Raw genomic sequence first — 268296 nt, forward strand, 5'->3', positions numbered from 1 at the left:
ATAAAGATTACAGTGAATTGAGATGTAACTTGGCCCAGAGGTACGGTAGTACGCCCAGAGTAAGAAAGTGTTGAAAGTTGGACCTCAACTATTATGGATGATTTTTAATGAATTTTTGAAATTTCCATAATTGTAGTGTATTGACTGTATTGAATTGAATAAATGTTTCCATTAATTTCTGAGGAGTTCTACAGTAAATCTGGATGAAACTTGGCACACAGGTACAGTAGGTGTCCCAGAGGGGGGATGTGTTGAAAGTTGTACATTAACTACTCAGGATGATTTTTAATGAATTTTTGAAAATTGACATAATTCTATTGTATTGACTGTATTGAATTGAATATAAGTTTCCTTTAATTTCTGAGGAATTCTACAGTAAATCTGGATGAAACTTGGCACACAGGTACAGTAGGTGTCCCAGAGAAGGGATGTGTTGAAAGTTGGACATCAACTACTCAGGATGATTTTTAATGAATTTTTGAAAATTGACACAATTGTAGTGCATTGGCTGTATTAGATTGAATAAATGTTTCCATTAATTTCTGAGGAATTCTACAGTAAATCTGGATGAAACTTGGCACACAGGTACAGTAGGTGTCCCAGAGGGGGGATGTGTTGAAAGTTGGACATCAACTACTCAGGATGATTTTTAATGAATTTCTGAAAATTGACATAATTCTATTGTATTGACTGTATTGCATTGAATACAAGTACCCTTTAATTTCTGAGGAATTCTACAGTAAATCTGGATGAAAATTGGCACACAGGTACAGTAGGTGTCCCAGAGGAGGGATGTGTTGAAAGTTGGACCTCAACTATTCAGGATGACTTTTAATGAATTTTTGAAATAAACATAATTGTAGTGCATTGACTGTATTGCACTGAATATGAGTTTACTGTGATTTCTGAGTAATATTACAGTAAATCTGGGTAAAAACTGGCCCAGAGGTAAAGTAGGTGTCCGAGAAGAGGATTGTGTTGAAAGCTTGGCATCAACTTTTAAGAATGATTTTTAATGAATTTTTGAATATGCAACCAGACTGTCACGATGGCTGTATTGGGCTGTTCCATTGTAATTTGTGTGCGCGCGTGCGTGTGACTGTTCACGCGCGTGCATGTGTGCGCGAGTCTAGGCTTTCAATCAGGATATAAAGCGAAAAGGCGCTACCGTAAAGACTGGTGTAAAAATTTATGCGGCGGATAGGAGGCGGCTGGCTTGACCGCGGCTCACAAATGACGGCTCACTTTACCAGTCTGCCCAGGGGCGGAGCGTGGGGGTGGCTTACTGGGCTTAAGCCCGGGTTGTTTTGTCAGAAGCCCGGGGTCTTTTGGAGTGTAATTTTTTCATAGTTAGATGTCTGGCTGACAACTGTATAAAACAAAAAGTACACACAATATTCGAAGCACATAGTGCACACTGTGGGAATTTACGACTGTGCGTGAATCCCCCCTGATATTGGTATGATCCGAGCTCAGGCACTAAGTGACTGAGCGAGGGGGCGGGGCAGCTGCTGCCTGTGTGCGCTGTTGGAGAAACGGAGCCAGCCATACTAAGGAGAGCTTAAGTTTGACCAGTTACCAAAGAAAATCATTCATACCGTACAAATAATGTAAATATGACGGTGCATCACGAAAGATTGATATCAAACTGATCACTTGACCAATATTACGTTACTCGCTCTTCAAGTGAATCAACAAATGGCAAAATGAAAAGCCGAACAAATGCTATTTTTTTAGAGTCTTAGCTTACGTGTGTTTATTTCATATTTTCAGTTCTTACCCTCCCCGACTAAATCGGTTTCAGTTATGTACTGAAATATAAGAATGGACATTAGAGGCTTCTTTCAAAGAAAAAACTCAGGTAAATGTTATTTTATATATTATGCTTTGTATGTTGTTCAGTATATTTCTATGCAAAACAAGAGGGATTTCAGTACACAGCAGGATATTCACATTTGTAACCAGATATTTACACTTTAGGGAGAAAACATAAAACATTTTTACTGTACAACATCAATTTAGAGTAAACTTTTGTTTTAGATAAATATTGAAATATCTTTTGAATTAGTTAAATGTCAGAATAAAGAGAGAGAGAGCTGTCTATTTTTTATCACTTTGAGTGATAAAAAAGTTTATTGTTAATTAGTAAGAAACTCCAGACGATTCCATTCTGAGCTGAAGAAGCTTCTGATAGGTTAGTAGAGTCCATGTGAGTAAACTGGTGGCACAGCTGTGGATGCATATAAGGCAAAACACAGAGCCTGTTTTTTTGAAATGGGAAGATCAAGAGATATCAACCAAAACACCAGGAAAAGAACTGTGGAGCTCCATAAGTGTGGCTCAGTTTGAATACAATTTGGTGCCATTTGCAATTAAGAAATACAGATAGTTTCTCTCTTTACTCTTAAAGTTAACAAATATGTTTTTTATATTTATCAATCTAAAAAAATAAACATTTAGTCCGATTTGATGTTACAATTAAAAAGTGTTTGTGTTTTGATCTGAACAGTACATAAATATGTGGTTTCAACTGTATATTTGATGATTGTCAGCACAAAGAGGGAGAGAGAGGAACAGAGAGGGAGATGGAGAATGAGGACAGAACAGAGATGAACAAGAGCAGGTGAGACACACATGTTAGTCAAATGGTCATTTGCCAAAAGTATCACCGTATCATAGGTCCTCATGTATCTCGTACCTAGTGTTTCTTTTTAGGTTTGCTATTTTTCAAATTCTACATTTATTAAGTTATGCAGGCTTGTTCGCACAACAAGGATAAATAATTATATAAACTTTTCTCAATCTAAATATTGTACTTTGGTGGAATTAAAAAATAAGTGTAGTGCAGGTCTATGATGATTTTTAGTGCTACTATCATCTAGTTCTGATTCTGGTTCTGTCTTGGTTAAGTCCTCAGTAGTCCTGATTTTGAACTGTTGTAGTCCTGTTTTAATTCCGGATCAGTTCTGGGTCTGGTTGAATTGGGGTTTAGTCCCTGTGTCTTGATACAGCCCCGACTTTGTTCTGCCTTGCTGCTTAATTAAAAAACTAGTTTAAGATGTCCTGCACATGTGATATATATTTTTCCCTATATGAAGTCATTCTTTTTTGAACAAAACTCAAAACAGAGCCTATTAATCTTTCAGTCATTTCTAACCCCCCCCCCCCCAAAAAAAAAATAAATAAAAAAATAAAAATACCACATGCATACTACCCTTTAGGGCTAAGCCCCGGGTGTTTCAAATGTCTGGCTCCGCCTCTGAGTCTGCCTGTGTATCTTCCTCCGTCTCCCTGTGCATTCTCCCCGCGCTGTCCTCCCTGCAAGGTACCCTCACTGACGTTCAGGTTTTGTTGTTTAACTTTTAGTTTCCCCAGTTTAGAGTGTTTTCAGTTCTGTTTCTCGCCACCCCTTCCTTTGTTTGGTACATCACTGTCGCAATAAAGCTCGCTCACTTCAGAAGCCACCATTGTTAATTCTCTGCGAGCAGTGAAGAACCAAAACTAGGACTTGCAAGTTTTGCCGTGCCCCAGTGGCCAGAGCGAAGTTGTGCTGCACATCCCAGCATGAAAGCTGAGGGACCAGTCAGCCGGCAGAAAGGCCAGTTGATGCTTCGACAGGCTGGCGTTGCTTATGCATAAGAGAAAAGCAACAATACAGCGTGCTTCACTGCTCCAAGACATCCGCGGTCCTTTCACACGGTAAGTATGTCTGTTATAGCCGTCGCTTCATAAATGGCTGTCAGCGCTAATTATTCAAACCCTGTCTAAAAGGCGACTCATTTGTTGTCCAAAAACATTTCCTCTAAATTTGCAAAGTTACTGATTTAAAAATATATATTTTCGATTTTTAGCTGGATGTCACACACGATAGACTCTTGAGTATATTTAAATAGCAAAATTCACAATGGTATAACCATGTTAAACAAAAGATGCCCAAGTGTGCACCAATGCAGTTTAAATGCAAGCCTTTAAACTGTATGCTGATAAGTGCATGAAGTATACCTTTACCTCTATAGCTGAAAAGACTGTATTCATAATTTGTGGATCTGCTGATTTGTTTTTATGATTAATGAAAGACCAAGACAGACTTTTAATTCATTTGAAAGCCTGATGCTTAACATTGTCCACCCCAGTTGTAAAACTCAGAAACCAGTCTTACTTGTTATCATCTATCGTCCACCTGGGCCTTACACAGAGTTTCTGTCTGATTTCTCAGACTTTATATCTAATTTAGTTCTGAGCTCAGATAAAATAATTATTGTGGGTGATTTTAACATTCATGTAGATGCTAAAAATGACAGCCTCAACATGGCATTTAATCTGTTATTAGACTCAATTGGTTTCTCTCAAAATGTAAAAGAACCCACCCACCACTTTAATCACACTCTAGATATTGTTTTAACATATGGCATAGAAACTGAACATTTAACAGTGTTTCCTGAAAACCCTCTCCTGTCTGATCATTTCCTGATAACATTTACATTTACAATAATTGATTACACAGCAGTGGAGAGTAGACTTTATCAAAGTAGATGTCTTTCTGAAAGCGCTGTAACTAAGTTTAAGAATATAATCCACCCACTGTTATCATCTTCAATGCCCTGTACCAACATAGAGCAGAGCAGCTATCTGAACGCTACCCCAACAGAGGTCGATTATCTTGTTAATAATTTCACCTCCTCACTACGTACGACTCTGGATACTGTAGCTCCTGTGAAAACTAAGGTCTCTAATCAGAAGTACCTGACTCTGTGGTATAATTCTCAAACACGTACCCTAAAGCAGATGACTCGTAATCTGGAGAGGAAATGGCGTGTCACAAATTTAGAGGATCATCATTTAGCCTGGAGAAATAGTTTGCTGCTTTATAAGAAAGCCCTCTGCAAAGCCAGAACATCTTACTATTCATCACTGATTGAAGAAAATAAGAACAACCCCAGGTTTCTCTTCAGCACTGTAGCCAGGCTGACAAAAAGTCAGAGCTCTTTTGAGCCAACCATCCCTTTAACGTTAACTAGTAATGACTTCATGAACTTCTTCACAAATAAAATTTTTATCATTAGAGGAAAAATTACCAATAATCATCCCACAGATGTAATATTATCTACAGCTACTCTTAGTACCATTGATGTTAAGTTAGACTCTTTTTCTCTAATTGATCTTTCTGAGTTAACTTCAATAATTACTTCCTCCAAACCATCAACGTGTCTTTTAGACCCCATTCCTACAAAACTGCTCAAAGAAGTCCTGCCATTAATTAATTCTTCAATCTTAAATATGATCAACCTATCTCTAATAATCAGCTATGTACCACAGGCCTTCAAGCTGGCTGTAGTTAAACCTTTACTCAAAAAGCCATCTCTAGACCCAGCAGTCTTAGCTAATTATAGGCCAATCTCCAACCTTCCTTTCATATCAAAAATTCTTGAAAGAGTAGTTGTCAAACAGCTAACTGATCATCTGCAGAGGAATGGTTTATTTGAAGAGTTTCAGTCAGGTTTCAGAGCTCATCACAGCACAGAAACAGCTTTAGTGAAGGTTACAAATGATCTTCTTATGGCCTCTGACAGTGGACTCATCTCTGTGCTTGTCCTGCTAGACCTCAGTGCAGCGTTCGATACTGTCGACCATAATATCCTATTAGAATGATTAGAGCATGCTGTAGGTATTACAGGTACTGTGCTGCAGTGGTTTGTATCATATCTATCTAATAGACTTCAATTTGTTCATGTAAATGGAGAGTCCTCTTCACACACTGAGGTTAATTATGGAGTTCCACAGGGTTCAGTGCTAGGACCAATTCTGTTTACATTATACATGCTTCCCTTAGGCAGCATCATTAGAAGACATAGCATACATTTACACTGCTATGCTGATGACACCCAGCTCTATCTGTCGATGAAGCCAGATAACACACACCAATTAGTTAAACTGCAGGAATGTCTTAAAGACATAAAGACCTGGATGGCCGCTAACTTTCTGCTTCTTAATTCAGATAAAACTGAGGTTATTGTACTCGGCCCTGAAAATCTTAGAAATATGGTATCTAACCAGATTCTTACTCTGGATGGCATTACCTTAGCCTCCAGTAAAGCTGTGAGGAACCTTGGAGTCATTTTTGACCAGGACATGTCCTTCAACGCACATATTAAACAAATATGTAAGACTGCTTTCTTCCATTTGCGCAACATCTCTAAAATTAGAAATATCCTGTCTCAGAGTGACGCTGAAAAACTAGTTCATGCATTTATTACTTCCAGGCTGGACGGCTGTAATTCATTATTATCAGGAAGTACAAAAAACTCACTGAAAAGCCTTCAGCTAATCCAAAATGCTGCAGCAAGAGTCCTGACAGGGACTAGAAAGAGAGAGCAGATTTCTCCTGTTTTGGCTTCCCTTCATTGGCTTCCTGTTAAATCCAGAATTGAATTCAAAATCCTGCTCCTCACATACAAGGTCTTAAATAATCAGGCCCCATCTTATCTTAATGACCTTGTAGTACCATATCACCCTATTAGAGCACTTCGCTCTCACACTGCAGGCCTACTTGTTGTTCCTAGAGTATTTAAAAGTAGAATGGGAGGGAGAGCCTTCAGTTTTCAGGCCCCTCTTCTGTGGAACCAGCTTCCAGTTTGGATTCGGGAGACAGACACTATCTCTACTTTCAAGATTAGGCTTAAAACTTTCCTTTTTGCTAAAGCATATAGTTAGGGCTGGACCAGGTGATCCTGAATCCTCCCTTAGTTATGCTGCAATAGACGTAGGCTGCCGGGGATTCCCATGATGCGTTGAGTTTTTCCTTTCCAGTCACCTTTCTCACTCACTATGTGTTAAAGACCTCTCTGCATTGAATCATATCTGTTATTAATCTCTGTCTCTCTTCCACAGCGTGTCTTTTATCCTGTCTTCCTTCTCTCACCCCAACCGGTCGCAGCAGATGGCCCCGCCCCTCCCTGAGCCTGGTTCTGCCGGAGGTTTCTTCCTGTTAAAAGGGAGTTTTTCCTTCCCACTGTCGCCAAAGTGCTTGCTCATAGGGGGTCATATGATTGTTGGTTTTTTCTCTGTATCTGTTATTATAGGATCCACTGTACAATATAAAGCACCTTGAGGCGACTTTTGTTGTGATTTGGCGCTATATAAATAAAATTGAATTGAATTGAATTATTATACCTAGAACAAGAGAGTCTGATAGGTGTCTATGTTAAGAATCCTTAACAGCGGTTCGTGTGTTGAAACAACACTGTTCTCCCAGAAATTTGTCAGTTTCTTTTTCATTTTGAGTATAATTTTAAAATCTTAGTTCAAACTGCTTGAAAATGTATTTGCACAAGAAGTTTATTCTATCTCCTATAGTCTACTAGCAGAAAACTGTCTCTTAATGAATCAAACCTTTCTTTGTGAAGATGCATAAAGAGCCTTTATTTTACCTAGAATAAGCGATTCTGACAGGTGTCTACCCTAGGAATCCTTAACAGAGATTAATGTGTTAAAATGACAGTGTTCTCACTTTTAAAATCAAATCGAATCGATATTGAAATATTGATTCTTCTGATCCAGATATTTATGTTCTAAAACAGATTTTTATATTAAAATATTAATATTGCAGTCATTTGGGCTAAATTTTTGGTTGTAGTTAACAGGAACACAGTGGAAAATAAATATATTATTTGGATCGTCTAAATGATTGGTAGGAACTACTTCTTCCTCTGTCATTGTGATATGTGAAATATGCATGTGTAAATGCATCAAGGCTTATGTGCGTTCAATCCCTCAGTTGACAATAATGGCTGATCATAAGCATACGCATAAGCGGAGCTTTTTCAGCTCCATAAACAGCCAAGACTTGGTTTGTGACACGTGGCAAGACCACAAACCTTGTCATATACTATCAAAAGCAAATTATAACACCGAATATGATGAGATTATGATGAGGCGAACTGAAGAGAAGGAGAGGGACAGGTGCTGTAAAGGGCAAGTCTGACATTGCACTATCCAGGTACAGAGGGAGAAAATGTGGAGCTGTTGGCGACGTGTAGCACTGTTGATAAATTTTGGAAAATGATTAATGTCTAGGCTTAGGTTTTTGTGTCGAGTTTTAGTAATGTTAATTCACTTCATCCTTAAAACTACTGAATTCCCATTTGTTCAAATGTACACTGATTAACATGGTTATGAAATAAGTAATGAAATAAATACATGCTATAATACAAAGATGTATGAGTTTAGATTGGAGTGTGTCCCAGAGATCACCTCACATCAATCCAATTGGCTCAGATTTAGTCAGGTAAGGTTTAAAGTGTATTATATAGGCTAGGTGTCGTTAAAAAATACAACGTACATGGGGTAAAACAAGGTTTAGGTAAGGATAGTAAGATGATAACATGTATTTATAAAATGTTTCCCAGCTTTATTATTATTTTCAGTCAGTCACATGTGTTTTGAGTGATTGTTAATTAAATATTTTTAAATATAACCATTGACTTTTCAGATTTTTTATTTCTTGTATGATAATTTTTCATAATTAAAAAATAAGAAAAGGTAGTATGATGTCTTTTATTCAAGGTATAATTTGAAATACACTTTTTTATTTTGATTTTCAAAGCACATTAAGTTACTTGGTATCAGATTAGAAGGAAATGAGACATCACTCTTAGTTCAAACTACTTGAAAACCTATTTGCCCACAATGTTTCTTCTATCTCCTTTTCAATACAATTCAATTTGATTATATTTATGCAGCACCACATCACAACAACGGCTGCCTCAAGGTGCTTTATAATGTAAGGTAAAGACCCTACAATAACACAAAGAAACAGAGAAAATCTTAACGATCTAATGACCCTCTATGAGCAAATACTTTGGCGACCTCCTGCAGAACCCGGCTGAAGGAGGGGTGGCTGTCTGATGTGGCTGCTTGGGGAGAGGAGAAAAACAGGACAAAAGACATGCTGTGGAAGAGAGACAGAAATTCATAATAACTAATAATGGCACACATAGTGAGGTGAAAAAGAGGACTGAAGAAAAAACACTTAATGCATCCCCAGCATGGGGAATCCGCCAGCACACGTATTCCAGAGTAACTGAGTGAGGATTCAGGGTCACCTGATCCAGCCCTAACTATATGGTTAATCAAAAAGGAAAGTTTTAAGCCTAATCTTAAAAGTATAGAGGGTGTTCTATATCCTAACTGGAAAGCTGGTTCAACAGAAGAGGGCCCTTAAAGCTGAAGGCTCTGCCTCCCATTCTACTTTCTCCCATTCAATTTCTACTTTTATATACTCAAGGAACTACTAGTAAGCCTGCAGTCAGAGAGGGAAGTGCTCTAATGGGGTGATATTGCACTATAAGGCTATTATGACAAGATAAGGCCTGATTATTCACCAGCTTCTATGTGAGGAGCAGGATTTTAAGTTCATTTCTGTATTTTTTCCTGCTCTGTCTTTTTAGCCTGTCAGTAGTCTTGCTCCAGAATTTGGATCAACTAAAGGCTTTTCAATACATTTTAAGGACATAATAACACATTCCAGAATTCCAGCCCAGAAGTAATAAATGCATGAACTATTTTTTCAGCTTCATTTCAAATTTGAGAGATATTGCACAAATGGAAGAAAGCAGTCCTAGATATGTTGCATTGAAGCACATATCCTTTTTTAAAAAACCCATTTACTGAATTTTTTTTCAAAGTAAGCACATCACTACACCACACATCAGTAAGACCATTTCTCAGAGCTCATACCTTCTACCGTATGATATTTTATTTCTCAATGGATCTGTTGTTACAATAGGGACTGTAAACTTATTACCCAAGCAGAGAACCTCACAAACTTTAATTTTCTGATGTTGTGAGAGGATTTTATTATGTCAGGAAAAGTAATTCAATTCAATTCCATTTTATTCCATATAGTACCAAATCACAGCAAGTTGCCTCAAGGTGCTTGTGTAAGGTTCCAAAACTTTTTCTATGGAAATATGAAAAAGAGTTGTCCTCCCAAATTTACCTAAAACCTATAGGATGTAGTCTGCAAATGTTCCTCTAATAGTCAGGTAACAACTTAATGTTACTTGAGTGCGTGTCTTGCAACGACAGCACAAGTAATAAAGCAACTGTATTATTTGCTTTACTATTATTTGCAATGTTGTGATTATAGATATGACTAGTATATGTATTTTGCTCCTGTTTCTCAGTCTAGAAACTGAGAAATTTGTAAATCACCTATATATGAATGTGCTGATGTTCACATTTTCTTGGTTTGTAGGGCTCCGTACTTTGTGGAAATGAGCTAATTGAAAAGTTTTAATCTGACATAAGAATGTGAAGCAAGAGTTGATGCCCATCAAAAAGTTTAGACAGCAGGGTATGAACACAATGTCAGCTGTATTTGGTCTACTAAGAGTTATTCTCTGGACAGGAATAATGTAGAATAATTTAGAAGCTACCACCATTAGCGTCTAATGAGCCAAAACAGATGCATATTTGAAGAAACAGGTGAAGTTGGTAGTCCAGGTCTGGGTCTAATAATGATTAGTCCGGAGGTTTCAGTCTGTGTGGTTTATCCTCTAGCTTCATTCTGTTTTGTGGTTCTCTGATATTAGTTCGTTGCTGGGGCAAAGATCCAACACACAAGTCTTCTTTTTCTTTCTCTTCCGTATCCAGGAAGTACATCCTATCCTTTAAGGACTGAGGTGAAGTGGGGCATTCGGCTGCAGGTTCTGGAAAAAGAAAGGATACCTCATCAAAGTTTGTCATAGCTAGTATTCTTTTTTTCACAAATACAATCAGCAAGATGAACAGAAATTACTGACAAAAAAGTAAGAAAAAGTACATGCACAATCAGTAATGAAAACATGAACCCCATTAACATCAAATAAAGAATAATGAAATGACTGTGTTGGAAAAATGGAAAAATGGAGCCGCTGGAGACACCCTAGGGCAGGGGTGTCAAACTCAATTGCACAGGGGGCCAAAACTCAAGGCACACTTTAGGTCGCGGGCCAAACAAGATAAACATTTATTGAACATACTAAAAAAATGTTTTTTACATATAAATATGAATAAAAACAGACAGGAATATTATTCCAGAATAAATAAACTTGGAAAAAATAAACTTTTAACTTCACCTTTAAATATTTTGCTCTCTATAAAAATATATCCTGTAAAAATTATGCAAGTTAGAAATATGAACATGCTGCCAAAAACCCCCAGAAAAAATGAATGAAAATTGTGCTTTTAAGTAAACGCTAAAATAACAACAAATCAAAACAATCAAAACAATGAGATTTTGTTGCTATTATGCCATATATTAAAAAAACAAAATAAACTTAAAATATTTTGCTCTTCATAAAAATGTCTCCTGTCAAAATGATACAAATTCAAACTATAAAATATGAACATGATGCAAAAAACAAATTGTAAATATAAATAAAATTTCTGCTTTTCAGCAAAAGTTAAAAAAAACCCCAACAAATCATAACATTCAATTTTCTTTGCTCTTATGCCATTTTGTCAGAGCTAGATCAGAAGCTAGCATCTTTTAAGATGACAAGCTCGTTCAAGTTTGGTGTGAGGTCTTGTGTTGTAGAGATTCTCAGGATGGACTGCAGGTGTTCATCAGTGAGACGACTCCTGTGTGCTGTTTTGTTAACCTTCAACACTGAAAACAGCTTCTCACAGAGATATGTGCTACCAAACATACATAAGGTTTGAGCCGCATGTAGACGGAGCTGGGGCATTGCTTCAGGAATGGAACAGTAAACTGTGCGGGCCCTTCAGTGTCGTACTTTGTCTTGAGTGTGTCCCATTACACTGCAGCTCCATCAGCTCCATCTGAATCTGCACAGGTGCAGTTTCCATGTCAACTGTAAATGGGTTGCGAAGCAGTTCGAAAATCTCTTTTTGTGCTTCTCTCACCCCAACCGGTCGCAGCAGATGGCCCGCCCCTCCCTGAGCCTGGTTCTGCCGGAGGTTTCTTCCTGTTAAAAGGGAGTTTTTCCTTCCCACTGTCGCCAAAGAGCTTGCTCATAGGGGTCATATGATTGTTGGGTTTTTCTCTGTATCTATGAAGCGCCTTGAGGCGACTTTTGTTGTGATTTGGCGATCGTGGCCCAAGAGTTGGGTGTTCGTCTTGTAATTGGAAGGTTGCCGGTTCGAGCCCCGGCTCAAACAGTCTCGGTCGTTGTGTCCTTGGGCAAGACACTTCACCTACCGCCTACTGGTGATGGCCAGAGGGGCCGATGGCACGTTATGGCAGCCTCGCCTCTGTCAGTCTGCCCCAGAGCAGCTGTGGCTACAACTGTAGCTTGCCTTCACCAGTGTGTGAATGTGAGAGTGAATGAATAGTGGTATTGTAAAGCGCTTTGAGGGGTCCCGAAAAGCATTATATAAATGCAATCCATTATTATTATTATTATATATAAATAAAATTGAATTGAATTGAATTGAATTGAATTGTATTGAATTGAACCAAACCAAAGTGCCGTGCGAACTCAGTGCGCAGTGCACTCAATTTATCAGCAATGTCCGCATTTGGGAACACTGTTGCACTGACTTGGTTCAACATTACTTGGCTACAGGGAAAGTGAGGCAAGTTGCACTGGTGCATTTGTGACTCCCATAAGAGCAGCTTCACTTGAAATGTCTATACTGCATCATACATGCCATGTCCATGAACTGACAGATTTCCTTGCTGAGCTAAAAAACTCTATTGAGAACTTTCCCCAACTCAGCCAACGGACCTCTGTATGATGAGAAATGTCGGCAAACTCTGAATCTATTTCCTCCATAAAAGACTGAAATTGCTCGGATAAAATTTACAGTTTGTGTTATGGTGCTCATTACATGCTCCATTTTTAGGACTTTACCACACAGCGTTTCCTGTTGTATGACACAGTGATATGCTGTTAACTCACCAGTACAGTTCTCCACCTGCATCTTTACTTGCATCCTGCCGACTAGTCCACTTTTTTGTAAGTCCAACAAGTTTGTCCCAGGGCAGTTTCATGTCAGTTACACTTTGACATATGTTTTCAAAAATGTATTTTCCTGTCATTGTCCAGTGCATTGATTTAATGTCCTCTGTAACGCGCAAATTTGAGTCCACTCCACGGATGAAGATGGTCAGCTGTGTAATGTTCATCATGTCTGTACTTTGTTTCACAGCAAGAGAGTATGCAATAAAGTCTTTGCTTCTTTCATACAACTGTGTTCTTAAATCAGTGGCCGTCTCACAAACCCAATTAACAATCGTATTTCTGCTCAGGCTCACATTTGCCAAAATCTGCGTTTTGTCTGGACACAACACGTCACACACCTTCATCATGCAGCTCTTCAGAAACTTTCCCTTGGTAAATGATGGGGTTGATTTGGCTATCTCATCTATCACAGTAAAACTTGCTTTCACAACAACTTCACTTTGTGATTTTGCTCTGGTGAAAAACGTCTGCTGAGATGTCAGATTATTCTTTAGTTCTTCTACTTTCTGTATTTTCTGTTCTGCATTTAGGTTTTCTGGCTTATCCCGATGTTTTGTCTCCGAGCACCATCTTAAATTTAATTCCACATTAGCACACAAATAAGACACGTGGCATTAGGTACTGGCGGTAGGTACTGGCAGGCCAAGCGGAACACGGCTTGGGGAGTGATGAAAACAAAACGCGAATTTGGGAGGAGCAGGCCAAGGAAAAAGACTTTCAGGCTGCCTCAAAGAGATTTTGGCAAACTGTTAGATGACTTAGGAGTGGAAAAGTTCCAACTAAGGATATTGTTATGTAATGTAAGGAATACTGTGAGGACTTCTTCCCACAGACATGTCTTCCATAGAGGAATCCGATTATCTGGGGACTAGGGGTAAGGCTCGTTTATCACTGGGGATCAGGTCACTGAGGCAGTTAAACAACACCTTGGTCTAGAGCCCCTGGGTTTGCCTCTACAATGTTCATGGAGATGGTGAGTCCCATCTTCAGAAGGATGACTGTAGGGCATGCTCCAACCATCGGAGGACCACACTTCTATGCCAGGGTGCTTGAAAGGAGAGTCTCTGTTAGTTGAACCTCAGATACAAGAGGAATAATGTGATTTTCATCCAAGTCACCGAACATCGGACCATGTCTTTACCTTCTCTAGAAAATTTGAAATATGTGGTAAGTTATTATCTTAGTTCTATAGATTCTATACGTTCCAAATTATTATGCAAATTGTGTTTAAGTGTCATAAAGATTAAATAAGTTGTTTTTCAATTAAACCCATGGATGGAATTGTGCTCTTTGGATGATTGAAATCAATATTAGACACCTATGATCATTAGTTTGCCAGGTGAGCCCAATTAAAGGAAAAACTACTAAAGAAGGATGTTCCACATTATTAAGCAGACCACCATTTTCAAGCAATATAGGAAGGAAAAATGATCTCTCTGTTGCTGAAAAGCGTGAAATAGTTGAATGCCTTGGACATGTAATGAAAACGTCAGCTATTTCACGAAAACTTAAGCGTGATCACTATAATGTAAGAGATTTGTGGCTGAGTCACAGCACACATGGGTTCGTGCAGATAAAGGCACAACGAGGAAGGTTTCTGCCAGACAAATACATCAGGTTAAGAGAGCAGCTGCTAAAAGGCCATTACAAAGCAGCAAATAGATATTTTGAAGCTGCTGGTGCCTCTGGAGCCCTGCGAACATCAAAGTGTAGGATCCTCCAGAGACTTGCAATTGTGCATAAACCTTATATTTGGCCACCCTAACCAATGCTCACAAGCAGAAACGGCTGCAGTGGGCCCAGAACTACAAGAAGACTAATTTTCAAACAGTCCTGAGTGCCGTGCAACCCTGGATGTGCCAGATGGATGCAGTGGTGGATGGTTGGTGGACAGCTATCATGCCTCAACAGGGCTGCAACATCAGCAAGGAGGTGGTGGAGTCATGTTTAGAGCCGGAATCATGGGGAGAGAGCTTGGTGTGAAAAAGACCTCTGCAAAGTATGTGGAGTTTCTGACTGACCACTCTCTAGAAGAACTGTGCCTTCTGCAACAAAACCGTCTTCATGCAAGACAATGCACCATCTTATGCTACAAGGAACCTCTGCATCTTTGGCTGCTATCGGCATAAAAGAAGAGAAACTTATGGTGTGGCCCCCATTCTTCCCTGACCTCAATCCTATTGAGAATACGAGGGTGGGAGGCAGTTCACATCCAAACAGCAGCTCTGGGGGGCTGCAAAGACATTCAAGTAGAAACTTTCCAAAAACTTACAAGTTACATGGATGCAAGAATTGTAAAACTGATATCAAACAAGGTGTCCTATGTTAATATTTAACTTGACCTGTTAAGATGTTTTTGATTGAAATAGCTTTTGATTTCAGTAAAATTGATCTACTAATGCTGCAAATTCAACAAATGACCATTTTCAATTCTTTGCAACTATAAAATGTTTTGAAACTCTGTGTGCTAAAAAAAATCGACTGACTGTACTGCTGTCTTTATTGGCCTAGATTCTTAAAAAGAGAGATTTCTAATCTCACAAGTCTTATTTTTTCTTCCATGTCAGTTATTAATGGCCCGTTGGTATGTGTAATTTACAGCAAGGCTGAAGAATCCATGCCGGCAAGGGTGAGACTTTATTTTCATGGGCACACTATGCGGCCAATCACATCCAAAGACAGACTGGTATCATATCATTATGTGAAAGAAGGAAGGGGAGCAGACGCTCCAAGACTGCAAGTGTAGTGATACAGGCTGAGTACACAGAGAGAAATGGGAGCAGGGCCATTTTACAGTTCAGTATTGAAATACAATATCCCAAAAAGCTGATTCATCTGGACGTAGCGTTTTCAGTGGGAGAAACGTTTCGTCACTCATCCAAGTGACTTCTTTGGTCTCAGCTGACTGCAGGTTTCCCCAACCTTATAAACAGTACATTTGCATAATGACTGAAACTAGAACCACTAGGAGTGGAGCCAAACCCGAATACGGTATTCAGAAAGGTACAAATAACGTGTTTTTTTTAAGAATACTTATTTTGAACAAATACTTAAAAAAATATTCATATTCGGGAACAAGAAAAACTTTATATCAAAAAGCTGAGTTTCCTTATGAGACCGCTGTGCATGACTAGATGAGTGATGTGTAAAAGAGGTGACTGACATGGGCTGCTCCACACAGCAACAGAGAAGGCTCGGCTGAGCGAAAAAAGGCTGAACTGCATCACTATTATTGTTGAATAGATTTTTTTATACCTTAACTGAGTTCCGGAGGTGGTTTATAACTTTCGCGAAGATCGGAAGATTATTCTATTACGCTGCATTACTGAAATAGGCTGTTGACAGAGTAACGTTAACGTTCGGTTTAAAAGGTTAAAACAATGCTTGTGTAGTTGTGTTGAATTTTATGCACTTGTGGGAGTTATATGGTACGTTTAAGTTAGTTTTGCAGACAGCAAGATGTGGGCTATAGAGTAATTAACTTTAGCATAGCTTCCTGTCACTCATTAACTTAGCTGAAACTCCCCACATGGATTTGGGCAATCAAACAGAAAAGAGTGTTGCTGTGTGGAAGCATTTTACAGCCAGTACTGCAGATTAAACCAAAGTGATATGTAATGTGTGCAAAAGTCAAATCAGCAGAGGCAGATATATCAAACATCTGGCAACATCTGCATAATCACATGCACTTAAAGCATCCTCTCCTGGTACTGTCTGCCAACTCCCCCCACAAGCATCAATCCCCCCACCAGCACCAATTCATCATCACAACCATGTCCTGCCCCTGCAAGTCAGTTTCGCTGTCTGTTCAGTGTCCTCCAACAAGGAGGTGGTGGGGTTCATAATCTTCACAATGGTATTTTATCAGTTGGTGGTTTAATCATGGATGAGGCAATTGCTGTTATTTTCTTTTCGATGATGTTCCTTGTTACATATTCATTGCTGGATTTATGGAAAAACATCAACTAATATTGCATATCCATAATTATTATAATGGATATAATTAAAGAACACTTACACTATAACGTTAATTCGAAGTTAAACGCAAAAAAACTTGATTATTATGCCTATTTAGAATTTTACTCGAATGCACATACAAATACTTTTCCACCCTCAACAAATACAAATACGCCTGCTTTGCACATCTCTAAGAACCACTGAATAAACAATCGGCTGGGAGGTTAGTTCCTTGATCATTAGTATGCAGATTGTCATGACCGTTGATGAACAACCACTGATCAACACTCACTCATCAAATGCCACTGATCAGTGGCCATGAGTACCATTCACAGAGAGTTGGGGAATAGCTGAAATCACAGCATTGTAAGATGGTGAAAGATGTACCCTTAGGTCCCCTCCTCGATTCAGAGATGGTCTTTCCCTTTTCACGTAAATGGCCTCCTTGACTCTGCGCTCAAACCAGCGTTCCTTCCTGTCCAGGATGTGTACATCCCCATCGCTGAAAGAGTGTCCACTGGCCTGCAGGTGTAAATAGACTGCAGAGCCCTGGCTTGACGAGGTATCTCTGTGTTGTGACATCTGCTTCGCCGGAGGTTGTTTGGTTTCCCTGATGTACAAGCCAGTTCTCAATAAAAGGCACTATAGTTTGCAAAAGGTACCTGAAGGAATCTTAGACCAAAACAAAATGTTCAGGTCTAATGAAACAAGAATTGAACTATTTAGCCTGAACGCAAGCATCAGATCTCTAGGAAAGTCAAAGTCAAAAAAACTTTATTTATCCCCAAGGGGCAATTAAGAGAGGAGAAACCCACTCATCACCTGGCCAATACCATCCCTACAATGAAGCATGATGGTGGCAGCATCATTTTGGGGATTTTTTTTTTTTTTTTTTTTTTGGTTGCAGGAGCTGGGAGACCAGTCAAGGTTGAGTGAAAGATTAATACAGTGTAGTGGGGTTTGGTTTGAGGCTCAGCTGCAGGGGAGGGGTACAGCAGCATGTTCAGAGGACAGCTTCATTGCAGGTTGTGCAGCAGTGTTGGTGGTGGGGGCAGCTGGGACATTTTCCCCAGGAATACACGCTTACAGAGGTCAGGCAGGTGTTCTGTGTTGCTGAGGGGTCAACACCCTCCCTCAGTCCAGGAGAGACGTGCAACGTTCTGGTAAGATGCTAGGTGGTATGGACTATGGTGGATATAGTGAATATAGCCGCCAGGCTATGATGGATTTGGGTTGCATGCAGACCCTGGTTCACCAAACCCTGGTTTGGCCCAGGACATTATTGGAGGCGGAGTGGGTGAAGGTTAGGTTTATGTATGGAGAGATTCATGAAACAAATATTAGGGCAAAAGCTAGTTGGGAAGTCAGCACATAGCCCGTGCCTGACGCTTCCTATAATTCGGGGAAGAGATTCGCCGGGGTTCAATAACTTGTTGTGGGAGGGCATGGGGATGCTTTAGCAACCTTTAGTGGAGTGTTTGTGCTGCTCACAGCATCAATGTGGTGTTGTGCGACACTGACTCTGAGGAGGAGCAGACAGCGGGGCCTTTTTGCTCCACAGAAGATTTTCCACTGGAGCAGTCTTGACAATACCCTAGACTCACCCTTCCACCAAGTGATAAAAATTTATGGTCACTTGGTGCGCCCTGAAGCAGCACGCACCTACTAGCACTTTAATATTGATTAAAGATAGGCTGTATCAAGTGAGTTGTGACACTCGCACAGAAGAACATACAATGTTGTTGGTGCCTAAAAGTCGCCAGGAAATTAACCTCTTTTTTTTTTCTATTTTTTTCAGTACAACCCCACGGCAAGGCACATTGGATATGTTAAACACACATAGATATCACTTATTATTTGCTCTGGTAGACTTCTGGTATCTGCCTTTTTTTAATGAGGGACCACAATATTCATAGCTCTATGCAATGAGGATGTAACACTACTTCTAAAATAGTCTGAAGAAGCAAGATTTATGTAATTGCTCTGCATTGTGTTGACACTTGGCACTGAAAAAGACAATAGTGCCAGAATGACTTCTTTAAACTTGCTTACTTTACATAGATGCACTCTAATGACCTTTATTTCCCACTGCTGTGTAGTCAATTACTGTAAATTTACATTTTATTATTAAATAATCAGCCAACAGAGGATTTACAGGGAATATTGTTATAGTAAACCACTAACCAACCAATAATAGAAAACCTGCTGTACCTCCTGAGCCACAGCCATGCAAAAAACAAAACAAAAAAAACATGTAATGCATGCACATGTAACTACTGGTCCGATCAGCGAGAGAACCAGAAAAATAATAGATTCCAACACTGTTTTAGCAATAGCCAGTCTATTGACATTTATTTCGACTGATAAATGAAAATTGAATGAATGACAAAGATAAGAATGTTGTCACCTGATTGGATCTGTAAAAATATAATCTTATTTTGCTGTGATATTTTTTCAATTTGTCACCAGTTGGTTCCAGCATTTCTCCATGCAACATAAACTATATTTACCGCTTACGTGGCCTTTGCTACTTTTGTGCGCTTCATCCTTTTCCGCCTCATGAGGGTCACCTGAGGCCTCTTCAAGCCTGCGATCAGTAGCAGCAACCTGGGCCGCGACTTGGTGAGCCAGCTTCTCAGTAGCGTCCCCTTGGGAAACCTGTAGAAATAGCAATATATTACAGCATGGAGAGCCACACAGCACTTTTTCATGCTTTCTAATTTTTTCTTCTTTTTAATACATAAAAGATTAACAAAAAAAGATAGTATAATGTTTTTCCAAATCTCTTTAGCAGCATTTATTTAGTATACCTTAATTCATAGATGGATAGATAGTAAAGCATGTAAAATTTATTCATATTTGGGCCTGATCCTTGGGGTGGACCAATTATTTGGCACGGCGTGTTATGGGGTTTAAAAGCCACAGAGATCTACAGTCCTTCTGATTAATTGCTCCTTCCATAATTCCTCTTCTACACCACTGCAATCGGGAAATATAAAATATTTAGGTATTAATGTTTCTCCCAAGCTTGAAGATCTAACTAAATTAAACCATATCCCACTTTTAAAGAAGGTAGAAGATGATCTGGCTAGATGGAAATGTCTACCCATATCACTCATGGGAAGGGTTGCCGCTATAAAAATGATGGTCTTACCAAAAATAAATTATTTATTCTCAATGATCCCAACTAAACCGCCACAAGATTGGTTCAGATCTCTAGATTCATGTATGTCCAAATTCCTTTGGAAAAATAAACCCCCACGTATAAGCTTAAAAACACTACAAAAGACCAAGGATAAAGGAGGACTAGAACTGCCTAACTTTCAGCACTACTTCTTAGCCAACAGGCTTCAGTTTATCTCAGGATGGCTAAAACATACCCTCTTAGATGAACCTTGGCTAGATGTAGAACAAGCACTTTGCAATAATCTAGAGCTTATCAGCTCAAACATCCAACGACATGAATGCTTCAAAAGCGTCAACATCAGCTCTTCTCTGACAGCATGGTGGGAGTTTCTAAAATTGATGGAGTCTTCATTAATCCCATGCAAACGTACACCTATCTGGAACAACCCTGACATATTATAAAACAATAATATGATAAACCTTTCAGATTGGAGTGGTAAAGGAATCAAATATTTAGAACATATACTAGAAGGAACAGAATTTATTCCATTTGACAGACTGGTTACACAATATGGGATCAACAAGAAAAGATTTTTAGAATATCAACAAATTAAATCCATAGTAAAAAATAAATTTAAACCGGGTCAAGTTGAACTACAAACACCACCAAGTGTGGTTCAATTTCTTACTCTTAAAACCCCCAAATTACTATCCAAAATATACAGAATGCTTTCTAAAACAGATGAATCAATATCACTTCCTATTGCAAAATGGGAAGCGGATTTATCAGTTAACTTAGACCAAAACTTCTGGTCTCAGACTTGCTTAAAAACCTTTCATCTAATTAGAAATCCCAGTCTTCAATTAATTCAATACAAAATATTACATAGAGTACACTATACAGGTCATCGGATGTTCAAGATGGGCTTTACGTCTACCAACAACTGCTCACACTGCCAAACCAATTCAACGGACAATTACATCCACGCTCTTTGGTTCTGTCCACCAGTTCAGAGGTTTTGGCGCGAGATATGTGAAGACTTATCGAAGTGTCTGAAATGTAACATTCCAACTTCCCCTTTAGTGTGTTTGTTGGGCAGCTTAGATAATGTCACTACAGAAAAGAATATAGCCCATATGGTTTTCACTGCCCTATGCATAGCCAAGAAAACTGTCCTCATGAACTGGAAAAATAAAAATAACCTTAATTCTAACCAATATAGAAATTATCTATTAGATTACATTAGTCTTGATACAGCCTCTGCCACCACATCAGATCAATTGCTCTGGGCTCCTTTGATCAGCTCCATCACCTAGCGGGGGTGGGGGGTCATAGTTTGATCCCGCCTATGCTGTTGTGATTGGTGTGGGGGTAGGGACAGGCTTAGGGCGTCGGGGGGTTCCCCAGGAGCATCTACCTTGGAGGGCTCAACCCGGGGTAGCGGTCATGGCCTATTAAGGGCTCTGTTGGCTCTTAGGTGACGGTTTCCTCGTGGATGCGTGCAGCGGGGCTAGGGGAGGGTCTGTGCTGACGGACGTGGGTTACTGACCTGGTAGCCTGCCCTGGGGGGGGGGTCCGGGACGGACGTGGGGTTGTAGGGGTGCTCCGTCTCCGGGCTGGGGCCCTGGCTGGGCCTCGGGGGCTTGGGTCCTGGTTGGTGTGTTGCCGGGGTTGTGGGTGGGTGGGTGTATGGGGGCCCAGCCCTGGCGCAGAGTGCCGCCGGTGCATCGAGCCACCTGGGGGGCTCTTCGACTGGTGGGGGAGGTTGTTACATCTTGCAGGGGCTTTCCTCTCTTCAGGAACTCACTCTGCAGGAGGGGGAGATACAGGAGAGGTGGAGGAAGATCTCAGGCTGGGCGTCTATTGTCTTATGTAGTCTGGAAGATGAGTGGAGGAAGGGGTGGGTGCAGTTTTCTCTGTGGTGGGGTCAGGCGGCGCTGCTGTACTGGGCCCCGGTCCGGATGGGCCTGGGCCCCCTTTCCCTGGTGGGTTGCAGAGTATGGGGTGCCTACTGGGGTCAGCGGGGGAGCTGGCCCCAGGGAGGGGTCACTTGCCCCTCCCTTCCTTCCCTCCCCATCTCCAGCTGCCTCCCTCTTCCCGCTCCACCACAATCACCCACACATGCAGGGCCTTTCCGGTAAAGATATGTCACCAGGGTGCAGGGGAGGTATCCCCCCCCCTCTCTGTCCCCTTCTGGCTGCCTTTGCCTCAATTTTGTCTCACAACTTAGACATTCACATTACTCACTATAGGATCTTGGGGGTGGGCACGCTACACGGACTCCAAATTACCATCAGGGTGTACACCTTACCCCTGGCGTCGTTGCCCACCTCTCAATTTTAAATACACGTAGACATTGAGAGCTATCAGGAGGGGCTATGCGCTTAGCTGCTGCTCTCTGGCAGGTAGCTCCATGCCCTCCTGGGTTTTAAATGCACCTTAGAACACACATGCATCAACAATACATATGAGCGGGTGGAGAGAGGTTTGGAGTCTTCACACAGCCCCGTTCTCTGCGGCCTGCTGGAGCGGGGGGGCTAGGAGGAGGAGTTGGCTGTCCGACTGGGGTCTGGAATGTGGGGCCTCCCTGCTGCTGCTTCACCCCAGGGAAAAGGTTAACACTACCTGGGTCTGGGTGCAGTTTCCCCCTCCAGGGGCAAGGGTACCTAGACCCGGGGCTTAGAGTACGCTTGGGGAATGTGATTGTGTGTACAGCGTCTCTTCATGTCTGTCTCCACGTTGGGTGAGTGTTGAGTAATTGCATATGAGAGCATGAGGGTGGGAATGGATGTTTGCATCTGTGTGTGCCTGTTTGTCTGTGTCTATATGTCAGGTCGGGTATCAGACGCCACCTCTTTGGGGACATCCCAGGCCCTCCAAGGTATGGAGGCCTATCTCCCCCACCACTCCCCCTGCCAGTGGCAGACGCCCTCAGACATCGGTGCGTTGGTGGGTCTTTGTGTCCGGGGATGGGCGTCCAGGTGCACACCGGCTCACTCCTTGGTGGCTGCTTATCGGGGCCTAGAGCCTGGGGCTCGCTCGGGCCACTTCGGGGGTGGGGTGCCCTCGGCCTCTCGGCCTGGGGCTCGGTCACTCAGGCACAGCTGGCTGCCGGCGGAGCTCACGGGCACGTCACTGCAACCCCCCCTGGCTTCTGCTCCGCGGCTGCTGAGTGACCCCTCATCTGGGACTCTCCTCAGCTCTTTCTGGGACAGTGGCGCGGCTGCCCCTCTGTTGGTCTTCCTTGGTCTCTTGTGTTCTGGGGGCCTCTGGATGTCTGGAGTCTTGATCTCCTCCATACCTGCTTCATGCCCTGGTGGACGGGGCTGAGGCTCCCCACACCCTCTAACAGATCATTACATGAAGCAACCTTTTAAATACATGCAAGTGTACACACGGGTGCTCACACACACAAATGACACCCTTTTTGGCTCCTACCTCAAAGCACACTGTGCGCTGTCGATCTTACGTGCTGCACAATAATGTTTAATATTTAGTATTTACCGTTATATTCCCATATATCACAGGTGTCGAACTCCAGGCCTCGAGGGCCGGTGTCCTGCAGGTCTTAGATCTGTCCTTGATCCAACACAGCTGATTTAAAGGCTAAATGACCTCCTCAACATGTCTTGAAGTTCTCCAGAGGCCTGGTAATTAACTAATCATTTGATTCAGGTGTGTTGACCCAGGGTGAGACTTAAAATCTGCAGGCCCTCGAGGCCTGGAGTTCGACACCCCTGCCATATATCATTGTGATGTTGTTTATTCTATTGCTCTCGTTTTCTTCTGCTTGTTTTCTTTTTTCATTCTCAACAGGTGAAATTAAAAAAGTATCTACTGTTATCTACTGTTATTGTGATGGTGTTGTTTTTATTATGTTGCTCTTTGTTGTTTGTTTTCTCTTCTGGTTTTTTATCTCCATACAGGTGATCCAGGTGTTTTGTTTGTTTTTTTTCTTCCCCCCTTTCTCACCATCTCTTCTCCCCTCTATTTTTCTTTCTCTCCCTCTCTTTCATTCTTTCTCCTTGTCCTATCCCCCAATCATGTCTGTCCCGTCTTTAAAAAACGAAAATAAAATAAATACATAATTATAATAAAGGTCAATCAAATGGACCAATATGGCAAGGCCATGATGATCCACTTGGTAAGTAAATCCACTTGGCATCTTTCTTGGCCTTCAGACAACAATTCTGATGGCTAAAGATCCAAATGGGACAGGCAAAAAAAAAAAAAAAAAAGCCACCGTGTTTATAAAAAATGCATCTCAGCTGCTCCGATACTCCTGACACATATGGGATCACTACAGGTTTTCGCTTAGGCAGCGGTTGTCCTTCTCTCCTGGATCAGCTGGAGCTTTCTTTGGTGCTTTCCCAGCTTTGACAAATGTCCAGCTGGGATAACCACATTTACTCAGGGCCTTCTTGATGTGATGTTCTTCTGCTTCCCTGTCTGCTGTGTCTGTTGGGATGTGTTCGCTCTGTGTTGTAGCATCCTGATGACACCCAGTTTATGCTCCAGTGGATGATGAGAGTCAAACCTTAAATACTGATCCGTATGCGTAGGTTTACGGTACACATCAGCTTTTAGATGTCCCCCATTACAGATGGAAATCTCAGAGTCTAAGAAGACTAACCTGCCATTTTTCATATCCTCACTGGTGAATTTGATGTGTCAATCCATGGAGTTAATGTGATCCGTGAAATGTGGTACATCCTGAGATTTGATTTTACCCTGGTGTCACCCTGAATCAATGGCTTGGTGGTGTTCCAGGGTAGGATAGCAAAGCCCTCTTTTCCACTTCTTCCATGTACAAATTGCCCACGATGGGTGAAACTGGGGAACCCATGGCACACCCATGTTTCTGCCTGTAGTACTGACCCTTGTATGTGAAGTAGGTGGAATTAAGACACAGTTCATAAGGAAACACATTTGGTCGGTGCTGAGAGTGGTCCTGTTGCTGAGGTTGGGGTCATCCTGTAATTTTTTATGGACTACCTCAGTGACTGGAACACAAGTGAAGAGAGATGTAACATTGTCCGAGACCATAGTTCATCTGCCACCATAATGACACCTCTCACCTTCTCAACAAAATCCAACGTGTTCTGTTGCTATGTTCAGATGGTCAATTTTGGGGAGTTCAAAACCAGTTTTTTTAAGTAATGCTCAAGCGACATTGAACTGTCAAATATGACATCCAGTTTCCTGAGATTCAAAAGAACCCAAGAGCCCAAGAAGCTTGGTATCACCAAATGTCATCAGCATCACTCAGCTATCCTGTTTTCCCTGCTGCTTGGGACAATCTGCTGGCGAAAGCTCTCTGAGGCTACACTACTTTCAGCTGCACCGTCTAGTGGACCCTGGCTAGCTACAGGTTTTTCAAGGGTGTGGAGCCGGGTCTCCAATTCTTGTGTCTGTGAAGGTCCTCAGTCATCCAGGTCATAGTAGCCATAGGAGCTTGGAAAGAAAAGCATCTGGACTTCTTTAAATCCTCCATACATGGTAAGGGGCTTTCTTATGATGTCAGTGGCATCTTCTTTGCCCATCTTATTATCCCAGCAGGGGATCTGATGCCTGTCAGGGCATAGGTATTGTCCAGATCTTGTTCTTCCCATGACTCAGGACTTGGCTTCCTCTCTACACATATATGGTTGGTGCAGCCTCTTCGTGATTTCCTTTTGCCTACAATGATGCCGTTTGGTAGAATGATCCATTAGACTACACAGTCTACAGCAATGACATTTCACTGTCATGAAATATACATGCTACATTTAAGATGGCGGCGCGCACAGACGCAGCGGCCCGGAGCTCCTACACTTTTGCACTTTTGGTGGTACTGTGTATTATTTCACACAGTCTGGGGTTACTTCAATACAACAGAGATGATCTACTACAACTAAGCCGTGGAGATCTTCAACTAACATCCGAGTATCTCATCCCCCCGGAGATCGTTAAGCAACCCCCGGGGCTACCCGCAACAGCAAGCCGCAGGAGGAGACGTTGCGAGCGGAGGCAGAAGAGAGGCAAGCGGGGAGGCCTGTGGGCACGGCTAAAGACTAGTCCGTTTAAACCACCACTCCCGATCATATTCCTCTCCAACGCCCGTTCAATCCGTTACAAACTGGATGAAATACGACTGCAGATCGCCACTCGACGGACTTTTAATAACTGTTCGTGCATGATTTTCACTGAAACCTGGCTGGACAGCGCCATTCCCGATGCGGCTATCGATCTAGCAGGCCGCACCGCCTATCGAGCCGACAGGTCTGCGGACTCGGGTAAGAAGACTGGCGGGGGGCTGTGCATCTATATTAACAACCTTTGGTGCACGAACGTCACGGTAACGGAAAAACTGTGCAGTACAGAGGTAGAACTGTTGGTGTTAAAGTGCCGTCCATTCTATCTCCCTCTGGAATTTTCTGCCGTTTACATCTGCGCTGTTTACATTCCACCAGATGCTAATGCTAAGCTAGCGTTAGCACAATTGAGCAGCAGCATCAATAACAGCCTGGTAGCACACCCGGACAGTGTCTTTATTGCGGCTGGGGATTTTAACCATGCGGACCTGAAATCTGTACTTCACAATTTCCACCGTAATGTGAAGTGTGCTACCAGAGGAGATAGAACGTTGGACCAGGTGTACACCAACATGGCGAATGCGTACAGAGCCCAGGCTTATCCCCACCTGGGTCTGTCAGACCATCTCTCCCTTCTGCTACACCCAATATACACACAAAAGATCAAGAGCACTGGGATTACAACCAAAACCGTGAGAACATGGCCGCAGGATGCTATTCCGATGCTTCAGGACTGTTTCCACTGCACAGACTGGGATGTATTCAAGGTGCAGGACACTGACAATCGTGTCGCATTGGACAGTTACACCTCCACTGTCTTGGACTACATCTGTTTCTGTGTGGACAATGTAACAACTTGGAAACGATTCCGTGTGTTCCCTAATAATCCACCCTGGATGACACACGGAGTTCAACAACTTATTCGAACGAGGAACAACGCTTTCAAATCCGGGGACCAGGAGGCATACAGTGCTGCCAGGGCCAACCTGAGAAGAGGCATCAAGACTGCCAAGCAGCAGCACAGGAGGCGTATCGAGGCCAGGTTTGAGAACAACACAAACCCAAGGCAGGTCTGGGAGGGCATCAGGGCTATCACGGACTACAAAAGAAGAACACCATCACCCTCAGCCGACAGTTCTACTCTGGCTGAGGATCTAAATCTCTTTTATGCCCGTTTTGACAGGGAGAACACCGACCCTGTCCTGTCCCCTCTCCCCTCAACCGACCCTGCTCCGGTCCTGAGCACTCATGAGCTGAGGCGTGTGTTCCGGAGCATTAACACCAGGAAGGCGGCCGGGCCGGATGGAGTGCTGGGCCGGGTGCTAAAAGACTGTGCTGCGGACCTGGCGGACGTCTTCACCTCTATATATAACACCTCGTTGTCCTGTTCACTGGTACCATCCTGTTTCAAAGCAGCAACCATCGTTCCCATCCCAAAACAGTCAAATGTCACATGTCTGAACGATTTCAGACCTGTGGCACTCACCCCCATTCCCGCCAAATGCCTGGAGAGACTGGTCATTAAACACATCAGAGCTGCTTTTCCACCATCCCTGGACTCGCACCAGTTTGCATACAGGGAGAACCGGTCAACCGAGGATGCGATCGCCACAGTGCTGCACACATTACTGAAGCACTTGGAACACAGGAACACCTATGCACGGCTCCTCTTTGTAGACTACAGCTCGGCTTTTAATACCATCCGGCCATACAAACTCCGTCCCAAACTCCACCAACTGGGACTTAACTCCTCTCTGTGCAACTGGATTGTGGACTTCCTCACTAACCGTAGACAGAGTGTCAGAGTGGGTAAGAACACCTCTTCCACCCTTGTGGTCAACACCGGTGCCCCTCAGGGGTGTGTTCTGAGCCCTCTGCTATACACTCTCTTCACCCATGACTGTATTTCCTCCTGCGCGTCCAATCTCATTGTTAAGTTTGCAGATGACACTACAGTGCTCGGACTTATATCCAACAATGATGAGACAAACTATAGGACAGAGGTGCAACAACTAGAGTCATGGTGCCACGACAATAACTTGGTCTTAAACACCAAAAAGACCAAGGAGATCATTGTAGATTTCCGGAAGAGGGGCCATAACAACCATCTGCCTCTCTTCATTGGCAGTGAGGCGGTGGAGAGGGTGAGCAGTTTTAAATTCTTGGGGGTAACTGTGACCGAGGACCTGTCCTGGGGCAACCATATCACCTCAGTTGTACGGAAGGCCCAACAGCGCCTCTACTACCTGAGGAGACTGCGGAGCGCACACATTCCCAGATCTCTGATGTTGAACTTCTACAACTGTGCCATCAGCAGCGTTCTGGCGTATGGATTTCTAGTGTGGTTCCCCAGCTGCACCAAGGCCGATCAGCAAGCACTCCAGCGGGTGGTGAAAGAAGCTGGCAGAATTATTGGAACAAGTCTGCCAGAGATCAGTAATATCTTCCCCACTCGCTGTCTGAGGAGGGTGCACAGTATCCTGCGGGACCAACATCACCCTGCGCGCCACCTTTTCCATCTGCTGCCCTCAGGGAGAAGGTACAGGTCTATACAGGCCAGAACATCCAGACTGGCCAACAGCCTGTATCCACAGGCTGTGAGGCTCCTGAACTCTCTGCCCCCCTCTCACGGACAATAACCATATCCAACTTCTTAATAGCAATGAACTGGTCTGCATTGGTGCATCATATCTTTATTCTCTTCCCCCTCCTGCCCCCCCCCCCCCCCCCCTCTTTCTTAAATAGATAACTATCATATCTGATATCATATCTCACAGTACAATAATATTGAATGGGTTGCATTGTTGTATTTTGTCATGTTTCTCAGGTCTTTGTCTGAATTTCTACGAACATTATTGCTAAGGATTGTCTTATTGCATTGGAGTCACACTGGGTTAAATATGTACACTTGGGTTTTAAGGGGTATTTATGGTTGTATGGAAGCCCCAAATGCAATTTCATTGTTCTTGACAATGACAATAAATAAATAAATACTAAAAAAAATATATTCAGTGTTGTCTCATTTTAATGTGACATTTGTTGTATTCTGTATCCATCTCTAATAATCGGCTGTTTACCACAGACCTTCAGAGAGCCCTGATGAAGGGTCTTAAGTTCCTGTTGATCTTGTACAGTTTTATGCATTCCAGGATCCACGTGTGAGACCCACAGGCTCAGCTTCACTGCTTTTCCTTGGAAATGTGGTGCCATTTACTGAGTGGGTCTTTGTTGTTTGACCTAGCTGGACTAAAATAAGAAAATCTACCTGTTAGCTGTAATGTTAGGGTTTGTAGAAGACTATGAATGAGGACTGTGCAGATGAGAGTCTGTGTAGGTCACCAGACTGACAAGTTGGAGTCTGACAGTAGGATTTCCCCCCCTCGGGCCGGGTCTACTGAGCTGCACAATCAGCTGGCAAACCACATGTTCGCAAGACACACTCAGAGCTGTTTTATGCAGTAACATAGTCTTGTTTAGCAAGCAGAACCAAGCAGTACACAACACAACAGTTTACTACATGCACATCAAACAACAAACATCACTATATTTCCTAACATCCATCAGCATGTTTGCAGGAAAAAAAATCTCAATGTTACACTCTTCATCCCTTACATTTGGGCTTTGCTTCTCCTCATTTCTAATATCCAGTAACCGTGTCAGTGAGGTGATGTGAGAGAAAAAAAGGTCTCCAATATATATATATATATATATATATATATATATATATATATATATATATATATATATATATATATATATCTTACAGTTCTTATCTATCACTTTGTTTGTAGTTCAACAATTTGGACAAATAACCAACTGACCAATCCCATTCTCACCTATCGCTGTTTTTCTCTGAGTCAGAAATAGAAAATAGGGCAGCACCTTGAAAAGAAACACTCCTCACCGAAGTACCATCATAGCAAAGGATTTAGCATGCTTAAGACTCCAGCTTCCCATTCTTGACAATCAAGCAGCAGTTTGTCAATATAAGAGCTGTGCAGTACCATGAAGCACCTGCAACCTTTGTGTCTTTATATGAGTTGAGACCTGCTGGGCACAATGGAAAAAAGGAAAAAAAAAAACCCTCCCAATTGTTTTAACTTTGTGCTGCCCAAGCACACTGAAATCAGCCAAAGAGAAATCTAGCAACGTTCAGACCGAGAAGAGTCTTGCTGACACCATTGTTGTCGCCTGCTGGGCTCAATGTTAAATGTACCGAGGGTAACTGTTTGTGTTGTCCCCCCCAATCTTTAGTCTTCATCCATTTCATTGTCTTCATCTGATTATTTCTTGTTTAGCTTCTTTCTCTCTTCAAGTGCTCCTATAGGCTTCAGAAAGTGAGGGAAGTTGCATCTTTACTTTAAAATGAGTTATGTAAAGCCATCTAACTAAACATCTTCAGTACAAAACCTCTTGACTCATCTCAATCATTTTCTCCTTTTATTTGTTTAATCTTAAATTGTAAATTATTTTAATCCCTACCCAAGCCTACTACATCTTCCTCCTTCACAACAGCTGTTTTTTACTGCCTGGTTGCCAGCATACTTAAGAAATCAGAGGAACCAGTTAATATTCTCCTTGTTTGTCCAAGATGTAGCAGATAGCAATAGCAGCTCATTATTATCTGACAATAATCTGGCTGGGCAAATCATGAGCAGCAATGTCACAAAAGCTCCCTTCTGTCTGTTACAGCATGAAAAGAACCATTCATCTTAAAGAGAGAACTATTACTAAGTTGTTTAAAATTATAAGCAGATCTACAAGTTTACAGGACTGTCAAACCAGAACACATGCGTCAAATTCATCAGGAGTTCTCACTCTGAATCTCTTAAATAGTTTAAAAGTTAGCAGTTTTAAACTGCAGGAATCCCAGTCATTGTTATTCATATCCAAGCAGTTTCTTACCTAATCATTCAACCTAGCAGTATTCCCTACAAACACAACAGAAATAAGTCCTTACCAGTTGACCCCACACATTTGTTAGGTTATGCCCCCGGCAGCCCTGCAGAGGTAGATATATGATCCCCACTGCAGTTTTTTCCTCACACACCAGAAGGTTCAGCCAGGATGCAAAAACAAGTCTGATAACAAACAGAAGGCCTTGACCTGTTCAGGTGGTGTGTATGTGTGTTGGGGTGGGGGACAGGGGGTAGTGGCATACACACACACACACACACACACACACACACCTCTGTAGGGGCAAAGGCGTACTTTAAAAAGGCGGGCCCACTCAGCAATTCTGACTGCAAATGGCAATGGGTGATCCCGAGCTCAGCTAGCCTGTTGACAAGTTAAGCCAAATATGCAGGTGAAATGCTGCCTTTCCTATTTTTAACCTGAAAATAAGTTTGAAGTAGCGATGGACTGAACTGAACTCTGCATTCATTCAACTGATTTCAATGCATTTGGAGAGTTTAAAAATGAAAACTGTTCAGCTTTTTCTGTGCTCTTTGTGGAATGTGACGGTTATCAGGGCCAGATACAGTAAAACTCCAGAAGAAATATCCACGCCGCTGGTAAGCTAAAGATGAAAGTAGTGAAATGTGAAACCAATTAAATTGCTTGTTTCAAATATTCGAAACATTTGACATCTAAGTATTTTTGCATTTAATTCCTAATTGCTTAAACAGATTGTTAAAGTTTAATGTCAAGATGACTACAATGACTATGTTATAAAATAAGTTTCACTAATTACTATGCGTTTAGGTAGCAGCCTGATTACTAAAGTTTTGAAGCAATAGCAATCCTGAGTTTAAAGAGTTCAAAAACACTCAAATTTAAGCTCACTAGAATGTTGTGCTGGAGACACTAAAGTATCTTTTTCAAACTATTGCCAGTGTGTACATTCTTATTTCCATATGAGTTATTGTGTTCGTGTTCATGTTCATCTAGCTAAAACACTTTTTCAAGTTAAAGTCAAAGAAAATGTCACCACTGTTAAGATTTCATCAGGGATTTATTATTTACTGCCAAATATTCTTACCAAAGCAACACATTTTAGACCTGCACTATTCAGTGTCTGTCTTAAAATTAAACAATAAACTTTAAATATATATTTTGGTACTGTGAAACTACTACTTTTATTTATACATCTTTTTATTTATCCATCCATCAGACCATCCATTTTCGTCTGCTTATCCAGGACCATATCATGGGGGCAGCAGCCTCAGCAGATAGGCTCAGACCTCCCTCTCCCCAGGCACCTGAGAAACATCACAGCAATCCCAGACCAGGCGAGATATATAAACTCACCAGCATGTCTTGAGTTGGAACACCACACAGGAGGCGCCCAGGTGGCATCCTTGTCATCCTTTATACATATAATAAGCTTATTTTCCAAGTGTCTAATTGATTTTTAAAATGTCCCTGGTCTAAGAAGAAGTAACCTGCAGGAAGTGGAAGCTGTTCATTTGTAGCCCTCTAGACCATGCTATGGCATGAGTATAATACAGAAAGGATGGAAAAACGGGAAGTTGGTTGTAGATGTATTTTTTTCTTCTCAGTCTGAGAGGATGACCCTCTTGTTTGTTCTCTGCTGCAGTGAGGAGGAGGATTGGCACTGCAATACAGATCATCAGTTGAGGAGGAGAAAGAGGAAAGTGGGAACAGGGAACAAGAGAGGGAGGGGGCTTTGCAGAAAGCTTTTTTTCAAGGGTGAGGTTATGGGGATCCCTGCTGGAATAGAAAAGATTCAGAAAAAAAAGATCCAGAAAAAGGAAAAGTAAGCAGAGCTTGGCCCAGAAACAAAGAGACAAGCTGGATGCGGATCTAAAGCAGGCTGTGATTTTATGTTGCAACTGATTTCATTAGTGACATTTCTGTTGTATTCAGGGATTATACATAATAATTATATATTCCACCCTGAGGAGTAGTCCGCTTTTCTCCCTGTTTAGACCTAGACCAAACAGTATTGTTAGCTGTTAATATAAAGACTTGCTTCTGACTTTATAACTTAAAGCAAAATTTGGAAACTTAAAGTTATTTTCTTATTTACATATGGCTTAATAATGATCCTTATTGCTGTTTTAGAGGAGCGGTGCTTCAAAGGATAGTTGCAGATTTCTGTCAGAATCTGCAGATTATACAGTACAAATAAAATGTTAACGTTTCTCCAATACTGTCTTCCCAACAGTTTCACTGACATCTACACGGGATGGCCAGGAAGCGTTTGCGATGTCTTATCGGGCACTTCTCCGACGCTGATAATTGGCGTCTGTCCTGTGTCAGTGACATAAAAGACAGATTTAATGCGACATGACCATTCAAACAGCAGTCTAAAACTTTTAAAACATCAGATATGCATCGGATTCAGTACCACATACAAAAGTGACCCAGATCGGATTTGAAAATATTGGATTTGTGCCGTTCACACTGTGATACCATGATCGGATGTGGGTCGCATAGGGTCATTTGATGCGCTTTCGCCTGCAGTGTGAACGTAGTCTAAGAGGCTCTAATGTAAGTATCCTGTTAATGCTGGTGGTGTCAGTTACACAGGAATGCATTTGTTACTTGGAAATTCTGACACCACTTCACATTTAAAGAAGAAAGGGATGGGCAAAATCTGACCGTGGGATGCATACTCTGTTTGCCAGCAACCAAGCTGCTCTCGGCATCAAAAGACTCCACCTCCAACCTAAAGAAACATCTGGGAGTAAGATGTTTTTCTAAAAATGTTTTCTAATTCTAAAAATGTTTTCTAAAAGGGAACGGGGATACAATTTGAGGGGGGAATTAAATTTAAAACATCCTCGTATCCGTACAACATTAAAAAGTTTTTGCATCTCTGTGTGTGGAGTGAAGCTGTGGAACAGACTAAGTAAAGATATGAAGCAATGTCCAAGCATGGCGCAGTTTAAAAAGCGGTTTAAGGATATGGTTTTTACAGGGTACAGGGAAAAGGTAGAGATTTGATAGGGTGTTCTTGTCTAATATTTTCATGTGTGTGCGCATGCACGGGTTTGTTGGTATGGGTATATATGTATGTGTATATGTATGTATGTATGTATATATGTATATATGTGTATGTGTATATGTGTATATATATATATATATATATATATGTGTGTGTATGTATGTATATATATGTATATATATATGTATATATATATATATATGTATATATATATATATATATATATATATATATATATATATATATATTAAATATATATAAAATTGTAGGTTGTGTATCCTTCAGGTGTTAATGGGGTTATTGAAAATGTGTATATGTGCGTATGTGTGTATATACGTAGGTATGGATAGATAGAAACATATATGTGTATATATTAAAAAAAAAAAAAAAAAAATTACACATAACATAATGTAATTACAAGGAGGTATTTCTGTAGTCTATTGATACTAGATAGTGGAAAAGGGGTGGGATTAAATAAGCTTATGCTTCTTCCTGCTCCTTTTTGAACATGGACGTTATTTGGAGTTGTGGTTGCTCGTTTTCCTTTTGTTTGCTTTGTTCATTTGTCTCTTTTAATTCTATTTTTTTTTAATTTTTATACTTTTTCAACATGTTCAAAATAAAGATTCAATCAATCAATCAATCAATTTTTTAAAAACTAACGTTGACCACACATGAACAGGCCCTAAACACCATGGAGATGCGCATGCTCTGATGGAGCTTGGGAATTACAAGACGGGACCGTGTTACGAACAAAGACATACGGAAGCGAATAGGCGTAGCCCCAATTAAGGAAAAGATGCTTGAGTCCCGCCTGAGGTGTTATGGACACGTGATTCGAAACGATGAGAACTCTGTAGAAAAAACGGCTATGATGATCGACCCAGAAGGATGCACCTAACAGGTGGGACCAAATGTTTGGTCACACCTGGTAAGACCAAAGGTGGGAAAAAAAACAGCCAAAGGCTGGACAAAAATCCCATTGATTAAAATGAAAATGTTCATCAACGTCAGAAAAAAATTATTTTGCAAAGTGAATAATCAACAAAAATAAATTGTATTGAAACATTCAACACAATAACTCTTATACAGTTATCTATTTAAAGTTGGTTTTGTCTTTTTACCTTTAAAGACTTTAACTGAAATACATTAAGTCGCAACAAAAGGTTTCTACTTCTATCTGTGTCTGTTACTGTGAGCAACAACGTTCTTCTTCCAAAAAATACACAGCAAAGATACAAGTACAAGGTGTCTTGATGACATTTGATGTGATTTTATCAATATTCTTTGTGCTGATACAGTGTTAGTTCATAACAAGTGAAAAATGGAAACAGACCTAACAACAAACAAAACAAAATCTATCTATTTATTTATTGTTATGGTCGTCATGCACAGGTGACAGTCGCAACATATATGTGACTAACAGAAAATGGTAAAGTTTAGAGAAGAGGCTTCAGATATCCAGCCAGGTAACAAGTAACAGTAGTGAAGTAACAAGGCATTCAGCTAGATTTAAGCATTTCCTTTAGAAAAACACATTTCAGACACAAGCTTCATGCAGGGATGACAATCAAAATGCATCAGTGTTGATAGCAGTTTCCCCGCAGGACAACATGACCTTCACAACTTCACACAAATAACAACCAGTCTCTCCATAAACACAGCATATAGGACAATGGTTGCATATTATGACATATTATCACACTGAGAGAGGACACACCAGATACCAAGTTGGGATACATACATCTCAGGTTATTATTTAGACAAGTCAAGAGGTACATTTTTGACATTTTTTGAATGACACACTTTATTTTCTGTGCCTTTAAGTAATTCTTTATCAAATTTGTCATGAAGCCTGACATTTGAAATTTTACTGTAAAGTTTTCATTTAAAGTTTATAGTTGGCACAGTTTTAGTGTTTTCTTCATGCTTGCAGACGACACAGAGCTTACATAATTTACATAATTTCCTAGGGATTAATAAAGTAGTCTGATGCTGATTAAAGTTGCAGAACAATATATGCATGATGCATTCTTTAATAAAGGCAATATGTCTATGTTGGTTCTCAATCATCCAGGTAATGGTAGTCTAGGCAGCGTGGAAAGAAAATTAAATAAGTCCAGTTGCTTTCTTTCCAAGCTAATAGAGACATTTAAATGATGTGAGGAAAAGTTCAGTGAATAAACACCTTCTACAGCTTAGTATGAAAGAATGTACCACATGTACATTCTGTTTTGTCAGTGGAGACCCTTGTTTACAATACAGACAATACAGTTTACAATTTATGTGGACACATGATGTAAAGCTTACACTTCAATTTGTTCAACTGCATGGTCCTGTGTGCTGGAAAGTCCATATTTCTTCAGATATTGGTCAAAATTTGTATAATTAAAAGTTAATTATAGAAATAATTTTACTAGGTAATAGGTGATAATAGGTGTCCCTACCTACCATAGTAATGTGCACATCTACCTAAGGTTTGGCCCATCTTTGGCCATATTAGGACTTTCACTAGCTTACAAACAGTAATTAATGAGAAAAAGAGATGAAATCCAAACTGGAAGCTGGCTCCATAGTTGAGGGGCATGAAAGCTGAAGGCTCTGCCTCCCATTCTACTTTTAAATACTCTAAGAACAACAAGTAAGCCCACAGTCTGAAAGCAAAGTGCTCTTGTGGAGTGGTATAATACTATAAGGCCATTAAGATAAGATGGGGCCTGATTATTCAAGACCTTGTATGTGGTGAAAAGGATTTTAAATTTGATTATGGATTTAACAGGCAACCAATGAAGAAAAGCCAATATAGGACAAATATGCTCTCTCTTTCTAATCACTTTAGGTACAGTTCCTTCAGCAGTTTGGATAAACTGAAGGGTTTTAAGGGAGTTTTTAGACATCCTGATACGAACGAATTACAGTAGTCCAGCCTAGAAATATTTTAGAGATATATTGTGCAAATGGAAGAATGCCGCTACATATTTGTTTAATTTGCGCATTGAAGGACGTATCCTGGTCAAAAATTACTCCAAGGTTCCTCACACACACACACACACACACACACACACACACACACACACACACACACACACACACACACACACACACACACACACACACACAGATATATAATTTTTGTATTTTTATATTTTTAATGTTTTTAAAGTTAAGCACTTCGATCAGTCCTTGACCTTCAACAACCATGACCTTCACCTTTAGCACAGTTTAGATGAAAAATCATTAGCGCATTAGTGTGTGTAACTTGGCTTCCTACAAGGAGGGATAGGGATTCTTATGAATTGTTAATGGATGATGGACACTTTGCAATGACATAAATTTTGTCTTTTGGCTAGATAATCTAAAATGTTATTGTGGCCTGGAATTTTTCACTGCTGTGAACACACCTTAATATTAGTGAATGAAAAAAAAAGAGAAAGAAAGAAAAAAAGAAACTAATGAGAGTTGATGAACTGCCCAAACAGAAGTAGTGGTCCAGAGGTGGTGGCTTAAAAGTATCAACAAGTTATGTTGACTGAAAACACAAAAGCTTTAACAGAAGTAAACCAGTCTTTGCTAAAGTAAGGTAAAGTAAAAGAATATCTGGCAAGTGATTTGTTTTTTCATAGGAACTGTTTTAAATGACATATTAAATAGTAAATTTTAAAAAATCCAACAAAGATTTAGGGGCCTGAAGGAGGCACTAACTGACATACACATAAATATCTTATTCAATAGCTCTAGTAATCTAAATGAAGAAACATTATTTAAAATCTTTCTGTCAAAATGGTGTCAAATATGAATGAATGCAGCTTTAACTATTTGTGTGATATTAATTACATAAGACCTTAAATTTAATCCTCATTTTAACTTTTTAATATTTTGTACAGTATGTTATGTTATGTTATCTTATTCTATTCTATTTTTTTTTTAATTTTTACTGCTCTTAACTTGTGCTTTCTGCTGTGACCCAAAAATTTCCTACGTGTGGGACTCATAAAGGTTTATCTTATCTTACATGTGGATTGCGTTTTCTTTTTTAATTCGTTTTAAGGCCCCTTGCTGCTCGTGAGGGCATCTACTCATTTTAATAAATCCCTTGAAGCAGGTTGAGCAGGTTTTATGACATAAATGAAACTTCACCTTCAGAGTGTGAACTATCTAAAGACAACAGTTAGCATTTAGGCAGTAAAAGCCTAACTGTGTTACCATTCGGTGTCCAGTACCTCAGCTTCTTTACAAACAAATCAGTAGTTTAATAAGTGTACAATACTTGCCAAAACGTGGTTCATGTATTTTAGAAACACATAGGATTCTACAAAAAGTCAAAGACAAAGATTATGACATAAGGTCAGTTAAAACAAGCTCAGAACAACAACATCATATACTTTATAAAAATCCTATCCTTATCTATTTTCTAGAATGAAAAAAGTAACCAGAAACAGAAAAGTTGCCTCCTACACCACCCTAAATACAAGCTACAGTGAGGGCCTTTCTAAGCAAAAGGGAAAAACAAAGTGTTCTATATTGACAATATGGTCAAGATAGCACCAGCATTAGCAAGTTGGCTCTGATCATCTCGTTATAGTAAAAGCTTACCAAGTTAACTTTTGTGGCCCTTGCTTTAAATATGATAGCTGTCTAGAGTATTCTGTACCACTTCACTTTTTTTTGTCTAATTTGCATCTTGAAGTCACCTCACATGCCACAGGTAAAACTACAGCCTTGTGATGCACAAACAATATGTATTCAGATTATTAGTAGGTGGGAATAGGGTGGGAATAAAAAAACGCTTAGGTTTATGTGTGTCAAAGTCAATAATCAAGAGAAGACTTCACCAGTGTGAATACAGAGGGTTCACCACAAGATGTAAACCATTGGTGGGCCCCAAAAACAGGAAGGCCAGATTAGATTTTGCCAAACACCCTCTAAAAATCCTTCACAGTTCTGGAACAACAACATCCTATGGACAGATGACACCAAGATCAAGGAACTGCTCATGATCCTAAGCATACCACCTCATCAGTGAAGCATGGTGGTGGTAGTGTCATGGCGTGGGCATGTATGGCTGCCAGTGGAACGCGTTCTCTTGTATTTGATGATGTGACTGTTGACAAAAGCAGCACAGGTTAAAATATGCCATGCATTTCACTTGCTGAAGACAAAACTGAAGGGAAAATGCCCCAAGAACAAGCAGGAACTGAAGACGGTTGCAGTAGAGGCCTGGCAGAGCATCACCAGAGATGAAACCCAGCGTCTGGTGATGTCTAAGTGTGTGCTGTATTTGACTGCAAAGGATTTGCAACCAAGAATTAAAACGTGAAAGTTTGATCTATGATTCTTATTCTGTCCCATTACTTTTGGGAGGCACATATGCAAACCGTTCACCTGATTTGGATATAAATACCCTCAAATAAAAGTTGACAGTCTGCAGTTAAAGCACATCTTGCTCGTATCATTCCATTGAAATCCATTGTGGTGGTGTATAGAGCCAGAAATGTTAGAATTGTGTCGGTGTCCCAATATTTATGGACCTGACTATCTCAAAAAGAAACGTAATGCTGAAAACATAAAAGGTGCTTTTGCTGTCTTTATGTCCCAGGTATCATATGGTATATGATACCATACAGACAGCATAGGATGAGTATGCTGAGTATGATATGACAATGATGAATCATCATTAACCACAATTATCCGAGCCATCTAATTTAATTGAAGCTGTCCTTATCAGAGTCAGGAGATGGTGGCCGAGAGAACTCGAAAAAGGACCCAGATGATTTCCTTGATTTAAGAAGTCGTAGCACCTCTGTAAGCTGTGTCTCCAGCACTGTCATGCGACTGTTCAGATTTCTGATGTCTCCTTTTAATTCTTGTTTGAACTCGAGGATAGACGCTTGCACACTCTGCTCTGGTATTGGACAAAAGACCCTCTTTTCATCAGACTGGACTGGGCTTTGCTCCTGTGGTGTTCTGACACTGCCAACATTATCTAAGCGGAGATCGCTCTTTGTGATGCCACTGTCACATGAATCTGTTTTCCTTAGAGACACCTCGTTGTGACACTTAGTTCTATCAGTCAGCATTTCCATGGACTCAGCCTTGGAGACACTGCTCCACGACTCAGCTTTCACAACTGACTCTTTGAAACGTCCCCACCCTTTAGCTTTGGGTGGCTCTGCAGATTTGCAACCAGTTAGGCTGCCATTTTGGATGCCGGGAACATGAAACATGGCTTGGCTGGATGCCCTGGATGATGAAGATGTGGAGGAACTGGTGGTTGCAGTTTGGTTCTCAGTTACTATGACAATACTAGTAGAGGCAAGCCTCTCTGGACCTCTGGATGGCTCCAGGTGAATAACACCTTTCTCGACATCACCAGTGGCCTGACTACCCCGCTCAGCAGCGAGACGGGCTTCCTTCTGCTGCCGGAAACGCTGAAAGAGTCGTCGAACTGGGTGGTCTGGTGGGAGGTTGAGAGGAGCCTCATTCTTCCTTTTCAGCATCTCTTCCTCTTCACGTTTCACATCACTGATCTTCCGAAAGACAATCTGTTAAGAGATAGACCATAGTTATTGCAGCTCAAAGAATCAGTACTGTGGTACTGATACTGATGAATCTTCTTTGTTAGCTTTCCTATCTGGCTTTAAAGGTACTTTATTTATAACGATTTTCCAGTCTTACTGACCACCTAAACCATTTAAATGACACATAAATTCACTCCACTCCCACATCTAAAACACTTACACTGCCACTTTATGCTGCAGTTACTGTGTTGTTTTAACCTATAATGTGTTTAAATTCTTTAGACTTTTCTACTATTATTTATTTATTTATTTATTTTTAGAAATGTAATGGGCAGTAGACTTACCCATTTTCTTTATTTTGCTATTTTCTTGGTTATATTTTGCCAACGAACTGTTTTATACAAGGCAGCTTATAGCTAGAATTGTAAACTCGTTGACTCATTGGGTTGTCTAGAATGATTACTGAACTGAAGCCAGATGACGAAAAGATATCCCGGGTATAGCAAACTTGTTTTATTGTACAGGCCCCATGTATTAAACTGGGAAATTTATTAAAATTCCCCAAGAATTTAGGCTTGTCTTCATACAGTTTTCTTGTCAATGAACAGGAAATGTAAATTATTGAATAGCCTATTTAATATCAGCTTTTGTTATCAACACAAAAAGAAAATTTGTGTTTGGTCAATTATTTATTTGCTGTAACAATGCTTCTTTGTAATAAATTTATTTCCTCTTAAATGATGCCACAGTTGTTGGAAAATGCATTTGTGGCTTCAGCTGCAGAGTTGAAAAATAAAAAAAAACTTGCAAAATATTTTCTGCCAGTGCCACAACAGACTGATCTGTTCAATTATTCTCTCAAACATAAGGATTGTGAAAAGTTACATTCAAGCTGTCAAAGATCACTCAGGTAGGAAGGATGTGTACCAAAGTTCAGTGCATATTAACACTGAATTCAAATGAAGATTCCACAGGGCAGGATTATCTACAAATGGTATTCCAGTTCAGTTTGTGTCTTTGTCCCATAAACAGAGACATACACACAGAGAAAGAGGAGATAGAGAGCACTAAAGGAGAAAGAGCCAGAGAGAAAGTGGTGAGCTGACACAGAGAGGACCATAACAGTATCTACCCCCACCAACAGGACCAGGAGACTGCCAGTGACCCACTGACCTTGTGAGAATGTTGGGATGTCTACAGTACGGTGTACATTTTAGGACATCCTCAGGTCTCAGGAAAAAAGCTGTCAGGTCTCAGACAAAAAGTCGTCAGGTCTCAGACAAAAAGTCATCAGGTGTCAGGTCTCAGAAATCAGGTCTCAGAAGTCAGGTATCAGGTCTCAGGTGTCAGGTCTCAGAAGTCAGGAGTCAAGTCTCAGAAATCACATGTCAGGAGTCAGGTCTCAGGAATCAAAAGTCAGGTGTCAGGTCTCAGAACACAAGCTATCAGACAGAGAGAAGCCTCCTTCAGGTGGCACTTTTGTCAGGTCCCAGCCAATGACTGTAGAAAACATGGACGACACTACAGCACTTACTCCCATTGCATAAAAATGAAGCCAAAATATCCCGCTTGTAGACGCTGCCATGTTGCACTTTTGGAGCCAGAGTCTGCACAGTAGCGACTTGAGGTGGAGCGCCTGCGTGACGCTCCCGTCCACACACCTGCTGGATGTGACCACGAACAAGTCCCCTACACTTTTTACGTAGCCCGGCTGCTCCAGTTTATCTGCTGATGGGTTTACCGCGACTGACGACTCGTCCAATTAAGGTAAATACAACCATGTCACTATTATCAAAAAACCACACAGCTTATCATCTTATAGTTTTACAGCATCTAAAATCACTCTGTTGTTAATTCGTGTGCTAGATTAGCCGCTAGAATATACAATGTGTTGGAGGCTTGTTGCTAGCTAGTTAGCGATGCTACACACCTGTTACTCTGCAATAGTCTGCAAAGTGATTCAGCACTCCTTAGTTTTTGTTATCCAGTTTTAGACAGAGATTAGATCAGCTGCCCAATCCACAGAGGCCCAGGGTTACTGTTAATATTAAAAATGTAATGCTGTCCTTTGAGATTTTAACATAAGACTGAAGATTTAAACACTTTTAGACCAATTACACTGACAGAGCACTCCACAGCCTGCTAACATGGAAACCTTAAATACTACACTCTGATGAGTACAAGTGTATATAAAACTGCTTCATAATTCGATTAATATCCGTTGTTTTATAATGCTTGACATGTTTATTATCAAACAGTGATGGTATAACGTTTGTATCTGTCCTGCCTTTTGCTATTTTTGCTAAGAGACGGCCAGGTTTGTTCCCAGATTCATAATTTATGCTTATCAAAGAAAATTGCTGCCTTTGCTCTTTTAGTCAGTAATTGATTTAAAGCTGAGCGGGCTGCTTCTAACTTCTTAAGTATAGTTTTGGACCTTTTAAACTGCACTTCTAGTTTTTGTATTATGTGCTCTAAACCAAGTTGTTCTTTCATTGAAGCCTTTTTCTGCGCTGTGGTGTATGAGATAATACTACCCCTAAGATAGGCTTTAGCGGTTTCCCACAACAAAGATGGGCTTACATCTTCCGTTTTATTAGTGGTCATAAAAACATTCCACTCTTTAGTGATATACTCAATAAATAAGGATTCATCCTCCATCGGCGGGAATATGGCTCAAAATAAGGTGGGTGAATATTTATATTTACTACTGAATGATCAGATAATGGACAAGACCTTATTGAGCACTCTTCCATCCTATCCAACACCGTCCTGGATGACAAGAGCAAATCTATTCTTGAGAAACTCTGATGGGGGCAAGAAAAAAAAGTGAAATCCCTATCTGTGGGGTGAGCTACTCGCCAGGAATCAAAAATTTCTAGATCAGAACAAAACTCTATCAGTCTAATGCTTTTTGGTGACAATTCACCCCCTGGTGGAGATTTATCAACCCTAGGATCAGGAACACAATTAAAATCACCTCCCAAAATCAAATATGGAGAAGCTATGGCTGAAACATGGGTTAAGAGATTGGGAAAAAAAGAGACATCTTCTGAATCTGGACCATAAACACATCCTATGAAAATAGATTCTCTAAATAAGAAACCAGATATAAGAATGTAGCGTCCTTCCTTATCTTTTATGACTTTTTCTATGGTTAGAGGCAGATTACGATGGATAAGGATGGCGGCTACTCTACTTTTTGTATCATAGGATGAGTAAAAAACCAACCCAACGTGTTCCAAATCATTTAAATGAGTTTCTGACAGTAAGGCAATTTGTGTTTTTCCTTCTTCAAAAATGAAATATTTTTTTGTCTTTTAACAACATTATTCAGCCGTTTAACATTTAAAGAAATTATTTTAAGATCAGTCATATCAGCTCAGCTTTTTTTTTTGTTATAATTTTTTTCCCCTCTCTATTATAACATGATGTGTGGGAAACCATTTCTCGGAGTGCGCTACTGCAAATAAGCAAACTGATGTTTCCATAAAAGGGAATGTGGGTAATTTTAGATGCATTATATAGACACAAACACGAAAAAACAAATAAATAAATAAACAACAGAAACAATAGCCACGCATATTAATGATAAAAAAGGAGAAAGACAACCCCTCCCCCCCCCCCCCCCCCCCCCCCAAAAAAACGATCCTGCGATCCATCAAAAAAGAAAACTGGGTCCCGTGAAACCGAGCAAGAGTCACTGACAGAGAGGCAAAAAGAAAAGAAAAGAGAAACAAAAATTCCCCTCCAAACTCCCGCATGCCACCGAAAAAGCCAGCCAACCTCATTTATATTTCTTTTTTTTTTTTTCTTTTTTTTTGCCTGTCCCGTTTGGTTCTTTTGCCATCAGAATTGTTGTCTAAAGGCAAACAACGATGCCCAACGGATTTACTTTACCAAATTGACCATCCCAGCCTTGCCGTAATGGTCCATTTGATTCACCTTTTATTGTTTATTTTATTTTCACTTACTGAATACGGGACAGACTTGACTGGGGGAAAGAAGGGGAGAAAGAAAGAGGGAAAGAGAAACAGCTGAGAAGAGGGACGGGGGAGAAGGGCAAAAAACATAAACCAACAGAACGGGCAGAGAAAAAAAATGCATCTATCGATCACCTGGATCACCTGCTGAGAAAGAAAAAAGAAAACAAGCAGAAGAGAATAAGAGTAATAGAATAAACATCACAATGATATATGGGAATATGACAGTAAATACTAAATATTAAACATTATTGTGCAGCACATAAGATCAACAGAACACAGTGTGCTTTGAGGTAGGAGCCAAAAAGGGTGTAGTTTGTGGGTGTGATCACCCGTGTGTACACCTGTGAGCATGGACGCGCTTCTTTTTTGTTTTTTAAAAGGTTCCTTCATGTAATAATCTGCTAGAGGGTGTGGGGGGGCCACAGCCCCGTCCTCCAGGGCATGAAGCAGGTATGGAGGAGATCAAAACTCCAGACATCCAGAGGCCCCCAGAACACAAGAGACCAAGGAAGACCAACAGAGGGGCAGCTGCGCCACTGTCCCAGAAAGAGCTGAGGAGAGTCCCAGATGAGGGCTCACTCAGCAGCCGCGGAGCAGAAGCCAGGGGGAGTTGCAGTGACGCGCCCGTGAGCTCCGCCGGCAGCCAGCCGTGCCTGAGTGACCGAGCCCCAGGCCGAGAGGCCGGGGGCACCCCACCTCCGAAGTGGCCCGAGCGAGCCCCAGGCTCCAGGCCCCGATAAGCGGCCACCAAGGAGTGAGCTGGTGTGCACCTGGACGCCCATCCCCAGACACAAAGAACCACCAACGCACCGATGTCTGAGGGCGTCTGTCACTGGCAGGGGAAGTGGTGGTGGGGGGAGATAGGCCTCCAAACCTTGGAGGGCCTGAGGTGTCCCCAGAGAGGTGGCGCCTGATACCCAACCTGACATATAGACACAGACATACAGGCACACACAGATACAAACATCCATTCCCACCCTCATGCTCTCATATGCACTTACTCCACCACTCAACCAACGTAGAGACAGACATAAAGAGACGCTGTACACACGATCACACTCCCCAAGCGTACTCTACAAACCGGGTCTAGGTACCCTTGCCCCTGGAGGGGGGAACTGCACCCAGACCCAGGTGGTGTTACCCTTTTCCCTGCGGTGGGGGGAGGCAGACCGCCCCGACTCCGCAGCAGCAGGAAGGCCCCATACTCCAGACCGCAGTCGGACGGCCAACTCCTCCTCCTAGCCCCCCCACTCCAGCAGGTCGCAGAGAACGGGGGTGAGAGAAGACTCCAAACCTCCCTCCACCCGCTCATTGTAGTGTTGATGCATGTGTGTTCTAAGGTGCATTTAAAACCCAGGAGGGCTTGGAGCTACCTGCCAGAGAGCAGCAGGTAAGCGCATAGCCCCTCCTGCTAGCCCTCAATGTCTACGTGTATTTAAAATTGAGAGGTGGGCAACGACGCCAGGGGTGAGGTGTACACCCTGATGGTACTTTGGATTCCGTGTATCGTGCCCACCCCCAAGATCCTATATGTATGTGTAATGAGAGTGTGAGTAATGTGAATGTCTAAGTTGTGGGATAAAATTGAGGCAGAGGCAGCCAGAAGGGGACAGAGGGGGGTGGCCTCCTCTGCACCCTGGTGACATACCCCTACTCCAAGGTCCTGCATGTGTGGGTGGTTGTGGTGGAGCGGGAAGAGGGAGGCAGCTGGAGATGGGGAGCGAAGGAAGGGAGGGGCAAGTGACCCCTCCCTGGGGCCAGCTCCCCCGCTGTCCCCAGTAGGCACCCCCATACTCCACGGCCCGCCAGGGAAAGGGGGCCCAGGCCCATCCAGACCGGGGCCCAGTGCAGCAGCGCCTCCCGGCCCCACAGATCCCGGGACAGTCCACCTCATTTATATTTCTAAGTTGAACTCGTTTTACTTTATAAAGTCCGTAAGAAAAGACAAATAAGAAAGGAGGGGACAATTGAGTCATTCCTTAATAAATGTAGAACTTCCAGTTCCAATACACCGTAGCCTGGGCTGGGTATCCTTAAATTAAGAGTATGTCTAATATTTAAGTGCCGTAATAGAACTAATCATATTCAATCAATTGCTGTTGGTGTACTTCAATTTAACTCAAATTGTGTACTAATAGAGATGGGAAGATGCGGGAATTTCTAGAGAAGGTGCCTGTTGTATCGTTATCAGAAAGTCACAGGAAAGAGTTAAATAACCCTGTGACAGACGAGGAAGTGCGACTTGCTATTAACTCCCTTAAAGGAGGAAAAGCACCAGGGCCTGATGGTTTCTGCCCAGAGTTTTATAAAACACTAAGTCATCTTCTTGCAGGACCATTGACTGATATGTTTTTAGACTCTTTTAAGAATGAACAATTGCCCTCAACACTTAGACAGGCTAATATTTTGTTAATTTTAAAGAAAAATAAATCACCAGATAGGTGTGAATCATACAGACATACAGCCTCATCAATGTCGATGCTAAATTACCCTCCAAGCTATTAGTAAGGAGGCTTGAGGGCATTCTCCCACTGCTTATAAACCCTGATCAAACAGGCTTTATCCAAAATCGTTTCTCATCTACAAATATTAGACGACTATTAAATATTATACAATACTCGAATCAGACAAATTATAAAGCCTATGTTATATCTTTAGATGCCGAAAAGGCATTTGCCAGAATCGAGTGGACATATTTATTTAATGTATTAGAAAGATTTGGCTTAGGTGAGGGTTTTATTGCATGGATTAAAACTATCTACTGTATAGGAATTTCTTTTACTTACGTATTAATCACATTATTTTATTGTATAATGCCTTGGTGCCACTGGATTTTAACATGTCTGACACTCATACTGAAAGACAAATGGCGGGGGTCTAGCAAGGAAGCAGACAACTCCACAGGAAGAGTCTTTTGTCTCTTCGAGGACTCTGGGAGGTAGCAAGGGAGTCTGAACCTTAAGGTGTGAAACAGCTGTGTACTGCCTTTTGTTCCTGGAGAAGGTATTTAACTGAGAGCCATGCTAGGCTCAGGGAGACTCTGCTGACCGTCTGTCCCGCGGACATGCAGGGACTTCATCTAGCTTGGTTGTCTGTTGTCTTTGTGTGTTTTGATTAAAGAATGTTAGCTACCGCTCACCGCTTGTCTGCAGGCTTTATTTAAATGGAAAACTTCCACAACACTACAAACTTCCAGAAGCTTGTGTCATAACTAATGGTGTACAATCATCAGCGTTTCCACTGCAAAGAGGTACGAGGCAAGGCTGTCCCCTGTCCCCTTACCTCTTTGCATTAGCACTTGAACCTCTAGCTGACACCATTCGCCAGCACCGAGATGTGCATGGTATAACAGTGGGTGGAACAAATAGCATTGTATGCTGACGATATTTTGCTGTTCTTATCAAAACCAGAACAATCAACACCAGCTATTATGTCTACTATACATGAGTTCAGCTCATTCTCTGGTTACAGAATTAATTTTGGGAAATCAGAAGTCATGGGTGATCAGATTAACTCTTTGCCAGATATTTCTAATCCCTTTCAATGGTCCCCCAGCGGCTTTACATACCTTGGGCTAAACATTCCACCAGTTCTTAAAGATTTATGGAAACTGAACTTATCACCAGTTATAATAAAAATCAAAAAAGATTTAGATAGATGGCAAAAATTGCCGCTTTCTCTTATGGGGCGTGTGAACTTAATCAAAATGAGTATTCTCCCGCGTTTATTTATATCCCCTACAAATGCTACCTTTACTGATCACTCAGAAAGTTTCTTGTGATATAGAAAAAGCCTTTTCAAAATTTATCTGGCGTGGCAAGAAACCTAGATTAAGGATTGGAACTTTACAACTGCCTATAGATAGGGGAGGCTTAGCCTTACCAAATTTAATTTTTTATAATTGGGCATGTCGTAGCCGTGTCTTATGGGAGTGGCTACATGCTTATCTAAATTCTCACTCTCACCTAGACTCTTGGTCCACTTTACCTTATTCCCTTTGGAGCATAGCTGTCTGTGACAAAAAAACAATATTACAAATGGGGATTAAGAATAACCCAATCATTTATAGATGCTTTTCATTCTTAAAGTCTTATATGTTGAATTGAACTATGTGATCTGTTCAAAGCCTCCCAGTCAGTGCTGTTCAAAGGTGATCATTTAGGACTTCAGCAATAATACAGACAGCAATGTAGTTAGCAATAAAACAGTTTTATTGGGAATTAACTTAAAAAACAAACAAACAAACATATGTCTCCTATTTTTTGTCACACAGGAAAGAAGCATCAATATCTGATGAGAAGACTCATTTATTTCTTTTGGGGGGGGTCAACAGGAGAAGAATATCTCTAACAGTTGATTTGTTCACATTTTCACATCTTAATTTTTAAGTGAAATGTGCATTTGGAGTTTATACACTTTGTATATAAGGCAACCGTTTCCTTTTGCAGTATTTTTGTGTGTTGCGTTTTTAACAAAAGGGGAACAAAGCCCAACATCAGTAACCCTACAAATGTCACTTCTGTTTAGTTTTCTGTCTTCATTTATGTCGGAAGTGATAGCAGTGCTGTACGTTTTCATTTTTCAGAAATCTCTCAATCAGAACATGGTATTGTGGCTTGTTGGGAGTGGCTAGTTATCTCCGATCATGCCTTAGGAACATGTGTTGATGAGGAAGATGAGGAAACTGTGTTATTTACATCTGTTATTGTTACGTGAATCTTAACTGTACCTGTTAATTTTACAGTGTAAATTTACTGGCAGTTATTGTTCGATGGAAATAGATGTTTATACCATGAGTGAGTTCATGTGCTTGGTCATTAAGGCTCTGAAGCATCATGTAATGCAGTGAGTATCTCACAAAAGGAGTTCTCCCTTCTTCTTTTTGGGGTGGAATAGCTAGCTCAACCTCTACGTGGGCTTTTTATAGTAAAGACGCTTCACCCCACCACAGTATATTATTAATTTGGAAATTGTTTTGAGAGATTTCCTGTATACCACTAGAGGGAACTCAAGTACCACAGTTTAAGAACCACTGCTGTAAAGAAGGCCTGAAATTCATCCAAAATGATGTGAGAGTTTTAATTTCACATACAGTTATTGCTGCTTAAGGTGCTTTTACAATGTACTGAATCACGTGGTAAATTAAATTTTTCTTAGGACTGTATAAAGTCCCGTGAAAAGGTTTTTTTTGGCATGACTTAAAATACATGTAATAGATACTAAATATACATCAGTAAAGCAAACTCACCCTCTTCCTCAGGTTGTAAGTAAGCACCAGGTTCTTGGCAAAGTGGTTTGCAAAGTTGGCGTAAAACTCCAGAACTTTTTGCAGCGCATCTCTTTTGATTATATGGAGGTCACAGTAGGTCAATGCTCGGACATTAGCGCAGGACTGAGCCAGTGTCATCTCCTTCCAGAACACGTCACCAAACACATCACCTTTACCTGCAAAACAAACACAGTTAGGTCCACAAATATTTCAACAGATACAACTTTTTTCTAATTTTGGTTCTGTACATTACAATGAATTTTAAGTGAAACAACTCAGATGCAGTTGAAGTGTAAAATGTCTGTGAAGGTTCTCACAGACATGTGAAAACTTCAAGTATTTTTTTTAACACAATCCCTTCATTTCAGGAACTCAAAGGTAACTGGACAAATTAAATGACTAAAAAAAATAAAATGTTCAATTCTGATACTTGGTTGAAAACCCTTTGCTACCAATGAAAGCCTGACATCACCAGATTTCCTCCTTTTCCATGCTCTGCCAGACCTCTACTGCCGCGGCTTTCAGTTGCTGTTGGTTTGTCGGTCTTTCTTTCCAAATTTTAGTCCTGAAGTAAAATGAATGCACATTTGGGTAAAGATCAGGTGACTGACTTGGCCTTTCAAGAATATTGCACTTCTTTGCTTTAAGAAACTCCTGGGTGGCTGGGTTATGTTTTAGGTCATTGTCCTTCTGTATGAAAGGCCACCCAAACAATTTAAATGCATTTAGCTGGAATTGCTGTCCTGTGTCACATCATCAATAAACACGAGTGTCCCACTTCCACTGGTAGCCATGCATGCCCAAGCCTTACCCTGGCTCCACCTTGTTTTACAGATGATGTGGTATGCCTTAGATCATGAGCTGTTCCATGTCTCCATACTTTTTTCCTTTTGGTAGAAGTTGATCTTGATTTCATCTTTCCAAAGAATGTTTTTCCACAACTGTGCTGGCTTTTTTTTTTTAAATTATGAGTGGCTTGCGCTTTGCAGTGAACCCTCTGTTTTTACTTTGTTGGAGTCTTCTCTTTATGGTAGGTGGATATTGGTGTGCCTACCTCCTGGAGAGTGTTGTTCACTTGGTTGACTGTTATAAAGGGGTTTCTCGTCACCATGGAAATTATTCTGCGAGCATGCACAACTGTTGTCTTCTGTGGACATTCAGGTCTTTTTGCATTCACCAATACTTTCTTTCTTTTTTTTTCAGGATGTACCAAAGGGTAGATTTTGCCACTCCCACTATTGTAGCAAATTCTCAAATGTTACTCAAAGAGTATTATACAGAATAGACACTTGTATTAAGTTATAAAAAACACAAGTTTAGAGAACAATGTTTAGAACACAGATAAAAAACAAAACACACATAAACTTAACATCAGTACCTGCTTATATAAATACCTAAATGTGTGAGTCAACAGGAAGTTAATATTAATAACCAACGGCAATGACAACATGCTGCTTTCTAGTTTTCACAGTAAGAGACACATAAAAACGACATAACACTGAAATACAGTACAGGAAAATTTTTTTAAGGGAATTGCCAGTTAAAATTTAAATTTTCTTTGCAGCACAATTGAACCAAAAATAAAAACACTACATGTAAATGTACACAAAAGAAATTTCCTTCATGAAACTAAATGAATTCTACCACAATAACTGATTTGATTTACAGCCTAAAGGGCCTGTAATTTGAACTCAGTGGTTCTTCTTAAATAATAATGTATAAAATGTGCTTGATTTTCTGTAGCTTTTAACAGTTTGTGTTTACACTGGAGTGAATGATGAAATAACTGCACCTTAATTACTTTAATACAGACAAGCGCACTGGAGTTCTTAGGTTCGATCTTTTTGGCCATAGGGTATATGCTGCTTCATCCAAAGAGCTATGATTTCCGAAAACAATAATTTCAGTCTTGTTTTCATTTAGGGTTTAACTGTCATGTAGACAGATAAACAGAGGCTGCAGTGTGACAGAGGCATCCCATTTCATCAGGAAGTAAATTTGGATATCAATAGCATAACAGTGAGAGGGAATATTATATTTCCTGAAAATCGTTCCCAAAGGCAGCATGTGTAAAGATAACATAGCGGACCACAACAGACCCCTGTGGTACATCACAACTAATAGGGACAGAAGAAGAGGAGTACTCCCCAGTTGCAACAGAAAAAGACCTCTCTGCCAGGATTTAAACTGTAATAAAACTGTACCTTTAAAACCAACAGCATGTTTGTGTCTTGATAAAAGAATGTTATAATCAACTGTGTCAAAGGCAGCGGTTAGACTGAAACTCTCCACAAATCCCAGAAAGTTCTCACAAAGTGCAGAGGATGTTCACATGAACAGCACCACAGGGGTTAAACAAAAAATTCAAAATATTAAAAAGAACTCGGGGCTGGTGACTGTTGCTAGAAATTATGTTTGACAGAAAAGCTGATTTAATAGCTTTAACAGTCAAGTGATATATTGATGAGTATTGTATCAAAGGTCAGCTTAGAGTTATTGCTTTTGTTAATCAAGGGCTTTCCAGAAGTCAAATCTAGTATCCAGCCTGAATTGGTGTTCCTCATTTCAAAATGCTCGGTTACATTGAGTGTCGGTTTAGATCACTGGGATGAGCTCTCAGCCATATGGCCATGTGACTGGGATCATACCTTTATGTGAAAGAATGGAGGGGGGCAGACATTTCAAACACAGCATTTATAGTTGTACAGGCCAGGTACACAGAAATACAGGGGAGTTGGATTTAAATGAAAAGTTAGGAAAAAAATGAAAAACCAAGCGAAAATGTTAAATGAGAAGCATCTGGCTGCATCTCAAACATATTGGAGAACTGCAAAGCTGAGTGCAGAATTTATAGCATAAGGAGCTGGCTAAAGTGATGCCGGTTTTTATTTTGAAAACTAAAAGCTAACACTAACCTTGTTTCAGAGAACAAACATGGCTTACCCACAATTTCTTCATTGTCTTATCCTGAAATAAAGGATAAACAAAGATCTGATCCAACTATCAGAGAAGTCATAGCACAGATTGTACTGGAAGAAACACCTCACCCCACCTCCAGCAAAGAGCTCCCTGATTTCCCATTTTTGCTGTGGGAGTTAAATCGCTTAGAACTACACAACAAGGTAAAATAATAAGGCAAGATGCAGGACCAAGTGACCTATCAATTGGTTCTCCCTGAAGAGTTCAGAGCCTTAGTGGTTCACAATTTGCACATGGACCAACTGGGTATTCCCAGAACCCTTTTTAGAACTAGGTTTTATTGGCCGCTGAAGAAAGAGTCCTCTTGAAAAAGCAGCTGCTCTGGTAAACATTAAACTTCTCAACCATTAGAACTTGTCCATGTGAACTTTCTCAATCTAGAACCAGACAGCAGTAACCCAAAGAACATCCTTGTAATGACACATCATTTCACTAAATAGGCAGTTACCATGCCTAGACCCAACCAGAAAGTTAAGACTGTTGTTTGGGGGATAACTTTATTGTCCACTATGGTGCCACATACTGATCAAGGGCCTGATTTCGAATTCACACTCACAGTATACACAAAATCTCAGGTCAACTTCAGAGAAAAGTTGCAATCTAGCTTCTTGAAATGCACAAAAAGCAGCAGATAAAAAAAGGCCCATTTGACCGAAGGGTAACATCTTAGTGAGAAATGTACGTTTACATGGCAAACACAAATTAGTGAGAAACTGAGATCCATGTTGTAAATGGTAAATGGCCTGTATTTGTATAGCGCTTTACTTAGTCCCTATGGACCCCAAAGCGCTTTACACTACATTCAGTCATTCACCCATTCACACACACATTCACACACTGGTGATGGCAAGCTACATTGTAGCCACAGCTGCCCTGGGGCGCACTGACAGAGGCGAGGCTGCCCGACACTGGCACCACCGGGCCCTCTGGCCACCACCAGTAGGCAACAGGTGAAGTGTCTTGGCCAAGGACACAACGACCGCGACTGTCCGAGCCGGGGCTCGAACCGGCAACCTTACGATTACAAGATGAATTGCCAACTCTTGAGCCACGATCACCCACTCCAGTAGTTAAACCTGCTGGAGACCTCCCTGTCACTATGTCACCCACACGTGACATACTGATCTCCTGCTTCCCTATGGTTTTCCAGCTGTCAATCACTAGTTTTTATATAAATAACCAATGTGAATAAAGGGTTTCCAAAATCAGGGTAAGTTATTGTTTCAATGATTACGACAGCCCAGTAGAAATAGAGAACCATATTTTATTCGATTTTGTTTTCCTTAATATTGTTATTATATTATAATGTTATATAATATTATTATATAATAAGAAGAATAACACCTTTGGATTACAAGATAATTTATTAATTTGTATATTGTCTAAGTTGACAATTTCTTGGTTTAAACGGTTTTATTGGAATGAGGGAGGAGACTTCATCTGCTCCTTCCTAGCACTCATGGTCAGCCAGAGCAGGTAGAAAATGCAACGCATGCAACACGAGAACTGAGAATTAAGTTCGCAAAAGAAGGAGAAAGAAAACCAAGCATTTTGTATCTCTAAAAGTATGCATTGTGAGCAGGACGGCAGCCAGGAGCAGGGTTCCAGGAGCCTGAGTTAGTGCGTGAGCGGTACCGGCTAGATATAGTCGGGCTTACGTCAATGCATGGCTTGGGCTCTGGAACCAGTCTTCTGGAGAGGGACTGGACTCTCAGTCTGGAGTTGCCCCTGGTGAGAGGCGGTGGGTTGGGGTGGGTATCTGGGTATCCCTTTGGCTTGCTGCCTGTATATTGGGGTTTCTCCCAGTGGATGAGAAGGTTTTCTCCCTACTGGGAGACTTCAAACCTCACGTGGGCAACGACAGCGAGACCTGGAGGGGAATGATTGAGCGGTGTATTGTTTTTGGACATAGCAAACACCATGTTCAAACATAAGAGTGTCCATAAGTGGACGTGTGCAGTGTTGGGGAGTAACGGAATACATGTACCGCCGTTACGTATTTAGAATACAAAATATGAGTAACTGTATTCCGTTACAGTTACCGTTTAAAAAGGTGGTATTCAGAATACAGTTACTTTGTTGAAATAAATGGATTACACTGCGGTACTTTCCTGTTTCATTTTGTCGCGGGTCAGGACTGTTTGGGTTTTGTTTGACAGCTACGTTCTTTCGTTCCAGGCGGCAGCGTTACGGTTGCCATGGTTACAGGGCGACGCTCTCTCTCTCTTTCTGCGACTGTGTGTTTCCTGGGTGAGAGAGCGCCTTTTCGTTGTTGTTGTTGTGCTAAGCTAACAGGCAGAATGCTACAAGCATAGCTCTAAAGAATGTAGCATCATGGGCAGTATAGTCCGTGTTGCAGGGAGAATGCACTGCCATACACGTTATGTGTCTGTGAGCGCGAGGAGGGAGAAAAAGGCGAGTGGAAAGGTACGAGTTGTCGTCGAGGAAAAACGGGAGCTGGAAACATGTAAATATAATAATAACCACTGCAGCCAAGAAGAGTGCCTGACGAGCCCAGTTGTAAGTAAGCTATTAAGACTCGACTGTACACCGTGTTCGTGTTTTCCTCCGAAAACAATAAGTTCCGTTGGAGCAGTCTTTCAACGCCTCTCTCTGTCTCTCGCAAGAAAAGTTGACCCACACAACAAAGTAAAGCTATTTTTCGGCTATGAGCCGACAGGGACCCCGCCGTATTAGTCAGAGGTCCCTTTACTACAGTTCGGAGTCGCGGACCTTCAGTAATAGTAATAAATCACACAGCAATAGTACATTCACGTTGTTGTAAAAAGCACGATAATATATTAAGTAATCCAAAGTATTCAGAATACGTTACTCTCATTGAGTAACGTAACGGAATACGTTACAGAATACATTTTGGGGCATGTATTCTGTATTCTGTAACGGAATACATTTTAAAAGTAACCTTCCCAACACTGGACGTGTGGCACCAGGACGCTCTGGGCTGCAGGTTGATGGTCGATTTTTTTAATTGTATCACCAGACCTGTAGCCATATGTTCTGGCCACTTGGGTAAAGAGAGGGGCTGAGCTGTCAAGTGATCATCACCTGGTGGTGAGTTGGATCAGGTGGCAGGGGAGGATGCTGGAGAGACCTGAGAGGCAGCTGATAGGTACCGACAGGCAAAGTAGAATGCAGTGCGGGCAGTGGCTGAAGAAAAAACTCAGGTGTAGAAGGAGTTCAGAGAGGCCATGGAAAAAGACTTTTGGACTGACTTGAACAGATTCTGGCAACTCAGGAGGCAACTCAGGAGGGGAAAGCAGTGCTCTACTTGTACTGTGCATAGTGCCAGTGGAGCGCTGCCGACTTCAACTGAGAAAATTGTCGGGCGGTGGAAGGAATACCTTAAGGAGTTCCTTAATCCCATTGGCACATCTTACGTGGAGGAAGCAGAGTCTGGGGATAAGGGGATGATTTCTGGGAGTCAGGTCATTCGGTCCTTATACAACCGTTCCAAGAGCTTGGTCCGCATAGCCAGCAATAAGTCGGACTCATTCCTGGTGGGTGATGGGCTCCGCCAGCCCTGGCCTTTGTCACCAATTCTGTTCAGAATTTTTATGGACAGAATTTCTAGGCACACCCAAGTGGCGGCAGGCTTTCACTTGGGTGGTCTCAGAATCTCATCTGTTCTTCGCGGATGATGTGGTTCTGCTGGCTTCGTCGAGTCGAATGACCTCCATCTCACTTTGGAATGGTTCGCAGCCAAGGTGGTAATGAGAATCAGCACATCCAAATCTGAGGCCATGGTCCTAAGCCAAAAAACAGTGGAGTGCCCACTCGGGCTAAGAGACAAGTTCTTGCCCCAAGTGGAAGAGTTTAAGTATCTCAGGGTCTTGTTCATGAGTGACAGGAGAGGGAGCGGGAGATCGACAGATGGATTGGTGCTGGGGCTGCAGTGATGCGGACACTGTACCGGTCTGTTGTCGTGACGAGAGAGCTGAGTGTGCAAGCGAAGCTCTCAATTTACCAGTCGATCTACGCCCCTACTCTCACCTGTGGTCACGAGCTTTGGGTAGTGACCGAAAGAACGAGAGGCAGAAATGGGCTTCCTCCAAAGGGTGGCTGGCCTCTCCCTTAGAGATAGGTTAGAAGCCCAGCTATCTGGGAGGGGCTCAGAGTAGAGCCACTGTTCCTTCACATCGAAAGGAGCCAGTTGAGGTGGTTTGGGCATCTGACAAGGATGCCTCCTGGGCCCCTCCTGGGTGAGCTGTTCCAGGCATGTCCCATCGGGAGGAGCCCCAAGGGCCAGACCCAGGACATGCTGGAGAGATTATATCTCTCGGCTGGCATGGGAATGCCTTGGTGTTCCCCCGGACAAGCTGGAGGAGGTGACTGGGGAGAGGGAGGTCTGGGCTTCTCTACTTGGGCTGCTGCCTCCACGACCTGGCCCCGGATAAGTGGAAGAAGATGGTTGGATGGATGGAAGTTTTAAAAACTCCCTGGAGTTGGAAGCTGGATTACTTAATTGGCCTAGGAGGTGGCAAGCTGCCAAGAACCCACTCTTTCCATCTATCAGAGAAGAAACCCACCAATTCCTTCTCCTCCTTAATTGGCCTAGGAGGTGGTAAGCTGCCAAGAACCCACTCTTTCCATCTATCAGAGAAGAAACCCACCAATTCCTTCTCCTCCTTAATTGGCCTAGGAGGTGGCAAGCTGCCAAGAACCCACTCTTTCCATCTAACAGAGAAGAAACCCACCAATTCCTTCTCCTCCATCAGTGGAATGCTCTAATATAGCAGAACTAACACAGCCCACATACTGTTACTGACTATTACTATTGGATGCACCCATGAAGAAACAACTGAATTGAGATCATTTATATATGATGTCGCTCCATGGGACAAGACTCAGCAGTCCATCTGCATCTTAAGGATAAAGGACACTCTTTCGAGGATGCCAATGTTCACATTTTGGACAGAGAGGACAGATGGTTTGAAAGAGGAGGGAAAGAAGCCATTTATGTCCACTGTGAGCGACCATCTTTGAACAGAGGCGGTGGATTACAACACCAACTGTTTGACATCTATAATCCAGTTTTGAGATCCCTTCCCAGACGCCTTAACGCCCACTCACACCCTGGGCCATCTGACCGCAGGAAATCACATGATAGGGTGGGGCCAGGCTTCACAATGAGCTCACCCGAAACCCTGGCTGATTGTGACCCACACCCGTTTTCACACCTTGGCTCATGTGATTAGGTAGAGAATCATCAGGGGGTCCTTTGTCCCTCTTTGGGGGAAAACTCCCACTGGGTTTAAATCTGGGACTCTCCACCATTTGGCCCTTAGAACTGAAGAAGCTTCTCGGATGAGAGGTGAACGTCTTCAAGCAACTTAAAGAAGTCCAGACGCTTTTCTTTCCAAGCTTCTTAGACAACCGAATTGAGACTTGACTCTACAGCTTGGAAAACCAAACAGCAATGCAGTACTGACTAACCCCTTCTTAGTTGTCAGACTAAAGAAGTATTGACTGCAATGAAATTTGTAATTAAACTCTAAAATCTAATGTAAGTCAAAGAACTTCTAAAAGTCTGTAATGAGATAATCTGTTAAGAGCTTCCAAGCTACTAATATCTTCCAGAAGGCACAGATCTGCTGCTATGCCTTAGGTCAACTGATAAACAAACATGTGAGACAAATTTTACTTGATACTTTAAAATCAAAAGAGGAGCAGATTCAACAAAAATTTATATTGTGTTTTTGTTAACAACAATGTTAATTTTAGGCAAAAAAAATAATTTTTCCATAACATTTTGAAATTATGGCAAGTATTGATCATGTTGATGAGATAGAGGTCTCAGAAACCCATGTATCAAAATATGATACGAAGGGCGTAATAGGGCTAAACTGCTAATAGAGGGATCGATATCAGACACACAAAAAGAATGTAGACAAGTAGGGGAAAAATTTGTCTGACAGACAGCTCACTCAAGCAGAGGGAGGCATCCTTACAAAAACCTTGAAGCTTTCTGTCATGCTGAGAAAATGTTTGCTACTCAAAATCATCACAGCCACAGAATCAGAAATTGGAAACAACATTGCAGATGTTGTTTCAGAAGTGTGACAACAACAGATAAATGTTTTAGCCTGTCTCAGCAATGCAAAGCACCCAGCATCCAATATTACCATCAAGGAGAGCATCAAGGAGTGGAAGACACTTATGCACCACAGTAAAAAACAAAACAAACAACAACATCATTGCTTACTTATTTTTTTCTGAGCCATTCAGGGGTGGATTGGTGTGTTTCTCGTCATATTCCTACTGCATAATCCAAGTGTGCTTGACCTTCAGGGCTCAAACTGATGGCTGGACACTCTCCGTCAGGATTTTCTGGTAGAGAGCAGAATTCATTTATATATGATGTCGTGTATAATGTTATATATGAATACCGGTCAATAGTTTTAGAAAACCCCAATTTTTCCAGTTTTTTATTGAAAATAATGCAGTTTGATGTCTCATTGCACTCTGAAATGACAGTATAGTACAAATAAGAAATTGGAGTTAGAAAAGAAATCATGGAATCAATATATAGACCTAAACTTATTGTATTCTAAACTTTTGACTCATGCAAGTAGCCACCTTTGGCAGATAAAACAGCTGAACACCTCTTTTCCTATCTTTTGCAGAAGTTCCCATAAATGTGTTGCCCTTGGTTACTTTGCTTTCACTCTGCTGTCCAGTTCATCCAAAACAGCTTGATGGGGTTTAAGTCTGGAGACTGTGCTGGACACTCCATGTTTTCAAGCTTACCATCTTGTTCTTTTTTCCTGAGGTAGTTCTTGGCAAAGCTTTTACGCATGGCTCTTTGCCTTATTCTGATGCAATCCTAGCAATGGCTTCCTTGCTGCAACTCGTTCTGTCACACCTGCACCTCGAAACCTTCTCTTCACATTTGAAACTGAGACTTGCTTACTATGACCACTATTAAGCTGTGCTTGAAGCTGTTGTCCTGTGAGCCACCTATCATACAACTGTTAATGTTCAGAAACTTGTCCTCTGAGTCAGTTGTGGCTTTGGGTCTGCCAGACCTCTTCCTGTCAGAGGTTGCCCTCAGTACTCACTGACGCCTTGACTTTCTTTGCAAACTCTGGCAGTTCATCGATTACCTTTGTACCATTTCATGCTCTTCATTGGACTTTTGAATTGCAATGAATAACTAGAAAAATTGGTGTGTTCTAAAACTTTTGAATGGTAGTGTGTACACATATAAATATATGTATATGTGTATATAAAAAAAACACCCAGCGCACCCCTGCGGGCGGTTTATCCTTCAAGCTCGGGTCCTCTACCAGAGGCCTGGGAGCTTGAGGGTCCTGCGCAGTATCTTAGCTGTTCCCAGGACTGCGCTCTTCTGGACAGAGATCTCCGATGTTATTCCCGGGATCTGCTGGAGCCACTCGCCTAGCTTGGGAGTCACTGCACCTAGTGCTCCGATTACCACGGGGACCACCGTTACCTTCACCCTCCACATCCTCGCGAGCTCTTCTCTGAGCCCTTGGTATTTCTCCAGCTTCTCATGTTCCTTCTTCCTGATATTGCTGTCATTCGGAACCGCTACATCGATCACTACGGCCGTCTTCTTCTGTTTGTCTACCACCACTATGTCCGGTTGGTTAGCCACCACCATTTTGTCCGTCTGTATCTGGAAGTCCCACAGGATCTTAGCTCGGTCATTCTCCACCACCCTTGGGGGCATCTCCCATTTTGACCTCAGGACTTCCAGGTTATACTCGGCACAGATGTTCCTGTACACTATGCCGGCCACTTGGTTATGGCGTTCCATGTATGCCCTGCCTGCTAGCATCTTGCACCCTGCTGTTATGTGCTGGATTGTCTCTGGGGCATCTTTACACAGCCTGCACCTGGGGTCTTGCCTGGTGTGATAGACCCCAGCCTCTATGGATCTTGTACTCAGAGCTTGTTCTTGTGCTGCCATGATTAGTGCCTCTGTGCTGTCTTTCAGTCCAGCTTTGTCCAGCCACTGGTAGGATTTCTGGATATCAGCCACCTCCTCTATCTGCCGGTGGTACATACCGTGCAGGGGCCTGCCCTTCCATGATGGTTATTTATATATATATATATATATATATATATATATATATATATATATATATTTTAGGGGTGCAATGATATTCGTATCGATATTGAACCGTTCGATACAGTGCTTTCGGTTCGGTACGCATATGTATCGAACAATACAAAATTTTTAATTTATTTTATCAACTTTCCTTCTGACGATGCTGTCTGTGTTGAGCGCTCAGTGAATCTGCGTTCGACTACTCCGCCTAGGCTCGACAGTGCAGCCTAGGCGGAGTAGTCGAACGCAGATTCACTGAGCGCTCAACACAGACAGCATCGTCAGAAGGAAGAGCGCAGGGCAAGCTAGCGAGACAGAAGTTAAGCTCTCCTTGCAACATGGACCTCCCCCACCCTCATTCAGATCTGGCGTTTGGAATTATTTTGGTTTTCATGTGACGTATGACCCTGAAGGTAAGCGAGTCATGGACTAAAGTAAAACAGTATGTTGGATGTGCCACGCAATGCTCAATTACATGGGTGGGAGCTAGTGTGTTAGCGCAGTTAGCTCGTTAACATGTTGGCCATCTAGCCCCATGCACGGGGCGATCGGCGGTAGCTCGTTAACGGAGATTTGCCGTGTTGTGGCGTTAAGGTCATTTCAACGAGATTAACCTGAAAGCACTAGTGGGAACACAACGAATATGACTGCACATTTACGCCGACATCATCCTAGTGCAAAGACAAAAACAACAAGCATGCTACTAACTTTAGCCGAGTCATTTAGACAGCTGTTAGCACATGATTCTCCTTATGCTGCTGAGAATATAGCCCAGAAGAAGCGGATAGTATAGCTTTTATTTTGGAAAGAGCCATTTCTCTGTAATAAACTCTCTTTTCCAAAGATGAGTGATTCCTCAGTCAGATACAGGGCTTGCAATATCGCTAGCCCGACGTCCCGGGGCTAGAGATTTTTTCAGTCGGGCTACCAAAATCTATCTCTTCCCTGCCCGTCGGGCTATTGTAGGAAAAATATATGTCAATGCTTTTGCATTCTTTCAGAAATGTAGCTGGGTAATTATGTCATTGGCATCGGTGAGCCACTGTCAATATGTGACATATTGAAGTCGCGTTTGAATTTGCGCTTGTTTTTTTGCTTTCACTTTGCAATCATGCGAACTGTGTATAGAGAGCGACAGCACTGATCTGTGAGTGATGATAATTTGTGCACCAATTCCTCTGACATCGTCTTATTAATCGTTAGCTTACTATGCAAACATGACAAGTGAAATCTCCCGCAGCAAGCTTAAACATGTGAGAGGTTGATCGCGCAGAGAATCGCTGAGCTTATGTGAGTGCGTGTGTAAAAGCAGCAGGATATATATTTTAGTTCTGCTGAGCCAAATAAGACAGGTCAGGGTGAAGAAGTGACAGCCAAAGAAAAGCTTACCACAAAACGGAGAAGTTATGACAAATGAGACTATAAGGCAAAAAGAAAGTTCAGCTTTATGGTTTCGTGGACAAAAGAATTTCTGTGGCTGCAATATGATGAGCTAAATAACCAGGGCTGCACATAAGTGGTCCGCAGGTGCGCATTCGCTGTCAAAATAAAAAACACGCACAAGGGTTAGGGTTAAATTTAAAAACTATACTTTTGAGTTAAAATATATATTTATAATTTTAATAAATGACAAATTAAAAATGCATGAACATTTTTTTGTATCGAAAAAATATCGAACCGTGACACCAAAGTATCGAACCGAACCGAACCGTGAATTTTGTGTATCGTTGCACCCCTAATATATATATATATATATATATATATACACACAAAATTCCCTTCTTTCCCCTGCAGGTGGTCTTTATCCTTCAATATGGGTCCCCTACCAGAGGCCTGGGATCTTGAGGGTCCCGTGCAGTAACTTAGCTGTTCCTAGGACTGCACTCAAATGTACAGAGATCCCGGATGTTGTCCATGGATTCTGCTGGAGCCACTCGCTTACCTTAAGAGTCAGTGTACGGAGAACTCCGATTACCACTGGGACTACTGTTATCTTCACCCTCTACATCAGAGGTCTCAAACTCAAATGAGCTGTGGGCCGCTGCTGCCACTGTCATTTCATTTGAGGGCCACTTTAGTCGACGGAGGTCCAGAAACAGCAGAAACAATACAACCAGGTAAAACAACAACTCCGTGAAATGCACATAAATTTCGGACTGATCTTTCCAGCAAAAATGAGGATTTTCCACCACGGCAACAGGCTCCTCTTCCACACACCAGTGGAGGTGGAAGATTTCATACGAAGAGTCCGGCAACAAAACGAGGGATAAATTCACGCCCACTCCAAAACACTATCATATCTAAAATGTGTAATTCTGATGAACAATTTCAGCTCGGACTTACAGTGGCTTTGGTTTACAGGTATGATATAGATGGCCTTAGATATGTTATGTTTAAATCTTTTCATTCATTTACATTATGTGGCCACTTCTTCAGTTAATACGGTTAATACAGATCCAAACGGGACAAAAACAAACAAACAAAAAAAACCCAAAAACGGTCGGATCTAAGTTTGAAGCTTCAAATCAATACTAGGACGCTTTATCAGCTCCTTTTCGTGGATCTGATGCATAACCAAGCTGCAATGACTTTGGGGAGGGAAGTTTTGAGATCTACACTGATGGGAGGTCTCTGGGTTGTTTTGTTTTTTTGTTTATAAGAGTTTGTCTTTAAAGTGCAGTGCTCTTGAAATAATAATTTGTGAGTTCCGACAGGGGAGACGAGATGTAGTCAGGTTCAGGTTACTAAGGGCACAAACTGTATGAGTAGTTATTCAAATATTGAACTAATTTCCTGGAATGTAAGAGGCCTTAGGAAATGTATTAAACTGAAAAGAGTAATGGATAGAATTAAACAATATCACCCAAAGATAGTCTTTATTCAAGAAACACACTTACTTGCGAGTGAAATTGCCCGGATAAGGAGGAAATGGCCAGGTCAGGTTTTCTCTAGCCACTTCTCAACACATGCTAGAGGAGTGGCAACACTCATTCATAAATAAGTGCCCATGTGTATTAAAAAAAATATCTTGGACCCTGCAGGGAGATTCATCATCCTACAATGCTCCGTGCTGAACCAAGACTTAATTTTAATTTATATGGCCCCAATATCGACAACTCCAGCTTTTATAACAATCTATTCCTCTCTATTGCAGCCCTCCACAGTGAGATAATTGTTGGGGGGGACTTTAATTGTACCCTAGAGCCTAAGCTTGATAGATCATCAGGTTTAGACTCTTCCCATCCAAAATCTAGACAAGCCATACAACACTTTATGTCTGAATTGAACCTTAAAGATATATGGAAATTAAAAAATCCAACAGGGAGAGAATACTCCTGTTATTCAGCCAGTCATAATAGCCGCAGTCGCATAGATTATTTTCTTATTTCAAACTCTCTTATCCCCAGAATTAACAGCTGTTCATATAAAAGTGTGCTTATATCTGACCACTCATTAACCACGCTTAACTTTTCAGTTACAATAGCTTTTAGACGTAATCCTGTTTAGCGTTTAAAACCACACTGGGTGCATAATAAAAATTCTTGGAATATGTAGGCAAAAATATTGATGACTATTTTTACTTTAATAAATCCGAAACTACAGCCTCAGTAAGATGGGAAGCCTTTAAGGTTTTTATACGTGGGCAGATGATAAGCTACACCAAAAACAGAGCAAATAAAAATTATACTGAGATGTTGGACCTCGAAGGTCAAATAAAAGAAGTGGAACTCGAGATAAACCTAAATGACTCTAAAGAAAAACAACAAAAACTTTTAAGATTAAGAGTAAAATATGATAAATTAACTACTGAGAAAGCCTCAGCAGGACTATTTAGACTGAGACAGACCTACTATGACCAGGGGGAGAAGGCAGGAAAACTTTTGGCATGGCGCATAAAAACGCTACTGAACGAACAAACAATAAATGAAATTAGAACTGCAGACGAAAACACCACAGATCCTCACAGAATAAATGAACTCTTTGAACTCTACTACTCACAACTATATACCTCAACAGGAGATGCGACTCAAGAGTCACTAGAATCCTTCTTTGACTCAATAAGCACCCCTTCACTCTCTGAAGAAGCTCGATCTGAATTAGACTCTCAGTTATCTATGTGTTACACCCCGGCCTAGGCAACCGGCGTGCAACACAGGAAAAATAAAAATAAGGGGAAAAGGCCCCCAAGCTCACTGCTCTTAAGGAGGGCGAACCCATAAAAAAGACTAATACAGGCTTCCACAAAAAAAAAAAATCCCAAACGAAAGTATCGACAACTATTTTCATTAAAGCAAAATATGATATTTATTTACATCAAAACACCAAACTAATTACAACGGGGAGGAAGATCGCGACCATGACATACTGAAACACAGGGTTTAAATACCTAGAGGGAGCAATCAGGAAATGGACAACAAGAGGGAAACACAGCTGGGGCAACGCTTACACTGACGAGACAGGGACAAGTAAATTGAACACACTAAGATAACACAGACTTTCAAAGTAAAACAGGAAACACATAACAGTCACGCCAAAACAAAACGCCTAAAACAATACACTGCCAACCCCAAATCGTAACAATGAGTGAACTGTCGATTGCAATTGATAAATTAAAAATGGGAAAAACTCCCAGCCCAGATGGAATCCCACTAGACCTTTTCAAAATATTTAAAGACAAATTAGTACGCCCTCTGTACGACATGCTAACGGAAAGTTATGATTTAAAAGAGCTTCCCCCCTCCTTGCGTAATGCACTCATAACGGTATTCCCTAAGCCTGGGAAACCGCCTACAAAATGTGAATCTTATAGACCAATCTCATTAATAAACTCTGAAGCCAAGATAATAAGTAAAGTACTGGCAAACAGACTTGAACGATACCTTCATCTTCTCGCTGATACTGACCAGAATGGTTTTGTAAAAGGCCGGCAAGTGCAGCATGGTATTTGCAGAGTACTGAATGTACTTTACTCAAATTCAGAACATCCAGACATGGCTCTGCTCTCCTTGGACGCAGAAAAAGCTTTCGATAGGGTCGAACATTATTAGCCAAATTGAGGCAGTACCTTATAGAGATAGTTATCTCTATAAGGTACTGCCTCAATTTGGCTTTGGCAGTTACTTCATGACCTGGGTCAAAATATTATATAATAAACCTATAGCCTCAGTTAGAACTAACAACATCATATCTAGACCATTCTATCTAGGTAGAGGTACACGTCAAGGCTGCCCCCTTTCGCCTCTTCTTTTCGTCCTAGCAATTGAACCATTGGTTATTGCGATAAGGAGCAATCAAAATATCTCTGGCATTAGAACAAATAATATTGAGTCCAAAATTGGATTATTCGCGGACGACATTATCTTAATGCTGTCCAAATTAAAGAGCTCAATTCCCCACCTAATCAAAACAATTAACTCCTTTGGCAATATTTCCGGTTATAAAATTAATAAATCCAAGTCGGCCATCCTCTTCTTTAAACATTCTGAAAGAATTAAACCACCTATTCAAACAATGTTTCAAGTTGCCAGAGACAGTCTTACCAATCTAGGTATAAAAATCACTTCAAAAATTAATGATTTGGTACATGCAAATTACTCTCCTACAATCAACCCTCTTGTTGACTTAATCAATAGATGGTCTATGCTGCCAATCTCTCTGATTGGACGCGGAAATATTCTCAAGATGAACGTTCTTCCAAAATTTCTATATCTCTTCCAAGTCATTCCTCTCAGCCCTCCAGATGACTTCTTCACAAAGGCAAAAACAATATTCATTAAATTCATTTGGAATAATAGACGAGCCAGACTGCGCCTTTCGCTACTATATCTCCCGTATGACAGGGGAGGTCTGTGTGTTCCAAACCTCAAACGGCACTACTGGGCTGCCCAGCTTTCTGCGGCCTCATGCTGGTTTTCAACGACAACCTTACCCTGGGTAACTTTAGAAAGGACAAGCACTACCCCCTTACCGCTCAGCACTTAACTGTACTCCGCAAAGTATAAAGATCTGATAAAAGATACATCAAACCTCTTTGTTAAAAATACCATCCGTGTCTGGTTCGACGCACTCAAGTTTAAAGATGAAACACCTGCACTATCCCAATTCTCACCTATCTGGGGCAATAGGGCCTTTAAATCTGGTTGGAAAGATTTGGGCTTTAAAATGTGGGCCGTCAGAGACCTGTGCAAAGTTGCAGACCTATTTGACAAGGACACCCTACTATGTTTTAATGGCTTGACACAGAAATTTGGTATTCCAACCAAACATTTTTTCAAATTTCTTCAAATCAGGAGCTTCATTTCAAAAACTCAAAAATCCCTAACATTGCCTACTCTAAACTCATTAGAGGACATAGCAATAAACCATCAGCTTAAGAAGGGTTTAATATCCCGTTTTTACAGCAACCTGGGTGCTGACCCATGCAAATTCTTAGGTTACTTAGGCAACAACTGTATCTGTAAGCATGTGTGAGATCAACTGAAGCCTGGAATGTGATATTGTGTGGAGATTTAAAGTTGCTGGTAGATATTAACGGTGTCTCAGCTAAGGCAGAAGACAGCAGACACTGCACAGTGTCAACAAACTGTCTGGCTGTGGAAACTGAAGCAGTGCCTAGCTCCGGAGTCGCATGCGGCTCTTTATCTTTAGTCCTTTTAGTGGTGGTTTGGGAAAATACATTTTTTTTAAGTAATTAGCTGAAGTGTATTTTATTTATGTTAGTTATTTTTTAACTTGTAGTTCTAAATTGGAAGATTATTGTGATATTGAAATATAAATATAAAATTATATTCTATTTTTTTTTTGATCGCTCAAAATAAGCGTCACACTTGCGGAAGCCGATATACCCTGCGAAACGCCGTGCATTTATCGAGACTTTCAACCCCAGGTAAGACAATTCTAGATCTTCGGATCCACATTATGTCAGCAGCTCCACCGTGAACTATGTTAAAAACAAACACGCTCACACCTCACAGATGACAGCTTACAGTCCTGCGTAAAGATGAAAGTGACTTCGTACAGCCCCGATTTGCAGACGCTGTGCGCAGAGGTTCAGGAGCAGAAGTCCCATTGTAAACATATCACGGCAGACCCGACGATGTTTGCATGAACATGCTTTTCAGCATCTCTCTATTGACCACTTTTCACACACGGTTGCTGTACGCATACAGCCGGTGTTAAAGCGCACAGCCCGACACACACCAACACAACAGCAGAGAGAGCGCAGACGTTAAGGCAGCGAGGCGCGATTGCAGGTGCCGCTCAGGTGCGTCCGCCTCCCCTGTAGCGGCGCTGCAGACCACGCCCCGCCACACACATTAACCAGGTAAAATACATATTTAGGCAGAATTTTGCAAATATCTATTTTTCATTTTTCAGCAGCTTAGTGCTTTTTTTCCCCAATTATTTTTTTAAAAGTCGGGTCAATGCTCCAAAAACCCAAAGGCGATATGAGGGTGGCGGCTCACAACAGCTTTTGTTTGCTGGATCATTTTAGTTCAGCTGGGTGTCTTTCCTTTTGTTATATTTCTTTAAGAGTTCAAAATGTGTTATTACATAAATAAAATGTAATTTTCTCTGTAGCACTTCATGGATTTAAGCAACACACCTTAGTTGTTTACATAAAGCATAAAGGTAACACTGTATATATTGTTTTTTTTATCTTCATTTTAGATGTCAAAAAGTATTTGCAGCTCCCAGTGTTTTCTTTTGCGTGGAAACCAGGTCCAAATGGCGCTAAAGGTTGCTGACCCCTGGCCTAGCTGATTGGATTAGTTGCTGAAGTGTTTTGCCAAATAAAATGACTGGCTTTTAAGGAAATATTGATTATTGCAATTTAAACTGTATGAAGCGGAGTAAAGCTGTGATTAGAGTGTGAGGGGAGAAAGGACCAACTGCCCTGAAGGTGAAAAAGAAGATGATTGAAAAAAAAAAAAAAGGGGGGGGGGGGAGTAATTTAATGCAGTGTAAAATATTATTTTTGACAAAAAAAGAAGAAGAATCAGAGGGAGAGTGTTAACAGTGTTAACAGGATGAAAAATTTTATTTTTTAAAAGTCTCAGTGTGTCAGTAGCAGGTAAACCTGGACCTGGATCAACCCACCTACCCACATCAGTAACATAATTAGAACTACACTCAGGCTCAGTTTTTGGCTAAACATTTCACAGCTTCAGCTTGTATGAACAATCATGGATAAAGAGATGCCCTCCAAATCACAAGCTGGCAAGTCGATCTGCAATATCACTGTGTGTGAAAGGACTCAAGATTTGCCACACAAGGAGTAAAGGTTCAGAGGAAGAGACTGAAAAATAACACAAGGCTGAAGAAAAACTGCCCATGGGACAGTTGAGAATGTACATGTCACAACTATGAACTGCTGCAGGATGTGGTAGAGGCAGACAGCAGTGGTGAGAAGGAGGAAGTAGATAACAACGAGGGAGAAAAGAACATGGAGGAATAGCCTGAGCAGAGATAACACAGTAGGTAGACTGGTCAGGGGTTCAAAGGCAACGAACGGCTACTCTGATGTATCCTTGAGCAAGGAAGGTACCATCTCTACACACTGCTTCCCGGGTGCTGGATCAGTAGCTGCCCACTGCTTCACTGAGTGAATGGGTTAAATGCAGAGGACAAAATATCTCGGGACTACATGGGGTTGAGAAATAATGAAGGCTGTTTTTAATGTGGGAACACATAAAACCTGGATGATTAAGCATTAAATTCAAAGTGTTTATTGTCATGTGTATAAAGAAAAGCATGTCTCTGTGCAACGAAATGCTTTCTCTGTTGTCCACACACAGATGTCGGGTTAATATGTACAAACAGAACTAGAACAGATAAAATAGAAATACAGGGTGGGCCATTTATATGGATACACCCTAATAAAATGGGAATGGTTGGTGATGTTAAAGTCCTGTTTGTGGCACATTAGTATATGTGAGGGGGCAAACTCCTCAAGATGGATGGTGACCATGGTGGCCATTTAGAAGTCGGCCATCTTGGATACAACTTTTGTTTTTTCAATAGGAAGAGGGCCATGTGACACATCAAACTTATTGGTAATGTCACAAGAAAAACAATGGTGTGCTTGGTTTCAACGTAACTTTATTCTTTCATGAGTTATTTACAAGTTTCTGACCACTTATAAAATGTGTTCAATGTGCTGCCCATTGTGTTGGATTGTCAATGCAACCCTCTTCTCCCATTCTTCACACACTGATAGCAACACCGCAGGAGAAATGCCAGCACAGGCATCCAGTATCCCTAGCTTCAGGTGCTGCACATCTCGTATCTTCACACCATAGACAATTGCCTTCAGATGACCCCAAAGATAAAAGTCTAAGGGGGTCAGATCGGGAGACCTTGGAGGCCATTCAACTGGCCCACGACGACCAATCCACTTTCCAGGAAACTGTTCATCTAGGAATGCTCGGACCTGGCACCCATAATGTGGTGGTGCACCATCTTGCTGGAAGAACTCAGGGAACATGCCAGCTTCAGTGCATAAAGAGGGAAACACATCATCATGTAGCAATTTCAAATATCCAGTGGCCTTGAGGTTTCCATTGATGAAGAATGGACCAACTATCGTTGTACTCCATATACCACACCAAACCATCACTTTTGTTGTTCCAACAGTCTTGGAGGATCCATCCAATGTGGGTTAGTGTCAGACCAATAGCGGTGTTTTGTTTGTTAACTTCACCATTCACATAAAAGTTTGCCTCATCACTGAACAAAATCTTCTGCGTGATCTGAGGGTCCTGTTCCAATTTGTGTTTTGCCCATTCTGCAAATTCTGTGCGCCGATCTGGGTCATCCTCATTGAGATGCTGCAGTAGCTGGAGTTTGTAAGGGTGCCATCTGTGAGTAGCCAATATCCGCCGAAGGGATGTTCAACTAATGTCATTCTCCAGTGACGTGCGGCGAGTGCTACACTGTGGGCTCTTGCTGAATGAAGCTAGGACAGCCACTGATGTTTCTTCATTAGTGACAGTTTTCTTGCGTCCACATTTTGGCAAATCCAACACTGAACCAGTTTCACGAAAGTTAGCAAGCAGTTTGCTAACTGTAGCATGGGAGATGGGTGGTCTCGTAGGGTGTCTTGCATTGAAATCTGCTGCAATGACCCGGTTACTGCGTTCACCAGATATCAACACAATTTCAATCTGCTCCTCACGTGTTAACCTCTTCGACATGTCAATGGCTGTGAACAAAGAGAAACTTGTAAATAACTCACGAAAGAATTTACGTTGAAACCAAGCACACCATTGTTTTTCTTGATGTGTCACATGGCCCTCTTCCTATTGAAAAAACAAAAGTTGTATCCAAGATGGCCGACTTCTAAATGGCCACCCTGTAGTATAAATAAATAAATGGAGACAAAAATTGAAGTGTTAAATAGATTTGTGTGCAAAAGAGCTATGAGCTTAATATGCTGGTTTAATATTTAAGATGACCTGATGTGCGAAAAATTATTATTACTGTTAAAATAGGTCAGCTGTTCAAGAAACTAATTGCAGTGGGGAAGAAGGAGTTGTCCATCCACGAACTTCCCTATTGGAGGTGACAGTCATGGGTGTACAGTGTGTAGAGGATGGGACTGAGGACGCAACTCTGTGGAGTTGCCAGGAGTCGCCAGTGTTTGTAATAATGCTGGCTGAAGTCCTGTTGCTGATCCTGACAGACTGGGGGCCTGCCAGTCAAAAAGTCCTGTAGCCAGTCACATACCATGCAACAAGACAGTAGTATTGTAAGAGCTGTTAGCTGCTAATAAAAATAAAAGTAATAAAAGTATATTCAGCAAGTGAAACCATGCCAGTTGACCCCAGAACCTCCAGAATTGCATGATATCCCAGAGCACTTATGGGCAACCTGTCATGGTCCTGGGTCATGCGACCCAGTGTTTCTGAGTTTCATGTTGTTTTGTTATTTCATCTGTATTACAGTTTCTTTTCAGTTATCTAGTTATTCAGCCATGTTTAGTTTGCAGTTTAGTTCATGGTTTATCAGGTTCCCTGTGTGTCATGTCTACGTCTCCATGTTTCCTGTTTTACTTTGAAAGAGTCCAGTATGTTCTTTGTTCATTGTATTTAGTTTCCCTTCCCCTGCCCTGTCATTAGGTTCATGTGTGTCAGCAGTGTTCCCATGTGTTAAAGTTCCCATTGTTGTTTATTGTGTCTTATGTGTCATGTTTCTGGTCTGCCTGGTTAATGCTGTCATGCCTGTCTTGTCATGTTTTCCTGTTTATTTTGAAAGTCTAGTTTTCATGTCGTTGTGTTTTAGTTTACATTTCCTGTGCATCATTATGTTCACCCCAGTCAGCTGTTTCCTCATGTGTCTCCACTTCCCCTGATAACCTCATGAATGTATTTACTTCCTTTGTCTCTTACTGTTCATTGTTAGGATGTCTGCCAATTTCCCTCATGTCATCTAGTTACAGTCATAGTTCCTGTCACAGTCATAGTTTTACCTTTTGTTATCATGGTCAGTCATAGGTTCGTCATAGTTTATCATAGTTGTGCTTGGTGTTTCATAGTTTCATGTTTTCAGCCGAAATAAAGGCTCGCCTTCAGTTTGCAAACCAGCTCCTTGCCTCCAGTGTCTGCTTTTGGGTCCCCTCCAACAAACACACCGGCGCACCCCGCCATGACAGTACGTCCTGACCATGACAGACCCAGCAACAAATAGCAGAGAAGTAATCCAGGCAGTGGAGTTGTTATGTTGCCAGTGGAGGAGAGGGAGGAAGTTACTTCACTGGTTGCGGGTAAGCGTCAAGGCTTTTCCCTAGTTATAAGAAGCGCTACCCCCTCTGATCTTGAACTACCTCCGCAACATCCTCCAACCCCGTCCATGGCAGCATCAGTGGCCTGGTGCGCGGGCTGCATCACCACAGCCCCGTGGCTGCGCAGCCTCGCCACCGCCAGCTGTAAGCGTGCGAGTTGGCACGCTGAAGTTTGCCACAGCGCCACACCCTTCTGCGCCCGCTCCGCCCCTCAGCTCGCCGGTTTCTACTTTGCCGTCACAGGATGTTGAGGATGCTGTGGAGGTCATGGATTTCGACCTCGAAGAGCGGCAGCTCGTTGCATGCGCTCAACTAGAGGAGGAGCTCTGGTAGAAGCCGTGGCTCACTCCTAACTATGAAGAGATTTTCCTGGGAACTCGCCTGGCTCTCGGGGGTCCCCTGAGCTGCCGGGAACCTACCGCTCCGTCAGCACCCAGCTCCCCAGCCTCTGCAACACCGCCTGGCGCCCATGAGGCACCGATGTCTGGGTCATCCGAAACTACCATCAAAAAGAAACGGCGTTCGCGTCGCTGTCGCACTGCACAACGACCGGAGGTGAGTGAATGCAGTCTTTCATCACCAGCCTCCATTGAAACATTAGAAGTTGAACTAGATTCAGAATTACAGATTCAAGAGTCAAAGTTAAAAGAGACTCATAGTGTGAAGATGGCTGACTCTAGTACTGAGAATGGTGTGGTCTTTTCGTCTGGCTTCTATGAACAAGGAGTAAGACCCACATGGACTGTGAATCCCAGCACTGGAGAGTTTCAGCCTGTGTTCTTGTCACCGCCACCCGAACAGGTGTTTGACTGTCCAGCCTCTAAGCTGACCAGGGAATCCCCTGTTTTGTGTGTTTCTGTTTGTGAAAATAAAGACACTGTTTCAGAATTAGCCAGTGCTAACTTTAGGCTGAGTAATGCTCTTCTAACCAAGCCACAGCCAAGAGAATTTGTTTCAAAGATGATCATGGACAAACCTAGTAATCTTGTAGGGACCTCTGACACTACACTTAGATTGAAAGAGATTTCCACAGGCCATAATGTTAATTGTGTGGGGAGTGGGGTGGAAGTGTTTTCTTCTGTGTCATTTAATGTGCCTGGGGTTCCATCAAAGACTGAGTTATCTGTGGCTAATGCATCCCTTCCTGACTCTGCTCTGCTCACCAAGGAGCTACTTGAAGAAGGCCCCTATGCTTTCATAGCAAGTAAGGATATTTCAGAGGAGACAGGTCATGAAATAAAGTATGAAAAGACTGAGTGTGAGATGTGTGATCACGTTTTGCCTGCTTTTCCTATTTTCAATGAACTGAAAACTGAAAATGCTGATCATGAACTCACGTTGAAACTTGAAGACGACAATATGGATTCAAATCATGGTAACATGAACTGTGAAACGTCCCAACCTGACTTGTGTTTTCCTCAGAATCTTAAGCAGGGTGTTTTTGGACTGTTTACCTCCAGCACTGCCACCTCCAATCAGAAGACTGTGCTCCACGTTGCCGCCGTTGCCGTCCACACGGTCGGCCACCAGACCTGCTCTGTTATGGACTGTTGAGCCGTCGACCTCCAGGTCGGCCGCCGGAACCTGGTGTTTATGGACTTTTGTGGTATCGTCCTCCGGGTCAACCCCCTGAATGTCCACATCGTAAACTGTGTTCTTTGGACTTCTGGAGTCAGGGTTCTGTACCTTTTTTGTTTCTGTTTGGGATTCCAGGTTATTTGTTTTTTGTTTCTTGTGTTCTTGGTCTGTTTCAGACCAAGTAAGCATCAGTAAGCCATTAAAGCCAGAAGCAGTGAATAGAGACCCGCACTAGCAGACACAGACAGTTTCTACCCACAAGCGATCAGGCTTTTGAACTGTTGACATTCTGCACATACCATTACACACTCACTTCAACTACTGGACTCGACACATTGTCACTTAAACCACTTTAAGTCCTCACTTCACAGTTTTGCACAAACTACTTTAATACTTTCAATGCGAGAGATCATATGACCGTGCAGCATTTAAAAGCGTTTTTTTGTGGAAAGTAATCAGTAATTAGTTACTGATTACTTTTTTCAAATAACTTACCCAACATGTACCCAACACTGGGTACATGTGACTAAACAGAAGGTTTAGTAAACACGTCGCAACGATATTCCTGTGTGAGGCTCAGTCATTTCATTTTTGCAACACTTAAGAAAAGCAAAATAGCTTCATATTCATTACATGACATAATGAATTTACAGTCGCATCTCCCTTTAAACATCAAACAAACAACAACAACAAAACAATTTTATTAATGCAATAATTTTGAATACTGCAATGCATGCCTTAGCATAAGCATAGACAGAGAAGGGAGAGGAGACGGAGGAGGGAGAGGAAACAAAAGCAGGGCTGCAGGTCCGGTGTCATGCTTAGGAATCAACCACACAAGCCACCTCTTCCGAGCCTATATCTATTCAATGCCAGATCCCTTGTGCATAAAATGAATGACCTGAAATTGCAACTAGTGGGAAATTGCTATGTCCATGACTGCTCTGCCTTGTTCATCATCGAACCCTGGCTTAATCCGGAATACCCGATGCTAGCGTGCAGCTAGCAGGACGCACTTTGGTCTGCTGGGGCAGGACAAAGGACTCCGGTAAGAGCAGACCAGAGTGCGTCTGTATTTATTTGTATGAAAGCTGGTGCAACAATGGGACAATTATAGACATAAACTGATCCCCAAACCTCGTGTACATATCTAAAAGATGCCAGACTTTTTTTCTAACAAGAGAACTGACAGTAGCGATCATCACGGCTTTGTACATTCCACCCGACGCCAGTGTAAACATGGCGCTTGCCCATCCTGCTGAACACCACTAACAAACAACAGCAGGCCCTGATGGTGCCTGATAGTGTTCACATTGTTGCAGGTGATTTTAATAAGGTCGACAAGAAAACTGTACTCCCAAAATTCTATCAGCATGTCAAATGTCCCAACAGGGAGAGAACACCCTAGAGCATGCGTACTCCAACATTAAGCATGTATATAGAGCCATACAGTACTGGACTGGGACAAAAAAATCGGCCCAGGCATTTTGACTAGAGACTGGCCCACCAGGCATTATAGGAAGAACCAAAGAGGCCTTTGAATGAAAACAAACACTGTTGTGACAGTGATGTACACTGTCTTGTTGGTATATATGTATCAGTCTAATAAACTTAAACCTACACCATTCTCCCTATTCTGGTATTCGAAACAGTACTTAGCTGAAACCCGAAGACTGCTTGGTCGAGTTAACCTCCTGAACTATCTACAACACATAGTGGAAACCTGACATTAAGACAGAGAAGACTACAGGTGAGACATGATCGTTACTGAATATTAAAAATAATAAATGACAGATTTAGTGATATTTTCATTAACTATTTATTTACCACATCAATAAACCGCATGGCAGGCAAAATATTTTTTCTAACATGGCAACCGTTAAAAAGTGAAAGGAGACAGAAAGACAGGTGAGAAATAAATAGAAAGAAAAAAATCAAAATAAAACTTAATTGACTTTTTGATGGTATTTTACACACAGTACTAGGGATGGGTACCGGTATCCGGTGCCATTATGGCTCCGGTTCTGACATAAACGGTAGTAACCAGACCGAAAAGCGGCACACATTTCGGTGCTTTATTTCGGTGCTTTTTTTTCCTGAGCTGTGATACACTTTGGATTCTAGCCAATCATTTTACGTTTCCGAGGATAGTAGGCGTGCCCAGGTACGTACGTTCTTTTAGAGCAGAGCTACAGATTAAAAATGCCCAAAGCGAAGCGGTCAAAGTCTGGCTGTACTTCACAGCAAAAGATGCAAACTCAGCAGCAACAAGTGCTTTAAGATGATACTGTGCAAAGGAGGTAACACCTCGAATCTGATGAAACACCTGGCGACGTATAGCATTTTGTTAAAAGTGCTAAGTGCTCTTTTGTTTAAGCACCGGTTCGAGCACTGTTTAAGCACCGGCACCATTTCAAAAGTACCGGTTTGGTACTGGTATCGGATAAAACCTAAACGATACCCATCCCTACACAGTACTGGTACAGAATCTAGAAAATGTGGGAAATACTGGCATCATATACAGTACTTACTTCTGAGGAAATTATGATGGGACCCTGGAATATAAATTACTATGTACAATAATGGATTTCTCTACATTTTACATCAGATGAAAACATTGGTTGTAAGATTCGGATAATTATTCGCTAAAAGCTAGACATTTTAAATGAGAATAAGAAAGAAGGGTATTTTGTTTGTGCCCCCCTTTTCCTGTTAATGCTCTACCTGGCCCCCCTGACAAAACTTTGCTAGACCCGCCCCTGCACAGTTACCAGCTGTCAGCTACTTAGAAAAGGATCCTGGTGTTATTTGTCTCTCAGAAACAGTTCATAACTTCCCTTCAACTCATTCATGTCACCTCAAAGGTAAACCTGTTTCTCCATCACCTGTTCAGCTCTGATGATTCAGTAAGGACATCTCCTGGTTTCATCTTCATGTTTCCCTCTCACCACATATCCAAACCGACATCATGACCAGCGGCTTTTACAGCTGTGGCTCCAGCAAACATCAGCTGATACTAGAAAGTAATATTAAATAAATTCTAACGACAGCTGATCAAGCTTAAATGTGCTGCTGTTATTTAGCACAACATCGGGTTCCTCTTTCTGGTTCAAAATGGGTGATAAACAAACAAGAGAGACTGGACTTGTGACAGAAAAGCCGATCACCTGATTCTTGATCAGTTTCATGATTGAAGTAGCAACAGGAGAGGGAGGGGACAGAATGAGAGAAGAAGAAGCAGCTGTACAGCGTACAGGATAACTCCAGCTTTGTGTCTTGTTTTCATTCTAGCGTACGGGGCAAATCACGTTCCTTTTCAGCTCAATACGAAAGGCGTAATATTTTCTCTGAATACCGGGTTATTCCGTTTTTTATGGGACGGTTGGCAACTCTACTAACTAACCTTATGAATAAAATAAAGTTCACTATCAGTAACATCATAGCACCCGCCCAGCTGTATAGAAACTCCGTCATTCTAGCTAGTACACAGTACGAGTTATTGTAACATACTGTAAAAAGTTAGCACAACAAAAATAAACTACACCTAAACTTGGTTTATATCTGACCCAGGTCATAACTTCTTACCTGAAGTTCAGTTCCCCTGATACCTTTTACCGCTGGCCGCCCCAGGTCTCTCCTTCTCCTGTCTCACCTTTCTCTCATCCACCTGCTGGCCTCCACCACTTGCTAATGTAACTGAATCTGTGGAAGCTCCGCCATGTCACCACCAAACAGTTGAGTTATTTTTTACACATCTGCCAGCATCTGGCCAATCCACCACCTTTCATTGTTTATACCGTTACGAAAAAAAACGAAACGAAACGAAAAATCTCCATCTGCCCACCGAGTCCAGCTATAGCTGCATATGTGTTTAGTAGTAATTTCTTTTTGTAGAGGGCTAGCAAAACAACCATTTTCAAGGGCATTGCCATATTGGAATCCCGACTTCTCTGACGAGGCTAACCAGAATGCCATTTACTCGAGTGTGACATCATTCCCAGGTCCGTGTTCTGATTTCCGAGGTAAGTCGAATGCAACACACGAAGTAACAAATAACAACCCTATCTAAATCCCAGTAACGATTAACACATTCTTGATTTTGGCATAATAACTAGTTGCCGTGCTCGTTACCACAATAATAACGTAGTTACTGTAAAGCGTTACTTAATAACGCGTTATTCCCTACACTGATAACAGTGCACTTAAAGAAAACATGTAGAGTTTCATCTCTTAGGAGGGGGGTCTAAATTTTTTTATACATTGATGATTTAATAGTGTTCTCCTTTTAAGCCGGCCTGCAAGATTGAAACTAAAGTGTTGTAAAATACCTCACTGACAACAGTCACAAAGTACGCCTCTCCAAATTAAAATGGGCTTTGGATCACACATCAGATGGAATGTCCTTGTGGGTAAAAAGGATTGCAGCGATCCAACTCATTCCAAAATCACAAGGAATTTATTTTATTTTATAAATGAATTTCATTTATTTATTTTTTGACATGATGTCATGAGATGCTCCAATATCAGCAATGATACATGGGAGGGGACTGACTGGACATGACAGATTACAGCGGACTGATGACACCCAGACAAAACTTTTACTGATTTAAAACTACAGACTCCACCTAGTTTGAATTACCCTTTTGCTGTAGGAGCAGGGGGAATGACAGAGAACAGACGGTCAAAAGACATTGTAGGTTCACATGAGCTTGTGGGCCATTCAGACTCAACCCTTTAGCTCCCACATTATATTCTGTGTCACTGATTCCTGTAAAAAAAACATGTATTTACTAGCTGCATGTTGGTTATGGTATCACTTTGTATTTATTAAAAAATATCACAGTTAAGGTCATTGCTTCTCCCATATGATTTTATAGGAGCCTTTTCTGGAATCTGGGCATTCAGAGCTGACCCATAGGACGTGCCACTGGCTAACTCTGAGGGTCTTTGTGGATGATTCAGCATCATGCAACCCAAAATATAAAGCAGGATAGCAGTGGTCACAGATCACCATAGCATGAGGGGATGCTCAGGTGGCAGAGCAGATCACCTACTAACCGAAAGGTTGGTGATTTGGTTTCCCTGTGTGCTCCAGGTTGCATGCATGAGTTTGTGAGCGAGGCAGGTTGTATAGAGAGCTGAGCTTATATTGACTCAAAGATTCTATTTTTCTGCCAGTTATAGGGTGGATCATGGGGCAGAGCCAGGAGTCAAACAGAATATGGAAATTAGACCACAGAATTAACATGAAAACCAAACTAACTTCATCTCTTAACACAGATTTACGGGCCAAGAGTCAAGATACCCAGGAGGAGAAGCCCTGATGTTGCCCAAAAGACAATTCATCTAACTTTTTTCCTTTACTCATTCTCCTTATGATGGCAAAAAAGGGATGGCACAACAAATACATGGTACAACTCTTGTATGCCCAGATAAGCCTTTTGATAACCTATAAATAGACTATTATAATTATAGTATGCAAATTTTACAGCTACTTTACTAACAAATTACTTGTGCACATTCTGTGTAGCAGCTACTTTAATATGGTGATGCCAATTCCTGACACCTTAGAAACCTGCCTCAAATCCCTCCCTTGTCCTCCTTACTCATTTCCCCAGTAAATATAACAACTACAGCTGTAAGTTCCTTTGTGAATTCTACTGAATTCTAAAACTCTAAAAAAAGAATTCTATGGTCTGTCTGTGAAGGTCCTCGGTCATCCAGGTCATTGTAGTCTAAGGAGCTTGGAAAGAAAAGTATCTGGACTTCTATAAGTTTCTTGAAGGCGTTTCACCTCTCACCTGAGAAGCTTCTTCAGTTCTAAGAGCAATTGGTACAGAGTCACAGATTTTTAAGCCCTGTTGGGAGTGTCCATAAGAGTGTTGTGGACCCCCTATTTATCCTCTGCTTAATCACAAGAGTCAAGGTAAACAATATATACGCGGAGTTTTTTCCTCAATAGTTTCGTCACATTTACTGTTTAAGGACAGCACTAGCAAGCACTCTCTGCTTATGACCAAAAAATAAAAAAACAAAACAAAAAACAGCCTGTTCGTGTTGGTGGAAAAATGTACAATGTCGACCAATCAAAAATGATATGGCAACATGACATTTGGTTGTTTAGGGAGAGGGGGAAGTTTTAGGAGTGACGGCGAGAGAGAGAGAGAGAGAAAGACAGACAGACAGCAGAAAAAGAGAGCGAGCGAGTTTTGAAATGTGAGAGATTTGTGACGTTTAGCGTGTTTGGAGTGTGTAGTTAATGTGTAGTGTTGTGGATAGTTTTGTGTTGTGTGTCAGAACAATGAGGCGACTAGGGATGGGTACCGACATAAACGGTAGTAACCAGACCGAAAAGCAGCGCACATTTCGGTGCTTTATTTCGGTGCTTTTTTTTCCTGAGCTGTGATACACTTCTAGCCAATCATTTTACGTTTCCGAGGATAGTAGGCGGGTCCAGGTACGTACGTTCTTTTAGAGCAGAGCTACAGATTAAAAATGCCCAAGGCGAAGCGGTCAAAAGTCTGGCTGTACTTCACAGCAAAATATGCAAACTCAGCAGCCTGCAACAAGTGCTTTAAGCTGATACTGTGATACTGTCAAAGGAGGTAACACCTCAAATCCGATGAAACACCTGGCGACGCATAGCGTTTTTTTTAAAAGCCCAGAAATGCGCCGTATTTGATAGCTTGCTGCGAGACCTCACACCGAGCGCATCTACTGCGGGTGTGGTGCCTGTTATCGGACCCAGAGTTAGCAACATCCCCAAAAACCCGAAGAGGAGAGTCCTGGCCCCTAGCCCTGCCAGTGTAGCAGAAATGATGATGATGCAGCAGCAGCCGTTCTTCTCTGCGGGAGTAGCTTAATGTTGTTCGTGTGTAATTTACGTTGAATAGGCTAACCATGTTATTACATTAATGCATGTCAGGTGAACTAGCAAACATCATCATAGCTACATGCGGCTGTCTTCTTGTTTGATGGCAGATACTCCCTTCACCCTGGACAAAAAGGCTAAAATGACCAAAGAAGAAGTGGAAAACAGTTAAACATGAGAGGTTTTGGACAAAGTTTGTGTTTTTTCCATTGATTAAGCACTGCTTCCAGCCAAGAGTGATACCATATATGCCCCATAGCTGCAGAAAAGGCTAACATTGTTATCTTTTTACAAAAAAAAACAACAGCTGAACATGAGAGGTTTTTGGACCAATTTTGTGTTCTCCATTCTTTAAGCACCGGTTCGAGCACCGTTTAAGCACCGGCACGGTTTCAAAAATACCGGTTTGGCACCGGTATCGGATAAAACCTAAACGATACCCATCCCTAGAGGCGACTGCGGTCTCCAGGTAGAAACAGGAGTGATACACCTGCTGCTGTCAGACCTGCAGGTATCAGGCTGTGATGTTCTCCTTTATAGTGGACAGAAAATTTTTTTTTTGGAGTGGCACAAATAATTTGTGTGGCATCTTATTGAATGCAGAACAGCTGATTGTTATGTAAATAGTTTGAAATGGTTATTTGAAAAAGGGTAAAAGGTAAATAGCTGCAAATAACTTTGTTGTTTGCAAAACTTGTGCATAGGATTTCAAAATTGACAATTTATAATTGCATTTAAAGTTATGAAATATGATTCATTAAACATGTTTGTGGTTGTTACAATAAAAATATAACTTTTTCTACTCGGATTTTATGTTTTTTGTCTGATTTTTAGATCAATTGTGTTAATAGAGTATGTCAAAATGAAAACATGACTGTAAATTCAGACCTGTGAGGTTGTGCTGAAAAGAATGATACCAAACAAGGCAAAGTAAATAGTTTTTAAAGGTAAAATGTAGAGGTAAAATCAAAAGTAGTTAAAAATGGCCAATTATACCCTGGACACCAGAGGGTTAAACATTACGCAATAGTTACTTTTCAAGTAATTAATTAATTAATTAATTTGAGAATATTGTAAATCAGTTACTAACTTTTTTAAAGAAGTAAAGGAAAGGAAAAACACCACATATATATTGTTTATCATGACTCTGGTTTTACGTGGCCTATCAACACAATTTAAAAACTGGTATATATCACCTTGTTGCTTTGACATCTTAAAGTGGTCATGTGATTGGCTTACCATGACTACTTTATTCCTCCTCAGTCAAACAGCAGCACTCATGCGGTTGTTTTGCCCCCTTATATTCAGGTGTTGTGCCAAAAAGCGATCGTTTGCCAGAAAGTGATTGCCGTCCACGGGAGTGCAAGCAGCTGTTTAAAACTATAGCGCCCAGATTACTTACATAGTAAGCTACTTCCGTGCAACTGATATAAGATGAGGTAAGCTGAACAAAGCTTCAGCCGTCTGTTTGTTGAAAAATAGTAATGCGACTGCACCACATTTTCTTGTTAGTAACTGTAATGGCGTTGTAACGATAGAAATAGTAATTAGTTAGATTACTCGTTACTGAAAAAAGTAACGCCGTTAGTAACACCGTTACTTGTAACACCATTATTCCCATCACTGCTGATCAGTAAGATAACCTGTGTTATAGAGTCTAAAAGCTGCTGGTAAGAATGACCTGCAGTAGCACTTCTTCCAAGACTGTGGGTGTAAAAGTACACTGCTGAACGAGCTGCTCAGTGTGAGGTGTTGTCCATGATGGATCTTAGCTTAGACAACATCCTCTCCTCCCCAACCTGCTCAATGGACTTCAGCGGCCAGTCCAGGACAGAGTTGGCACTCTTGACCAATTTGTTGAGTTTCCCCCTGCCCCTCTCTGCCATTCCACCACTCCAGCAGACCGCAGCCTAAAAGATGGCAGACGCCACCACAGTGTCATAAAACGTCCTTAGGAGTGTTCTGTTCACCCCGAAGGATCTCAGCCACCGTTGCAGGTGGAGTCAACTTAGACCCTTTCTGTAGAGTGCATTTGTGTTCGTGGACCAGTCCAGTTTGTTATTGAGGTGAACCACCAGGTATTTATACTCCTCCACCGTTTCAATGCCGAAACCCTGGATGTTCACTGGTGTAATAGGGGTTGTCTTCTTGCTGAAGTCAATCTGTGGCATTGATGCAAAGTTGGTTCTGTTCACAGCAGCTGACGAAGTCATTGATGACCCCTCCTGTATTCCAGTTTGTTTCCCTTTGACACCTGACCCACAATGGCGGTGTCGTTTGAGAACTTCTGGAGATGGCAAGTGTCCGTGTTATAACTGAAATCTGCAGCGTGCAGGGTGAAGAGGAAAGGGGCGAGTACTGTTCCTTGTGGGGGCCCGGTGCTACAGACTACCACCTCAGACACACAGTCCTGCAGCCTCACATACTGGGGTCTAACCCACTGCAGCTTCCCCCTTAGCACTGAGGGTTGGATTGTGTTGAAGGCACGGGAGAAATGAAAAAACATGACTCTCACAGTGCACCTGGTGCTCTCCAGATGAGAGAAGGCCCAATGCAGCAGGTAGATGATGTTCGGCTGGTAGGCAAACTGCAGCGGGTCTAGGTCTCTCCCGACTAATGGGCGAAGGTGGTGTAGTATGATCCTCTCCGTGGTCTTCATCAGGTGTGAAGTCAGTGCAAAGGGTCTGAAGTGGTTCGGCTCCTTGGGGTGCGTTGTCTTTGGGACCGGCACCACGCAGGAGGTCTTCCACAGAATGGGGACCCTCTCCAGACAGAGACTGAGGTTAAAGATGTATGTGATAGCCTCATAAAGTTGATCTGCACAGTCCCTCAATAGTCTGGAGCTGATTCCATCTGGACCCGTGGCCTACCTGGTTTTCATCTTCCTCAGCTGACTCTCTGTTCATTCCCTCTGTGTTTCCAGATCTGAAAGCCCTCCAAAAATTGTGGCATAGGCACACTTTTTTCAGGTCATCTCTGAATAAGCCTATGATTCAGAAGTTCATTCATGAGGATGATTGCAATTGGGTTGCTGGTAAGACCTGTTTACAGTGTAGGAGGTGCTCCAGTCATCCACAGGATTTTCTCCCTTTCTCCCAGAGTTGCTGTCCAGCAGAAAGCTGTGGGGTTGCTGGACCTGATTAAAGAAAGCTGGGAGGAAGGTACAAGCCTGGCTAAGAATACGATTCAATACATGCTGGACCTGAGAGCAAAGCTGCACACATTGGGGAGGTTATGACCTTTAGTGGTCACGTGGCAAATGGGTGAGGTAGACTATGAGGTGGTGCGGTGAAACAGAGGTGGAGCCACACAGGTATATCACCTCAATCTCCTAGAAACATGGAGAGATGCTGAGAGGCTTCTCTGATGAGTCTGAAGGAGAGAGATTAGTTGGGGCCAGAGGTGCCAAATTCGATCATTCCCATCTTCCTCCATTGTGATGACCATCTCACACAGGTCCAGAGAGCAGATGTTGCTACACTGCAACAGGAGTTTGTAGATGTGTTCCCCTCTGCCCAGCCATATGATTCCCATGGAGTGCCCCTTTGAAACACAGCCTGGTGTGACCCTGCGTTCACAACCTTACAGGTTACCTGAGCACAAGAGACAAATGGTTCAAAAGGAGTTGGCTGAAATGCTAAAGCTGGGAGTAATAGAAGAGTCACACAGCACGTGGTGTAGCCCCATTGTTTTTGGAGTAAAGAAAGATGGGGCTATATGGTTCTGTGTTGAATATCTCAAGGTGAATGAGATCTCACAGTTTGATGCCACGGGTCGACGAGCTCCTGGACTGGTTAGGCACTGCTCACTTTTTGTTACAATGCTTCTTCGGTTTGGCTTGTGTCAGATCCCCAGCGCCTCATGGACCGCATGCTGTGTCCACAAGCTACATATACTGCTTCTACCTAGATGATGTTGTCATCCACAGTGAGACCTGGGTGGAGCATGTGCAGTGGGTGGCAGGGGAGACTGGCTTTCGCAGCCGGTGAGCATCTTCTAATCATGCCTTCCCTATTTCAGTAGTGGCCATGCCGGAAAGGAAAAAGGAGTTGTGATAGTGTATTACACAGACAGATTTTCTCATCAGTCCAAAGAATATTTTCCCAAAAGACTAATCAAGATGTTTTTTGGGCAAATGTGAAATGAAACTTTGTGCTCTTTTTGGTCAGCAGTACATCACAAGGTTTGGACAGCTGATGTGTGACCTTTTTCTATATTCTAGTGGTAGATGAATAGTAATAATAGTGGTAGATGAACATTTGACTCTAAAATGTATGTTTCAGGGTTCCTGGGTTGTTGATCCAGTGTTTTCAGTTTGTTTATGTTCACTGTTTATAGTCCATGTGTTTCCTGTCTTAGTGTGGTAACCTTCTGACTATGTGCATTATGTCTAGTTCCAAGTCCTGTTGTGATTAGTTACATTAAGTTCAGCTGTGTACTCAACACTCTCTTATCACCATCATCATTAGCCTGTGTATTTAAGTCCTCAGTTTCCCTCAGTTCCTTGTCTTGTCATTGTAGTTGTCAATTCCGCATGTGTATTTCAGTTCAGTTTGTCCCTGCTTCGTCTCCGCTGCCAGACGTTTCCGCACCTGCTGGTCCTGCTTCATCTCCACCACCCACAGCTCCCACGCCATCGCCTGTAGCTCCTCCACCCGCGACTCCCACATCGTTACCTGCAGCTCCTCTACCCGCAGCTCCCACGCCATCGCCTGCAGGATCCACCTCGTCTGGTCCTGCATGCCAGCCACCTGCCAAGCTGCCCAACAGCCTCCATTCACAGCTTGCCCTGTGTCACTGCCATTTTCTATGCGGGCCGTCCTCTGGATTGGCTCTAGCGCTGCTGTTGGCCATGGGGCTGCCCGACTGAACTGATTCATCTCAGCTGCTGGCAACGGTGCAGTCCTACTGAACTGATTCATCTCAGCTGCTGGCCACGTGGCAACCCACCAGAACTAATCAATTTTAGACAGCCTTCGTTCTCATCATGCAGAAAGTAACAAATAATCTGCCAAGTGTGTGTGTCTAACTAGAAGCAATAGCGTTTGAAAGACACCATTGATCTGTTATTTATATTTGGTCCACATAGTGTGGAGGGTTAATAGCACTACTATGAGAGCGTACAATGGACAATAAATCATTTTTGTTTCAACAAATGGGCTATAAGAAATGTACAAATTAGTTACTCGGCAATGGGGAAGGTGTAATATAATTAGCTCACAAATTAGCCTATAATTAGCTCATGTGCCTAATTATAGGCCAACTTCCAACCTTCCTTTTATCTAAAAAAATTGTGAAAGAGTAGTGGTAAAACAGCTAACTTATCATCTGAAGAGGAATGGAGTTTTTTCCTATCTGTGCTAGGATCAATTCTGTTTCCATTATATATTGTTCTCTTACGCAATATCAATAAAAGGCATAGCATACATTTTCACTCCTATGCAGGTACCCAGCTTTATCTAGCCACAAACCAGATGATACACATCAATTAGTTAAACTATAGGACTGCCTTAAGACACAAAGGCCTGGATGATCTCTAATGCTTCTAAATTCATATAAAACTAAAACTCCTAAATATCTTTGAATTTTTGAACAGGATATGACCTGCAATTTGCATATTAAATTAACATGTAGGATTCCTTTCTTTCATATACACAATGTTTCTAAATTAGAAACATCTTTTCTCAGGGTGATCCTGAAAAACGAGGTCAGGCAAGGTTAGACTTCTTGACTACTGGAATTCATTATTATCAGGCTGTCCTAAAGACTCCTTTAAAAGCCTTCCGTTGATCCAAAATACTGCAGAAAGAGTAGGGGATGAGAACTAGAAATGGAGAGCTATTTTTGACAAATCATAAAGTTAGGACTAGATCAGGTGAACATGAATCCTCCCTTAGTTATGCTGCAGTAGCTCTAGGCTACTTAGATACCATTAATTGCTGCCTCTCTTCCACAGCATGTCTTTTGTCCGGTCTTCCCCACTCTCATCCCCTATGGTCGCGGCAGATGGCTGCCCCTTCATGAGCTGGGTTCTGCTACAGGTTTCTTCCTGCTTAAAAGCAAGTTTTTCCTTCCCACTGTCACACTGTCTTTTAAAAAGACTAAAGCTTCATTTTTTAACAATCTTAGCCTTATTCTCTAACTGAAGACCCTCACCTAAAATGGCCACCACCTCATCGTCCTGGATGACCTCCAGCGATCCTGACACGACGAAGCAAAGGCTGTCCACGCTCTCTCCAGCATGATAGATAAGGTCACCAGGGGCACTGTGGATGGTCTGAAACTCCATGGCCAGAGCCCGCAGGCAGCCATCACTGGCCAGGCGAAATGCCGGGTGTTCCTTAAACACCTTCCTGTTGAGGTGGACACAGATGTCTGCTCGCATGTCCTTTGGACAAATCTGCAGCACCTGCAAACAGAGTTAGACCAAGGTGACGTCACACAGAGCCAGATAAATAATGATCATTGCTAAAATGTCATCAGTAGTTATATTCAGGATTTCCTAAGCTGACGTGAAAACAGAAATACAGTTAATGCAGACATAATGATGCTGCCCTTTTTATGCTTCATTTCCATGCTGATGAACTACATTCTACTTACTGTTCACCAGCAGTTCACCAGCAACTTTTGAAACTTATGAAATCCTTGAGATTGTTTTTCACTGTATCATCAAAACATTTAAAAACTAATATCAATAAAAACTGAAGTTGCACATGGAATAAACATTGTTCCACTGCCAAACCTTTTGGTCATGACTGCCTGAAGTATTGACTAAGTACAGGATTGGCTGTGGCACCTTCCTGATGTATTCATGGATCTTTGTTGTTTTATCCTGGACAACAAAGACACTAACTAGTTCTTGGCCTCCTTCCTTCTCTTTAGCATACAGTCTCAAGATGCTCGATTTAGGGTTTATACCCTCCATGCATGGTAATCAGCTTTGTTGTCTTGATGTCAGTGGCTTCTATGTCCTCCTTTGGCCATATTATTATTCCAGCAAGGTATCCGGTGGCCAGTGGGGCATAAGTGTCGATTGCCCAGATCTTGTTCATTCCATTCAGCTGACTGCTCAGGACTTGTCTTACTCTTTGCAGGTATTTAGTGGTTGCAGTTTTCGTAGCAGCCTCTTCATGGAAATATATTGTGATTTATTTGTGCAGAAGAGTATGAATGGTTCCATCCATCCATCCATCCATTCGCTTCCGCTTATCCTTTTCAGGGTCGCGGGGGGCGCTGGAGCCTATCCCAGCTGTCATAGGGCGAGAGGCAGGGTACACCCTGGACAGGTCGCCAGTCTGTCGCAGGGCCAACACACAGGGACAGACAACCATTCGCACTCACATTCATTCGCACATTCACACCTAGTGACAATTTGGATTTTCCAATTAACCTATCCCCACAAGCTGCATGTCTTTGGACGGTGGGAGGAAGCCGGAGTACCCGGAGGGAACCCACGCAAACACGGGGAGAACATGCAAACTCCACACAGAAAGACCCCGGCCTGGTGTTGGAAATGAATGGTTCCATTTTTTCAAAACTAACTTAAAAATTTAAGAATTCTGGTTTCAGTTTGGTTGGGCAGTGATGCTACTGCTAAAACTGTAGCTATAACTGTATAGAAGCAAAAATTCATAATAAATAAAAATACAACCACAACCAGCTGTTTCACTTCCAATAACACAATGATTTGGACTGAATTCTTACCTTGTCAGTATCAATGCCTCTTGACATGGACCAGGTGGACACAATGTAGTCCATCACACGCTCACTCAAGCCTTTAGGGACCTGGTAGAGCTTGAGGAAGTCTCTCACACTGTTGAGCATCTCATGGTACCTGTTGGTGTTGGCATACATCTGCTGGAAGATGGTGGTGACGTTACCAAAAATGGTGGCATACAGCAGCGCTGTAAACAGAGGACAAAAAACATTAAGTTCTTATACTTCTCTACAAAACCTACTGTTACATTGTAGATGTTATATTGTCAAACCTGTCTTTATTATTCACAAAACAGAATTTCAGTGTCGCAGCAATCACTTCAGTCACTTGTAGATGTGCTCAAATACCATATTATAAGATATGAAATGCTAAAAACTTATTGTGTTACAGAATAAGTTTAAACAGAAAATACAAAAATGTGAAGACCATACGAAAGTCCAGTATGAGATGCATGAAATGCCTTTATCCATTAACTATCTAATTCCATTGACCACTGCCACAGTCATGCGAATAAACTCTGCTTAAGCTGACAGAGGACTCTGAAGAGTCTTTTGATTCAAACAACGACAAATTACTCTGATAAATAATATTAAGGCGTCACATCAGACCATAGAAGATCTAACTCATCAGTCCAGGAATCTGCAGTCAATTTTCACTTACAGCCCTGTGACTGCTCTGTCAATGACGAGGATGCACACATCCTTGACAGGGAGGAATGCTGGTTGAGGCCATTTATATGAAAAGGGAAAGACCGTCTCTGAATCGCAGAGGGGGCCAAAGGGTACATCTTTCACCATCTCCCAATGCAGTGACTGCATCCTCTCTGTCAATGGCGCCCATGGCCATTGATCAATGGTCACTGATCAATGGTCAGTGGTCACTAACATATTAATGACCATGAAACTGACCTCACGGCCCACTTTTAATCAGTGGTGCTAGGTTGGGTAGGAAATTTCTATCCATAGCAATGCTAGAATACTTGTACAAGTTGTCTGAAATTTCTGAAACTCCTCATTATATCAGCTACAAATAGCTCCTCATTTAGCTCCTAGTTCAAAGAGATTGAAGTGAAAGATAATAAAAAGTGACAGGTTTTTGAAAGTTTTTTTGAAATCAACAGCAGAGAAAAGACCAGATTTGTAAAAGCACATCAACATGTTGTGTGATTCACTTAATAGACCTCAAAACACTCTTTGAAATAACAATGACAAAGAAGTGTTCCGGAAAGAAACATAATTTCAGTTTTATCATCTGTTTACTTTCTGTTAATCAGGCACTTAAATGTAAATGCTCAATAGTTGCAACTGATTTTTTATGGTTTAAGGTTTTTGTTCAGTGAAATCACAGTAGAGGACGGTGCAGAAGTTTAGTAATCTTACAGCATTGAAAGGTTTGAATCTCCTTGTTGACTCTGGCCTTTTTTTGTGGAGTTTTAATGTTCTTACTGTGTCTGTGTGGGTGCTCTGGCTTCCTCCCACAGTCCTAACATATGCTTATAACATATACCAAGTTAACTGGGGATTCTAAATTGATCATCATTTTTGTTATAAAGCGCCGTGTGACTGTTTTTAACTGTGGCTTGTGTACTACATTACAGGACTGGCATTCATTTTGTGCTGTAAATCATACAGAGACATTCATTTCCCAGCCCAGACTAACATATTAAAAAAGACAAAATCTCTGATTAGCTATTCTCACCTCATGTAAGTGATCATTTGAGAGGTGCTCTAAGCAAGAGGACATTTCTAGCAAACAGGCATTTTTTTTTACTCTAAAGATGTTTCTTTGGAAAGTTCTGTTGTATTTCCTACAAGGTAATGAACGTGTGCACTGGTGTTTCTCTGTATAAAAAAATTAACCTTTAGCAAATCCACAGCTCAGCCCATCAGTTGAGCCCATACAGTCTATCCCTGACTCAGCTGCTCTCCCTCACTGCCTGTCAGCAGTATGCACTCTGGGTCATCAGATCAATGCCGACCCCATCCAGCATGCAGCAGGAGCCTGCTGTCATCCACTATGAACACAGTCAAAGTGTGGAGCTGACCGCAGCATAGAGAACTTGCTGTGACCTCCCGAAAGGTTACTGTGCAGCCTCAGCACAGAGGTGGAGCTGAGTTGGTGTTAAAACAATAACAGCAGGTTCAGAACAGATGCCAGGTCTATAGGTCCACTACTGAGCTGTTGTGCGCAGCAGTTAAGATGTTTCTTATTTTGTAACATTAATTTATTCACAAACACACTCAAAGCTGAAACTTCTCTCCCATCTACCAAAGCAGTCAAGCTGCTTTAAAAAAAAAAACTTAACTAACTTAACTAGTTAACTTCATGTTAAATGACTGTTAACAAACCTGTCTTCTGTGCCTTTTTCAAGTTTCAAGCCTTCCCTATGTCTATTCCTCGCCACTTCCCAATTCTTATGTACAGTCGTGTAAATATTTGTGATAGGTCATGTTGGGTTATTGTGGATTTGGGTGTCTTCTCACTTGGAGTTCTTCTCACTGAATAAAACATGTGTGATTTGATCGCTGAGTTTACTGAGCCTGCTTTTGGGTCCTTTTAGTTGCGCAGGCCTCTGGGCTGCCCTGTGACAGTACAGACTGGTCAAGCCATGGACCCAACAGACCCGGTTCGCTCTGCAATTGCCAAGCAAGGTGTGTAATTAGGACAATATGAACAGGTTCTACAACATCTAACTGAACAATGTAAATCTATTGGGGGTAAGCAGGATGAGATCTTACCCAACATTTGGGAATGACAAACTGCAACTCACCCCGAGCTGGTTCTGTGCTGAACCAGGGGAGGAGCACTGGCTTAGGCTGAAGTGTTTCTCACGTTCTGTCCAGTTTCCATGTGTCCGTATGATGCTATTCTGGGTGAGTTTAAAAAGACCTTTTCTCATCTTGCTTTTGAAGGCAGTGCGGCAAAGAGATTAAATTAAATTAAATTAAATCTCAGGCAGGGAAACGCAGTACAGCAGAATTTATTATTGATTTTTGCACCGTGGGGTTTTCCATCATACCCTGAATGATCAGATGCAGGACCACCTGGCTTCCTGTGATGAGCTGGCCACATTCAAGGATTTGGTTGAGAGGAACTACTGAACCTAGTGATCTTTCTTCCTTTCCACTCCCATTTCTCGTTCCGGTCCAGCTCCTTTGGCAGTTACTTCTGAAGAAAGGAAAAGGTACGAGGTATGGGGATACGGGTAGGCGGATCCACAGTTAGCTCTAAGCCCTGTCTAATGCTCCCTGTGACTATTAGCTTGCCCCGTGTGTCTCACTCATTGAATGCGCTCATAGATTTGGGCACTGAGCAGAGCTTAATCGACTTCGATTTCGTCAGTGAGCTTTGCCTTCCACTCACAAGACCCTCTGCAGTTTGCATACCAGCCCCACTTAAGGGGTGGACAATGCAGTGATACATCTGCAGCAGAGAGCGTATTCCTCCCTCAACAGACACAACACCACAGTTCGGATAATGTTCTTTGACTTCTCTAGTGCCTTCAACACCATCTAGCCTGGGCTGCTGAGAGAGAAGTTGGAGGACATGCAGGTAGAGGCTCCACTGGTCCAGTGGATCAGCGACTACCTGACAGGCAGACCACAGTTTGTGAGACTGCAGAGCTGTGTGTCAGAGAGTCTGAACAGCAATATTGGAGCACTCCGGGGAACTGTTCTGTCCCCTTTCCTCTTCACCATCTATAGGGCCGACTTCAAGTACATCACAGACACTTGTCTCCTCCAGAAATTCTCTGATGACACGGCCATTATTGGAAGTGTGGGCATGGGAAGGGAAGAGAAGTACAGAGGACTGATCAATCGTGAGGTGGTGTGAGGTGAGCCACCTGCAGATGAATGTGGCCAAAACAAAGGAGCTGATGGAGGACTTCTGAAGAAACAGATCCTGCATTGGTGAGACTGACGTCGAAATAGTCACATCCTACAAGTATCTGGGAGTTCATCTGGATCACAAGCTGGAGTCGTCTGCCAACACAGAAGCTGCCTACAAAAAGGGTTTGAGCTGATTTTACTTCCTATGAAGGCTCAGATCCTTATGCGGCAAGCTGCTCTATACGTTTTATCAGTCTGTTGTTGGGAGCACCATCTTCTTTGCTGGGGTGTGCTGAGGTGCGGGCATCAAAGAGAAGGACACAAAAAGACTGAACAAAGTCATCAGGAAGGCTGAGTCTGTTGCTAGTCTGTTGCCACCCTGGAGGTGGTGATCAGTAACAAAATGCTGGGAAGAGTGCTGGCAATCATGGACAATGACTCCCACCCACTCCATAACACACTGGACAATCTGAAGAGCAGTTTCAGCAACATGTTCCTTCAACCTTGCTGCCTGAGGGAATGTTACAGGAGGTCGTTCCTTCCCACTGCTATCGGAATCTTTAATTTATCTACGTGGATCAGATCCACACATGTGGAACAGCATTAATCACACCTCAATGCACCCTGGTCACTTTTGTACACCATGACATATTTTCACACATATTTGTCTTTTTATATTTATATGTATATTTATGTTTATACCTATATCTCTATATTTATCTATTTATCTTAATATATATCTATCATAACTCTGTTTCTACACTCCTATTATATGAGTGCTTGTTGTTTGTTGTAAACATGCTGATATGACAACTTAATTTCCCTAAGTTTCTCCGATTCTGATTCCCTTGAACCACTCACCTTTTCCACATTCAGGTTACTAGACGCTCTATCATTCTAGGTTTCCCATAGTTAGAGAAACACAATCCCCACATAGGTCGTAAAATCTCTGTGTGGGCTCTGTTTTACAATGCTTGCTTGAAAACCGTCTTCATGTTAAAGCCGAAAAATGTAAGTGTGGTACTTTCCCATGAATCCCTGGCTAAGTCTGTGTTCCCCGCATGCTTCAAGAAATCCACAATCATCCCTTTGCCCAAGAACAACAAGCCCTCATGCCAGAATGACTACCGGCCAGTTGCACTGACTTCAGTGGTTACGGAGGTGTGCGAGACGCTGTTCAAGAACATTATCTCTTCCTCCATCCCAAACACCACAGATCCGCTCCAGTTCGCCTACTGACCCAACAGATCCACAGAGGATGCCATCGCCCATGTCCTGCACACCACCCTTAGCCACGTGGACAAGAAACAGAGTAACTATGTGAGACTGCTGTTTTTTGATTACAGTTCAGCGTTTAACACAAGAGTGCCCAGTAGACTGTTCACTAAGCTAAAGGATCTAGGACTCAACAGTCATCTGTGTGCATGGGTGTTGGACTTCCTCACTGGCAGAACTCAGGTGGTGAGGGTGGGCAGGTGCATCTCGAACAGCATCACCATCAGCACGGGAGCGCCACAGGGGTGTGTACTGTCGCCAGTGCTTTACTCCCTCTATACTTCAGACTGTGTGGCCACCAGTGTTGGTCAAGTTACTTGAAAAAAGTAATCATCAACTAATTACTGATTACTTCCCAAAAAGTAATCCCGTTACTTTACTGATTACTTATTTACAAAAGTAATCAGTTACTTAGTTACTTATTTACTTTTTAAAACATGATTTATCCCCTAAATAGGTAATAAAGCAATAGATCTTTTAGTCCAATTCTACTTTTACTGCATAATCCATCATATAAAATGTAATCAAATGAAAAAGTCTCTTTTTAAACTTGTTTTATTTGTTTAACATTTAAACCTAATTTCTGCATTTTCCAGCATATAAAATAAAATAGTTTTTTGTGTTTACACTCACTCTATCAAATAGATGCACGTAAAACACAGCAGAAAATAAATAAAATCAAAGACTCAGCGGTCCTGTTGCTCTATTTTCACCTGTAAAGCAGGAGTGGGGTAGGCGGAGGTTTGCCCTGGTGCAGGTGTGCCGCAGCGGTCAGTGGAAGGATACGGCAGTTTCTCTGTGAATTACACATTGCTGTGGCAGCGTACTGTCGGTGCTTACTCAGACATTTAGGGTTTTTTTCGCTGTAAAAAGAAGTTTTCTTCCCACGCAGTGAGCAGCGGACGCTAATGTTTTTATCACTTTTTACAGAATCAAACTCAAAGTAAGGTCAGTACTTCCACGCTTTAAACGCTGCACGCTCATACTCTCTCCCGCACTCGTTATATTATCCATTTTTGATCTGCACACAGCTGTCGCCACGAATGTCGCACTCGCTTACGTCATTGACATGAGACACTCTCGCAAAAAAATCATGGTTTTAGTAACGCAGTAACGCACCGTGCTTACGGGAAAGTAACAGTAATCTAATTACCTTTTCTGCAATAGTAATCCCTTACTTTACACGTTACTCAAAAAAAGGAATCAGATTACAGTAACGCGTAGCCCATCTCTGGTGGCCACCCATGGCTCCAATACCATTGTGAAGTTTGCTGATAGCACAGTGGTGTTGGGCGGCCTACATGGATAAAGTGGATCTCCTCAGACCTGGCATGGTCTGCCCACATTCAGGTCTAATCCAAAAAGGCTAGGCAGTGCCTGTATCATCTCCGACAACTGAGGAAGTTCAGGGTCTCTCCAGGGATCCTCAGGACTTTCTATACAGGCACTGTGGAGAGCATCCTCCATCACATCACATCCTGGTATGGGAGCAGCTGTGTCAGAGAACTGATCCATATGGCAGAACGCTGCTGCAGGGAAATTGAAGGCACCATCCGTCTCACTCTCAGAGAGGAACCAGACCCTGGCACAGGTCTACCCAATCTTCAATATGTACCACGATCTACCCATGGAGCTGCCCTCCATTGGGTCACCCAGGTGTGAGTTGAACAACTTCGCTATTAAAACATCATTTCTGGTGGGTGTCATTGGTTTTCCAAAGGAGCACATTTTGTTCCGTCACATAAGCTACCTACAGCCACTGAGACCCCCCTGGATAGGAACACTATTAGTTGAAAACTTGCCATATTTTTGCATGGTGCACAGTTTGTCCTCAATAAATTTGAGGAAACTACACAAATTGTAAATGAAAGAACAAAAGTCAGACCTAAAGCAGCAAATGAGCAGTATCTGAAAGACAAAAATTCAACAAAGACCTAAGTGACTATCAAGAAACATTTCTTAAAGAATTGAAATAGGGAGAAAAAGCTAGGCTATGTCACAATACAGAAAAGATGGACTGAAAATCAGTGGCAACAAGTTATGGAGTGATTAATACAAATTAGAAATTTTTGGTTCATTGTTAATATTTACAGAGGACATCAGGAGAGATGTACAAGATTGAGTGTCTACACCAATCTAATATAGTGAATGCGCTGTTATGGATGGGGCTGCATTTCAGCAAGTGGTGCTGGGGATTATAAATGCAGTGGCTTAATTTTTCAATATGACAAAGATCCGAAACACACTGCCAGTGCAGTAAAATTTGGATAGAGAAACACAAAATGGAATGATATTGGTCACGCAGTGACTCCACGGAGCTCAGGCTTCAACATTATTGAAGGGATCATTTTGACAGAAAACAAGTAAAGGCATTCAACCACCAAAGAACAGCTTTGGAATTACCTTTTTCCCAAAGATTGTTTCAAAAAATTACATGAAAGCGAAAGAGAGAAAGAAAGTTAAGGCTATGAAGGAATAAAGAATAAAGGATACAAATCTAGAATTGACTTTCAAGTTCATTAGGAAACGTTTTTGATTATGTCAAACATACTGTATTTTGATGTATGCTTTTCCATGTTTCAAGAAATTGCTGGACCTATTTACCATTTTTCTAGCAAAATACATAGAAATGGAGATGGCTCAAAACTTTTGCACATACATTTATCAGTATGAATGCATGTGTGTTTTTCACATTGGGCCATGTAGGTTTGTCCCCCCCCCCCCCCCTTTAATAATAACATCTTCATTCACTGAATTTTGTGTTTATCTTTGTGAAATACTTAAATCTGTTTGATGATCTCAAACATTTAAGTGTGGTAAATATACCAAAAACAAATTTGGGAAATCATGAAGGGGACAAACACTTGTTCACACCACTGTAGATGGCTTCTTGCACTCCTCTTTTAAGCCATCTATCTTCTTCTTCTTATCCTTTAGATGCAGATAGACAGCTGAATTTTGTCTTGTTGAAGTGGCTCTTCTATGTTGTGCCATGGGTTTACTGAGTGGCTGTTTCTTTTCTCCAGTGTATGTCCGAGCCTCACCGTACTGCATAGCATACACTATTTTGTTTGTATGCTATGCAGCTATTTTGTTTAGCTTGCGTTTGGGAGTTTTCTCCTTGGGATTAACCAGTTTTTGTCTGAGGGTGTTGCTGGGTCTGAAGTACACTGGGATGTCATGCGTGAATAAAATTCTCTTGAGTTTCTCTGATAAACCTGATAAACAAAGAATGACAGTGTTGTTCCGTTTGTCATTCTGTTTGCCCAAAGTTGGTGTCAGACCTTCTCTCCTGTGCATCTTTGCTGATTTGATGAAGGCCCAGTTGGGTTTAACAGTTTTCTTTAGATGTGTGTGTTCCTTTTCTTTCCCTTCTGGCTTAGAGGGAGCGTTTTCTACCCAGTGTTGCAGGGTCCTTATTACTGCAAATTTGTGTTCCACAAGGTAGTGGGAGTCAAAGAGTAGGTACTGGTCTGTGTCTGTGGGCTTCGGGTAAACTTCAGTGTTAAGGTTTCCATTCTCCTCAATGTGCACTGCAAAAATGGCAAACTATTATTCTGTAACTACTGTACTCTGTACCACCATTTGGTTTTAGAGCTAAAGAAGATTCTTGGTTGAGAGATGAAATGTCCTCAAGAAACTTAAAGAAATTTCATGATGAGGTTCTTTCCAAGCTCCTTAGGCTACATAAAATGGTGAATCTCTTGGTATTATCACAGAAGTGATGAACAGATTTCAGTCCAGCATCTCTGATGTAGATATCACAGATGTAGAATGTTCTGGAAAGGAAATTAACCATCTATTTTTGTCTTTCCTGCAGATTCCAACCTGATATTGCAGTTAGCATTATAACTCTCTCACTCGTATTCCTAATGACCCAAACTGATTCTCCAGAGGCTTTCAGCCACTTTGTGGACAAGAAAGGTGTGCTAATTACAGCTTTCATTCCTTTCGTTCCTTGTGAATTCTAATAGGAAACCAAATGGTCTACCCAGACCAGACTGCTTGGTAGCTTCAATATAGTCTCAGTACAGCGTCTTTACAAGAGTTTCAAAGGGACAAGCTCTCACAGCCACATAAATCACTGCACACTCAAAAACAGCAACTAAAACTGGGTTAGAAATGGATTTTCATTAAACACTCTGGGGCCTAATTTCTGAGGTTTGCTGCCTAACAATGCCATCACAAATCAGATATTTTCATTATTTTCAATTTGCAAGCGAAGCTTTAGACACCTATTTCATTTGATTACCTTTTCTGCAACATTAGGTGTGTGAAGCTGATCTAGGCTAACAGACTGTAGATTCTGATATGACACAAGGTGACAGGAGCTTCCGATCAAGGAGACAAATTGTCAACCCTACAGCTCCTCATTCTTCAGCTCAGTGAGGAAAAGCTTTTACGTGCAGATGTCCTCTCTGCTCTGGAAAACATGAAACTGTCTGCTTGCCTTTACTTTCAGCAGTTACATAAAATAGACTGTTATTTATAGTGCAAAGACAAAGACATTAGAATAGAAAGATTTATCTTCTGCAGAGTAGGAATGGGAACAGAACATTTTATGATATTGTTGGTGGGAAAAAGAAAAAGAAATGTATCTTCTGGAGAGTCTGAATACCAAGAGCAAATGCAATGGAAGCCTAACAATAGTTTCTGGGAGGGGTCAGCAATTCCGCAAGAAAAAAAGACAGTGGTATTGTCAGTGGTATTTCTAGTACACTAAACTAGATGGAGATGAATAGTTTTCTATATTTAAATTTATATATTTTCTATAAATATTTAAATACACTCAAGTTGGAGAACACAGGATGTTACATTAATTTTGCTTCGAAAGACAGTTGGAGGTCTAACAGGACAATTATCTATAAACTAAACCTGAACTTAAAAACACAGACATTGCACACAGTCCTGTGGTTTAAGTTTACCTAGTCCTGCATTTATATACATTAATATAAACCAAACACACATAAGAATAGGACAGGATATTTGATCATTAAAATATTATTCACGTGTAGGTTGACTGACAGAGCTATGAATCATAATATCCTCTCTCTCTGGATGTTTCATTTTGACAGTGTTGTGAGAAGCTTTTGCTTATATTAACAATGACGGTAACAAAGGCTGTATGTTGTGAAAGGCCTCTCTGGTAGCAGCTGACTAGAGCTTAAAGAGCATGCTTTAGCTCCTTACTTTTCGGGTGTACAGTATAACTACAGATATTCCAGGATTTACCAGGTTGTATACTGTAACGTTAGGTTGGTTAAACATGGCAAAGCCTAGACTAAGACTTTACAGATTGCTGACACTGCCTTAATATCAATGGGGAGATGTTTGACAATCCAGTCAGAGTCATAAAGAACTAAAATAAGTTGTTTTGACAGGAAGAAATGATTTACGAGCAGTACAAAGAGAGTGCAAGAGATAATCTGGAGACTATAGAAAGAGACCTGGTCTCAGCATCATGGAGTCTGTCTGGTGTCATAAGGGGGAAAAAAGACACTGAGAGAGTCAAATCCACAGAAAAACTGGTAAGTTCAGCAATTTTCCTGCCAAGTACCTTGATAAACTCAAAAAACAACTGGAAGGCAGAAATGTTTTGCATATTTGGCACAGAGAAATAAGTTGAAAGGAAATGACAAGGACTCACATCCAATCATCATCATGGCTACAGCAAAGATCTTCTCTCCATCTGTGTTTGGTGCTATGTTTCCAAAGCCAATACTGGTCAGACTGGTCATGGTAAAGTACAACGAAGTGATGTAGGCTGAGTCTTTACCGGGCCCGCCCTCCCAGATGCCTGAGCTCGAGGCATTGAATCTGTATGGCGTCCCAACTGTCTCTCCTAACAGGTACAACCAGCTGTCCATCCTCACAGTGTTGGTGTTCTCATCAATCACCTCATAGTATCCGATGCTGTACCAGATACAGGCCAGCCAGTGGGCTGCCAGGCCAAACACACAAACCAGCAAAACCAGCACAGCAGCGCCATACTCAATGTAATGATCCAGCTTTCTGGCAACTCGACCCAAACGCAGCAGACGTACCACTTTGAGAGAGCTAAAAAGGCTGCTGATTCCCTGCAAGTGAAAGAAGAGATAAAGCAGATAAGAGAAAATATGACACCGTAGGAGGGAGGGGGACAAATAAAGAGAAAAAAGGTGAAAGAAGAGTACAGAAACAATTAATTTTATGAAAGATTTTTCTTGTTTCAAACATTCAGCTCATCATGGGAATCTAAGGGGCCTTTTCCATCAAACATGCTGGCATCAGTTCACACAAACTGTGTGCTTATAATAACTTTGCTATTATTGTTATTTTTACCATGTAACCTATAATTATGCAGGATCACATCATCATCTAATCAGTATGTGACATGTCAGTCACGTATCTTGTTATGTGAAGATCTTGTTGAATGAGTGTAAACTTGAACCAGATTTCAAACAAAAGGAAACAGATTTTATCAATAAAAACAAACTGTGAAATATTGATGTCTTTGTTTTTGCTGTCCATTGCATCTTTTAGCCTGCATCAATCTCGATTGTAATTTCTCATGTAATAAAACACTTTTAACTGTTATTCCACTCAGTGTTACGTATTTATATTGGGGCCTCTCTTTGTGTTGAGTGGAAACTGAGTGGAGACTTTCATTGATGCTTTTTTTTGGAAATGGTTGACCTGAAAATTCACTTCATTACAAGCTGTTTTCTTGCTCTTCCTTCATTTGTTTTCTTTGATTTGTCTTCAAATTATTATATAAACTGCTGTCATCCACAGGTGTTTTATTTAATCTAATTTCACGAATCAAATGTATATTATGACAATCCAGACATCGCAATTTGTCATATAATTGCTTTGCTGACTTGAGGAGTGGTCTTGCTGGATCAGATCAGTTGCATATCATTTTCTGTGAATCCTATAAGCCACTGCTTAATGAAATTCAAACATAGGAAAGGATATAAAGAAAATCACAGTCTATTATCTGGAGTGTCAGCAGTTTCATTTTTAATATAAGCATATTTTGAATTTGATACCAATAACATATTTCAGACAGACATGTTCCCACTGTTGTTGTATAATATAAACATTTGTGTGCAGAAAGAACTTGCTTAACTTATATAATTGCTATGTATAAAGTTTTGAGGCTTCTTCCTTGGCATGACATTAGTTTGGGCAGTTTGAGGTGTTTTATTTTTATCATAAGTTTATTTTATATTTCTTGTACAGTCCAAATTACAGTTTAAAAAGTTTTTAGGCCACCAACATTAGAAGAGTTTGTCCTCTTGCCATCACAAATAGCTTTGCAAAATTTATTGCAAGCTTGTGTTAGTCCTGCATCAGGTTGGTCACCTGTTCAGAGTGTACCTCGCTATGGTAGCTGAGATAGGCTACAGCCACCTTGCGACCCTAATAAGGATAAGTGGAAGAGAACGGATCAATAGATCTCTTTGTTCACCAACTTACCCCCCCTCATTTCTAGGAATACCAACAAATCATTTGTTTGTTTTTTCCCCCCATGTCCTTGACATAATTCATTAAAATTATTGTTAAATGATAAGTTCTGTTTTCTGGTTATCATAGAAATAATTATTTATTGATGACAATACATGTTAATAAGAAGCTGAACTGCCATGTTTGCTTTATTTTTTGTTATTTTTATTTTGTAAGACTGTTAATCCAACATTCTAATCTAATTCTAATCTATAATTTCAGTACATGACACCAAACCAATTGTGATGATATGGTCTGACACAGAACATGATGGCAACAGTATTGAATCCCATTGTTGAATCCCATTTATTTTAGTTTAGTTGAATTTGTTTTTCTTTCATGCCTCTACAATCTTGCATTGAGATCAGGGGTGGTACCTCTGGATTGGCAAACCAGGGGTGTGGTTCCCATCTTCAAATAAGGGAGACCGGAAGGTGTGCTCCAACTATGGGGGGATCACACTCCTCAGCCTCCCTGGGAAAGTCTATGCCAAGGTGCTGGAGTCCGTCCGTTAGTCCAACCACGGTACAGGAGGAACAATGTGGTTCTTGTCCCAGTCATGGAACACTAGACCAGCTCTTTACCTTCTTCAGGTTTCTTGAGGACGCCTGGGAGTTTGCCCAACAAGTCTACATGTATTTTAAGGACATGGAGAAGGCATTTGACTGTACCCCTCAGACTGTCCTGTGGGAGGTGCTTCGGGAGTATGGGGTGTTTGGCCCATTGCTATGGGCCATTCGATCCTTATACAACTGCTAAAAGAGCTTGGTCTGCGTAGCCAGCAATAAGTTGGACTCATTGGGTGTTGGACTCCACCAGGGCTGCCCTTTTCTGTTCAGAATTTTTATGGACAGAATTTCTAGGCGCAGCCAAGTGGGGGAAGGCTTATACTTGGGTGGTCTAAGAATCTGATCTCTGCTTTTTGCAGATGATGTGGTTCTATTGGCTTCATCAAGTGACAGCCAGCAGCTCCGAGTGTGAAGTAGCGGCAATGAGAATCAGCACCTCCAAAAGTCAGAAAAGGGTGGAGTGCCGACTTAAATGCAGGGATGTGTTCCTGCCCCAAGTTGAGGAGTTTAAGTATCTTAGGGTCTTGTTCATGAGTGATGGGAGAAGTAAGCAGGAGATTGACAGACAGATTGGTGCTGCAGCAGCAGTGATGCCTTGTACCGGTTCGTCGTGGGGAATTGAGAGCTGAGTATAAAAGCGAGGCTCTCAGTTTACCGGTTGATCTATGTCCCTACCCTCACCTATCGTCACGAGCTTTGGGTAGTGACCAAAAGAATGAGATTGCGGATACAAGTGGTGGAAATGAACTTTCTCTCAAGATTTACCTGGCCTCTCCCTAAGAGATAGGGTGAGGAGTTCAGCCATTCGGGTGGGGCTCAGAGTAGGAAAGGAGCCAGTGAGGAAGTTCAGGCATCTGACAAGAATGCCTCCTGGGCGCCTCCTGGGTGAGGTGTTCTGGGCATTGAATGAGGCTACGGGGCAGACACAGGAAACACTGGAGAGATTATTTTTCTTGGCTGGCCTAGGAAATCCTTTGACAAGCTAGAGGAGGTACCCAGGAGAGGGAGTCCAGGGCTTCTCTGCTTAGGCTGGCCCTGCAACCTGGCCCTGGATTAGCTGAAGAAAATGGATGGATGGATGGATGGATGGATGGATGGATGGATGGATGGGTGGATGGATGGGTGGATGGATGGATGGATGGATGGGTGGATGGATGGATTTTCTTTCTTTTTCTTCAGTCTGTGATACTTCATTCTGTAATAGGCTGGCCAAAACAAAAATGATAAGTCAGTGTTTAATTTCACCAACAAATCCATTACAGTGTAAAATGTTGATTCTATTCTTTTTATTGTCAAAATTGTTTAGATTAAAATGAAATCAGTTATACTACCCAATAAGGTAAAAGACTAAATGAAAAAACAAGTCAACTTGTTGTTATGTTGATGTACTGAACACTGCAGCTTCTAATAAAAAAATATTAGCTGCACAAATTGTGCTAATTCATAAGCAACAGCACTGTTAAAGTATTTTACAATCAGTATCATTACAAAATAGAAACAATCGAGGAGCTCATGTGACACTGTAAAAATCCAGCCAGGTCTACTAAAGGTCAAGATGAATAGAGGGGTAAAGATGTTGTTGAAATAGCCACAAAAAGATAAAGACAGTCAGTCCAGATGACATGCCTATGGAGGTATGGAGATGTGTAGAAGAGCAGGCCGTGGACCTTTTGACCAGGCTGCTTAACATAATCTTAAAGAGTGTGGAATGGGGAAGAGTACTCAGGGGTGCCACCAGGGATTTGGGGCCCCATGAAAAAAATATTAGCCCAATTTAATATTAGTTTAATGTTGCAAATCACGGTGGCCCTAAAAATATAACACTGTGCAAAGATTGGGTTTTAATCTGATTTAGCTTAATGAAAGCTCTCTTCACCTGCATTAGTCATCGACAGTGTGCAAAATATATCCAAAGCAATACACACTTCTCCAAAAACACTCTGGTTATGTGGGTTGTAGTGATAATATACTATTATCACAAAATAAATTGTGTGTAGAAAAAATATGAATATAAATATAACATGTTCAAAGGGTCTGCCTGCACCGATTACATGTCGGCTAAAAAAACCCAAAACATTATTTTCCATTAGAAATGAAGTAAGGTAACTAATACTAGGGAAGTCGAGCAGTTTCTTTCATATTGACTTGCTATGAGTGTAATTTCCACGTGTCTCTCTTTTCTTTTTTGAAACCCAGACTTCCCTTTTCACTAAGCTATTCTATTTTCTTACCACTCAAGAAGTGGGCAACACCTAGGAGCACTGGCAACTGTACCAAACCAGATCTTGACATAAGGAAGGACATCCAGAAGAGTAAGGTTTTATTCTTTTTTGCCAAAAAACAAAACAAAACAAATGGTAGGAAACATAAAGGAAACATAAAACCCTCCTTGACCATGCATGGAGGGTTTCACCCCAAATCCAGCATGCTGAGACTGTACACCCAGCAGAACAAGGAAGACTGAGGACTGGTGAGTGTCAGAACCACTTTCCAGGATGACACAACAAACATCCATCAGGAAGATGGCCACAACAGACTGTGTGCTTAGTGAATACAGCAGGCAACAGAAACCTGAGAAAGAAGATGAGCAAAGAGAAAAATCATCAGGCCCCTGCATAGTACCCCTGGCAGATAGAGGAAGTGGCACAAGATCATACCATGAAAGGCAAGACCCCAGATGGAGGCAGTGTAAAGTGCCCCTGAGACAGCCCAGCACATAACAGCAGAGGTCAAAATGGGACAGGAAGAAGGAACATGAGGAGCTAGAGAACTAAAGGTGCTGAGAGAAGAGCTTGAGTAGATGTGAAAGGTGAAGGCAATACCTAGTGGTAATCAATGCTCTTAGTGCAGTGTAGGGATGGGTACCGGTGTCCGGTGCCATGATGGCACCGGTTCTGACATAAACGGTAGTAACCAGACCGAAAAGCAGCGCACATTTCGGTGCTTTATTTCGGTGCTTTTTTTTCCTGAGCTGTGATACACTTCTAGCCAATCACTTTACGTTTCCGAGGATAGTAGGCGTGCCCAGGTACGTACGTTCTTTTAGAGCAGAGCTACAGATTAAAAATGTCCAAGGCGAAGCGGTCAAAAGTCTGGCTGTACTTCACAGCAAAATATGCAAACTCAGCAGCAACAAGTGCTTTAAGCTGATACTGTGATACTGTCAAAGGAGGTAACACCTCAAATCCGATGAAACACCTGGCGACGCATAGCGTTTTTTTTAAAAGCCCAGAAATGCACCGTATTTGATAGCTTGCTGCGAGACCTCACACCGAGCGCATCTACTGCGGGTGGGTTGCCTGTTATGCAACATCCCCCAAAAACACGAAGAGGAGAGTCCTGGCCCCTAGCCCTGCCAGTGTAGCAGAAATGATGACGGATGATGATGGCAGCAGCAGCCGTTCTTCTCTGCGTGAGTAGCTAAATGTTGTTCATGTGTAATTTACGTTGAGTAGGCTAACCACGTTATTACATTAATGCATGTAAGGTGAACTAGCAAACATCATCATAGCTACATGCAGCTGTCTTCTTGTTTGATGGCAGATACTCCCTTCACCCTGGCCAAAAAGGCTAAAATGACCAAAGAAAAAGTGGAAAACAGTTAAACATGAAAGGTTTTTGGACAAAGTTTGTGTTTTTTCCATTGTTTAAGCACTGCTTCCAGCCAAGAGTGATACCATATATGCCCCATAGCTGCAGAAAAGGCTAACATTGTTATCTTTTTACAAAAAACAGCTGAACATGAGAGGTTTTTGGACCAATTTTGTGTTCTCCATTCTTTAAGCACCGGTTTGAGCACCGTTTGAGCACCGGCACCGTTTCAAAAGTACCGATTTGGCACCGGTATCGGATAAAACCTAAACGATACCCATCCCTAGTGCAGTGACTCCCAAACTAAGGGAGTGTCTCCAGCAGATCCCTGGAACAGCATCCAAGATCTCTATGCAGAACAGCACAGTCCTAGGAACAGATAAGATACTGTGGAGGTCCCTCAAGCTCCCACGCCTCTGGCAGAGGACCTGAGCTTGAAGGATAAAGTTTGCCAGCAGGGGCAAGAGGGGAATTTTATATATATGCATTTTTTTGCCTTTTAGTATATTTTAACTAAAAGGTAAATATACACTACCAGTCAATTTAATTAATTTCATTTAATGGTTTTTCTTTATTTTCATGACTATTTAAATTGCAGCTTCTCACTGAAGGCATCAAAACTATGAATAAACACGTGTGGAATTGTGTAGCAAATAAAAAACTATGAAGTAACTCATAACATAAATTCTAATGTTTTAGGATTTAGATTCTTCAAAATAGCCACCCTTTGCTTTGATTACTCCTTTGCACACTCTTGGCATTCTCTCATTGAGCTTCATGATGTAGTCACCTGAAATAGTTTTCACTCCTCAATCGATCTCATCCCAAGCATCTCGATTGGGTTTAGTTTAGGTGACTGTGGAAGCCAGGCCATCTAGAGCAGCACTCCCTCACTCTCCTTCTTGGTCAAATAGTCAAATAGCCCTTACCCATCCTGGAGGTGTGTTTGGGGTCATTGTCCTGTTGAAAAATAAATGATGGTTCAACTAAACGTACACCAGATGGGATAGCACATCTCTGCAGGATGCTGGGTTAGCCATGCTGACTCATTGTGCCTTCATTTTTGAATAAATCCCCAACAGTTTGACCACACCATCACACCTCCTCCTCCATGCTTCATGATGGAAACCATGCAAATAGAGACCATCCCTTCACACAAAGACACAGTGTCTTTGTGTGAGGAGATGGTCTCCATATGCATGGTTGCAAACATCTCAAATTTGGACTCATTAGACCAAAGCACAGATTTCCACTGGTCTAATGTACATTCCTTGTGTTTCTTGGCCTCCCCTGAACAGTTGATGTAGAGATGTGTCTGCTACTGGAACTCTAATCTGAGGTACTCTTGACTAGCAATTTTTGAGGCTGGTAACTCAGATGAATTTATCCTCAGCAGCAGAGGTGACTGTTGGTCTTCCTTTCCTGGGGCGGTCCTCATGTGAGCCACTTTCATGATAGCACTTGAGGGTTTTTTCGACTGCACTTAGGTCAGTTCCTTCATCGTGATTATGCAAATTCTCATGACCACTGATCAACAACCACTGATCAAAGACCACTGATCAATGGCCATGAATACCATTCACAGAGAGTTGGGGAATGGCTGCAATCACAGCACTGTAAGATGGCTTACAGAAGCCCCCTCCTCGATTCCCTTTTCACGTAAATGTCCTCCTTGATTCCGCGCTCAAACCAGCGTTCCTTCCTGTCCAGGATGTGTACATCCTCATCATTGAAAGAGTGTCCACTGGCCTGTAGGTGTAAATAGACTGCAGAGTCCTGGCCTGACAAGGTAACTCTTCTGTGTTGTGCCATTCGGTTCGCCAGAGGTTGTTTGGTTTCCCAAATGTATAAATCCTGGCAATCCTCCTGGCACTTAACAGCGTACACTATGTTACTCTGTTTGTGTCGGGGGACCTGATCCTTGGGGTGGACCAATTTTTGGCGCAGCATTTTTTGAGGTTTGAAACCCACAGAGACACGGTGTTTAGAAAAAATATGTCTCAACTGTTCCGATGCTCCTGACACGTATGGGATCACTACAGGTTTTTGCTTCGTCAGCGGTTATCCTTATCTCCTGGATCGGCTGGAGCTTTCTTTAGGAGCCTTCCCAGCTTTGACAAATGTCCAGCTGGGATAACCATATTCACTCAGGGCCTTCTTGATGTGATGTTCTTCTGCTTCTCTGCCCGCTGTGTCTGTGGGGATGGTGTTTGCTCTGTGTTGTAGCATCCTGATGACACCCAATTTATGCTCCAGTGGATGATGAGAGTCAAACCTTAAATACTAATCCATATGCGTAGGTTTCCGGTACACATCGACTTTTAGATGTCCCCCATTACTGATGGAGATCTCACTGTCTAAGAAGGCAAACCTGCCACTTTTCATATCCTCCCTGGTGAATTTGATGTGTCTGTCCACCGAGTTAATGTGATCCGTGAATTGTGGTACGTCCTGATTTTCACCCAAGTGTCATCCACATACCTGAACCAATGACTTTGTGGTGTTCCAAGGTAGACAAAATAAAGACCTCTTTTTCACTTCTTCCATGTACAAAATTTGCCATGATGGGTGAAACTGGGAAACCCAAGGCACACCCATGTTTCTGCCTGTAGAACTGACCCTTGTATGTGAAATAGGTGGAATGAAGACACAGTTCCAAAAACAAACAGACTTTTTCAATGCGGAGAGTGGTCCTGTTGCTGAGGTTGGGATCATCCTGTAATCTCTTACGAACTACCTCCCTTCCGTGACTGGGATGCAAGTGAAGAGAGATGTAACATCGTACGAGACCATGGTTTCATGTGCCTCCATAATGACATCTCTCACCTTCTCAACAAAATCCAAGGGGTTCTGAATGTGGTGTTCAGAGCTGCCTACCAGCGGGTTGAGGACCAAAGCCAGAAAATAAGAGATGTTATAGGTAACCAAGTTGATCAAAGGAGCTTTCAAAGAAAAGCGTCTGGACTTCTTTAAGTTGCTTGAAGACCACTCCCACTAGGTTTAAATCTGGTACTCCCCACCATTTGACCTTAGAACTGAAGAAGCTTCTCGGATGAGAGGCGAAACGTCTTCAAGCAACTTAAAGAAGTCCAGACGCTTTTCTTTGCAAGCTCCTTTGACTACGATGACCTGGATGACTGAGAACCTTCACAGACATAACCAAGTTGATCATACAGACAATCGGTCTTAAAGGTGCATCCTATTTATGTATCTTCGGTAAACCATACAGACTTGGTGTAGATTCCTCTGGGTATAGCCTGTGGTATGAGGTCCGGTCAATAGCATTGTCCTGTTCTAACTGCTTCAGATGGTCTATCACCCTCCTCCTGTAGTCACTTCCGTGGTTTCGTTTCAGGGACTCATATGTACTTTCGTCACTAAGCAGTGACAAAATTTTCTCATGATAGTCTTTTTGGTTTAGCGAAACTGTACACCTACCTGTCTGTGCAGGTTCTCTGTCATCGTAGACTACAATGACCGTTCTCGGACTTCTTTAGGTTGCTTGAAGACGTTTCACCTCTCATCTGAGAAGCTGGGTGTAGGTCATAATCAGCCAAGGTTTTGGGTGAGCTCGTTGTGAAACCTAGCCCCACCCTATCATGTGATTTCCTGAGGTTAGAGGCCCAGGAGAGGGCATTAAGGCGTTTGGGAAGGGATCTCAGAACGGGCATTAAGGCGTTTGGGAAGGGATCTCAAAATTATAGATGGTGTCGTAAACCACCGTAAACCACTGCTCAAAGACATTCGCTCACAGTGGACATAAATGGCTTCTTTTAATCCTCTTTCAAACCATCTGTCTTCTCTGTCCGAAATATGTGTACATTGGCATCCTCAAAAGACTGACTCTTGTCCTTTAGATGCAGATGGACCGCCGAGTCTTGTCCCATGGAGGTGTCTCTTCTGTGTTGTGCCATGCGTTTATGAAGTAGCTGTTTGGTCTCTCCAATGTAGAGGTCTGGGCATTCCTCGCTACACTGTACAGCTTGTGTTTAGGAATTTTGTCTTTGGGATTAACCAGTTTTTGTCTGAGTGTGTTACGGGGTCTGAAGTACACTGGGATGTCGTGCTTGGAGAAGACTCTTCTTAGTGTTTCAGATACATCGGCTACATAGGGGATGACAATATTGTTGCGTTTTTCTTTCTTATCTTCCCTAGTGTCTGATCTTCTTTTCTGTGCCTCTTTGCTGACTTGATGAAAGCCCATCTAGGATAGCCGCATGTTTTAAGCGCTTCCTTTACATGTGTGTGCTCCTTCTTTTTCCCTTCAGGCTTAGAGGGAACATTCTCTGCCCGGTGATGTAGGGTCCTGATTATTCCAAGTTTGTGTTCCAGGGGGTGGTGGGAGTCAAAGAGGAGGCACTGGTCCGTGTGTGTGTGGGCTTCCGGTAAACTTCAATGTTGAGGGTTCCATTCTCTTCAGTCCAGAAAAGGCAAACAGTTATCCTTTGTGTCTTCCCTGGTGAACTTGATGTTTTTATCCACAACGTTAATGTGAGCAATGAAGGATTCCACTTCTCGTGTTTTGATTTTGACCCAGGTTTCATCTACATATCTGTACCAGTGGCTAGGTACTCTCCCTTTAAAAGAGCAAAGAGCATTTCTTGAGCAACCTGGAACTCCCGAGGTCAAAATGGGAGATGCTCCCAAGGGTGATGAAGAATGACCAAGCTAAGATCCTGTGGGACTTCCAGATACAGACAGACAAAATGGTGGTGGCTAACTAAGCAGACATAGTGGTGGTAGACAAACAGAAGAAGACGGCCGTAGTGATCGATGTAGTGGTTCCGAATGACAGCAACATCAGGAAGAAGGAACACGAGAAGCTCGAGAAATACCAAGGGCTCAGAGAAGAGCTCGCGAGGATGTGGAGGGTGAAGGTAACGGTGGTCCCAGTGGTAATCGGAGCACTAGGTGCAGTGACTCCCAAGCTAGGCGAGTGGCTCCAGCAGATCCCGGGAACAACATCGGCGATCTCTGTCCCGGAGATCTCTGTCCAGAAGAGCGCAGTCCTAGGAACAACTAAGATACTGCGCAGGACCCTCAAGCTCCCAGGCCTCTGGTAGAGGACCTGAGCTTGAAGGATTAACCGCCCACAGGTGCGAATGGGGAACTTTATACATATGCATGTATACTCCAAGATGAGGATACACGCATCCTGGACAGGGAGGAACAGTAATTTGAGCAAGGAGTCAAGGAGACCATTTACGTGAAGTGGGGAAAGACTATCTCTGAATTGAGGACGTTACATCTTTTACTATATTGCAATGCTGAGATTGCAGCCATTCCCCAACTCTCTGTGAATGGTACTCACGGCATGTCATGATCAGTGGTTGTTGATTAATAATCATGACAATGTGCATATTAATAATCAAGAAACTGACCTCACAGCCCATCAGTGGTGCTAGTTTCAGTAATCATACAAATGTACTCTCTATAAGGTTGGGGAAACTTGCATTCAGCTAAAACCGAAGAAGTCGCTTGGATAAGTAAGGAAACACTGAAAGTACTATGTCCAGATTAACAGAATCAACTCTTCTGAAAGTTAGCTAAAGTGTACTCTTGAGTAAGGACAGTATTTTATCCTGCGATGTTGTGGAAGAAGAGATGAATTGTCAATCTCCAGTAATGCCCCAAAGTTTCGATAGTGGCACCACTGCCATTTTTTTTATTTATTTACCTTACCTAAGGCTGAGGCTTATAGAGTTCTGTGCATTGTTCCTCTTCAATAAATGCCCAAATGTCAACAGAAGAAATGATTTTCTGAAACAGGGTGATACATCAGTATTTATGAATTCCTGTTCATATTTGAGATTTCTGTCTCGTCACTTTTCCCAGGTAAGCTCACAATACTTTTACACATCTTTCTTCTTCAATATAGTAAATATTTATGCTCAGTAGATGACTTTGAGTGGATGCGAATGAAGGCTAAGGTGATCCTTATAGGATAATAGCTTTTTGACCCTTTTACACTTCTGGCACACTTGCTGTTGGGGCTGTCTATGTTATGAGTTTTGGGGTTTTTGGTTCTTTATAGAGTTTTATTTATTTGAAAGAGGATTATGTATTGTTGGAATTGAGCTGTCAGCCATTTCCTAATGTTTATATGTCTATGTTTATTTTTTCCCTACACCTGGTAAAATTTCCTTTGATATTGTTATTTCAAGTCTAAAGTTTTGAGTTTCTGTTTTTTATATCCTTAGGTTAATCCAGCTGTGTGCTCCTATTCTGTTCCTTCAGCCTTTTCTATGTTTGTCTTTTATCTCTGTCAAGATTACCCACACTTTGGAACCAACCCACCTTTAGAAGATTCATCCCCAAAAACCTGATGATTTGAGATTCAAGTGATCCAGGTTTTGAAAATGACAAATATACACAGATTTAACGAAATTTTCTTGAAAATTATTTGATGTGCGGAACTAAAATTTCAGACGGTAAGTTTGCCCATATGGAAAAGATATATATAAATCTTATAAAGTTTGTATCTGTCTTGTGTGAAACTTGTATGAAAAGCATACAAGAGTGAAAAATTATATAATGAAACTTGTATGTTTTGGATACTTACTAAAACAATATATGAAAGTAATGAGAAAGTGGCCACTTTCATGAGTAAATCATGTAAGTTTTTACTATTTCTTTTCTATATGGGTGGGAATGACAGGGATGACTTCCCTATCAGTGGGGCCGAAGTTACTGAGGCTGTTAACTCCTTGGTGGCAGGGCCCCTGGGGTGGATGCAATAGACCCTGACTTCCAGATGGCCCTGGATGATGTAGGGCTGCCTTGGTTGACATGCCTCTACAATGTCGTGTGAAGAATTAGAATTAACTCCTCCAATATAGGGGCCATGGTTCTGAGCAGGAAAAAGGTTGCATGCCCAATCCACCTAAGGGAATAAGAAGTAAGGATGGGAATTCCTTGGAACTGTTAGCCCGCTTGCCTGTCAATTGTCAACAACGCAATGACAGGAATGAGGCATGATGTCTTCCACAGCAGCGGGACCCTCTGCATACTCAGACTCATCATGAACAGTTTATGCAGGACAATGACAAGATAATATGTGACATGGTCTTCAGAGTCTTCAAGGGCCTATAATGGACTTATGTGCCAAGTTCGGATGCGCAACTCCTGACTGTGTAGGAAGAGTTGGCTATCAAAAAATCAAAAATAGACACACAGAAATTTGATGCATTACAGAAACTAGTTCCTCACTACCAAAGATTATTTAAACTATAGTATTTAACATTGATGTCTTTCTGAAAGACACATATATGCAGGTCTCAAAAGAGTAACCAACTTGTTAGCTGTGTGTAAGCCTATGTTAAACTGGAAGTTTATAACTGTTACATTTTATATGTATATTTTCTGTTGAGAAGTTACTATGCATTAAATAAGCCCAAGTCCTCTGTGGAATTGGGTTCGTAGCAAACTGCTTGAGTAAATTAAAATTCAGGCCAGTTTGCAAAGACTTAAAAACACATGAAGTAAAAAATAAAGTGAGTCTCTGAGATGAAAAATCCATTGTAGCTGCACTCTCACATTAATGCTGAAAGAAAACACAAATAAAAGAATATGAGTTGGAAGCCGGCACTCTGTTCTACGAAAAGTCAAAATATAGCTGCTCCCATAGGCGTTTTCTCAGCAAAATTCTGTCATATCTCTTTTAGTCAAGGGACACCCAAATCATCACACTTCCACCTCTATGTTTGAGCTTTGATTCTACAAGCTGAAGTTTAAGGGCCTGTGCATAACATAGGAAACTTGTTATAAAGATAATACATTACATCTTGCTTTGTATACACTGTGCTTTCACGTGTCTTCTCTAGAAACTCCAGTTTCTCCCTCAATCAAAAATTAGACTAGGCTAAATACTTCCAGTCTTAACCCAAAGAATATTCAAATTCTAAAGAGTTCTATTTGCTGGTCAAACCCAAACATGACATAAATCAGCCAATTATATTTTTTTGGTTTCAAAGATTTGCATAACAAGAGCTCATTCTCAACAAATGTGATTTGAATTGCTAAAGGTTACAAATCACTTATAATCATTTAATACTGTTATGATTATGGAAAGTCTTAATCAACCAAATGCCTTTGGATTTGAATGGAGCTGAATAATAGATTCATTGATAATTAAACACAGTAGTTATTTTCAATCTAAAACATCATCAACATATGTCCCTAAAATATCCCCAAATTCCAAGAGACTCAGTTGCACTGAACAGCTTATTAAGTCTGCTCATCTTAGGTACTACACACTGATTAGTTTTAAATCTGGTCTGTGACAGGAACCCAGTGTTCAATCATGACTGCAACCTCATGACTGAACAAAGAGGATGTAAAAACATAGCATTCATCTTAAATAAATTATAATAAAAATCCCTACAAACCTCATCCACATTCTCAAAAGCGTTGATAACATCATAAGGCAAGCAGGACAAGAGGTCGATGACAAACCAGGTTTTGACATAGTTCATGCGAATTAGTTTGGGATCAGAGATAACCTCTCCAGCTGGACCAACAAACGTAGTGTGGAAATTGAGGACAATGTCCACGAGGAAGATGACATCCACAATGCTGTCCACCACCAGCCAGGTGACATTGTTCTGCTTGGTCTTAAACGAGACATTGTAGGGCACCATGATAGCAGTGTAGAATGTCAGGATGAGGATAACCCAGTCCCACGTGGTCTTGAAAAGGCAGTAGTGGAGAATGATGTGTGGTGGTGTCTTTGGGGTTTCCTGTTTGTACTGAGGCAAGATATCTGAACCCAGCTGGAGAACCTGCAAAACACACACACACACACACACACACACACACACACACACACACACACACACACACACACACACACACACACACACACACACACACACACACAAAATGAGCTCATAATCCTCTATCTTGGCTGATGTGTGACAAAAGATGTTTCTACAACTCTTTTTACTCCTGGGTTCCCTGTTTGGTTTTCTGTATTAATGTGTGTCCTTTGTGTGGCCTGCCCTCCTGCTACTGTGCCTGGCACACATTCTCATAATCACCTCCTCAACCCTTGCAGTACCCCATCCCAGTGTTTTTTTTTTGTTTGTTTGTTTTTTCATTAGGGAGAAAAAAGACCTTACTGTAGGGGAAATGGTGTTACCTCTGCCAGGCGTGAATGTTTATGAACATTCTCTCCTTTATGGACAGCTGGGGCAAGCTGCTGAAGAACTCCTCGACTGCTGGTTAGTGCACGAGTCAAACGAGCAAATTTACCCCACCCTGTCAAGGAGATAACACAACAGCATGAAGACACTGAAAACTTATCTTAACATTAAACATGATGAATGACTAAAACACTGCTGGATTTTGAAGCAACTAATGTTTAACCCAGTTAGCCATAGTAGGCTAGTTTTGTTGGTTTGGTTCTTTCCTTTTTTTAAACAATTTTAAATATTCCAACCATTTAATGTTAAAGACGGATAGCTTTCCATGACAGCAAACCGTAGTGGTATGACCCAAAGTATAGGAACATCAGAGAGATACTCCCATACAGCTTATGACAAAATTTAATCCGAAGTGATTGATGGCCCTAATCACGACCTTTTGACCTCCCCCCTCCCCCCCGGAAGTGTGTAATGAGCGTGACGAATTGCATCCGGAGAAGGGAGGGGGGAAACCTCCGGAAGCGCGCCATCTGTTGTTGGGAAAAAAAAGTTTTTAGAGGGAGGGAGTGCAGCGGGGGAGGAGAATAAAAAAGCAGAGAGGTGGAGTCCGTCACAATTTCTAAGGCACAGACGCAAGATGGATTTCCTTCTGCAGCCCAGCAGCGTTCCTGTGTCCGATGAGATCTGCTCTCCCAAAGAAGAAGGCTTTGAATATGACATATTCAAATACAGCATATTTACTATGGAAGGCCTCGATCCGGACCTTATGACCCTACCGGAAATACTCCGGAAGTGTCTAGTCATTTTCAGACCTGATGCGTCATGTTCCATAAACATGAGGGGAGGGGTATGGTTCCTGAAGCACAGCGGTGATGCAGCAGCTGATTCTGTGCTGTATAGAGAGACAGAGCGGCAGTTAGTTTTCTGCAAACTCATAGTTTGAATTCTGTTTCGATATTATGACAATTTTCTCTGTTTTTTACAATAGCGGGTGCAATTTTACTTTCTTAAGCTGCACCGGCGTTTGTAATGGGAATAAAGAGTGACTTCCTGTAGAGATTTCAATAGTATTTTATTTTCCTATAATACAGACGCAGTAAAAAAAACCTTTAAGATACACCATAGCTTGTGATGAAAAGAAGAACTTTCTATCCGCTTGTAACCTACAGGCTGCCTACCCTATATGTGTAAAAAACGAATAAATATTCCTTAGTGAATACTACTTTTCCTTTTGAGAGACTGAAAAACAAACCATAATTGCCGTGACAGGCGATCTTGTTTCACACACACACACACACACACACACACACACACACACACACACACACACACACACACACACACACCCACCGCGAGCCAAGGAGGAGTGAGACGGCGGAAGAGTTTTTTTCTTCAATACTTTTACAATAGGTTTTCTCAATAGATAGAAAATGATGACGCTGAGGAGTCAACAGCCGATATTATCATTGCTTGTAACCCGGTAAATAATTTCGTACATCTCCCAATAAAATAAGTCTTAGTGGAAAAAAGCTCATTTTCGAATAAGTTTATTAAAGCACCCCCCCTCTGTGGAAAAGAGTCAACCATGAGGCGAGTTTTGTCAACAGCAATTGTCCATTTGGTAAAACAAATATCCGCCTCAAAGTCGTATTTTACCGTTGCAGAATGTGGAAAACAGACGGCGTTCGCAAGAAGGCAATCAAAAAAAAAAAAAAAAAAAGGAAATTTGGTACCTCCAACTTTCCCGACTGCGCGCGCGCACACACACACACACACACACACACACACACACACACACCGCGGGTCAAGGAGGAGTGAGACGGCGGAAGAGTTTTTTTCTTCATTACTTTTACAATGGGTTTTCTCAATAGATAGAAAATGATGACGCTGAGGAGTCAACATCCGATATTATCATTGCTTGTAACCCGGTAAATAATTTCGTACATCTCCCCATAAAACAAGTCTTAGTGGAAAAAAGCTCATATTCGAATAAGTTTATTCCCCTCTGTGGGAAAGAGTTTTTTTCTCAGAGTCAACCATGAGGCGAGTTTTGTCAACAGCAAGAACAACTGTTGCCCATAAAGTAAAACAAATATCCGCCTCTAAGTCGTATTTTACCGTTGCAGAATGTGGAAAACAGACAGCCCTCACAGGAGGCACCATAGTTAAAATATTTAAATTTCAACTAAATTTGTAGTAATGATCGGATTTCCTCACTTATCTACACCACACTCCTTGTCCTTGATTTCTTATCGTTTCTTATCGTTCCTCTGTCCCTTAATAGAAACCACATATATAGAAACTATCCTCCCTTTCAGTTGTCTTTTGCACTTCCATATCGCAAAGCAGTTACTGTAGGTTATTTTCTGCTTATGCATTAATGTAATTAATTAACTTATTTATCCTTAAGTAAGGTAATGACTTGAGTTCTAATGCTTTTTGTCTCTTGAGTTAGCTGTCAATGTGGGATTTTTTTCCCCTTTTGTCCAGTTAAAGCTGCCTTTCATTCTTCAACACAGCTTAAACTCTAATAGGTAAGCTTTCTTGTAATTTCTTAGTTCTGCAGGCTTCTTGAAAGACATCCGAGACTCTTCTTTGGATGCTGGCTGCCTTTTGTTTTGTTTTCTGTCAAGATGATCCCACACTGCTTCGATTATCTTGAGGTTCGAACCCTGGAGAGATCAATCCATGACTGATGCGTTGTTTCATCCAGGCATACTTTGACTACATTGGCAGTATGTTTGCGATCATTGTCGTACTGAAAAATGAAGTTGAAGCCAATCAGACACTACGTGGTATTACATGGTCGATCAAAATCTGGTGGAACTTTTCTACATTCATAATTTGATTAATTTGGATAAGAGCTCCAACAACACTGGCTGAAATCCAGCCTCAAAGCACGGTAGAGTATCCACGCTGTGTTAAAGACGGCTATAGACATTCACTGTTGTATCTCTCTTCGGACCTCTTCCATGCATATTTCAAATTTGGATTCATTACTCCATAAGACATATTACAGCTGATTTCTTTTTCCAGTCAATTTCTTGTGTAATTTGGCACACCTCAGCCTTATTTTTCTCTGTTCTCCTTCCTTAAGAATGGCTTATTAACAGCCACCCTTCCAACTCAGATAACTTTTGATGAGGTTTCATGAAATGTTTACAGCACTTGAGTTACTCGCCACGGCCATCCTAAATGCTAAACTTTAATTCTAAATTACGTAATTAACGTTAACCAGAAAAAACAAGCCAAAGTCGAAATGTTGCTGAGCTGACCTGTGGTATGCTATGTCTTCTAAAGCACGTATAATGTAAACAGAACTGGTCTTTGCACAGAAGCCTGTGGAGCTTCATAATTAACCTCAGTGTGTGAAGAGGACTCTCCATTTAATAATAGCTGTAATAAAATGTTCTGGCCGACGGTGTTAAACGCTGCACTTGGGTCTAGCAGGGAAGATTTCAACTTTTCAATATGAATGAAGGCTGCAAACTGATTAGATTAATGTCTGATGATCTTTTCCGTGCTTCTTCAAGTTTGTAACACCAAACATATTAAAGGATGATGTAAGGCTCACAGGAAGAGTTTAATTAGACACACATTTACTATTTTTCTTTATACTCTTTCTTTCTTGACATGTTTAATATGATTACTATCAGAGGAGAAAATGAACCTTGTGTAGTCTAAAAACTTTTTTATTTAATCAAACTGTAATGTTGTTGAACTCTGACGGACGTGTCTTTTAATCTTGTCAACAAATTCTTAATCATCTAAATCTGCCATTTATCATCTTGTAAAATGTTCCCTCTGCTTCTGTTGCACATCTCCCCCCCGACACTCTCTGCTTCACCAGCCCTGTGCAGCTGGTCCAACCCCTGCCTGCCTCGTTTGGATCTCGTTTGAAAAACACACACACTCACGAGACAAAATAAAAACAGACTGCTCAAAGCAAAAGCAGAGCCCTCACAGCTGGTAGTACAAACACAGTGACAACATGCGTATTAGATACCCTCAGTGCCAAAAGCATAAATATGAAAAAAATGTGATCACCAAGAATATCCTAAAAATGGCATTGAGGTGCGTGTTACAGTAAAGAAAAAAAAAAGTAGCCAAATTTTCATCGGAAAATGTTGAATTTTAGTAAAAACAATGCTCTGTAGTTTGATACTGTCGTTACAGACAAAGCAGATGTTTAAAGCCTTTGGACGCACATTTGAAACGCACTCATTCTCCTTATCAGCTGGAAACATTAAAGCCGTAAAATGACTTTTTCAAACGGATAAAAACTATTGAACAGCAGCAATGTTGAGCCTGTTCCAAAATTTGAATGTACATGTGTTGAAGGTGCGGGTCTTGTTGAATTATTAAACATACTTTCTTTAATTTTTTGAGCCACAAAAACAACAACTTTTAATTTTCTTCTGCTTGAGTATCGGCCTCGGGTAGCTCTACTTATCATTGCTCAGTCAGTTGTCTGTTTGTGCTACTTTTTTTCAAGGAGCAGTGGATTATTGGTAAGGGTGACTTTATGTGTTTAGTTACTTAAGTGGAAGTACTGTGGAAAGTTTTACCTTACATACATAGATCTACCAGTACAGCTTCTGAGGTATCTGTTTACAAAATGTTATAATCTATTCAAAGGTTCTTTGCAATTTTACATTGATAAACATTATCCTTAACACATTTGGCCCACATAAAGTACTATGGCCATCACACGGTCATTTAGAATTGTTTAAATAACTCGTGTCTTAAGTCCTTCCATCAAACAGAAAATTTAAAAAAAAAAAAACATGGTTCACTTTTACATCACAAAATGTTAGAAATATAAGCCGTTCATAACAACCTGAAAGGTTGGGAGTTTAAAATGCAAACCGATGGAAGCAGAAGTAGAAGACTATAATGTCTCAGAGCACACGGTGTCTATTAATGTGTAGACATGTATAAATAAGAGCTTAATAAAGATGCTTAATTTCTTAAGAAATAAACAGGTGGAGTGATCTTTATCAAAAGTGGATGTTGCATCTGTGGCTAAACCACTGTACCCAAAAAAACTTTAAAAATCTACTGTGTGTGAGGCTGTGTAAGTAAAGCTTGCCCTTCACACCTGCGTGTAATAAACCATTTGTTGGGGGTTGTGGATTTGGCACCTCAGCATTGTGAAAGTGGGGAAACATGTTTCTGGCTGTGCATAAGATTCCTCCTTACAACTTAGAATCTCAGTTCTAAATGAAATTCAGATGTTTTTTTAAGTATGGCTAATGTATTATTTGACTTCTAAGGCACGCACACACACACACACACACACACACACACACACACACACACACACACACACACACACACACACAAGAACAACACAGAGAAGAAGAAGAGGGGGTCGTTTTACTACACATCATAAAAACGCAATCATTCATCTTCCAACTGTATCTTTCTGTTCTGGCTTTAGAATCATAGGTTGTTTACTGAGCCGTACTTTGGGAGTCATACTGTTGTGATACTGAGGAGAAAAGGGTAAGGTTTGATAGACTAAACCATTACACACACAAAACTTGAATAACCTAAAGAGTGTGTGAGACTGCTAGCTGTGTTGTTCAGCATTAAACTCATCTACAAATGTGTTAGTAAAGAGCGACTTGTACTTCTGTCCCATTAAGCAACGGTTTAACAAATTTCACTGCAAACTATAAAAGGAATCTGGATTTATATAGAACATAGTAGTGATGGATTAAGTGCAGGAAACACTAGTATAAGGTGTCTATTGAACAAATCTCCTTCAGCGTTCAAAATGACCAAAGTGAGGCCTACAGGCGTTTCTCTCGATTGGTTGTGTTCAGGGAAAAAGCAGCTAAATACACTGAGACTGCTCCACATTGTTAGCGAGTTAACTCTGGATATCTGTAGGTTTTGTCAAACTTGGAGTGAACAAAAGCAGAAAAACAGTAAAAGATGCAGACAGTGAAAGTCTGGTTTATTTCATGAACACAATGAAACATTTTACAGTCCACAGAGCAAAGTAGCACACATGATAAATAGATACACATAACATGAGAAGTAAAACTCGTCGTCTTACCACATGTTATATTCTGTAAACTTAAAATAACCACAGAAATTAGAGTTTAGTGTTTTAAGTCATCTATTAAAAAACATGAGTCAACATTACTGAAGTGACGCTTTAACGATGCGTCTTATCACCGTGTTTATGATGATAAAACATGTTCTCTCGTTAGTAGATGTCTGCGCTGTCACTTGTCATGAAAATGTCCAGAGCCAGGGTTCCTCTTTAATTACCATTGATCATTAATAGGGTCACAAAAGATTTGTCACATTATCCCCATAAACAAAATTGCTTTTATAGAAATCATTGTGATACAAATATTTAGATTCTTGATTCACAATGTGCACGAACTCAAAATCTTTAGAGGTTCATATTTATAAAGTATCGCAAATAATACATTTATACCATTGTATGAGCTACACTTCTTGTAAAAAACTGATTGAAAAAAGCTCCTGTCGTGACCTTCCTTCTGTGAGGACACACACACACAGAGAGAGAGAGGGGGAAGATCATTAGGATTGGAGGCGTTTTTGGATTTTCACTTATTGTTGGCTTTACAGTCACATAAAATTCATTCCAATTTTTTTGCCTTTGCTTCAATTAAGGTGTTTCTTTAAATCTACAGCAGCTTCCTTTTCAAAAAGTTTACTGACATAGTAAGGAAGTAGCTAGGGAACTCAGTAAGTATGAGCAACAACAGCTTAGGGACTGTTTCTACAATAAAGAGGAATTCATCATCATCCGCAGTTCATCATCAAAAAAAAAAAAAAAAAGTGCCATTAAAAACAATTCAGCAGATCCTCAAAGTATGGATACAATCTGTTTTCAGCTGTAGAGGTACGCTTCACGTACTTATCAACATGCAGTTTAGAGGCTTGCATTAGAGTGCTTTGGTACTTGGGCCTCTTTTATTTAGCACGGTTATACCATTGTGTATTTAGCTATATAAATATGCTCAAGAGTCTATTGTATGTTTGTCATGCAATTAAAAATTCAAAAATATAATTTTTAAATCAGTAACTTTGCAAATTTAGAGGAAATGTTTTTGGATAACAAATGTGTCACATTTTCAACAGGGTTTGAATAATCAGCGTTAACACAGAGACATTTATGCGCTGGGTATAACAGACATCCTTACCTTGGAGCAGAGAAACACGGTGTATTGTTGCTTTTCTCTATTGTATAAGCAGCGCCCGACTGTCAGAAACGCTCTGTGTGGGTAGCAAAGTCGGATCCAACGCACATCCAGGAATCCGTGTGAAAGAAAGGTCTCGCTGCAGCTAGGCTCTCAGGATAGTCAGGCTTTTATTTATATTTGCATTCTGGTGCGTTAAAGCAGCCTCTGTGTCCCGCTTGGATCCTCATTCCGAAAATTCAGATATTTAAATAAAATGGTGAATTGGCTAGTGATGAGGAGCCACTTAGATCCGTAAAATGAGGTTTGATTAAATTAAACTCTTATGAACAGCTATGAACTCTACCTCTCTGCTGATGTGTTCCAAACAAGCAATGTTTTCTACACGTCCAAACTGTGTGCTAACTACCTCACACCGCTGTGTCTGGGATCCGAAAAAATAAAAAGTTAAAGCGCTATACCTTGGGGGGAATTGTGAAGTGCTGAGGAAACTACTGTGTGTCTGATGGGGTGTTTTTATATAGGTGGACTTGGTTTCAGTTGGCCTCTGACATGATAAGATAAAATAAAGGAAACTGATTGTAATGGAACTACAGTGCTGGGATGCTCTTGATAAGGCAGCCTCTTTTATTGTTTTATGACTTGTTTTGCTGACTGTTGAGGGCCTAACTGTAACCAACTCTGTCTAACTGTTGCAGAGTTAAGAATCTGTAGTTTTTAGAAGTAACACAAGAAAAGTTTATTTCTAAAGGAATACCTGTTGTTTGTGGTGCTCTATTTAAAACTATTAGTGTCATGAACCGAAGTTCAGCGCACAAGCTGGACCCAGAAGCAGAGCCAACACACACAGGAGTACGAGAAAATAAACTTTATTTTAACTGAAGGTGTCCCGGGAGGGTAGAAGGAAAACACGCGTGAAACTCGAGAAACCAAGGACCGGGAGATGAGTCGCGCAGGAACGCCGAAAACGGGACTGTGGGAGGCTGCAACAGAAAAAGGACAAGAATTATTGGGGCGCGGGGAAATAGCAGCATACGTGGGGGAAGCGTATGAGTCTTACGGTGACAGCGGGGCCGTGGGAGCCGGAGGGAGGGGTGAGGGTCCGCGCTAAATTTGCAAAGTTACTGATTTAAAAATTATATTTTTGAATTTTTAATTGCATGACAAACATACAATAGACTCTTGAGCATATTTATATAGCTAAATACACAATGGTATAACCGTGCTAAATAAAAGAGGCCCAAGTACCAAAGCACTCTAATGCAAGCCTCTAAACTGCATGTTGATAAGTACGTGAAGCGTACCTCTACAGCTGAAAACAGATTGTATCCATACTTTGAGGATCTGCTGAATTGTTTTTAATGGCACTTTTTTTTTTTTTTTTTGATGAACTGCGGATGATGATGAATTCCTCTTTATTGTAGAAACAGTCCCTAAGCTGTTGTTGCTCATACTTACTGAGTTCCCTAGCTACTTCCTTACTATGTCAGTAAACTTTTTGAAAAGGAAGCTGCTGTAGATTTAAAGAAACACCTTAATTGAAGCAAAGGCAAAAAAATTGGAATGAATTTTATGTGACTGTAAAGCCAACAATAAGTGAAAATCCAAAAACGCCTCCAATCCTAATGATCTTCCCCCTCTCTCTCTCTGTGTGTGTGTGTCCTCACAGAAGGAAGGTCACGACAGGAGCTTTTTTCAATCAGTTTTTTACAAGAAGTGTAGCTCATACAATGGTATAAATGTATTATTTGCGATACTTTATAAATATGAACCTCTAAAGATTTTGAGTTCGTGCACATTGTGAATCAAGAATCTAAATATTTGTATCACAATGATTTCTATAAAAGCAATTTTGTTTATGGGGATAATGTGACAAATCTTTTGTGACCCTATTAATGATCAATGGTAATTAAAGAGGAACCCTGGCTCTGGACATTTTCATGACAAGTGACAGCGCAGACAACTACTAACGAGAGAACATGTTTTATCATCATAAACACGGTGATAAGACGCATCGTTAAAGCGTCACTTCAGTAATGTTGACTCATGTTTTTTAATAGATGACTTAAAACACTAAACTCTAATTTCTGTGGTTATTTTAAGTTTACAGAATATAACATGTGGTAAGACGACGAGTTTTACTTCTCATGTTATGTGTATCTATTTATCATGTGTGCTACTTTGCTCTGTGGACTGTAAAATGTTTCATTGTGTTCATGAAATAAACCAGACTTTCACTGTCTGCATCTTTTACTGTTTTTCTGCTTTTGTTCACTCCAAGTTTGACAAAACCTACAGATATCCAGAGTTAACTCGCTAACAATGTGGAGCAGTCTCAGTGTATTTAGCTGCTTTTTCCCTGAACACAACCAATCGAGAGAAACGCCTGTAGGCCTCACTTTGGTCATTTTGAACGCTGAAGGAGATTTGTTCAATAGACACCTTATACTAGTGTTTCCTGCACTTAATCCATCACTACTATGTTCTATATAAATCCAGATTCCTTTTATAGTTTGCAGTGAAATTTGTTAAACCGTTGCTTAATGGGACAGAAGTACAAGTCGCTCTTTACTAACACATTTGTAGATGAGTTTAATGCTGAACAACACAGCTAGCAGTCTCACACACTCTTTAGGTTATTCAAGTTTTGTGTGTGTAATGGTTTAGTCTATCAAACCTTACCCTTTTCTCCTCAGTATCACAACAGTATGACTCCCAAAGTACGGCTCAGTAAACAACCTATGATTCTAAAGCCAGAACAGAAAGATACAGTTGGAAGATGAATGATTGCGTTTTTATGATGTGTAGTAAAACGACCCCCTCTTCTTCTTCTCTGTGTTGTTCTTGTGTGTGTGTGTGTGTGTGTGTGTGTGTGTGTGTGTGTGTGTGTGTGTGTGTGCGTGCCTTAGAAGTCAAATAATACATTAGCCATACTTAAAAAAACATCTGAATTTCATTTAGAACTGAGATTCTAAGTTGTAAGGAGGAATCTTATGCACAGCCAGAAACATGTTTCCCCACTTTCACAATGCTGAGGTGCCAAATCCACAACCCCCAACAAATGGTTTATTACACGCAGGTGTGAAGGGCAAGCTTTACTTACACAGCCTCACACACAGTAGATTTTTAAAGTTTTTTTGGGTACAGTGGTTTAGCCACAGATGCAACATCCACTTTTGATAAAGATCACTCCACCTGTTTATTTCTTAAGAAATTAAGCATCTTTATTAAGCTCTTATTTATACATGTCTACACATTAATAGACACCGTGTGCTCTGAGACATTATAGTCTTCTACTTCTGCTTCCATCGGTTTGCATTTTAAACTCCCAGCCTTTCAGGTTGTTATGAACGGCTTATATTTCTAACATTTTGTGATGTAAAAGTGAACCATGTTTTTTTTTTTTGTTTTTTTTTTTTAATTTTCTGTTTGATGGAAGGACTTAAGACACGAGTTATTTAAACAATTCTAAATGACCGTGTGATGGCCATAGTACTTTATGTGGGCCAAATGTGTTAAGGATAATGTTTATCAATGTAAAATTGCAAAGAACCTTTGAATAGATTATAACATTTTGTAAACAGATACCTCAGAAGCTGTACTGGTAGATCTATGTATGTAAGGTAAAACTTTCCACAGTACTTCCACTTAAGTAACTAAACACATAAAGTCACCCTTACCAATAATCCACTGCTCCTTGAAAAAAAGTAGCACAAACAGACAACTGACTGAGCAATGATAAGTAGAGCTACCCGAGGCCGATACTCAAGCAGAAGAAAATTAAAAGTTGTTGTTTTTGTGGCTCAAAAAATTAAAGAAAGTATGTTTAATAATTCAACAAGACCCGCACCTTCAACACATGTACATTCAAATTTTGGAACAGGCTCAACATTGCTGCTGTTCAATAGTTTTTATCCGTTTGAAAAAGTCATTTTACGGCTTTAATGTTTCCAGCTGATAAGGAGAATGAGTGCGTTTCAAATGTGCGTCCAAAGGCTTTAAACATCTGCTTTGTCTGTAACGACAGTATCAAACTACAGAGCATTGTTTTTACTAAAATTCAACATTTTCCGATGAAAATTTGGCTACTTTTTTTTTTCTTTACTGTAACACGCACCTCAATGCCATTTTTAGGATATTCTTGGTGATCACATTTTTTTCATATTTATGCTTTTGGCACTGAGGGTATCTAATACGCATGTTGTCACTGTGTTTGTACTACCAGCTGTGAGGGCTCTGCTTTTGCTTTGAGCAGTCTGTTTTTATTTTGTCTCGTGAGTGTGTGTGTTTTTCAAACGAGATCCTCGTCAGTTTGATTTTGTTACCATAAACTTTGTGTGAAGTTCACAACAGAGGTAAAGAGATTTAAACACCCCAGTTTAAGGAGGCAGGCAGGGGTTGGACCAGCTGCACAGGGCTGGTGAAGCAGAGAGTGTCCGGGGAGATGTGCAACAGAAGCAGAGGGAACATTTTACAAGATGATAAATGGCAGATTTAGATGATTAAGGATTTGTTGACAAGATTAAAAGACACGTCCGTCAGAGTTCAACAACATTACAGTTTGATTAAATAAAAAAGTTTTTAGACTACACAAGGTTCATTTTCTCCTCTGATAGTAATCATATTAAACATGTCAAGAAAGAAAGAGTATAAAGAAAAATAGTAAATGTGTGTCTAATTAAACTCTTCCTGTGAGCCTTACATCATCCTTTAATATGTTTGGTGTTACAAACTTGAAGAAGCACGGAAAAGATCATCAGACATTAATCTAATCAGTTTTCAGCCTTCATTCATATTGAAAAGTTGAAATCTTCCCTGCTAGACCCAAGTGCAGCGTTTAACACCGTCGGCCATAACATTTTATTACAGCTATTATTAAATGGAGAGTCCTCTTCACACACTGAGGTTAATTATGAAGCTCCACAGGCTTCTGTGCAAAGACCAGTTCTGTTTACATTATACGTGCTTTAGAAGACATAGCATACCACAGGTCAGCTCAGCAACATTTCGACTTTGGCTTGTTTTTTCTGGTTAACGTTAATTACGTAATTTAGAATTAAAGTTTAGCATTTAGGATGGCCGTGGCGAGTAACTCAAGTGCTGTAAACATTTCATGAAACCTCATCAAAAGTTATCTGAGTTGGAAGGGTGGCTGTTAATAAGCCATTCTTAAGGAAGGAGAACAGAGAAAAATAAGGCTGAGGTGTGCCAAATTACACAAGAAATTGACTGGAAAAAGAAATCAGCTGTAATATGTCTTATGGAGTAATGAATCCAAATTTGAAATATGCATGGAAGAGGTCCGAAGAGAGATACAACAGTGAATGTCTATAGCCGTCTTTAACACAGCGTGGATACTCTACCGTGCTTTGAGGCTGGATTTCAGCCAGTGTTGTTGGAGCTCTTATCCAAATTAATCAAATTATGAATGTAGAAAAGTTCCACCAGATTTTGATCGACCATGTAATACCACGTAGTGTCTGATTGGCTTCAACTTCATTTTTCAGTACGACAATGATCGCAAACATACTGCCAATGTAGTCAAAGTATGCCTGGATGAAACAACGCATCAGTCATGGATTGATCTCTCCAGGGTTCGAACCTCAAGATAATCGAAGCAGTGTGGGATCATCTTGACAGAAAACAAAACAAAAGGCAGCCAGCATCCAAAGAAGAGTCTCGGATGTCTTTCAAGAAGCCTGCAGAACTAAGAAATTACAAGAAAGCTTACCTATTAGAGTTTAAGCTGTGTTGAAGAATGAAAGGCAGCTTTAACTGGACAAAAGGGGAAAAAAATCCCACATTGACAGCTAACTCAAGAGACAAAAAGCATTAGAACTCAAGTCATTACCTTACTTAAGGATAAATAAGTTAATTAATTACATTAATGCATAAGCAGAAAATAACCTACAGTAACTGCTTTGCGATATGGAAGTGCAAAAGACAACTGAAAGGGAGGATAGTTTCTATATATGTGGTTTCTATTAAGGGACAGAGGAACGATAAGAAACGATAAGAAATCAAGGACAAGGAGTGTGGTGTAGATAAGTGAGGAAATCCGATCATTACTACAAATTTAGTTGAAATTTAAATATTTTAACTATGGTGCCTCCTGTGAGGGCTGTCTGTTTTCCACATTCTGCAACGGTAAAATACGACTTAGAGGCGGATATTTGTTTTACTTTATGGGCAACAGTTGTTCTTGCTGTTGACAAAACTCGCCTCATGGTTGACTCTGAGAAAAAAACTCTTTCCCACAGAGGGGAATAAACTTATTCGAATATGAGCTTTTTTCCACTAAGACTTGTTTTATGGGGAGATGTACGAAATTATTTACCGGGTTACAAGCAATGATAATATCGGATGTTGACTCCTCAGCGTCATCATTTTCTATCTATTGAGAAAACCCATTGTAAAAGTAATGAAGAAAAAAACTCTTCCGCCGTCTCACTCCTCCTTGACCCGCGGTGTGTGTGTGTGTGTGTGTGTGTGTGTGTGTGTGTGTGTGTGCGCGCGCGCAGTCGGGAAAGTTGGAGGTACCAAATTTCCTTTTTTTTTTTTTTTTTTGATTGCCTTCTTGCGAACGCCGTCTGTTTTCCACATTCTGCAACGGTAAAATACGACTTTGAGGCGGATATTTGTTTTACCAAATGGACAATTGCTGTTGACAAAACTCGCCTCATGGTTGACTCTTTTCCACAGAGAGGGGGTGCTTTAATAAACTTATTCGAAAATGAGCTTTTTTCCACTAAGACTTATTTTATTGGGAGATGTACGAAATTATTTACCGGGTTACAAGCAATGATAATATCGGATGTTGACTCCTCAGCGTCATCATTTTCTATCTATTGAGAAAACCCATTGTAAAAGTATTGAAGAAAAAAACTCTTCCGCCGTCTCACTCCTCCTTGGCCCGCGGTGTGTGTGTGTGTGTGTGTGTGTGTGTGTGTGTGTGTGTGTGTGTGAAACAAGATCGCCTGTCACGGCAATTATGGTTTGTTTTTCAGTCTCTCAAAAGGAAAAGTAGTATTCACTAAGGAATATTTATTCGTTTTTTACACATATAGGGTAGGCAGCCTGTAGGTTACAAGCGGATAGAAAGTTCTTCTTTTCATCACAAGCTATGGTGTATCTTAAAGGTTTTTTTTACTGCGTCTGTATTATAGGAAAATAAAATACTATTGAAATCTCTACAGGAAGTCACTCTTTATTCCCATTACAAACGCCGGTGCAGCTTAAGAAAGTAAAATTACACCCGCTATTGTAAAAAACAGAGAAAATTGTCATAATATCGAAACAGAATTCAAACTATGAGTTTGCAGAAAACTAACTGCCGCTCTGTCTCTCTATACAGCACAGAATCAGCTGCTGCATCACCGCTGTGCTTCAGGAACCATACCCCTCCCCTCATGTTTATGGAACATGACGCATCAGGTCTGAAAATGACTAGACACTTCCGGAGTATTTCCGGTAGGGTCATAAGGTCCGGATCGAGGCCTTCCATAGTAAATATGCTGTATTTGAATATGTCATATTCAAAGCCTTCTTCTTTGGGAGAGCAGATCTCATCGGACACAGGAACGCTGCTGGGCTGCAGAAGGAAATCCATCTTGCGTCTGTGCCTTAGAAATTGTGACGGACTCCACCTCTCTGCTTTTTTATTCTCCTCCCCCGCTGCACTCCCTCCCTCTAAAAACTTTTTTTTCCCAACAACAGATGGCGCGCTTCCGGAGGTTTCCCCCCTCCCTTCTCAGGATGCAATTCGACACGCTTAGCAACAGATGGCGCGCTTCCGGGGTTCACCCCCCCTTCTCCGGATGCAATTCGTCACGCTCATTACACACTTCCGGGGGGGAGGGGGGAGGTCAAAAGGTCGTGATTACGGCCATCAATCACTTCGGATTAAATTTTGTCATAAGCTGTATGGGAGTATCTCTCTAACATCAACTGATAGGTATATGAATGGTCAGAATGGTTCATTTGTTATTGAAGGGCAAGATCAGAGAGGCTAAAGACAATTACAAGAGAAAGCTGGTTTGGAAACTCCAGCAGAACAGCATGAGAAAGGTGTGGAAGGCAATCACTGGATTCGGGCCAATTAACAGGAGGAGCTGAGGGCGGTGAGGACAGAGCTAATGAGCTGTATGTGTTTTTCAACAGATTCATCACTGCAATGAATGATCACCACCCTTCTGACTTGCCTCTAGTCAGCGTGTAATACACAGCTACACCACTATTTCTCGCTCTCTTACCACCTGGCACCATTGCCCCTTGTAATAGTTCTGACACCCCTCCCCCATCTATCACTTTCACTCATGCCCGGGTTCAGAGACTAATGAGAAGACTCCACTCAAGAAAATCTGCTGGTCCAGATGGGGTGAGTCCCTGTGTCTTCAAGACCAGCACTCGGACTCCACAAAGCTGGGTCTTCAAGACCCAGCTTTGTGGAGTCCTTCATAAACTGTTCATGATGAGTCTGAGTATGCAGAGGGTCCCACTGCTGTGGAAGACATCATGCCTCATTCCTGTGCCAAAGACGCACAGGGAATGAGACACACTGGGGTCCCAGTGGCCCCCAGGATTTCAGACCTGTGGCACTAACTTCCCATGTCATGAAGACACTGGAAAGACTTATCCTTGACCAGCTCTGACCTATTGTCAGGCCACATCAGGATCCCCTTCAGTTTGCTTACCAGCTACAAGTACAGTGGGGCAAAAAAGTATTTAGTCAGCCACCGATTGTGCAAGTTCCCCCACTTAAAATGATGACAGAGGTCAGTAATTTGCACCAGAGGTACACTTCAACTGTGAGAGACAGAATGTGAAAAAAAAATCCATGAATCCACATGGTAGGATTTGTAAAGAATTTATTCGTAAATTAGGGTGGAAAATAAGTATTCGGTCACCTCAAACAAGGAAAATCTCTGGCTCTCACTCGTTACCTGTATGAATGGCACCTGTTTGAACTCATCATCTGTATAAAAGACACCTGTCCACAGCCTCAAACAGTCAGACTCCAAACTCCGCCATGGCCAAGACCAAAGAGCTTTCGAAGGACACCAGGAAAAGTATTGTAGACCTGCACCAGACTGGGAAGAGTGAATCTACAATAGGCAAGCAGCTTGGTGTGAAAAAATCAACTGTGGGAGCAATCATCAGAAAATGGAAGACATACAAGACCACTGATAATCTCCCTCGATCTGGGGCTCCACGCAAGATCTCATCCCGTGGGGTCAAAATGATCATGAGAACGGTGAGCAAAGATCCCAGAACCACACGGGGGGACCTGGTGAATGACCTGCAGAGAGCTGGGACCAAAGTAACAAAGGTCACCATCAGTAACACACTACAACGGCAGGGAATCAAATCCCGCAGTGCCAGACGTGTTCCGCTGCTGAAGCCAGTGCATGTCCAGGCCCGTCTGAAGTTTGCCAGAGAGCACATGGATGATACAGCAGAGGATTGGGAGAATGTCATGTGGTCAGATGAAACCAAAGTAGAACTTTTTGGTATAAACTCAACTTGTCGTGTTTGGAGGAAGAAGAATACTGAGTTGCATCCCAAGAACACCATACCTACTGTGAAGCATGGGGGTGGAAACATCATGCTATGGGGCTGTTTTTCTGCCAAGGGGACAGGACGACTGATCCGTGTTAAGGACAGAATGAATGGGGCCATGTATCGTGAGATTTTGAGCCAAAACCTCCTTCCATCAGTGAGAACTTTGAAGATGAAACGAGGCTGGGTCTTCCAACATGACAATGATCCAAAACACACCGCCCGGGCAACAAAGGAGTGGCTCCGTAAGAAGCATTTGAAAGTCCTGGAGTGGCCTAGCCAGTCTCCAGACCTCAACCCCATAGAAAATCTGTGGCGGGAGTTGAAAGTCCGTGTTGCTCGGCGACAGCCCCAAAACATCACTGCTCTCGAGAAGATCTGCATGGAGGAATGGGCCAAAATACCAGCTACTGTGTGTGCAAACCTGGTAAAGACCTATAGTAAACGTTTGACCTCTGTTATTGCCAACAAAGGTTATGTTACAAAGTACTGAGTTGTATTTTTGTTATTGACCAAATACTTATTTTCCACCCTGATTTACGGATAAATTCTTTACAAATCCTACCATGTGGATTCATGGATTTTTTTTCACATTCTGTCTCTCACAGTTGAAGTGTACCTCTGGTGCAAATTACTGACCTCTGTCATCATTTTAGGTGGGGGAACTTGCACAATCGGTGGCTGACTAAATACTTTTTTGCCCCACTGTACCTGGGAATCCCACAGGCAAATGGGAACCATAAAGAGGCTGCTAGAAAAACTGAACCCAACAAATACCTGCAGGGTCAGGGAAGTCCTGAGGTGTCAACTGAATCGGAGAACCACATTCGGGCTATCAACAACTACGACCTGCTTGTGATCACATACCCTTCTGCAATAATAAGCTGGTCAAAGGAGGTAGAGGACACTGACATCAAGACAAGGAAGCTCCTGACCATGCATAGAGAGTTTCACCCCAAGTCCAGCACCCTGAGACTGTACACTAAGTGGAAGAAAGGAGGCCGGGGACTACTGAGTGTCAGTACCACAGTATAGGATGAGACAACAAACATTCATGAGTACATCAGAAAAATGGCCAGGACCAACTGCATGCTCAGTGAATACCTCAGGCAGCAGAAACCCAAGAAAGAGGAGGAACCATCATGGAAGGACAGATGCCTTCACGGTATGTGCCACCAGCAGATAGAGGAAGTGGCTGACATCCATAAATCCTACCAGTGGCTGGACAAAGCTGGACTGACAGATAACACAGAGGCACTAATCATGGCACCACAGAAACCAGCTCTGAGCACAAGATCCGTAGAGGCTGGGGTCTATCACACCGGGCAAGACCCCAGGTGCAGGCTGTGTAAAGATACCCCTTAGACAATCTAGCACATAACAGCAGGGTGCAAGATGCTAGCAGGCAGGGCATACATAGAACGCTATAACCAAGTGGCCGGCATAGTATATAGAAACATCTGTGCCGAATATGGCTTGGAAGTCCCGAGGTCAAAATGGGTGGTTGAGAATGACCTAGCTAAGATCCTGGGGACTTCCACAGACAGACAAAATGGCGATGGCTAACCAAACAGACATAGTAGTAGTGGAGAAGCAGAGGAAAATGGCCGTAGTGATAGATTAGGGGGGTCAGCAACCTTTAAGACCCAAAGAGCCATTTGGGAAAACACTGGGAGCCACAAATACGTTTTGAGATCTAAAATGAAGATAACACTGTATATACTGTTTTTTACCTTTATGCTTTGTGTGAACAACTAAGGTGTGTTACTTATGAAATCCATGAAGTGCTACAGAGAAAATTACATTTTATTTATGTAATTAACACATTTTGAACTCTTAAAGAAATATAACAAAAGGAAAGACGCTGAACTAAAATGATCCAGCAAACAAAAACTGTTGTGAGAAAGAAAGTCTCGATAAATGCACGGCGTTTCGGCGGGTATACCGGCTTCCGCGAGTGTGACGCTTATTTTGAGTGATGAAAAAATAATAAAATATAATTTTATTTTTATATTTCAATATCACAATAATCTTCCAATTTAGAACTACAAGGTAAAAAAGAACTAACATAAATAAAATACACTTCAGCTGAATACTTCTAATTTATTTTCCCAAACCACGAGGAGCCGCACTATAACGACTAAAGAGCCGCACGCCGACCCCTGTGATAGATGTAGCGAAACCGAATGACAGCAACATCAGGAAAAAGGAAGTTGGAGAAGTTCCAATGACTCAGAGAAGAGCTTGAGAAGATATGGAGGGTGAAGGTAACAGTGGTCCCAGTGATAATCGGAGCACTCGGTGCAGTGACTCCCATGTTAGGTGAGTGGCTCCAGCAGATCCCAGGAACAACATCCGAGATCTGTCCAGAAGAGCGCAGTCCTAAGAACAGCAAAGACACTGTGCAGCACCCTAAAGCTCCCAGGCCTCTTGCAGAGGACCTGAGCTTGAAGGATAAAGACCATCCACAGGGGGGAGAGGTGAATTTTATATATATGCATGTATACTCCAAGATGAGGATACACGCATCCTGGACAGAGAGGAACAGTAATTTGAGCAAGGAGTCAAGGAGGCCATTTACGTGAAGTGGGGAAAGACTATCTCTGAATTGAGGACGTTACATCTTTTACTATATTGCAATGCTGAGATTGCAGCCATTCCCCAACTCTCTGTGAATGGTACTCACGGCATGTCATGATCAGTGGTTGTTGATTAATAATCATGACAATGTGCATATTAATAATCAAGAAACTGACCTCACAGCCCATCGTTCGTCAGTGGTGCTAGTTTCAGTAATCATACAAATGTACTCTCTATAAGGTTGGGGAAACTTGCATTCAGCTAAAACTGAAGAAGTTGCTTGGATAAGTAAGGAAACACTGAAAATACTATGTCCAGATTAACAGAATCAACTCTTCTGAAAGTTAGCTAAAGTGTACTCTTGAGTAAGGACAGTATTTTATCCTGCGATGTTGTGGAAGAAGAGATGAATTGTCAATCTCCAGTAATGCCCCAAAGTTTCGATAGTGGCACCACTGCCATTTTTTTTATTTATTTACCTTACCTAAGGCTGAGGCTTATAGAGTTCTGTGCATTGTTCCTCTTCAATAAATGCCCAAATGTCAACAGAAGAAATGATTTTCTGAAACAGGGTGATACATCAGTATTTATGAATTCCTGTTCATATTTGAGATTTCTGTCTCGTCACTTTTCCCAAGTAAGCTCACAATACTTTTACACATCTTTCTTCTTCAATATAGTAAATATTTATGCTCAGTGGATGACTTTGAGTGGATGCGAATGAAGGCTAAGGTGATCCTTATAGGATAATAGCTTTTTGACCCTTTTACACTTCTGGCACACTTGCTGTTGGGGCTGTCTATGTTATGAGTTTTGGGGTTTTTGGTTCTTTCTAGAGTTTTATTTATTTGAAAGAGGATTATGTATTGTTGGAATTGAGCTGTCAGCCATTTCCTAATGTTTATATATCTATGTTTATTTTTTCCCTACACCTGGTAAAATTTCCTTTGATATTGTTATTTCAAGTCTATAGTTTTGAGTTTCTGTTTTTTATATCCTTAGGTTAATCCAGCTGTGTGCTCCTATTCTGTTCCTTCAGCCTTTTCTATGTTTGTCTTTTATCTCTGTCAAGATTACCCACACTTTGGAACCAACCCACCTTTAGAAGATTCATCCTCAATCGGTTGCTTGAAGGCAGTGATGTCACTGAAAGTGCAGAGAAACAGGACAACTTTGTCCTGCTCATTTCTGATTGGGGCAATCTTCATGAAAAACCAAACTGGCATCCCTGCGGAACAGAACAGGAAGTAAAGCACTGTTTCTCACAACAACAATCTGTCAACAAGGAAAATATAATAATGCAAAATTAAAATAAAATTTAATAAAGAATAACAAGTAGACAACAATTTATTTGTGATTTGTACTGTTTCACTGTAGTACTACATTTCCTCTGGGCATTGGCATGTTGACATGATGGTGTCAAAAATTCAAGTAACCATCGGTGGGACCACTCCATTTTAAATATCCAATTAAAAAATTTATTGTACAAAAAGGTTCTTTTAAACAATATAATTCTGATATCGACACCATCTGATAATATTGTGTGTACGCGGTCTACAACCTAAATGTTTTTTGTTCACACTCTCTGAAGTTCAGTGAGTGATCACATGCACCGTAACCCACTGCTATATCGGTAAATCAACAACTTTATGCCTAAAGCTGTATATACACCTGCTAGTCACTTGCAATGTAATGTATTTACTACCACGTCATATGCATACAAAGGTCTGCTAATCCTTTTTGTCTATACAATATAATTTGTTACAGCATCTGGATATCACTACATTATTTAACTGCTCCCCAGCCTGCCCTAACTTACAGTCCAGTGGAAGACTCCAAATTGCTGTTAGGTTACAATAATACTAACAGAACACTACAGGGCTTAATACTGAAGCTTGTTTACCTGTTAGGGACAAGTGAATTTTTCAGTGGATAAGTAGAATAGAAATTTCTTTTCATTATCAAATACTAATACTGCAGATTTTCATATTATTTGCTAATCACTAGTTTAAATTTACTCATCATCCACATAGAAATTCTCCAATTGTCATTTTACTACAAGAGTTTGTGTATAGATATTAAAGTTTATTCATTCATATACCGCAAAATCACAACAATTGCCTCAAGACCCCCATAATAAATATATAAAATGTAAGGAAATTTGTGTTTGGCAGAGCTGAAATGGGACAAAAAAAAAGCCCTGGCATTTCTAGTTCAGACGGCAATATATGTAATGTATATATGTATATATTTCATCTTGTTTGATTGATTGAAACAAGTTGGTAATCTGTGATACTCTCCCTTCATAATTATGTTTCTCCATCTATTTTCTTACCACATTAATTTCACTTTCTCCATCTCTTCTTCACTTCTCCACAGTTGGTACTAGCAGGGGTGCCTCCAGAATTTTTTCATAGGGGTACATACAAATATTGGGGGGTAGCACCAAAAACAGAATTTCATGGGGTTTTTTTATGTTGTTGTCAAATATAAGTTACTTGAAAAATTTGGCAATAGAAAAAAAGAATATGTATAGAGTTAATTTCCTGCTATTAAAGTTGATATCATTGAAAATAGGTACATATGAAAACCAAATAAGATTTTGAAATCCATAATATTCTGTTTTAATTGATCGATTGATTGATTGAAGCAGAAGCTGCTTCTATAAGTGGGAGGGATCTAGCAGAGGTGGCGGATAAACCTAACCTTGGTGTCTATTGTCTTATGTAGTCTGAGAGTTGACTGAATGTAGAGTGGGCATTGTTTGTCCTCTGCGGTGGGGACAGGTGGGCCGCCCTGTGCTCTATGGGGCTTGGTGGTGCTGCTGCTGTGGGCCCTGGTCTGGATTGGTCCAGGCCCCCTGCCCTTGGTAGATTTCGGGGAACAGGGATGCCCATGGGGGTCAGCAGGGGAGCTGGCTCCAAGAATAGGGTACTTTGCCCCCACTGCCAATCCTTTCCGCCCCATCCGCAATTGCATCTCTCCTCCCGCTCCTTCACACCACCACACATGCAGGGCCTTGAGGTACAGGTGCGTCACTGAGGTGCAGGGGAGGCATATGTCCTTTTTCCTCTCCAGGCCACCTGTGCCTCAATTTTATTCCACCACTTAGAGGCTCACATTACTTCCACTCTCATGACGCATACATATTGGGCCTTGGGGATGGGCGTCCAAAAGACGGTCTATTTATTTTGCTTCACCTCTGGTGCTGGTGCTCTCAATTTTAAATACATGTAGACATTGAGGGTTCTTGGGAGGGGCTGTGCTGACACCAGCTGCTGAGTATATGTGAAATGGGGGTGGGAATGTATGTTTGTTTGTATCTGAGTGTGTGCCTGTTTGTCTATGTGTATAGTGGGGTCTTAGACTCCACCTCTCTCGGAACATCTCAAATAACTAATAAACTAATAAACTATGACAGTCAAATTGACCACTATAGCAATCTGATGGGCTTTTTTCTTGGCCTTCAGACAATAATGCTGATTGAAACAGTGCTGGATAGAACAGGCAAAAAAACAAAACAAAAAGAAAAATGATAAATGAATTCTCACAAAAAAGAAGAAAAATGTTGAGGAAAGACAAATAAGTGTTAGATCTTGTAAGGGTGTGGACTGTTGCCTGTCTCTATGTTGGACCTGAGATGCACCAGTGATCTGTATTGGCATCTGCTTTTCTGCAGCCCTATTACATTAATACCAGGATAGAACAGGATGGTTTGGTGCTAGCAGCAGCAGCTTTCTGTGACTGTGGGGCCTGTTTTTTTTTTTTGTTTGCCACTTCTTCCACACTAAACTTTTTCTACAAGAAACGTGAGACAACAGCGAAGGTAGGGGAGGCGCCGGTCATATTGAGAGATTTAATTGGGAAATCCACTGTCAGTAATGAAAATGAACCAATGAGCTGCTATCAGTGCTTGTACGGTTGCTACGCAGCAGCCCTTCAGGCTGGCACATCGGCCCAAAAGTGCGATGGCCCACCGGGAAAATGCCTGGTATGCTAGACCAGCCCTGGTGTTTGGTCAGTTATCTTTGTTGTAACCATCCTTCTTCTTATATTGTTGGAAAGCCTGTTTATTTCCCCCTACATTGTGCCACATTTGTAAGGAAAACACATATGAAAATGGAAAATGCACAGTTGCCAAACCTTCTCTGCCAATGCCGAGCAGCTGATTCTACTGTATACTGTTACACTAGGTGCTGACAATTAGGTAGCTGATTGGTGCATGATACACAGCAACTGTAAGCATGGTCCCTACTACAGTGGTCAGTTGAATTCATTTCAATTCAGTTTTATTTATATATTATTACTTTTGCTGCAGCATTTTCGATCAACTGAAGGCTTTTTGGGGAGTTTTCAAGACAACCTGACAATAATGAATTATTGTCCAGCCTGGAAGAAATAAATGCATAAAGTAGTCTTCTCATACAAAATATTTCTAATTTTAGACATATTGTGCAATCAAAAGAAAACAGTTTAATACAGTATGCACACTGAAGAACATACTGTGGTCAAAAAAGATTCATTTAAAAATGATTCTTCACTGTTACTGGAGGCCAAGGTAATGCCATTCAGAGTAAGTATCTGGTTAGAAACCATGTTTCAAATTTTTTAGGGCAGAGCACAATAACCTCAGTTTTATCTGAATCCAGGTCATCCAGGTCTTTATGTTTTAAATACATTCCTATAGTCTAGCTAATTGGTGTGTGTGGTGTCTGTCTTCATGGATAAAGCTGGGTATCATCTACCTAGCAATGAAAACATATGCTATGTTCTCTAATGATACTGCCTAATGGAATCATGTGTAATGTAAAGAGAAGTGGTCTTAGCACTGAACCCTGAAGTGGAGTGGAGAGGATGGAAAAACGGACCTGCAGTCCAGATCTCAGTGCTATTGAACACTTATGGGATTGCCTTGGGTGTGCTGCTTGTGCCAGATTGGCCAATACACTGGGATGCCATCCCACAGCAAGCTGGCCAGCATGAGCAGTAGTGGTTTTTGATACGGGCGACACAGGCGGTTGCCCGGGGCGGCATCGTGGTGGGGGGCGGCATCACAGGCATCAGGAAAAAAAAAATTGCTCGTACTCATGCTGCCCTGACATCATGCCAGCGCATATTGGGAATGGCATAGGCACCGACCGGTTTTCTATCGCCCATTTGCTGGGAGTAAGGGCGCCCTCCATTTGCGAGGTGCGCCTGCTGCTTGCGGCACAGGGAGGAGAGGGCGGGGGGGTGGTGTATTCTCCGGCTGGCTGGAGCAGCATCTAATAACCAGCTCGCAAAATAACACAAAATAAAAACAAACCAACAAACACGAAAACACCAGACATCATGATACAGACTTACAATTTGCACCGATGTTTTTTCGAAATTCTATAAGCGAAAAGTGAGCGCGAGAGCCCTCGGTGCGCCTGCTCGCTGCTGAAGTCAAAGTAAACTTTATTGTCATCTCCGCTACATACAGTCCAGTATATAGAGAGACGAGACGACGAGGCTCCTGTTACAGCAGTGCAAGTAAACAAACAATAAGAAGAAGAAGAGTAAGAAAATAAATACACACTTTAGGACTCGGGGTAAAGGGATCAATAACAATTTATAATTTATAGTTTGATGATTTAAAGTCTCACACACAACCCGTCAAAAGGGGACGGGGCCCCGCTGCTTCCAAATAGAGCACATTTCATTCATAATGTTGTAAATCCAAATCCATTATGTATTCATGATTTGAATCCTGGAATCCCAGAAATAAACCCTAGACAAAGTGAACTAAGGTGAAGGTTATGTTGTGGTGATCCTCAGGTTGGGGGATGGGTGTTCATACTGGAGTGCAAAATTAAAACCAATGGGAGATGGACAAGAAAAGTTCAAAGCCATCAGGTCCTCAGTTTAGAAAAAAGAGAAAAGAAGAGGAGGAGAAACGAGCAAAAGATACAGGTAAGCAGATGTGTCATTGGATTATGTCATGTATCCTGAAACAATCAGAATCTTTATTAATCCCTAAGGACACTATATGGGTTACAGTTGTTCCAAGAAGAAATGGTAAAAATAGTAACAGTAACAGACTAAACTCCAAACAATACATTATGTTACAGATTTTAATATTAATTAGTCAGTGTCAGTTGTTGATTTGTCCTGTTCTCATTGTATGACAAATTATGATGGCTGTTTGGTAATCATTTGCATACTATGCTACTATGCATACTCTCTCTCTCTTCATATGTGTGTGTGTGTGTGTGTGTGTGTGTGTGTGTGTGTGTGCAATCCAGTACAATTCACCAATTCGGTACAATGGTACAATCCTTAACATGTTTTGTGTGTGTGTGTGTGTGTGTGTGTGTGTGTGTGTGTGTGTGTGGGGGGGGGGGCAGAGGTTAGTGCTCGCCCAGGGCGCCAAACAGGCTAGGACCGCCACTGAGCATGAGTGAGGATGAATAAACTGTTAAACTCTTAATATGTCTTGTTTCTTTAGACTAATCATCCAACCACCAAAAAGGAGTCAATTGGAAAATAACCTGTTTGGCATTGGCAGAGATGATATGCCAAGGTTTTCATTGATACAACCCACATACTCAACTCTGCTGCTCAACAAACCAATTAAATTTCCTTATAAATGTTACACCATTTAGAGGAAATGTGTTTTCCAATGGTATAAAATCTACTGCCAAGAAGCACTGTTACAACAAAGAAATATTCAATAATGGCAAGTGCCTAAAAATGGAATGTTAAATGCTGCATCCCATGGAAAGACCAATTTCAAGCTTTGAATTTGAAAAGTAAACGTATGCGATCTGCAGCTATACATAGCTCAGTGGCATTAGCTTGATATCTTCTATTCTAATTATGTTATTTGCTCCCAAATAGAGAGATTTAAATTTCACCGATAACTTTCTATCCAGGCAGAAAAAAAAGAACAATATTTTTTTCACTGATCCTTTACACAAAACAACCCCTAACTATACAACTTGTCACCAACAGAGAAAAAGATAACATGGGAGCCAAGAAAGCCCAGTTTTTTTGTTGATATGCAGCCTCCAGCAGCCTTGACCTATTGCAGCATACCTAAACAAGTGTTCTGGGTCACCTGATCCAACCATAAATTTTATCAAAAAGGAAAGTTGTTTAGTATAATCTTACAACTTAGAAGAATCAATACCATTTTAAAACCAAAGTCTTGTTAAATACTAAGTTATTTTGTATGATGTGTGAAGTTTGCTTTAGGTGGTGTTATGCTTATAAAAATATATAAAAACACAGAAATAAAAAATAAAGGAACCTTCACCTTCTGAATTCTTTATCAAATACATTTTTTTTTTTTACTGGCAAAAGTTGTTTGCAAATGTAATAGGCTAGGTCAGGGGTCAGCAACCCGCAGCTCTTTAGTCTTTATTTTGCGGCTCCGGGTGGTTTGGGAAAATAAATTAGAAGTATTTAGCTGAAGTGTATTTTATTTGTGTTTAGTTCTTTTTTTAACTTGTAGTTCTAAATTGGAAGATTATTGTGATTTTGAAATATAAAAATAAAATTATATCTTATTATTTTTTCATCGCTCAAAATAAGCGTCACACTCGCGGAAGCCGGTGTACCCGCCGAAACGCTGTGCGTTTATCGAGACTTTCAACCCCAGGTAGGCCAATCGTGGATCTTCGGATCCACATTATGTCGGCAGCTGTTCTCCACCGTGAACTACGTTAAAAACAAACACCGCTCACGCCTCACAGACGACAGCTTACAGTCCTGCGTAAAGATGAAAGCCCCGATTTGCAGACGCTGTGCGCAGAGGTTCGGGACCATAAGTCTTATTGTAAACATATCACGGCAGACCTGACGATGTTTGCATGATCATGCTTTTCAGCATCTCTTTATTGACCACTTTTCACACACGGTTGCTGACGCATACAGCCAGCTGTAGCTTTTCAACAGCAGAGAGGGCACAGACTTTAAGGCAGCGAGGCGTGATTGCGGGTCCCGCTCAGGTGCGTCTGCCTCCCCTGCAGCGGCGCTGCAGACCACGCCCCGCCACACACATTAACCAGGTAAAATACATATTTAGGCAGAATTTTGCAAATATCGAATTTTTTTTTGCAGCATAGTGCTTTTTTTTCAAATTATTTTTTAAAAGTCAGGTCAAGGCTCCAAAAGCCCAAAGGCGATATAAGGGTGGCGGCTCACAACAGCTTTTGTTTGCTGGATCATTTTAGTTCAGCTGGGTGTCTTTCCTTTTGTTATATTTCTTTAAGAGTTCAAAATGTGTTATTTACATGAATAAAATGTCATTTTCTCTGTAGCACTTCATGGATTTCATAAGCAACACAACTTAGTTGCTCTGTGGATTCTTTTAAAAAGCAGTTAAAAAATATTCCGTTCAAACAAGCCTTTTGTTGATCTACGTATTTTATATTCTTTACATTATTTACATTTGATCTTTTACATTGTGTATAATGTCTATTGATTGTATTGTTTATTTTAATATTTGTGTACAGCGCTTTGTGACTGCCTGTCTGTGAAAAGCGCTTAATAAATAAACTTTACTTACTTTAGTTGTTCACACAAAGCATAAAGGTAAAAAAAACAATATATAGTGTTATCTTCATTTTAGATGTCAAAAAGTATTTGCGGCTCCCAGTGTTTTCTTTTGCGTGGAAACCAGGTCCAAATGGCTCTTTGGGTGTTAAAGGTTGCTGACCCCTGGCTAGGTAATTAAAAGGCTTTGAGCTTTTAGCATGGTGTGTCCCAGATTAGCATATATACAATTTCTAGATTTCTTGAGATCCTTAGGTATCTGGGTTTTTGAGGAAGCAGTTCATACAAACATTTTTGGATGCAGCTTACACGGTCATATCCAGTACTATTAAATACTCACGGTTTTTCTTGTACATCAGAATCTCAAAAGAGTTCATCTCGTAGTTCTCAAAGGTCTGTCGAACCTTCTCACTCATTTCCTTGTCTGTCAGCTCTCCATACATGAAGCTGCAGAGGAAAACCAAGTATTTGCATTGATACAGTACACATTTACTTGAGACAATCAGTCCTCAATAATCCATGCGGTGGTATCCATGTGTGTTGTGGTACCTGCAGGTGCTGCTCTTTTGCATGACCTCAGCACGATGGTAGCCAGAGAGTTTACAGAAGCCATCATTGCTATAGACGATAGGCCACTCCACGATCTGAGCGTTTCCCAGCACAAAATTGGTATCTGACCACAGAAACCAATAAGTGATAGTCTGCCCTACTTCGCAACATCACATGACTGAAAAATTATATGAATCCAGCATACACAATATTTCTCCACATTTCACGAGGGCTACAACAACTAGTTTAAAAAATGCCCATTGCAGCCTTCCAGAGTCCACATTATTCTGATAAAATATTTTGGTTGTTCAATAGCACCAAACCCAATAGAGAAGCTAAGTTAAGCTAACTATTACGTAAGTAATTATTGCTAATCAATTAAGTGGTAAATTAAACTAATAAATAATTGCCTCACTTTTACACCTGTAAAATCAGTGTTAAACTAATTATGATGATTCTTTTTATTTAATAACCAACTGGCCTACACTTAATACCTGTGCTATTAAAAGACAGTCATTTTTCAATTCAGTTCAATTCAGGTTAATTTATAAAGTGCCAAATCACAACAGTGTCCTCCACGTGCGTTTTATTGTAAGGTTGGGACCCTCCGATAACAGAGGGGAAACCTCTAATAGTGGATGGGAATTAATAAGAATTTATCAATTCCAATACCATTATTATTGGTATGGATAAGTGATATTACTTATTGATTCTCTTACTGATTTGTTTGTTACCTGTTGAAGTTCAGGGTCTAGTTGCTGGACCAGGGATGGGATTCACTCAGCTTTAACATCAATCTAGGTTTTTAGCTAGCTTAGTGTTAGCATGTTGTCTGTGCAGGTACTTGCAAAGAGCCGAATTTGTGTTGGCAGCAAAATGTGTTTGTCCTGGATGGAGGTTCCACTTACTCTTGTATTTTTGTCCTTTTGTGAATTAAAAATAAAAGTAATGTCTATATCCACCTTTAAGAATGTGCCAAAATCAGCTGATTGTAGTACAAGTGCAAGTGGAATCAATGAGCAGGCACACAGACTAACAGTTCAAAGGAATTGAACTCCTGGGAACTGGTTCTTGATTCCCATCCCACCCCCAACAATCAGATGTTCTATGAGGAAATAAGGCGACGGCAGAAAAGAAAAACTCTTTTTTTTCTGCCCCACATTCTACTTTTACCTCAGGAACCAGAGGCTAAGAAAGTAATTAAGTAAGTAACATTTATTTATAAAGCACTTTTCACAGATAAAATATGGATGGTAAAATGGGGCCTGATTATTCAAGACCTTACATAAGGAGAAGGACGTTGAAATTTGATTCTGGATTTAACACGAAGGCAATGAAAAGAAGCTACTATGGGGAAAATACTGTCTTGCTTGTTACTTCCTCTAAGTACTCTAAGGAGCTTGGAAAGAAAAGCGTCTGGACTTCTTTAAGTTGCTTGAAGACGTTTCGCCTCTCATTGCTCTCAGGCGGTGGTTTACGACACTAATTGTCTGCCATCTATAATCCAGTTTTGAGATCCCTTCCCAGACGCCTTAATGCCCACTCACATCCTGGGCCATCTGACCTCAGGAAATCACATGATAGGGTGGGGCTAGGTTTCACAATGAGCTCACCCGAAACCTTGGCTGATTGTGACCTACACCCATTTTCACACCTTGGCTCATGTGATTAGGTAGAGGATCATTATTGGGTCAATTGTCCCTCATGGTGGGTTACTTCCACAGATCTTAAATCTGGGACTCTCCACCATTTGACCATAGAACTGAAGAAGCTTCTCGGATGAGAGGTGAAACGTCTTCAAGCAACTTAAAAAAGTCCAGACGCTTTTCTTTCCAAGCTCCTTTGACTACGATGACCTGGATGACTGATAACCTTCACGGACATCTTCCTCTAAGTACTCTATTTTTCTTCTATTATTGTCTTAGGGTCTTTACAATATAAAAGTGCCTTGAAGTGACTGTTGTAAATTGACATCATATAAATATAATGAATGAAAACTCAAGTCATTAAAGTTGCTTATCTTTTCCAGCACGGTCATGGTCTTGGCACTGGATTTAGTGTGCTGCATTCCTTCTTGAGTCTTCATGAATGTCTTTTGTTAATATATAATTAGAGATGCAGTTACCCCCTTTTACTGAATAATGGCTGGTGTAATTCAAAGCATGTCTAGAGGAACTTCCTAGCATTTAAATTAGTGCCTGGTGATATGAAAAAAAAATATCCATCCATCCATCCATCCATTTTGCAAGTATCTTTTCGATACCAATGCAGCACATTTACATTTCCTAGTATAAGCAACAATGGGACAAGTCTGGGCATTTCTGAGAGAGCACTAGCAGCAAAAAAGGGATTTACTTTAACAACCAGTACTTTGCAAAACATTCAAGAAAATTGTTTCTTGTGAAACTTGGAACCACAAACTGATTATTATTATTATTATAAATGTAGAGTAGTGTCAGTTTGAATTAAGGCAGCTGAGTAATTTTATTCAATTCAGTGAGGTGTGATGGTAATGTTAGCTTACAGCAAAGGTAAATGTAGAATGTTACTATACAGGCTGTGATTTAGTAAAATAATTATTCCCCCCGATTAGTGTGGCTTTAGTTCAAGCAAATACGCCCATAGAGAGCAGCGAGTAACAATTAGAAAATTTTCTTAGTTTTATAGTGTACATATTATTTATTGATGCAATTTGCACTTACGTACTTTTGCTGTTTTTAAGTGACTTCATTTGTACTTTTCTTTGTTTTTAGAAGTAGGGTGGACCCTGGATAACTGGTTTCTTTCTCTTGTTACAGGCCTACACACCGCTGCTGTCTTGTACCCTTTGTTGCTTTGTTGCTGTTGTGTTTGACTGGCATCGATTGGTTCCTTGTTCTATAGTGCTTTAGTGTTAACAGTTTGTTATATTTTAATCATGCTTTTAGTTGTACTGCTAATAATTGTATTTTAAACGGTGTGTGTGTGTGTGTTTGTATTCCTGTATATAATATTTCCTGAATTTTGTGTTCTGTATTGCTTGATATGCATGTTTATTTTAATTTTCTTTAGTGAAGACACAGCTGCTTGCAGGGGGAGGGGGGCTAGGCACGTGTGGTGGAATTCCCTTTTGTGGATTGGAGTGTACATACCGGGAAACAAGTATAACGGGCCATTTAAGTTGCAGTGAGAGTGGCAGTGAGGATTTCAGAAAGATTGCACGGGTGAGTGATTGGTGGCACCCTTGGTCCCTCCTCCCTGTAGGTTGCCTTCAAGTGGCTAGTCTCCACCATTTTAGTTAACTATTTTCTTGAGCTGCTATTTTAACCAAGGGCAGCATCATGGCAGTGAACCTGGTCCTTTAAAGTAATGTTTATTAATAAAGTGTCTTAACGGTTTGGTACTGTCAGCCCTGCTATTTAGTTTGTTTTTATTCTCTGCAGCTCTAAATTGGTAGTTGTTTATCTAATAAACTTTGCTCTATGAAATTGATTTGCCTTACCCCTACTTGTTAATAAGGAGCCTATGTGCCTTTTGTAACTGTTACAATGTGTGAATATATATATATATGTGTGTGTGTGTGTGTGTGTGTGTGTGTGTGTGTGTGTGTGTGGGGAAAGTGAGGGAGAGCGAGAGAGAGAGAGAGAGAGAGAGAGAGAGAGAGAGAGAGAGAGAGAGAGAGAGAGAGGAATAGCCATCACTGAAAGTAAAGAGCTACCATAATAAATTTAAACCATAATTACTTGTGGTTTCAGTACTACTTAGGTTTTTAGCAATTGCCCGTGTGTGTTTATGTGGCTATGCCTGAAGGCGAAATGAGCAACAAAATCACAAAACATTATATATAAGAAATATATTATCACCATTTGAAGCCAGGTGCAGAACAGATCAGAACCGGATCGTATCTTACCGTTGGACCGGCGGACGATGTTCTCTAGAAACGTGTTCTGAGGGGCCACGAGACCCCGCCGTCCTCTCGCCATCCTGCCGTCCTTCTGCAATGAGCAGAGCGAGCTGCTTCCTGCCGCTCACATATTACATATAAACACGAGCTTCGCACGCTGTATAGTATGTGCTTGTGCTCGCTCTCTCCCCACCTCAGCAGGCTCGCTATTGGCAGATTATTGCTGCACAAGCTTCGAGATGGGCCAGAGACTGGCTGTGATAGAGCGAGCTTCAAACATATGTGGGGAGAGAGGGTGGATGCCAGAGGAGTGAGAGAGGCGTATTGATGCTTTATACAGTGAGCATTACATTATCATCACGTCACTGATTGTAATTAAAAACACTGCAGACATAATATTTCGGTATTAAGAAAACGTACCACAGTAAGTAATTGCACCTGTAGTGAAAACAAATGTGTGTTGTTGTTTTTTTACTTTATGCTGAAAATGTAAAGTGGGGCCACCTAAACGGAACCAATGTGCTTCAAAGTGTTGCACCTGGGTTTCCCGAGGTGAGGGATTTCGCTCGCTTTTCCAAAGAGAAATAGTTTTCAAGTCTTCAGCCCTCTGACAGGTTCACCGTTTTTTCTAAGTGAAAAAACGTAGAAATACAGTGAAATCTCTCTCACACACACACACACACACACACACACACACACACACGGACTACGTTTGTAAGCTATACCGCATTTCTACTGTACCGAGTTTGCGGCCATGTGATCGTAACTGGAAAAGGCACTATGATATTGTGATAGTGCGCATTTATTTTCGGCACGACAGCTGTGCCATTTGTCTGTTTGTCCCATTTTAATAAACCACAATTTCGGCTGTGATAGTTGCAAAGGCTGGGTCGACATGAGATTGAACTTTATGGATTAAGAATCAGATGATACCCAAGATCATATGTGTCTTACAATAGACGAGCGAATACTTGAATGCATATATACGAACACATTCACATGAGATACAACTTATCTGGAAAGTATGTTTAAAAGATGTTCAGTTTGTGAATTTATTTATTCATGTTGGTGTAACTGCAATTTACTGATCTTGTCAAAGGAGAAATAGAGTGAAATAAAATAGATTTATATTTAACACAAAATGAAGCCTACGTGTTATTAGTTCTACAGGTGTTGAGTACTAGTGGTACAGATTTGATAAAAAAGTTATTGATACAGAGGCTGTGCTGTAAATAAGAATGTTTCCATTTTGCCAATAACTGAATGCCTGTTTAATGGCGATTACTGTAAAAATCAATTTATTTCATTAAAAAAGGCCTAATAACTTTTTGACAGAAGGTTAGCAGGCTAAGCTGCTTGTTTTTGGAATTTTTCTTATAGTGCAAGTATTTTGTGACTTTTTTTCCATCTTGTTCAAAAGTTATATTCAAAAGTTTTAGAGAAGAGCGCTCTCTCTTTCTCTCTCTCTTTCATCCCTCTCACCCTTCCTCCCCAGGGCTGACAGAGCTGTTGCCATGGTGAAGTGGGAGGAGTTGTCTGCTCTTATCTTGCAGGACAAGCCCAGTGCAGAAGATGAAACATGACCAAGGGATGGACAAAGACCATAAAGGGAGGGCCAAGTTTAAACCCTTGCCTTGGCCCAACTTTTTTAACCAATCACATTAATGCCTTTATTGTTCCATATTACAAAAATTCTGTTCAATAGGCAGTGGCATCCTTTCCAGTTTGTCTGATGCCAATAAATACTTAATAATCAATTGTGAAAACGTGAAAATTGTTTGGAAGTCCTCACTACTTTGCAGGCATTTGTGGTGCATAGCACTGGCATTACTGTACTGGTCAAGATATTGTCCACAATGCAGCTGTAGACACTGCTGAGGATTTTAGGCAACATACCAGACTACTTGGTATTACACGTCCTCACTGATGTAGATACCCAAACAGCTTACCCTCTCCACTTCCAGCTCCCAGATGACCGGTGGCAGGTGGAATCTCCTCTTCTTCCACTATGATCTCTTTTGTCTTGGCTGTGTTGAGAGTGAGGTTGTTGTTCTCGCACATAGACATCAGACCTCCCTTCTGTAGGTTGCTTTGTATGTACTGTGTCCTATCAGGATGGTGTTGTCCACAAACTTTAAGATGATGTTATCTTTGTGATAGGTAACACAGTTGTTGGTGAACAGAGTGTAGCGGATGGGACTGAAAATGCCTCTTTGTGGAGTGCCCATGTTTATAGTAATACCGACTGAAGGTTTATTACCAACACTGACAGACTGAGGCTTCCCAGTCAAAGAGTCCAGGTGAGGTACAGGCCAAGTGTAGACAGTTTATGGGTGTGTTTGTGGGGAATGACCATGTTAATGGTGTTGGCATTGTTGTTAACAAAAGTGCTAATGTACCCAATCGCATACTTAACGTAATCCTGTATGTTGATGCACGACCAGTTATTTACAGTCCTCATAGAAGTTATTTACAGCATCTTCAATCAAGTAATTAATCACAGACTATATTTATAAATTGGGAAAAGTAACTCTGTGGGTGAATCAAATTTACACTTTTAAATCCATGCAGACAGAATCTCCTCCTTGGCTCTCTCTCACTCACAAAAACACTTGGCCAGGGAAACATCCAGGCTTCTGCACAGAAGAGATGACGAATTAGCAATCTTCAGAGAAACAATAGAGAAGCAGCCTTAAAGGACAGAGACAATCACTAACACTTATAGTGCAGCGTTCAGGTGAAAACTGCTTTGCTCCCAGCCGATGAAGAACAGGTACTTTGTCATCAACTTACATGGCCCTGTGTTAGTTTTCACCCAGGGCTATGTAGGGTTAGGATTTTTCCCCCTTAATAATAAGCACCATTTGCAAAGTGAATTTCGTGTTTACTTGTGTTTTTTTCTCTCCAATATTAAAATTTTTTGATGATCTGAATCATTTAAGTGTGACGACCATATAAAAAAATAGAAAATCCTGAAGGGGCCAAACACTTTTTTCAAACCAAGTGATTAAATAAATCACAGGGCGTCTGAAGGCTTATATACCTGCAAGTATCTTCGTTATTACAGATATTATGTGTTAGTGGATTCCTTTAGCTTACAGTGCAGTTTAAATGCTTCATTGTTGTGCGGGATCTTTCTCTACTGGTCGCAGAGAGTCCACGCAGAAGGGTAATTAATAAGCAAATTTTAAACAAGAATAACAGGATAACAGGTAATCATTAAGTGCTGTCAGTGGTAGGACATACAGTATACAGTCTGTAATAACCTGACATACGATATAAGAATAACCTGACATGAATTTATTTGAAATTATGACATTTACAATGTGATTTATTGGTAATATTTACAGTTTCCGGATATTCTGCATTCACCGTTGCGTTATCCTAATGCTGAATCTGCATTTTGTTGGCACTAAACCTCTTGACTGTTTTTTTTTCTTCTTCAGTTTGTCTCGGCGGAGGAATCTCATTTCAACGGTACCGCAGCAGCAGGAGTCGCACTACCGCACCCAAAGGTGCGTAAAAAGACTTCCGCCGCCATGGTTAGGCCCCCAGCTACAGGTCTACGCAACTAAAATATCCCTCGGAGGAACAATTTGGATTAAAGATTTGCTAAAAACTAAGAAGAGATTGCTCGGTTGTTACACATAGCATATCGCAGCCGGAATTAACCGTGCAAGCACGGTGAGAGTCACGAGTAGGGTTACAGCGACACGGATAGAGCTGCGGCGACGGAATAAACAGCAGCAAAAGAAAAACGTCCAGCTCCTGCTGACATTTTATATCCCGACATAGAAGCTAAAATCGGTGAATCAGAGCGCAGAGATGCCGGGCATGATGGAAAAGGGCTCGGATTATTTAGGGAAGGGTCGCTCAAATGGCACCAAAAGTCCATCCACAGCCTCTAACGGACATTTTTCTGACGAAAGTGGCAGCGACGACGAACACGGTGATATAGCCTCGAACAGCTTCTTACCGCTCCCGATGTCCGTGTTTTGAATATGACTAGTTAAATTAAACTGTTTTCGTGGTTGTTGTTTGTGTTTTCCAGATGTAGGAATGCGTGTTGGAGCAGACTACCAGGCCACAATCCCCGATTTTGAGCCCGGTGAGTTTTTATTGTTTTCTACCTGAGTGGTGAGCCGTGGTAGCCTCGGTATGTGTACAGTATCAGACTGTACTGTACTACGCTCACTGCCAATACGTTAGTTTGCTAGTGGATTAAAACTGACTGCAGTAATAGTTAAGAGTCCGATTTTCAGTCGGCTTGCTGTGGTATCAGCTTGTTTTAAAGTCAGCGTAAAGGCCGCGGAGGCAAACATGAACCGAAGTGACACAAACTTCACTGACAGCTATGACTGTCGTGTTTCTTCCAATTTATTAACAACATAAAATGTCAGGTGGAAAAGTACGACTGGAGTTTGATCATGATTACAGTTCGTTTTGAGTCATATAATTAACCATGATCGTTTTATTAAAAGAGTGCTGTGCAATTCTCGACTCACACCTCATTTCGTCATTTATTTAGCATTTAGATAATTTAATTACATATTGTGAAGGTAAAATAGATTTTAAAACCTGCTAAACAATGTCCTACAGCTAAATAATTTAATTATTGTATTAGAAGAGCATTACGGCAAGGTATTTTGGATAAGGTATGGTATTTGCTATGCTAAGAAAAAAAACGGAGTGCTTACTGTGAAAGATTGAACCGGCCTGAAACCCCTTCAACTGCTCTGCTCCAGATTTCACTCTTTATTTGCTCATTGTACTTCCCCACAGTCTGGACTCTCTGGTAAGTTCAGCTATGGTTCCCCCCCTGCTCTGTACAGCCAGCGACCCGAACGATTTTCCATGTGGTCTGACACAGCTCAATATTGCATCCATGACCCATTAAGCCTGCAATAATGAACATCAACTACATAGCTGTTAGTGGGGTAGAGGCCTTTCTCTTTGAAGCCATGTTGTGTTACGATAATTATTTGGAACAATAAGTGCCGTATTTGCTTCATTCAGCTGAAATACAGCTTAATTTTAAATTAATTTTAGTATTGATGTTTTCTTTTTCCTCCTTGGACAACCGTACTGAGGAGAACCATACTGAGACTATCATGTCCAACTATTGGAATACTCTCCCTGTTCACTGAGGTTTGCTGAGTCTGTGGAAGTCAGCCAGAGATATATAGTCTGGAATTTCAGTAGAGTGTGTTGTGTTAGTTCTGCTTTAGTGCAGTATATGTTTTCTCATCGAGTCTAGTATCTTTTTTACTTTATATTTTTTGGTGTCTTTTAATTTCTTTTACATTTTTGTTTATTGTTTTACCTGCTATAAAACTTTCTGCTGTTTTTCATTATTTTCATGACAGCACTTGATGACTCCTTTTTATGGCAAGTGCTATATAAATAAATATTGCTTGCTACTGAAGTGGCTCAAACAGAAGGAGTAATAGGAATAGTTCTTCCCTGATGATATGCTGTAATAACATATGTACAAACTGTATCTGGTGTATATCACTGATAAAATAACTTATAAGTGTTAAATTAGCAGCAGCTGAATAAAATCTGTTATTTTTATCATTTTTCTATAATGTTTGTACAGGTGCCACCAAGTACACAGATAAAGACAGCGGAGGGATGCTGGTTTGGTCTCCTTATCACACCATCATTGACTCCAAACGTAATGTTAATATTGTGTTTGACTGAAAATATTTAGTCCACCTTCTGTGATTTCTTTTTTTCTTTCTTCTTTTTGACACAAAAGATCAGATCCATCTAACAGTCTGTGTGTGTCTCCCTCCACAGTTGATGAATACATTGCTATTGCCAAAGAAAAACATGGATACAACGTGGAACAGGTGAGCTATACAGCAGCTGACTTTTCTTTTAAATGTGCCGCAAAGTTTAACTAAATGTGGTCACAGTCTGTATAGGGGAAACGTATTATCTTGTTCATTCCCCAATTGACAAGCTGCAGTAACAGCTGGTTGTGAAAAGTCTTCAGTTGCTGTTTTCAAAAAACTATAAAACAATGAAAAAGAATGTGGTAGACATGCTAGAGATATGACATTTTTTCCTATGTCACACATTATTATTAATGATATGACAACTTTTCCATCTCAGCCCCATATTTTTTCACTCATGTTAAAAAAAACTGGATCAGAAAATTGGATAGAAAATCCCCCACTGTTCTCAATGTAAAAGATTGAGGCTGTATACAGAATGACTCCGGTATTTACTAAACCCAACATAAGAGACACTGAAGTGAAGCAATACTTTCCTTGGTCCCAACCTAACAGCTGTAGAGTGCCAGCAGTAGCGGCCTTTAAAACTGCACACACTGTGACATTTTTCAGTTTTGGGCTGCCTTCTTGAAGCAACCTTTGCTCACCTTGTGAAACTCACATGGAAAGTAGCTAACACGCCATCTTTACATTTTTGTGACAGTCACAAAAGAAAATAAATTACCAGTTTTAACTTTGTACAGCTCTCAAGTGTAATGACATGCTGGCTTTACTGCTAGAACCAATATGAGGGGTTATTTTCACCCTGTCCCACAACAACAGCAGTGATGGAAGAGATGTAATTCTTTTCACAAGTTGAAAATTTACATTTGTTTTTTCTAATCATAGGTAAGGTTTTACAAAATATGAAGTTAAGATTAAGTTTTAGGGGCTTTGTGAGTTGTACAAATGGTTTAGATTATTTCAGTACAGGGAGTGCAGAATTATTAGGCAAGTTGTATTTTTGAGGAATAATTTTATTATTGAACAACAACCATGTTCTCAATGAACCCAAAAAACTCATTAATATCAAAGCTGAATGTTTTTGGAAGTAGTTTTTAGTTTGTTTTTAGTTTTAGCTATTTTAGGGGGATATCTGTGTGTGCAGGTGACTATTACTGTGCATAATTATTAGGCAACTTAACAAAAAACAAATATATACCCATTTCAATTATTTATTTTTACCAGTGACACCAATATAACATCTCCACATTCACAAATATACATTTCTGACATTCAAAAACAAAACAAAAACAAATCAGCGACCAATATAGCCACCTTTCTTTGCAAGGACACTCAAAAGCCTGCCATCCATGGACTCTGTCAGTGTTTTGATCTGTTCACCATCAACATTGCGTGCAGCAGCAACCACAGCCTCCCAGACACTGTTCAGAGAGGTGTACTGTTTTCCCTCCTTGTAAATCTCACATTTGATGATGGACCACAGGTTCTCAATGGGGTTCAGATCAGGTGAACAAGGTGGCCATGTCATTAGTTTTTCTTCTTTTATACCCTTTCTTGCCAGCCACGCTGTGGAGTACTTGGACGCGTGTGATGGAGCATTGTCCTGCATGAAAATCATGTTTTTCTTGAAGGATGCAGACTTCTTCCTGTACCACTGCTTGAAGAAGGTGTCTTCCAGAAACTGGCAGTAGGACTGGGAGTTGAGCTTGACTCCATCCTCAACCCGAAAAGGCCCCACAAGCTCATCTTTGATGATACCAGCCCAAACCAGTACTCCACCTCCACCTTGCTGGCATCTGAGTCGGACTGGAGCTCTCTGCCCTTTACCAATCCAACCACGGGCCCATCCATCTGGCCCATCAAGACTCACTCTCATGTCATCAGTCCATAAAACCTTAGAAAAACCAGTCTTGACGTTTCAGCTTGTGTGTCTTGTTCAGTGGTGGTTGTCTTTCAGCCTTTCTTACCTTGGCCATGTCTCTGAGTATTGCACACCTTGTGCTTTTGGGCACTCCAGTGATGTTGCAGCTCTGAAATATGGCCAAACTGGTGGCAAGTGGCATCTTGGCAGCTGCACGCTTGACTTTTCTCAGTTCATGGGCAGTTATTTTGCGCCTTGGTTTTTCCACACGCTTCTTGTGACCCTGTTGACTATTTTAAATGAAACGCTTGATTGTTCGATGATCACGCTTCAGAAGCTTTGCAATTTTGAGACTGCTGCATCCCTCTGCAAGATATCTCACTATTTTTGACTTTTCTGAGCCTGTCAAGTCCTTCTTTTGACCCATTTTGCCAAAGGAAAGGACGTTGCCTAATAATTATGCACACCTGATATAGGTTGTTGATGTCATTAGACCACACCCCTTCTCATTACAGAGATGCACATCACCTAATATGCTTAATTGGTAGTAGGCTTTCGAGCCTATACAGCTTGGAGTAAGACAACATGCATGAAGAGGATGATGTGGACAAAATACTCATTTGCCTAATAATTCTGCACTCCGTGTATGTTAGAATTAATTAATACACAAAGGGTTCATCACACAGCACAATAGTTAACTCATAATATAAATAATTTAATTATTGTAGAAGGAGAACGTTGTGAATTTTGGATAAAGTAAAATTCGCCAACTTAGGATCGATCTGCAAGGGTCTCTGCCCCTTACACCCACCCAACCTACATAGTGTCTTAGTCAGGGATGAGTTGTTGCCCCAAGTGGAGGAGTTTAAATATCTCAGGGTCTGGGGAGAGTGAAACAGTAGATTGACCGACAGATTGGTTCAGCGTCATCTGTGATGCAACGCTGTACCAGACTGTTGTGGTGAAGAAGGAGCTGAGCGCGAAAGCAATGTTCCTACTTTGGCCTATGGCCATGCAACCCGATATCACAGCAAAATGTGTAATGGACATACTGGTCCAACATGTCCATTTCATGATTGAAATGTACATGCTTGCAGTAAGTTGCAGTAAACTGCAGTAACAGCAGGGGGAGACATTTTATTTCAATCCAACATGAAAATAATAATGAGAAAGTGTAGACATTATTAGACATGCAAATACATATTAGCCACCTAGCTTAATAGCTTTTGGCAATTGAGGACCCCATACTCGCTTTTTTGCTCGCTACCAACTTCTTGGCTTTAAATATTTACCCCTGCTGGTAATGCAACTTCTGCATGCAGTAATGCAACTTCTGCATGGGTGTCCATTTCACGTTTTAGATAGGCAAGAACCGGCATGTCTATTACATGCTTTGCCGTGAAACTGGGTTGGGCCATGAGCTCTGGGTAGTCACCAAAAGAAAGAGATTGTGGAAATGAACACCTAAGGACCTCCTTTAAAGATAGTTGGAAGAAGTATGGCCATACGGGAGGAGCTCAGACTAGGCCCACTACTCCTCCACATCAAAAGGAGCCAGTTGAGGTGATTTGGGCATATGGGAAGGATGGGTGCCTTCTGGGCATAGTGTTCTGTAAATGTCCTTCTGGGAACAGGCCCCAGGGTAGGCTCACGACACATGGAGAGCTGCAGGAGGTGACTGGTCAGATGGAGATGTTGGCGTCCTTGCTTGCTTTCTCACTCTTAACTTATATAGCGCCAAATCACAACAAAAGTCGCCTCAAAGCGCTTCATAGATACAGAGAAAAACCCAACAATCATATGACCCCCTATGAGCAAGCACTTTGGCGACAGTGGGAAGGAAAAACTCCCTTTTAACAGGAAGAAACCTTTGGCAGAACCAGGCTCAGGGAGGGGCGGGGCCATCTGCTGCGACTGGTTGGGGTGAGAGAAGGAAGACAGGATAAAAGACATGCTGGGGAAGAGAGACAGAAGTTAAAAACAGATATGTTTCAATGTAGAGAGGTCTATTAACACATAGTGAGTGAGAAAGGTGACTGGAAAGGAAAAACTCAATGCATCATGGGAATCCCCCGACAGCCTATGTCTATTGCAGCATAACTAAGGGAGGATTCAGGGTCACCTGGTCCAGCCCTAACTATATGCTTTAGCAAAAAGGAAAGTTTTAAGCCTAATCTTAAAAGTAGAGATAGTGTCTGTCTCCTGAATCCAAACTGGAAGCTGGTTCCACAGAAGAGGGGCCTGAAAACTGAAGGCTCTCCCTCCCATTCTACTTTTAAATACTCTAGGAACAACAAGTAGGCCTGCAGAGCGAGAGCGAAGTGCTCTAATAGGGTGATATGGTACTACAAGGTCATTAAGATAAGATGGGGCCTGATTATTTAAGACCTTGTATGTGAGGAGCAGGATTTTGAATTAAATTCTGGATTTAACAGGAAGCCAATGAAGGGAAGCCAAAACAGGAGAAATCTGCTCTCTCTTTCTAGTCCCTGTCAGGACTCTTGCTGCAGCATTTTGGATTAGCTGAAGGCTTTTCAGCGAGTTTTTGGGGCATCCTGATAATAATGAATTACAGTAGGCCAGCCTGGAAGTAATAAATGCATGAACTAGTTTTTCAGCGTCACTCTGAGACAGGATATTTCTAATTTTAGAGATGTTGCGCAAATGGAAGAAAGCAGTCTTACATATTTGTTTAATATGTGCGTTGAAGGACATGTCCTGGTCAAAAATGACTCCAAGGTTCCTCACAGCGTTACTGGAGGCCAAGGTAATGCCATCCAGAGTAAGAATCTGGTTAGATACCATATTTCTAAGATTTTCAGGGCCGAGTACAATAACCTCAGTTCGATCTGAATTAAGAAGCAGAAAGTTAGCGGCCATCCAGGTCTTTATGTCTTTAAGACATTCCTGCAGTTTAACTAATTGGTGTGTGTTGGCTTCATAGATAGATAGAGCTGGGTGTCATCTGCATAGCAGTGTAAATGTATAGTATGTCTTCTAATGATATTGCCTAAGGGAAGCATGTATGATGTAAACAGAATTGGTCCTAGCACTGAACCCTGTGGAACTCCATAATTAACCTCAGTGTGTGAAGAGGACTCTCCATTTACATGCACAAATTGGAGTCTATTAGATAGATATGATACAAACCACTGCAGCACAGTACCTGTAATACCTACAGCATGCTCTAATCGCTCTAATAGGATATTATGGTCAACAGTATCGAACGCTGCACTGAGGTCTAGCAGGACAAGCACAGAGATGAGTCCACTGTCAGAGGCCATAAGAAGATAATTTGTAACCTTCACTAAAGCTGTTTCTGTGCTGTGATGAGCTCTGAAGCCTGACTGAAACTCTTCAAATAAACCATTCCTCTGCAGATGATCTGTTAGCTGTTTGACAACTACTCTTTCAAGGATTTTTGATATGAAAGGAAGGTTGGAGATTGGCCTATAATTAGCTAAGACTGCTGGGTCTAGAGATGGCTTTTTGAGTAAAAGTTTAACTACAGCTAGCTTGAAGGCCTGTGGTACATAGCTGATTATTAGAGATAGGTTGATCATATTTAAGATTGAAGAATTAATTAATGGCAGGACTTCTTTGAGCAGTTTTGTAGGAATGGGGTCTAAAAGACACGTTGATGGTTTGGAGGAAGTAATTATTGAAGTTAACTCAGAAAGATCAATTAGAGAAAAAGAGTCTAACTTAACATCAATGGTACTAAGAGTAGCTGTAGATAATATTACATCTGTGGGATGATTATTGGTAATTCTTTCTCTAATGATAAGAATTTTATTTGTGAAGAAGTTCATGAAGTCATTACTAGTTAACGTTAAAGGGATGGTTGGCTCAAAAGAGCTCTGACTTTTTGTCAGCCTGGCTACAGTGCTGAAGAGAAACCTGGGGTTGTTCTTATTTTCTTCAATCAGTGACGAATAGTAAGATGTTCTGGCTTCGCGGAGGGCTTTCTTATAAAGCAGCAAACTATTTCTCCAGGCTAAATGATGATCCTCTAAATTTGTGACACGCCATTTCCTCTCCAGCTTACGAGTCATCTGCTTTAGGGTACGTGTTTGAGAATTATACCACGGAGTCGGGTACTTCTGACTCCGTGGTTAACTCACTGAAGCCTTTCATTGAGCTACCAAATAAACAAATTGGCACTCTCTTTCTGGCCACACACAATGCAGACATAAGTGTACACATTAGTTTTTGAATGCTACTGAAAATTGTTTTCTTTACAAATAACTCCCTGAACTAACACAGTCAATCCCTTAACATGTTTGTACTCTCTGCTCATGTTGCCTTTATATTAAATAATTTTTTGATTTTTAAAGAACTTATTTTAACACTCAACAACAAGACTGTCCACAAATGCCTCCACGTCACCAAGTCTGCAGCCTCTCATCCATGATCCACACTGCTTCATCACACGTCTGTAGCTCTTCAACTCCAGAACACTGCTCCTCAGGCCTGAGACACAGATCAGCCTGCTTTGGCTGATCTACTCTCGATAGTTTTCCACACCCAAGTCTCGTTTGCTGTTTTACATGAATTTCTATGGGGTCAAAATGACATTGTTGGCAATTATTTTCAATCCCACACGTCCCCAAATTCACCATATAATATTTAAATTCCTTCTAAAAAAGTCATGAAATATAAGATGATGATGTTTTACTTTAACATAGTTACATGATTGGTCATTTTTACTCCTTTGCATTTTGACAAACTATTAACAAGTGGTTGTTAATAGTTTGGCACTTGGGCATGTTTCATTTGGCAAGATGATTCTACAAGTGAGAGCAGACAGCCCAGAATCTTTTCCCATCATTAGCAAGTACTATTTGAGTGTAAATAGGCTACTGAAATAGTTTTTATGTCTTGAAAATATCCTATTAGTTAAGTAAACAGCAGAACTGTTGTTATGAACTTGGCTTTACTGTAGGTTGATTATGCCAAACCATTTCCTTGTTTATCTGTAAAATAAGGATTTTTTTACACAGTTGAAGAATGACAGCTGGTGTATGACTACCATTAGGTCATTATTTCAAACTCATGTAGAGAACAGTAACAAAGAGTGGGTAGCTACAGAGTTAAAGTGAGTAAAATGAGCACCTGCTAATTAACATGGGATTTGGCCAAATGGCTTCATCTTTTAGCCTAGGCGGTTGGTGCTTTAAGCCTGTGGTATCTGTGTTTTGGTAACCCTTTGTGTGTGTGTCTTCAGGCTCTTGGCATGCTCTTCTGGCACAAACACAATATTGAGAAATCTCTGGCCGACTTGCCAAATTTCACCCCGTTCCCAGATGAGTGGACAGTGGAGGACAAAGTGTTGTTTGAACAGGCCTTTAGTTTCCACGGAAAGAGCTTTCACCGCATCCAGCAGATGGTAACCACTTAACACAGCAACATCAGTGTTTCTGATCCAGTAATGTAATGTTTCTGATATTAACAATAAACCATAAAGATTTGGGGGAGGGTACTGTACAAACAGTTTTGAGGTACTGTTTCTATGAAAATATCACGTGTTTTGTTTATTTTATTTTATTTATTTATTTATTGCTTCAGTTACCGGACAAATCCATCTCCAGTCTGGTGAAGTACTACTATTCATGGAAAAAGACGCGTTCCAGAACAAGTCTGATGGACAGACAGGCTCGTAAATTGGCCAATAGGAGCAACCAGGATGAGAGGTACAGCACATAGATCAACACTACTCCTTGAATCTGACTATAGTCCTTTGTTTTGAAAAAAAAAGTTTTATCTTTTTTTGCTGAAAAGAAGGCATTTTGTCTCGTCAAAGCGCAAAGCACTCTGACACCCATTTATCCACGGTTTGTGGACATACCTCAGTTAAAAAATCTAGGGCGACAAGAGAGCATTTGTTAAGCAAAATGCCCGTCTCACCTGTTAAGCAAAAAGCCCGTCTCACAGTCAGACCTACCTGTCCCTGTCTGGAAATTGAAACTTTCCTGGGACATTTTGGGAATTTTTATGCAGAAACCATTGCAGACTCATGCCCTTGAGATTTTTTTAAATATGAAAAATCATTAAAATTGTTACTTAATGTGTCTGTTTTTATTGACTGACCTCCATCATCATTTCAGTTACCTAAAAACGTAAGCTCACAAAGAGTTAGTTTTGGATTCTACTGCGTCGGTGTGAGGTTGCTGTTGTGTGACGACATCCAGTGATTGGATTTTGGCTTATTGTTGCTGCAGTGATGAGGAGATACAGGATGCCAATCCCATTGAAGCCCACGACAGTGACTATGACCCCAGCAAGGAAACTAAGAAAGAGGTAATTTGAACACACCTTATTCCATTTTTTTTGTTAAAACCTTTGAACTTTACCATATACTGCTCACAAAAATAAAGGAACACTGTTGAATCAGAGTATCTGAAATACCAAGAGTTGGGCATGACTGAGTTGGTAATGGATCAGTGATGGTCTGGAGAAGTATATCCATGGAGGGATACGCAGACTTCTACAAGCCAGGCAAGGGTACCAGTATATCATTTGGGCATCTTTGGACCCACTGTCAGGCGTAGGGTCGTGGGGGTCCTTCTGGTGCACGACAGTGCCCGGCCTCATGCTGCAAGAGTATGCAAGCAGTTCCAGCAGACAACCTGGACAGGTGGCAAGTCTGCCACAGGGCTAACACATAGAGACAGAAAACCATTCACGCCAACATTCACACAGGGTTATATGTTAGGTTACATTTTTTTTCCCTTCTTGGCAGTTATGTGTTTTTAGTTCATCTGAAGACATACATATATATTTTATCCTGTACTGGTGTAAGACAAATGATTACACGAAAACAAGGAACATAAAAAAAAAAAATAGGAAATACTAACTTCAGAGCGGGTTTTGTATTCTTATTGTTTTTTGTCCCTCCGTTTCCCTTCTCTTCCCCTGGTCTGTTGATTTCTGCGGTGGCAGTGGTGATCTTTTTCCTGTTTTTCCAGTTGAGCAGTATTGTTATAGATAATTTCATTGTGTATTCTGATTCCGATTCTGATTTCGATTGTTTTCTTGGTGAGAATCAGGGCCACAAGAGGGGGTGTTCTGATCTGTTTGGAGTTTATACTTCTTCTAGATCACCAAACAGAGAACGGGGCATTGTGGGATGTTGTGGTCAAGGATGTGGGATAATTTGGTAGTTGTTTCTTTCCAGAAGTTTTGTATTGGTGGACAGAGCCAGAATGTGTGAAGGTGGTCATTAGTGGTGTTGATTGTGCAGTTTATGCAAACTCTGATTCAGTCAGTCCCATGACATGTATCTTTTGCTGTGTGAGGTGTGTTGTATTACTTGTATGTTGGTGTTGTTAGACATGATAAAAATATTATTGCGGACTCTATTGTCATTTGTAAAATAACAAATGACCAAGTTCACAGGTTAGAGTTAAATGTCAACCATATATCTGTTATCCATCCTTCCATTTTCTTCCACTTATCCGGGGCTGGGTTGCGGGGGCAGCAGCCCAAGCAGAAAAGCCCAGACCTCCCTCTCCCCAGCCACCTCCTCCAGCTTGTCCGGGTGAACACCAAGGCGTTCCCAGGCCAGCCGAGAGCTATAATCTCTCCAGCGTGTCCTGGGTCTACCCCCTCCTCCCGGTGGGACATGCCCGGAAAACCTCGCCCAGGAGGTGCCCAGGGGGAATCCTTGTCAGATGCCCGAACCACCTGAACTGGCTCCTTTCGATGTGGAGGAGCAGCAGCTCTACTCTGAGCCCCTCCCGAATGGCTGAACTCCTCACCCTATCTCTTAGGGAGAGGCCAGGCACCCTTCGGAGGAAGCCCATTTCTGCACCTCCTGGCCGCCACCCGACTCACATTGCATCCGACCCCTATGGTGCCTCCTGTGGGTGGTGGGCCTGCAGGAAGATGGGCCCATGTCCCTTTTTCGGGCTGTGCCCGGCCACCAGACGCTCGCCCTCGAGCACCCTCCCCGGGCCTGGCTCCAGGGCGGGGCCCGAGTAACCCTATCCCGGGGAGGGTGAACTGTTCCCTCGATGGTCTTTTCATAGAGGTCTTCTGAATCGCTCTTTGTCTGGTCCCTCACCCAGGACCAATTTGCCATGGGAGACCCTACCAGGGGACAAAAGCCCCCAGACAACATAGCCCCTGGTATTCCTGGGACACACAAACCCCTTAACCACGAAAATGTAGCGATTTGCAGAGGGGAATCTGTTTTATTCTTGATATTTACAGTGGAGCAATTTGTATATATTAGTGCTATTTCTTACATTTGTAAAATGTAATATATTGTATTATTTAATTAGTTTAGTCATTTACTGTTACTGTCTTGGAGCAACGGTAACCCACATAATTTCCTTGAATTAATTAATTCCATAAATTCCAAAATGGATTATCTGCGTGGATGTTTAGGTCTTTTTCCCATTTGTTGATTGGAGTATGTGGTGCATTGTCATTAGAGAAGTGATGCTCAAACTTTTCAAAATGAGTGCCACCTCATAAAATATATGGCTCTTAAAAGTACCACCCTTATGACTGACATTAAAGGCCAGTAGTATTGGCCTATATAACACCATTTACACGAGACAATTTATTTCTTATATGAATGTTATTTATTTTAACTGTCATAAAAAGGATGTGACAAGGGATAATAATAACAACTGTACTGCATTAAAAACATTCACAGCAGGTGGGATATCCGTTCTTTAAGTGATGAGGTATGAATAAACTACTCTGCGTTTATCAAGGCTGTTGTGTTTTTAATATGTTTTAATGCTTTGTATCTTGTTTTATTTAATCAGAAAAAACCCTTAAAAAAAGGCAGCGATCACTGTTGGCCTTCTCGGTTTTTATTACCACTGTTCATTTTAAACCTCAGTTTTTAAAACCTTTCGATGTAACTACACCCCAGCCCATGCAGCAGTACAATAATAACTAACCTCGTATTGTGGATGGATTATCGCAGTTGTTCTCCTAACTGAAGTTTGGTCCGTTTACACTATCACGACATGCGATTGCATTTGTCCCTAACCATCGGGAACCCTCGCGTTAACTTTTATCGAATGGAAAAAAGTTAGTGTTCGTTCTCCAGCTTCACTGTGTTAATGTGTTTGTATTAAGCTAACCATAGCTGTGTAGCTAGCCACCATGTAGCACATCATTACATACCAGCTAGCCCAACTTCAGTAACCCTACAAGCGTCACTGCTTTTTTAGTTTTCTGTCTTCATTTATGTCGGAAGTGATAGCAGAGCTGTATATTTGAGGGATTTCTGAAAAATTAAATCAGAACATGGTATATTATTTCATCTTAAAAATTTTGCGGCAGACTTCCCGCATACCACCAGAGGGAGCTCACATACCACCAGTGGTATGCTGGATATTAGTTTATTTAGTTTTGTGTTTTTAATGACTTTGCAGTTTTGTTGTTGCTGTCTAGTAGTGATGGTTGTAAGAAATTATCACAAATGTAATTTATTTGCAGTGAAGTCAGGGTTATCCCATATGGGTGTTTGAGTTGTAGGTGAGAATATAGTGTTTTTTATTTTATTAATCTTCCACCAAGCTATTGCACTTGTGATGTCTGATTGTATTGCTTATAAATGGTAAATCTTTGATTGATATGTCTTTAATAAAACTTAATGTGTCAGGGCGATCGTGGCTCAAGAGTTGGCAGTTCGTCTTGTAATTGGAAAGTTGCCGGTTCGAGCCCCGGCTCCAACAGTCTCGGTCGTTGTGTCCTTGGGCAAGACACTTCACCCATTGCCCACTGGTGGTGCTCAAAGGGCCTGGTGGCGCCAGTGTCCGGCAGCCTCACCTCTGTCAGTGCACCCCAGGGCAGCTGTGGCTACAATGGAGCCACAGCTGCCCTGTAAAGCGCTATACAATTACAGGCCATTGACCATTTTACAATCAGATTGTTCGATGTCCATCCATGAATGAAAGTGATGGGTTGAATGTATCCATTTGATGAGGTATTGTAGTTGGTTGGCTAAGAAGTACTGGCAGAAATTTAGTGCTTTTAGGCCTCCTTGAAGTTTTGACTGTTGTAATGTTGTTAGTTTTATTCTGGGCTTTTTGTTTTCCAGTAAAATGATGGTGTTATTATGTCATTATGTAATTTAAAAATTAATGTCATTTTGTATTCAGTTATGCTTGAAATTAGTGATGGAAGTCAAATATGTCATAGTAGATTTTTCCATAGGCTTCTATTACATGGGCTTCTTTTTGTAATTGTTTTATAACCTTGAATGCAGTAGGAAAAATGCAGAGTTAAGACACTTCTATAATGACTCGGACAGTTGAGAGTAGTCTCAAAGTGTATTTTTAAAGTTGAGGACTTTGATATTTTTCCCTTAAAGAAACAGTAAAAAGCAATAAATGTCCATGCTTGCCAACAGATGTACAGACAGACAAATTAAGGCCATTACTGATGTACCTCCTGAAAGGAACATATTTAATAAATAATGAAACGTTTTTGTAAAAAACCAAATTGATGAAAATGTAATGGTTTAATTCTAAGGTTGTGTGTAGCAGGCTATAATGAAAAAAAAAAACAGGTAAATACAACCTTGGATGAGCAACAAAACATGACATATTATGCCATGTTATTATTTATTTAAAAACAATTAAGCCAAAATGAAGGAACGAACTGGGTAAGGTTAAGTGCAGCCTTATTGCTTACATAGAAATTAAAAGCGTAAGCTGCAGCGAGGTACCTAACAAATTCACATTCAGTTGATTAACTGATCATCAGCAAGTGTGAGCACTTCTATAAAAGCAGAAGTTTCGGCTCCTGAGCTTTCAGAATTAGAATCAACTTTATTTGGCCAAGTTTGTGCACACAAGCAAGAAAGTTTGCTCCCATTAACTTTACCTATGTAAACTATTTTTAAATAGGCATATACAGACAAGAAAAATATAAATACGAAGAGAAGATAAAAAGAAAACCTCAATGTACTGAAGCAATTTTGTAAAGAAGAGTGGGTGAAAACTCCTCCATAACCAAATGAAAGATATATTCATTATATTTCAAATTACTGCTGTTAAAGGTAGGCTGACAGATTATTGAGTGATGCCGTATATTTCGCATTTTTATTCACTGCTTCAGCATTTTAGTTAGTTGTCAATGCTATTTTTAAGGCCTCATATAACTAGACTTTTATCAATGTTTAAAATCATTCTCTTACCTTCAGAACCAGGCAGAGCCCCCAGTGCCAGGATCTAAGGTAGCTTTGGGTCGTAGGGAGCATCAGACCCTGCAGCACCGGCATCACCAACGCTCCCGCTGTCGTCCCCCCAAAGGCATGTACCTGACCCAGGAGGATGTTGTGGCCGTCTCCTGCAGTTCCTCCGCTGCAAACACCCTTCTGCGTCAGCTGGATATGGAGCTGGTGTCTCTCAAGAGACAGGTAGCCCTCATCCACTTGACTACTGAACTACTAAACCTAAAAAAAATTTGTCTCCTCACATCAGACACTGGTCACAAGTTTTCTTTGTGTCAAAATAACCCATTAATATTTGTCTGTGCAACCGTGGGAATATGTTGAACTACTAACAGACAATCATAAAATGGGTTTCCAGTTGTAGCCCCTTGGTAAGTAACAGAATGCTTAGCAGCATTATTCTTTGTTTTTAAAATACATAAGAGAACACTGTTGAGGTTATAGTCAAAATAACTTTTGCTGGATGTACCGCATACATGTGTGTGTTAGTTTACATTTTGAAATGGGAGGGCTTAAATTTGATCCAAGTGCTATTTATCACCCTTCCTGTAAATATTTAGAGAGGTCTTCACGGTTGTATTGATGTACGGAAACTTGAAATGCTTAAAAAAATGGCACTACAGCATGTAAAAATGATGATACACAGCAATCACAATGTACTGACATCAGTGAACTGGAGTGAAACTAGAAAGACATATAAAGAGATTGTCAGACTTAATAGACTGTTACATAACCCACAGGTAAGTGTAGTTAAGCACTAACAAAGCAGAGTACAAAATAAGCATCCTGTAGAAGTAATACAATTGTATCATTAGGTTATAGACTTGTAAAGAGTGAGGAAAAAAACGTTGTAAAAGTGCAGTCATGCTTTCTCAAAGTTCTCTGCACTTCCTGTTTCCTCTTTCCAAATATTAAAATAAAAACTCTACACATTTCTGACAGCAAACAACCGAAATACAATTTCCATGGCTATTTATTTGTTTTTATTACTTTATTTGCAGAAAATATTCATTTCAGTTTTGTGGTCATTTCTGTCACACTGGCCTAAAAAGTCTATATAATCCGACTTTTAATAATTCTTCCAATTTGTCCACCCGTCAGTTATAACACCTGCAAATTTGTCCCATTTCAGCCCAAACCTATCCAAGCATTTAGCTCCATGAACAAATTAGTCCTTTTGAATGATTTCTTTCATTGAATGCGTTCTGCCAGCTCGTCCATAATCTCGAACTCTTTTGTTATCCCACACACAAAGATGAATAACTGCATTTTGTCATCAACATCACAACACTTGTCCGTTGCCAAGAAGAAAAGGCCAAAATTGTCCAGTTTGTTTTTGAACTGATGCTCCTGATTTCCTGCAACGTCTTCAAATGCGTCTTTTTTCAGGTCATATTGGCACAGCAATGTCCAGGAAATACTTTTTGATAAACTCACCATGAGAGAACTGTTTACTAACTGTTTTATTCAACTTTATGGCAAAAAAAACAAAAACTTTATGGCAAAGCTCACCATGTCTGCTACATCCCTTAATGTCTAAAGCTTGGTAAAAAGTCCCTGTTGCTTTTGCAGTTTTGCTAGCAAATCTTCACATCCATTCCCACGCTGTATCAGTCAAGTTCTTGTATTTCTCTGTATAATGGTGATTCAAATGATAATTCTCAAACACAGCAAACTGCTCTCCACAAACAAAGAACACAGCTTTACCTCTTACTTCAGTTACTAAATACTCTTAGACCATACAACTCTACATTCTGCATCAAATTTTGTTTTTTTTTCTATCGAGGTTAGCATACATCCCTCGTAAATGTCTGTTACAATATATTCGTAGAGAAGCTGCATTTGTTTGGACACACTGAAGTATGTCAACTAAAAAAAAACCTAGTGACCTTCAGAATGACAGCAATAAAGTTTGATAAATATTTCCTCAACGTTCTTCTGTTTTTTGCATTCTCTTTATTATAGACTTTTTTCAAAGACAGAGTTTATCAAAGAGTATTTGGCAGCTGAAATGGGACAAATAAATGCTAAATACTTATTTACATTTGAATCCTACTTTCCTACTGACTTCATACAGCCTGGACAAGGAGCAGACAATGCCCAGGTCTGATATAGGTGATGGTGTTTCTTCAGTATGATGTGTAGGAGGCAGGACAAAGGTCCCGCATCTCTGTGGAAATTTATTGAACAGTTACCACAGCTGTTCTGATATGGGTGAAATTGGACATCACAGATTTTTTGCACCATGAATCTGAGATGGTAAAAAATGTCCAATCCAAACGACTGGGAAATGGCCAATCCCAGTGAGACATCTGAAAACAGCTTCAGGTTTTAAAGGGTTTTCTGGGAGTTTTGTTAATTCTCACCTTTGACTTTCTCGTCTATTCTTCAGGTCCAGAATGCCAAACAGATGAACAGTGGACTGAAACACATGTTGGAGTCTGGGATCGAAGACTTCAGACTACCTGAGGTACAAATACACTGAAGATGACTGATATTATGATGATTAAATTGCATGAAACTCGTCAGTTGAAGCCATTTATGGTAATGAGTTTTCTGCTATGATAAAGTTATGTTCTGATAAAGTATATATGTAAATGAGGATCCCTGTTGTGGAAAGTAGAAATGTTTTTATATCTTTTAGTTTGTCGTGTGTTTTAACCTTACTATTCAATATTGTAGTGTAACCAGAAGGTGAATGCCCGCTGGACAACAGATGAGCAACTCCTGGCTGTTCAAGGTAACCTCCATGTAGAAAAAGCAGCTGCTTACAGGTTTTAAAAGTAAAATCCACCAAATGGCATACATGAAAAAGAACTTCTTGGCTTTTATATGGGCTGGTTCTCACTCTTACAGCCATTTTTGACCACAGCAGCCAGTTGTTTTCAAAGAATAAACTTTAAAAATCCACTGTGAACAACTTTTCAGCACCAAGAAGTAGATTACATTTTAAATTCACTCTTATTTACGGTATATATTTTATATATATATATATATATATATATATATATATATATATATATATATATATATATATATATATATATATATATATAAAATATATATATATATATATATATATATATATATATATATATATATATATATATATATATATATATAAAATATATATATATATATATATATATATATATTTTTTTTTTTTTTTTTAATATATATTTTATACCAAATTACAACAATAGTCAACTCAAGATGGTTTATATTGTAGGGTTAACCTTACATTACTTTTAGGGTAAACAATGAGACAACCCCATTAATCAGACAACCTCGTGTTAAGCGAGCACTTGGCGGCAGTGGAAAGGAAAAACTCTCTTTTAACAAGGAACACACCTCCAGCAGAACCGGGCTCAGGGAGGGGTAGCCATCTGCCATGGCAGGTTGGGGTTGAGGGGAGGGAGTTTTGTCAAAAAGAAAAATTTGAAGCCTAATTGTAAAGTAGCAAGGGTGTCTGTCTCCTGAATACAAACTAGGTGCTGGTTCCACAGAAGATTGGCTGAAAGCTGACCGCTCTGTCTCCCATTCTACTTTTTAAATATCCTAGGAACCACCAGTAAGCCTGCTGTGAAACAATGAAGTGCTCTGTTGGGGTGCACCTTCCCCTCCAAATTAGACAAGCGTCATCAGTGCAGGTCTTTAAGTCCAGATTGAAAACCTATTTTTATTCCCTGGCTTTTAACTCTGTAGGAAACTGACACCTTCTTATTTATTTTATTGTATGTAATGATTTTATGGTATTTTTAATTTGGTAGTTGTTTTGATCTGTGTTGTTCAGCACTTTGGTCTGCCTGGTGTGTTCTTAAAGTGCTATACAAATAAACGATGATGATGATGATGATGATGATGATGATGATAACAGATTATCACAGTTAGAGCCTAACTGGTGAAAATAGAGGAGCATTTAAAAAAGGAGCCAGAGGTGAACACCAGAGCTAAAAGTGACTACATTTTTACTTTATGTACAAAAACATACCTCTAAACTGTAATGACTGCTAAATGGTGCTCTCATCCATTTATGATTTTTTCATTGCATATATTTGTGTAACTTTAAAAATCCATCTGTGTTGTTGTACAGGTGTCAGGAAGTATGGAAAAGACTTCCAAGCCATCGCAGACGTAATCGGTAATAAAACGGTAGGGCAGGTGAAGAACTTTTTTGTGAACTACAGGCGGCGATTCAACCTGGAAGAGGTCCTGCAGGAGTGGGAAGCGGAGCAGGGAACCAAAGCTCCCAATGGAGACAGTGCCACTTTGGGAGAGGAGGGAAAGAACAGCTCAAACACTCCATCAGGAAAGAGCACAGATGAAGAGGATGATGAGGTGAGGCTTCGTGAATTTAGTCTTGATTATTATTGAAATCATACTGGGTGGTGTTAGTAGATGTTTGAAGACACAGTTATCCAGTTTGAAGTCCAGTTATCTTGAATTTAACCATTCCTAGAAGTTAGTGGTTTTTCATTCTCTAATGTTATGTAAATTATCTTGGAACTAACTTCCAGAGCAGGATTATCTGCTTGACTTGTGTAACTAACTCATTTTTGTTCTATGCAGGGTCAAGTCACTTCATTAGGTGCATCCCCTGCTGCCTCTTCATCATCTTCAGCTCAGACTCCAATGATATCTAGTACCTCCTCCTCTTCCCTTCACCAACCCCCTCCCCTTCTGCGCCCCTCCCTCCCTGCCACACCTTCTCTGCACCGTCAGCCTCCACCACTCCAACAGCAAGCCCGCTTCTTGCAGCCCCGATCCACGCTGCAGCAGCCCCCGCCTCTCATCCGTCCCTCCCCAATGCCACCCCGCCTTAACCCCCGACCTTCTGGTCCCTTGACCCTCAGTGGAAACCCTGCAGGGTCAGGTCTAAGCTCTGCCCAGCAGTGCTCCAGCCTGACTGTCCACCAGTCGGACACAACCTCATCTTCCTCTATCCACTAACAAATACACACTATTTTTGTTTAAGAAATGTCTAAGTCTTAACCTAAAGCTGTCTGAAAGACTGCTGCATTCAGGTCCTGTGGGAATATCTGCATATCCCTCAAAATGTTAACAGTGACTTTCATTGCTACTGCTAATAACCAGTTCTTTTATGACATAGTGATAGACAGTCAGGTGAAAAAGAAAGTACAATCTCCTTCAATTCTTAGGTTTTAAGTATTGGGAGAAGGGCTGTCATGATACTTAAATTTAATAACAACCCCAGTCACGATATAATAAAAAAAATCATCTAGACCTTCATGTGGCTCTAAAATGATTTCAATAAAACATTAGATGAACAACAACATTTTACAGTTACACATGACATACACTACCTTCAAAGGTTTGGACACACCTTCTCATTTAATTGTTTTTTCTTTATTTTCATGACTACTTACATTGTAGGTTCTCAATGAAGGCATCAAAACTTTGAAGGAACACACATAGAATATATATGTAGTAAGCAAAAAAGTGTGAAATAACTCAAAACATGTTTTAGAATTTAGATTCTTCAAAATAGCCACCCTTGGCACTCTTAGCATTCTCTCGATTAGTTTCATGAGGTTGTCACCTGAAATGGTTTTCCAACACTCTGAAGGAGCTTGCAGAGATACTGAACACTTGGTGGCCCTTTTGCCTTTACTCAGCGGTCCATCTTATCCCAAGCCATGTCGACTGGGTTTAGGTGAGGTGACTGTGGAGGCCAACGCTCCACCACTCTCCTTCTTGGTCAAATAGCCCTCACACATCCTGAAGATGTGTTTGGAAGGGATGGCATGTTGCTGTAGGATGGTGTGGAGCCATGCTGGTTCAGTGTGCCTGCAATTTTGCAAAAATCCCTAACAGTGTCACCAACAAAGCACCCGCAAACAATCACACCTCAACCTCCATGCTTCTCCATCAGTTCTTAAAGTCATGATAGACTGTCATGTCTCTTTACTTAGCTGCTTGGTTCTTTGCCATAATGTGAATTCTACCAGTTGTCAAATAGGACTATCAGCTATGTACCAACCTGACTTCTGCACAACACAACTGATGGTCCCAACTCCATTAAGAAGGCAAGAAATTCCACAAATGAATCCTGACAAGGCCCACCTGTGAAGTGAAACCATTTCAGGTGAATACATCTTGAAGCTCATTGAGAGAAGGCCAAAGGTTTGCAGTGCTGTCAACAAAGTAAAGGGTGGAAGCTAAAATATAAGACATATTAGGAGTTATTCTCATTTTTTTCTTTGGTGCATAATTCCATAGATTTTGCTTCATATATTTGATGTCTTCAGTATGTATCTAAAATGTAGAAAGTAGTAAAATAAAGAAAAACCATAAAATGTGAAAGTGTGTCCAAACTTCTGAGTGGCGTTGTATAGGCAGGGGTGCACATAAGTGGTCCGCAGGTGCGTATGCGCTGTCAAAATAAAAAACACGCACCAGATAAGAAGTTGCAACGCGCGTTTGCGTACATAAGATTTTCTGGAGGAGAACAGACAATTGTTTAGAACTCTTAAAGAAGTCGAAGAAGCTCCTTTAAGCAATTACTTTGGTGTTCCTCCACCTCCAAAGAAATGTCAGAAGGAGTCCGAACCGTAAAAGAAGCGCGTATTCTCGGAAAAGCGGTTGCAGGAGGTGAGCTGGCTTCACACAAATGATGAACGCACAGAGATGTGGTGCAGAATATGCCGTGAAAATCCCACTCGGACAACTTCTTATCTGGTGCACGTTTTTTATTTTGACAGCGCATATGCACCTGCGGACCACTGATGTGCACCCCTGTGTATAGGAATGGGCTTCATAGCTGGTATGAGGTGTTAGTATATGAGGCGTTTGTCATGTGTTGTTGTTCATCTACGGTTATATTTATCACATTTTTAGACCAACCTTTTAGATCTCCTAATGACAGGATTATTTCCCAATACATAAAACCATAGAACTGAAAGGAGGTGTAATTTCTTTTTTATATGAATGGACAGGCAACACATTTGTACAAAATATGAACTTAAGTTTTTAGTCTTTAATATTGTGTGCTGGGTTCATATTTGTCTTTCAACCAGTACATGTAGTTTCATGTCTACTACACATACTGGTTGAAGGGTAGGTTTTAAAGTTTTTGTTTTGAAACAAACAAACACTTTTGGAGTCTTTGGCTTGAAAGTCAAATGCATGTAACAAAGTGTGTTGATTATTAAATGAGAGCTTTGTCATCATCACCTATTTCCCTAATAGAAAATGTGGTATGCCAAAGGATTCAACCCTCTATCCTTTTGTTGTCAGCCCTTTATTTTCCTTGGACACAACTTAAATTAGCAGCAAAAATTCAGCATGGCAGAAGTTAGTCATCTATAGAAATCGACTTGTTGATATAAGACAATTAAGAGTCATGTTAGCAGCTCAGTGAGGCTGTATTTGGGCGAAGCTTTGAGCTACACTACACATTTCCAAAATTATTCCGTCACCCATCCAACGCATTGAGTTAAGGGGTTCCACGGGTGTATAAAAGCAAATACCTAGGCATGCAGACTGCTTCTGCAAACAATTGTGAAAGAAGTGGTCACTCTCAGGAGCTCTGCAATGACAGCATGCTAAGATGTTCACATTGACAATATTTAATTGGTTTACCTTGTAGCTACCATCTATCTTAATTTAGTGTGTTATTGGGCTATATTTTTCATTTGTTTTGCAGGGATTTTGACTTTATAGTGGCTCAAGCTTAGTTGCTCCTTGAGATAATAGCTGGCCCTTCATAAATGGTAAATTGAGTGGTTCTTATCGAGTGCTTTTCTACTCTGAGCGCTTTACACAACTTCCTTGATTCACCCAAGCACTTTTTTTTTCTATTCTCTTTCTATGTAAGTTCTTCTATCTAACATTCACACATCGATGGATGCACTGGAGAGCAACTTGGGTTTAGTATCTCGCCCAAGGATATTTGACATACAAGACCGGAACCACCAACATTCCAATTAGTAGGTGACCAGCTCTACCGCCTCAGCTACAGCCACCCCAATTGTCTTAGCCTATTAGTAAATTAGGCCAGCATCTTGAGTAAATGACTTTATTTTAAATTGTTGTGTACTGCAAAAGTCCAAAGTAGAACTGACTGTTGGCCTGCAAATAAATAAATGCTTAAGTTAGTGTAAGTACACTAGTCCGGCATTATTAGTAAAACCATTAACAGATTAAATAAATAATCATCCTCTTATTACACTGCATTACTCTTTTGGTAAAACTGTGGGCTGTGCGTTTTTCTTTGACAGGTACTGCCCATGTACTTGTATCTATGTCAGACTAAGCCCATCATCCTATGGCAACGGTATTTCTTGGTGCAGCTTCCTCCAGCAGAACTCATACTCAGAAAAACATCTGCTTAGGATTGGCTTAAGAAACAAGCATCCTTCAACTTCTCTGAATCCTTTGGCTCTTGTGAGTTCTAGGGTGGGCCTCTTACATTGGAACACTGTCTACGTTGCCATATACAAATATATCCACCAGTGTTTACAGTCTTTGTACCAGTACTAAAACAGTCCTTGTGTTCCCTTTGAAGTTCAAGTTTCACTGTTAGGTTATTTTCAGATTTCTGATTACTGTATGTCATTTCCCACTCATTATACCTCAGGACATTTTCTTTTAATCAATTAATTAATTAATTAACTTATTTGTTTGTTTTCGTTTTTTGGATGGGGTGGGGGGCAACAAGACGCTGTTCCTATTGTAGCTCTAATAAAACTGTGGCCTCTGGGGGTTCCAGCAGGGCTATAAACTAATAGTTTTGTGTTAAACTCTGGTGACTTACGTTCTTTTCCTCAATGTCACCGGCAAATACCACTTACAAATCTGTACTTTTAGCAGAGTTACTGCAGCTTTTAGCAAATAAATGGGAGAAAACAGAGAACTATTAATTAAGAACAATTTTTCAGCAGAGGATTTATCCAGTTTAGGGGTAGCAGGTGGGAAAATATCCACGATGAAATATGTTGCTCAGCACAACAGTACCACTTTGAGTTTGCACATAGGAAATGGTTGAGTATAGTTTCTGACATGTCATTTAGCATAACGATGTACTCATGATATCAGTGGTACATAATCTTTCTGACAGGCCTTGTTATTCTGCACAAGACAACAATGTGTAAAGTTCAGTATATTCTTGAATAATTTGTAACCTAGTGTGCATCCAGTGGACTGTTAGTAACTTGTTCAATAATACTGATAAATCCTGCTGTACACTTACACTTGGTCATGTAGTTAATTTAATGCTTTTTGAAAACACTAAACAAAATTTTCACATCAACATCTTTTACATTTGTAGAAACATCTCCATCAGTCAAAGTAAAAGTTTTCCTTTAATTGTTCTATTGTTGTTGTTTTTTTCCCCATTATGTTTAGATTTTATTGGGTAAGTAAAAGTAAGCCATTTGAGTGTCTGCTATTTATTCCCTTTCTTCCTGGTGCTACCACTTTGGACTTGGTGTTTAAAAAAAACCAACTCATTGTGCAAGTGCTCTTAATGCTTTTTGGAATCACAGCATTCAATGTAACCAGAATCATAGAGTCCTTTGAGTTTCAGTATGGTAAAAAATATTGATGTTAACATGAAGCTCCTGACATGTCCTTCTGAGGCCATTTGCCAATGTCATTAAAAAAATATATTTGTACCATGACTGGTTTTATTCATCTTCTTCTTCTTCTTGTTAGTATTAATAATAATAAGACTAGTAAAATAATAACGCTTTATTTATTTAGCACTTTTCAAAGTCCATGTTGCAAAGACATTTACAGAGACAACAGATTAAAGCAAAAGTAATAAACGCAAGAAATAAAAAGACAATTCAAAACTAATTAAAAAGTCAGAGAGGGCCTTATCTTAAACTTCTTGACTTAAAGGTGTGTTTTAAGTCGGGGTTCCGCCGACCTGATTTCCTTCAGAGTCTGCAAGATCTCTACTAGTACTGGGTAACAACAGGTTCCGGATGTCGCTATGAGCAGGTACTTAAAAATAACCAATAAAATATTAAAGTCAATTATAAAATACACTGGGAGTCAGCGTAAAGGTGCCAACATGAGAGCATTGTGATCCGATCTCTTTGCTCTAATGAAAAAATCAAGCCGCTGAGGTGAAATTTAGCCGGAGGAAATTATTTGATATTCAATTCTGAATTTCACAAAGACAGCCAACATACCAGGTTCAAATGGTGTAAGTGGCAGGTATAGTTCTGTGTCACCAGCGTAAAAATGTACAAAAATCTCACTAAACAGTTAAAAAAAAAAGTAGCCTACGGTAACAGCAGACAGATTCAAGAGAAGAGCCCTTAGAGTTGCACTGCAACTTCATTATGTACGCTGTATTTCGTTGAAGTGATGTAGCATATCAATCTAGATTACTGGATTTTAATCTGAGTAAATGTTCTGAGTACTTCTTCCAACAGTGGTTGATATTAATCTTGTAACTTGCCTTTCATTACAGTTTGAATGAAACGATTTTTCTTACCTCGTGTGAGCTGCAATAGGCCTATAGCATCGGGCAGCAGCAGGTTGTTGAATCACTTCCTGCATTAACGTTTCCTTCTCCTGCTGCTACGGCTGCGCTGCCTATCATAGGATCATCAATAGCGATCATTAACATTGATCCATGCTGGGACTGCATGGATCGCTGTCTTGAAGTGTTTTAATGTCTTCAGAGAGATTCACTTACTGAGGTAAGAAAACCAAACGCTGAAGCTTGGACTCACAGTGGAAAATGAAAGTAAATCAGCCGTGGTGCTCAGAGGGAACATCTGGCGTTCGAAACTTTTCAGAGGATAAACGCGTTAAATATCCGAAAGGTGCTTAAAGTTGTTTGAGAGAAGCATAGCAGTAAGTAAAACGGCCTCCAGAGCATTAATTTGAGCTGAAATGTAAAGAAAGACGCAGCAGCGGGGATTCCCCAGTAGACTGAGCACAGACAACACAACGACCTCTGTCTCTTTTACTTTAAATACATTTAACGCACAATTAACGTTGTTTTTACGGTTTCATAGCAGTATAGTAGCGGCAAAGATAAAGTTCACGTGTACCTATCATTAGCATGTGCTGTGTATGACGCCCCACTGTGTGCTGTAACTGTGCGCACACACCTAGAAATGTACAGTCTTGTTCTTTTGATGATAACGGGATGATTGATCCGAAATACTTTACTTTTAGTTATGATTTCCTAATGCGTTGTAGAAGTTGGATTTGTTATTAAAGCTCTGCCTATAGTTTAGTTTTTTTTTTTTTTTTTACATGTATTACTATATATGCTACAGACTTTGGGGGAAAGCACGGTGGCACGGTGGTTAGCACTGTTGCCGCACAGCAAGAAGGTCCTGACAAGACATGCAGTTTGTGGGGATAGGTTAATTGGAAAATCCAAATTGTCACTAGGTGTGAATGTGAGTAGGAATGATTGTCTGTCCTTGTGTGTTAGCCCTGTGACAAACTGGCGACCTGTCCAGGGTGTACCCCGCCTCTCGCCCTACGACAGCTGGGATAGGCTCCTGAAAAGGAAAAGCGGTAGCGGATCGATGGATGGACTTTGGGGGAAAGCATGTTATGGTGTCAGAGATAGTAAGGGTAGATGAGTTTAAAAACCTGGGGGCAACCATTGAAATCAGAATCAGAATCAGAATACTTTATTGATCCCTGGGGGAAATTATTTTTTGTTACAGTGCTCCATTTTAAACCAACATTAAGACAAGACAGACAATACGCTAACTAAGAATAGTACAATATATACATATATATACATACATACATACATAAGTCACTTATAAATAAATAGTTGGAAAAGAAACATGTGTAGAAGAAAGCAATGCATTGTGGACAAGAGAGGTGAAGAAGTGGGTTGGGATTAGTGTCAGGTGTGATTTGTGACAGTGATACCAATGAAAACGAAAGGAAAGATTTACAAAATGGTAGTGAGACCTGAGGTTGAGTGGTTTGGAAACAAAGTTAGAGAGACAAGGCTGGCATGTGCAGAAGAGGAATAGTGGATATATTAGAAATGGAGACAGTGGATTTTGAATATAGACCTGCCAGGCAGGACAAAAAGAGGAAGACCACAGAGAAGATTCATGGATGTATATGCAGAGGGTTGATGTGACAGAGGAGGATGCTAAGCATAGGGTGTGTTGGAGTCAGATGATCCACTGTGGCAACCCCCAACGTAGTGATGCCATTTTACACTGCACAATTTTCTATATCATATTTCTATATTTCAATCACCTGTACTAGCTCTTTATTCTGGCCTCTTGCAAGCTCATGGCAACAGCAAATACAAATCAGGGAGGATCCCCGGAGGAGGCAAGCATTCCCTCTGAGACCTACTCGTTGAGGTCCGAAGAGTCGAGGCTGGGGTCTGAGGAATCCAGAAGGAGGTTGTCGGGCCCCACAGTCTCCTGGGATTCAGAGCTGGCTTCCATCAGGCACAGGTTAAAGTTTGTGTTGAAGCTGAAGGAGGAATTTGTTTGTCCAATCTGCAGAGAGGTGGTGCTCAATCCCCAGCAAAACTCCTGTGGTCACATCTACTGCTTCCACTGTCTCCAAGGACTATTGTAAGAGCTAGTACACCTTAAGATGCACACACACTGGCACAGTTCACATAAAACCACATTTATACTGACACAAGCCTTGTAAAAAATTTGATATAGTCTCCCAAAAAACACACGTGAAATTGAAAAGAACTAAAAGAAAAGCTGTTCAAGTTAAACATATTGGTCTTACAGTCCATCTATTAAAAAAGTTCAGTCAATTTAAGACATGAGCTGGTTGACATAGCACCCTTACTGACACAGTCTACCTTAAAACACACTTATTTTAACACATGTCCTCCTTAAAAAATGTATGGTTGGGTCATTGTGCTTGTTGTTGCAGGGAGAGTTCATCACCGTCCAACCCAGTTTGCCCAGTGGACAAAGCTGTGATCACAACAACTGAGGTGAGACAGAGGGCAGCTGTAATTTGTCAGGCAGACTTTTAGCTTCTGCAGAAGCTAGAGCTGTGCCATTTACGGTTTTCTTGGCAGGTCCAAGTGTGACATGCCAATACCAATTTTTACTGATTCAGAATTTCTTCATAAGAACTATAATTGACAGCATATAAAACAAACTTTTTTTTAATAGAAACATTTATTTTCATAGTAAAATTAATTATTAAGATTTTTTATTTAATCAGGATTGTAATAATATATAGGATTGTCTCTCACTGAAACAACTGAAAATAAAGTGTCCTGCTACTGGAAAGAAGTGGGCCTCAAATAATGAACTAAAAATGAGTTGCTATACACCCACCTTTACCTGATATGTTTGACCTTTTTTAAAAAAAAAACAAATAAAAGAAAAAAAAGAAGCAAATGTAAAAGATTCATATAGCAAAATAAATGGCCTATAGGTCAACAAACATGATTGATACCCTGATGTCATCTCCCTGGTCAAGAGTGGTTATGGTACAACAGTAATATTTACATTTTCACATAGAATAGAGGTGGGGTCAGACTGTCTCTTGCAAATTGAAACAGATCATTGCAATAAATAAATTAAATCCATTTGTCTTTTTTTTTTTAAATAAACACAATATCTTCTTCATACACATAGACTAACATCACAAGAGCCTGTGTTTTTTAAGCGATAACACTGAGGTTTCAACAATATTTGCTGTGTCTCTAATAGTTGTAGTGTACAGTAGAATGTTTCTCTTAAATTAGCTACCTGAGTGGCCAAAACCTATGTAATGAAAGTACAGAATCTAAACAGTAAAGCAGAGGACCAGCTGCAAACAATGACATATAAAAGTAAATGAGTTGCATAAAGTGATTTGAATACTCATGTAGAGTACAATAGCAAGATTTAAGAATCAGTCCATTTGCCATTATGTGAAACTAACTGTGAAGAAGTACATGTTTTACTTTGTCATAGCATACATTCATTATTATTCAACGAGTTTTTTGAGCTAGTTGATAAAGAAGTGTTTGTGGCTGAATAATGAAAATTTCACTGACCTTTGCTTCAGCACCACAGTCAGGTCAAGATTTAAGGTTAAATAATGTATAATTTGTGTGATTTCTCCTGTCTTCCTTCCCTCACCCCCAACTGGTTGCGGCAGATTGTTGTTCCTCTGTGAGCCTGGTTTTGCCAGAGGTTTCTTCCTGTTAAAAGGGGAGTTTTTCCTTCCCGCTGTCACCAAAGCATTTGGGGGTTTCCTGGGGGGGGGGGGGGGGGGGGGTTCCTCTGTTTTCTCTGTTTTATTGTAGGGTCTTTACCTTACAATGCAGCTTGAGGCAACTGTTTTTTTTAATTTGGTGCTATATAAATAAAATTGAATTGAAGTGACTGTGTGTGTTCAAGGTAGTGAAAATCCATGCTCTCAAATGTCTGTGAAGGTTCTCAGTCATCCAGGTCATCGTAGTCAAAGGAGCTTGCAAAGAAAAGCGTCTGGACTTCTTTAAGTTGCTTGAAGACGTTTCACCTCTCATCCGAGAAGCTTCTTCATTCTTCATTTGACCTTAGAACTGAAGAAGCTTCTCGGATGAGAGGTGAAACGTCTTCAAGCAACTTAAAGAAGTCCAGACGCTTTTCTTTGCAAGCTCCTTTGACCATGCTCTCAAATGTAACAGTATGGTTCTATGTTTTTTTGGACATCAGTGGAGCTCTTGGACACAGAAGGAAAAGATACACTGACAACACATGACGACACATGCAAACGGTGTTGTCAGTTTTAGTTTGAAAATTTCAGTGTTAGTTTGAAAATGCACTTTTGATTTGTTGAAGTTATAAGAAATATTTTTTCCATGCAGGTTTTCCAGGATAACTGCTGCAAACGTGAAATTTCCAGTTTAGAAGTGTACTGCACCAATGCCCCAGCATGCACGACTATTTTCACATTAAACAATCTGCAGGTAAACTCTATATATGCAAATTGTAGTCTAACAACTTAATAGATTAGATGTTCATGCTAAATATGCATATTGACTCTCTGGCCCACAAGGACACACCATGTTTTGCATAGCAGAAATAAGGTGAGCATGGTGTTTTTAGCTAAAATCTGTGTGCTAGTGTTGATAACAAGACTATTGAAGTTTTGGACATTGCCACTGCAATATCACTCTTTGGTTTTTCAAATAGCTGAAGTCATGTTTGGCTCAGATCTATACAACTGAGGTAATCTGTTCACTCCCTGCAGGAGCACCTGAAGTCATGTCAGTATGAGCAAGTGCAATGCACCAATACAGGCTGCATTGCAGTGTTACAGAGGAGGCACTTGCAAGAACACCTGACCAACATCTGTCCATACCGCAGGGAACCCTGCCCACACTGCAGGCAGCTGTTCCAGCTCAGCCTCATTCAGGTAAAGTCCACTGACACAGCACAGAAGAGGAACAACTGCACCTTTTCTTTTACCACTGAGAATGGTGATCCAAATCTTTCCAGCTGTTCTTGGTCCAGCTTTCTCAGGTCAGGATTGGTACTAATTACTAAAGGATTTCATTTGCTACACTGTAATGTGTCACTTTAATTCAGGGGTCTACTTTATCTCACCAACGAAAATACACAGCAAAAATCTAATTGAATGCTTCTCTTCCTGGAGTGTAACTAATTTACTCTTAAAATACAGTACAAGCATAAATTTATGATGTGACTTTGTGGTGACTCTGTGCTCCATAGGATCATGTGCAGAGCTTGTGTCCAGATGTGAAGGTAGACTGTCCTGAAGGCTGTTCCCAAAAGGTCCCCAGACACAAGGTGAGCTCATCTTCTGAATCACATCATAGCTCTGCAGGAACAGCCATCATCTAACTGTTGCTGTTTCAAACAAACAACCAGCTGTAGTACACAAATATTCTACCAGAGCTGGTTGGTTGTTTCAGTTTTTTCTCAGTTTTAGTACTAAATCAGACATCATAACAAAACCAGAAGGGTATCACTGAAGGATGGGGGTGAGGAAAGAGATCAACTTTAACCAAGAAGATATATGTCCGCATTATTCAAATAGCAACTCTTGTACGTCAGTGGCACAATCTGAAATAACTGGCAGTTATGTATATCCCATCCCCTGCATTCAGTATATACATCATTTATATACAAAACAGTGGACAGCTTAGCAAAAAAAAGCACTATAGTGCTACCAGAGTCTAAAATTGTGAAAATTATTAAAAGGACATTGTTGCTGTAGTTATATATAGTATAAGCTGATGTAACAGTTTCTGATTCACATATACAGACCCCAAGAATTGCTGACCAATCAGTTAAGTATTCCACAAAGTCATCTAGTAACCTGATTTTTTTTCTTTTCTTGCTTTCCAGCTGACCAGTCATAGACAGTTATGTCCTGAAGTTAACAATGACTGCTGTTTTAAGAAATTTGGCTGCTCTGTACAGGTTAGTTCAACTGATGAAATAGTGAAATTGGTTGCTTGGACGTTTAAGATCAAGTGACTTTTTTCCTGTTATGCTATGATTCACAGGGTAAAAGAAGGAATGCCAAGCTTCATGAAGACAAAGCTATCAATCACCACATGCTGCTGGTCCTGAGGAGCAATACCCACCTGGAGAAACAAGTATTTCCACTTTACATAATGATATTGATACTGTACAACAGTACACATATATAACAGCAGTCATTGGGTTAGAGGCATGACGGTGAGGTTCACATATAAGCTCATGTTGACAGTGGTCCAGGAGTTATTAAAGGAATTAAAATGTGTAGGCTCCTGCAGAATAGCACGTGAAATATGAAAAAATCTGCTCCGTTTCAGAAAAACTCATAATTCACAATAATAATCAAGATTTCTCCAATAACATATTTTTCTTTTCTTGTGAGAGTTTAGAATATTCTGATTTTATAAGTAACTTAGTATATTATTAAAAATAAACTCTTACTTGAAAAAGTTACATTAAGTATTCAAAGGATTATATCCAAGATTTTCTCACCAGCATAGCTCATTTAGTATAAGATGACAAGATAAATGTCTAAGAGATAAATGTGACAACAAGCTGTGTGTTTACCTTTGACTGTTCTCTCCCTGTCTCAGATGGAAGTTTTCCAAGAGGATTCGCTGGAAATGGAGCAGGAGGTCCAGACAGACACTTTGCTACTTACTGGACTGCAGAAGCAATTCAGACCACTTTTGCAGCTGAGCAGCAATCATGAGCATGCGGTCTCCATGGCTCAGGTTAAAACACGGCTACAATCTGACTTGTCAACTCTCCATATACTGTCTTTACTTTTATCATATTTGTAGTCAGGATGATGCTGATGAATTTTATTTCAGTTTTACTTTTATTTTTTCGTAATGGCTATATTTAAACTTTGAGGAGCTTCTTTGACTTTCTGTCTTACAGTGCATCTGGAAACTATGCACAGCAGTTCACCTGTTCCACATTTTGTCATATTACAGCTATATTCCAAATAATAATAATAATAATAATAATAATGGATACTTTATTGATCCCCATGGGGAAATTACTTGTTTTTCTCTGCATTTGACCCATTCACTCAGTGAAGCAGTGGGCAGCCCACTAAGCAGGCGCCCGGGGATAGGATTGAATTGATATTTTACCTTAAAATTCTAAACACAATGCTGCCTAATGACAAAGTAAAAAAAGGTTGCTTGAAATTATTGCAAATTTATTAAAAGGGAAAATAAGAAATATAACACCTACATGAGTATTCAAAACCATAACATTTAAAATTGAGTTCAGGTACATCCTATTTTCATTGATCATGTTTCTACAACTGGCTTGATCTGTGGTCAATTCAGCTGATTGGACATGATTTGGAAATACACTGTCTATATAACATCCCATAGAGTTTTTTGGCCTTTAATTGGCTTTTTTGATAGGGAGAGTGAAAAATCAACAGGAAAGCAAAGGGTGAGAGAGAGGGGAAGACATGCTGCAAAGGGCTGTGACTCAGACTCAATGCCCAATGCCATCCCTACAGTGAAGCATGGTGTTGGCTGTATCATGCTATAGAGATTTTTTTCAACAGCAGGAATTGGGAAACTATTCATCATTTAGGGAAAGATGAATGCAGCAATGTACAGAGGCGGTTCTGTAAATATCCTTGAGTGGTACAGCCAGAGACCAGACTTCGAACCTGATTGACAGATCAGGTTGAAACTGACTGCAGATCTCTAGAGAGATCTGTGCGCTGACACTCCCCATCCCTCCTCCCCACATGATAGAGCTTGAGATTTTCTGCAAAGAAGAAACTGCAGAAAAAAAGACTTGTTGCATCATACTCGAAAAGATTTGAGGCTGTAATTGCTTCAAAAAGTACTGCAACAAAGTATTGAGCAAATGTTGCATATACCTATGTACAACTGTTTTTTACTTTTACTAAATTTCAAAAGTTTCAAGCAAACTTTTTTCACTTTGTCATTAATGGTATTGTGTGTAGAATTTCAGGCTGAAAATGAATTTTATCCATTTTTAATGACGCTGTAACTAGGGATGGGTATCGTTTAGGTTTTATCCAACACCGGTGCCAAACCGGTACTTTTGAAACGGTGCCGGTGCTTAAACGGTGCTCAAACCGGTGCTCGAACCGGTGCTTAAAGAATGGAGAACACAAAATTGGTCCAAAAACCTCTCATGTTTAGCTGTTTTTTTTGTAAAAAGATAACAATGTTAGCCTTTTCTGCAGCTATGGGGCATATATGGTATCACTCTTGGCTGGAAGCAGTGCTTAAACAATGGAAAAAACACAAACTTTGTCCAAAAACCTCTCATGTTTAGCTGTTTTCCACTTTTTCTTTGGTCATTTTACCCTTTTTGGCCAGGGTGAAGGGAGTATCTGCCATTAAACAAGAAGCCGCATGTAACTACAACGCTGTTTGCTAGTTCACCTTACATGCATTAATGTAATAACGTGGTTAGCCTACTCAACGTAAATTACACACGAACAACATTAAGCTACTCACGCAGAGAAGAACGGCTGCTGCTGCCATCATCATCATTTCTGCTACACTGGCAGGGCTAGGGGCCAGGACTCTCCTCTTCAGGTTTTTGGGGGATGTTGCTAACTCCGAGTCCGATAACAGGCAAACCACCCGTAGTAGGTACGGCGCATTTCTCGGCTTTTAAAACAACGCTATGCATCGCCAGGTGTTTCATCAGATTTGAGGAGTTACCTCCTTTGCACAGTATCACCTTAAAGCACTTGTTGCAGGCTGCTGAGTTTGCATCTTTTGCTGTGAAGTACAGCCAGACTTTGACCGCTTCACCTTGGGCATTTTTAATCTGTAGATCTGCTCTAAAAGAACGTATGTGAAATGAAAAATGATTGGCTAGAATCTGAAGCATATGACATCTCAGGAAAAAAAAGCACCGATATAAAACACCAAATGTGCGCTGCTTTTTGTTCTGGTTACTACCGTTTATGTCAGAACCGTAACATGACAATATAGGGAAGTGAAGCACTGTAAATACTTTCCAGATTCACTTTAAAACAGCGGACACTGGAAGTTAAACCCAAAGAGGTTAAACCCAAAACAGGCCCCTTAAAGTTCAACTATACTGCAAAACCCCAAAAGTTACCAGAACCTAATTTTTTTTTAAGTTGAAGCTTATAAGAACTTCAAGAGTTTGAATACATTTGACACGTACCTTTTGACTGCAATAAAATTAGCACATTTTAAAAAAAAAATGTTTATTAAGATTTTTGATATAAAGAAAAAAAACAGACAACACAACAGCAAGGGCAAAAAAAAAGAAGGCAAAAAATTACACTGCATCAACAAAGATACTACTTCAACACTGGCAAGCTACAAAAATAAAACACTAGGGTGGTAGACTGAATTATTGATCAGAAGACTTTGTTTTAATACATGATCTAAAAATGGCTGCCACACATTAAAAAACGTACTAAGTTTGTCCTCTAATGTATACCTAATTCTCTCCATATGCAGTAGAGCAGTCAGTTCTGCCAGCCACGAGGTACAATGTCAGACTTCCAGAGAGCCAAGATAATTTTCTTAGCAATTACCATTCCTAACAGAATTGTAGTTTGTGCAGCAGAGCTGAGGTGTAAAAGGGAAGAGGAGGATCCAAACAATGCAGTTATTGGGTGGCTCTAATGTGCAGTTGTACATATCAGAAAAACATTTAACCAATAGTTATGCAATTTGGGACAAGTCCAGAATAAATGGGTAAGAGAGCCTTCTCCAAGTTTATAACGATCGCATATTGGACTAATGGAAGGAAAAATCCTATGCAAATTAGTTTTTGAATAATGACGTCTGTGAAGCACTTTGAATTGAATTAATGGATGCCTTGCATTTATAGAACAAGAATGGATCCTACACAGACTCCTCTCCCAAACCTCATCTCCAAATAGCAAACCAAACTCTTCCTCCCATGCTGTCTTCAAAAAGTCAGATTTAAAAGTCAAATACTCTGAAAAACCATTCACAAAACCAGAGACCAACTTTTTAGAAGCCGGGGAGCTCAGAAGGAGCTTAAAAATTGGCTCCTCCTCCGGAAGAAATGGAAAGTTGAGGATACTCTGACGAACATAGCTTCTTATCTGTAAATAATGGAAAAAATGTGATGTAGGGAGAGAGAACTTGTTCTGCAACTGGGTAAATGATGCAAATTGCCTATCAATATATAAATCTTTAAGAGTAAATATACATTTCTGTGTCCAGACCTCAAAAGAGGCATCTAAACATGAGGGTGGAAATGCATGATTACGATATATTGGAGTATGGATCGAAGTGTCTGGTAGTGCACAACCTTTTTTGATCTGACTAAAGATTTTAACGCAGTTTAAAACTATAAAATTATTGACCTTGGTTCGCGGATTAGAAGACGAAAGAAGAAGAGCATCACTCTCTACAACCACCCGGGGGCGGGGTATTAGCAAACATGACCTTTTTGTACTCTTCCTGCCAGTAAGCAAGAGTTCTAGCATTCACAGCCCAATAATAAGACTGAAAACGTGGCAGACCAAAACCCCCTTAAGTTTGGATTTACATAGATGAACTTTTGATATCCTGTGAGTTTTAAAGCCCCAAACAAATGGTAATACTACTGAGTCGGCAAAAATATATAAAAATAGATATAAGAATTTAGGAGGAGAAACCATTTTGATTATGTTAATGAAACCTACCATGGAAATAGGGAGAGCCCTCCATTTCCTTTTTCAGTTTTTCAACTTGTGCAGAATAATTCAGCTTAAAGATCAATTTATGATCCTTAGGCAAAGTAACACCCAAGTATTTCAATCTATCTGTAATTTTAAAAGGCAAAGTTTTCAAAAACTCAACTTCCAGGTTTGCAGTCAAAGCCACAAACTCACTCTTCTGCCAGTTAATTGTATAACCCGAGATTTCACCAAATGACCTCACCAGATCCAATAGTACAGGAACAGATCACTCAGGATTTGATGAGAACAAAACAACATCATCCGCATATAAAGAAATGTAGTGCTTGATATTCCCCAATCGGACAGGGTCAATGGAGGGCTCATTCCTAATGTCTACTGCAAGAGGTTCAATAGCAACTGAGAAGAGCAAAGGCCTCAAAGGGCAGCCTTGTCGTGTCCTGCGGTGTAAAGAAAAAGGCGCTGATCTATCTTGGTTAGTGAGAATGGAAGAAGTGGGATGTCTATATAGCATATTAACCCATGATATAAACTGTTCGCCTAAACCGAACTTCTCCAGTACCTAGGGATGGGTATTGATAAGATTTTCACGATTCCGATTCCATTTTCGATTCTGTTTAACGATTCGATTCTTTATCGATTCTCTTATCGATTCTCTTTAAAAAAGGAGAACACTAAGGTCGATTAGCTTAGAACATAGGTGTCAAACTCTGGCCCCCTAATCACATTTGGCCCGCGAAGCCATACCAAATTACTATCAGAGCTGGCCTACTGGTATTATACAGCTAATATATATATATTGTTTAGTATTAAGCTTTGCTTGTTCCATATTCAGGGTCCCCAGGAAAAAAAATTGTAAATGTAAAATAATAAAATAAATATTCTTCAGTAGCAATAACAAAGTATAACATAAATTGTTCTGTGGCAATTACACAAGAATATCCAGTAATGTCCCTGCCTACAATTAAACACATTCACTTACCGAAAATCGGGGCATCTGCTGTGGCAAATGGGTGCAAGCCTTTTACCACAAACTTAGTCACTGCTTGGTGTCATTCATCTATCCTGGCCTGAAAGGAGACTGCAGCGAGAACTGCCAGCATCTGAGCCAGACTCTGTCTCTCTCATCACGGTCACCTAAAAGCACAGTAATGGCAGGTTTTGTAATAAGGCAGATCGCGCTAACATAATATGCACTGTTAGTTGATTATTTACCTGCCGCATTAACGGGAGAGGACGTGCAAACGTTACCGCTGCTGCTGGGTTGAGCTTCACGAGTCCGGAGCGGAATTAAAAACACGACATTCATTTAAGGTCATCGCGTGTTTTGTGAGCAAATGCTTTTGCATATTCGTAGTGTTTCCTCCCTTAAATGAAATATCTACTTTGCAAGTATTGCAAGTTGCCCTGTTGTCATCCGTTCTCGTAAAGTATAACCAAACTTTTGAGCGTTTGAGCCGCTTACGCGCCGTGTTTCCTGCCAGGTAAATGACGCTCCGCAACGTGATGACGTCATTCGGGGCAACTGGAATCGATAAGGGAATCGTTTGCAAAAATGGCAAACGATTCCAAGGAATTGAAACAGTGGGAACCGGTTCTCAACAAGAACCGGTTTTCGATACCCATCCCCACCAGTACCCCAAGCATATAGGCCCACTCGACCTGGTCAAACGCCTTTTCAGCATCTAAGCTCAGTACTGCGATCTTGCAAGTCCCCCAATGCCTATGATACATAATGTTCATCAATCTCCGAACGTTAAAAAAGGAAAACCTCTGGGGCACAAACCCAGTTTGATCTGGATGTAAATTAGCACATTTAATATATAAATTAAAAAATATTCAGTTCCTGCTACTTAAAGTTATAACTTAAAAGGAATAGCACAATAGAGTCACTTTTCCAATTTAGAAAAACTCAATTTTCAAGCAGTCTTTTGAATTAAACAAAAGTCAAATACCTGGACATTTTCTTGGTTTCCGGCAATAACACAATGTGATGTTATTATTCAAGAAATTATTTAAGAAAATAAAATCATTTCCTCAGAAAAAAACAGAGAAAAACACAGTTCTGGGGGTCATGTGGGAAGCAGCAGCGGTGGCAAAACAGGTTTGGAGGCCGACTGCGTGGGAAACAGCGGTGGTACAGGCAAAACTAAGGCTGCCATGATGGCAAAGAAAGTGCTGGTGTGGAAAGTGGCTGGTGTCAGTGCGACTTGGCAGCCATTGGCAGACGGCTGGTGTGCAGGGCCAGATGAGGCAGGACCAGACGGCGCACTGACCTCTGGTGGAGATGGAGATGGGGGAGACTGTGCGTAGAAGCTGCAGGTGGTTGAGCTGATGATTCAGTAGTCAGCAGCATGGAAGCTATGGGTGATGGAGCTGCAGGCGGTGGTGTGGCACCTGCAGATGGTTGTGCTGGTGATTGTGCTGGAGGTGACATGGCAGCCACTGGCAGTTGAGCAGGTGATGGCTGGGCGGACTATCCTAAGGCCCCGGCGGAGACGGATGGTGGCTTGGAAGCCGCAATCAGCTGGAGCAGCTCTCCTGAGCCTCCAGTGGAAACAGACATCAAACCAGCAGGTGTGGAAACCTCTGGGTGAGGCGAAGCTAGCTGGAGCTGCGCAGGGCACAAAGCCAGCTCAGGATGCTTCTCGGCCTGCAGAAATGTTAAGTCTTTTGCAGGCTGGATGAACTCGCTTGAGCCCTCAGCTGACAGAGGAGGAGGCTGGGCCTGTTTGTGCCCAAGCTCTTAGCCGATGATGAAGGTGTCTGGGTCGGCTCACCCTAGCTCTCATCTGAGAAGGCTGGCAGAGCTCCCAGGTGGAAACAGCTGCAGGAGGTTGAGATGGCTCAGCCTCTTGGGAGAGTTTCAATCTCTGAAACAGCCACACACAGTTTGAGGATACATAAATCATTGTTAATGATGGAACAATGGACAGAGGAAAATACAGGGCTTAAATACACAAGGGAGTGTATTTAGTAATGAGGGACTCAGATACAGGAGGAGAGCAGGGAATAATCAAACATAATGAGACAAAGGGGAAGCTAAACTCAACATACTGAACACAGGACAAGGACTATCAAAATAAAATAGGAAGCATGAAACGGACACAGACTGACAGACTGAGACTCGGGAACAAAGGAAACATGAAACACAGAGACAAAAGTAACTAGATATGGAACACAGGGAAGACATAGTGACAGAGTGCTAAGACTCAGAACTAAGCATACAACACACGTAGACAAAATAAAGAGAACAAGAATACAGAACTAAACCTTCAACAGATACATGACACCAGGAACACAGGGGAGGCACAGAAACAAAACAGAAACTAGGAACTATAAATATAAATATAATACAAGCAGAAAACAATAATTCAAATAATATAACTTAAAAAAATTTCACAGACCCAGTACTATGACAACCAGCTTCCAGACCCCTGTACTCGGAATGATTACAGCGGTGTTCAGTCCTTGGGATAACTATAGTAGTGTAGGTGTAATGCATAGATCACTCCAAATATTATCAAGAAGTTCATCAGCATTTTTTGGAGGCCTCCAGTCTCTTTGATGGCAGACTTTCACAGTTTGGACATGTGCAGAGGTGGGCTGGTAGATATATTTGGCAAAGAATGTTAGATATTAATGAAAAATGAAAACAAAGTGGACCATTGCTAGAATTCAAAATCTCACTTTTGGTTTGAGGTTCATGCTAAATAATCTCTTTCCATTGTGGATTTTTTTTAAATTCAGCCATAACTTTTGCTGACTTGCTGACCTGTTTTGGAAGCCCACTACTTGAATAGTCATTGGTTGAATAAGACAACTGTTACGTTTGGTGTAGATGTAGGTTTTCCCAACAGTCACCTCAAGGTGCTTAAAATTGTAAGGGAAAGCTTACAATATTAAGCACCTTGAGGTGACTGTTGTGATTTAGCACTATATAACTAAAATTGAATTGAGTAGAACAATTCAAATTAGTAGAACATGTTAAGCATACTCTGTTTTAACTCTCAGTTCACCTACATTGGAAATAATAATAATAATAATAATAATAATAATAATAATAATAATAATAATAATTAGTCTTTCAGAAGAAAGAGAAGTAGAATTTTGGATGGCTACTATCTTCTTTTTTTTTTATTCATGTTTTGGATGGACAGAAACATATACACATATACAACGGGAGTAATAATATTGTCAGTTCTCCGTCTTAACAGCAACAAACAAATAAGAGCTAACAATAGCTAAAGAAAACCAAAAGAAAAAAGAGAAAAAAAAGAAGAAAAAAAAACAGAAGAAACAAAATAAGAAACTGCCTACTGGGAAACACCAGCAAAAACAAGAACAAAAGGGGCAGAACACCCAGGTGCCTAGAAACTAAACTCGACCTTGACCAATTTCTTTCCTCTACTGGCTGTCAAAGAAAAAGAACAACAACAACAATGACAACGACATAAGGAAAACAAAATAAGAAAAAAAAAACAACGTATCACATTATCTAAGAGACATCGTCGATGTACAACAAAAAGGGACCCCAAACCTGATCAAAAATATCTTCTCTCCCCTTAACTCTGTACGTAACCTGTTCATATAATGCCATCTTGGACATTTGTTCAGACCATTCCCTGAAACAACAGGGGCTGGATGATTTCCAGTGCCTTATCCTGCAGCCTGTTATGAAAGCCAAACGCACCCATAGTCTCTGTCTTCTAGTGAGAATACTGCTGTCAGGTAACAGACCCAGGGCACACAAAGCTGGAGACTTAGAAAGGTGAAGATTAAAAAGATCATTCACAAGGTTAATGTCAGTGTAAGCAAGCTTCAACCTGACTAGCTTACTGGGAGTCCAGTAATTTCTGTGAAGCAACTTGTATTGGATAAGCTGAGATTGTGCTTCACGTGAGCAAACATACCATGATGAAGCCAGCTTCTTCCAACTATCCCCTGAAATCTGAATTCCCAGATCCTTCTCCCAGCACTGCCTCAGCCCCTCCAAATTGGGAGAGTGCGCCTCTCTGAAGATCCCATAGAATTTGGATGCTCTGATTCTATTGATACCAGGAGCTGCAAACACCTCCTGAATACTAGATGGAGGGTCTGAGTTATTGTTCAAAATGGCTTTAATACAGTGTCTAACTTGAAAAAACCTCCAAATTTCCCTTGGATCCAGATTACATTCTTGTCTGATTTCCACAAATGATTTCATGCCAGTTTGCCCAAATAAATCCCCCACCTGGTTGATACCTGCCCTAAACCAAGCCTCCCACCTGAACGGTTTCTTACCAATTAATATTTTCTTATTATACCAGATAGAGGCTCTAGAGGTAAGATAGGGGCTAGTGTTGATAAATTGATGAGCTCTAAACCAGGTCTCTTGTATGAAAGCCAATACTGGATCTTTAAACGGTACTGGTCTTCCCCTCTGAGTGAGGAAGGCCTCTAAAGTATTTGTATTCTATTTTTATCTTATTGTATATTTATTTTATTTTATTCTACTGTATATAGTATTTCATTTTATTCTATTCTGTACAGTTGTGTACTGTATTTATTCTTATTGTATTCTAATTTTTGCCTCATAACTTTTGCACTGTCCACTTCCTGCTGTGACAAAACAAATTTCCCACGTGTGGGACTAATAAAGGTTATCTTATCTTATCTTAAAGATGAGGGAGTCACAAGACTTGAGGACAGAGGACAGGGCGGTGAGGACAGAGCTAATGAGTTGAATCTGTTTTTCAACAGACTCAACATTGCCATAAATGCTCACCCTCCTACTGACTTACTTGTAGTCAGTGTGCAATCCACAGCCACAGCACTCTCTCTCCCTCCCCCTCCACATGGCACCATAGCTTCGGGTAAAAGTCCTGACACCCCTCCCCCACCTATCATTTTCACTCATGACCAGGTTCAAAGACAAATGAGAAGATTCCACTCAGGCAAGTTTGCTGGACACATAACTTATTTATTTGAACAGTTTCAGTCAGGTTTCAGAGCTCATCACAGCACAGAAACAGCTTTAATGAACAGCTTTCTTGTCCTGCTAGACCTCAGTGCAGCATTCGATACTGTTGACCATAATATTTCATTAGACCATGCTGTAGGTGTTAAAGGCACTGCACTACAGTGGTTTAAAACATATCTATGTACTAGACTCCAAGTTCATGTAAAAGAAGAGGCCTCTTCACACGTTTCACAGGGTTCTGTGCTAGGACCAATTCTGTTTACGTTATGCATTCTTCCCTTTGGCAGTATCATTAAAAGGCATAACATTAATTTTTACTGCAATGCTGATAATACCCAATTTTATCTACCCATGATGCCAGATAACAATGTTTTTTTCTGAAATTTTTTTTCTTTTTTGTTGATTATATTCTGTCTTTCTTAATTTTAACTACCATAAAATTTAGAGAATGTTTTATTTACATTTGATGTAAATAAACACACAAATTACCCCACTGTACCCATGTCTGTCTGTGTATTATCAGAGAACTCTTAGAAGGCAAGAGGATACCCTATCTTCTGTCCAGCTGGACCTCCAGCAGGTGTCTCGGGGGCTTCGTCCTCATCTGGAGGAGCTAGCACAGCTCAGGAAGTCTCTGGATGTTGCGATGCAGGAAGTGTCTGAAGTTGAGGCCCTTAGAGAGCATCTAGGTAACTGAACCTCAGACCTCTTTACCACAGTAAATGTAACAGCGTCTTCCCTGTATTAATAAATTGTTACTTGGTCAGATATGAAATATGCTGTCTTCATTTAGCAACAGAGACTGTAGCTAGACAATGTCAAGTAGTCTGGTGCGATCCTCCAGTAATATCTTTCACCATCCACCACTTGTCTCAACAAGGTTAAGAGAAGGTTCCAGTTCTCCACTTTCTTTACTTTCATGTTTTCAAGAACATGAAAAACGTTCTTAATCGTAAATTGAAACAATGAGTAATTTCTGCATTGATGCAATATAAAATGAAGAAAAATATCAGTTGTCCTCCTTCCAACAGTCTGTGCTTCTGATTTTGAAATTTAAAATACCAGATTAGGACCCTTTATGGACTTTTATGGATGTCGTTTAGTCTGAGCTCATTTACTATAAACTTTCTGGATAAAGTCATTAACACATAAAAGAAATGAGGTAAGATACTAAGGCTGCAACCAACAGTTATCTTCATAATCACAATCTGGAATCTGAAAAGGTTAATCCAGCCTTGGTGGTTATTACTCTGTTTTTCTGAACTAAATGAACAGTAAAATAATTCAACAATGATTGGGCGTGTCTAGACAGTAAAGAATATTTCAGGATTTCGCTAAATGATCTTATTATGTTCTTCAACCAGGAACCTTGGAGGAGAACTTAAAGCGTCACTCAGGCCTCCTACATCTTCATGCTGCTCAACTTAATCTCAATAAAAAGCACCTGCAGGAGCTTGAAGCGACATCTTATGATGGGAAGTTGATCTGGAAAATTGAAGACTTTGGGAAGAGGAGTGGGGCAGAGGCCAATGGTCAGCTGTCATGCCTGACAAGTGTGCCATTCTACACTGGACGCTGTGGATACAAGATGGCCATTAAAGCCTATCTGAATGGGGATGGGGAGGGAAGAGGTACTCACCTGTCACTTTATGTAGTCCTCATGCCTGGAGACTTTGACACTCTTCTGCCATGGCCTTTCAGACAGACTGTGTCTCTCTCTGTTCTGGACCAAAGTGGTGCCTCTAACCATCGGAGTCTCAGCTTCAGACCTGACCCTACCACCAAATGCTTCCAACAACCCACTCCTGAATCCCAGACCAATGTTGCTGTTGGATTTCCTTGCTTTATTTCCCACAATATGCTGCAAACTCCCCAAAATGCTCTGTACGTTAAAGACAACACGCTATTTGTGAAAGCTAAGGTGGATATGACAGGTTTTGAGCAGCTGTAAAATTTCTTCATTATCTGATGATAAGCTTAAATGACAATATTAACAAAGATATACCATAGGGATGGGGTCATGTGGCCCAGCCTTAAGATGGCAGCATAGCGGGATTGCTACTAAGACAGCGTACAAACTGTACGCTGTTAGTGTGGTTTGGAATATACAGCATTGAAATGTCTAAAGCTTCATCTGTCAAACGGTGTGAAATCTTTCCCGAAGACGCAAGACAGGCACTAAGACAACCGCACCAAATCCAGCACACAACACAGATGAAGTATTGGATGAGTTCAAATCAAATCTGAGACATATTGAACCAGGCGGCTCATATCGAGGAGGCTGAGGCTTGCATTGTTGAGGTAGAAAGCACACTTGAAAAAAACAGAAACATCACTGAACTATCAAAAGAATCCTACTTCTTGAAGCCAAAACAGATGACTTAGAAAACCGAGTAAAATGAAAGAACTTGTGCATCTTTGGCATAAGAGAGGAAGCAGAGGGGAAACAACCACTCTTCAACTTTATTAACAACATGCTACCTAAATGCTGGGGCTAGCGCCTGACAAGTCATTCACACTGGAACGAATACATCGCACGCTAGCCCCCGGGAAACAGAACAGAGCGGTGCTCATTGGTTTCTTAAAATTCCAAGAAAAAGAACTGGTATATTGGGAAGCAAGAAAACAACAAATTACACAAGATCACATTTGCATAGGATCTGTCTGCGGAAATGGTTAGGATCCTATGGGGATTTTTACCAGGTTGTCAAGCTGCTTATTGATAATAATGCCTTCCATGGATTCCAGCACAACCCCTATAGGCCCAGGATCCTGTACGATGGAAAGATCCACCTTTTCTCAACACCTCAAGAAGCTGAAAAATTCTATAAGAATCTGCCAAAGGACACATGAGAAGATGCCCATGATCAGTAAGTCGTAAAGGACAAGTAACCTTTAAGACATTTAATGAGACAGCTCCTGCTCCTACATAACTGATTAGCAACAGAGTCATTGACAAGAGACAGATAAAATCTTGAGTTTGAATTAATACAACATAACTGGGCATTTTAAAGCGCATATTCGTTCTAAGTTTAATCTGAATTGTTTTAGGATCTATACTAACAGCTGAGCCTTAATTAAGTCATTATTTTTTGCTATCGAGGGTAAACTTTATTTTATTATGGAACAAATTAGTACCTTTATATGATTAGTAGACACTGTCTGATTTATGGGGCTTTAGTGAGGTTGCGTTGACTAGTTACTCCTCAGTGATGTGGATTAACACCCTCCAAATATTTTGCTCAAGGGAAGGGGGAGGCATTTCTGATAAGTAAATGCAAATGTTCAATCAGAGATTGTTTACAAGTTCTGTATCTGGTGTGTGTGAGTATGTGAATGTATGTGCAAACCTGCATCTCCTTTTTCCTTACTTTGTCTATCTTAAGTACACAATCTGATACTATTTTATGAAGAGGACAACTAAAGAAAACATTTTGAACGTTAACATTCCGTTAACATCCTCTTATAGGGGAATCAGTCTTATGGGTTGTAGTGATGGGTCGGTTGCGAACGAAATGGCTCTTAGAGCCGGTTCTTTGACGTGAACGACGAGAGCCGGCTCCTTATCGCGAGCCGTGGGGTTTTTTTTCTTTCTCTCACCCTCTCTCTCTGGCACTTTTTTTTCCGCTTCACTCCGCATGCGAGCCTTGTGCTTTACGCTGGGCAGAGGGGGGAGGGGCGGTAGTTACATTCAGTAATAATAATGGATTTGGATTTATATAGCGCTTTTCAAGGCACCCAAAGCGCTTTACAATGCCACTATTCATTCACTCTCACATTCATACACTGGTGAAGGCAAGCTACGGTTGTAGCCACAGCTGCCCTGGGGCAGACTGACAGAAGCGAGGCTGCCATATCGCGCCATCGGCCCCTCTGGCCAACACCAGTAGGCGGTAGGGTAAAGTGTCTTGCCCAAGGACACAACGACCAGGACAGAGAGCCCGGGGATCGAACCGGCGACCTTCCGGTTACAGATACGCTTCCCAACCCCCTGAGCCATGGTCACCCCAGTAGCACAGGAACAGAGCGGGAGGGAGAGACAGAGAAAAAGCCAGGGACAACAACCTCACATTCATTCATTCATTTCATTTATTTGTTCATTTTCAGGCACAACAAATACCTATATTGAACATAAAATGCACAAAACAAAAAAAAAAACATTAGAAAGGTATAGTAATCATCCACAACTATTTTCAGTTGCAGATGATAAAGGATTCAGAAAGTTAGTCATGCAAGCCCATATGACAGAGAATATGCATGTATTTTTTGTTTTCATATTATAATTTATATTTAATTGTGTTGTGGTTTGCAGTGTTTTGTGTTGTTTCACTTTAAATGTGTAAAAGGAAAAAGCTAAAAATTTAAATAGTTAAAAGTTGAAATGTGAATAGTTGATTTTTGTATTATATGATTTATTTATTACATTTTATGTGGAGTGAATAAATAAAAGTATATTTACGGTGGCCCCTACAGACAAAGCACGTACAAACTTCAAATCATGTACGAACTCTGAAGCACGTACAAACTCCAAAACACGTATAAAAGACAACAGAAGTGCTCCAGGATGCTAGGGGCAGTGTTGAGCTTTTGTTACCTAGTGGCTACACAAGCCAGCAAGTACCAACGACCGGATTTGGTGTGTGGTAGTAACATGTAAATGAACATTTTTTTTTTTTAATTATTTGACTATATATGAATGCTTGTGTATAAATACACAAACAATACACATATGCTTTCATGCTTTCAATTGTGTAATTTAAGTGATCTAGGTAGCTCTGTTTTGGAAGTTCAGTTCATGCTAGAAATGTGTTTTGGAGTTTGTACGTGTTTTGTCTCTAGGGGCCACCGCATATATTTCTATATAAACATATATAAATAAAACCACTTTTTTTTTTACATTAGTAATTCCTTTTGTGCATAATTTTATATTATTGTTAATAATAAATTAACTGAAGCAACAAAACCTGAAGAGCCGGTTCGGAACCGAAAGAGCCGGCTCTTTTTAGTGAGCCGATCCGAAAGAGCCGGTTCTCTAAAAAGAGCCGGAAATCCCATCACTAATGGGTTGTGATACAAAGATTTTGTGTAAAGCGTTTTCTAGGAGATTGGATAAATATGTGCTTAATTTGATAATAGACGATCAACAAGGTTTTGTTAAAACGAGACAAGGCTATCACAATAGAAGACGTGTCCTCAATGTACTGTATGACAAAAACAATAATGACACACCACTGTTATCACTAGATGCATGCAAAGCCTTTGATAGAATAGAATGGATCTATCTCTTACAGGTGCTCCCCAAATATGGACTGGGTGAAACATTTCTCAAATGGATCTGGTTCATGTATACAAGCCAGACAGTGCAAGTTTTAACTAACAATAACATGTCAAAACCCTTTAATTTACAGCAGTCAACCAGGCAGGGCTGCCCTCTGTCTGTTTGTGTTAGCAATAGAGCACAAACACAATGTTCAAATATAAGGGTGTTCATAAGTGCACGTGACACCAGGACACCCTAGGCTGGAGGTCGATGATCGATTTTTGTAATCATATCACCAGACCTGGACATTCGGGTAAAGAGAGGGGCTGAGCTATCAATTGATCACCACCCAGTGGTGAGTTGGATCAGGTGGATGCTGGACAGACCTGCCGGGTCACTGAGTCCAAATGGACCATGTTCATGACCTCCATTGCCGAAGTCACTGCACTGAGATTCAAGATTCAATTCAATTTGTCACGTGCATAGTTATACAAGTACAACACAGTGAAATGTGACCTGATACGCTCCTCGACTATGCAAAAAAGAGAGAGAGAACTTTATATACAGTGAATGAGTATATACAAAGAGGACATTATGTGCAAGTGGGTGAGTTATATACTTTGTATAAATTAAGATAAAATAGAACAATCTTGAAATTTACAGCTAGTGTACATAGCGTAGGTAAGATGTTAAAGTGTCTTGTGCTGTAGTAAAGCCAGAATGATCAGGAGGTAATTTAGTCATTTAAATCAGCTGTGATGGATCAAGGACAAATCTAAAACCTGCAGGACCTCAAGGCTCTTCAGTAGGGATGGGTATCGTTTAGGTTTTATACGATACCAGTACCAAACCGGTACTTTTGAAACGGTGCCGGTGCTCGAACCGGTGCTTAAAGAATGGAGAACACAAAATTGGTCCAAAAACCTCTCATGTTCAGCAGTTTTTTTGTAAAAAGATAACAATGTTAGCCTTTTCTGCAGCTATAGGGGATTTATGGTATCACTCAAGCTATCAAATACGGCGCATTTCTCGGCTTTTAACAAAATGCTATACGTCGCCAGGTGTTTCATCAGATTCGAGGTGTTACCTCCTTTGCACAGTATCACCTTGTTGCACTTGTTGCAGGCTGCTGGGTTTGCAACTTTTGCTGTGAAGTACAGCCAGAATTTGACCGCTTCACCTTGGGCATTTTTAATCTGTAGCTCTGCTCTAAAAGAATGTACGTACCTGGGCCTGCTTACTATCCTAGGAAAGGTAAAATGATTGGCTAGAATCCAAAGTGTATGACATCTCAGGAAAAAAAAGCACCGAAATAAAGTACCGAAATGTGCGCTGCTTTTCGGTCTGGTTACTACCGTTTATGTCAGAACCGGTGCCGGTACCCATCCCTACTCTTGAGGCCTGGAGTTGGCCACCACTGCTTTAGATGGCTATCTATTTAAATTATTTCTTGATTCAACAGGTCTGCCAGTAATCAGGCCCGCGTTTGTTTAGTGAAACTGAACTCAGCTTTCTAAAAGTGGTTAATCACCATTAATGGTTTAAAAAGAGGGACGATTACTTTTTTACACACGACCTGGTAGGTTTGGAAGATTTTACTCCCTTAATCAGTGAAATGCTCATTTAAAAACTGCATTTTGTATTTACTTTTTTTTTTTTAATTTACAATTTTTTGATGATCTGAAACATTTAGGTGTGACAAAACACTAGGAAATCAGGAAGGGGGAACACTCTTTCACACCACTGTAGGTGTCCCAAGCTTTACAGCATCATCATTCAAAAAGCCTTGAGGCTGCCAAAGGAAACAGGCATAGCACTGCAAATATTTCCTGGATGAACAATTCCCAATTTTAATGAATTAATCTCAATTCACTCTATTACTTAAAATGTAACATGTTGATAATTTTCAATTTATGCAAGTTCTAAGAAATTATCTTTTTTTCATATATTTTTATTGAAATTTTCTTTTATAATTCAATTCAATTCAATTCAATTTTATTTATATAGCGCCAAATCACAACAAAAGTCGCCTCAAGGCGCTTCATAGATACAGAGAAAAACCCAACAATGATATGACCCCCTATGAGCAAGCACTTTGGCGACAGTGGGAAGGAAAAACTCCCTTTTAACAGGAAGAAACCTCCGGCAGAACCAGGCTCAGGGAGGGGCGGGGCCATCTGCTGCGACCGGTTGGGGTGAGAGAAGGAAGACAGGATAAAAGACATGCTGTGGAAGAGAGACAGAGGTTAATAACAGATATGATTCAATGCAGAGAGGTCTGTTAATACATAGTGAGTGAGAAAGGTGACTGGAAAGAAAAAACTCAATGCATCATGGGAATCCCCCGGCAGCCTACGTCTATTGCAGCATAACTAAGGGAGGATTCAGGATCACCTGGTCCAGCCCTAACTATATGCTTTAGCAAAAAGGAAAGTTTTAAGCCTAATCTTGAAAGTAGAGATAGTGTCTGTCTCCTGAATCCAAACTGGAAGCTGGTTCCACAGAAGAGGGGCCTGAAAACTGAAGGCTCTGCCTCCCATTCTACTTTTAAATACTCTAGGAACAACAAGTAGTTCTGCAGAGCGAGAGCGAAGTGCTCTAATAGGGTGATATGGTACTACAAGGTCATTAAGATAAGATGGGGCCTGATTATTTAAGATTTTGTATGTGAGGAGCAGGATTTTGAATTCAATTCTGGATTTAACAGGAAGCCAATGAAGGGAAGCCAAAACAGGAGAAATATGCTCTCTCTTTCTAGTCCCTGTCAGTACTCTTGCTGCAGCATTTTGGATTAGCTGAAGGCTTTTCAGTGAGTTTTTTGGACATCCTGATAATAATGAATTACAGTCGTGCAGCCTGGAAGTAATAAATGCATGAACTAGTTTTTCAGCGTCACTCTGAGACAGGATATTTCTAATTTTAGAGATGTTGCGCAAATGGAAGAAAGCAGTCTTACATATTTGTTTAATATGTGCGTTGAAGGACATGTCCTGGTCAAAAATGACTCCAAGGTTCCTCACAGTGTTACTGGAGGCCAAGGTAATGCCATCCAGAGTAAGAATCTGGTTAGATACCATATTTCTAAGATTTTCAGGGCCGAGTACAATAACCTCAGTTTTATCTGAATTAAGAAGCAGAAAGTTAGCGGCCATCCAGGTCTTTATGTCTTTAAGACATTCCTGCACTTTAACTAATTGGTGTGTGTTATCTGGCTTCATGGACAGATAGAGCTGGGTGTCATCGGCATAGCAGTGAAAATGTATGCTATGTCTTCTAATGATGCTGCCTAAGGGAAGCATGTATAATGTAAACAGAATTGGTCCTAGCACTGAACCCTGTGGAACTCCATAATTAACCTCAGTGTGTGAAGAGGACTCTCCATTTACATGCACAAATTGGAGTCTATTAGATAGATATGATACAAACCACTGCAGTGTAGTACCTGTAATACCTACAGCATGTTCTAATCGCTCTAATAGGATATTATGGTCAACAGTATCAAATGCTGCACTAAGGTTATACAATACAAACAAATGTTTGAACATCCTCACATTCACACACCCATCCACACTTCAAACCCTTCTTCTTTCCCTTCTTTCTCATGAACAGCCTCCACCTCCACTCCCTATCATATCCTTGTATGGCTTCCACATATTCATAAAGTCCAATTGTTTGCCCTTGGCAATATATGTTAGCCTTTCCAGGCCTAGAGAGTCTGCAATTTCCTTCTTCCAGAGTCCCATGGAGGGAGCATCCATACTCCTCCAACATAGTGCAATGGCTCTTCTGGCTTTAAGTAGTCCATAGTCCATGTGACCAGGAGATATTTTATTTTGTATTCTTATGATCACAGTTATAATTAGAAGTATCAATCATTAATCATTTACCATTGTGGAATCTGAGGACAGTATAATCTTTGTTTTATATCTATGGTAATCTGAGTAAAGATTAATGTATGCAGGTTATCATCATTGTAATCAAGTCTCAAATGGTATCCACAGCATTGTATTCACCGTCCATAACTGGAGGGTCCAGCAGGACCTTGTTCTAATTCATTTGCAGGCCTACATCAGAACATGCACATAGAGAGTTATGTAAACACGCACGTTTACCCTTATTTACACAGGGAGGTCATGTCAGGACATTCTCTAGTTGGACACACAGGCTCACAGAACTGCACAACATGCCATGTCACACACTTGTTTTTCTCTAAAGTATCATCTGATGTTTGTATAAAGAGAACTTTGGACTATGGGGAGACTGTTATCATTTCCAGTAAGGTCTAACTGTGTGATGGGTTATATAAGGATGGGGAACGGTCCACTCTTTGGAGATCTGTGGCTGTACGCTTGTCTTCCCATGCTTCTGTCTTAGAAGCATGTAATAAAATCACTATGTTTGTCACCTACACGGACTCGGCTGTTTTTCCTTCTTACCCAAACTGAACCAGACGTAACATCCAGTAATTTAGTCTGTTTTGCCAGTTGTTTAAATTCCCTTGGATATTCCAAGTACACAGAGTTTACCTTTTAAAGGGATTTTTACCTTAAACATTTCAGACAGACATTTGATTGCATCTTTCCAAAATTCCTGGATTTTAGGACATTCACATGGAGAAGAGTTCCCTTTTCAACTTAACATTTAGTAGAGATGTCTGAAATGTGATTGGACATATGATGGAGCTTGATGGGTGTTTTATAGGTTCTCATGACCCATTTATATCGGAGAAGTGTAAAGCGCATGTTTATTGTTTGTTTTTGTGCTTTTAAGCAAGACTGGTTCCAATCACTTTCATCTATGTCCTCTTGGATTATCCCTTCTCCATGCATCTAACATGGCTGAGTCTTTGGCTGAGGAAAGCATCAATAAGTTATAATACATAGAAAGAAAGCCTTCCCTTTTGTATTCTCAATGCATACCTCCTGTATTTTTTTGTAATGGTGGAAGGTCAGGAATCTGTTGCATTTTTGATGACATATAATTTTTCAATTGTACCCACATAGCAAAGTTGGTATGGCCCGGATCTGACCCACACAATCTGCTTACACAGGGCCCACATGACGGCCCTTTGGTGGCCCAAATCAGGTTTGCCAGATGTGGCCCGCACAACGCCAGTTGTAGACACACTGCTGGCCCTGTGCTGGCCCAGAACAGTTTCAGCTCTGGCCCCAGATGTCAGCCTAATGTGTACCTCAATCAAGCCATGTAATAACAACATGTGTCGGAACATAATAGTGCAAAAGTAACATGACAAAACTCTGTTCGCACAGTAAATGGACTGATTGTTATATAGTGCTTTTCGAGTCTCCCAGATTACTCAAAGTGCTCTATACAACATGCCACATTCACCCAATCACACACTTTCTCTAAACTGAGTGCTTCCTCACATCTGGTTGACATACACCCTGCCGTGACACCAGTCAGTCAGAAGTGCCAGCTTGATGTCGGATCCGGGCCACACCTGTTTTCTATGGGCCTGGGCCACATAAACCAAACCACAATCAAGCCAGATATGGCATGTCATTACATAGACAGGCCTGGCCCATATCTGGATGACATACGTCTTATCATGCCGGAAGTCAGCCAGCAGTGCCGGCTTGATACCAGATCCGAGCCAGATCTGTTTGCTATGTGTGTAAGTATTTAAGGAAGTGCTTTGGGGGTATTAAATATTTTTTGACCTGACCAAAAGTGAGCAACATGCTGTCTGCATATAGATCTTTAACTTTTTGAATCCCTTCAATTTTCCACATTTTAAATCCTCCATCATTTTTACCAGGAGTAAACTTTTCATTACCCCAAATAGGAGTGAATTGCGAAAGCGTTGGAGGATCGCCGAAATTTTTATGTGTTGCATGCCAAATTATAATTGTGTTTTTCAAAAATGGGTTTGTTGTATTCTTTTTTAATATCTCGGTGTCTGAAGAATATAGAAAAGTGTTTAAGGGAAGATCTAGAACAAATTCTTGCTCAATGTTGACCCAGGATGTTGTTGGGCAAAAATAATGGAAATTTCTCCACAGCTGTAAAAGACCCAGTGCCAGTTATTGCACATGATTGCAGCTGTTGCTGCTAAGGGTGGTCCAAAAAGTTATTAGATTTAGGGACAATCACTTTTTCACACAGGGCCATATAATTTTGGATTTTTTTTCCCCTTAATAATAAATACCTTCATTTAGAAACGGCATTTTGTGTTTACTTGCGTTATCTTTATGTAATATTTACATTTTTATAATTATCAGAAACATTTAAGTGTGACAAACATACAGAAAAACAGAAAGGTGGCAAACATTTTTTCACACTATGGTATTTTTGGATGGGGAATGTCGCTGCATAGCCACTTTCAGATTTAGAGAAATTAAATCAGGTTGTTTGTTTTGTCAGGTTGTTTTGCAGGATGTTTAACAATATGAAAAACATAAATCATAATGACAACAGAAAACAATCAAAATCACACAAGTTGACACACACAGGTTTAAATGACTACTAAAGGTAGCTATCCTCCCCTGTGATCTGTTTGCTTGTAATAAGTGTATGTCTATAAAACGTTAGTGAGTTTCTGGGCTTGGGGGCATGGTGAAAGCAAAAAAATTATTAAAGGATCTCCAGGAGAAGATAGATGAACTTTACAAAACAGGAAAAGGATATAAAAAGTTATCCAGGAATTTGAGACTGCCAATCAGCAGTATCTAAACTCTGATTGAGAAGTGCATGTATCTAGCGTAGTGGGCATAATAACAGCAGAAAGCGCACACATACTTGCTCATATAAGTTACTATTGAAACACATAATCAGGCAACAACAAGAACCACTCTCATTTACATATTGCACCCTTGTGGAACCTCTCGCTACACTTTTTTTTTCCTGAGTGATGTATGTCTTTTATTCTCATTCATTTAAGCATCACACACAGTGAGCAACATTAGCTACACATTAGCTATGGGCACACTAAGGTTTGTCACATGGAATCTGTTGGAGCCAGAGGTTAAGGATAAGAGGTTAAATATATTTTAAAAAACAAACAAAACAAAAAAAAAAACTACAGGCAGACCTGTCACAGCTACAGATGAATTTAAAACACTTGTGTTTCCTAATGTGTTCTCAGCCTGCTATATCTTTAGGGGAATAGTAATTTTAATACATAAAAGTGTTAATTTATCGAATTTCCCAGAGGAACCCACCCGAGGGATTAATAAAGTTCTATCTTATCTTATCTTATCTTATTTCACAGTACTCAACAGAGTTATAGATCCAGAGAGAAAATTTCTAATCATGAAATTATCTATACAAAGATATGTATTGTAAGTGTATAGGGCCCAAATGTTGACGATATCTTGGTCTTCCACGCTTTTTTTTTACTGTAGACTCTGAATATCTAGGTTGCTCTCTTGTTCTTGAGGGAGACCTCAACTTTAGACTAAATTAAGAAATGGACAATCTTAATGCAATAATCCAGGTACAATGGCTCGCAAAAGTATTCGGCTCCTTGAACTCTTCCACATTTTGTCACATTACAGCCACAAACATGAATCAATTTTATTGGAATTCCACGTGAAAGACCAACACAACGTGGTGTACACGTGAGAAGTGGAACAAAAATCCTACATGATTCCAAACATTTTTTACAACTAAATAACTGCAAAGTGGGGTGTGTGTACTTATTCAGCCTCCTTTGTTCTGAGTGCAGTCAGTTGCCCATAGACATTGCCTGATGAGTGCTAATGACTAAATAGAGTGCACCTGTGTGTGATCTAATGTCAGTACAAATACAGCTGCTCTGTGACGGCCTCAGAGGTTGTTTAAGAGAATATTGGGAGCAACAACACCATGACGTCCAAAGAACACACCAGACAGGTCAGGGATAAAGGTATTCAGAAATTTAAAGGAGGCTTAGGCTACAAAAAGATTTCCCAAGCACTGTTCAAGCGATCATTCAGAAATGGAAGGAGTATGGCACAACTGTAAACCTACCAAGACAAGGCCGTCCACCTAAACTCACAGGCCGAACAAGGAGAGCGCTGATCAGAAATGCAGCCAAGAGGCCCATGGTGACTCTGGACGAGCTGCAGAGTTTTACAGCTCAGGTGGGGGAATCTGTCCATAGGACAACTATTAGTCGTGCACTGCACAACGTTGGCCTTTATGGAAGAGTGGCAAGAAGAAAGCCATTGTTAACAGAAAACCATAAGAAGTCCCGTTTGCAGTTTGCCACAAGCCATGTGGGGGACACAGCAAACATGTGGAAGAAGGTGCTCTGGTCAGATGAGACCAACATGGAACTTTTTGGCCCAAATGCAAAACGCTATGTGTGGCGGAAAACTAACACTGCACATCACTCTGAACACACCATCCCCACTGTCAAATATGGTGGTGGCAGCATCATGCTCTGGGAGTGCTTCTCTCCAGCAGGGACAGGGAAGCTGGTCAAAGTTGATGGGAAGATGGATGGAGCCAAATACAGGGCAACCTTGGAAGAAAACCTCTTGGAGTCTGCAAAAGACTTGAGACTGGGGCGGAGGTTCACCTTCCAGCAGGACAACGACCCTGAACATAAAGCCAGGGCAACAATGGAGTGGTTTAAAACAAAACATATCCATGTGTTAGAATCGCCCAGTCAAAGTCCAGATCTAAATCCAATCGAGAATCTGTGGCAAGATCTGAAAACTGCTGTTCACAAACGCTGTCCATCTAATCTGACTGAGCTGGAGCTGTTTTGCAAAGAAGAATGGGCAAAGATTTCAGTCTCTAGATGTGCAAAGCTGGTAGAGTCATACCCTAAAAGACTGGCAGCTGTAATTGCAGCAAAAGGTGGTTCTACAAAGTATTGACTCAGGGGGCTGAATAATTACGCACACCCCACTTTTCAGTTATTTATTTGTAAAAAATGTTTGGAATCATGTCTGATTTTCATTCCACTTCTCACGTGTACACCACGTTGTGTTGGTCTTTCACGTGGAATTCCAATAAAATTGATTCATGTTTGTGGCTGTAATGTGACAAAATGTGGAAAAGTTCAAGGGGGCTGAATACTTTTGCAAGCCACTGTAAGTAAATCCCAAAAGGTTGATTCTGTTCATCTGGACGTAGCGTTTTCAGTGGGAGAAACGTTTCGTCACTCATCCAAGGGACTTCTTCAGCCTCGAAGAAACCATAGAAAATGTTGAAATGGGGTGAGACTAAACAGTTCCTGTTCAAGCAAACGCACAGGACCTCCATTACCAAAAAAGTCAGTTGTTAGCAAAAAACAAGAGCGTGTTTTCAGCAAGAGAAAGTGATTATCGCTATATGACAGCACTGAAAAACAATCCCATTATCAGGCCAGTGTTGTTCAAGACCCCCGTGATGAGGAAGAGCTCAGGCATTGTGTATTGCCTTTTTACCCCCTTTAATTGGCCAAGACAGTGTTGGGCACCAAGTGCCCAACATTCCAGATTACCAGTCCAGTTTCAGTGCCATCCACATTATTTGTTACTTTCTAATTATATCACATTGCATTACCTTATTTACTTACCCCATGTAGAAAGTAGTTAGCTTTTTTGTTAATTGTTTTTCATAATCAGAATCAGAATACTTTATTATTCCCTATGGAAATTATGTAGGTGAAGTTGCAGAAACTAACCTAATGAGCCACCGACTAACCGATTGCATTACTTTGTGTCATGCCTTTGTCAGTTAACCTTCCAGTGTCGGTAGACACATAGGTGTGTCCAGATCATATGGCCAATTTAAGAAGACATGGCTGCAAGACTCAGCCTAGCTGAATCCCTTTAGGATTTAAAAGTATCAAATATCCTGGGTCAAGATATTAACTCCAAGTTGATGCATCTCTGATGCAGTAGTAGTAGTAGTGGAATAATGATTGATCCTAATTAAATTTTTTTTAAAAGTGAGAAAATAAATTGTATTAGATGGAGGAGTTGTACAAGGAGATGGCCACGCGCAGGAATGATTTACTGAACGACACAGGAAATCATTCCTGCCTGTGGCCATCTCCCTGTACAACTCCTCCATCTAACACACTCTAAGCACTGCAATAGTTACACCCTTTTTGCACACGCTCTACAGTAAAATAGCAATTGACAAAGTTCACAGGTTAGAGTGTAATGCCAATCATATATATTCCACCCCTGTAATATTCTTACCTCTGTAATATTCTTGATATGTATAATTGAGTGATTTGTATATATTAGCACTATTTCTTAAATCTGTAAACTCGGTAACATATTGTATTATTTAAATAGTTTGGTCTGTTACTGTTACTGTCTTGAAGCAACTGTAGCCCACATAATTTACTTAAGGATTAATAAAGTATTCTGATACTGATTCTGAAATGAGTAAAATACTTTACTAACTCATATTTTATTACTTAATTCGTTAGTAAAATACAAAATCCTTTATTTTTATATATTTGACTTTTCTGGTCCTTCATTCATGTCACATTTTTGTTTTTTCATGAGAATTTCCTGCAAACCTTTTTTAATTTTGTTGTTCGTAGGAGCAGTGTGTAGAATTTTGAGGTCAAAAATGTTTGCAATCCAGATGGATTACGGTTTTAATATTGCAAAATGTGGAACAAGTGAATACTTTGTGTATGTACTGTAAGTGGTGGAGTTGAAGAACTATGTATTACACATCCTTTACTTTAATTTAACCTTTGCAAAATAAAACTGTCAGGCTACTAGTGTCTTTCTCCCTCTGTGACTTTACCTACCCTCTATATTGGTACACGTAGTGTTTGACACCTGGTGTTCAATGTTAATTTTTATCAGGCGGAAGTGAAAATGGTAAATGGCCTGCATTTGTATAGCGCTTTTCTAGTCCATAGGACCCCAAAGCGCTTTACACTACATTCAGTCATTCACCCATTCACACACACATTCACACACTGGCGATAGCAAGCTACATTGTAGCCACAGCTGCCCTGGGACGCACCAGGGTCGTGAAATGTGTTGCAGGTAAGACAGGGGAGAGAAAGATTTAAATCTGATGCACTTTAACTAGTTAGGACACTGTGTTTTTAATTTCAGAAAAGACATCTACATAGCACCACTAGATCATCACTGTCAAGATTTGATTTCACAGAAAGCTGCTATTGAGCACATTTTTTAAGTAAATTAAAAAAAAAGAGAATCAAGCCATATGAACAAGACTGTTCAAAGCCATATGCACTGTAAGAATAGAATAGAAGTTAAAAAACAAAAAACCCCATGATGTCATACATTGTGAACTGAGGGATTAGAGCATGACCTCCCAAACACACATTCAGAGCAGCTCAAACATAGCAGCAGTGGTGTGTTGTGTGTGGTTATAAAAAGGGTGACATTGTGCGGACTGTAACTGGACTCCTGCAGGCTGCAGGATGAGATGCTCACCACAAACACAACTATTCTTAGATATTTTGTTGGTGTTGTACAGACAGCCATCTGTTTTTCCATCAAGACGACAATATGTGGAGGGTCAAACGTGAGTGTCCCATCATTTTCACTGCATGGTTCTTTTTTTCCCATTCACTGTAATAAAGATTTTTGCCATACACTGCATGACTAACATCTTTTATGTTACTTAAACTGAGAAGATGATCTAACTGATAATGTAACCAGTGGTATTAACAGGTTAAAGTCAGAATAACATCAAAAGCTAATATGTTTGCTATCAAGTATAGTTACAAGCCTGATACAAACATTAATCAGTATGTAGAGTGCATTGATTTAGTAGTAAAGAACGCTAGCATTTTAAGTAGAAAATCATCAAGTTTTCACCACTGGATTATTGGTTAACTGAAGTCCTTTCTGATCTTGTCTCTGGACCAATATTTTCATACTTATATGAAGATTTTTAAGACTGACTGTGTTTCTGTCTTCAGTACTGTTAATCTGTTTGATTAAAATTTTGATCTCTTACCTTTTTGACTTCTGCTCAGCTCCAGTTACATTTCCTAAGGAGGTGAAATACCGGCCAATTTTAGAGGTAATTATATCAATGTAAGAATAAGAATAAGCAGTGTGATACAGTGTAATTCAATAAAAAGAAATTGTGTCATCTACAGCTGAAGTCAAACATAGCAACAGAGTATATCAGAAGGTAATTATGGATTAGATATTCTTGATCACTGATCATTTTGCAGACGTGAACTAACAACAGACACTCAGCAGCCTCACTGTTTTTACAAAGTGGGACAGTTCTTAGCAGTTTTCCTGACTGATTTTAAATGCTGTCAAAATCTACTCTCATAACATGAATACAGTGTAAGATCATAGCAAAAGGTTTATTTGTTTATTTTTTCGTAACTTTTGGTAGCTAAAGAAAAAAGGATGAAAATTTTCATTAAAAAAAAAGTAACAGAAAGATGACAACATTACATTTGTCATTCAGCATTGTGGCTGTGTTATTCTGTCAACCCTATAATGCACTTAAACACATATTTGATACATGAGTTTCTGAGACCTCTATCTCATCGACATGATCAATACATGCCATAATTTCAAAATGTTATGGGTAAAATTCTTTTTTTTCTAAAATTGACATTGTTAACAAAAAGTTGCCAAAAACGCCCAACGTATCAAATGTAATACAAAAAATATACAATAAATATATTATAAAAATATAGCATATACAACATGATGTAGCCAGAAAATGTTTGTGGATTTTGTTATAAGGGTTAATAAACATCTCATTTTTTAATTCATATATTAGGAGACCTGGATGTAAAATGTGATGTATTGTTCTGTGAACAGCAGTGACCTCTGGGTTATTAATATAATAGTTGGTCACTTTACTCTCTCTTCTGTGTTTGTCCTTTCTCTTAAGAATTTGATTCCCCCTGACCCCATGGCCCGATTTCACCTGAAGAGAGGTTTCCCTCAGGAGGAGTTTCCTGACTTGTGCAGGAACTTTACCTGGATGGGTCGAATCCTCACACTGGATCTGTACCGCCGACAGTTTAACCGCTGCACCCAGAGTGGAGTAATCTTTGATGACGTCATTCGTCCCGGCCTGGAGGAACCAGGTGATGTATTTTTTTTGTTGTTGTTTTTTTTAGTTATTTTGTATGTGTGAGATTTTTCTTTGCATTATAATGTTGATTTAAGTTCAAGTTTTATACAGTTTACTGTTGCATTTGGTTCTTTTTATGTGTTTGAGTTTATTTGCTTGAATGGTTCATGGTTTCTTGTTGGTCAGGTTCCTTTTGAGTCTTTGTCTCATCCCTGTGTCTCCTGTGTGTCTGTGGTGTCTTTTGTGTTTATCTGGCTCCTCACTCTTGTCTCTGTTTATTCTCCCTGTGTGTCTCACTCTCTCTCTTTGTGTCTTAGTCATGTCTTTTTGTTTTGGCCTTGTCTCCCATTGTCTTTCCTCCATGTCCCATGTTCCATGTTTCAGGTTTTTCATGTTTCTTATTTTTCTTGCTTCAAGCAAGTCATAGTTCTTAGTGTCTAGTTTTGCCGAGTTTAGTTAGTATGTCTTAGTCTCCTCTAGCCTTTTGTTTTTGTATTTCCGTGCACAAGAAACGGCTCGCTTTTTGTTAAATTTCAGTTTTGTATCTGAGTGTCCACTTTTGGGTCCATACCACAAACACATGATCTGAGTCTGCAAATCTTTACAGAGAGGCCAAAACACAGAATTACAGCAACATGAAAATTAGTGAACAATTGGTAACTAATTTGATAGTATTTACATATATAAAAGAATTTGAGATTTGCATGAAAAAAAATCATAATTATCGTTGTTTCATTGTTGGTCTAACATATAATATAATATAAAGTTAGCACAAAAACTAAGGAAATTTGTTTGGTCAGTTATTTCTTTGTTCTAATTATGGTTTCTGGAAATAAATCTTTTATTACTGGAAAGCTTATTTCCCCTTAAATGATGCCATATTTGTAAGGAATATGTGCATTTGTGGGTTGAGAGTAGAGTTGAGTGGGTTGTCCTCATGGAAAACTTGCCAAAACTTCTCTGCCAATGCCAAACTTGCAAAGTTTATTTCAATAAATGAATTGTTTTAAATTTATACAATTATTATAAAAACGTATAAAATAATTATTCTATTAAATCTGTTTTGAGCTTCTGGTACTCCAAGTGCTGACAATTAGGATTAAGCAGTACCTGCTATAGCAGTTAGTTGATGTCTGCTCCAAGCATGCCACGTTTGACTGATCTGGACAGGGCCCATGCCACAGGGCAACTTTAATCTGGTGTTCGATAAAACAAAGGTGCAGTATCATTTGGATGAGTCCTAGTATCATATTCAGAGTGGCATCTAAGTCCCATATAATATGGAATGTGAGATAGGCCACAAAGAAGACATCACCACAAGAAGATCATTTCCTCACCCTGTCAGCACTTAGGCAATCTTTTACAAATTTGCAATCCAGAAATGAATGTTTGCATTACCCAGGCAATTCAGAGCAAAGTGCACACCGCCAGTCTTCAGTCTCCTGGGCTGCCAGGAGGCCTGTAATGACTGCCCTTCACAGTCAGGCCTGTTTGCACTGGTCTCTATAACATGTTCAATGGAATCTGAACATGTGGAGGAATGTTACATTCAGCAACAAGTCCAGATTTTTGCCTACAGCAACTGGATCATGGATCAAAGTGTGAGAAGAAGCACAACATTATTACTATTAACTGCTGCTCCAACTGAGTAAAAGTGTGATGTTTCTGGTTCTTAAATAGCACTTTTCTGCTATCTGAGCACTCAAAGCACTTTACACAACTTGTTCATTCACCCAATCACACAAGCACTTTCCTAAGTTGTTAGTGATAACATTCATTCACCTATGGATGCATCGCAGAGCAACCTGGGGTTAGTATCTTGCCCAAGGATATTTGGCATGCGAAAATCCAAGACTGGAGGAGACTAGGACCAAACTACCAACCTTCCGATTAGTAGGTGACCTGCTCTACCACCTGAGCTACAGCCACCCTGCACTGGGAAAAAAAGGAGTGCCACATTGGAGGCAATTTCAATGCAAAGAGATACTGAGATAAGATCCTGCAAACAGTTGCAATGCTGTATCTCTACCTGTCATGATCCTGGGTTTGTAAACAGCATTTTCAGCTTTGGACTCTCAGTCTTCTATTTGATGGTAAATGGACTGGTTCTTATACAGTGCTTTTCTACTCAAACTGAGCCCTCAAAGTGCTTTACACAAATTGCCTCATTCACACCATTCACACAAGCACTTTTTGCTTACCCTATTTAAGTGCTATCTAATATTCACACACATTCATGCTCTGATGGATGCATAAAGTTTACATACTTTAAGTTTAAACACTTTAATCTGTTTTACTTTACTTACTGTTTTACTAATTAATCTGGACATTTATTGAAAGAAACCTTAAACGAATGAAGTCCAAAGTGGTAATTCCATAAGCATCTGTGGAGAAATTTTTAGGTAAATGTTTAGATTATTCACTTGGTCCTTCTGTCACTTTTGTTCCTTTTTTTAATGAAGGAGATTATTTAGGTCCTGTAGCTGTCGGGTGTGTTGCCGGCGATGCCGAGTCCTACATCCTGTTCTGTGATTTCTTTGACCGAGTTATTGAAGCATATCATGAACAGAAGATCACCAGCCAGACACCAGAGAGTGACTTGAACTATGACAACTTGAAGGTAGCTACTCAAAACACTGTGAATAATAAACCTGAAAATAATTGCAGCATGAATTGAAGGCTGTGTGCCCTACAATCAGCTGATTTCAGTTCGTGTTGGAGGATGAAAATATTGGAGCAGTTTATGATCAATAAAATTAAAGTAATGTTCATATGGACATTCATTTTATTGACTGATTTTTTTTAATTGATTTTATTATCAATTCCCATCCCAATTGATCTGGCTAATAAATTGTGTGTGTGTGTGTGTGTGTGTGTGTGTGTGTGTGTGTGTGTGTGTGTGTGTGTGTGTGTGTGTGTGTGTAGGGTGGTGATGACTTGGACAGATCGTACGCTGTACGCTGTGAGGTTAGTGTTGTTCGAGGTATTGAAGATTTCTGCTTCCCAACACACTGCAGCCGAGGAGAGCGCAGACGGCTTCTCACACTGGCTAGGCAAGGTACTGTAAGTCTTTATTTCAGTACTAACAAAGTACAGTGCCAGTACAAAAACACAATCAGTCCATCAATCCATCCATCCAATTCAGGGTCACAAGGACCTGGAGCCCATCCCAGCATTTACAGGGTGACAGACTACACCTTGGAAAAGTTGACAGTCAATTACTGGCCTAATAGAATAGAATAGAATAGAATAGAATAGAATAGAATAAACCTTCTTGGACCTTCCAAGAGAGAAAGTTACAAATGTGTTTTTCACTTAGCTGTTGCCTAAGAATTTACATCCTAGATCGTCCCTCCTTCTCCTCTGAGATATGGACAAGGAGTCTCACTATCTGTTTAACGTCTCCCATGAACTTACAGTGCCCCACTGTGTGTGTATGTGCAATAAGGTCCATTTGTGACATGCATATTTGCATATAACTAAGTGACAAAGTGATATTACTATCGATAAAGTGATCAATACATAGAATAAAGAAGTTTGCCACCACAATGGCTAACACTAGCATCACTGCATGTAGCCACGCTCTTTGAAGATCATCTTCGCTTATGAAAGTATTAGGTCACAGCAGTACTAGCTAGCTATTGTTTTTAGTATGCTAATGTGCTCTTTGTGAATAAAGTTTAAAGCAGCTCAAACTGTAAGAGCCAGCACTGAGCCTTGTTTTACACAGTGTTAGAGCAATAGCTGCAACCTACAGCTTTTAAATGATTTTTATTCATTAGTAATTACATGTAATTTTAATTAAATTAAAATTAGTAATTTTATTAAATAGTAATTATTCATTCATATTCATCCCCAACTGGTTATAGATGATTATCAAGGACCAAGTTAAGCTAATCCCAGCTTCTCTAACACTGCAGGTTGAATCTTGGCATTAAATGTCTGGTATGTTGCAATGAGTAGCATTTAACCAAGTACTGTACCTAGTCAAGTGTGTGATAAAGATACAGAAAGTAAAATTTTATTATTAATAAAATATATGTAAAGAAGCCAAAATTGATTCAGTTTATTACTTTTCTCAGAATGCTCTGTGCATATAAAGACCCTGTATGCTATGATGGGGAGCTCATCACCCATCCCAACTGCTGCTTCTGAGACCTCCGTAGCACTCGCCCAGCTAGATACAAACAATCAGTCTTCGCGAGAGTTCAACTTGGTTTCACTGGTGGAGCATTTGCAGTTACTTTTTTGGGCCCTAAATATTATTTCTAGAACTAGCATAAGTGAAAGTTTTAATCCATCCATATTCTTTTGTTTATCTGGGGCTGGATTGCAGGGGCAACAGCCTAAGGAGAGGAAGTCCAGACCTCCCTCTTCCTAGCCACTTCTTCCAGCTCACCTGGGGGACAACTGAGGCATTTCCAGGCTTTCCTCTGAGATGTACTCTATTCAGTGTGTCCTGGGTCTACCTCAGGGCACACTCTATTCAGAACACCATGCCCAGGAGGCATCCTAGTCAGATGCCCAAACCACCTCTTTGATGACTCGTTACGCTATATCAGCCATTCTCTGGAGAAAATTCATTCCCAATTTCCACTTTTTGTATCAGCAATTGCATTTTTTAAGTCACTACAAAGAGCTTATGACCATAAGTGAAGGTATCGATGTATATCAACCAACTGACAGCTTCACCTTCATACTCAGCTCTCTTTACCAAAAACAGACTAGTACAGTATGTAGGTCACTGCAGAAATCCATCTGTCAGTAGCACACTCCCGTCTCCCCTCACTCATGAACACGAAACAAAAACGTCTTTATTTTCACAGAGGTCAAAAATTTAGGTTATTAAGTCCCTGCAGATATTTTAGCTGATGTTTACATTTTCAATAGATCTTTGTGCATGTAGGTTTGTTTGTTGACAACAACTTCTCTGGGAGATGAGGACGCGCCCACATTTGTTTCATTGTAGAAGATGTTACGGCTTCAACAGCACTTTGAGTCAGCTTTTTGGCATTGGACTCCGAAACAGGAAAACCTGCTACCTGAACTTTATGCAGCAGAGATTGTCTCAGTGATTTTCGACTCTGTGTCCTCTGCTTTACTTCCTACTCGCTTCCTTCTTTAGCCCACAATTCAAATCATTCCAAAAGTGTCATGTACATTTATTGAAAAGAAAGTCTGTAACTTGCTCACATTTGTAGTTCTACTTGTTTACTGAATTATATTTAAGAAGAGTCAGGTTATTCACATAACTTAATGTTTTTTTCCATTTTTGCATTGTGTTTTACAGATTCAAGTTTCAATAAGTTTATTTTCATATACCCTGCAAAACACAAGTGGTTACATAGAGCAATGAAATTCTTACTTTGCAGTAAGAAACAACTAACTAAAATAAAGAGTCAACTTAATCCTAAGCATAGAAAATAGCATTGAAAATAATAAATGCAGTAAAACAAGTGATTTGTAGCACTTGTAGTTTATGTATCTTATGTGTGGGTGTAGTCAGAATTTAAAGTGCAAGTAGTTGCAATACTGTCACAGCGGTAATTTAAACAGAGTATGTACAAATTGCAAATTTAATAATTTAATAATTTTTAATAATTACAGTTCGACAATATTTCAGTGATTCAGTAGCCTGATGGCCTGTGGTTAGAAACTTTTTTTAAGTCTGGCTGTCCTTACTTTCACTCTCCTGTAGCATCTGCCAGATGGCAGGAGCGTGATCAGTGTGTGCTGTGGGTCAGTTCGGTCCTTAATGATGTTGTGTGCCCATTTCCTGGTCCAAGTGTTGTAAATGTCCCGTAGTGGTGGGAATGGTACTCCACAGATGAATTGTGCCGTTTGATTCACACGCTGAAGAGCGTTCCAGTCTAAGCTAGGAATCACCTTTGAACAAAAATCCCTTTTAAAAAATGCTCTATGGGTTTAATTTAGGGTTTAGTTTAAAGCACTTTATTGGGCAGAAATAAGGTGCAGCATATAAAGCCCTGAGGTTGGCCTCCTTGTCAAGATAAAGCCATCCCCAGCTTTCGGGTTAAGAAATTTCTTTTTACAGTACTCATGTTATTTAACCAAACTTTTGATGGTTGGTGTGCAATTTCTGCTTTAAATACATTCATTGTTTATATTTAACAATCTAAGCTCAGATTTCGAAGGAGATAGTGTGAATGTGTATAAATGTGTGTGTTTTCCACGTCATTTACGGTATACATCACAGCATCGGGCACAGAACCTAAAAAGCATACAAAGAAAATTAATAGGCTGAATCAGTTTCAGCTTTGGTTTTCATCACATATATTTTATTAATAACTACATTTCACTCATTATCTTTACAACACATTTGACTACCTCTGGTCGCAGGTAGTTAAAAGATTGATTCCCATAAATGCCATAATCTTCCTTGAGAGACACTGTTACAGAAGTGTAAAACATTTAAAGCATAAATAAAAGATTCAATGAGCTTTACAGATTTTGCATGCGGTGTTCCTCTGTGGTCAATTTGACCCAAAGTTGTTTAAGCTATGTAAAACATGTCTATCTGTGTATGTGACCTAAAATTCTTACACCTCATGTTTAGGGATGGGTACCAGTAATGGCACCGGTTCTGACATAAACGGTAGTAACCAGACCGAAAAGCAGCGCACATTTCGGTGCTTTATTTCAGTGCTTTTTTTTTCCTGAGCTGTGATACACTTTGGATTCTAGCCAATCATTTTACCTTTCCAAGGATAGTAGGCGGGCCCAGGTATGTACGTTCTTTTAGAGCAGAGCTACAGATTAAAAATGGCAAAGGCGAAGCGGTCAAAGTCTGGCTGTATTTCACAGCAAAAGTTGCAAACTCAGCAGCCTGCAACAAGCGCTTTAAGGTGATACTGTGCAAAGGAGGTAACACCTCGAATCTGATGAAACACCTGGCGACGTATAGCATTTTGTTAAAAGCCGAGAAATGCGCCGTATTTGATAGCTTGCTGCGAGACCTCACACCGTGCACATCTACTGCGGGTGGTTTGCCTGTTATCGGACCCGGAGTTAGCAACATCCCCCAAAAACCCGAAGAGGAGAGTCCTGGCCCCTAGCCCTGCCAGTGTAGCAGTAATGATGACGGATGATGATGCAGCAGCAGCCGTTCTTCTCTGCATGAGTAGCTTAATGTTGTCCGTGTGTAATTTACGTTGAGTAGGCTAACCACGTTATTAAATTAATGCATGTAAGGTGAACTAGCAAACACCGTCGTAGTTACATGCGGCTGTCTTGTTGTTTGATGGCAGATACTCCCTTCACCCTGGCCAAAAAGGCTGAAATGACCAAAGAAAAAGTGGAAAACAGCTAAACATGAGAGGTTTTTGGACAAAGTTTGTGTTTTTTCCATTGATTAAGCACTGCTTCCAGCCAAGAGTGATACCATATATGCCCCATAGCTGCAGAAAAGGCTAACATTGTTATCTTTTTACAAAAAAACAGCTGAACATGAGAGGTTTTTGGACCAATTTTGTGTTCTCCATTCTTTAAGCACCGGTTCGAGCACCATTTAAGCACCGGCACCGTTTCAAAAGTACCGGTTTGGTACTGGTATCGGATAAAACCTAAACGATACCCATCCCTACTCATGTTATGGTCACTATATGTACCTAAAAGATTAAGCAGGGTATACTTTAGCACTGACCTGTTTTGTGGTTGACAAGATTGATCTCTTCACTGTAAGAACTGTATGTAAAAATTACCCGAAATAACTGTAAAATGGCAACGGTAAATTACCATCAAATCAAAAGGAGTAAATGATTGTAATATCTATATTAAATTTCTGTATATTGACAAATGGTGATTTGCTTTTATTTTTACACTGCTAATATGTTGAAAATATATTAATTTACAGTAATATGGCACATAGGTGGCTCACCCTACAATTCTATATGAATGACAATCTTTCCTGCTTTTTTTCATTTGAATTTACAATTTACAACTGTATGTTAATTACTCAAAACATACCGTGCTTTTAATTTTAACAAAATGTCAAAACATTGTTAGAATTATTGTGAAAATTATGGTGAATTTTTTTATATATATAGCAAGCTCAGACCATTTGATAAAACAGTATATCTTAACAGTAAATATGAGCAATTACTAAAAATAAGTTCTACAGTCTCACCAAGTAAATAAGACAGCTATTTACAATGAAAAAAGATTTTGTGGCCTAAGTAATGGCAAAAGGCCATTTTCTATTGTAGAAGTCATTAGCTTACAGCTTTAAGTGTTTAAGGTATGTGCTGACTAAAAATAAAGACAAGATGATAGTTTATTAAATTTTAATGAAGTTTGCAGATTGTTTTGGTGAAGTTTAATAAACTCAGCCGTCTGCTCCTTGCTATCTAAGATATAACAGGACACCGGAGTATATTCGCGAGCGTCTCACACTTCTGATAATCAGTTGTCTGCTTGACGTTTATTCAGCTGTGTAAAAACTATAACTTTAATCTCAGCCAAACCGATTTACTCAGGAACAAATAAAATGCTAAAAAAAAGCCAAACAATAAAATTTGTAAGTTATCTAAGTGACTATATCATGTTTAACCTGAGTAGCGAAAGACGGCGGTGGGTTTGAAAACGATTTGCCGGGAGTCCGGTGTTCTCAGCGGCTCTAGTGAGCCTTGAACCCCGGCTAGCTATTGAGCTGGTGGGTATCAGATGTCTCCGAAAACGTTGGCGCACTTTTGAAAATATGTGGTGTCCTGATAAACTGAGCAGGTATTTGAGGTTTACACAGCTACATTCTCGCCTGAAAATATGTTAAATGTTTATTTTGTGACCCAGAAAGAATAATAAGAGTAATATTAAAACTAACTAGCTGCCGCCATTGTTGGAAACTGAGCTGGGCCGCGCTATGAATTCTGGGATAGGTTGGGCCACGAAGTATACACGCGACCCATCCTTCAAATCTGGGGAAATGAAGGCCGCATTTGTCGGCCACATTTGTCGGAGTCTTCGAATTTGGACAGGCTTCGTCGTGTCGCTGTAATGTAATTGGCCTAAAAATGCGGGCACAGCAGGATGTGGTTCCTGAATTTGGACACAGCTACGATACCGGACCCTGCTTCTTCTTCTTCAGGGTTTAACAGCAGCTGGCATCCTTGCACATGCAGTGCTGCCATCTTCTGTTTCAGTCCGTTATTACACTCTTAAATCCTACTACTTATTCCTGCGTCTTTTGGGATCTTACAAAGCTTCAAACGACGATTTTGATAGTCGACCTAATCGTGACTAGTTGACTAATCGTGGCAGCCCTAGTCAGGGTATAAATTCAGAGGCTAAATGCCCTTGTACAAGCACACCCAATTCTTAGGAGTGCAAAGCTACAGCACAATGGTGTATAAAAATCCAAGCAGCTAGCATGTGTCTCTAACAAATCAGAGAGCTCCTTATATTGCACAGCAATTGCATTGCCTTTTCAAGGACCAGAAGAATCAAGGAAATGCTGAAAGACATAGTTAATCTGTTAGCTAATCCAAGAGCTAATCCCATAGTTAATTCAAAAACTATACTAACATAATCCACCATCCATATAATCGAATCCACAAACTAACAGGAAAGAGAAATGCGGTGAGGAAATGGATTTGAAAATGTGAAAGTGAAAATTGCATTTTAAATATCAGAAATAAATGTTTGATTTTTGAATGCATTTAATTACTTTTCTTTCTTTTTTTAAGAGTATTGTTATGTTGGTGCTGGAAAATAAATTGGAATTATATAGAACATATGCGGTAGAGCAGGGCGATATGACCAAAAATATTTATCACGATATACATTTGAAAATTTGTGATAACGATATAACTGACGATATAATTGACACTAGACAAAATACTTTACAACTCCACAACTTTATTAGTGCAAAAAAACCCCATCAATGTAGTTTCACTTAAACAAGCAGCTGTTTTTTATGTGCATTAAAGTTATATAAAAATGTAACAGTGCAAATTCCTTGCTGACAGTTTAACCAAAAGGCATTTCCAGTGGAAACTGGCCGACATATCCTCAGCACAACCATGTATAATATCCACAAAACTTAAAAAGAGGTTATACACACACAATACGGTAATACTATGTTGAAGCGCAGTACGTATCAGAGGCGGAGCCAGACATTTGAAACACCCGGGGCTTAGCCCTAAAGGGTAGTATGCATGTGGGATTTTTTTTTCTTTTTTGGGGGGGGGGGGGGGGGGGGGGGGGGTAGAAATGACTGAAAGATTAATAGGCTGTGTTTTGAGTTTTGTTCAAAAAAGAATGACTTCATATAGGAAAAAAATATATATCACATATGCAGGACACCTTAAGCTAGGTTTTTAATTAAGCAGCGAGGCAAAACAAAATCAGGGCTGTATCAAGACACAAGGACTAAACCCCAATTCAACCAGACCAAGAACTGATCCAGAATTAAAACAGGACTACAACATTTCAAAATCAGGACTACTGAGGACTTAACCAAGACAGAACCAGAATCAGAACTAGATGATAGTAGCACTAAAAATCATCATAGACCTGCACTACACTTGTTTTTTAATTCTACCAAAGTACAATATTTAGATTGAGAAAAGTTTATATAATTATTTAGCCTTGTTGTGCAAACAAGCCTGCAGAACTTAATAAATATAGAATTTGAAAAATAACAAACCTAAAAAGAAACACTAGGTACGAGATACATGAGGACCTGTGATACAGTGATACTTTGGTAAACAACCATGTGACTAACATGTTTGTCTCACCTGCTCTTGTTCATCTCTGTTCTGTCCTCATTCTCCATCTCAATCTCTGTTCCTCTCTCTCCCTCTTTGTGCTGACAATTATCAAATATACAGTTGAAACCAGATATTTACAAACTCTTCAGATAAAAACACTTTTTTAATTGTAACATCAAATCAGACTAAATGTTAATTTTTTTTAGATTGATAAATATAAAAAACATATTTGTTAACTTTAAGAGCAAAGAGAGAAACTATCTGTATTTCTTAATTGCAAATGGCACCAAATTGTATTCAAAACTGAGCCACACTTATGGAGCTCCACAATTCTTTTCCTGGTGTTTTGGTTGACATCTCTTGATTTTCCCATTTCAAAGAAACAGACTCTGTGTTTTGACTTATATGCATCCACAGCTGTGCCACCAGTTTACTCACATGGACTCTACTAACCAATCAGAAGCTTCTTCAGCTCAGAATGGAATCGTCTGGAGTTTTCTTATTAATTAACAATAAACTTAGTGTATATGTACTCCTAAATTTGATCAAAGTGATAAAATATAGACAGCTCTGTCTCTCTTTATTCTGACATTTAACTAATTTAAAAGATATTTCAATATTTATTTATCCAAAACAAACAAGTTTACTCTAAATTGATGTTGTACAGTAAAAAAATGTTCTTGTGTTTTCCATAAAGTGTATGTAAATATCTGGTTTCAACTGTGAATAAACTGCTGTGTTTTGAAATTCCTCTTGTTTTGCATAGAAATATACTGAACAACATACAAAGCATAATCAATAAAATAACATCTACCAGAGTTTTTTCTTTGAAAGAAGCTCCTTATGTCCATTCTTGTATATCAGTACATTACTGAAACCGATTTATTTAGCCGTGGAGGGAAACAACTGAAAATATGAAATAAACACACATGTAAGCTAAGACTCTCTAAAGAAACAGCATTGTTGTTGTTCGGCTTTTCATTTCGCCATTTGTTGATTCACTCGAAGACCAAGTAACGTAATATTGGTCAAATGATCAGTTTGATATCAAGCTTTCGTGATGCACCGTCATATTTACATTATTTGTACAGTACGAATGATTTGCTTTGGTACCTGGTCGAACTTCAGTTCTGCCTGGCTGCGTTTCTCCAACAGCGCACTCGCAGGCAGCAGCTGCCCCGCCCCGCTTAGTGTCTGAGCTCGGATCATACCAATTTTAGGGGGGATTTACGCACAGTCGTAAATTCCCACAGTGTGCACTATGTGCTTCGAATATTGTGTGTAGTTTTTGTTTTATACAGTTGTCAGCCAGGCATCTAACTATGAAAAAATTACACTCCAAAAGACCCCGGGCTTCTGACAAAACAACCCGGGCTTAAGCCCAGTAAGTCACCCCCCGCTCCGCCACAGGTACGTATCACTCCGCGAGGCGCCTGCCTACGATAGCCGTAATGCTCCGACAATCCATCAAGCGGTGTGGGTTCGTAGCTTAGCAAAGTCGTACTAAAACATTTGACAGATTTTTGAGCGCCGTGTACATAAAATCGTTTCGAGGTCAGTAAACACAACCAGAATTCATACATAAGGCACACGGGATTATAAGGGGCTCTGTTGATTTTCAGAAAAATCAAAGGATTGATTTTAACTGTGCCGTATTTTCCAAACAATATGGTAATAACGACGGCCCGCTAGCATTCTCTACCAAAAATAGTGCTTTGTTGTGTATCTGACGGACGAAAGCTAAACCAGTTCCACCACTGAAGTTGCAGCATTTTTACAAACCAATTCTGGTTCATCCGTTTCATTTAACGATCCACTTTCGCTCTTCTCATTCTGCGTCGCCGCCATGTGCATATGTAAACATAGGCACTGCGCATGCGCGTTTTACCCATATTCTATCGCCATGTTTCATTTTCCTATCGGTGCCCAAAATTACACCGGTATTACCGTGAACGGTATGATATAGCCCAGCCCTAATATGCGGTATTATAAGGTACTGTCTTTGAATGGTATAAAGAATCCCATTAAGAGGAGTAAGATAGTTTCAAAGCTAAAAAGGGAACAAATTGATATTGCGTTTCTACAAGAAATGCATCTATCAAAGGAAGAACTTGAGAAGTGGAAGAGAATGGGGTTCAAAAATATTTATTATGCCTCACATAGATCAGGGGAAAAAAGAGGAGTGGCCATTCTGATACCGAACAAGGTTGGTTTTGAGTTTACTGGAGAACATAAAGATAAAGAGGGAAGATTTGTGTTGGTGAAAGGGAAAATGGAACAGGAAGACGTCACGCTGTGTAATATATATGCACCCCCTGGTAGTAGTACAGGGTTCTTTGAGGGTTCTTTATTGCCACAGAAAGTGTTGGAACATGTATATGTGCAGGAGATTTCAATTTACTTCTCCATCCAAAATGGGCTACAACTAGCTGAGACCGGCGGGGAACTAAATTAGAGAAACAAGTAAAAACAATGTTATCTGAGTTGGGGCTTATAGATATATGGAGATATTTACACAAAAATGAACGCAAATTTACATTTTATTCAGCAAGACATGATATGTACTCAAGAATTGATTACTTCTTTACTTTTAGTAAAGATCTCTACAGAGTGAAGGATTGTATAATAGGACAGAGAGATTTATCTGATCATTCGGGACTAACTATGAAGATTGGGTTTAAAGCTAGCCCCAAAAACACCTTATGGAGGCTTAACACAGGTCTGTTAAATAATGACTCATTTAAAAGAGAAATGGGACAGGAGTTAAAAACATATTTAGAACTCAATGACAATGGAACAGTTAATCCTACAATTTTATGGGATGTGGCTAAGGCATACCTTAGGGGTAAAATTATTGCAAAATGTGCAGTCCTAAAGAAGGTGAGAGCAAAAAAGCTGTCAGATTTACAGGAAAATTTGGAATAATTGGAACAACTGCCGGTTAAAGAGGAGAGCCACAAAATTTTAAGTGAGGAAATTGAAAAAAAATTAAAATATAATAGACAACGGTGTTATGAGGCAGGACCCAAAGCTGCTAGGCTATTATCATGGAGAGTCAGGAGGCAACAACAGGAGAACACTATTCATAAAGTTTGAAATTTAAAGACAAATAAGATAACTAATAAACTCGAAGAAATTCAGAGAGCATTTGAAGAATATTACGCTGAGCTATACACACAACTGGATAAAGCAGATGAGCATAAGATTCAGAATTTCTCATCCAGCCTAGATCTACCATTTATAGGTAAGCAGCAGAATGAAAAACTCGTCAGAGGAATATCAGCAGAAGAGATTAACACTGGGATCTCAAAACTCAAGACTTTTAAAGCCCCAGGATGTGATGGATTTCCACCAAAGTGGTATAGGCAGATGAGGGAACCCTTAATCCCGCTATTAAAGGCCTCTTTTAATTACACTCTGAGTGGGTGGGGGGGGCGCTCCCACCATCGTGGCGGGAGGCGTATATCTCTGTCATACCAAAAGCAGGGAAGGATAAAACTGACCCCAGAGGTTATAGACCTATTAGCGTGTTAAATATAGACTATAAACTATTTGCTGCGATTTTGGCTAAGAGGTTAAGTACTTGATGCCGCTGCCTCCTCTATCAGCGTGGGCATCAATGTAACAGGCTTCATTGGTAACAGACAAACAAACGATAATATCAGAAGGGCCATTCATATTATTGACCAGATACTTAAAGGGAAAACTGGAACAGTTCTAATTGGGCTTGATGTGGAAAAGGCATACGATACGGTCGGGTGGGAATTTCTGTTTCATGTGTTGAAGAGATTTGGGCTATGTGACAGGTTTATTCAATGTATAAGAATGATTTATATGTCTCCAACAGCGAGGATCTAAGTTAATGGAAGCCTCTCAAATCAGATAACACTACAACGTGGCTGTAGGCAGGGCTGTCCGTTGAGCCCACTGCTCCTTAACCTTTTCATTGAACCGTTGGAAGAGACTCGATTGGAGGGGGTTACAACAGGGAACGTGGAAAATAAAATTTGCTTGTATGCAGACGACGTGCTGGTAGCGCTAGGAAACCCGGAAGAGGGAAATCCTCTGCTTATGAAAATACTGGAAGAATATGGCAGACTGTCTGGTTATAGACTAAACATTCAAAAAACTCAAATCTTGACATTCTTTTTTAACCCCTCAAGACAATTGGTAGCAAGATATAGATTTGGATGACATCAATCTCAAATGGAGTATTTGGGGATCCTGCTGACAAAAGACCTTGCATCGTTATATGAAGTTAATTATAATTGGGTGAACAAGAAGATATATGAAGATCTGGAGAGGTGGGATTACTATCTGGCAGCCCAGATCAGACCTCTAGTGTGCTGGTGTAACTCTAAGTTTGAGGCAAAATGGAAGGACATTGAGCTTTCTTTGATGGATTTCCCAATACAGTCTGTTCTGGGCAGGGCCGGCCCGTGGCATAGGCCGTATAGGCAAATGCTAAGGGCGCCGTCCATCAGGGGGCGCCACGCCAGTGCCACAAATGTTGGAAAAAAAAAAAAAAGTTGGTACTATTATTTCTAAATACAAAAAATAATCCCACGTTAATTAAAATGCAAAGTAAAGCTTATTTAATAGAAATATTATTTGTTAGAACATTACGGCCCCCTCCCTCCCAGTATCATGGTTCCTTTTGGACGTCACCACATCAAAAAGTCAACACAAGATGTCAAAACGGCCAAAACTGTCAGGTGCCCAGGGAAGAAAAAAGAGAAAAGAAGAGGAGGAGAAACGAGAAAAAGACAGAGGTAGGTAACGTTAGCCTACATGAAATTATTTGTCTGAATGTGATAGTAACCTAAATTTTTAGCATTAAGCTAATGTTACATGATTCGCTAATTGCTAATCAATAAATAGCTAGTTAACTGTTTTAACGTCAGTTAATATTGTGGAGGGGGCTAAATTGTTATGGAAAATAATAATGTAACGTTAGGTAATTACAGTACTCCCACCTTTCCCACCATTCCTCATTTGTATTCATCTTTTAAGCAGGTGTTTTTTGTTTACATTGTTATTGCCTTCTGGTTAGCTAACGTTTACCCTGCAGGTAATAGTCACTTTTCCACCCCTGTATATATTATAGTTGTAAGCCTAGTTGTTAAAGTGCACATCATTAATGTTAATTAAGCAATATCACATGAGAGGGAATGCTGTTTTTTAATATGAGCACTGCTGTGATTCGGTCAAAGATAATCATAACATAACATTCTCATATGATATTATACTGTTACTTTGCATTCTGCTATTCAGCATTTCACTGTAATGATGACAATAAATTGAATCTAATCTAATTTGCATATCAGTTAACATCATACATATATCTCTTTGGTTTTTCATTTATATTATATAATTTCATTTTATTCCTGGAATCATATGTTTTTATTATTAGACTTTAATACTCAGTGGTGTCACATACTCCTCTCTTCAGATGCACTGTTGAAGTTTCTAAATCCCACCCCTGGGCCATCTACCACATCTACCGCTGCTGCCTCCACTTCAGCAGCACAACCCACCAGTGATGCAGCTTTAGCAGCACAACCCAGCCATGATGCAGCAGCATCAAGCGGTCTTCCTGTTGCCTCCACCTCAGCAGCACAACCCACCAGTTTTGCAGCAGCATCAAGCGGTGTTATTGTATTTCATATATTCATTTTTTTATTTTTTGTATTCATTTATTTATTCATATATTTTTTTATCTTGTTAATTATTCTGATTGTGAATTTGCTTTCTTTAAGTAAAAAAAAAAGGTCAAAGACAAAGCTATTCAGTTTCTTGTGAGTACATACACTACACTGCCGATGTAGGGGGGCGCCACCTAAAATCTTGCCTAGGGCGCCAGATTGGTTAGGGCCGGGCCTGGTTCTGGGGTCTCTTGAGAGTTTACCACAGGCATATCAGATGCAAAATTTATGTGTAAGTTTTTCCCTGAAAAAATGGGCAGATGTGATTAAAATTTTTGGTCTTAATAGGGAAATAGGGTTGCTGGGATGGCCAGCGTATCTCCCACGCTTCCTTCCAGCATTGTTAGACCATAAATTCAGGGAGTTGTCCAGGCATGGAATCACTGCAATCTTGGGGAGCTGATGAATTTTGAGGACGTGTCAGATTTAAGAGATCGGCAGGGAAGATTTTTATCGTTACCTACAGGTTCGGAGCTTCTTCCGGAAGGAAATTAGAATGCTTGACGCAGATGCTAGTGGGGTGATCCAAATATTTATGGATGCTTATGGTGAGAACATTATAAGAGGTACTATAGGCAAAATGTACAGAAGTTTTATAGCTATGAAAAAGACCTCAACAAGATATGTAAGTCATCAATGGTAAAAAGAAGCAGGTATAACTATCTCAGAGGAAGATTGTTGCGGATGTGGAAAAATGTGTTATCTACCACAAATTCTTTAACATGGTGAGATTTTGGATGGAAGAATTTAATTAGATTCTTCATCACACCAAAGCAGAAATCCAAAATAAGTGGTTCAGGCGCTTCATGCTGGAGGGAGTGCGGGGAGGTCGCTGCAGGTTGCTTTCATGTCTTCTGCCCTAAACTGAAGACCTTTTGGGAGGAGATTAAACAAATGGTGATGGATGTGCTGGAAGTAACACTGGACTTCTCCTTTAATACCATGTACCTTGAGAATATCCCTGAGGATATAAATAAAAGAGACTCATACTTTTATGGTTGCATTCAAAAAGGCAATTACTAAATGTTGGTTACAGACATTATTAACACAATTCATCATATGGAACTGATTACCCTCTCACTGCGGCTACAGAAGGAGAAAGGAGAGAGACTTTGGGAATGATGGGATCGTTATACGTCAAGAGACTAGAAACTGATACCTCTGTGATGCAGAGGGACAGCTGTGAATTTGTTTGAATGGAACATGCACCTGTGCAATATGTAATATATGTAAGTAAAACAAGGCGTTGTGTATTTTGGAATATGTGAACATATGTGAATGTGTTAGTTTCCCTTGCCCTCTTTAGTTCTGTATGTAAAATAAGATGAAAATCAATAAAGAGAAAGTATTAAAAAAAAGCTTAAGCAAACTGCTAATTGTGACAGTTAACCCTTGATGCCTGTTAAAACCTCCCAATTCTTTGATCCTTGGGCTGAAGGAAGAACAACACTCGGTGTATAACTGTTCAATCAACAATTTTAATCCATACAATTCTTATCATTTCATACAAGCACAATGCGCAATACATCCAGGCTGGGAGACGTGCACGAAGAGGGTCACAGCGGATCTCAAAATGTCAGACCGTTACTCAAACTCTTATAGCCTCTGGTGGCCCCCACCTAGTCATAAATGCCTAAACATCCACATACTTTCTGTCAGTGAGCCTAAGTTATGATCTTGGCTCCCTGTTTTTCTGCTTCCAACAAAGGTGGAGGAGAAGCTCTCGTGCAGTCTGCTCTGTTCTCTCTACAATCAGAAAAGCAAGACCATGATTCTCTGCACACAGTAATCTCTTTATAAATCAGCAGTATGGAATGTCATAAAACAGTGTAACTCACAGTAAATCAGCAGTATAATATAATACAAATCAATCTAATAAATCTAATGATTTTCACATTCTTCTAACTCAGGAGTATAATGCAAACTAAAACTACACAATGATTACACAATCTATAATAAGAAGTATAATGTGGCCTACAGCAGTATCATGATTCAATCATTTTGATTAAAGGTATAATGTAACATATGACAGTATAATAATCTCACATGCCTCATGTCAAGAATGAAGACAATGCCATGTGTGACTCTTGTGCGAGTCTATTTAAGAGTAGTTAAGTGTTACTTTATTAAGATTAGTGTGTTACTACATTACAGTTTTTCTCCGTTGGTTTGGCTCATTTCTTGAAACAGAAATTACATTCTCAAAATAACATAGACAAACATCCAAACCTCTTGGCAAATGTTCACAACAGAATGGCATTTCTCATTCAATTTATCAAATGGCAAATGCCTTAGTACATGTCTCAATTGTCTCAGTGCATCTTTGCAAATGATTAAGTAGCCTACAGTTATACAGTTAGCCCACATTTAGCACATTTTCCAAATGAATAGATCTTGTAGATCTAAACTGATTAGTTGATTCTCAGTCTAATGATCATTCATTTCATTGTATAAGTACTCGCATGCACAACTGTCTGTTCAATTGTCAAAATTGGTCAAGAACATAATACCATGAATACCATATATGAATTTCTTTGAACATTTGATAAATTGATGACAGTCATCGACAGTCAGGTGAAACTAGACTAACAAAGGGGGAGTGTCACACACAGGTGTGTTCCATGATTGTGTGCTGCCAAACACAGATACATAGAGCTTGACCAGAGCCAGTCCGATCTCTGAACATGGATAGACAAGGCCAAGCAAACGGACAAGGGGAAGTTCTTCCTCAAGGAAGAGGAGGAAGAAGAAGAAGAGGAGGAGGACTGAGAATGCGTGGTGGAGGAATAGGGGGAAGAGGCCGAGGTGCGCGAAGACACTGTGCTGTCCCGAATGAAATTTGGGCCACGATTATAGACCATGTCATAAACCATAGCCTCACAATGGCATAGGCAGGTCGTCGAGTGCAGCCTAATGTGCCTCGCTCTACAGTCTCCTCCATCATCCAAACCTTTCGCAGGGAAAACAGGTATGTACTCTATGTAATCTACGATGGAATTATATGTTGTATAGGACAGGGCACTGTGCGTGAGGCAAAGAATGTATAACTTACTGTAGAGATTTTGTGTGCATCTGCCTACAGTAGTAGGTCTATACTAGCAGGTGGAGAGGACTAGTGGAATGTTTTGATACTAAATCTGACAAGAAATATATTGAACTAATTACTGTAAACTATGGAATTACATATTTTATACAGTTTAGAGTAGTATTCCAGTCACTGTGCAATGTTGCATTAGGATCGTGGTGAAGTTACTGTGAGTAAAACAATAATACAATTACACTGGTAACTTACTGTATTCTGTTCTTTGTGTAGGAGTGGACGACAACCTCGCGTGGGTGGCAGAGGAAAACTGCTCAATGAACAACAGGAAAGAGAGATTTGTAACATGGGGATGGCAAATAATACCATCACATTGAGACAGATCCGTGATGCCATCCTTCAGGACGATCATATATTCCAGAATATAAACACAATAAGCATCTCCACAATAGACCGGGTTTTGAAGAAGCATCAGATGACAATGAAAGAAATCTACAGGGTACCATTTGAGAGGAACTCTGATAGACTGAAGGAGCTGCGCTACCAGTATGTAAATGTAAGTCAGTTACTGGTTGTCTCTCATTATAACCTTACCTGTAATCACAGTAAGCAGTAGTTCACTTATTTGGTTTCAATACCTCCTTTACCTGATTTCAGAATCAGTATTTGCTTCATCTGACTTCAACAATTTCAACAGAAAACTGCAGTTTACTGTATGATACGATTCTCATTATAATCCTTATTTTGTTGTCTCCCAATCAAATCTAATACTGTGGGTTTTACTGTAACATCTCAGTAAGTCATCAGTATTTCCCACTCCCCTTTCTATCAAATACCCCTGCAGTACTTCCTCATAGGCCTATCACTAGTTTAGAACCACTGGAGTAGTGGCCTGACCTGTGGGGGAGAACATGTAATTGTCTAACTGTAGTATATGACTCTTCTGTATGACTGATTTTATGTTCTTTACTCTATTTTAGAGAATAATGGCATTGGAAGGACATGAGACCCCTCACATCCTGGTGTTCGTGGATGAAGCTGGCTTCAACCTGGCCAAGGGCCGAAGATGTGGCCTTAATATTATTGGCCACCGGGCCACAGTGGATGTCCCAGGTCAGCGAGGGGGCAATATAACTATGTGTGCTGCCATTTCTGAAAATGGTGTGGCCACTCACATCCCCAGTCTTGGCCCATACAACACACACAAGCCCCTCATCTTCTTGGATCACCTTTATACCGATTTTATCCCTGAAAATGAGAGAGGTCTCATAGGGCCTCACCTACCCATTTATGTAATTTTGTGGGACAATGTCAATTTCCACCATAGCCCACTCATTAGGAGCTGGTTTGCAACGCATCCAAGGTTGGTCATGGGGTTCCTACCACCTTACTCTCCTTTCCTCAATCCGATAGAGGAGTTTTTCTCTGCTTGGAGGTGGAGAGTGTATGAGCATCATGCTCAGGATCAGCCGTCCCTGCTCCATGCTATGGACGCAGCGTGTGACGACATTACAGGAGATCAATGCAGGGGATGGTTGCGGCATCACACCGTTTCTTCCCTCGTTGCATTGCAAGAGAAAGTATCCGCTGTGATGTGGACGAGAATCTGTGGCCAGACGGACAACAGCGTGTAAATAATCAGGAGGGTGAAGACAGTGGACAGCAACCACTGAATAAGTCCTTGTTTTTTGATTTTGTGTTCATACAATTTACTACTGTAATGTACATTTTCTTTTTACATATGTATGAAATTTTCTTTGCGTGTGAATAAAAAATGGTTATCATTTCCTTGGTAGTTTGAGTGATGTCAAACCTTGGAGGCTACTCTTTTCTGTTGTATATTGTTGGTCCTCTGCCATAGTGACAAAACATCTAAACATTTTGTATGGCAGTACTCACACAATGCCAAAGGGACGATGCATTTTGGGGGCACTGACTATTCAGATTAGAAAGAAATGTAGTTTTGACACATGAGGGAACTGTTTTAGGAGAGATATGAGCGTTTGCAGGTGGACCATGTTGTTGTGATCAACTATCCAGGTTTATTTTGACAAAAGCACCAAGAATGATGAGAATGTCCGATCTGTGTCGAGAAATGAGCCAAAGCTATTGAGAAGGATCTTTGCCATTTTGGAGACACTGACTGTTTAAATGAGAAAGGGATTTAGATTGAAGCCCGAGTGAACAGTTTTGGAAGAGATATGAGCTTTTGCAGGTGAGCTATAGTGTTGTGCTAAACTGTAAGATTGTTTTGCCAAATGATCTTAGAGTTTTGAGAATGTAATTTCTGTTTCAAGAAATGAGCCAAACCAATGGAGAAAAACTGTAAGATTTTTTGTCAACAAGGTACCAATGACACCAAACTAGTTACCAATCTCCTGTTTTTCAGCTTTGCAGCAACTGGAACAGGAGCTGGCAGGTCGACTTCTCTTACTAACGGACTTAAGCCAAGAGCAACAGAGTGAGCTGAATCTTAAAGCTCCAACTTCCTTCCAGCTCCGCATAGGTGTGGCCCGGGACTGGCCTGATGCCAGGGCAGTTTGGTCAGTATGGTTTTCTTGGATATAGAACCTGCTCTGGTCGCAGGTAGTTACAAGTTTGATTCCCATAAATGCCATAATCTTTCTTGAGAGACACTGTTACAGAAGTGTAAAACATTTAAAGCATAAATAAAAGATTCAGTGAGCTTTACAGATTTTGCATACGGTGTTCCTCTGGGGTCAATTTGAACCCAAGTTGTTTTAGCTATGTAAAACATGTCTGTCTGTGTGACCTAAAATCCTTACACCTCGTGTTATGGTCACTATATGTACCTAGAAGATTAAGCAGGGTATACTTTAGCACTGACCTGTTTTGTGGTTGTCAAGATCGATCAGTTTTCAAAATGAAATAAAATGGCAATAGTTAAAAGACAGCTTGAGATTTCAAAATCAGGACTTTTTAAACTAATAAGTGATATGGGGGTGGCTGTAGCTCAGGAGGTAGAGCAGGTCATCTACTGATGGGACGGTTGGTGGTTTGATCCCTAGCTCCCTCAGTCTGCATGTCCAATATCCTTGGGCAAGATAATAACCCCAAGTTGCTCTCCAATACAGCCATCAGAGTATGAATGTGTGTAAATGTTAGTCAGAAAGCACTTAAAAGCATAGAAGAAAGTGCTTATGTAAATGGGTGAATGTGGCATGTTGTATAAACTGCTTTGAGTGCTCTGGGTTATATAAGAGTCAGTTCATTTACAATCTTGGCTACATCCATCTTTTAAATACAATCTATAGTCACTGTCAGCTTGTGATGTTTAAAATGAATTAAAGTCAGATGTTTAATGTGCCATAATTTTTCATGCAGGGTGAGTGAAAACAGGAGCCTGTTGGTCTGGGTCAACATAGATGAGCACCTCAGGCTGGTATCAATGCGAGAAGATGCCAATGTGGCTGAAGCTTTTCAATGCATCTGCATCAGCTTGCAAAAGGTAAATTTTAATAAATGAATAAATAATCCTAATAAAATGTTCACTGTACCCCCTCCCCCAACTTGTTGCTTGTACATTGGGTTTTTTCCCAGTGGATGAGAGGGCTGCCTCTCTGCTTCTTCAGATTGGGTATAGGTGCTGACTGTCATTTGCACTTTTATGCACCAAACAACAGTTGAGATTCCCTACTCTTCTTGAAGCTGCTGGGTGTGGTGCTGAGTGTTCCCCACCTAGCATCTTCATTGTCCTAACAGGGAACTTCAACACTGACTTGGGCAACAAGTCAGGTTTGTTATTGGACTTCTGTTGAAATGTTAATTTGTCAACAAGAATTAAGATGTGCCGTGTGCACTTATAAACATCCTAATGTTTATAAGTGCACATGGCACCAGGACACCCTAATTTGCTGGCTACTGACCAATTTTATAATTATTATTATCCGATCTATAGCAAGGAAGCACAATGCACTTTCCATCCTAGTCATGTGCTGAATGAGTTCTTTATCCTCTCAATGATATTTGATTGTGCATGGGAGTTTATCATGTGTACATGTGTTTTGTGGACTTGGAGAGGATTCAGATGCGTCCCTTGGGGGATCCTGTGGGAGTTGCTTAGGGAATATGGCGTATCTAGCCTTTTGCTATGAGCTATTCAGTCCATGCACAATCTCAGTAAGAACTTGGATTCCCAGCAATAAGTTGAACTCATTCCCAGTATAAATTTAATGTAACAGGGCTCAATACTATAAATCATAAATTTTATGGTCAAAATTTCTAGGCAGAACCAAGTGGCAGAAGGTAGATGATGTTGCTTTGTTGGCTTCCTGAGATCAGAGGGAGCTGAGTATGAAAGAGAAGTTGTTAGTTGACCTGTCAGTTTACATCTATACCCTAACTTATGGTCATGAGTAATGACTGAAAGAATGAAACTGATACAAGCAGTGGAAACTGGAGATAGTTTTCTCTGGCTGCAATAGCTAATGAGTTCAAGTCATTCAAGAGTGACTCACAGAAAAGGGGCTACTCCTCCAACTTGAAAAAAGACATCTGAGGTGGGTGGGGGTGAGGTGGGCTTGGGAATTTCTCAGTTGTCCAACACGTGAGCTGGAAGAGGCAGCTTGGGGGAGTGGGGGGGGGGGGGGGGGGGTGTCTGGACCTCCTCTCCTTAGGCTATTGCCCCTGAAACCCAGCACCAGATAAACAATAGAAAATGAATGGATGGATATTTGCTTTTCACTTATGCTAGTTCTAGAAAAAGTACTTAAGGCCTTAAAAAGTAACTGCAAACGCTCCACCAGGGAAACCAGGTTGAACTCATGAAGACTGATTGTTTGTGTCTAGCTGGAAAAATACTACAGAGGTCTCAGACATCCCTTTATCTGGAAGCAGCAGTTGGGATGGGTGACGAGCTCCCCGGCTAATGTGGGTACAGGTCTGAGGATCAGCGTCCTCATCAAACTGCAACACCTTCCCACACATAAACACCTTAAGGATGTTCTGAAAAGACTGAGGATCAACATGGACAAAACAGGTAAACAGAAGACCTAGATCTGATATTTCATAGCTTCAAAACTTTGACTAAGTTTTGAATTAATTCATATTAAATCAGTTTTTGCTTTTTAAAGAACTTATTTTAACATTGCACTCAACAACGAACAAATCCTCCCTAACAAAAAAGTGTAACTCAAGGGCCAAATTGTGTTATATTTCTTCACGTCAATATACGGGCCACAAGTAGGGATGACGTGGGTCAGTATCAGTACTGGTATTTGGTTTTAGCAATACTCATGCTGTATTTACCTGGTATCAGATCAATACCACATTTGCTACATCCCACACCACTAACTGTCAGTGTTGGATTTAAACTTTCCAAATCTCCTCATTTCCCAGATTCCCCGGAACTCTATAATATAAGCAACATGGCAACCTTTGGCTTTACCGAGGTCGCACTGACCCAGCTGGTGGTGGACGGGGTTAAGCTACTTACCATCATGGAGAAAAGGCTGGAAGGCAACCTAAGTATAGATGAGCTTGTTCCTGCACAGAAGTAGACACATTAGGAAGACAAGTGGCTGAAGGAATACTAGCAAAAAGAAATGATTGCTAAGAAGACTATGGAAAAATATACCTTGCCTACTTTGATCAAGATAAAGATTAGGTTGACAAAAGTTTTACTTTACAATGGGACTTCACGATGGATTAAAAAAACAGATGACATGAATTAACTAATGGATCGCAAAACACTGCAATTACAAAGAGTAATGTATTTCTTTTACAGAGAATACGTGTCTGATGGAAAACAGCAAGAAACAAATCCTTCATAAGGCACTCACTGAAATCATTTTAATCCTTATTGACTGTTATTGGTGCACAGTAGGAGGAGTCCATAGGGACTAAGTAAAGCGCTATACAAATGCAGGCCTCTCTGGTTCTCTTCCACAGTATGTCTTTTGTTCTGTCTTCCTCCCCTCACCCCAACTGGTCATGGCAGATGGCCACAGCTCCCTGAGCCTGGTTCTGCTGAAGGTTTCTTCCTGTTAAAAGGGAGTTTTTCCTTCTCACTGTCACCAAAGTGCTTGCTCATAGGGGTCATATGATTTTTGGGGTTTTCTCTGTTGTATTATTTTTAAGAGTGACTATTGTTGTGATTTGATGCTGTATAAATAAAATTGAATTGAACTAAATTGAATTATCTGGTGATTAAGGGAGTTGCACTGTCACTGCATTGAATTCTTATTGTGTTTGTGTTATTAATATTATATGGATGACAAATGTCTGTCTATTTCTATGTCTTGGATTCCTAAGATCTCCTGAAAAAAGAAATACTACAAACAAATGTCTTATCCCAAAAGTAAATGGGTTGGGTGGGCCGCTCTGGGTCCTGTGGGGCTTGGCAGTGCTGCTGTTGCGGGCCCCGGTCTGGCACACTAAATGGCATCCAGAGGACAGTTTGTTTATTCAGCCTCACCTGTGGTGCCGGTGCCCACCTTTCAATTTTAAATACATGTAATTGAGGGTTCTCGTGAGGGGCCGTGCTGACACCAGCTGCTATCAGGCAGAGGGTCGTTGGTACCATGCCCCTCCCATGTTTTAAGTGCACTCTAGAACATACGTAGTAACACCAAAAATGAGTGGGTAAAGGGTGAATTCCCCATTCACCTTTAGGTCATGAAAGCATGATGAGTTTCACAAATTGGTTTTGGCTGATGCAAACTCTGATGAAGGTCAACACCATGCAAAGCTTTTGTTGGCAGGAATTCTGGAAGTTGTCAAAACCTGAGAACTGGAATTGGTGCAAGGAAGAGTGGAGTCAATACACCCTTTAACAAAGCTAGGATCTGCTTTAAAAATTGGGGAAGCATTTCCAAAGGTAAGCATTTTAGTTTTCTTAAAAGGACTGTGCAGCCAACGTACAGATTTTGTCATTTTAAATTTCTGTCACAAAAACACTTTCACTCAGCGCTCTTCACAACCCACTAACAATTTTGAAAAATTAAATATTTTTTTTATGCAATTCATTTCATAAACAATTCAAATAACATTCAATTCATATCTGAGTGTGTAGTTTAAGACAAAGACACCTCACAGGTTGTCAACTTGCAGCTGCACTAAATAGCACCCATTAAACACCAGAGTCAGAATCACCAGTGAAGAGGCGACCTCAGGATGCTGGGCTTCATGCCATGAAAAGCCATATCTTAGACTGAACAACAAAAAAGAAAATAAACTGAGATAGGCAAAAGAGCACAGACATTGGACAGTGGATAACTTAAAAAAGGTGTTGTGGACAGATGAGTCTAAGTTTGAGGCCTTCGGCTCAAACAGAAGAGTATTTGTGAGATGCAGAACAAGCAAAAAATGCAAGAACAGTGCTGTGTAATGGCTGGGGGTGCTCCGGAAGATTTGTACAGTGAAAGGAACAAGAGTTTGCAACACTGTGCCATACCCTGTGGACAGAACTTGATTGGGGCCAATTTCATCCTACAATAGGATAATGACTCCAAAAACACCTTCTGTCACAATGTGTCAGCAATATTTAAAGAATAAGAAGCCAGCCAAGTATTCTGGCTGTAATGGAGTATCCAGCACAGTTTCTGGATCTGAACCCTGTTGAGCTGTTGTGGGAGCAGCTTGAACATATGGTACAGAGGGTGACTCATCAAGCCACCCTGATTGTGGGAAATTGTTCAGGAAGCATGGGGTGTAATATCATCTGATTACCTTGAAGGACTGACAGAATGGTCTCCTATGGCTGTAATTGCTGCAATGTCCTGTTCATTTTGTATATCCCCTATTCGCAACAATTTCTTGCATGTTTTCATGGAAAATGAGAATTTCCAAGTGATCCCTGTTATGGAAAATCTTGATTAAAACTGCAACCAACAGGCGAGCATGTCTTTTGAAGTGAGGTTTATTAAAAAAAGCAAGAAAAACACTGCAGTGGAGAAAAACGTTCAGATGACAGTCCTAACCTGGTTTTCTGAGGGAAAGACACCACCCTGAACCCTTTTATACCTCCCAAACAAAGAACATTGCACAGCAGATCAATTATTAGCAGATCCTTATCTCTTCAGTCTAGGAACAGTTCCGACCAACTGTCATCTCCTCTGCAACAGGATGTCCAGAGCCCTCAAGAGGAAAATGAGTCTGCTTGTGAAGGTGCAATAAAACTTGGGCCCCACTTGTGATTAGGGATGGGTATCGTTTAGGTTTTATCCGATACCAGTACCAAACCGGTACTTTTGAAACAGTGCCGGTGCTTAAACGGTGCTCGAACCGGTGCTCGAACTGGTGCTTAAAGAATGGAGAACACAAAATTGGTCCAAAAACTTCTCATGTTCAGCTGTTTTTTTGTAAAAAGATAACAATGTTAGCCTTTTCTGCAGCTATAGGGGATTTATGGTATCACTCTTGGCTGGAAGCAGTGCTTAATCAATGGGAAAAAAAAGAAGGAAAAAACACAAACTTTGTCCAAAAACCTCTCATGTTTAGCTGTTTTCCTCTTTTTCTTTGGTCATTTCAGCCTTTTTGGCCAGGGTGAAGGGAGCATCTGCCATCAAACAACAAGACAGCCGCATGTAGCTACGACGGTGTTTGCTAGTTCACCTTACATGCATTAATTTAATAACATGGTTAGCCTACTCAACGTAAATTACACACGAACAACATTAAGCTACTCCCGCAGAGAAGAACGGCTGCTGCTGCATCATCATCCGTCATCATTTCTGCCACACTGGCAGGGCTAGGGGCCAGGAGTCTCCTCTTCGGGTTTTTGGGGGATGTTGCTAACTCCGGGTCCGATAACAGGCAAACCACCCACAGTAGATGTGCACGGTGTGAGGTCTCGCAGCAAGCTATCAAATACGCCGCATTTCTCGGCTTTTAACAAAATGCTATACGTCACTAGGTGTTTCATCAGATTCGAGGTGTTACCTCCTTTGCACAGTATCACTGTTACGTTCCCCCCGAAGGGGTCTAGGCATGCGAGTGAGGGGACCAGTAACAAATGAGTCGGGAAACAGAATGAAAAGGAAAACAGACAGAGTTATTCTGTAATAATATAGTTTTATTACAAATGATATAGTTTTATTACAAATGACAAGGAGGCTGTCTGTCCAAAACCCAGCAGAAAACCACATACGACCACAGAGGGGAAAAACCACCCTGCTCACAGCTCGTCCCCTAATTAAATAGCCTCAGAGGTGATTGCTGACTGGATTCAGGTGGCAAATGAGGCTAATCAAGAGCAGCTGTGTCCTGGGGAGAGAGGAGAGTGAGAGAGACAGACGGGGTAGGAGTCTCACAGGATGTAACAATCACCTTAAAGCACTTGTTGCAGGCTGCTGAGTTTGCAACTTTTGCTGTGAAGTACAGTCAGACTTTTGACCTCTTCACCTTGGGCATTTTTAATCTGCTCTAAAAGAACGTACGAACCTGGGTCCGCCTACTATCCTCGGAAAGGTAAAATGATTGGCTAGAATCCAAAGTGTATGACATCTCAGGAAAAAAAAGCACCGAATTAAAGCACCAAAATGTGCGCTGCTTTTCGGTCTGGTTACTACCGTTTATGTCAGAGCTGGTGCCTTCCCTACTTGAAACTTAGGAGACTCATCCTCTTTTGTCAGCGGAGTTGTGATCAACCTCTGCACTAGGGTGCAAAGGCACGGGATGAAACAACAGCCACAACATGTAAGTATGGCAACAAATGTGGCTATGGACATCAACAAAGACACCACTATAGCTTTATACTTACCAAAATGATTACTAAACCAGTCATCCCAGGGATGCCAGAGTCTTCTGTCATTTTAGTGGACAGCATCCTCAACCCTTCCAGTGCTCTGGTTACAGAGCTGTGTTATCAGGGATAAAAGTACAACACAGAGGATCCACCATAGCACAAACACCCCCCTTCTCAGCCAAAAGCATGTCCAGGGCCACCCTGTTCTGCCAGGCCATCAAAGAAGTGGCGGCCAGTTGTTCAGATAGGCCCGCAACTGCATCCCGTGTCAAATTGGCCAGTCGCTGAACATTATAATGAACATAGTTTATTCTATCTACATTTTTATTTGGAGTTATCCATAGGAAAATGGATTCAAACCTTCCTGCAACCTGGTTGGCCAATTCATACTCATCAGGAACACCTATAAAATCTATGTAAGTTGGGGAGTTTTTAGTTAAATCAAAATCTTCTGACGTGGCTCTGCAGGTCCTACCCACATGAGTCTCTGCAGTAGCATGAGATCCCGCTAATACTATAGGAAGTGCCAATCTTACAACAGTGCAGGCTCCCGACCAGCCTCTCGGCAGGGTGTCCCTCAGAATTTTGTCACCAGAACAGGTCCACACGAGCAACATTAATGCTGCTCATCTTTGCCCATTCAGTGACACCTATCACCTTATCACACCATGCCTCACCTGGAGCACCTATTGGGGTGACACTTACCCTGGTCAAACAGGTGTAGTTTACAGCTTTTGGGGAGAACACAGGGGGAATAACACCCTTCCTGGGAAGAGGGGTACCCAATGTAATACAATCATGATCCACCCTTTCCTTCATGTGGAGCTGCAACATGCAATCAAATCCCGGCCTGTCCTCCCAAAACAACAAAGGGGCTGGCACTGTGAACAGTGTGGGGCGTGCTCTAGAGCAGGCTACACATTCTGTCATGTCATTAGACTTGGCTGTGTAAGTTACCCAATCCAGCCATACATTCTTATCTATATAACCTGTCTCTATTTGCACCACATCTTCAGGTCCAGTTGTGTTTAAATAAGTAACTAATTGATGTCCTGACAACTCCGTCGGGACATGGGCTGAGGTTGCATTTGACGTGGCCATCCCAAACTTCACACTAAAAAAACCCAGTGGATCTGAACCCCCGATATCTACCCCCAAGGTTAAATAAGTCCATCCGCTGCTCCCACAACTTTTGTCAAAACAAAGTTTTCTTGTATTTTTAATGTTAAAATCAATGGGTTTACCTTTCTTGTGGCTGCATCTCCTCCCACCTGAGCACTAGTCAATGAAAAATATGTCTGCACTTGTGCATTGAGGCTACTGTAAATATCAACACTTCACCGAGTTCTTTTGATTCCTCAGAGGCATCTGATGGTGGTGTGCCCAAAATGGTGGTGTGCTCCTAACAGTTTTATAACAGACACTCTCATTCTAGTCTAAACAACAGTGTCTCAGTAACTTTCCACTGGAGATGGTCCCCTCTTATCTACATTTTCTCAGGCAAGCGTGAGCAAGAGTCTACAGCTTTCTACTCCCCAAGGGCACATGGTCTAATGCCTTTATTTTTCAGGGCTGTATCCACTTAATACTACAATATATAACTTTATAACACTTATTAATAAAAAGCATAGCATTATTGAGGCACTGCAAATTATTTAATCCCAACAGGTCCCTCCTTTGATCTGCCTCATGGCAGATGAACATTATTAAAAGTCATCAAGCATCATCATGTTGTCTGCTTTGGTATCAGATCCCCAACAGCCCTGTTATCCAACCTTACCAATAATCCTTGGATAGAAGGCACACCACCACAAATTACCTAAATAGATGTAAAAACGAATAAGAAACGGATTATCAATTCCAAATATTCATGCATTTCCTATTTTCTTAAATGATGTTCTGAGTCCTCCCAGGGTTCCAGTTACAGAACCATCTCGGGCCATGTTCTTGAGAATGAAAGTGCAGCACATCTCTCCAGACATTACACACACCCCCTTTTTACCCACTAGGTGTCAGTTCTCTTAGTTATCATGCTTCTTTTCCCTCTCTGGGCCCCCTTTAAAGAGTGGGCCATATATGGGATGACTGCTGTGTTTGGGCAATTGTCATAACATAAAAATCACAGACTACTACTAAAGCTAATTCTCAGATATCCCATTATTTTCTATCGTCCCCGATCCCCATTCTGGTTGTTTCCTGCTTCCACCTTTGTGCTCAGACCAGAACCTCTGCCTGAGGAGCTTTTGACCTTTATTTCTGCAGCTACCAGTGTCTAACAGTTGGGTGGTTCTCTGCTCCTCTTCTTTCTTCAAACCTCAGGGGTCGACTACCTTTCGGTTCATTGCATAGATCAGGGGATTTATTTTGCCCCATGTTTCTTTTGGGGTCTCAGCTGAGGCCCCCTTTCTTAGCCAGACCCTCCTTGGTCTGGTGCTTCTGGATTTCCGCCTATCCGTTCATGGTTATTGCTGTAACAAGTCGATACAGTTGTGAATATGGCCAATTATCAATCAGTTATCAATCAATTATAAAATAATAGTTTTATTTTCGGCATGCTTCAGTCAACCACTCTCCCAGAGGATCTTCAATCCCAGAAAATTCCTCCTCCTCATTTAATAAAGTCTGTTATCCTTCCACGCCCTGGTGACTGGCCCATCCAGAGCTGTATCATTTTGAAATATGCATACAACAAGCCAAACCACACCTTAGTCACACCAACCCTTTTCCACCCTGAGGATGTCCAATGCCATCCTAGTCTGGACTGTCAAAGGTGACCGACTGTTCTGACAGTCCTGTTTATTGCATTTCCTGGTCATATTAGCCAATCTCTGCATATTGGAATAAACATAATCAACATGGTCAACATTATCCATCCATTCATCCATCTTCATCCACTTTATCCGAGGCCGGGTCGCGGGGGCAGCAGCCTAAGCAAAGAGGCCCAGACCTCCCTCTCCCCAGCCACCTCCTCCAGCTTATCCGGGGGAACACCAAGGCGTTCCCAGGCCAGCCGAGAGATATAATCTCTCCAGCGTGTCCTGGGTCTCCCCCGGGACCTCCTCCCGGTGGGACATGCCCGGAACACCTCATCCAGGAGGCGCCCAGGAGGCATCCTTGTCAGATGCCCGAACCGCCTCAGCTGGCTCCTTTCGATGTGGAGCAGCAGCGGCTCTACTCTGAGCCCCTCCCAGATGGCCAAACTTCTCACCCTATCTCTAAGGGAGAGGCCAGCCACCCTTCGGAGGAAGCTCATTTCTGCCGCTTGTATCCGCAATCTCGTTCTTTGGGTCACTACCCACAGCTCGTGGCCATAGGTGAGGGTAGGGACGTAGATCGACCGGTAAATTGAGAGCTTCGCTTTTACACTCAGCTCCCTCTTCACCACGACGGACAGGTGCAGCGTCCGCATTACTGCAGCCCCAATCCGTCTGTTGATCTCCGGCTCCCTTCTCCCATCACTCGCGAACAAGACCCCGAGATACTTGAACTCCTCCTTGTGATTGGGGCAGGAACTCATCCCCGACCCGGAGTGGGCACTCCACCCTTTTCCGGCTGAGAACCATGGCCTCAGATTTGGAGGTGCTGATCCTCATTCCCACTGCTTCACACTCGGCTGCGAACCATTTCAGTGAGAACTGGAGGCCCTCACCCAATGAAGCCAACAGAACCACATCATCCGCAAAAAGCAGAGATGAGATTCTGAGGCCACCAAAGTGAAAGCCCTCCACCACTTGGCTGCGCCTAGAAATCCTGTCCATGAAAATTATGAACAGAACCGGAGACAAAGGGCAGCCCTAGCGGAGCCCATCACCCACCGGGAACGAGTCCGACTTATTGCCGGCAATGCGAACCAAGCTCTTGCAATGGTTGTATAGGGATCGAATGGCCCGTAGCAATGGGCCAGACACCCCATACTCCCGCAACACCTCCCACAGGACACCCCGAGGGACACGGTCGAATGCCTTCTCCAAGTCCACAAAGCACATGTAGACTGGTTGGGCAAACTCCCATGCACCCTCAAGTATCCTCGAGAGGATAAAGAGCTGGTCCAGTGTTCTGCGACCAGGACGAAAACCGCATTGTTCCTCCTGTATCCGAGGTTCGACTAGCGGACGAACTCTCCTTTCCAGCACCCTGGCATAGACTTTCCCAGGGAGGCTGAGGAGTGTGATCCCCCTGTAGTTGGAACACACCCTCCGGTCCCCCTTCTTAAAGATGGGGACCACCACCCCGGTCTGCCAGTCCAGGGGTACTGCCCCTGATCTCCACGCAACATTGTAGAGGCGTGTCAACCAGGGCAGCCCTACAACGTCCAGAGCCTTCAGGAACTCGGGGCGGACCTCATCAACACCAGGGGCTCTGCCACCAAGGAGTTGTCTAACTTCCTCAGTGACCTCGCCCCCAGAAATTGGTGGGTCATTCCCCTCATCCCCAGGGCAACTCCAGACTGACACAGAGTCCAGCCCCTCTCCAGGAGACTGGTTCCAGAGCCCAAGCCATGCGTAGAGGTGAGCCTGACTATATCTAGCCGGTACCTCTCAACCTCACGCAGTAACTCAGGCTCCTTCCCCACCAGAGAGGTGACATTCCATGTCCCTATTGCCAGTCTTGGCAGCCGAGGATCAGTCCGCCAGGGCCTCCGCTCCTGGCCGCCACCCGGCACACAATGCACCCGACCCCTATGGTGCCTCCTGCGGGTGGTGGGCCTGCGAGAGGATGGGCCCATGTCTCCTCTTCGGGCTGTGCCCGGCCGGGCCCCATGGACTAAGGCCCGGCCACCAGACGCTCGCCCTCGGGCACCCTCCCCGGGCCTGGCTCCAGGGCGGGGCCCCGGTAACCCTAACCCGGGCAGGGTAAACTGTTCCCTCGATGTTCTCTGCATAAGGGTCAACATTATATTGAGTGTTATTGTCAGGGTAGGTGTAGAAAAGAGGACTGTATGCAGGACTCCTTTGGGAGAAGACAGTGGATTTACTTACAGTGCGGTAAAGGTGCAACAGTTCAATTATATATATATATATATATATATATATATATATATATATATATAGTGATGGGTGCCCCAGGTGTGGTCTCCGCCTTTTCCTCCTAGCAGTGCTCGTGGCCGTGAAGTGAAAACACACGTAGCGACTCCTTCCAAACAGTAATCCCAAGTGGCGGTCCAGCTCCCGTGAGCTCTCTCTCCGTTTCCCTCCTGGTGGCAAACACACAAACACATATGGAGTAAACAATCCTCAGATCAACGTAACTGCCACAAAAACCATTCGCGCTGCTCTACCGTGCTTCACACAATGATCCAGCGCAGACCGAAGCTCGATCGCCCTGTTAAGAAGGCAGTCCGGGAGATGGCGGATAATTGGCTACAGCTGGTTGGCTCCGATCGACAACAGGTGCGGCCAGTCTCTGCGAGGGAACACTCTCAGGAATGCTCGTCACCGCTCGGAGGTAAACAATCCCGTTACGAGAGAGAGAGAGGGGGGGGGGGGGGGGGGGGTAGAGGGGAAGGGAGCGACATGCACACAATAACACATGGGCAGGCAGCCAGGCGAGGGCTGTCGGACCATGACAGTTATTTCAAAATATTATAGATTCTCACCTTCAATCCTCATGGGGTTTTGCTGAATTATGGTTATCTAGAACTCCTCACTGTTTCTAAATTTGACCATAAGTGAATTTTATGTTGTTATCACCCCCATCGGGGCTTACCTTTCCCACTTTTCGTGATATTCCTCCCTCGAACATTTGCAATTACCTTCCTTTGGTGGCGAAAAACTTGTGGTGTGATCAAGTGGGTGCTATAGGAAACAAAAGCTCCGGACAGAACAGTTATCAGTCATGTGCTTCATACAAAATTTGCATATATTTTGATTTCATGTTGATCCTCTGAGTGTAATGGTACATTTTAATTTGAATTTAACAAAGTTCAACACAATGGGTTTTCTTTATTTTGCTTTTGTTCTTTTTGCAGTACCACCTCCTAGCACATGCTCCTGTCGGCTGTATTCTACATTTAATGATTGGCTATTTTAAAAGGAAAAAACCTCAGTCACGTGGACCAGGGTTTATTATCACACAACTCTATTTTGGACCATACCCTTTGTTATTGCTTTGGTTGTGCCGATTTTCCTATAAAATATTTAATTGGCCTTTTACAATGGCCTGCGATTCTGAATGGTAAGATGTTCCAGTGATTAATCATGTCAGAACTTGTTCTCCACTTCTTTCAGATGTTCGTTGTTACAGTGGAATCTTTTGTCTGATTTTTAACGGTTCTCGGTACTTCATGTCTTTGTATCAGTTCATTTCACAGCCATTGTATGACTGGGTTTGCGTCTTTTCTCACCTGGGTTTTGCTTCTTCCTAGTTGGTGAATCTGTCCACCATCACAAGAAGATTTCCATGTTCTTTGTTGTCTTTTTGTCAGCTCTGTCTGTAGAATCCATTTTCATGTCCCCAAAAGGAGCGTCAGTGTTGTAAACTTCCCTTTTTGAACACTGATACAGCTGCTTTGGGTTGTGTTCATTACAGGTGTTGCATTCCCTCACACAGTTTTCCACCATCTCTGCCATGTGTGGGTGTCACTTACAGGCCTTCCATATTCTTTTACGTCTGTTTCTGCTCTCATGTGAAGGACCATGTGGTCGTTTTAACAATAGCTGACCAAGTTTTGTCAGGGCAACTTGATCTCTCAACATGTACTTTCCAACGTCCACTATTCTGTATTGTTTGTTTCTCCACCCGCCCACTGATCTTGTAGGCTCCTGCATCTTTGTTTTAATGTCATCTTCTGTCAAATGATGGTAATGACTCCTCTGTTAGAGCATTTGTTTGTCAGGTCTGCTGAGTCTGTATAGATGTTTTACTCCTTCCTCCTCCTGAAAGTTGTACTGCCTTTGGTGAGAGCCAAAATTTCTGCCACCTGAGCTAAGGCAGATTGTGTGATGTTTCCTCCTTCCCATCAAGGTTCTAATTCACTATAGCAAGTTTTCTCAAGATTTGTATGTACCAGTGGCTCAGTTTGTAGATCTGATGTCAATCTGATGTCCGTAACTGCTTCTTTTGCAGTCATGTTGTTGATGCTTCCTTAATGTCATTCCTTCAGCCATGCTGATTACTTAAGTGCTATAGGTGAGTCCCCTCCTTTGCATTTACCAACCACGCAATGTGATACCCTAATCAAAACACAGCCAATAAAACACAGTGTTCTTCATGCAAAAATCAGTACCTCAAATTAGCAGCCAAAGGGTTAAGTCTGCAGTTCCACACTCTCATGTGAAGCTACACTCTGTCTCCCCCTCTGGTCTCTTTTGTCCTCCTGCTCCTGCAAAAAACAAAACAAAGCATCCACCCTTTTCTTACTGGCGTGGTGAATTGTTTGTCAACATTTACTAGTCCTAAAGTTGGTGCAGTCTTCGTCTCAGTATCAAGTCAGTCAAAACTTTATTCTACATTGTCAGTCCATCACAGTCCAGTCACATGCATTCATTCACACGCATCCATACCAGATATTGCTGATAGTGGAGTCTCACGCGCAACCTAGTCCAGTCTCCATCAACAGCAAGATAACGTCAGATTTTTAAAAGGAAAACAATTCTTTATGATTTTGGACTGGATTTATTCACTGCAATCCTTTTAGACTCAGGACTTACCATCTCATGTGGTCAGTGTCCCATATAAGTGAATTTCTCCAAAGCCCATTATAACCATGGAGAAGCACACTTTGTGACTGTTTCCAGTAAGAATATTTCATAGCACTTTAAACTTCAATCTTCCAGGCATGGTTAAAAAAGAGCTGATTCTTAGATCATGAACTCACAAAATATCACCACCGGTGGATCACACCTCTCAGATTTCTTATCCCAATGCACTGTAACAAAGCAAAACAAAAGTAAACAATACAATAATAAAATAACAAATACTAGGGCCAGTTCCAGACATGTCCAAACATAAAACTGTCTCTCTCTCTTAGAGAATGAAAACAACCCAAACCTCACTGATAAAATCAACCTACTGCTAAGGAAAAATCAACAGAAAATTCACAGGAAAGTTTAAGTGTCCTCATGGAACAATATTGTGTGCCCCGAATTAAACATTACACAGTTAGTTTATCATTTTCACACTATACCACTGCTCCTCATAACTCTCATCAGGCTGTGTGAAGCACAGTGAACAATTCAGTCCAGGCCTTGAGCAGCCATTAACATCCTGAGGCATGCAGTCACGTGCAAAAATTCCACCCTCTCACCACACACAGACATTGTTTTCATAAGCAGAGAATTTTAGACCTTGTTTGTTAAATGTACATAAGTGCCCTCAGGATAACATAAAATGTGTTCTGTGTATCAATGGTTTCTTATAACAGCGTCTGTAAGTGGGTGTGTGTGCACAGCATTTTGCGTATCAGCATAAGCACTTGTTAGCAAAGCATTCTTCATTGCATCAGCATGTGTGTGTGTGCATCACTCTTCATTGCGCATGTGTATTTTGTGTGTGGATCACTTCTCAGTGAATCAGCATTTCAGTTGAGATGTGTGTGTCATTTCTCACTAAATCAACGAGTGCACATGTGTTTGTCTATGTATCACCTCATGCTCAGTCAGTGTGTGTGTTCATCGCTTTCCTGCTCTGTTGTCTTGGGTAAACCACGGCCTGAAGCGTGCCCTGGGCTCCTGCCCTCCTCCTTTTCAGTCTGTTTGCGACCATTGCTGCTGCTGCTCACAGTTCTGTCCATCCTGGTTCTGACCCAAATTGGGGCAGTCCTTTCTCCAGTGTCCATGCTTGCCGACCTGCGTCTTCTTCTGTGTTTTGTCCATTCTGAGGTGGCTTTTAACCTCAGTTGCTCCTTCCATCTCTGCCACGCCCTTTTCCCTGCTGCCCGATCATCCGTGTTGGTCCGTCACTGCCCTGCACAGTGTTAATACAGAGTTAATACAGAGTTATTCTTTTGCTTTGCTTCACTTTTCATCCGGGCTTAATGGGCATCTCATCACAGCTCTGTCAGCGGAAGCTGTCTGGGAATTTCCCCCGTGTAGTGAAACGGGCCTTAGGTTTAGCGCCCTCCATCTCTGCTGCATGAGATCCCTTTCCTGCAGCACTGTTGACATTTTCAGATTGTTGTGGTGGGTCCAGCTGCTGCAGCGTTTGGTCAGGGTCATGTCGAAGATGGTAGAGGGGAGAGAAGTGAAGTGAAAAGTGAGTGCCATTGTCACTAGTGATTTTTCCCGGGATGCCCCATCTAGGGATGATTTCTGACAGAAGAGCTTTTGCCACCGCGCTACCATCTGCATGCTTGGTTGGGAGCACTTCTAACCACTTAGAAAACATGTCGACTACCACCAAACAATACTTCTTTGGTGTTAGTTCAATGAAATCCATCATAAGATGGTAAAAGTGCATGTCAGGTGGAGGGTGTGCTACAGTATCTACACGAGCTGGACGTCACACATTATTGGTCGCGCAAATTAGACACTTTTAACAATACTTTTCAGCTGCTGCAGAAAAGCCTTTTGTGAACCACAGCATTGTTACTGCCTGTAGCATCCCCCCTTTGGACACATGGTCTAACCCTTGTGCCCACTGTCCCGATTCGCGATGTTGAGAACCAAAACAAAATACCAGAGGCCCAGAAGGATGCAATCAAACAGATAAGTTTATTGAACACACGCGTGGGAAGATGTACACTGCAAAACATCAGATGTAGATCTCCGCCCAAAAATACACTTCAGATTGCTTTTATAATGTCAGGGTTGGGTAACGCCCCTTGTCGCATTGTACAAGAACATAATTTGTATCTTAAGAACATCATTTGCAACTTTTACAGACAATGATCAATTTTAAGAGATAAATGCGACACCAAAGTTCCCCTCTCTGGCATCTTTTTCCAAATATGGCGATGAATTCAGGCCCTGAAGATCCCCAGGGACTTGTCCTCCTCTTTGGCCCATCTTCTGTCACCTGTTACTAAGCAAACTCAAATGCAACAAGAAACTGAATACATCCAGGCCTTCACTCAAGCCTGTTTCTAGATTATATGTATTATATATGTTTTGTAGGCGTGTATGCAGTTTTAACCTTCTATAGCTCCAAGTCACTTACACAATAGATCGCCCAGACATCGCGCCGAACGAGGCTTACAACCTCCAATTAATTGACTGAGCTTCAACTCTTTAATAAGCACAAAATGCAATGTGTATAAAATGGTTATAGCTGCACCTGTATTAAAAAGGTTAATGTAATGCCAACAGCTTCAATAAATGTTTTAATGAAAAGATGATTAATTTGATTAATGCAATGGTAATAATGATAAGTATGAGTAGCAGTAAAATATTTTCTTTATTTCCACAAGAAACCAAGGGAAAAAATGCTTAGGCAGGCATGGGCGGCCGTCAGAAAAACACCAGACAGATTGCGTCAGTGTGCAGCCAGATTTATGCCAGAGATCTTTCTCTGCCTGAGAGGCAAAAGAAACAGCAGAAAGGTCAGTGAGGTCAGGTGTGGGCAATGAAGCTAACACAAGTTAAAAGGACGGCCCCCCTGAGGCAGCTGCCTTAGCAGATTTCAGAAACTTCCTATGTCTCCACAGGACACCAAAGTCATGCACCACACCAAATGCGTAGCGCAGGGGTGTCCAAACTTTTTTCACTGAGGGTCATATGCATAAAGATTTAGGAGGGGCTGGGCCACTTACTAGAAATTAGGTATATAGCCTTAACTTTAGTGTATTAAAGTTAGAAAAATAAATTAAAAGTGGTCAAATATGTTATATTGTTGAATATAATTAAAGACAAAGCTACCTTCATCACAGCTTTCCATAAATGGATCTTTATTGACTTATTCAGAAAAAGCTTTGGTAGCTCATTCTCAGAACAGCAGCCTCAGATTTCTTCTTAGACAGAATTGACAATACAGAGAAAAAAGAATAAAGGGGAAAATGGGACGTAAATTTCAAGCCTAGCTGGACGGTATCGACGCGTCCAGCTAGGCTAGTTAGCCTCGGAGGTGCTAACGGCTCAGGACAGCAGGTGAGACGCTGACAAGAAGAGCGCAGCGGCGTCTACGATGGATGGATTGAAGCCACCCGCACAGTGGAGTATGGATTCAGTGAACCTGTCTAAAGCGTGGAACACATGGAAAGAAGGGTTTACACTCTACACGAAACTAGCTCTGCCGGATGCTGAGGAAAAGGCGAGAGTGAAGCTGTTTTACTATCTGATTGGGGAACGGGGCAGGGAGCTCTGTGGAACGCTGATCGGAGCTGAGTCAAGAGTAACAGTAAGTGAGCTGATGAGAAAAATAGATGAATACTGTAATCCCAAAGTTAATGAGACTGTCGAGAGATACAGATTTTTTGCACGCAATAAGGCTCCTGGAGAAAATATTGATAAATATGTTACGGACCTGAGAATGCAACTGCAACTTTGGACAATTAAAAGACTCACTGATCAGAGACATGATCATCTGTGGCACGAACAGCTCCAGTTGGAGGGAAAGGTTGCTCAGAGAAGAGAACCTCACATTAGACAGATGTCTAGATATTTGTAGAGCAATGGAGATTTCAAGAGAATACAACAAAACAATAGCGGGACAGGCTGTAGAAGAACTGCATGCAGTAAAACAAAAAGAGAGAAAAAGACTGGATAAAGAGATATCATGATGATGAGATGAGATGAGATAGCCTTTATTTGTCAGTTGCAGGTCTGTCATCTCGGTCCACAACCGAGATGACAGACCTTGCCGACCGTACATACAATACAAACATCACATTGGGGAGACAGGTCAGGCCAGGTAGCGAGGAAAAAAAACATTGAAATGTGCAACACAAAAGGATAATACAGGAATGCACAGGTATCAACACACCATAACACAATAAACACAGACAAGCAACATGGGAAAGAGTTCCAGTGTGTACATCTGATCTGGGACCGCTACAATCTTTCGACTGCGCCTTCAGCTGACCCGATGTCCACATCATGGGGGAGGTAAGCGTTGGAGGTGGTGTTGGATCCGGGGTAGGGAGGGTGATGCGTCAGTGAGTGCGTATCAGTATCAGTATATGTATGTGTGTGCGTGTCCATAGTTCAGCTGAGACAGTGTCCTTCGCCCTGCCAGGCTAAGTAAACAGTCTTTCAGCCAACCCAGGTGGCCTTGTAGGGAATGGGAAGGAACAGACTCAACACAGTCGTTATCAGGGAGTTGTTGGGGTAGCCGGGTTATGATGGTAATTGAGAATTTCAAGCTGTTTTTTAACACTCCGACACTGGTCTCTCAGTCTCCCGTTAATAGCTGCGAGCTTCTCCGTGATGTTATTAGCCGTCGATTCTGTGGTCTTGTCACTCTTTTTGCTCACATAGCAGATTCTGAGACCTCACAACCGCAGCCAACTGATCCGAGGTGTAATCCAGCTCCACCCAGAGATGTTGTTCTGAGTTGATTCTTTCCTGATGTAATCCAACATACATACGCTCAAAGGTGTTATTCTGAGCATTCACTGCAGTCGTAAGCGCCTCCAAGCTCTTAACCATGCTGCCTTCAGTGAGCCCTTTCTGAGAAGTCGCACCTGTCGTTCCAATCCCAGCGGGCACCCGTCCATTGTGTATCCGGCAGGGAAAGTCCCTCCAGGGCACTCGGGTTCTCCCGAGCCCAGACTTCTCATTAAAGGGTGTCAATAGTGTAGCCGGATGGGCTACTCGCCCTTCTTTTTCTCTCTCTCTCGCTCGCTCTACCACCCTCGCTCTTTTCCCGCTGCACTCGCTCCTTGTATCATGTGATTGGGTTAATTAGGAACCCACCTGCATATTGATTACAGGGTGGTGTTTACCTGTATAAAGGGAAGCCGGTTTTTTTTGTTGGATCATTCCTCCCGAGCTTCTGGTGCGATACAGCAGTAAATGCTGGCCTATTGGTTAATTTACCGATACAATCGGATTGTGTGACTGCTACAGCGCGGCTGTTTCTCTTTCTTTACTCCAGCTGTGGTGGAGAGACGTGTGAGTTGCGTTCACCGTACAGTACAGCGCCTCCAGTCTTGGGGTAAGCCGCTTATATTATAGCTGCTAGTATTTGTAAATTAGAGACGATTAAGGTTATCTTTGCCTGTTTTTGTTTGTAGGGTTTGATTGCTGCTGCTGGTGTTAATACATTGAGCCGGCCTCAGTGTGCATCCCTGAACCTGTGCAAACATTGTTTTTTTTAAATTAAATTCCATTTTTAAAGTTTATATTTCCTGGGGGCTAGAATTCCCCCCAGGTGGCGTTTTATCATTTCTTTTATAACCCCGCCGACCACTTGGTCACATACTTGGCGTTGGTCGACAGGATGCACATTTGAGGTAGATGTTTGGTCTTGTAAATTGTTTTATTTTTTTTGCAGAGATCACAGTTCACCTGTTTGAAGGCTCTATTTGTTTTAGAGTGTGATTATAGACAAGACAGCAGTATCCAGGTAGGAGGAAGAGTAATAGGATTTTAGCACCTTGCTGATTTAATTTTCCTTTTTTTGGTCAAAATTTATTATGGAGGAAGAATTGCAGCAACTTAGAGACTTGGTAGCGCAGTTAAAGGCAGATAATGAGCAATTGCGCCGGGATGGGGGCGCTGTGCTCGAGTCTGGTGGTGGTGCCGCGTCGTCCTCCTTCGTACCAGCTGGCTGCATACCAAATGTTGGTAGCCAGGCCGCCGTTACAGAGCGATTGGTGGTGGTATAACTGAATGGGTCGAAGAGGTTCAAGCATGCATGCGTGCCGGCACCTGTCTGTTGCTGATCAAGCTTTCTTTATTTTTGACCATTTAGAGGGAGAAGCAAGGGAGGAGATCAAATTTCGCCCTAATTTAGAGCGAGGGGATCCTGCTCGGGTGTTGACCATTTTAAAGGAACTGTATGGCAATGCGCAGTCCTATGTCACTCTGCAGCAGGCTTTCTTTTTGAGGAGACAGCGGGAGGGAGAGACTTTGTGCCATTAGCGCTAAGGAGTTTTCCTTAGCGCTAATGGCTCTGATGGAGCAAGTAAAACAAAGATCACCTGATGGTATGCGTAATGCAGAGGTGTTGCTCCGAGACCAGTTTGTAGAACATGTTGTTGACAGTGCTCTCCGCAGAGAGCTTAAACAATACGTTCGCCTTGTGCCTACTGCCACCTTGTTAGAGGTGCGCGGGGAAGCAATTAGATGGGAAAGAGAAGGGTTTTCAGGCGGTGTTCGCGACCGTGGCTATTCTCACCCATCGGCATATGGTTTCCAGTGTGGAGTGCACACTAGCCCTAGGTTCGCTCCTGTTGGTACACCCGAGTCCGAGTGGCGTGAGCTAAAGGAACTCCTAAAGCGCCAACAAGAGCAGTTAAATCAGCTCACTGAGACAGTGGTTTCTTTACAGAACCCCCGAAGAAGTGTTCGGCCTTCACGGGCTGGCTCGGTGATTTGTCGCCGGTGTCAGCAGCCAGGACACTTTGCTAGGGAGTGCACTGGGGAGCGGGCTTTACGCCGCACCAGAGCAGGTTCTGATTCAGGCCCTCCCTATACCGCAGTTGGCAATCATCTTCCCGCTACCCAGTCGGAAAACTAAAGCCCTCTGAGCTGCAGAGTCACAGTTCAGGTGGGGAGTTCACTGGCTCACAGAAAGATAGGATTGGCAGGCTAATTTCATCGTGTCCAAAGATGGATGTGCTGATTAGTGGGGTAACTGTCCCTTGTTTGGTGGATACTGGGTCCATGGTTTCCACCATCACAGAAAGTTTCTTTTTGGCACATTTTGCCCCTTGGGGACAAGAACGCCTTCAGTCATGCCATTGGCTACAGCTTCGGGCTGCCAATGGGCTTGCCAACCCATTACATTGGCTATTTGGAGCTCAGTGTACTCCTGTGTGGCAAGGAAATACCCCCTTGTAGGATCCTTATAGTGAAGGACCCTCCTGGGGCTACGCCCTCTGTCCCTGGCATCTTAGGAATGAATGTAATCCGCCGCTGTTATCAAGAACTGTTTGGGGATTTCGGTGGCTCCTTGTTTAATTCTCCTTCCGTGTCACAGGCACCGAGACCAGTTTTGGAGGCCTTACATCAGTGTCACCAGTCTGCAGCCCAAGCCCCAGAGGACCCTGTCGGTACCGTCAAGGTACAGGGCCCGCGGGCCGTGCGGATACCTGGTGGTGTCATGCAGCTGGTGGCCACTACCTGTTTTCAGCAGTTGTCAGGTCAGGCTGTGCTTTTTGAGCCTTCTGAGTCCGGGTTGCCAGTTGGGTTGCTGGCCTCTCCATGTTTGGTCCAGGTGGATAAGGGCGTTGCCTACATCCCAGTCACCAATGTGGGGACAGCGGAAGCTGTTCTCCACCCGCGGACCTGTTTGGGAGTGATAAGCAAAGCTACTGTTGTTAGCCTCCCTGCCGGTGTTAGCGAGGAACACTCTTTTCCCGTTACCGTTTCCTCCCATACAACCAGCAGCCCTGCTCAAGAGATGGTGGATACGATTGACCTGTCTGCTCTCGCTGAGTCAGAGCAACATGAGGTACGGTTACTTTTGCAGAAGTACCGCTCTGTTTTCTCCACTTATGAGGGAGACTTGGGCAGCACAAACCTCATTTCGCACGACATACCGCTGCTCGATGAGGCACCTGTCCGGCAGAGGTACAGGCGAATTCCTCCTTCTGATTATGAGGCTGTCAGGGCCCATATCAACCAGCTACTGGAGGCCCGGGTAATTAGGGAGAGTAACAGTCCTTATGCCTCTCCCATCGTGTTGGTCCGCAAGAAGGATGGAAGCCTCCGTCTGTGCGTTGACTATCGTTTGCTGAATAGCAAAACAAGGAAGGACGCCTTCCCCTTACCTCGCATCGAGGAAAGTCTGGATGCCCTAGCTGGCGCACGCTGGTTTTCTACCATCGACCTGGCCAGCGGGTACAACCAGGTGCCAGTTTCTGAGCAGGATAAGCCCAAGACCGCTTTTTGCACGCCGTTTGGCCTGTTCAAGTGGAATCGTATGCCATTCGGGCTGTGCAATGCTCCTGGTACCTTCCAGCGCCTAATGCAGAGGATGTTCGGGGATCAGCAGTGCCAGTCGTTACTGCTGTACCTAGACGACATCATTGTGTTCTCCTCGTCTGTCTCTCAGCACCTGCAACGGCTAGAGATGGTGATGGCAAGGCTGCAGCAACAGGGGCTCAAGGCTAAGTTAGAAAAGTGTGCCTTTTTCCAGCAGAAGGTTAACTACTTGGGCCATGTAATCTCCTGTGAGGGTGTCTCTACCAATCCAGCCAAGGTTGACGCAGTAGCCAAATGGCAGTGTCCTCGTTCCGTGTCAAAGTTGCGATCCTTTTTGGGTTTCGCCAGCTATTACCGGCGCTTTGTGGAGGGGTTTGCCGCGTTGGCGTTGGCGGCTGGCACAAAGACAAAGAAGGGCTCGGGACAGAGTTTGAGTGCTATTTGGACCCCTCAGTGTGAGGAGAGCTTTGAGGCCCTGAAAGCAAAGCTTGTGTCTGCACCTGTGCTAGCATATGCTGACTTTACGCACCCATTTATCTTGGAGATTGACGCCAGCCACAGTGGTTTGGGTGCAGTTCTCTCCCAAGATGTAGAAGGTGTTGTTAGGCCAGTGGCTTATGCTAGTCGAGGTCTTCGGCCACATGAACGCAATATGGACAATTACAGCTCCATGAAGCTGGAGTTTCTTGCGCTTAAGTGGGCCATGGCCGAGAAGTTCCGGGAGTACCTGCTGGGGCAGAAGTGTGTGGTTTACACCGATAACAATCCACTCGGTTACCTCTCTTCAGCTAAGCTGGGTGCCACCGAGCAGAGGTGGGCCTCCCAGCTGGCGGCATTCGATTTTGAGATCAAGTATCGCTCAGGCCACAGTAATAGGAATGCTGATGCTCTCTCTCGACAGTATGAGACGAGCTCCAGCTTGGCCGAGGGTGTGTTGCCTGGGACTTGTGTCCCGACTTCACTTCAGCAGGCTCAGTGTCCAGCCGTTTTGCCCTCCGTTACTCAGTTGGAGATTGGGGCCTTTCCATCTCACTCCCTGGGGGATATTCGTGCTTTGCAGGAGGCTGACCCCCTCCTCAAGGAGTTCTTGGTATACTGGAGGAGGCACACCCCGCCCTCTTCGGAGGAAAGGAGTCAGGTCCCCAAACCAGTCATGGTTCTGCTGCGTCAGTGGGATCGTCTGGTGGAGAAGGATGGCATCCTTTATCGCCGTATTTTGCGTCCAGGTGGAGGTGAGGAAGCCCTCCAACTTGTTCTCCCAGAGGCTCTGAAGCCTGAGACCTTGAGGCAGCTGCACCAGGACCATGGGCACCAAGGTATTGAGCGTACCACTGAACTGGTCAGGCAGCGTTGCTATTGGCCCGGGATGTCCTCTGACATCAAGCAATGGGTTCAGCGTTGTGAACGCTGTCAGGTCGCAAAGGACTCAGAGTTGGGGTCTCATAGTTATATGGGTCACCTGTTGGCGTCTAGGCCAAATGAAATCCTGGCCATAGACTTCACGGTGTTGGAACCTTCCCGTAGTGGAATTGAAAACGTCTTGGTTATGACTGACGTTTTTAGCAAATACACGGTTGCAGTCCCTACCCGGGACCAGCGGGCCTCTACTGTGGCCCAGGGCCTGTTAACAGAGTGGTTTTTTAAGTTTGGCGTTCCAAGCCGCCTCCACTCTGACCAGGGTAGAAACTTTGAGAGTTTGGTGATGCAACAGTTATGCGAGTTGTATCGGGTAGCAAAGTCCCGTACAACGCCTTACCACCCAGCGGGTAATGGGCAGTGCGAACGGTTTAACCGAACCCTCCACAACCTCCTCCGGACCCTGCCATCATCTCGGAAACGCGACTGGGCTGCATGCTTACCGCATGTGCTCTTTTGCTATAATAGCACGCCGCATCAGGGCACTGGAGAGTCACCGTTTTTCTTGATGTTTGGCAGGGATCCTAGGCTGCCTATTGATTTCCTTCTAGGCCGCGTTCAGGACCCAGTGCCTGGAGAGGTACAGGACTGGGTGGCCGAGCACCAAGCCAGGTTAATGGTGGCTTTTGAGGGAGCTCGGGCACGGTTGTCGCTGGCCGCTGACCGTCGCAAGGAGCGGCATGACCAGAGAGTCCACCCTGTTCCTTTAAAGGTCGGTCAGCTGGTGTATCTTCGAGATCACAGCGCCCGGGGCCGGCACAAGATCCAGGACCTTTGGAGCTCCGTGGTCTATCAGGTGTTGAGGGCACCCCAAGAGAACGGGGCTGTTTATACCATTGCCCCGTGGGAGACTTGGAGAAGGTTCGACATGTCCATCGTGACATGTTGAAGGCACAGGTCAGCCTAGGGCCTCCTACACCTGGTCCACAGGTTCCACCCCCACCTGTGCCTGCTGACTCAGAGCAGACCTCTCTGAGTTAATTCAATTCAATTTCAATTCAATTCAATTCAATTCAATTCAATTCAATTCAATTCAATTCAATTTTATCTATATAGCGCCAAATCACAACATAAGTCGCCTCAAGGCGCTTCATAGATACAGAGAAAAACCCAACAATCATATGACCCCCTATGAGCAAGCACTTTGGGAACAGTGGGAAGGAAAAACTCCCTTTTAACAGGAAGAAACCTCCGGCAGAACCAGGCTCAGGGAGGGGCGGGGCCATCTGCTGCAACCGGTTGGGGTGAGAGAAGGAAGACAGGATAAAAGACATGCTGTGAAAGAGAGACAGAGATTAATAACAGATATGATTCAATGCAGAGAGGTCTGTTAATACATAGTGAGCGAGAAAGGTGACTGGAAAGGAAAAACTCAATGCATCATGGGAATCCCCTGGCAGCCTATGTCTATTGCAGCATAACTAAGGGAGGATTCAGGGTCACCTGGTCCAGCCCTAACTATATGCTTTAGCAAAAAGGAAAGTTTTAAGCCTAATCTTGAAAGAAGAGATAGTGTCTGTCTCCTGAATCCAAACTGGAAGCTGGTTCCACAGAAGAGGGGCCTGAAAACTGAAGGCTCTCCCTTAGGGCTGCTCAATTAATCGAATTTTAATCACGATTACGATCTGGGCTTTCAACGATCATTAAAAATGACTGAGCCGATTATTAGCCCCTCCCTCATTTATCCGCGACACCTTAAAGGCCGGTCCGTGAAAATATTGTCAGGCATAAACCGGTCCGTGGCGCAAAAAAGGTTGGAGACCGCTGATCAAGAGGACCCGAGGGAAGCTCGGAAAGCTAAGCAGAAGTTATTTGGAGAGTGACTGCCGTTGGTTGAAAAGAGAGTTTAAAAAAAAAAAACTTCAGTGGTGTTGCACACTATTTTATATTATTTTTTTAAAGTCATTGTTAACCCTTTAAAGCCGGTCAGAGCAGCACGCTCCGTTTTGCGTAACTATTGTTAAATCCCTGTAGAACCTGAACCGTGTAAGCTAGTGCAATAATTTGTTTTGCATATGAAACCGGAGGAGTTGTACTTACATCTTATGCCATCAGCTTGTCCTCGGTCACGGTTTCGTTCCACATATAGCTTTGCAAAAATTGCATAAAAAGCGCTTGCAGGAACAAAAACATAATATTCCAGAAACACGCTTTGCCGTTCCTATCAGCTGTTTGTAACACTTCCCACAGTGAAATGATGCACATGCTGTTTTCTTTGCAAATTTGCATCATAGGATTGTTTTTTGTTTTTCCTGCAGTATATAAAAATTGCTGTATCTCCAAAATAAAACTATGAAGACACTCAAAATAAATTTCCTGTGGTGGGAAACTATTTTTTGCAACTTTATTGTATTTAAAGTTTTGAGGGATAAACCTCTTAAATTTCTCCAAGTAGAAATATATGTAAACAAAACAAAAGCGATTTTCAATTTTTTTTGTAGTTTATTGCACTTTTTTGCAATTTATGTAATTACTATGGACTTAATGCATACATATTATTAAAATATGGGCTATAACAGTTGTATTGATGTATAGCAACTTGAAATGCTCCCACAAATGGCACTACAGCATGTAAAAAAATAATATAAGCTCTGGTGGACTTGGTTCTATAGTAGGTCTTAAAGGGTTAAATAAATATCGTCAAATAATCGTGATCTCAATTTCAGTGAAAATAATCGTGATTATCATTTTTGCCATAATCGAGCAGCCCTACTCTCCCTCCCATTCTACTTTTAAATACTCTAGGAACAACAAGTAGGCCTGCAGAGCGAGAGCGAAGTGCTCTAATAGGGTGATATGGTACTACAAGGTCATTAAGATAAGATGGGGCCTGATTATTTAAGACCTTGTATGTGAGGAGCAGGATTTTGAATTCAATTCTGGATTTAACAGGAAGCCAATGAAGGGAAACCAAAACAGGAGAAATCTGCTCTCTCTTTCTAGTCCCTGTCAGTACTCTTGCTGCAGCATTTTGGATTAGCTGAAGGCTTTTCAGTGAGTTTTTTGGACATCCTGATAATAATGAATTACAGTAGTCCAGCCTGGAAGTAATAAATGCATGAACTAGTTTTTCAGCGTCACTCTGAGACAGGATATTTCTAATTTTAGAGATGTTGCGCAAATGGAAGAACGCAGTCTTACATATTTGTTTAATATGTGCATTGAAGGACATGTCCTGGTCAAAAATGACAAAAATGAGTGACGACGAGTTGTGGCTCCTTGTCCCTGAGGTACCCTCACACCCTGTAGCACCTGTGGTGTCACTTCCCGATGCCTCTAGAGTTCCATCGGTGGAGTTCAGGTCTACTCCCAGTGTGATTGTAGCACCCTCGACCTCTGCTCCCCCAGGTTCTTCCTCAGGCTCTGTTGAACAGTCTGAGGTGAGTGGGCCACACTTGCGGAGAACAGCACGTTCGACAGCAGGTCAGCACTCGAATGTACATCACTTGCCACGTCCTGTTCAGTCTGTACCGGTCGCCAGTGCTCAGCTTGCCATATTCAGGCCATGGTGTTAGGTTTCTTGAGTCATTGTCGGGGCGCCAATGCAAAAAAGGGGGGGTAGATGTAGCCGGATGGGCTACTCGCCCTTCTTTTTCTCTCTCTCTCGCTCGCTCTACCACCCTCGCTCTTTTCCCGCTGCACTCGCTCCTTGTATCATGTGATTGGGTTAATTAGGAACCCACCTGCATATTGATTACAGGGTGGTGTTTACCTGTATAAAGGGAAGCCGGGTTTTTTTGTTGGATCATTCCTCCCGAGCTTCTGGTGCGATACAGCAGTAAATGCTGGCCTATTGGTTAATTTACCGATACAATCGGATTGTGTGACTGCTACAGCGCGGCTGTTTCTCTTTCTTTACTCCAGCTGTGGTGGAGAGACGTGTGAGTTGCGTTCACCGTACAGTACAGCGCCTCCAGTCTTGGGGTAAGCCGCTTATATTATAGCTGCTAGTATTTGTAAATTAGAGACGATTAAGGTTATCTTTGCCTGTTTTTGTTTGTAGGGTTTGATTGCTGCCGCACCTTCTCAGGGACCAACTGCCTGATTTTTAAGCAAAGAGTCGAGACGCCTGCCTAGCTGCTGTCTTGTCTTGCCCTGTTTCATCTTGTGTTCCGATCTGTTGGCCGTCCAGTTTTATTCCCGCTGCTGGCCTCGCCTCGCCCCTGGGGGCTTTGGGTTTCATGCTAAGCCCTTTTTGGACTATCGTTTTACTCCAGCTTTCCCGGCTGGTCGGGGCGATCTTCAGCTGCATATTGGGCTGGTGTTACAAAAACCGGTACCGCCTCTCTCTTTCCCTCTCCCAGTTGCGGAGAGCTGCGCGAGACTGAGTAGGGCTATGGACAATCAGAACCAGCACCAGCTGTGGGCTGGCTCGCAGAGCACGAGTGTTTCCAATCTGTGCTCTGTGGTGTGTATGTGGGTGTGTTTTATTACAGGTCTCCGTTTTCCTTTTAATTTCTTTCTTTATTTTAGTATATAGAGCGCCTTTTTATGTCCCATGGTTTTTTTTATCCTGTTTAACGTGTATATCTTGTGCTTTTATTTCAGTGAACTGAGGATTTACCAGCGGCCGTGGGACCTTAGGTGGCGGGTCGTTTTCCACACTTTTGTTGTACAGCACCAGGTGAATAGACTATAGTGGGGTTTTTTTGTGTGGTTTTCTTTTGGTCCACCGCTGCTGGTAAGTCCCAGTTGTATGTTTATTTTGTTGTAATTTGGGACACTATTTTAGACATTTAGTGCGCTGTCTTTGTTGTTTTGTTTTTATTTTTTTAATAAATAAAATGGTGTTAATACATTGAGCCGGCCTCAGTGTGCATCCCTGAACCTGTGCAAACGTTGTTTTTTTAAATTAAATTCCATTTTTAAAGTTTATATTTCCTGGGGGCTAGAATTCCCCCCAGGTGGTGTTGTCATTTTATCATTTCTTTTATAACCCCGCCGACCACTTGGTCACAATAGCATTCAGAGACCATGCAGATTTTGTGGAAGAGCACATGAAAGACTCAAATCAAAATGCCCAGCATATGAAAAAAATGCAAAAAATGTGACAAAGAAAATCATTTTGCTATAGCATGCAGGAGTAAAAGCAGACAGAGTGAAAATGGAAAAAAGGTCCACACAGTGACGGAGCAGGTCTCGGATTCCTGTGAGGACATAATGACTGTCACAGCTATGACACAGACTGCAGTAGAAGTGAACCAGATCAAAGCATCAGACATGAAAAAACGAGAGCAGCTGTTTGCAGGCATGATGATTGGCAACAGCCTGGTCAAGTTTCAAGTTGACTGTGGTGCAACCTGCAACGTTATTCCCATCAACCTGTTGAACCCGAACATCAAAATGGAGCACACAGACAAGGTTCTTGTGATGTACAATAAGTCAAGGCTGTGTCCATTAGGAAAGTGTAAGGTCAAGCTGACAAACCCAAGAAACAACAAAAAGTACAGAGTCGAGTTCCAAGTGGTAGAGGAGGATTGTAAAACACCTCTACTTGGGAGAACAGCTAGTGAAGCGATGAAGCTAATACAAGTTAAATATGATAACATATGTGCTCTGGACAGCTCAGTGACAACAGCTCCATCAGAGAAAAACATGTAGTTGTTGGAAGAGATAAAGACCGAGTTTCAGGATGTGTTTACAGGAGATGGATGTTTGCAAGGTGAATATGAGCTGGAAATCGACACAACAGTGCAGCCCGTCAAACTGCCAAAACGCAGAGTCCCAGTGTCGATGATGAAACCACTGAAAGAGGAACTGATGAGCCTTGCAGACAGACAAATAATAGCACTAGTGGAATGTAGTACTGATTGAATCAGTGGGATGGTGACAGTGCAATGGCAAATGGCAAACCCAGGATATGTATTGACCCGAGACCGCTCAACAAAGCTTTGAAGCATAGTCACTTCCCATTACCAACAACAGATGACATCTTGCCAGATGTGTCAAAAGCGAAAGTTTTCACAATTTGTGATGTGAAACATGGCTTTTGGCATGTGAAGCTTACAGAAGAGTCAAGCTATCTCATGACATTCGCAACACCATTTGGTCGCTTTCGTTGGCTGAGAATGCCGATGGGGATCAGCCCAGCGCCAGAGGTCTTTCAGCGCAAACTGATGCAAGCGTTAGAGAACCTGCCAGGCACATACATCATTGCTGATGACATCCTGATCACTGGAAAATGAGAGACAACTGAGTTGGCAGAAATGGATCATGACAGAAACCTGAGACTTTTCCTGGAACGCTGCAGAGAGAGAGGAACATCAAATTAAATGTGGAAAAACTCAAGCTTAGAAGACAGGAAGTACCATACATCGGACATCTACTCACGGCAGAGGGGCTGAGAGCTGACCCAGAGAAGGTACGGGCCATCACAGAGATGCCAGCACCAACTGAGATAAAAGGGGTGCAGAGACTAGTTGGAATGGTCAACTATTTATCCAAGTTCTACAAGCATCTGTCAGACGACTGTGAGCCTCTCAGACAACTGACGCACAGAGACAGCCTATGGACAGACTTGCAGGAAGATGCATTTAAAAGACTGAAAGAAAAACTAACACAAGTCCCAGTTTTGAAATATTACAGCCATGAAGAAGAGCTGACACTGCAGTGTGATGCCAGCGAAACAGGACTGGGAGCAGCTCTGACTCAACATGGAAAACCAGTGGCATTTGCAAGTCGTGCACTGATGCTCACTGAAAGAGGTTATGCACAAATTGAAAAGGAATGTTTAGCTATTGTGTTTGGGATGGAGAAATTCCACCAATATACATATGGTTGTCTTGTGAGATTGCAATCAGACCACAAGCCACTCGAGAACATTATTAAAAAGCCACTGTTACATGCACCTAAGAGACTGCAAAGGATGTTATTAAGGCTGCAAAAATATGATATAACCATAACATATGTTCCAGGCTGCGACATGCTACTCGCTGATACGCTGAGTAGGGCCTACCTGCAGGACAGCATCAAAAGCCAGATGGAGTTGGAGACAGAATGTGTCAACATGGTGGACTATGTACCTGTTTCAACAGAAAGCATGGACAGAATACGAGCAGGGACAAGAACCGACCACACACTACAAACGCTGATAAAAACAATACAAAAGGGGTGGCCGGTCTGTAAGAAAGATGTACCTGTTGAAATAACTCAGTTCCAATCTTTGCAGGATGAACTGAGCACACAGGATGGACTGGTCTTCAAGGGAGAGAGAGTGGTGATTCCAGAAGCACTCCAGGCAGATATAACACAGCGAATTCACTCAACACACATCAGCACAGAAGGGTGCCTCAGGAGAGCTAGAGACTGTGTCTACTGGCATGGTATGAACGACCACATCAAAAAGTACATCGCTACATGTGACATATGTCGGTCTGTGGATGCAAAACAACAGAAAGAGACACTAAAACCACACGAGCTGACCACTAGACCATGGACCAAAGTTGGGACAGATTTATTCAACTTTGAGGGTAGGGACTACCTAATAACTGTTGATTATTACTCCAACTTTTGGGAGATAGATTATCTACCTGATACCAAGTCGAATACTGTGATTAGGAAACTAAAGGCTCATTTCGCACGTCAGGGAATCCCAAATATTGTTTTTTCTGACAACGGGCCCCAGTACAGCTCGACAGAGTTTGCCAACTTCAGCCGGAAATGGGAATTTCGACACCATACCTCATCACCTGGCTATCCGCAGAGCAACGGCAAAGCTGAGTATCAAGGTGACCCTGAATCCTCCCTTAGTTGTGCTGCAATAGACTTAGGCTGCCGGGGGATTCCCATGATGCACTTGATTTTCACCTTTCTCACTCACTATGTGTTAATAGACCTCTCTGCATTAAATCATACCTGTTACTAATCTCTGTTTCTCTTCCACACCATGTCTTTATCCTGTCTTCCTTCTCTCACCACAACTGGTTGCAGCAGATGGCCCCGCCCCTCCCTGAGCCTGGTTCTGCTGGAGGTTTCTTCCTGTTAAAAGGGAGTTTTTCCTTCCCACTGTCACCAAAGTGCTTGCTCATAGGGGGTCATATGATTGTTGGGTTTTTCTCTGTATCTATTATTGTATGATCTACTGTGCAATATAAAGTGCCTTGAGACGACTGTTGTTGTGACTTGGCGCTATATAAATAAAATTGAATTGAAATCATTGATCCTACGCACATCAGTCGATTTAACGTTTTTCTTTTTTAACATTTGTTGTTCTTCTCCCCCCAGTTGCTCTTCCACCTTTCTCAACTGGTTCACACTAAGCAGCAAAACCATTCTTTTTTTTTTTGCCATTTCTCAACATATCTGATACTATCAAGTCCAAACTTTTTTACCATGGAATCAAAAATGGAGTTTTCACCCAGACCACCTAGAGGAATGCCTCCCACAGCCCCACTGGCCATTTTACTGGGCCACTTTCCCATAATGTAACGGAGCGTCCTCCGCTCAGCCTTTCTGCCTTTTTTCACTGGTGCAAAAGTGCTAAAAAAACATACACTAGAACGCCCAACTTGTTGAGCTCCTAAGATCCTGCACTTACTACCGCAACAGGGCGCAATTTCTCACACTAGAATACTCAAACTCATTGAGTTTCTAGGACCCTGCACCCACTTGTTGCAATAATGAGCCGAGGCTCTTCCCGTTGGTCTGGTTGAAAACCCTCCCCAAATCAAAACCCACTCACCGTTGCAGATTCTTTGCGGTTCCCCTCTTGATTCGTCAGAATTCCTGCATGTTAGAGTCGCTGAAGTACATCTTGCGGTTCCCCTTTTTTTAAAACAAAAGAACGGTGGGAGTGAAGTAATTTTACCTCAGGATGGCCAGTCACCGCTTACCCATGATTCAGCGAAACTCACCCGAGGAATCCTGCCGGACAACGCCAAATTGTTATGGAAAATCTTGAATGAAAATGCACCCAACAGGCGAGCGTGCCTTTTGAAGTGAGGTAAATGGCCTATATTTGTATAGCACTTTACTTAGTCCCTAGGGACCCCAAAGCGCTTTACACTACATTCAGTCATCCACCCATTCACACACAGGTGATGGCAAGCTACATTGTAGCCACAGCCACCCTGGGGCACACTGACAGAGGCGAGGCTGCCAGACACTGCCGCCACCGGGCCCTCTGATCACCAGCAGTAGGCAACAGGTGAAGTGTCTTGCCCAAGGACACAACGACCGAGACTGTCGGAGCCGGGGCTTGAACCGGCAACCTTCCGATTACAAGACGAACTGCCAACTCTTGAGCCATGATATTAAAAAAGAAAAGAAAAACTGCAGGGGTTAGGAGTGACACTCCTAACCCGTTTTTCTGAGGGAAAGACATCACCCTGAACCCTTTTATACCTCCCAAACAAAGAACATTCCACAGCAGATCAATTATTAGCAGATCCTTATCTCTTCAGTCTAGGAACAGTTCCGACCAACCGTCATCTCCTCTGCAATAAGATGTCCAGAGCCCTCAATAGGAAAATGAGTCTGCTTGCGAAGGTGCAATAAAACTTGGGCCCCACTTGTGATCACATTCCACAGGAGTACAACTGATGTCAAGAGTGAGCTTTCTATACTGAGTACAGAAAGTGTTACTACTATTACTAAAATGATGTGATTAATACACAAACGAAAGAAATTTCCAGTACATCCCAAACTTTTGAGCGGTCGTGCGTATGTGCAAAAAAAAAAAATCTGTGTAAAATTTACACAAGGGGAAATGTCTGAGACATTTGCTAAACATATGACTTTGTAATGTTAATACTGAAAAAACAATTCACATTCTCTTAAACTCAAATGAAATTTCCTTCATAAAACAAAATGTAAGTATAGAAACATACATATAATCTTCTGGTTGCTAAAGTCAGCATGGACATTAAGCTAATAAACGACAGCAGACGTTTTATCATCTAACAAATATGTTAAGTGATTATGTTACAAATAATGCAGAATCTGGACATGGAAGTACTCTATGGTTTTTATATTTTCTTCTCTACTTTAGACAAAAGTAGTCTATGGTTTAGGTAATTTGATGAAAATGGTATTTTATTGTGCATTTAGTTTGAGTTACAACAGCATTCAGATATCAGTCCAGCTTTTCCATGTTGGCATTGGTTGTGCCAACCTAGAATACCATTAGCATTTTCAGTGTTACCTCTTCATTAAAGGAAAAAAAATGTAAAGACAGAACACCACCGGTATGTGTGTTGAAGAAGTCTGATTTAATAGTGTATTGAAAAATAAGTTAACTTAAATAACTTTAAATACAACATAATGGGGAAAAACAACAGATTATAAACATTCTTTGCCAGCAAGGGGTGAAATTGCAGTGCTCATGTAAGATAAATTTACACACACACACACATACACACACACACATATATATACATATACACACACACACATATATATACATATATATACGTAGCATTCCTTTACATCTAGTGATTTGAAATGAGGTTTACCACCCAAACGTTCTGCCAGCTAAAAAAGTCTAGAAAATTTATGTTTATAAAGGTTTATATTTCATACACATAGCCTGTGTGTGTGTGGCAGTAAAAAGAAGTACACTGTAAAAAAACAAAGAGCACACAGTTGTGGATGGAATGGTTACAAAAGA

The 268296-nt window shown here is 41.2% G+C and overlaps 4 protein-coding genes across 7 annotated transcripts; 3 read left to right on the top strand and 1 right to left on the bottom strand.

The window, feature by feature from the left end:
• Positions 1-39743: 39743 nt before the first annotated feature.
• LOC146629980 (voltage-gated delayed rectifier potassium channel KCNH1-like) lies at positions 39744-147088 on the bottom strand. Of its 3 annotated transcripts, none has more exons than XM_085355520.1 (11): positions 147016-147088; positions 143127-143250; positions 142918-143024; positions 135157-135285; positions 114729-114847; positions 113977-114369; positions 99589-100018; positions 88824-89023; positions 87276-87528; positions 49794-49990; positions 39744-40583 (listed from the first exon to the last, which is right to left on the bottom strand). In XM_085355520.1, the coding sequence occupies exons 1-11, from the start codon at positions 147086-147088 to the stop codon at positions 39744-39746; spliced, it is 2865 nt and encodes a 954-aa protein (XP_085211646.1). The 3 variants fall into 3 exon arrangements, with proteins under 3 accessions (XP_085211646.1, XP_085211645.1, XP_085211644.1); XM_085355519.1 differs by having other exon boundaries at positions 143127-143283; XM_085355518.1 differs by having other exon boundaries at positions 143127-143286.
• Positions 147089-150569: 3481 nt separating this feature from the next.
• Positions 150570-175111, top strand: rcor3 (REST corepressor 3). The gene is made up of 12 exons (XM_085356724.1): positions 150570-150958; positions 151061-151117; positions 152609-152686; positions 152812-152864; positions 159842-160003; positions 160183-160307; positions 160836-160914; positions 165788-166003; positions 168210-168287; positions 168500-168557; positions 169911-170155; positions 170387-175111. The coding sequence occupies exons 1-12, from the start codon at positions 150835-150837 to the stop codon at positions 170765-170767; spliced, it is 1656 nt and encodes a 551-aa protein (XP_085212850.1). The 5' UTR covers positions 150570-150834; the 3' UTR covers positions 170768-175111.
• Positions 175112-176380: 1269 nt separating this feature from the next.
• On the top strand, positions 176381-194829 carry traf5 (Tnf receptor-associated factor 5). The gene is made up of 11 exons (XM_085356725.1): positions 176381-176493; positions 178073-178368; positions 178688-178751; positions 180606-180707; positions 180992-181156; positions 181474-181551; positions 182113-182187; positions 182274-182366; positions 182841-182981; positions 193402-193567; positions 194243-194829. Exons 2-11 carry the CDS (start codon positions 178076-178078, stop codon positions 194827-194829), a joined length of 1764 nt encoding a protein of 587 aa, XP_085212851.1. The 5' UTR covers positions 176381-176493; positions 178073-178075.
• Positions 194830-195548: 719 nt separating this feature from the next.
• Positions 195549-236122, top strand: LOC146629983 (creatine kinase B-type). Of its 2 annotated transcripts, none has more exons than XM_085356731.1 (9): positions 195549-195748; positions 210059-210105; positions 210946-211144; positions 213594-213751; positions 214057-214189; positions 232993-233146; positions 233949-234072; positions 235413-235602; positions 235962-236122. In XM_085356731.1, exons 1-9 carry the CDS (start codon positions 195565-195567, stop codon positions 236120-236122), a joined length of 1350 nt encoding a protein of 449 aa, XP_085212857.1. In that variant the 5' UTR covers positions 195549-195564. The 2 variants fall into 2 exon arrangements, with proteins under 2 accessions (XP_085212857.1, XP_085212858.1); XM_085356732.1 differs by lacking the exon at positions 195549-195748 and adding an exon at positions 209545-209601.
• The last annotated feature ends 32174 nt before the right edge of the window (positions 236123-268296 follow it).

Source organism: Diplotaxodon limnothrissa, linkage group LG6 (assembly GCF_057381915.1).
Source record: "Diplotaxodon limnothrissa isolate DT_005_m linkage group LG6, D_limnothrissa_male_GT1.1, whole genome shotgun sequence".
NCBI classification, from domain to species: domain Eukaryota; kingdom Metazoa; phylum Chordata; class Actinopteri; order Cichliformes; family Cichlidae; genus Diplotaxodon; species Diplotaxodon limnothrissa.

What these genes read in the sequence shown, in the direction of transcription:
- LOC146629980 (XM_085355518.1), bottom strand. Translation starts at nt 147,088, where the DNA reads ATGGCGAGAGGACGGCGGGGTCTCGTGGCCCCTCAGAACACGTTTCTA. An exon ending in CAAAAGAGCAGCACCTGCAG is followed by an intron (nt 143,025 to 143,126) that starts GTACCACAACAC and finishes TTTCCTCTGCAG; the next exon opens with CTTCATGTATGGAGAGCTGA. An exon ending in CTTACAACCTGAGGAAGAGG is followed by an intron (nt 40,584 to 49,793) that starts GTGAGTTTGCTT and finishes ATCTCTTAACAG; the next exon opens with ATTGTCTTTCGGAAGATCAG.
- LOC146629983 (XM_085356731.1), top strand. Translation starts at nt 195,565, where the DNA reads ATGGGGATTTTTACCAGGTTGTCAAGCTGCTTATTGATAATAATGCCT. An exon ending in TGAGAAGATGCCCATGATCA is followed by an intron (nt 195,749 to 210,058) that starts GTAAGTCGTAAA and finishes ACTTCTGCTCAG; the next exon opens with CTCCAGTTACATTTCCTAAG. An exon ending in TGAACTATGACAACTTGAAG is followed by an intron (nt 213,752 to 214,056) that starts GTAGCTACTCAA and finishes GTGTGTGTGTAG; the next exon opens with GGTGGTGATGACTTGGACAG.
- rcor3 (XM_085356724.1), top strand. Translation starts at nt 150,835, where the DNA reads ATGCCGGGCATGATGGAAAAGGGCTCGGATTATTTAGGGAAGGGTCGC. An exon ending in CACCATCATTGACTCCAAAC is followed by an intron (nt 152,687 to 152,811) that starts GTAATGTTAATA and finishes CTCCCTCCACAG; the next exon opens with TTGATGAATACATTGCTATT. An exon ending in GCAACTCCTGGCTGTTCAAG is followed by an intron (nt 168,558 to 169,910) that starts GTAACCTCCATG and finishes GTTGTTGTACAG; the next exon opens with GTGTCAGGAAGTATGGAAAA.
- traf5 (XM_085356725.1), top strand. Translation starts at nt 178,076, where the DNA reads ATGGCAACAGCAAATACAAATCAGGGAGGATCCCCGGAGGAGGCAAGC. An exon ending in TCACATTAAACAATCTGCAG is followed by an intron (nt 180,708 to 180,991) that starts GTAAACTCTATA and finishes CACTCCCTGCAG; the next exon opens with GAGCACCTGAAGTCATGTCA. An exon ending in ATACCCACCTGGAGAAACAA is followed by an intron (nt 182,367 to 182,840) that starts GTATTTCCACTT and finishes TCCCTGTCTCAG; the next exon opens with ATGGAAGTTTTCCAAGAGGA.